This window comes from Glycine soja, chromosome 8, assembly GCF_004193775.1.
Source record: "Glycine soja cultivar W05 chromosome 8, ASM419377v2, whole genome shotgun sequence".
Lineage (NCBI taxonomy): Eukaryota > Viridiplantae > Streptophyta > Magnoliopsida > Fabales > Fabaceae > Glycine > Glycine soja.
In genome coordinates, this window is record NC_041009.1 from 14847248 (window position 1) to 15079028 (window position 231781).

The window sequence follows — 231781 nt, forward strand, 5'->3', positions numbered from 1 at the left end:
GCTATGCTTTCGTAACAAAAACGAAGTTTGATAAAGAATTTTTGGTATTTTGATCATTCGATTTTAGTCCTTATTATAATCTCTCACTCAAACTTTAACATTACTCTATTCTTTTGAACGTAAAATATTGCTAGAAAAAAAGACATGGCATTCATCGTTGGTGTGCAAACTCCACCTTTGTCCCCCCAGCTTTTACAATACCTTACATTAGCTATTGTGATTATTATTGATGAATACTAATGCTTTTCGATTTCTTAATTTCTGCAATAAATACCTAGATTAATGCTACTAGAAGAGAATTAATTTTTTTTCACCCTAAGGGTTACTACTATTCTTTGACAGTATGATTACTCTCTAACTTGCAGAGATGATACCTAGAAGAATGACACGTTGTGTTGTGCTAATTTTTTATGAAATATAAATTAGTTGAACTTCAAAAAAAAAAAAAACTCATGACTATTGTCTATATTCAATAAATAAAAAGTCAGGTTTTTAATTATATTGAGATCAATAAAATTCTTTCTAATAAGAATCTAAACTCAATAGTTAATTATTCAAAAAAAAAAATATAGTCATGTTCACTATTTATTTTCGATTTATGCCTTACTATATGATTTAATATTAATTTTGAAGAGATCATGTGTGGATTGTGGTTTTCCCATGAAACTAAAGAGTATCTTGCAGGAAGAGAAATTATTTGCAGTCTGAACTGTACCATTTCGATGGTAATTATTTGGTGGGCTGGCTGAAATGAGAAAAGGACAATTCTCTTGAATTCAAGAGATCTAATAGGTGCCTTGTTGGTATGAAATGGATTCTTTATCTCTGTGTGTGCTTAAGATTTATGGGTTTGTATGAGGCGATTGATGTTTTTTTTTTAAAAATGTCATTTCTATATAAGAGAAATCACATGAACCATCAAAATTAATACACTAATTTTTTATAATCTCAAGGGACCATTTGAAATGAGGAATAATATGACTAAAGTATTCGGTTAGTTTGGTTATTTCAACATCTGATCGTAGGTCAAGGTTATCTCAAATCAATCACACTGGAATATCGGTACATAATTCAATTAATTAAAGCCAACTTAGCCAAGACTTTTGAAGTAGGCACTAATCACAACACACTTTTCTTTCCCATTAAGAAAAACCTAGAACTTCAAGAGATTCATTCTTTGCCAATTCACCTTCCTCGTCTGCTGTTCAAAGAAATTAAAACTCTTGTTAATGATTGAAAGAGGAATGTTTATATTATGATGATGACCAACAGAATGAGGATATAGACACGTGAATAAAAAAAATGATTTGTCATTTGAATTTGATTAAAGATGATTAAGACTAAGAAGAGGGAAGCAAAAAGAACTCAATTTATAGCTAGAAATGGAAACAATAAGTGTGCTTTTTATTTTCTCTTTAACTAATGCATTTTTTTTCAAACTTTGTCTCTCACAAATTCACAATGCGTACGTGTAACGAAGTTTTAACGGGTAATCAAACATATCCTAAAATGTTAAAAGTCAAACAAAAATGTGGCAACTTTTAAGCAAAAGCTTTTATGCTGTTCTTTTTCATCTCACAAAAATAAAAGAAGGATGGATCCATATCGATCCCACTAGCTAGGTTGGTTCGTGCATTTGCACTAAGTAACGGAAGCTAAAGGCTGGTGTCACTTGAGGGTGAAAATAATAAGTACATTTTTGGTTTGCAATTAAAACTATTACGGCGTATGTTTCCATGCAATTCAACGAATAAAAATAAAATTAAAATTAAAAGAAAAATGTTCTTTTGTAAAAATAATTTTATCTCAAACATATTTTTCTATCTGATTTTCAAACATGCAATAAATCTATAAGTGCAACCCAAAATGGGATGACTAAAGATTAGTTCTAACAGTGTATGATATAGGAAAAGTTTAGAAGGAAAAAAAAGGCTGATAAATAATTAGTGGAACTAATTCCAGAAAGGTAGAAATTCTAAACTCCAAAAGGAAGGACCCAATTGGTATATTGACATGATTAAACACAATGATAGTACATAATATAACAGAAAACAACACCAATTAAACGACAAGTTACAAGCTTAATTGGTTTGCTTTATTTGAAACCAGATGGCTGGAAAAGAACTCACTCGGAATCTTTTTTTCTCCATGTTTGCTCGTTGGAAAGTTCTCTTTTTCTCCCTGTTTTGAAAAAGCAACGCTGTTTGGAGCTTTCTTGGAAACTATACAAATAATGCTTCTGCATTTCTACTTGATTTTGTATCATTGACCTCGAAACCGGAAGGTACTGTATGTTAACATAATGAATGCCTTCTTTCTTAAGGCAATGCTTTGCATCATCAAAAATTTCTAAAACTTTTTTATACAATTTTTTGTATAATAAGACAAAGAAATAGAAAAAGAGGAGAAAAAAATGAAAGATAAAATTAATTAATGAAATATAGAGAGATAAAAAAATGTTATAATATATATATATATATATATATATATATATATATATATATATATATTATAAAAATGTTATATAAAGTTATGTAATATGTTATTATCTATCAAAGCATCTAATTTAATTGGACGAGGAGTGTAAGTGAATTATTGTAAACATGGTTAAGAAGTTTATATTTATTAAATATATAATATCAACCACGATAGACATGATTGATAGTGGTTTGTGTTTCTTAATTAAGTGATCTAGGTTTCAAATCTTGTCCAACCATGATCTTCAATAAAGATTAATCGTTGCTAGATCTGATTCTTACATTTTGTTAAGACGAAATAATATATAGAGTTCTTTATAAACGAGTATTGTAAAGTTTAAAAATGATTTTAGTCCCTTAAATTTAGTCTAGTGTTGTTTTTTGGTTCCCATGATTTAAATTTCCTTTTTTAGTCTCATTTTAAAAAAATGCTTTTTTTACCATTCTATGGCAAAATATAGGTTTAAATACAATTTTAAAGACAAAATGCAACAATGACCCAATTTTGATGGATCAAAAACATATTTAATCATATTGTAAAATATAGGCTTAAATAATTTGATCCTCTTATTGTACCAAATCTATAATTTTGATCCTCCTATTTTGAAATAAAGATATTTGATCTTCTTATTTTAGAAAATACGTAATTTTGGACATATCTTTAATTTTTCTTTATGTCTCACATTTTAATTAGTTAAATCATTTATTGATAGCAGCTTAAATGAATATGTTATGTCTAATATCTAATTGGACAAAAAGAACCTAAACCTAAAATAGGAGAATAAAACATCTCTATTTTAAAATGGAGGAACCAAAATTGTATATAAACATATATTCCATTAAAAATATAATATAGTTTCCAAAAGAATTAAAAATGTTTTTTTCTTCTCACATTAATATTTTTTAGGACCCCTTTAATCACATACCTTGTGCAATCACCCATCCGGGCACTCCTCAAAATTGGGCCTGGTCAGTAAAAATTATGAAATTATTTTATATCAATATCATGATAAAAAAAAATTATAATATATTCTTCATTTAATGTATATTTTATAAGCTAATAACACACATGATTCTAACATCAAAAGTGACTGCACAATATTAATTAAAATTAGAATATCTTAATTAGAAAAAAAAATCTAAAGAACCTTTATATTATAGTAATAAAATATAACAAATAATAGTTTTTAAATTCATTATATATAGAGGAGGATTAAGTTAAAGTAACATACTTTGTCTATTTGTTTTTTTTTTGTTCAAAATACTTTTTCTATAATTTTGCATATTGAAATTTATTAATTCCATCATATTAAATTAAAAGTTGTTATACAATAGGTTAAGTATATAATTTTTTTATAAATTTTAAAACTAGTTGATATTTTATTAAATAATTTAGTCAGGCATTGTAAATTGTGAAATTTGCAAATCTTAACTGCTCGTATGAGACTAATTAAATTAATATAGCATTATGAAACTAGTACAGGTATTCTAGTGATCATGCCTACATCCATATAATTGCTGGTATGAAACTAATTAAAGTAGCATAGCACTATCATGAAACTATTCAGGTATTATATTATTCTTCGTGTCTACATCCATACCAGCAAATTTGCAAATACTTATCGAGGTGAATACCCAAATCCATTTTATGGGAAAAACATAATCTATTAAAAATATTTTTTCTCATCGCAAATTTTATTTTGTCGCTCCCTGGAAGCCAGATGAAAACTCACGCAAATTGAAATGAAATGAATGCATGCTAAGTTTGCTCGTTGAGGGCACAAACCCAACAAACATACTGTGCATTAATCTGGTTCTCCCAAGGCAGCAATACAAAGAGAATAAGTGAAGAAAGTTCAATCGAATACAGAAAATACAAAAGGCTATAAATCCGAATACGTAAAGCTTAGAATAGCAAGGAATAAACTACAAAACAAAAATAACTCAGAACTACTGAAAAGGGTGTCCTTGCGGGTGATCACTTCCCTTCCGCATTCTCGCCATCAGCCACAGGATCTGTGCTGGCATTACCTGCTTCCGTCTTAGTTGTATCATCAATCCTCCTACCAGAATCATCATCTAATTCATCATCCATCATGTCATCCTCTCCCACATTTATATCTTCCACATCATCATCATCTTCATTATTGTTTCCGTCTGGGATCTTTCTTTTCTTGGGGCCATGCTCCAGCCTATGAGTATCCAACTCTTTGTCCATTGTCTCCTGCAAATTTTGGTCATTGTTTACTTTCCTTGCATTTCTTGCATTCTGCCATCTCTCCAATTCCTTCTCAACATTGGCAAGATACTGCTCCCCAATCTGTTTCTGATACTCAGACACTTCCTCTCTTCTAGCATTCTTCCATTCAAGGAAAGCCTGAAAAGTGAAAAGATATGGATATTTCACACAAAAAATACAATTTAAATGGCCACAATCCTGATTCTAGTGTGATAGTGAGTATTCACTCATAAACATCCATGTAACAACAAAAAAAAACCATCAATATTGGAGGAGATTTAACGGGCAAATCTGGGATGGCTGTCCATGGTGAACAAAATGATGCTATAAGATGAAGACCAAAAGAAATCAAATTTCCAAGTTTGACAACCTCTTCTTTGCGCTTCTCAAGTAATGTAGGATCTTCATCCAAGGGCTTGTTAGGCAAATAGTAGATTGGAGGCTCTGCTTTAGTCCTGCAAATTTAAATGCCACATTCAATCAAAGAAGTACCAAAAAATTTAAAGAAAAACTTCCATATGTCTACCTAAAATCCTGCAATTAGCAGGAAACATCCAGTCATCAAGTTGCTTCAACACTACAATTCACATGAACAGAAACTTATCTTCGTCTGAATAAAATGTGAATATGGACACTTTTGGACCAAAATTAAAAATAACCTGCAGAGCATAGCATTATTTGATATCAGATATAATAGATGTCCAGTTCTTGAAGGGACTAGCTATAGACTCAGGCCCATTAGCTTACAGTTGAAAAGGGCAAACCTTATAAAATTGCTTAGTCTTTTACGATGCTCACTCCACTGAAGAAACAGCAGCTCCAATTTCTTTTCTTCTGTCTTAGCAGCCACACGAGCCCTGAGAGTCTGATGGGAATAGGTAAAAAAAATATAATTGTTAATGAGAATCAGAATGTAGCATGATCTATTATGAATAGCAAAGAATAGTTATTATTGAAAACAAACCAAGTCTCTCCTTCGTTTTTCAGCAATCTGTTCACGCTCTTCTTTCCTAAGCCTTTCACTTTCTTCACGAGCCCTTTGCTCAGCCTAGGAATTAATTTCAAGCTGTTTGAGATGGCAAGAAAAATTCATATAGCATTGGAAATCCCAAGTCCAAATTTAAAATGGCACATTCCACCCTAACCTAGTCACCGACTCACTATTGTGTTAAATTCCACCTTGTCCAACCAAATCGGCAATGAAGTTAATCTATAACAACTCAGGCTACCTTCCAGGGGTATAGATATCAGTCACATGAATGCACATCAGTAAATGTTTGCCACTAAAAGAACATGTAACAGCATTTTTGAGACTTTGGACCATATAAAACTTGTACATTCATTTGATTATCATGTACAATCCCAACCACCAGTCATCTAAATATCATATATACAGTAATTAATTGCTAACTTTGATAGCCAATTTGGATAGGCTGGGTGAAATTTGATATGTTAATAGTAGGGGGAAACTGCAATTGCGCTAATAATCTTGGGGTGGTCAAGGGAAGTATACCTTGACATTAATTTCATGCATATGACATGACAGAAATAAAGAGAATTATGAATGGAATGCATTGTTTAAAATTGATTTACATATGATCGCACTTATATATGCTGTGGCTATCAACGCAAGGGGCTGAGTTAATAAAAGATTAAAATGTATTATGTTAGATTTCATCTTAAAACTAGTTGACACTAAGTGAAGTTGCCCAACAGATATATAGGCTGCACCCCGAGAACTGAGGCAGGCGATATGGGTCTTCCTAACATATTCTATGGCTTATGACTTATGATAACAAGTCCCAGTAGATGTAACATAATAAACTCCACATATTAGGAACAAGTCAAATTAGTATTTCTGCAAAACAAAAACACAAAAAAAATAATGCATTCATCAAAATGTTTCAGTAAGTCTTTATAAAAGATATCTTATCATATATTGATATTAATAAAGATAATGGCCATGCATAAATTTATCCAGAGTATAATTCAGAATCTACATAACCTTATGAATAAGGTGGATTGACTGAAAATTTTTAAGGACATATTATATTTAAAGGCACAAGTGGCAATAGTAATGGACAAGAACTTACTCTTTGCAAGGAATTAGATCTTCGCATATATGCCTCTGTTCCTGAGAGTTGCATGTCTTCCTTTCGGAATTTCTGGAACAGTTCAGAATAAGACATGTAAAAAAATATAAGAATAATGATAGAAACAAATAGCATTGATAATTCAATCAGAACACCTGCTTACATAGACGATAAGCACTTATAAAAACATTGAAAGTGACACTGAAAACAGTGTCAAGCAGAAAATTCAAGATGGAAAACAATTATTGAGAGAAAGAGATAGATAGAGATATGTCTAAAACCAAGTAAGTAATCTTTATTTTTTATCCATGGGAATCGGAAACATTGTCAGGAGAGCAAGTAATCTATCATATACCTCGAGAGTTCCCAAAAGCTGGCCCAACATTCTTTTGTTCCTATTAACCAAACTTGGATCCTCATTCTTAGGCAATACCCTTGGAACATGATCTGTATTAGGAACGTCAGAAGCCTGAAATGGACAACAGGCTAAAGTGTTAGTTAGATATACAAGTTGAAACCAACAATCAACGAACAAGAAGGTAAGGTGATAAAATTTCAGTTTAGTACCTTTGAAGTTTTTTGATTGCTGATATCTCTCTTAGACCATCCACTTTGGTGAGAATTGAAAGGGTTGCTATCATTCTGGACCAGTGCAGCTGTCCCATTGACAGCTTCATTAGTCAAATCCTTTGTCTTTCCATCTTCTTGTCCTGCATCAGCATCTTCAGGCAAGTCCCCATCATCCACCTTCATCCCCAAGCACAGATTAAGTTAAAAAAACACGAAAAAACAAAACGAACAACCAATACATTATTATTAATAATTATAACCTTAACGACGGCAGATGAAAGTCGACGCTTGGAAGGAGGTTGATCTTCAGAATCGTTCCTGTCTCCCTGAATAATAAATATATGAATACAATGAATTTGGAGTGAACCCTAAAGAGAGAAAGAGAGAGGGAAAACTAACAGGGCGAATAAAGGGTCGTTGGCGAACACCGTTAGTGCGGAGAGCAGGAGGACCCGGCAAGGCACCTCTGCGAAGACCTCGAGGATCTCGAAGCCTTTCCGAAATCTACAAAAGTAACAAATAAACATAAGAAACGATTTCAACACATAAACACAGATATGAATATGCAGAGAGAGAGAGGACCTCGCGCTGTTGGCGAAGAAGCTCATCGATCTCGTTGCGGAGTTCTTGCTCCGTCTTCTCCACTGCCATTGGTAATTGGTGTGAGCACTAAGCACCACACCGCTCTCACTGTTTTCGCCTTACAAAAACCAAAACCCTGGCTCGCTCCCACAGCTCAAACCCTTTTTTCTAATCCAACAATCTTATTCACAGGGAGGACGATTACTTCACATTATTTTTTATTTTTCTAATAATAATGATAAATTATGAAGAAAGTTTAGAATAAAAAATTCTCCATTATCGACATTTTCATTGGAAAGAAAAAAAAACTAATATATAAAAAATAGATTATAATTAAAAATGGTAATAAATAAATGTTTTCAAAATATAAATTATATTTTAGATTTACTATAAATTATTTGTATTGTAATAAAAGGTTATTTATAATTTTTTATTCTTAAAAGAATATTAAAATTCAATTTCAAAATAAAGATAAAAAATGATAGGTTAAAATAAAAGAAAAAGTAGTTAAGAAAATTAAGTACATAGATAAAGATAAAAGAAGAGTAATTTATGATTACTGAAAAAATTTTATTTGTTAAATCAAATTAAAAGGGGAAAAGTAAATAATCAAATCAAATATTCAATATATAGTATTAGGATAAGCTACGTTGCTCAATGAAAGTATTCTCGAAAACGTTTTTATTATTCAATAATAATTTCTAAAAATATCTCATGACAACTTTTAAAATTGTTTTTTATACTATAATATTATTGATGCAAAATATTTTTGTAAGTTTATTGATAACTAACCTTCATTGAATATTTTTAAAATTGTTTTTTATACTATAATATTATTCATTATAATATTTTTGTATTAGTGAAGAATATTTTTGTTTAAACAAAAAAAAACAACTATCACTTAAAATAAACTAGTTAGACATTCAATTTTATAATAATTTTATACAATTATCTAATCATAAATTATAATATTATGTATTATAAACTTGTTAATTTTTTATAATAATTATCTTAAAAATTATACCATGAATAACTTGTAAGTTTTAATTAATTGATAATGTAAAAAAAATATACTCTTACAATGCATAGTTTTTTTTTTTTTAACTTTACAATGCATAGCTATTAACTCAATTTTTTTTTGCTGAATTAACTCAATTTATAATACGGGAATAATTATTCTGACAGAGTCTTATTTACTCAATTTATATATTTGGTCGTTATGAAGGGATTTAGGTCACTTAATTCAGTAAGGTGTGTGAGAGTATAAAAAATAAAAATTTGGTCGAGTTGTTTTGGATCACGTTTGGGCCTTTGGGGTATATAAAAACTCAAACCAAATTGTAATTGTGGCATTTTATTTTTTAAGTCAATTACTGTTTACCACACCTATTTTATTAAAGCACCTTCTTTCAAGGCTTTTTTTTATATTTTTTCAAAAAATGTCCCCCTTCCAAAAACTAAATTCTAAAAGTATTAATAATTGGATAATACAACTTTGGTCTTCCTATTTTATTCAATCTAAAATTTTGGTCTCCTTCATTTTAAAATAACAACATTTAATCTCCTAGTCTTCAAAAACTAGTAATTTTGGTTCACTCTTTAATTTCACATATGTTTTATTTCTTTTATTTTAATCCAATTGAACTTCAATCCTTTCATATTCACTTAAGGCATTATCAAAAAATGATTTAATTAATTAAAATATAAGGAGAAATGTAGGTAAAACTAAGGATTATATCAAAACTATATATTTTTTTAAGTCCAAAACACTAAAATTATGAATTAAAAAAAATATAAGAGACTAAAGTTATATTTTAGCCTTACTAATTTTCAGAAGGCAAATCGTCCCCTATTTCTTCCTCCCTCTCCTTGTATTTTCCATCTTCATTGTTTTATACATTCTTCAACATTGTAAAGCATTCTTTGTTTTTTCTATATTTTTTTCTTCTTCTACCTCTCTTTGCGTTTCCATCTACCTTTAATTTTTTATTTTTTTAGCGAATTTTAGTCTATTTTTTTTAAAGAATTCTTTCTTAAACTTTTTCTTTCTTGGCAAATTTTTACTCAACATTTATTTCGAACACTTACACGGCTAGGCCTCCTCGTACCCAAAGGAAAAGGAACACTTCCCCTAGTATTTAGGCTATAAGATAGGTTTAAATAAATTTTATATATACTCTTCTAAAGGCAGCCTAATTCTGTTAAATGCTATAAAAATTATCGAATTAAGGGTTTGAAAATTTGACTTTAAATAAAAAAAACATACATTTGTTCACTTCTAATGTTGCAAGCATCTTGAGTATAAAATATCTAGTTGGTATAACATTCAAAATTATGGGTATGATATGATGCATACGAAACATTCAATTCAAAGGCAGCGCAGGTTTCGTATTCGAGCCTACGATATCTTCTTACGAGAAGAGAGCTATTAAAACAATTGTGTTTTGATCATCACGAGCTGGTTATTCTAGCATTTAGCTGCGTCTCAATCGATTGTGTGATGGACAAAATGAAAATTTTTCCTTCTTCTGAACATATTTTTTGCTGAATTGCGGTCGAGAAGATATCAATAATAGGTTATTAAAAAGTATTGAATATTATTTGTTTATTTATTTCTGTCAAAAAACTATATTATTTATTTATTTATCCATCTATCTATTTTTTTGAAAGGAGTCTATCTATCCAAACAGAGTAAGATTTGACATGTATTTTCATATTCGGAATAGGCAATAAAATTCGACAACTGTTTTGCCGAAATCATCCTCTTGATTTAAGTGTTTGCCGCCACAAAAACAATGGTCAAATAATTGGTTATATAAGATATTTAGGTGGGTGTTGGTGTGTAACAGCCACAAAAGACTGATAATAATCGTTGAAGTATACAATTTTGAATGATGAGATATCATGTGTATATTAATAAGTATACAATATCAATTTATCACCTCGTACATATATACAAATTGAACGCTCGCACTGAGCAGTTTTTCTCCCATACCGTTCTAATGACAGGGGTTGTCTCCCTTGCGTGGAACTGTCGTGATTCCAACTGCCTTGATCCGTACAAGATAGCTTACATAAGTATTATTTCATTAAATAATGACAGCCCATTCTAGGGTCAATTAGTAATCATGGTGTGCTGCAAGACTCAAACTCCCTTTGGGGGAGGAAGAAGTCACAGTTTACATGCCCCCTATGCAGGGGCAAGAAAAAATAAATTAAATGAACGGTTTTAGAAAATTTTAAGTTACTATTGTAAGGTTCTTGTCCTCACTCTACACCAACAGTGGTTGTGGAAGCGACTCTTGTTGGGTTTGAGTTGGTTAAGCTAAACATTCGTTTTCCTCCAAATTCCAGTAGGAACACCATAACATACTGGAGATGCTCCTGTCAAGAAAGGAAGAGTGCAAACCTCCCGTGCCTGACCCATGAAAGCTCCAATTTTGCGTCTGTGACCACAGTTCTTGGGTGACTCACTCTCAGCCAACTCTAATAATTTCTTCCGTGGAGCCTTCCTCTTTGCTCTACCCTTGCAGCCCTTCAAGTTCATGGCCTCAAATTCTTCAGACAATAAATTGCATTGCAAGCATTCTGTTGGCATATCTGATCTTTCTTTCAACCATGCATCAAGCATTGCCTTACCAAATCGATCTATATCCTTGTCTGTCACTTCCCACAGATTGCCGACAATGGCTGGAGAACCAGCCAGCAGATATGACAGGGGAATACCTTGCGGCGCATATTGACCAGGTAAGGTCAATGAACCACTACTACACCCCATTAGAAGCGTAGCAGCACATTTGTCTAGTTTCTGAATCTCATGCCTGGGAATGTACTGCCCTCCTGTAAAAACAAATTCAGTCAACCATATAAATATAGGAGCCACAGGGGATGACAAATATGTAATATGTACTATTCAAAACATTTTACCACTTCCATGCCCAAAATATATGAAAAGGTCGTGACTTTCCAATGCCGAAGCCAATTCTTTGATGGTGGGTCTCAAACCAGCCTTTCCCTGTAAAGTAGAAAGAGGAGAAAAGAAAACATAATTATTCTGTAGACTTATAGATAAAACAATTAGCAGGGATACAAGAATCTGTAATATTTCCTCCCTTGTATTCTTAACAAATTCAAATTACCTCCAGGTTTTGATCTCTAAAATAATTCTCAAATTCAATCTGAGTGCCACCAAGATCCCCATCTGGATTTAATAAATAAAAAGCATCCAGTGGATCTATCAAAGGAAAGGGCCCTAAATTCCTTCCCACTTGCTCCTTATGGTTGCTGTCTTTATGAAGAACGGCAGAAATACAGCTCACGGAAGGCATGCGATAAACCTCCTGGTTCCTTAGAATGGGCAAGTTTTCCCAAGGAAGCATCTGTTGCAGTAATAGAGCTTGTTATAGAAGTCATTATTAAAAAAACTCATAGCTAACGGATTAAAGCAAGAATACATTCATAGCTCAGTTTTGAAAGCATTAGCTAAAACGACATTTCCTTCAGGCTACCATTTTCCTTAAAGGTGAGAGACACAAATTTAGCTTAGCAAATTTGTTAAAAGGACTATCAATCAAGAAATTGCAGAATTGGAAATAAACAATTTGATCATATATGTTGAAAATATTGCTGCTCCGAATGTCAGTTAAAAAATCTGAGGAAATAAAAACCAATATTCATTTTTTCATAAAAGGTAGAATTTAAAAACATTGAAGCATTTTTATTAATTTACTGATAACATCCAAACAACAGAACTTAATGCTTAAACTTATTTCATAACTACATAGTAACAGAGTTGGAAACAATTCACTAACCTGCACCTCATAATCCAACACAAGAATTATAGGCTCTCTATACATGGAGTCATCCACTTCCAGCACATTTAATGCCTCACTTAACAGTTCAAAAGCAACCTCAGATGACACTCCAATTCCATCGGCGGAATTTAATATCCCCCTTCTCGCTTCATTACAATAGCCTACTTTAGCAATGTAGCAATCTTTCTTTGAGCATAGTTGTGAAACCAATGTTTTCCCATCACAAACATATTTGGAGCCTCCGAGAATAATTTTAAGAAGGCCCTCGTTTACATCCAATTTGCATTTAGATCTTAAATCATTCACAAGATTCTTAAGCACCAAGTCAAAATTTTTGCAGTTCAACCATTCTCCAAGAAGCAAGCATTTCCATGAACCAAAACATGACTCTTCGAGATTCCTGGTAAGATATGACAATAGTACAAGGATATAACAATTAGTTTCTTAAAAATTTAAAACTACTAATACCCAAGTCAATGATGTCATTGTGTGTAGTGCTATTCTAAAGTTTTAGTGTTCCTTAATAAAGCATGGACACAGTGTTACCTTAAATAGATGCTGTTCAACTATGGAAAAGTTGCAGAATACTTTTACAAACCCTTTTCAAGAAAGGGAAAGCATCAAAGAAAATGAGGAAGGAGTGAAATAAAAAATTAAAACTGAATTAATTCTTCTCTTCTTTCTTTCATTACTGACAGTACTATTTATAACTACAGGGAATTTCTACAAGTGTGAGTCATGAGCCAAGTGGCTACATCACATTGTTTGGTACGTCACAGAATAAAAAGGGAGTGTAACAACAAAATATAAATCAGCGGTTTCCTAACAAGATAGAAATATTCTAGAATATGGCATGTGCCATATGGTGACTCAGCAACTATGGAGATTGATTCAGTTGTGATTTGGTGATGCATATCAGGTACATTCTGAAATCAAAATTAATGCAAATCGACTAATGAAGTCACAAAGAGGTAGCACACCTCAGTAATTTATCAAGACAGTGATCAAGGTTCTTTCTTCGCTTCCACCATAACATCCTATTTTGTGTTGTATCTTCAAGAGGGGATATTGTTGACAAGTAGTTTTCTTCTAAAATTGTTTTGAATGCTGGGGCCACATCATCAACAACTGTAAAACCCCATGGGCAACGCCATTTTTCACTATGTTCCTCACACTTAGGAAAAGTGTCCGAACCAGTACTCAGATCACCCTCACCTGAAGCTGGTAATGAAAAGTTATAAATTACCTTGTTAAATTCATAAGGTTAAGCTTAACACTCATATAAGATGTCATACACATGTGCTTACAGGAGCTAAATACCTTGTAAAATAGAATCAAGTGGCAGTAACATTACAACAGGTTCATTCTTAAAGCTCAGTCTTGACACCAGCATCCATGCTTGAACACATGTAGGATAAGACAACAATTCCTGTAGTAAACTAGTATAATCACGTCCAAGCAAACTTATACTGATTATAGTCGTTGATGGAAGACCAGCCAAAAACCTCTTCACATACTCTGCAAGATCTACAGTGGTATCAGGCACAAGCCTGCAAGAGGAAGGAACAAAGACATTGAGCACTGATTCAGGTTGTATGTCAATCAATTCTTTGGTTGCTTTATAATGCAAAAAGAACAATAGCTACCTGAGTAAGTCAGATGTGCACTCTTTGATGCTAGAAGATCCAGTAACATATGAACCCTGAAATTGAACTCATTTTAATAACATTTAATGGACTGTGCTTGATTGCTTTCCACATACTGAAGAGGCAGAATACAACATTGAACAAGAAGCAAGAAATTTTATACACAAATCTTATTGACAGTCAGCATTCATGTGTGAAGTGTGCATGGATCTGAAATACATAATTGTAGGGTAAAATGCATGTTTTCAGGCGTAAAAGAATAAATACACTGCCCTCCCAAGGTTTTTTTAGATTGCACATGATACCCCTGCTTTTTTAACATTTACAACAACCTCCCTTGTATGGGTACACAATGCAATGTATAAGTGTCAATGTAATGTTTTCAAACAATTAAAGGTGTTAGTGTAGGAACAGAAAAATGAGGGATATCATGTGCAATCTAAAAAAACTTCAAGCGGTGTCAATGTAATTTACTCAACATAAAATTATCTATGGATGTTCATTGTGTTAAATCTCACTTTCAGAGGCCTATGAGAAAGAATTTGCTCTTAGTAAGTTACTTCACTTATCATTGAATTGAACCATTGTATTATTAGTGAGTTTACACTGAGGCCAAATTCAATCCTAGTGGGTTCTTGCATCAGCTCAATTGTCTTCACTCTTCAGACCTCTTGTACTTTGACTTGTTGCGGGAGTCCAGCTGTTCATTTTGAATTTTCATCAGACTCAGACATGAACTTAGCTGCATCTACCTTGCAAAAACTTTAAAATGATATTTACTTGTGAAAGGCTGATTTTGAATTACAATGTTGTCAAACAATCCTAAACCTATATACTATTTCAGTTTCTGCTAAGCACAAATGGAAGGGTGTAAAAAAGGATTGCAGTAGCTTCTACAAAAACCATAAGCATTGTTGACCAATAGAAATCACTCCTTAGGATCACTAACAGCTCAGATTTCCCAAACATTAAAGAGAATTATTTTGCCATCTAGGCTGGACCATTCATTAACCATCTAATTCATCCTATAACATCAAAGTCATAGGCTAATTAGTTTGTGTTTGCTTCTGCGACAATACCCCAAAACATGGATCAAAAAAGTGAAAATTGAAGCCAGTCCATATAGCTTCTCCATTGACATGGGTAACAGACATGAGTGTTTTTTGATGCAACATGTAACTAAACAGGCATTTGACCATGAAATAAAAAAAAATTAAATAGCTACTACTGAACTGCAAAATATGCCTAATAATGAGTGCAAAATTCAGGATTTCCCAATTGCCAAACCAACAATCAGTGCTTCTATTCAGAAGTCAATGTTTGCAATAGAAGCCATAGATAAAATTCCATACATTGATAAACATGAAGATATGCCTACAACATCAATAAGGGGTTGTACCTTGCATCTCCCTGTTAGATGTGAAAGAAATTGATAATTAAGATGAGTTCCAATTGAAGCTTGGTGGAAATATGAAGACCAATAATTTTCACCCAAAGCTTTGCTAAAAGATGACAGAGAAAATTGCTCACTCAAGGAAGAAACTACACACATCACAGCAAGTAATTTCGACACCTGTTGCAGTATCATCAGCACACTAAGGTCATAACCAGCTCAATTGGTGGTAGGTAAGTTACAAAGGAAGAGACCAAAAGGCTAAGAGTCAGGATTAAGCAACTCTACAGGCATTTGCACAACATAAAACACTCCAAGTGTTTTACAGATAATAAAGTTTATCATGATAGGCTATTCAAATTTCTGATGTTCTTGAATTTTGCATTTCCGTAAATGCAGTAAACTAGATATCATGTATTAGAAACTTCTACTTAAGTTTCAATTATCAACATGATATCTAGTTAACTTAAGTAGAAGTTTCTAATACACAATAATTGAAACTTAAGTAGAAGTTTCTAATACTTTTTAGTTAACTTAACTAGAAGTTTCTAATACTTTTTAGTTAACTTAACTAGAAGTTTCTAATACACGATAAAGTTTATCATGATAGGCTATTCAAGTTGATAGATAATAGTGTTGTATACATAATACAAGGAATGTGGATTTCAGCTACCATAAATGTAAAAACTAAAAAGTATAAAAGGTCAGAGAGATCTAGAACTCCAAGGGATTCAACTTTATTTAATGTTTCAAAATTTGTTATAATTCATGACAAGTAATCTGCAATACTATAAATCTACAACCAAGAAAATGATCAAGTGTTCGCAATCATGAAATTGTACCCAAAAAAATTATAAAATAATTAAGTGAAAATTGTTGCATAATAATAGCATGAAAATAGAGAAATATGACCTTTTGAAAAATTACAGGAACCTCACGAGAGAGTACAAAAGCTACCATTAGCCAAGAAGACAGGTCTTCAAACTTGATGAAAGACAGATTACAGAAAATGTTCCTGTAAGGCAAAAACAAAATGTCAATAGTTATAAATATAGCCCTTTGCGAGACACTTTAGGTGCACGCCTAAATATAGCAAAATACCAAACAATGACAATTCAATAAATATTTCCTTAAGAGCAGAAGGATCTGGCTGATCAGAAAAGTAAGGAAATGGATTCTCAAGAATCAACATTTTTTAATACAATATAAATATTCAGCTGTTTGTTATTAATCAAAATGTGATTCATTTATTTTCCATTAACAATCATCAAATCTGCATTTCACACAGGATCTTTTTCACAGCACAGTATGTGCAAACAAAATGTCAGAGACCATTAACAGTGAACAAGCAGGAAAAAGTGGGGAATAATGAAGAAAATCCCATGAACCTAAGACAACAATTTCAACAAAAGGAAGCTTATAATTAAAATTTCCTAATTGATCTAGAGGGTACTCTTTTAAGCAGGCACAGTGAATCTGATTACAAATGTACAACCCAAAATGTCATGTGACCAACCCAGGCATCATAAAATGTGATAATTGTCAATTAGTCAGTCATGACTACATTACTTATCTGGGAAGTTAATGATAAAGCACATTTGGGACATGAATCTATACATATAAATTTGTCTTCTCATGAAAATATGAAATGTATGAAACAAACTAGTTGGTACAAATACCTCGCAAACTTGGAATGATAGCTCTTCAAAGAATACCAGCATATGTCATGAACTATTTCTGCACGTTCAATAGTAAATACATCTCCCGGGATCTCCCTTGCAACCAAATGATGAAAATAATCTAGAGGAATAGATGAAGGCATGGGGTAGAATGGGTTTCTGCTGACCAGAACTGATATACTTCTTAGAAGAATTTTACGTGCTTCATCAATTTGACCAGGATATGCAAAGCATTTCACTGTAAAGAAACAGATTTGAAAATTCAAACAAACAACTTTATCTCATAAATAAATACAAGACCCAGCCGGAACGTGCAATCAAGCAAGAGTCATAAGATATAAAGTTACTAGCCAACTTTTGACTGCAAAGTGCATGCAGCAATATCCACAAATTTAGTAGCAAACTAGTTATTGAATAAATCTCTAATCAAGTGAAGTTATCATTCAGCACATGATGATTCATACTCAATCATCTGTACCTTCTTTACAAAGAATTCTAAACCCTATAAACAAAGATAGACTTAGTGGTTAACTCAATCCACTTGTTAGGAAAGAAGGTCAAGGTCGGTCTCAAACTGAACCTATACCTTTATTAGTGTATAGGAGGAATAAAACTCAATAAGGGTCTAACAGAATGCTGTTAGATCAGTTAATATTGTTAGAGGTAGTTATTTCAGTTAGGGAAGTTAGAAGAAGGATAAATAGATCCTCAAGAAGGTAGTTAGGGTCATCATCGAGTTTAGTTTGTTAAACAAGGAGGTATCCTTGTGTGAGAGAAGAGGGCTTCTCTGTGTTCCTTTGTAATTCTGCAGATCAATAAACCAGAAGAACATTCCATCTGTTCTTCAATCCAAAAACGACAGCCTGTCTCTCTCTATCTCTTTCCCTCTACTTGGCAAATACTTTCATTAGCAGAGGATTCCTAAAAGCACTGATGTAAGCTATGTGTCAAACACAAAGGAAGCAATGTAAGTGCCTTTGAATTAAACTTAATATAAAAAAAATTGTCCATCAATAAATAAATATATGGTCTTACGTGCTTGACTGTGAGCAGCCTAGCCCAACAATTATTTAAGAATACAAAAGCAATCATAAACACAAGAAGTAATTAATCTCATTTCATTTCCAAAGGATGTAAATATATACTTCTTGAACTGGTAACTTACAAAAATAAAAAAGTGGATTGTCAAAATTTGGGAAAGACAACTAACTCTCAAGAAGTTTACCTTACTCAAAAAACAATGCCATGTAAATGCAAAATAGCTTGAAAAAAACAGCTGTAGATGTCTACTGAATAACACTTGTATTTACTCAACAAAAAATAAAGAGAAAAAAACATGAAAGGGCACTCATACCTACTCGACTGAGTAGCTTCATCGAAAGTTGCCTCCGGACAAACTCCCATTTAAGATTAATAAAATCATTTAGTAATCCAGATCTTATAACTTCAGATGGAAGACAGTACCAGCACCTCATTTTCGAGAAAACACAGGTTATTGCACACCTTGAAGGAAAAGGGCAACCTATGTTGCTAAAAACTGACCCATTCTGACTAAGCATATCAGATGAATCAGAAACATGATTCCCCTCCAGACTTTCATGGACTTCTAACTTCCTGTGAATGCTTGTATCTTGGTTCTGCAAAGATCGATATCTAGAACGAGTTAACCTTGATGTGTTCTCAACCACTAAGTTTGGTTCCTTTGGTAAAACCTTTGCTGCAATTTTAGTCTTTCTATTTTGTTTTGGCCCAATCTCAGTTTGTCGCCCCACTTTCATGGATTTCTTTACATTTTCACCTGCTTCATTCATTATAAAGCAAGTACAAGTCTTACCAGCAGGACATTTTATGTCTGTTGCAGTTCCATCACTGCCAACTTCTGGACAGCTAAGAGGATTTTTCCACTCAGAAAGATTTAGTTTATCCAGAGCTGATGTATACCAATTTTTTGCAGTCTCCTCAGACATAACCCCATCACAAGTGTCAAATTTACTTTGACACAAATCTCCAAGATACTCATACAGAGTGACTTCGAGCTTCAATTTACACTTTGAGCAACAAAACAGTGTGTTGCTTTCCTTTAAAATCTGTTCAGCACTCCGTAGTTCCTTTTCTGCTAAATCCCAAAGTCTTTTCTTAACATAAAGTTTTCCTAGTAAAACACACCATAAAATTGGCAAGTCAATATCATACCAATCAGAGAATGGAAAATTATCAATCCAAACAAGGAGAAAAGGCTACAATTAAATTTTATACCTAAAGAGGAAGAAAAAACAATTAAAAAGAAAGGGAGGTTTAGTGAACAGGATATGGCTTTGCCCCACTTGAAATAGGTTTCAGCCTCAGCTCCATCTCCAACCATTTCATGGATGATTCCTACCTGCAAGTGTAAATGAAAGTTGTTGAGAAAAACTCAAGTCACACATTGGCTAGGGATAAGGCCACAATAGAACATATAAGTGGGAAGCAACCCTCTCCCTATGAGCTAGCTTTTGGGGTTGAATTAGGCTCAAACTCACATTCTAAGATGGTATCATAGTCTATCCTAGATCCATTAAATGGGTCACCCACCATGTCTTCCACGCCCCAAGCCCAACAATGCTGAGTGTGAGGGTGTATGTTGAAAAAAACTCAAGTCTCACATTGCATTCTAAGAAAAGTGAAATATGGTGCATAACAGGCCTCATCTAAACATATTTATTGTTGTAAGAGAGGGATTATGAGATAGAAATCAAACCTGAAGAGTGCTCTCAAGATAGCATTGCATAACTTTCCATGCACTAAGATAATTGTCTTCCAAGTCCCATGATATAGAATCAAATAGCAAAACTTCCCTGGCAACTGATAAGTTCAATCCAATATTTTCAATACCATCCATTAGATTCTTTGAGGAATCAGCTATTACATTTTGCTCTTCATTCTGCTGCTGAACACTATGTGTAAACTTCCTTTGGAAGAGTTTGGCATGTAATCTATGAGCTTCTTTTGCAGATGAAAGAGCCTAATAAGTTTTAAAAGAAAAGAAGATACTTATAAGATGGGAAACAATGTAAGATCAAAAAGGTATAGTTAAAAAAACAATACCAAAATATGTCTTTCATTGGTAAGTTTTTTAGTAAGCACTATTAGCCCTAGCTAGGGCTTTCATCATGTCTTGACCTTCTTACATGGGGCAACTTCCCCTCCACCTTAACTTTTTCTTTGCCAAAGAGTGTGTGTGTGTGTGTGTGTAAAGAACTTGGTAACCTATACCGCAAGTGAAGTTTTAATCTGAGGTACTAGCTTTTTATCTACAATTACTACCTTAACATTCATTTAATTGATCCTATTATATCATATCCAATCTATTACAAGCAAAAAACTAGCAACAAATGAATTAAGAGTGACTTGCAAAGACTATGGAAACTAAGATTCCTTTCATGAAGGATAAAACAATTTGAAATCAAAGAAGACATCACATTTCCACAGCCAATAGACAAATAATTTTGAAATTCCAAAATTGTTATGCTTTGTTTTTAAAGAATTAAGGTCTGCTTGGTTGCTAGATATAAAACGGGGAGGAGGAAATTAAAAAAACATTTTGAACATAATCAAGCTCATAGACATCATATTTTTTACATTCTTATTTTCATCTCTACTTTACTTTCTCTAAATAAATCTTCACTATTCACCTACTCAACCAAGTGAACCTTAGGGAAAAAATGCACTGATAAGTTTTCAAATCTAAAAATCCAAATCATTTTTATTTAGAAATATGAAAACTGCATGAGTTGAAAATTAATAATCAATTCACCAGTATTGCAATCTATTAACATTTAACAAACAGTAGCACTAGCACTTGAGACAACATGAAATGTGCTTCAAATAAGACTTGTCTTTAGTTTAGAAATTAAGAAACTGATGATCAGTAATATAGGAATTTAAATCAGAACCAATGCTACTTACCTCTATTAACTGTCCATTTGCAACAAGTCTTGGGCACAAATCATAAAAAAGACACCCAGCAAGAAATGTAGAATGACTTGGGACAGGAACCTAGGGGAAGATTAATAGAGAGCAGAGTGATGATTTTGGATAAAAAAAGATTATGATAATTTCTGTCTCAAAATAGCCTTACATTTGAAATCAGATCAAGTGCTGCTTTTTGAACTTCAGCAATTGTGATGTCCGTTTGAAAAGAGCTCCCGTGACTGCAAGAATTCTTATGAGAGCTAGCAAACAAGAAAGAAAAATTCTGCTGAAACCCTATCAATGATGATTGATTTCCCTGAAGATAACGTATCCAGAAATCAATATTTGAAAGTTCACTAAACTCATCCATTGAATTCATGATGAATTCCTCATTTACAGGCGAAACACAAAGGGCATGACTTAGACTTCTACTTTCCCACATTAGGGGCAACCACTTCTCAATTGGGACATTCTTCCTTTTAAACATTTTAATCACCAATCGAGATGCATCATTGAACAGTTCCATGAAACCCTGAAGATATGCCATTGAAACTAAGAAACCGTTGCTATAAATCTTACACAAAAACTACAGAAACCAAAATGATTAAAGGAAAACGGACCTTCAATTGTAATAAATCAACTACATTATAGAGTAGAATCATTATATTGTCAGATAATGCAGAACAATCTCCCTCTTCAAAGTGATTAAGATGAGAAATGTTCAACCATAGATCCAAAGCAGCCTTGACATCTTCAAAGATTTGCTGCTTAGTGTACAAACCAAGATAAGCATTTTTCAATAAAATAAATTTATTAAGAAAAAAGGAAAATATGATTACCAAGAGTTAGGAGGTTAAGAAATTCCCTTTACAAAAACAATAAATTATAAACAAAAGAGAGGGTAAAGAAATTTATGGTGCAAAGCTGCCCAATCCCTCAACATACCCATAAGGGAAACTAAGCTAGGCCTTAACAAGTAAACTGTTGAATTTAACATCATAAAATGATGATGACAACTATCCATCACAAAGAAAGAGAAATAATTTAATGACAGTGAAAATTATCAACTTATTTTTGTTACCTTTGAATTAGCTTCAGCTTCCTGTGTACATATTGCACGCAAGCAATATGTCACACACAATTGATGATCAATGGGATTATTATCAGTACATATCTCACCAGAAATCTCCTTCTGTTGAAGAGGAATTACATCATATTAATGGCATATACATCTCCAACATATACAGATAATAGAGATTAGATATTTGAGGGAAAACCAGGAAGACCAAACAGCTTACCAAAATAGTTATTGCTTCTGACAGACACTGAATGCAGTCCCTGAGACCACCTATGCCCCTAACCCTAATTGCCTTTCCCTTTCTCACTAGAGTTTGTGCCTTTTGAAAACGACTATCTGGAGTGATATATATATCTTGCAGGAGAATGTCTGTTATTTTCATTTGCATTTTCTGGCAAAATTCTGGGTATTTAAAACCCATTTCCTCATATGCAGTAAGCTCCTAAACAGGCATTAAGAGAGAGAAAAGACAATTGATTAACAGAACAAATACACATAAATTTAAACAAATGGCAGCAAAAATATCATGAAATTTCTACGCAAAGGAAATATCCACAAAGAGGCTGAACCTGCTCCAAGATCATGGCATTATTCCTCTTTGACAATTCTGTAGAAGATGACAGCAGGCTATACAAGGTAAGAGAATCAATTGTCTCATCCACCTGCGTAGCACGTCTACATACTATCTGCATATCATTACCATACCATACAACAATCAGTGAGAGTGAAGAAGCAAACCTAAACATAAACGGGAAAAATGCCAGATACTTAAAAGTAAATGCTTCAAGATGTTACCTTTACCCACTGCTTTACTACAGGTATAGGTGCTGGAAGCCTATCAAACAAATAATTAGCAGTGAACCAGTTTTTCAGGATGTCAATCATTTTTTTGTTTATCTTTAGATTGTTGACATCATAGATAATATCTAAAAGAAAAGCACTTCTGGTGCAAGCCTCCATTACAAACTCTTTCAAAGCAGCTTCTGACAGATTAGCACAATGATATTTAATACAGAGCCATGAAGCTTTACAACACAAGTTTAGCACCTTTGAAGTCTGCAATGATATGTCAGACAGAAACAAAAGTAAAGCACTGAAACAAAAAATATGGCATTCTTATTATTTACTTTCAGGTACAACTCTCTCAGATTATCATTATTCATCCACATATTTGCATTTCTTTCCAATTGCAGAGTCAAAAATCAATGGTAACTTAGTAAGAAAATATATATCTTACACAACTAGAGGTGTTTTTACTTGATTTATGCATGTTTCCTTATAGATATAACACTTCAACCATTCATTCATTACAAATTGCTGCTTTTTTATTTTTTGGAACCTATGAAAAATTGAAAATATGATTCAGCTCAAAGTAGAGTGCACCTTTAGTGCAAGTAAAATGTCTGCCTCATTTCAACCCAAGTGGCCTTTACAGCAAGCAAGGTAGAGTTAAAAATCCAACTTGTGGACCCTTACTAAATATCTGAAGCTTTTAGGCTAAAATAATCATTTAACAGTATGTATCAAGTATCAACTAAGATTCAAGGAATGGTTATATACCTATATTCTAACCCTCTGACTAACAGCTAAAAGCTTCTGGTACAATTTCTCCTTTACAATATTCGTTTTCCAAATCCATGACCAAGAGCACATGAAGTGCGTGTGGAAACATCTCAAGAAGCAAATATATGTTTATGTGAGATATTAAAATTAAATGGAATATTTCAAGTTTCAAGCCTCTATCTGGAACCATAGGAACGCTATGATTTTTAAAAATCAACAGTTTGATATTTCTAAGTTGGTGGATGATGTAATTTTTCTCACCTGGTCTTGGTTGAGGGGGTGGGAAAAGGACTTTGCCATTCCGTTTCATCAATGGTCATCATCTATGTCCTTTGCCTTCTCCTAGTGTGGGAAGGATGGGTGGTTTTTGTACGGTCTCTAGTTGGGGAAGCTTGTGTAGATTTTATTTTCTAATCTCAGCCTATGGCTTTTTATTTGTATCTTTGTAGTACCCCTGGTACTATCCTTATATAATATATGATATTTTGGTCGTTCAAAAAAAAAAACCATAAAAAAAGGAATGGAATACCTTTTTCAGTTGCCTGTTTCTGTATAAAACTACAGCAATATTGTATAGACAAGCAATTATGTATTTTAATCCTTCAGCTTCAATCCATTTGCTAGCAATGATCTGATTAATTAATTGTTTGCTCTCCTGAAACAGGGACAAAAACCTAATTATTAGCTTTTAAAAACACAATATCCAATAACATTCTGGCATTCTGCTAATAGTTCAGAAATTCAATAATTTATTGCTTAGCGGGAAAACCATTTCATGGGAACCAGTCAAACCTGGACTTTAAGATTGGTTCTGATGGAAAGGGTGAAGGCTGCTACAACTAAATTAAGCACTGTTTTACTCTTTTCGTCAAATCCATCTCCATTGTTTTTAGGCATGGAGCTGCAGCCAGGAAGAAGTGAATTTCAGATATTATCATAGAAAACAACACAATATAAATAGAAGGATTCATCTTTCAAACTTGTTGAGATATCATATCTTATATATAAACCAAATAACAAAAATAAGCTCTTAGAAACTACTCTTCAATATTAATTTCACAAGTGAGAATTATAATGTAGAAGAAAACAGATTCACTGGATATACCTTGCACTAGAAAGAATAAGATGACAAAGGATATGGAATGCATCTTGGACAGTGGACATCATAGTCATAGCAGAAGCATCATCCACTTCGGTAACTAACTGTTTCCTTTCTGAATTAATTGATTTAGCAAGTGGTTGGCATAGAAATTTCAATGCCTCTAAGTAAACTGACAGGTAAGTCATAGAGGCCTCGGCATCGAAACCTGATAGTATGCAAGGGGGACCAGCAAAACATTGGTCTTCTACACTGGACGACATACAATTACTTTTGATGCAAATATGCAAGGAACCCAGCAATGGGGGTGAATTCTGTAGTATTTTCTCGTTTTCAAGTAAAGTTCCAAGCAAACACTCAAATTTTGCATAGCCAGAGGATGCAACATCTCCAGTTCTGGATCTCAAATTACAACTAACAAGGAGCAATCCAGCAGCATAAAGCCTCAGTATTGAATTAATGGGTGTCGAAACCTGCCCAGCTACTTCAATCAAAGTGGAATACAAAATGTGGAGAATAGCAGCATAAATGAAAAGCATACACTAGAAAACTTTAATAGAAAAATACCTGTTTGAAATGTTCTGCTATTTTGTTCAAATATGCTGCAAATGTACTACAAAAACTTGCATTTGCAGTTTGACATTTATTTGCACAGTAATATACAAGTTCAACAAAGTCTTTTCCTGTGTTTCCCTCCTCAACCTGAAAAATTGATGAATATAGGAATCAAGTGCTCCAACAAGAAAATACCAACCTTATGATTTAGATGGAAAACAAACGAGTAACTAAAAATTATGGTACTAACAAAAAAAAAGATAGTAAATACAAATGATAGAATAATTAGCACCTTGCACTCGCGAAGTATGGAGTCCAGTATATCCATGATATACAGGGAGTTATTATCCCTCAGTGCAAACAATGATGAGCATATCCTGAGGGTAATCTGCATTTAACATTTTATCAAGATCGCTAGTGAAAACTTTATTGATGAATACATCCAAAAGTTTAGTTTAGAGTCCTGCATTATTACCTTGTAGACTTGATCTTTGATGGGAGATTTCACATATTCAGTTAATGTCGTACACCAAAACAAGGTCACAAAGTCTCTATCCAGAAATGGTGTCCTCCCCAATAAATTTAAAGTGCACTTGCCCAAATGAGTTACTAACATCTTATGCAACTTCTCATACGAATTGGAATCCAATCTTCTGAAACAATAAGTTGTATAAAATGGCAATTTAACAGCTCACTTCAGTCCAGACAATATAAAAGGTTAGTTGAGGCAAAAACAAGACTAATATTGAAACAAAAACTCTCTTAGAGAGCATTTGAAAATTGAAAATAAAATGCAATTCAGAATTCAAGACAACTGAAAGACAAAACAAAGCTAGAGACAGGCAGAGTAGCTTCTTCATGTAAGGGATCATCCTCCTATGCATAATTGAGATCATCTTTGGGCACACTATTGAAAATCACAAGAGAGAAACATAACATGAAATAAAATGAGAGAATCTGACAGAACTATTCTTTCTAATTTCCAAAATGTTAAACATGTACGATTTTGGAACTCTATGTTCATTAGAGACACACCAGACCATTTTTGCTAGACAGCTAGCAAAACTAATTACTAAGTTGGACACTGCCTAACTCCATGCATTCACACACGCACACAAAGAGAAGCAACAATAAGCATTCACTCACCTAAGCCAAGGGTTTACTTCCTCCACCAACTGAAGCACCTTCCTGAAATGGCCATCCTCTTTAGCCAAGCCCGCGGCTGCACACCTCACGAGGCTCACAACAATATCAACGACCAAATAGCACAATTCTTTATCGTCTCCACTGCCCTTGTCTATTTCAGGGAGAAGCTTACCCTTCGTCTTGGCGGGTCGAAGCTTCTCCAAAACCCCAAAACCCTCAGATTGGGCTTCCTCGAGCAAGCCGCATGACTCGAGGCAGTGAATGAGGCGAAGACGCTGCAACTCGACGGAGAATGGCTTGGAAGCCAACTGAGAAGCGACGACGTCCAAACAATCGAGGCAGAGCCTGTAAACGCGGAGCAATTCGAGGAGGAAGACGGCGTCAGAGTCGTTGGACTTGGAAACCTCGGGGAGGCGTTTTGGGAGGAGGGATAAGGAGGCATTGAGGAAGGAGAGGAAACGCTTGGCGAGTGAGCGAATTAGGGTTTGGTCGGGGTTGGGTTTTTTGGTAGGCTTGAGATCTGAGAGGGGACGGAGGTAATCGGAGACTAGGGCGTGGATGCCAGGGGAATCGGAGGACTGAAGCTTGGAGATGAGGGAGGATTCAGAGGGAGAAGCCATCCGCAGAGGGAAAAGTTCAATGGATCCAATCCAAGAACAAGCAGAAAGAAGCGCGCCAACAATCCACTTTCATTTCAAACTTTTGGAAATGGAGCGGAGCCTAGCATCTATAACGGTCTATTTTCTTTTTTTCAAATAAAAATTATATGAGATTTGTTCGAGGAAAAAATACAATACTATATGCATATATACTCATTATTCATTGTTGGCAGAAAAAAAAATAGCATGCATTTTTAAGTATAATGATTTTTTTCACCGTAATAAAAATAAAAATATTACGGTAAAAAAACTATAAATATTCTATTTTCGTCTAATTAAAAAGTATTTTAAGTGAGGAAATAATCAATTGTCATGTACACAGCCTAGAAGATGAACATATATAGGTGTTGCTCTAAAAAAAAAACACTCCAACATAATAAATCTCTCGTACCAAGAACTCGCTCTCACCGGCGAACGAGCTTGTTTCACCGGATTTTGGTGAAATTTCCTCCGCCGGCGAGGGAGTCTTGGCCTTGGGAAGCACAAAGTTCAGGGGAACAAACTCTTTATCCACCTGCTAAATAACAAGCTTGATGTCAATGTAAATAGTATCAGTCACAGTGACACTAATGGCGTCGGAGGCCATGCGCACTCGGTTACCGACATGGGTGGTAACATTGAGTTGGAGCCTTAGGGAGTCATGGTCGCCCTGGCTCTCTGAACAGGGTTGGGGAATGTGGCAAAGTTGGAGATGGAGATGAAAAAAGAGTGTGTGGAACTAAAGAAGCTCCACCTTTCCTTGTGGTGGTGGTTGGAGGAGAGTGTAGTGGAGGTTGAACGGGAACAGTTTGTGTTGGTCTTGCTTTCCTTGTAGAGTTGTGCTCTCAAGGTTAACATCCTCTATATGATGGCTAGTCAAGAAACTGCTGTAGAAAATCCAAGGAATGTATTATGTGAGATTAGATGCAGATGAAGGTAAAGTGCTAGTGGATAAATTTACGTGAATGGGTTATTTTTTTTAAAAAAAAAATAGATTTTGAAAATATTATAACTGTAAGTTTTGTTTTAAAACATAATTTTAGAATGTCGTAGTTTTTTTAAAAAAAAATAATAAAATCTTATTTTAGATCATAATTTCAAATATTTTATATTTTTTAATAAAGTTATAGAAGTAAAATTAGTAAAAGCTACTTTAATATTTTTTTGTCTTAAAAAAAACAATAAAGTCGTGTTCGAATCATAGATTTCAAACATTTAATATTATTTTTAATAAGATTATGGAAGTGGTGATTGTAGAAACCATTTTAGTCTTTATTTGAAATACGAAAGTAGTATTTAATATTGTGACATTTCATGCATACGACTTTTATAAATAACCGAGTATTCTCCGTTATTAAGTGTTGCACTCGCTCTAGATCCCGCTCATAGAATATCATTCGTGCCTTTGACTCAACTCCTCTGCAAAAGTAAATCTATCTTCCATCTTATATTTGTTTACTAACACTCTTCTATTACGATTATTATTTCTCACTAACACGTTTCCTAATCATATTTCAAATTATTAAAAAAAAACTAAAGTCGTTTTTACAATTACCACCTCCATAATCTCATTAAAAATATTAAATACTTGAAGTTGTGATTCAAAATACAACTTTATTAATTTTTTTAAAGAAAAAAAAATACTAAAGTCATTTTTACTAATAAGACTTCTATAATCTTATTAAAAAATATAAAATGTTTAAAGTCATATCCAAAACATGACTTCATTATTTTTCAAAAAAAAAAAATTACAACGTTTTAAAGTCGTGTTTCAAAACATGAAATCTTGTTTTAAAATACAACTTACTCAAATTATAATATTTAAAAAATCTATTCATTCTTGTAATGTTTTAAAAAAATTAACACATTGACATAAATTTGTCGTGCTAGTGACAAGATATGTGGATTCAAGCGACTGTAAAAAAAGCTAAAGAGGGATGGATCCTAACAAATGGTGCAAAATTGGAAACAACTATTCTGGCTACCACTTTTGCTATTTCCACTACCTAGATTTTAAAATTCCAATGAAATGACCAAAATAACCCCTATGCAGTTTCCTACACCCTCATCCCTTCCTCTTCCCCTCTTTCCTTTGGTTGGTTTCCCTCAATGGTGCACATGGTGGGGATGGCATTGGCATCATTGCCACCAATGACAAGGATGCTAGTGGTTTCCCTCCATGATGTTTGTGTTCTCTTGCACCTCTTTCTCTGTGGCATTGCCATGGCAGACAAAGATGGACATCCAGACCTCACACTAACTAGATCGATGTCACATTGCACCAACCACTTCGCACCCCACTAGATTTGAGTCATGGTGCGTTAAGATCCATTGCACAACCACCATGCAACCAATGTGTACCCTGTTCCCCTTGCTCCCATTAAATCTATTTCTCATATTTTTCCTTGTCCTCATCATATTTGTTCCTCATTTTTATTGTAGGTTTTGTCGTTGAATCCATGTTGTTGTTGTCAATGGTGGTTGTTATTCTAGTTGGGTAATGGGGATGTTGAACCAACAATTGAAATATGATTTTCGTTGGTTTACAATGTACAACATAATTGTAATTTTATTATTTTATTTTTTTTTCACCCTCACTCAACAACAGAATCATATTTTCTGTTGTGTTATTTTTTTCCACCTCCCATATCTGCAAGGAAAACATGATTATGTTGTACAAGTGTGCAATAGAATCGTATTTCTTTCGGAAAAGGAAAACTACTCATGTGGGTAGTGCCATTAGCACCCCTAGAGTGGCAATAGTAGTTCCCTGCAAAATTTAATGGGCATATAAAAGACCCATTTTAAATACCCAAAGCCCAACCCGAATAGAGGAGGTAAATACACGGAGTCTTCTCTAATGTTATACCCATCACAAACCTAAAACCCTACAGCCAGCCGGAGAAGTTGCAACTGCGAACAGAACAACTTCAAAATGCCAAAATCCAAGAGAAATAGACAAGGTTTGCGTTTCGTTTCGATGCTCTGATTATTCATTCATTCTCTATTTTGTTGCGTGTAATAAAAAAACTGGAAGCGAAGACGATGATTTTGTTGACATATCTGAAAAAAAAACGCAGTTACGCTTTCAAAGACGAAGAAAAAGGGAAGAGACCACAAAGAGACGATAGTGAACGGAATAAAAGATGCTGCAGAAAAGTACGGGCACGTGTACGTGTTCTCTTTCGAGAACATGAGGAATCAGAAATTCAAGGAGTTCAGGGACCAGTTGAAATCGAGTAGCAGGTTCTTTCTCGGCTCTAACAAAGTAATGCAAGTTGCTTTAGGTCGCTCTGCTTCGGATGAGATCAGACCCGGCCTTCATAAGGTTTCAAAGGTTGCATCTTACTCCCTCTCTTTTTACCAATTACCAATCAACAAATTCTCTTTTTTTTCTCATTATATTGAATATATTCTCGGTTTTTTGTAGCTATTGCGTGGAGATTCTGGGATGGTTTTCACCAATTTGTCAAAGGAAGAAGTTGAAAGGTAACTTTGGCAAAACTTAAAATAAAAAAAATAAAAAAAAAACTATTCTATTCATCGTTTAAATGTCGGTCCGTCCGCAACCGCAATTGTGGCTCCCGCATTGTCGTCAAGGTATCTTGACTCACCGCAACTGTGGTATCAGTCATATTGCCTGCAATGTAAAGGTTTTCTGACTCACCGCGACTGCAACCACAATTTAAAACCATGATACTATTATATTTTTAATTTATATATCTGTTTATTTTTGGTCGTGTACTTAGCAATATAATGGAGTAAAAGTGTAGTTATGCATAATGATGAGCAAATTTATTAGTGGTGTTTGTCATGTTGTTGTTGTCTGTGTATATATATCACTGTTTTATAGATGTAATCATGTAAATTCTTTTACTTGGTGTGCTTAACTCCCCTTTTTGAAAGAAGCTGTTGATAAAAGAACAATTTGTTACTATTAGCATTTTCCTACTCTTTCATTGGTGTTCCGTTTTCTTTTTCACTCTGACTGAATTTTTTTGTTGATGCCATTTACAGGCTGTTTAAAGAATTTGAGGAGTATGACTTTGCAAGAACAGGAAGCAATGCCACTGAAAAGGTAATTAGAGTTTAGTTCATTTTTTACTTATGACTATGATTTTTTCATGCAGCATGGGATGGTTGGGGCCTTTGGGGAAAAAGCTGCAAAACAGCCATAGAAACTTTTGATTTCTAATTTCTTTCATTTATATAGATGCATTCATTTATATAGATGCATGGCTTGTTTATGGAACCATATTTGATATTTCTCTTCCACATCAATAGGAATCATTTGCCTGTCATATCCATTAGATCCTCAATTCTGTTTTAATCTATGAATAAAACTCACACTTTCATGATCTGAGTGTTATAGGTGGATCTCAAAGAGGGTCCATTAGAGCAATTCACCCATGAGATGGAACCTTTTCTCAGGAAGCAAGGCATGCCTGTTCGGTTAAATAAAGGTACTCTGTTGCATTGTTTTATAACTTTAGTTTAAATGCACCTGCCAAAAGTGAACATGAATCATTGGTGCTTCCAATATTACAGGAGTTGTGGAGCTTGTTTCGGATTTTGTTGTTTGTGAGGAAGGAAAGCCTTTGTCACCCGAGGCTTCTCGTATACTGGTTAGTTATTCTTTATTGTTACCTGAATAATATCACAATTTTTGTAGCGTTGTTACATTTGAGGGAGTGACTTTTTTTTTTACTTCCTAGTGCATATTTTCCTATCCCTTGTCATATTTGTGTGGTGAGTAAGGATGTATATGATTTTGTTTTTCTTTTCAAGGAAATGTTGCGTTGCAGGAAGTGTTGTTTGTGGTTTTGTTTCCTCTTTAAATTCCCAATATTTCCAAATTTTTGGCCGTAGTTATCAGTAAGCTTTGGTTAGTTATATATGGTACCTACTTGTGTCAATTTAACAACTGCTATAAGTTTAAAGTGATGTTAACTGAGCTATAGTGATGGCACCTTCAATGCTAACAAAGTGACTTGTTCTTAATTACAGCGTTTAATGGGAATCAAGATGGCTACATTTCGACTTAGCTTAATTTGCAGATGGAGTCCCGATGAGTTTGAACTTTACATCGATGGACCAGATGAATCAGATATCGAATGCTCGTAGGACCTCTTTTAAAACGTAGAAGATTCTGGAGCCCCATCCTCCAAAGAAAAAAGATTACACAAGATATGACTGACGCATATGTAATTTACATCTTCAGTGCTATAGACTGTGTAGCGTTTTTTGGATTATGTATTCTTAGAAGAGTTGATTTGTGGAAATGCAGAGAGATTTCTGTGAACTAGGCCAAGCTGTAACTTTATAAAAAGTTCAAATTACTGTGATACAATTTTGATTGGCTTAGGGGTTTTTATTTTTGCTTGTTATATATAATTTCTATCAATTTGGAAGAGCAGAGTCTAAGTATCTCTTAAAAGGAAGGCTTAATATGGTATCACTTTTTGTTTATGTTTTGTAATTATTTTGTTTTGATATATTAAATTTTAAAAATTTTATTTTGATTTTTTATGTTTTTACGATGTAACATTTTAGTTCATTCTTTAATTTTTCGGTTATAATAAGTATTTCTTTAATATTGAAATTTTAAAATAATTAAATTAACAAAATAATAGATAAAAGTTATCACTATCTTTAGTTTATTTTAAAAAAATAAACTACTAAAATTATCATCTCAAACAATCCAAATGAGACCCACGCACAACCCAGTCAAGTCTACCAGCATCGTCCATGCAGATTCGTGTGCCATCGTTGTGGTAATGAGTAGGGCTTTTTGATCTGAAATTTTGAGTCCAGTGGAGCAAAGTTGGCATCGATTCACAACATTTTTCCTTCCCGTACCTTCTTATCTTTGATTTCCAAACCCAAGGCGAAGGCTTCTCTTAAAGCAGTGAAGTTCGTCGTCGACAGTGCACAAAATTTCACAAGATCTGGATTCAATGTCCAATAACAAAGGGTTTGTGTGACTGTCGGTGTCAACCTTTGTGCTCACACAGCGGCGAGGAAGGAAATTAGGGTTTGAAAACAAAAGAATTGGGAATAAAAAAGAGAAGGGAGACGGCATACGGTGGTCATGATGAGGCACGATAGTGGTTGGATGATTGTTTGTCACTTTGGATCAAATTCGCTCGACTCTGCGATTTGAATTCCTTTTCATTTTAACATCTTCGATCTCCTTTCGTTCTTTGTTTTTATGCATTATTATCATGTTTTATGGATGATTCTTATTTTATAGTTAGTCATGAATCATTTGTTGGTTTATGTTTTTGGTTGAATCTCTCATATCTAGATGTGGCGCGACGGTGGTGAGAAGTTCTGTTCTCTCTATTGGTTTATATTTTTTTATTAAATCATGTTTGAAACTTTTGTTTACTGCTAAAAAATTAGTAACGATTATTCACTAAGGTTGCCAGCAGAATTTAAAAAATTAAAATTAAATTTTTAAAACTTAATATACCAAAATAAAATAATCTAAAATATAATGGACCAAAAATAATAATATGCTTCAAAGGAATAATTTCTTATCTTATTTTTTTGTTTTAATTTCATCCTCTAACTTTTAAAAGATTTAAAATAATTTTCTTATTTAATTTTAATGACAAGTTAATCCTTTCAAAAAATTGATCATTTATTTATTTTTTAAATGAGATTTTTAACCATTTTTATAGATTTAAAATGCAAAACTTGTTTCATTATATTTTAATACATGAAAACTATAGGAATCAATTAATGTTTGAAACAAAAAATGTCTTATAAATAATAAGAAAATAATCTGATATTAGATTTTTAAATTTTTAGTTGATCATGAAATTCACTTTTCATATATTTTTTATCTTAATTATGTCTATTTTGGTTCAAACATTAATTTAACTTCTTAAATCTATTAAAATAATATTCAAAATGATATTCATAAATCGAAAATAATCAATTTTTTGAAAGAACTAACTTATCATAATGTAAAAAATAATCATTTTAGAACTCTTAAAAGTTAAAAAAATCAATTTAAAATCAAAAAATAAGTTACAAGAACATTTGTATATTTTAGCAACTCCTAACTATTACGTAAACTTTATTGTGCTTAAATTTTATATTAGCTCTCACATACAATTATTAGCACGCTAAGCACAAGAGAAAACTCAAGTTTACCCAAAACACATAATATATTGTACTGCCACACATTTGTATATTACACAAGTTCTTAGAGTTTTAGTTAGTACTTCTACTAATATCAACATACATAAACACACCAAAACAGAAAATCAAATGGTTTATAAAATACCAGGAAGGTACATAAATAGTAATAATTTAAAGTCAATAATAGAGTAGTATTTATTAGTATCAAAACATAGGTAGAAAGTGGAAATTTGCAAAAATCTAAACAGTTAGTGCTGAATTATAAATAGTCAAATAGTAGATAAACTTAATAGCAATAAAATAAATAGTCAATTATAAAAAGTAAGTGTTAGTATCAATGGATAAGTAGTTTGTAGGGTTTTTTTCATAATTATACCTATTTAATGTGGAATATTTCTAAAATATACTAATTTACTAAGAAATTTCTAAACTACACTAGTTTTATGAGACAGTAAAGAAGTAGGATTTGGCCACCCCGACTTTCATGCATTAATGTTTTTTTTTAATTTAAATTATTAAAATAATATAAATATTATATTATATAAATATATTTTTAATTGGTTTTAAAAATGCTTTTTATTGGTTTTATTTCCATAATTATATCTATTTAATGTAGAATATTTCCAAAATACACTAATTTACTAAAAGATCCCTAAATTATACTGACGTCATGAGACAGTAAGAAAGTCGGATTTGGCCACCCGAACTTCTGTGCATTGATGTTTTTTTTTAATTTAAATTATTAAAATAATATAAATATTATATTCTATAAACATATTTTTAATTGGTTTTAAAAATACTTTTTATTGGTTTTTTTTCCATAATTATACTTATTTAATGTAGAATATTCCCAAAATACACTAATTTAATAAAAAATTCCTAAATTATACTAGTTTCATGGGACCCTAAGAAAGTAAGGAAGTTGAGTTTCCATAAATAAAATATAAATAATGAAAACAAAATTTAAACATAGTTAGTACCAAAATGTTCGTGGTGAAACCAAAAATATAAAATAGTTGGTAGAAATGAAAGTAAAGAAGTTCCTAACTCATGAGTCATGACACATTAGAGACTTCACTGTTCTTTTTTTAATTATACACACATACTAATCCAACAATCGAAAAGATTTCGAAGTCCACAAGGGTGAGGGAAAAAATAGGATAGCAAATTGGATCATCGGCATGGACAATACTTGTTATACAGTAATTCCATACACAATAAAACGTATTCTAACTATTCTGGTACAAATGAACAAAATTTTACAACACTTCTCGTGAAGGGTTGCGGAACACAGCTGTAAAAACAGTGCAAGTGCGGTTAATAAAAAGCTCTTAAGCGCTCATTCCCTTTTATCCTCCTCTTCTGACTCGTCTTCTTGATCAAAGGATACATCAGTTCCACCATTCTTCTCTTGCCGAACTAAACTTAGTTCACCTTGACCTTCCTGCTTTCCCTTGGTGAGAGATTGAGCTTCTTCGTCATCAGAATCTTCTCCCACTTCCTCCGAATACGCATACCTATACATAGATTGCAGAGGCAAATCAAACTTAATAAGTGAGACTCATCCCTAAGCCATTTGAATCAGACATTACAACAAGAAATGACGTGATAATTTTGTTTTCTCACTACTACAACTAGCCAGTAGCCAAACAACATAACAGCAACATTAGCATGACATAAATATAAATAAATAATTCTTAATGGATGAAGCCAGCACAAAGTTCAACCAGTACCCAGAAATAAAGGTTTCCTCTCATGACAAGGCAGTCTCGTCAGAGGAGCCATAAATTTCAAAAGCTTGTAGTCTAATTGTTTTTGAGATTCATTTAATGAATCACTTTAAAATAGAAATATAACCAATGATAAATCTTGGGAATGAAATGTCATGGTACAACAACAACAACAACAAAAGCCTTATCCCACTAGGTAATACAATTCACCTTTGAGAGCTTTGGGATGGGGCCCAGAGATAACATATAACACAGAGTAATGCAAATGCTAGAATGTCCCAGAATGCAGTGATGATCCAAGCACTCTGCCAGCGCTCATTGAAAGGATCTGTAGCTTTGAAGTATACCTGTAAAAGAAAAATTAGCAGTGATTACAACACAGATAACAAATTGAAAAGCAAAAGCAATATGACGGTAAATTTCCATGAGAAAACAACATTTCATGACAATTTATAGTTAAATAGTGATAAAAAATTCTACAACAATTAAATGGAAGCCAAAGGGACAAACACAATCAAAACCAGGAATTTTTTCTTTTTCTTCACTTGTTTTGCAACAATGCAGTATCCAAACAGTGAAATATGGATATCAGTTTTTTTTGGTGGATAAAACATCAATTTCAGTTATTCATTACAAGAAGTAGGTGTTATTCAAACACAATTATAGCCTTACCTCATATCCTATCCAAGCAACTGAGGAGATCACCGTTACTGCTAATGCATTTGAGAACTTCCTATATATATCCAACTTAACAGAACTTCGTTTTGCCTAAGAACCACATACACACACACACACACAAAATCAAACATATTAAGAAAGCAAGATAGTAAGAGATTCAAAATAGGGAATTTATAGATGCTGCAAAATAATAAGAATTTGAGGAAAAGATACCTGTAACTGCTCCAGTGTTCTTGAAAGAGATGTAAAAATCCATAATATCAAAAATGCATCTAAGAAAGCATCAGGAAGAACTAGAAGGAGCCTTGCCCTTCCTGACACATCATTGATGGTCCCCACATATTCAGTAATATTCAGTAACTCGGATGCTAGAAAGTAAGTTATTCCAAGTAAAAGAACCTTTGATGTAAGACCACCCAGAGTGGGTCGCACAACACCATAACCCATTGAAACAGAGAGAATGAGAAGTCGTGATATTGATTTTCTTATAGCCCCAACAGTGACAACCCATGTTGTGAGCACAATAGGTCTCATTCCAGTATTGTTGAAATTCACATACTCAAAATACCAGAGAATCATCTCAAACAATCCAAGAGCAATGACAGCTGTGATACAGTGCTGAAGTTGCAGTACATCATCCCAAAATCTCACATACTGAAAAAACCAAATGATGCTAAGGCAAACATAAGCCAGTGTCATAAATACATAGAACTTCTTTAATGGGGCCATCCTACCAGGTAAATACCCATCAGGGTTTTTCCATACTGTCTTCCCACTCATTACTATGCCCTTGAGCTTGGGTTCACAAGCTACAAAAAACAAATTATACATTCCAGTCTTTGTGATAGAAACTTTCTGAGAATCTAGACTTGCAGTTTTAGATCTGCCTTTGAATTGTACGTCTAAAATGACTGGCCAATTAATGTCCGTTGCAGAAGGTCTCCTAATAATCTCTCCTTGCTTACAAACTCCCATCTTAGCTAAATCAGGACTGCAACAGATTTCCCGTTGTCCACCATAAGCAGAACCACCTATATCATTACGATCAGCAGCCTCAAAAATTATGATGTGTAATGGCACAGAACCGCGTGCCTTAGCTGAAGCTTTGGTTCTCCTGAAGGTTATATTCTCGAATCTATCCCCCCCAAAGAAAAAAGCCGGAGTTGTGTGGTATATTTGACACATAACCAAAGATGATGTAAGAGATATAAATTATTAAATTCATATACAAATTCTAAAATTTCAAAGAACAATACTTGATGCGTATATTTCATGCTTCAATATTAGTGTTTCCTCATCGATGCATATCTACCCTGCTTATTAATCTGTTGGTTCATATAGGTCACAACAGAATTTTGAGAAAGAGTAATGCTATATCCTCCTACTAATTTATGAAGAAAATAAACACATTTCACGTCCTGGAAACTTAGAATACATTCAATACTTTCGTGAAGAGTGCTAACAACACACTCAATCATTGTTAAAATTTATTAGAAACTACAAAATACAAGTAAAAGTCATTAAATACGAAGTGGAATTTTTTTTTTATTTCCAATAAATTTCAATCAATGATAAAGAGAGTGTTAGATAGAATTGCTAACATTACTCTACATTCTTAATCTATTAGGAGGAAGATTTTGTAGGAGGATTTAGAGTCATTGTTTGAGGAAACTAATGAAGAAACTTATCCTAACTAAGAGTTCATATCTGATGTTTGCAGAGTCATTCATAAAAGAAAGATGTATCTATGATTCTAACAGATTAATTAATTAGTCCAAGCTGGAGAGTATGAAACGACGAGTAAGACTAATTTAACTCTAGTCCATCAATTAGTGTAGTTTCTCGCCGTCTCATTTTTAAACCATTGAGTCCATATTTTATTTTCCCTCCTACTTCATAGGAGTTCACGAATCCAGCTAAATCAGGCATAAGTAATCCACGAGTTTTGCATTTTAAGTTCCACATTAAGTCAAAATGAAGCAATGTAAAGAGTTTAAAGACGAATCGAACACTGTCGCAGCTGGAATCGCGAGAGAGAGAGAGAGAGAGAGAGGGAGGGAGAGGTTACCGAATGTAGGAACGGCCATCGTCGTGGATGGAATTGGCTTGGGAAGCGACGATGCCTTCGCTGCCGCCGGCGAGGAGGTAGGAATTGCCGAGTTCTATGAAAGGTTCATGGTCGTAGATGTGGATGGATGCGAAGGTGGTGGTGGTGGTGACTGCGAATATGTAGAAGAGGAGTGAAGCTAAGAAGAACATGGATCTTGTTCTCGTTCTCGCAAATGCTGAATCCATGCCGACACACACTCACTCAGATTGGATCGGCGAAAAGAATGCGCAGAGTGAAAGTAAGAGAGAGAAGAAGACATGTCAGTCGGTGTGAAATCGTTGCAACGTCACTCTCCCTAGGAGGAACGGGACTCAGCGCCAGCTTCACGCGCGGATCATCCACGTCAGCATCCTTTTTCTTTACCCATAGCCAATATCTAAAGGAATTAATGTTTAGCAAAGTCGTGGTTCCATTGGTAGTGTGATTCACCAGGTTTCTGACATGGAATTAGTTTTCTGTAATAAAAAAGAAAATAAAAGTTTAAGTAACAGAGATAAGTGTTGTAAATATTCTTTTGTGGATGTTTATATTTTTTTATCTTTATTATTTATTTTTATTTATCTTTTGCTTTAGCTATTTTTTTACTACAAATAAATTCCTTTCTTTTATAATAAATACACATAATTTTCTCCAAATTTTCTTCTTCTCTGCTTTGTCTTTATCATTTTTTTCACGAATCATAATATATTTAACAAGAAGAAAAAATAAATAAAAATTTATTTATTTAATTAACAAAATTGTGCATAAAAACGTTTAAAATAAATTTAATGATTTATTTTACGTTATGTAAATTCTAAGAATAAAATGATCTTTTTATCAATATGTATTTTTAAGAGTATAAATATCTACTATTTTTTTCTTAATTTGGAGAGAGAAAAAAAACAAATATAATAAGTTTCATCAATATATTATTTCTTAATAAAATCAAGTTTCAAGCGTATGTCTAATTAAAAAAAAGTAGAGACTAAATTTTATTATAAATTTATTTTTAAGTTAAAAAATGTAGAATAAAATAAATTTACTTTAAAAATATTTTTCATCAAAATTGATTTTAGTAAAAAACATAATTTAAAATCAAATTTATTAATACTCATTTAGAGAGGTACCAATTTTCTTGTTTTTTTATTTTCAAAATGCATTTTTCATAACAAACACGTATTTAAATAAAATGGAGTCAAAATAATTTTTAACTTAATTTTAAAACACTTTTATATTCACTTTCAATATCAAGAAATCTTTTTTTATCAATTTAGTTCTTAGTTTCAATAAAAAAAAAAAAAAATACACACTCTCATTACATTTTTCGTCAACTTTTTTGTTGTTACAATCATCAGTGATAAGTACTCTCACAACCACTTCACAAATGCATTCTTAAACTAATCTTGACAAAATAGGAAAATTTTAAAGTGATTTATTTTAAAATTAATTTTTTTTAAAAATTTAAAACTAAAAACTAGTTATAATTTTGAAATTTTTGAAAATTACAAATAAAAATTGCCTCAAACAAACCCTAAGACGTTAATTTATATATTTCATGCATGCTTCTTATTTTTTTCAATGATCAGTGTGTCTATCAATTAGAACATTTCAAAACATCGTGTTGATTACATTAATCAAAATTTGTCAATTTTAGGAACAACTTATTCTCTGTAATGCAAAATATCCATATCAAACATATATATGGCTAAAAACTTTCAAACACTAGTTGCAACTTGGTAAGGCAATATAATTAATTGTCACAACAATCTATATCTGCGCATTACCATACACACTACATAAATATAACCGTTCTTGGTCCATAAACAAGTACTCCGAAAGATGTCACAAATTCATAATCATAACATGCACCGAAAGATGTCTTACATTTCTGCAATGCAAGCAAAGACTCAAATACTAATTGTGCAATTAAATCCAATGACAGGAAATGAAAACCTCGTTCGATGATCAATCAGGGTGCAGATGTGGATGATCCACATTTATCTGTAGAAGAAGCATCATCATCATTTGTCTTAAGAAGAATGGTTCCAAGTCCTATCTCATTTTCGGGTATGAAGTTCATCATGTTATCCACCAAAACACTCTCTTCTGGTTGTCTTTCACTTTTATACAACTTAACAAGCTGCTTTTGAAACTTCTCCATTGGTATCATACGCTTGTACACCATCGGTGACCGTTTCTTTGATGGGATCTTCTTCCCAAAATCTGTATATGTATTAACCCCATTCAAGCAAATTAACAAACTAGTTACCACCCGCAATGTAATGAATTAATTAGTAAATAAATTAATAAATATTACTCGCCATAGTTAATGCATGGTTGTAGCTTACAAATTTCTACTGAGAGGACAAAATATTCTCATGGATTCTAAGAGTTTGATTTTTGGAAATATATTATATATGTGACATAAATTTACATGAAAGAGTGTCTTAATTGAGACATAATTATTTTTTTAGTGTGTCTCCTTTGACGAGAGAATCATCTTACATAATACACATTTTTTATAACCATACCTTTAAAACCCGAAAGTGTTTTTAGTTTATATCATTTGCAAAAAAAAAACTGTGTGAAAGCAAATAACTTAAAAAGCTATATTAAAATCCATTCATCAAGCCTTAAATCTCCAGCTTCCATTTCTGTTTACAAATGTCTATTGTATTCATCCATAACACTATACTGAATTAACAATTTTCGTTTAAAAATGTCTATTTTATTCATCTTTAACACTAGAATGAATTAACAACATAAATCTCTCTCAATTTATTATTATTATATTATATTTATTATTATTATAATAATTAATTGCTTTGTTCAATATCCAATGTATTACTATGGAAAGTACAAAAATAACCTAGTTAATTTTGGAGACACATGTCCTAAAAAGAGGTTTTTTTGTCATATTCTATTTTTATTTCTTTTTCTATTATTTTTTTCAAATTTACACATTTTTTCTCCCTTTGGTCCCACCCGCTCCATCCTCCCCACTCGCCTTTTTTCTGGTGATGAGAGATAAATTAAAACCAAAAAAGAAAAAGATTACAGCCTAAGAAACTGCACTCTCCTAGCATCAGACAGAAGGTGATGTTTCAACTCGTTAGGAGGGCACTCCAATTCTAATAACGCACTACCAGAATTCAGACCCATTTTTGCCCGGAAATCAGCACAAACATTAATTTCCTTTCCTCAAAGTATGTTGGAGTTGAACATTCCAATCCTATGCCTATAGCCAACGCATAAGTTGAATCCGAGCAGCAAAGTACACGATTGTACTGCAATTAATCTCCATGCCATATGCAAACCGAACAACAAAGCTAAAAACTCAGCCTTTGTGTTATCTGCAACCCCAATATCTCCAATAAAGCCACGGATGCAATTGCCAAAGGAATCTCTAAGCAACCTACCAAACCTAGTTGGGCCTGGTTGCCCGAATCAGCTACCATCAACATGCATGTAACGAAACCTGATTTTCTTCTGCCAAAGGATTCAGCACTTTCTGATCAAACACATGCATGCTCATTCCTTTCCTTCCAAAGTAATCAACCCAAACTGGTCCATGCACGAATGTAACCAGTCAATCCACGTATCCTGCTGAGATGGTGGTTAAAGCGCTTCCAAATGCAACATTAATTCTCCACACCGCCTTTGCGTTTGCCACAAAGAAAAAGGATATGAGTTATGTCCTCAATATCCTGACCACACCATCGTTATCAAGAACGTGCCTACCTCGAAGAAATTAAGCTCCTAGTGGGTACAACTTGTATCCCCAATCAACGAGATGTGAGTTACAACGGGAATGACCCGTGCAAATGCATATAATATTGTTATTATTCTTTTTGCCATCTTGGAGAGCTTTATTAGCTACTTATGTTTATTTCAATGAAAATAATGTAATGAACATATGTATTTTGAACATGCATCACAACGGGAATGATCCGTGCAAATACCTTCTTAGTTTAGAGATGAAAAAAAGGTTACTTCTGACTTTAAACGAAAAATAATGTTATTTAAAGACATTAAAATCCGAGACTTTTTTTGTCTTTTATTTTCATCATTAATTTTTTTTTTCTAGCAGCATTACATGTGTATGGAATCATAAGTGATTATCAAGGATAGAAATAGGATGAAAATGATTACATACCTTGTGGTGATATATGATGGACATCTAAGGTTAACTTGTCGCTGTCACCATTAGTTGTAGATCTAGGCGAAACATGGTTTAAAAGTTGGTTGCCGGACTCAAGCTCAGGCTCAACATTGAGATTACTTCCTCCGCTATTTACATTTTTAAATTTCTTGTGGTGTGGCTGAGGATGGACATTCTTGGGAAGATAATTGTCAAGGTGTCCTCTTGTCTTGTATCTTGATCCACAAGCGTTACACAACACCGGTTTATCAGCTGGTCCATTAGGCCAAAGTGGAGTATCTGTTCAAATTATGATAACAAGAGATCTCAATTTGTCAATGGGAGAGAGGAAGAAAGAAATTGATCCACAATTGCCTAGTAACTTTGAAATTCCAAAACACACACACACACACTATATATATATATATATATATATATATATATATATATATATAAAAGTTAAACAAAAAATATTTAAATTAGATAAGCATGGACATTATTAATTCAGATTAAAAAATATAAATAAATTTTAAAAATTAAAAATTGGAGCAAAACTATTATTTATAAAAATTGAGAATTAAATGTCCCTATTTTAAACTAGAAGAACCAAAATGAGAGAAAGATAGATAAACTAAAGTTATATTTTAGTCCATTTAAAAATATAAATAATTTAAGAATATAAATAATCGAGATTTTAGAAGAAAAAGAGAGAATTTAATATACAATTTATTAAATAAATCTGGCATTAAGAAAGAATCTCAAAGTAAAAGAAAACTTTGAAAAAATCAATCATGTGTTAGATAATAGTAAAATTAATTATATGCCATAAATAATAATCAATGGTATAAAAACATTTATGGAGAAAACATTAAATGATACTAGTATACCATATGAAATAGAATTGAACAATTTTCATAATTTTTGTTCAAATAACAGCAAAACGGAAAGGTCAATATCATATGTATTGATCTTTATTTTACTAAAATGTGTATGTCCAAGATCTAATTTATGATGTTATTAATTTTAGTAAAAAAATGTTCTTTATTTTACTATTATATTTATTGTTTTATTAATTTGATAAGTCCTTAATTAAAATTAGAGATTTATTATCATGATAAAGATTATGATAATGAAAAATAAATCATTTATAATTTTAATATAAATTATTATTAATTGTAAGATTATTGTGAATAAGACTTCAATAATCAAGATAGATCAATATATATGTAATAATCTTTATTGAATACAGATTAATAGATCCCATTGATTAAATTATATATATATAGATGATGTACATGTAAATATCATAATTAAACTAACTTAATTGAGAATTCCTAATGGTTAATATTATCTTAATCTATCAATAGTAAGTTCTAAAAAATATCATAGTTTCCTTTGACTTGAGATTAACAAAATAATTAGTAAGTTATTTGTTAAATTTTAATTCCAGACACTTAATGGCTCAGGACACTAGTTGAATGGATATTGAATATAATTAAATACTTGTAGAATTAATGATGAATAAAAAAAGAATCATCAACTCTAGGTAATGAGTTTAAACTCTATGATAGAATTAAAACCTAGATTTGGACAATTGAATGAAAGAAGAAAAGAGTTTCTTAAGTTATTTATTGATTAAATATAATGTGTTAACTTATTAGAATTTGACTGTAATACCATACTCTAAAATTAACCTTGACTTGTAAATGATGGAAGAAAATATTACATTATTTTTCTATTGGTTATTGGTTCTTGAAGGTAAAAGAAGTTGCTTCATATTATCCGGACGTTAAGGAGTACTATACTAGACGCTTACTTTGATTAATAGATTAATTTACTATTTGTTTAATATTAAATTTACGGGGATCACACACAAACAAGTATTTCAATCTTTACAAAACAAAATAATTTATTTGATAATTAAATTAGAGAATTTAATTTAATCAAATAAATATTTTATTAGAATATTATTATATTTTTTATTAACACCAAGAATATAATTGATATAAACAAAGAGTATTATGTTATAAATGTGAAAGTTGTTCATAGAATAAGAATAAAATTTTATTGCTACACACGAGAAGGATAGAATGTGATTAGTTATTGTAAGTAGTCGAATGATTATTTGAGAATTATCTTTACCTTATATGAGGAAATTTCTTAAGATAAAAAGATATGAAATAATTTTTATTTTTAAATATAAATATAAAGAGATATGAATTTATTTTAAATAAAATTTCACCTTTTCGAAAATACCCAAATTCACATTTCTTTGACATTATAAACAGAAGTATCTAAGCATCTACCTAAACTCAATGTGTACCAGACACAAACTATAAAGTTTCAAGCCTAATTTTTAGACTTGAAAAGGTACAAAGAAAGTTTGCTCTTTAGAGTTTAGAGTTGATCACAGATATATTGATCTCGGTACGTGGATACATGTAGAGTCTTCATATTATTAAAAAAAAATTATTGTTTTAAGAATGCACATCCTGATACACAAATTTATTTTTCTCTATTTATTGTTATTATTATATATTTTGAATACAAAATATATCATAATTTTTCATTACAAATTGGAAACACTTTTAGGTACTATCAGTCTATACTTCTTTCTTTCAATTGAGAAAATGGTTTGAAATGAGATATGTAATAAAATCCAGAATTCCCCAACAACAACAGAAATAGAACTTACAACTAATTCTGCAATGCGAACATGGACCTTTCTTCTTCATGAGTGAATGCCTTTGTTCACCAATTAAAACAACAAATGAAAAGAAACATATGTTAGCAGAGGACTATCTTCATGGCCCAAAAATTGAAAAATATTAAAAGAATATTATAATACTAATATTTAATTAATAAGGTCCTCTTAATGTGACTTACATTGATACTAAATAGACTGGGGTAACAAAACAAACTAACATGTCATGTGGGCCAATTCTTTTTTGTGTTGATCAATAACAAGTAAAGGAAACGTAATCTTACAATAATTATTCATTTATAAAGTTATCTCATTTGACTTGAAGCACTATTCATTAATAACCATCCAATATTTTTCAACGTCCATGCAAGTTGCAAAGGCCTTTGCTTGTGTAACGTTGCATTGCTTCACACAACATTTAATAACTAAGGCAATGTGCTTTTCTTGCTCAAACTATTGATTAAGACAATATGTGTATTGATTCAAGTGGAATTGAATTTAAATTTCTTAAATAAGATATGAGATTTGAGTCTTGTGGATAAAAAATTATATCTGAAAGATCCTATTAAAGGTGATCAATCTGATTGTTTGACCGAGATTATTTATCAACAAAGCTAATGGATTATTCAAACCAATAACCTGAAGATTCCACCAAAAAAACAAATTCAAAAGTTAGATTAGAAATGTAATAATTGTTGATATTTATTAAGTTACATAAATATGAGGATATATGTCAAATCAATTCCCCTTATTTCTATAAGAAATCCTACCAAGAAACAATAAGACTTCAATGATATTTGAATTACTCCAAATCTAATCAAACATATTTTCTATTGCAAATTTTCTTGAAAAATAAATGGTATGATCAAAAGAGTAAAAGTACAAATTTGTAAGTAAAATAACTAATATGTTTATGGGATAAACTACGAAGGAATGAAAAATGAAAAGAGGAACAATAGAGACATACTTGTTACTTTGACAGAAAATAGTGTCACAAAGGAAGAATCTTGCTGAAGGATAAAGAGCCAAACAATCAAACGAATAAGGGAAATGAAGAGTGTTGTTATGCAATGATATTTAAGTAGTTATTAACGAAGAAAGAATGCATGAGACTGAGCCAGATCCACGTTAGTAAGAGTGGGGCAATTGCCCCACAAAGTAATTTTTTATTCATTTAAAATATGTTAAATAAATTGTTTGCCACCATAGAAAATAACAGTTGCCTCGTAAGATATATATTTTTTAAATGAATGTAGAAAGTTACAAGAGGTGAAATATAAAATAAATTGGATTTCTTATTACACAATAATGTATTTTGTGAAAATCATATGATATTTTTCTACAAAAATATTAGACTATTTTTTTTATTCAGCTGGAAAAAATTTATGGATTCACTACTTGGAAAGAGGAGTTATATTAGTAATAAGGGAATGTACTTTTAGCAATTATCCATCATTGGCTCACCAAAAGTGGATGAGTTGACCCACATTGACATTCCTAATCCATTTTACTTGGCCATGAGTTCACTTGCTAAGCATCCAAGAAAGTGCGTTGATAGGTTAGGTCATAAAAAATAGCGATGATAACAAAATAAAAAAGACATATAAATACAAGCATTTTTTAAAATATTTCTAATAAAATTTTGACAGTAAAAAAACATAACTACAAGCATTTTTTAAAATATTTCTAATAAAATTTTGACAGCAAAAAAACATAACTACATCACTAACATTTTGAAGTAATTTATCAATTCATCATTAACAAGAGAGTAATAGTTTAAAGGTTACATATGTTCTTAGTCCATGTAAATATGATAATATTTATTTTCAGTCTCTAAAAAATAAATTGTCTTCTTTTTAGTCTTGTGAAATTTGTGTCTAATCTCATTACTACATGTTTAGTTGATGCTTTAGGTATGGTTAAAATTAGGCTAAAATGTAACTTTATCCTCTTATTCTCTTAAATCTATGATTTTAGTCCTCCCATTTTTTAATTGAGACATTTCATCTCCACTTTTTAAAAGTTTACAATTTTAGTCCATCTTTTTTTAGTTGAGACATTTTTTACCTCACTTTAAAAAAAATCTACAATTTTAATCCTTGTGACAAATTTCAAACGTTGATTTGTGTACTCTGTAAATATTGATTGACATATGTTTGTTCATTATTCACATAACAAATGTTTTTTTAATTATTTAATTGCTAACAAGCTTAATTTATTTTAAAAAATACAAAGTCAACAAGTCTCAAATTAACCATGAAAACTAAAATTATAGATTATTGTTAGGAAGGAAGGTTGGTATTATCAAGGATGTAGGCAATGCAACAAAAAAAATGATGATGATGGACCATTCAAATGCCACTACGGGGCATACCATGAAAAATTTGTTGTAAGGTTGTACCATTATTTTTTTGTACCATTTTTGGCTTAACCTTTTTATACAACAAAAATGACGCTGATGGACCATTCAAATAAAAATGATCTGATGGACCATTCAAATGCCACTGCAAGGCATACCATGAAAAATTTGTTGCAAGGTTACCATTATTTTTTCGTACCGCTTTTGGCTTAACCTTTTTATACAGTTAATTTCATTAAATCTGTTGTGCTTTTTAAAAATTTAATAGGTACAAATTGAATATTAAGGTACTTTATGGACAAGACACTGCAAATATAATTTTTTGGGATCATGAATGCACTGAAATCATCAGTCAATCAGCTCAGGAACTAAGGGATTTAATTATTCAAGTAATTACATGCTCATTTATATAGTGGTCATTTGTTTTTTAAATTTACTTATAACAATGTGTCATTGTGTTTCTCTTAGGGTGGAGAAGATCATCCCAAGAGTTGTCTATCTGATTTGGAAGTATTTTTCGTCCATAATATCATTGGCTATCTATCATATATTTATACATACAAAAGCGAAAATTTGGGTTAATTTTGTTGCTATTTTAAATTAGTAGTTAATATTTTATTCTATTATAGAGATTCAAAGTTAGCTTCAACATATGCTACACAACTAAAAATCAAGGGCCATAGCATCTTATAACAACCATATATCACCTGCAACATTATCTTAAGACTTAAAGTCTTTTTTTGTTACCTAGGGATCAAAGTTGTTATTGACAAATTGCAAACACAACATTTGATTTTGAAGGAAATAAAGGAAGTTTAAAATTATTGTTGTTGATGCATTCACCTTTGGAATGATCATTCATGATCTTCATAGCATACATGTCAACAAGTAATTTCAATTTCAAAATAACATTTGAAATGTCATTTTGAGGCTATTTTAACTTTCTTTTTAGTTTTTTTGCTCACAGTTATTTTCATTAAACAAAATTTGTGCAGGGGATTCATGAGTATAATAGTCACTAACGTCCATCAATATAATTGTGCATTTAGTGATTATTTTTGTCTTTACAACTAAGAAGTTTTGGATATAATATTCATCAATCACCACCTCCATATTAACTAAAAGGCTTGAGAATTTTATTAAGCATAGATTAAGAGTAATTAGACTAATCAGGATCTTCTAAATTGATCTCAACATTTTTTTAATGTATTTTTTATATTATTTCATTATGTTACAAGTGATTCATTTTTTCTCATATAATTTATTATTCATTTTTATATCAATTATTTTCACACAATTTTTTTTTTCAAACATGCCTATATATAATCAACGCGACCCATGCGTATGCACACATTATCAACTAGTTATATCTAAATGAATTTCAATAATTTCTAAAAAATATGAATTGTTAAAAATAACTTTATATTAAAAATTAAATTATTCACTATAAATTCAAATTTTAATTTATATATTATATTTATTTATTTATTATAATTTCTACTATATAAAAACAAATATTTATCATACGCAAATACACAAACTGTGAGTAGTGCCCATTTTTGGAGCCACTCTTAACCGAATATGGTGGAAGCAGGAGTAGATTTGGAGAAAGACAAGAGTTTATGTTTAATTAATTTTTAAATAGAAAATATAAAAAATAAATTGAAAATGTCATAAAAATACTAAGTTATTTAAATATAATAGAATTTTTTTACACGTAAAATAAAAAGATAAAACTGATCAAACATATAAAGTACAAATCAAGTAAATATTATTTAGATGTTTCTATTAAACATTTTAATAATAAAATTAAATTTATTAAATTTTCAAAATATTATATTACAATAAACAATTATATAAACTATTTAAACAATGCTATTAGATTTTTAAAAATATTTATGTTGTTTATTATAATTTTGTTATTTTATTTTTTAATTTAATTGTTTCTAAAGATATTGTTTAAAAGATTTAAAATATGATATACGTAATAATTTATATATTTAATGAAAATGAATAATAATAATATTTTTATGTTATTAAAGTTTATTTAATGTAAAATAAATTTTGTATTAAATTTTTAGATTTCTTTTTCAGCTAAAAAAGAATTTATTCTAATTTAACAAATTAGGAAGTTAAATAAATATAATTATCAATGATTTATTTAAAAAAAACATGATCTTTTCCTAATAAATAAAAATCTTAAAAGCGTTACTATCTTTTAAAGAATATAAAAGGTTTAGTTCCAGTAACACACTTTTTCAAATATATTATCTCTAATTAATTAGTTAAAATTTGAAAACCCTAAAATTTGAAAAAAGGGCATCAAACATGACACGAAACTCACCAATTTTTAATTAACCAATAATATATTTAAAGAAGTGTATCAGGAGTATATTAATAATATTTCTCATAAAACTTTACTATCTTTAAAGAATAACACTCTCATTTAGTTTTCATAATAAAAATAAACACTCATTTAAAATTAAAACAGTAAAACACACTCCCTTAAGAGTAATTGTTAGAGAGTCTCTCACGGGTACCGTGTGGGACTTTTTATTGTGTGATTATGATACACATACACATTACACGCTAGACTCTGGACCATCATCTGCTATCGGGTATGGCTGCTGCTACTGCATTCTCTCTCCAATTCCATGGATTTTTGTTTTTTTAAATTCTTATTGCTTCTTTCACATGCAAAACTCTTAATAGTACAATTGCCTTATGAATGCGTTATTGCTATGCTGTTATAAACCAATGCTTTGTTCTGTTGCTCCTTCTGCTGTTTTCTTTTGTTGGCAGGGGTAAGTAGATTCTTTTCATGAATTCTCAATGCATGTACCCGATATTTGCTCTTTCTCAGATAACTCTGTTCCTCGATTGCTCCTTTGTTGGGGCTGAAAAAAGAGGAACACAACGATTGTTTGTGTAGTTAATCAACCAAATGAGAAAAAAGAGGAACACAACGATTGAGAATTAAGGGATAGGTAATCAATCAAACTTGTTCTTGACTCTGTGCTATTTCCATCACAGTTGCTGGAAAGGTTTTCACTTTATCATTGAATTGATCCAATGCTCTGGCTCTCGGTTTATGAATTAATTAAACTGTTTTCATTGACATGAATTGGAACTTTTGGACTGTTTCTTATGACAATTTTCAAACTTTATATATAAATTAGCTTGGGTAAGGATTGTTGTTTATGAAACCAATTCCTTTGGAACTTCTGATGCTAGATGTATTTTTTTAATTAAGCCATCCATTTGCTTGTTTATTGTTTCCCTGATTCCCAGAGGCTTCAATATTTTGACCACTGGAAGCTGTTTTGTTGCCTTTGTATGAGGTGTCATTGATAATTATGCTTCGAAGTGACAGTATCAACTCCCTGAGATAGGTGGTGAAAATTGAATTATGGCTGATGATGGTGCTGATCCATTTCCGAAGTTGACAAGTGTGTATAGAGTGTCTGGTTCCAAAAACAATAAGCTGAGCTGGAATGTAGCCAATTCTCAGCAAAGTGTTGACTCCAGTGTAAACAACTCAAGGCAGTTACAGAGCATTTCTGATGGCAGTGCTTCAAGATCCTGGTTTTCTCAAAATTCTAGACCAAATGCATGGGAAGTTCCAAGTGTGATTCAGAAGCTGAGGCTGGGGAAGCGGGGTAATGACGGATTGACTAACAACAGTAACCTACAGGACAAAAGTAATTCTCCAGATGCTCTGGCTTTGACGGGAAGTGGAATTTTGAATGACAGCAAGTTGCCTCCTGAGTCAGCAATATCTCCAACATCAGAGACATGTTTAAATTCATCTGTTGATGTTGTTGATACAACTACATCCAAGGATTTAAAAAATGTTGAATGCAAGGATGAGAGAATCCCAGAACCCCATTGTGAAGACAATGGATCTGATATTGTTTTTGATAGTGATGACGATTGTTTTTTAGACAACATTGACTTGGATACCGGGGAGAGAAGCCATGAACAGTGCAAAAAGAGCAAGTGGCTCAGGAATTTCTTTGATAAATTAAATGCACTCACCAATGAGGAGATAAGTTCATTAGACAGGCAGTGGCATTGCCCAGCATGCCAAGGGGGTTCTGGTGCTATTGATTGGTACAAAGGGTTGCAGCCCCTTTTGGATCATTCCAGAACAATACAAACAACGAGGGCAAGACTGCACCGGATGTTTGCTGAAACTTTGGAGGAAGAGTGTTTCAGGAGAAGAGCTCCATTAACAACGGTTGGCGAAGTCCACAATATATGGGAGGGTCTTGATAAGAAAGTCAAGGATCATGAAATAGTTTGGCCCCCAATGGTTATTATCATGAATACAAGATATGAGCAGGACGAAAGTAATAAGGTACAATAATATTGTCTTATTTTCTAGTTTGGATATGATGTGTTAAATCAAATATGCAGCTACTTGCTGATGTTCTCTCTGTGTGTGTGGGTGTGTGTATGTGTTAAATCAAGTATGAAGCTACTTGCTGAATTTCTTTTATGTTATATGCATGTGTAGTTTCACCTCATTGAATTCAATTGTAGTGGAATGGAATGGGGAACCAAGAACTCGTCGATTGCTTCAGTGACTATGCTGCATTGAAGGCTCGACACTCGTATGGTCCACAAGGGCACCGAGGGATGAGTGCTTTAATTTTTGAGGAAACCACGGCAGGTTATCTAGAAGCTGTGCGGCTGCACAAGCATTTTAAAGAGCAAGGAAGAGATAGGGAAGCTTGGGATTGCTGTCAAAATCCATTTCTCCCAGGTGGGAAGCGCCAACTTTATGGTTACTTGGCTTCTAAAGAAGATTTGGATATTTTCAACAAACACTCCGGAGGTAATTTTTTCCTCTCTCTTAATCAGTTTTGTATTTATTGTATGTCAGCCCTGTACAGTTGTTACTTGATTGAAATAATTGATGATGAACTTGAATATGGCAACTCTACATTTCTTAAGAGTTTGGTAATCTAGTAATTCTTAGTTGGCATATTTTTTTTTTCTGTCTCTAAGAGAGGGAACTAAGTGTTATTTTTGTGTTTCTTCTCTTTTTTGGCAATCGTTTAATATTTTAAATGAATGCTGCTGATACATCTACATTCTTTAGGAAAGACAAAACTGAAGTTTGAAATGAGATCATATCAAGAGATGGTTGAGAGAAAGATAAAACATATTAATGATGATAGTCGGAAGCTTGACTATTATAAGAGCATGGTAGCCAAAGAACAAATCAAATCACAAGTCGGTGCAGACTCTTTATGTAAATCAAGTGAGAAGTTAAGCATGACAACTGAAAAAAACCGTGTTGACCAACAGGACAAGGAGGTAAGGTTATGAGGATGAAATTAAATTAATGTTATTCTTGTTGGGCTCATTGGGTTTCGCAAGAAGAAGCTCTGATTGTTATCATATAATTGAGAGCCTTTATGCATAAAATTGGTTATAATGCTTTATGTTTTGAGGGTAATCATATATGCTGGTGAATGGTGGCTGTCTTTATGAAAATATGATATTTACGAGAAACCAAACCGATAAGATAAGGCTATTTTTCTTATTCTTACAACTTCATTTATTTGTTCCTGTTTTTCTCACTTCCATTTTTTTGGTGTCTGCTCAAGCCTTTATTGCTGTACAACTTTTTTAGTGTGATCTTTTCTGGGGAGGAATTTTATAAATTTGTCTTTCTTGATTCTGGTTGTAGCTTTCTGAATGATGATCATTTTGAAATACTGTTTTCTAGATGGATGCACTAGAAAAAAATTTCCAGAGCCAAATCCAAGACATTCAACAAGCCATAGCTGCAAAGGAGGATAAGTTTGTGAAATTACAGCTGCAGGCAATGCAAGAAAAAGTGAAAGAGTCCTGCAAAGAATCTTCTGAGAAAGAGGACAAGTACACCTAATATTTCCTAATTGTGCATTATTCCAATTTCCAAGGATGTTTCATATTATCATTCTTTTACTACATATATATCTTAGCTTTCTTTTGCCATTTTGGTAAAATACTCAACTAAGTGATTAGCAAGCAATATTCTAATCTATCTTCTTTCTGAAGCAAAATTCTCTTTTGCGTTCGGCATTTTCTAATATATCATCTTCTATCAACAGGGTGGAAAATATCTCTAGTTTCCTGAAGCCTCAAGACAAGGAGATGAAGCAATTCGAGGCAGAGAGAGAGAAAATTAAAAAAATTCATGAAGAGAAAAAGTTGGCTCTGAAGAAGAAGCAGTGGCAAGAGCAGGTTGAACTTGAGAAGGAGTTAGAGAATGAACTGACGCAGCTCATGGACAAGTACAATTGCAACCAATCTCAAGAAAAAAACTGTTAGAAATGAATGACAGCTAGGTAACATTATTAAGGAAAACATACACAGAAATGGTAAAAGCCAAAAGCATTCATAGGCATACATATCAGGCAGAGTACATGATTATGTGTTCTTTCTGCCACATTTTATTTTCCATAAATTAATACTTTTTTCTTTTGGTTTACCCTTGCATTTTTTATTTTGAAAGTTGAAAAGTGAGAGTTAACAAGCCCCACCGGCACCGAAATTCTGGTCCCATTTTCATTGATACTTGATATAGTTTTGCTCATTATATCTGTAGCGTGCTTTGCTTGCAAATGGTTTCGAATATAAGTAATTTTCTGTTGATTGAAGTTACTGTTGGGAATTTTGGATGCATAGTTTGAAATAGAATTAGTCTGAGACTCATACCGACTAATAGCAAAGTTGTTAACAACGGGATTTTATCTTACATTGGAAAGGGAAGTAAAAATTGAAAATGCTAGTAAATTGAATGTAGGATTTTGCGAAATTCAAAATGCATATTCACAATCCATATTCCATAAATGTCATGCATGATATTCATAAGTCATAACCCATGAAGTAGTAAAGAAACAATTTTAAAAAACAAGTACACAACACTTTATGAGTCGCAACATGTTCAAACAGAGGAAGAATGGAAGAACAACAATGACATGAAGAATGGAGGATAAGGTCATCTTTAGTACACGGATCAGGATGATGTATTATTTTTTATGAACAATAAAAATGCGCCACAATAAAAAAAAAGGAACCATAAAAATGTTTAGGGTGTATTTCTAAAATGTATATATACAACAAAGATAAACAAAAAAGTGAGAAATGTAAAAATTACATACAATCTCACATTTGATGCCAATTTTATATGTTGATTAAATATCAGATGCGGTTTTGTCTTGTCGTGTTTATGATATCGCAGCAATATCACGATGGTGGGTTCTTAAAACTTTGATGGAACTATTATCATATTGACGTGTCGACGAGTTATATACCAAAATTTCTCTGCCTTTCTTACAAGTGTAAACTGAAACCACAAGTCCGTTCTCTTGATGGCGTACATGCTATTGCTGGCAATGCACACTTAAAAAAACCAGTGTATTATATATATATATATATATATATATATATATATATATATATATATATTGACAGAAATAGTGTATTTTATATTATACTTTAGGAATCATACACTAAATAAAAATAAATAAATTATGTTTGACTTGTAATCAACTGAAATATACAAGAATAACGAAACTAAACCAATTTCTACTTTATAATTTTTTAATTAAAACCTATTTATAAATTCAATTTTTAACATGTTCATGGTTTTCGATTATTAATATTTATATTTGCCCTTGACAACATGCTCTTAAAACCAAAAACCAATAGCTTTTTTTGTGTGAAGGAAAATACCAATAGGTAATAAGGATAAAATGTAATAATAAATTAATATCCAACCGCATTCGTTTTAAGTTCTTTTAAAATAAATTGTTGGATGGTTAGCATTACCAGAAAAACTTAGTTAAGAAAAAATGAAAGCCTAATGCTCCTCTGATTAATTCATGCATTAAACTTGTCTTTCTAAATTATTGAATATATAATATTCTAAAACTACTTGAAAAACGAAAATATCAAAATTAATAATGTTTTTGAGATACTTAAACCGAATCTTACTTTAATACTTTAAGAGTTGATTTTGACGATTTCGGTCTATCTGATTTCCTTAGTTTTTTACACTAGAATAACAGTGTTGGCAAGGTGAGATTTGCTTCGAAGTATAATTTTGTATTTCTAAGAATCATATTTTAAAGAATACTATAATCAGAAATGTTATTTATGATTGATTTAAAAATATATTTAGTTAGATTTTAATATTTCTAAAAATATTTATTTTAAATTCAAAACTTATTGAAATTATAAAGACTCCAATGAGATAATTATTTTACAAACAACTTTTTTTCTATATATATAACTTAACAAATTGAGAAGTTTCAATGGTTCTGTACAACAAACAAGTTAAATTTATCTTGAAAGTATGAGGTGATATGTATAAAAAATTCAAATTTAGTTAATAAATATAAAAAAAATTCATAAATTATATTTTTTTTATTTTTTGGAGACCCATTTGTTATGGCATCACATTCTATGGCGAATTTAACTATTTAGTGTTGTTGTTGCGGTTCTAAAATAAAATAATTGAAAATTTTCAATAGAAGGAACCTAGGAAGTAGGAAGTGCGGTATCATTTGGAACAGAGGAAAATGGAGAGAAGGAAGCCGAAAGCAGTGTTCATGGCCTTCGGCACTAAAGGCGATGTCTACCCTCTTGCAGTCAGTTTTTCTCCTTTCTTACTTCTCAGTACTCTCTTTCCTAAACTTATTTCTGTTGCACAACATAGGAATAGGATAAGGGTGATGCTTACAATTACCACCACAAGTGTTGAGATTTTTTTTACTGCTTAATTTTAGCTAAACTCTTTTTCCCTCTAATTTTATATGCGAAGATGCACTTTTTGATAGTTGGTAAAATTTTGGACTAGTATTCCTCAATGTATTGTTCATGAAATTCTTGAGTACAGAAACAAATTGTCTTATCAGCTTGTATAGTACATTGATGATGTGATTTGGTTTGAGATTTCTAGTTGCCCTTATTTTATTTTATAGTTAGATTGGCTTTAAAAGTCTTGCTTGCTAAAGTTTGCATTGCATTGTTGTTGATTGCAGGCCATTGCTGCAGCTTTTGCTCGTGACCAGAAACAGTATGATGTGATGCTAATAACTCACTCAGCACACGAGGTTTGCATTTTAAACATTTACCTTAGGGGGGGTTTAGTAGGGGAGAAAGTTTTTCATGCCTGGGAATCATGAATAGATTCCCAAACCCCCCCCCCCCACGGGAAAGTTTTCGTGGGAAATTTATTAAAAAACATTCTCGGGAAACATTGTTTTCTAGAAATCTTACTTTTTTAAAATGGATACCAAACATGGGAAACTAAGATTCCCAACCGAAGATTCCTGGGAAACTCAAAACTTCTCCCCTACCAAATGCCAACTTAAGTCTAAACGAGCATTATATTAGTTTTTGGATCATTCTGGATACCTTTCATAGCCTTTAGTACTCGATGGAACATCATTTTTCACAATACTTTTTAGTAATGGATTCTTGTGGTTGTGGTTTCTCATTCACCAATCACCGCAATCCTCTTACATTTGGCAGTCATGGTGGTTTGCTTAACTGTTTGGCAGTAAGTCATCCGTAAAATTTCAATAGAAAGAAATGGGTTTTTATTGCTGTGACTGTGACAATGATGTTAAAATTATGTATTTCTAAAAACATGAAATGTGCTTTCCTTACTGTTAATAACTGACACTTAAAACAAAATATTTCCTTTCAGAGCTTGAGTACTCACTTGGCTGAAAAACATGTTCAATATTGCCCAGTTTCATCACCCCCAGTTCTATGTGCCGATCAGAATAATGATACTGAAGGTTTGAACAATCAATTTGGTTCTAATTATGAAAACTGGACTGCTATTGTGAGGGGAGAATATATATTTCTAATGGGTCTTCTAATATCAGGGAAAGCAGAGTCATCTTTTTTCTTGCAGAAAAAGAAAGTTACAAGAGATCTTAGACAAGAATGCTATGCTTTAATTGAAAGGATATTTGGAGATGGCCCAGGCTTGGACGGTGATCTTATCGTGATAAACTTTTTTGCTTTGGTATTCTAAGTTGAAAACTGTATCAAGATAAATCTTTTTGAATTTTGACAAGTTTCTCACATAATTGGGGGACGGGTTTAATTGAGCTAAAACTTGTTAACGACAATTGGTTTATAAAAAATGTTCTTATCGCTCATTGCTGCATCGGGAGTGCGGAATAGTTTATATAGAATTGTTTGTGTTCAAGGAAACAATGAGACATTTAATACTACTGGAATTGAAAAAAGAATCAACCGACATTTTCTAAAGGTGATCTGGTAATTGAACAGATTTTCTTGATGGTTTAGGAAGGGTGGAGCCTTGCAGAAAGTTTTTGTGTCCGTTGCATTGTAGCTGCTCCTTATGTTGTTCCATACAGGTAAGTTCATCACCATCATGTATGATATCAAACATTCTGGAATTTGGATACATCTATGCTTGTTTTGTGGTGAGCAATTACAGTTTTGTAAGAGCATCAATGATCTTGAACTTCTCCTAACATTTAGAGCTCAGATTATTGAGGTTGCCATAATAATAAAACATGTATATTTTGAAAATTAGAAAACGTACCCAATTGGTATTGATTGACAAAGTTATCTTGAATTATTTATTAGTTTCACCTCTGAACTTTTAAATTTTAATTAGAGTGCTAGTATAGGCACAATATATACAACTCTATTTTGTAGGTGAAGAAAACTGAATTGCAATGTTCAAATGAAAAACTTTTGTAAGTTGTTTGCATTGCATTGGTTAGCATATGTGTTGCTCAATGTCTTTCCTTTTTCGGAAGAAATACAATATGCTTTACATAAAAAATTATTCTCTCTAGATAGCTGAATGTAAAATGTCATATCCAATTGATGATTGGCTATATAGTTTTGGATGCTACAACTCATTTTGATAATTTGATCATTGATTTATTGTGCAGTGCACCTGCAACATTTGAAAGCCAATTCCAAATAGAGCTTCCTCTTTTGTATAAATACCTCATTGATGCTCCTTCTGGTAAGGTATTTCTTTATTTTTATTATATTCTAATGTTTTCAGTTTGGAAAGATGCTGTGTCAAGTGTTTTTGTTTATTTTCCTAGTTACTATTAACCATACAACCATGGTGTAAAATAAAGATAAAAGAGTAATATTCTCAGTTGCTGTAGTTAAATTAAGGTCAGGAACTTGGGATTTAGATAGGGAAAGGGGAAGATAAAGAATGACGGCTAACATTGATGATTAGGATGCTACACACAAATACAATAATCTAATGCACTCATATACTACTAATTATGTCAAGACTGGCAGAAACCCATGCCCACTACTAACAACTATAATATCTTATATCAAGAACTGGCACTTATGTATTGATTTGTCATTTTTTTTTTTTGCATTTTTTAATCATCTTGATTTCCTATAGGTCTGCTGGAAGGATGTTATTCATTGGATGTGGCCCCTTTTCACAGAAAATTGGGGATCATGGAGAAATGATGTCTTGCATCTTAGTCCATGTCCTTTTACTGTTAGTGTTTCCTACACTCTTTTTTGCTGAATTTAGAAAAAACAATTTCTATGCCTACTACTCTGTGTTTCAAACAATGTTTGTGCAACCTGAGTTAGGTTGCTATAGACATGTACATGTACCCTTGCTAGTATGGGGCACCCTCATTCTTTTAGATTCACCCAGGCATTTTTTTTGTTGATTTCAGGATCCAGTAACAGGTATTCCTACTTGGCATGATAGACCACAATCTCCACTTGTGATGTAAGTAACGGATTCTAAATGTGAAAGACGTTTTCAATATATATATATATATATATATAATGCAATTCTCTTACAGAACTCACTGGATCAAACTTCATATTGATGTTCTTTTGGCATTGTTGCTTGAATATCCCTGTGTTATGTGTGCTAAACTAAATCTAAGTTGCATTGGGTTTTGAAATGATGTAGTGTTAAATAAATTTTTAGTCCCTTGTTTATTTTTATTGCTAATAACTAGTCCCTCAGAGGGACTAATAATGGGCAACAAAAGGGCAAATGTTTAACCTCATATGGACTAATTATGAGCAATAAAAATAAACAAGGGACTAAAAATGGACAAAATTTTTTAGAGGGACCAAAACTCAATCTGAAATTTGACAGGAACTAAAAACTTATTTAACCCAATGATGTATTTTAGGCTCTACAAGTTACTAAGACAAGGCTTTAAGGTATTTTTTGTTATGTATAAAAAATACTACTGTTTCTCTTTGTATGTGACTACTAAAAGTTGTTTAGATCCAACAAAAGGGCAACTGATGTATAAACTTGATCTTTTGAATTGATATGCAATATTAGTTCTGATTTCTATTACTATTTCTGTGTATTGTTCTACAGGTATGGTTTTAGTAAAGAAGTAGTTGAATGTCCTGGTATGTTTGTTTATTTGTCTTTCTTATAATCATTTCTTTAACTACATAACTACATGCACTAAATATCTATCTCCATGATTTTGGCTGTTTAGACTTGAAGTTACTTTGCTTTTGTATTAAGACTCTTCTGCGTGCATCTATGCTGTTTTCTTTTATTTATCCATTTGGAGGTACTATCCTCCTAAACCACAAAATTGGGATAATGTCATACAGTAGTTGCGGTAACATACTGAGGGGTGACGAGTAGTGCTTCAATTAAATGTTTCTCAATTTATGTTGTCACATTCAAATGTCTCTTTGCTCCAAATTTGTGGCACATTGAGCAATGGCTTTCTGTAATCATTGTCTAAAATCTCTTATGTAGGAGTGAAATTGGAAGAATAAAAATAGAGAATGTATTGAGACATTGGACATATACTGTGTCTAAAAAAATATCTTGTAAATTTTTGTTCCTATCGAATTAACTAAAATTTCTTTGCTTTTGATTTTGTTGGTAAGAAAGCTTTTTGAAGTCATGGTTAGTGGGTATGTACTGAAGTCTGTTTCTCTATTCATGAATGATGACTTAGACATTACATGTTGGATGTTTTTAGCAATATTTGATTTCTTACTTGGAGTATGATTTCTCTAGTACACTTGCTTTCAGACTTTTAGTTTCATTACCTGATTAATTTTAGTGCGTTGACAGAATATTGGCCATCGAAAGTGCTAGTCTGTGGATTTTGGTTCCTCCCTATTGAATGGCAGTTTACTTGTAAGAAATGCAGAAAAATTTCATTACATGATTCATCAGATGACTTGTGTCCCAGTCATTTAGAGTTGCAAAACTTTATAAAGACTACACCAATTTTTATTGGACTGAGTTCTATTGGAAGGTACCACTTGCTACAATTTTGTCATCAATCTTGTAACACAGTAGAGCTGTTGATAGAGATTAGAGAGTGTGTTTCTTTTAGCCAAATCCCACTTTCCAATGCACATTGAACCCAATCCTCCTCTCACATTGGATTGGTGTTCAACATGACGGAATGGTGATTCAAACACACCCTTAGTCATTGCAATTATATATTATTTTAACTGATATTTTTCTTATTCACTTGCAGCATGGGTTTTTTAAAAAACCCTTATGCATTTATTTGTGTTCTTCAGACTGTCCTGAGCACCACAAATTACAGATTTATTCTATTTACAGCAAGATATGAACCCTTAGAATCAATAGTCCGTACCATTGCTGCTGAAGCATCATTTGAGCAGAAAAAATGGAGTGACGATTGTGTCCCTCTTTGTAATGGACGGCTATTGTGTTTTTCTGGGTGAGTTTTCTTTAGTTACTTTACTACAACAAACTTTAAGCTAGGCTGGAAAGGGGGCTCCTCTTTTTAATATAATAACTTGGATTTGACATCCATTTTTTGAGATTCAATTAAATTTGGATTTTTGATATAGCTTAGTGTAACTTACAATTAGAGCTATGGTTTCTAATGATCTTATTCTTATCTACTCTAATATTAACAGAAAATCAACATTCTTTTTCTGAAATTCTCTGAAATGAAAGAAAATGCTAAAAAAATGACATGGTTTTATATAATGTGAACAGTTCCGTACCATATGGTTGGCTTTTCCCAAAATGTGCTGCTGTAATTCACCACGGAGGCAGGTAGAAGAATTTGTATTCTAATCCCCTGGCCTTTTGATATTATCACTAAATTGAAGCATTCAAGAGACATGCTTACTAATATATATTTTTGCATGGAATGTCTATCTGTAATTAGTGGAACTACTGCTGCTGCATTACAGGCAGGCACACCACAGGTTGGTACTTTATCAATTCCTTGCTATCATACATCCATTATTAGATGCAGATACTCAGTTGCATGATTTGTAACAACATTGTTAAAACTGTAATGGACCTAGCGGTGCGGTCATTGAATAAGTGAAGATACTAATTCACTATTCATTAGTTAAATCATGGAAGAACTAGGACTGAATTGATGATAATAATCAAATATTTATTTTCAATATTATGTAAAAATATTAAGTAATGAACTAATATACAACTACGAGAAAAGTTAGGTGAAATTTTAAATTACCATAAAAGGATCATATTTCATGTCTTACTAGATAAATAATTTATAATTAATAAAAATTTCATAGTTAATAGTTAAATAATAATAGTTCATACATAAATCTTATATATGATCTGCGTTATTTGAAACATGCTTCAGAATAAAAGGTTTAAGAAAAAAATAAAAAGATCACTTATTTTTGAAAAACTGGTTCAAACTGATATTCTATCACCAGTTATTACTTGGTTTTGACTGGTGTTGGCAGGATCTTGATCGGCTTGGCTGGGTTCTTAACCTTTTTTTTTTTTTGCTCCATTGCTTTTGAAATTGTCTAGACCAGTAACCTGACTGATTCCTGGTTCAACCAGTTGAACTGACTTGTCCGGTCTGGTTCACTTTAATAATAACTAGGATTTTTATTATATATCCTTGACCTGGTGTACAATACAGAGCAAAATACATGCTTTGTACTAAATCTGTCTGATACTTGGATATTGTATACTGAAGGATGTTAGGATGACAACTTGTTGAATAAACCCAGATATAGATACACACATATTGATGACGGTTATAGTTTTGGCATCTTTACACTAATATACTATTTCATGATCTGGCGTGTAGTTGTACACTTAGACCTTCAGTAATTGATGAATTGTACGCTTGGAGATTCAGTAATACATCAATTATTTAGGGAACATGCAATTAGTATGGTATGAAAAACATTGTTGACAGGTTTCTTTACCTGTATTTGTAATGTCTTTAATTTTGGTGAAAGGTTAAAAGTCGAAGATAGATTTTTCATTGCATGATTCCTATTGCATAAATTTATTCGTAAATCATGTAAAGTTTTGGTTTGGGCTTAAGAATACATGTCTTCTAAATGTATCCCAGGGGGCGTTTGTTTAAGTTAAGAAAATTTTTCTCATGAATCACATGCTCGGGAATATTATTTTTGGGAACATCATTCCCATGAACATGCTTGTTTGATACCAGTAAATTGAGGAAAAAATAAAATTTATTTAATCAAAAATAAAAGTTAAAAAAATAAATGTGAGAGAATGAGGTGGGGCGTGGTAGTTATTGTAGAAAATAACTTTCATTCCCATGGGAATCCAATATACCCTTCTCCATGGGAATAAGCAGCAAAATAATTATGAGTATTTTACATTCCTCTGAATCAAATACTCCAGGTAATATTTGCACCAAACCTGAGAATATGATATTTTCAAGTCCACGTTCCCCTGGGAATCTTGCTTGAAACCTTGAAATCTTGAAACAAGCTTCCTCAGGTGTTGTTGGCTTGTTGCCTGCATGTAGTTGTTATATATGGTGGAATAAACTTGCATTGCAGGTAGTATGCCCTTTCATTCTAGATCAGTTTTATTGGGCTGAGAGAATGCATTGGCTTGGTGTTTCACCTGAACCACTCAGTAGAAATCATTTGCTGCCTGATAAAAATGATAACACGAGTATCCACGAAGCTGCGCGTGTACTATCACTGGCAATCCATGATGCATTATCATCAACAGTTAAAGCAAGGGCAGCAGAAATTGCTGAAAGAATATTGCTTGAGGTAATAACTATTCTTAAGTAGGTGATTACTTTTTTGTCATGCATTGTATACATGATCCTTCGACTTCCAGGACGGTGTATCAGAGGCAATTAAGTACCTCAAGGAAGAGCTGGGCTTAAATTGAGATATTGAAGATGGTTGAAATATTCCAAGAGTTCACCTTTTTTGTGATTAATTCAAACTCATGGGTATTTTGTCACCAACTCAGCCCAGGATCTGACAGCATTGGATATTTTGGACTTTATCTTTTAGTGGGATATTTAGAAACTAGTTAAAGACGACGACAAACTTTACGGTGTGAACATTGTTATAGTTATAGGTACATAAGAGTTTATTAGATGCCTTATTTACAATTTTTTAGATGTTTTTGGTATTGTTCTTCAATCAAAGTCATAGAGTTTTTGTGTTTTTATTTACCAGTCCAATGTTAATCATTAGTTTTTGTTAGAATATTAATGGGAATTTTTCCTTTTAACTCTTAAACTTCCGTTTCCAACCGCCTAACCAATTTTATACACATTCTCTTGAATGCACTTTTTATTATTGATTGAAAATTACATTTTTTTTTATATTTCATTTCTTATTTAATGATTTCGTAATTTTGTAGTTTTCAATTTTAACTTAATATGAATATACTGAGTTAAAAAAGACTATTTCATTAGTACTCCACAGTCAAATAATAAAGATTTGTATTAAAGATCAGCATAGTTTATCGAGATAAAACTCTGACGTGATTCTACATAAATAACATTGTCACAATATTTTGTAAAAAACAATATTGTAACAATATAAAAATGACTTAATAATTAGTTTTTTCATTATATATATATATATATATATATATATATATATATATATATATATATATATATATATATATATAATCTTTCAAATTAACTTCTCTAGTTTTTATTTTTTATTATTGTTGTTGGCTTGCGGTATTTAATTTTTGTCCTCTGTTCCAGTGTTCCACAACGTGGTGGCAGTGCAGTGGGAGGCTGATTACAAAGAATGCAATTCTGCAAAAAGATCAAGTAAAGGTGTATTTTTTTTATTAACAAATATTAGTTTGCTAGTTTTATTAAAAATACTAATAAGGAGGATTTGAACTCCTGAAATGTCTCTCCCCTCTATAAGAGGATTCACTAGTTTAATTTATAGAAATAATTAATAATAATTAGAGTGCCAATAATAATTATTCCAAATCTCAAAGAGTAACTATTCTAAATCTTTAATATCTGCACGTGTAACAGATAAAATAAAAAGAGTAACTATATATTCCAAATCTCATTTAAAACATAAATAATTAAATTACATTAAAATAAAAAGAGACATTTTTGCCTTTAACAAATAATAAAAAGAGTAACTAGCAATTGCAAATTTTAATAATCAGCTATAAAACCCTTCCTTAGTTATATGTTTTCACCCACATTCTGAATTGTTGTTATATTTAGCACAATTAAAAGATGGCTCAGGGAAGAGGTATCCTACTATTATTGTGTATGTTGGTGCTTTACTCTGTCTCTGAGATGGCTCATGCAAAAACCTATATGGTTGGTGGTGAATTTGGCTGGAACTATACAGTTAACATGACTACCTGGCCTAATGGAAAGAGTTTCAGGACTGGTGATATACTCGGTTGGTATCATCATATCTTCAAAATTATAATAATTTGGCTGGAACTATACAGTTAACATGACTACCCCTATACCATGCATCATTTTGTTACGTTTTTCTAACAAATTATAATAATAATTTTAACATAAGAGGGTTCTTGATTTGTAATTCTTCTTCTATATATATATATATATATGCAAATTGAAATGCTATATTTTCTTAGACATGCATGCCTCATTAATTTTTATTATTCATTATGCATGCGTGCAGTATTCTACTATATCACGTATGACAATGTGGTGATAGTGGACGAGGCTGGATATAATTCATGCAGAGCTCCAAAAGGATCAATAACGTATCGGTCAGGAAATGATCACATCGCACTAGCCCGAGGACCAAACTACTTCATCTGCACTAATCAAGATCACTGCAGCTTGAATGGGATGAAAATTGCAGTTAATGCTATATGATAGTATAATTAATTATCAACGTACATGTTTAATTTGTTTTTGCTAAGCATGCTGTGCCAATGTGTAAGGATTTGATTTCGGTCACAATAAATGAGGAAGATTAATATACACTTTAATTGAGCTGTTTGCTGTGCAGTTTGATTCAGTTTTTAAACAAAATATTGTCCATATTAAATATATAAATAATTAATATGCAGTTTAATTCGTCTAGTCTCTTTTTAATTTTTTTTTACATGATTTCTATAAAATTATTTTTAATTTGACAAATAAAAAAAGTTGACAATAAATTTAATTTGGCAAATATAAAATAATAAGTCGTGTTAATCCTTCAAATGACATTTACATAATTGTATGGTTTGTTTATTTAGAAAAATAAAAAGTAAAAGGAAATGAAGTAAAAGAGAATAAAAAGAAACGCAAGAAAAGAAAAGGTAGAAAATGAAATGATTTTTAGGTTTTTGATAGGAGAAAAAAAAATAAAAGGACAGAGAGGTAAAAAAAACATTATTTTCTTTTAATTGGTGGTTATGTAGAAAGTAAAAAAGAAAAAAATATATATGTATATATAACCGTTATAAAAAAAAATGAAGTGCGTAAAAATAATAATAGTTTGGTATTTTAACTACACAAAACACAATTTTATTTTCCATTCTGCTTAAAATGAACGAATTCATACAGTGGTAGGGTCATTTACTTTTTTCCCCCTTTGTAATTCCTCCTCTTGAAACAATACTAAACGATACCGTTCCAAACAGTGCGTTAATATATATGTTTTTGAGGTAAAAATCAAACTATAATTAGATAAAAAAATTAAAAAATATTATTTTGGTTACAAAATTAAAAATATATATCTTTTTTTGGTCAATGAGGATAATAGTATTTTTTGCTACAGCATAAAAAATATACTATATTTAAATTTGTCTTTCTTTTATCATAAAATTAGGAGTCATTTAATATCTCAATTGAATGAATATAAACTTTCTTTGACTTTAGAGTAATGCAATTCAGAGAACATATTAGTATTTTTTTTTGTTTCAGCATAAAAAATTACTTTTTTTCACAACAATAAAATTTTTTTGACGGAATAAAAAATATATATTTAAAACTTCTCTTTTATTTCATTATAAAATTAAGAGTTATTTAATATCTCAAATCTCAGATGAATGAATATAAACTTCCTTTGAGTTCGAGTAATGCAATTTAACGAGCACAAAAACTATTTTATTCTTAAACTAAAGATCAATAAATATTTTAATTGAAAAATAGAAATTGTTGAATTTTAATTTTGTTCAGTTATTTATTATTTCATCATGTATCAGTTATGTTTTTTTTTTCTTGGTACATGTATATTAGTTATGTTAAATTCTATTTTTTTTTAAAAAAACTCTTTTTTTTATATACAAAGGAATGTGTGGATTGTTATAGACTTCATAGTATACAGTTCAATTTCTATAACTTATAATAAAAAATCTCCGCTAAGTTTTTTATTCTTCAAAAGTTTGTGTTCATTATTTAGTTTTTTATTTAATTTTTTTTCAAATGATTCTTTATATTTTTCTCTCTCATTTGTTTATTTTAAATATTCTTATGAATTTTTAATTTGGTCCTTCTAAATGCGACATATAATGAGAAATTTATGATATTTAGGAGAACCAACATGTGAAATTCATGATATTTATAGAGATTAAAATAAAAACTTATAATATTTAAAAAGATTAAATGAGAAAGGAGAATTATAAAAGAACATGCATGGTGATAATTTTCCAATGAACGGATCAATTCATTGAATTGCAGGAACATGAGCAACATTCATATATAAAAGGATGGAACAAAAACAATATTTCTCTTCTAATATTTTTCGGCCGATTTCATCCATTTTATGATTATATCATTGTTTAAGCATGCCAATTTGTTCTGCTCATGGAGAATAGGCACACGATTTATTTCAAAATATAATAAGCAATTTTTTAAAATAAGTAATTTTATAGTTTTTTAATGTGTTAATTTGTCTAAACTGTTTTTACTTAAAATAAATAATTTTATGTTTTTTAAGAACTAAATCATATTTAATTCTTTAAAAAATGTTTATTTTAAAGTTTTTTTTAAGTTTAAACAAATTCTCCCTAATAACTGAGCCAAATAAATTGCTTGAAATGAGATTCACTTGCTGTTGAAGAGGTGTCAGGTGTGAGAAAATAAAAGCTTTGGAATGGTTTGTGTCATTGCCTTATGCCTATTAGGGAGGGTTGCATAGATAAATTAAACCAAATGTGGATGCAGAGACATGCACAAATTACGGACTCGGGAGGCAGGAAGAAGAGCAAAGCTCACGTAACCACTTAAATCATTAATTTGATATTATACTTTTTATGTATAAAACACAATTCATGCAAGGACTGAAAAAATATAATTACAAACGTTCACAACCTATAATAACAGGTAAACTACACAGTGTACCGTACAATTATAATATGTTTGATTACAAAGAGGAGTAGTTTCACATTAGATATCAGGTTTATATTTATGTAATTGTTCATGATTCATTGTTTTAAATTAATACTGTTGATGAAATGAATTGTGGTGTTTACCTAAAAATTTCTGTAGTTCTAAATTCTAATGCTTGTAGGAGTTAGGAATCCAATGCTTCAATGGCTTCCCTCAAAAGCCAATGGACGTTAATTAAACAAGTGGAGGCACAGGCACATGCAATCATCCATATTCCTTTAAAGTTTGAAAATGTATATATATAAAAAGGTACAGCTTCGCCATCATAACAAGCCAAAAACAATACAATAAAATCATAGTTATCTAAAGACAATTGGAACATGACCAATATATAAGTTGCATGTATAAGTTTCTCCGAATCCTGACTTCAAGGGTTTTAAGAAATGGTACACGACACTGTAACATCAAGGTTTTTTTAATTATCTATGACCGCAACACAACTGCAATTGGTATCGCATCAGCAGCATCTGTACCGCGATTTCTCGCTATATGAACAAATATGAAAAAACTAAAACGCGAGGGTGACCAATATTTAAAACCTTGACTTCCACCCCAGATCACTAGCTCCACTTGAATGAAAAACGAAAACCAATTTAAGTACCTTCAAATCATGATGTCTAACCAGCCAAAAGAGAAGAAAAAAAAGTTGCTTCTCCGATATAGTGTTTTCATCAAGGAAAGGAGCGATAAACATTGTGTTTCAGTCTTTCAGATTAATATGAAGCTGCAAAAAGATAAAAAAAAAAAAAAAAAGACGCATTATATTAGATATCCAAATGTCTAAGCAATTGTTTTGGAACCAGAGTGGCATTCTGATACTTCGATATATGACTCAAGTGCAAGATATGGAAGAAGATGCTACAATTAATGTATATAATTTACATTACATGGTTGAACCCTCAAAGAAGGTTTCTCAGAGGCATACTGACCACCTCCAAATAGCTATCATGATCACCAATATTGGAGTGGACAGAATGCCAAAATGTCTATGGAACAAGGCCTCTGAGAAACCCTAGAGAGCAAAGGAAAATTAAGCACAGGGAAATTAAATGGAAAATTGTAGCTTATAAGTTTACTGAAGTAGCTAGGGATAGCTATAGCTAGGTTGCAAATTGTAATATAAGAGAAATGAGGAAGAAACAACAAAGTTTTCTATAATTGCATTTTGAATTTAAGAACGGCTTTTTGTAGAAAGAAGGTGCATCAGCGTTGTTGATATGGTGGGCGCTTATGTTGCAATAAAGATAAAAACACTTTCAATTCAACCTTGTTGGTTTTGTCTACACAAGTTTACATGTAGTAATATATATTAATTTGTACAAGACTTATGCTTAATTTGCACTGAAAATTCATGTGAAACTATATGGAAACTTAGCTTTGTAGGGTGAAAAATGTTAATCAATGTCCTAAGGACATTAGTTAAGGAACTAAAAGAATAAAAAAATTATTAAGAAACGAAAAGTTATGTAATTTATAAAAAAAAAATTATGTTTTCCTATAATCTTTAATGTGAATATTTTTTATTTTATAGAAGAGACTATATATATGCAGCATCGTTAATAATTATTAAAGAGCGTGGTATAATGCATGGGAACTGGAAACTTGTATAATTCCTGTCTCGGCATATATAGCAAACAAATTTAATCTGCCATTGTTGTTGATGTTGGTATATAATTATAAAGTAATCAAATATCTAGCCATAAGATGAATTTCTAAACATGGTGATTTATGGCATGCTCTTGTTGTACCATGTTTTGCCAATGTTGACGTTTTTGTACAAATTCAGTCAGACGATGTTAACGGGTGTGGTTAAGTCTAGTCGATTGAACCTATTTAGAAAACTAAATAGAGCATTTTGGACCATTACAAAGTACAGTAAGACCTAATTACAACTTGGTGTTAACGTACATGGACTTCGATAAGATCTAAATTAGACTTGTAATAGTTTAGAATATTTTTGTTAATCAATTATGAATTTTGGGTCTGCAATAATTTAGGATTATTTTATTATTTGATTTGGATTTTTGTAGGATAGTTTCAATATTTTCAGTAATAATTACATCCAATTGTATTGAGTGACTTTCTGTTTTCTCTATTCTTTATTCCAAATCCACATATGCAAGTCACAATACCAAAATTTAAACTAATTTTTAATTTTAACTTTAAAATAACTTTTAAGATTTTAAAAAACCAGGTGAAATTCTCTGCCTTTAATAACACAAAAACATCACATTCGACAAATTAAATTATCATAACTTTGTCATTCACAGGAAAACTAGCTACAAATTCTATTTATAATTCACTATAAATTTCCAACAACATGAACCTTCTGGCTAGTAAATTTTAAATATATTACCTCTCAACTTTTTTCTTTCTTTCTTTTCTTTCCTCTAATTCTATTGCAATGTACAATAAATATGAATAAACGAGATTAATTATGGACTTCTCCCCGTGAATTTTTCCTAATTGATGCTCCATTCCAAGGAAACATCGTTGATTCAATGGTCTGTAGTTTCCTCATGCATCTTTAATCAGCACAATGAACTATCTATGTGTAGTTCATTATATCATTAATCTATTTTGCATTGCCATTTCCAAACGCAGGACTATCATCTTGAACGATTACTTCAACTGGGTTTTCCTTTGCCCAGACAGCGGCATCTAGATATCCAAGCTCAAAGAGTCGGTCAAGAATTGCATCTTCTGCTGGTTCAAGTGCCCAGTTGAAAAACTGCAATGATTTCATGCAGAATATTCATCTACTTACCCTTAAGAAAATTATTATGTTTTCACAGAATGCAGGGTTACCTGTCGTGGGCTACACACGTTTTCAGGATTGCAGTCTGGACTAATTCCTATCCCTTGCAATCCCAATCGACTTGCTGGAAAAGCACAAACACGAACCTGTGAAAGTGGTAAATACTCATTGAGGTTGAAATGAGACAATATATAAACATGATAAATCATATCTATTTAGTCACATCTGAATTGAAACATAACAGAGTGCATAATTATTTTAAATTATGTCATCCACTCAAACCGGCCTAAGTTCACCTATCCAGAATGCTCTTTTAACTTTTTGTATCTTCTCAGATGATCAGAGAAAGTCAGAATCCATTTTCTTAGCCATCATGTTATCTTAAATCCTAAAATTAGTTATATTGAATAGAGATCATGGGGTTTCAAGTATTTGAAGCACATTCAAACAGATAATAGACAGAGGAAAATGTCTAAGGTTCATTCTGAAACTGGAAAGTACCTTAAAAAATGAATAGCCTAAAATGACATTGCCCACCTTCTAGTTTAAACTATAATAAATTATTGGCAGATTATCTAATTAAGTCATCATTTGGAACGATAAAAGTGTTGAACGGAGAAAAACTGAAGAGTAAGAATGCCCTCCTCAGTGCAACTTCACTCTTTTAGAATGGGAAAAAAATAGCATGGAAAGGGGAAAAAAATAATGTGGAACTCACATTAAAATATTTTCTTCCCTGGACAAGTGAGAAGCATTGGTTGTGAAGAGAAAAGTTGATGAAATGACAAATATACTGCTTTCCCAATTATATTTTTTTACATTGTAAAGATTTATATGTCATTTAACATGATCATTTTTCTATCACTTTTCATTTTCTCTTCTCTTCATTATCTTTCCTCTTATTTTCTCTTTGTATCCAAACAAAAATGCCATATGGGAATATTACTAACCATCCCAATCTTTGTATGACACCTCACAAGAAGTGACCAAGCAAGTAGTGCATGCAATGCACATCTTTTCCTTGCAAACCAGAATGATTTCTGAGTTTGGCCTGGATAGATGTTTTTCACTGGAAAATAAAAAATGTCTTCCAAGGAAAAAAATTCCCTCAGATCTGTATCTCATAATCATATAAGTAAAATAATAGAACGTACATTTAAGCAAAAATGAATAGAAAGTACAAAACCATAATCATATTATAAACCTCCCAGTGCACTTAAATGGAGGTTTCAACAGATAATCAATAGTCAAATTAATAAATAACAAAAATACCGTTTGTGCAGCAGATGTCGGTGGCATAAACAATGTCAAACCACCATCAATGCATAGTCGATTACGAAACATTGTTGCTGGCCTTGGTGCAAGATATCTGGAGTATAAGTAAGTTTTAAATTTATTTAAAAATTTATAACAAGTAAAATAATCGCGTGCAACCAATGAAATATAGTATACTAACAAATCACCCTGGAATAAAGGAAGAGGTAAAAACTGCATTGATGAGATCTTCCTTGGAATCAAACTGATCTACCAACAAACCCCTGGGTCTCCAAAGAAGCTGTGTCACAGCAACTGCGACAGACAGTACATAGTTGAGGTACAACATGACGAAAAAAATTTCACTACTAATAATAAGAACTCTTAGGTCATTTCCCAACTTTACTTTTTGGACTAGAAGTTAAAATAAAAAATCCTTATTTTCTTCCAATCATATAATCAACTAGAGTTATAAATGTAATTTAATGATTTAATTGTTAATTATAAATTGTTGCAGACAACTACACACTATATTTTTTCTAGTTCAGCATGTGTTATTTCTACTAGTCCAAGAGAAATAAGAGAATAATTTCCAGTTTTGTGCTTTGCACAAGACAGTTCTATGACAAAAATAACTGAGGCGCTGAACATCCAGTATTACCTCGAACTCTTCCATTAGATCTTATATGAACATCATCAGGCAAAAACTTGTCAAGAATATCACGTAGAACAGCCTGTGCAGAGAAAAAATTGAACCAAAAAAGGTTAGATTTGAACTTCAAAAAAGGTTTCCTAAGCACAATATAACAATAAAAGAAAATCACAGCTTTCCATCAAAGATAATTATTTTGTTACATTTTCACAGGTCACTGGCTGCACATCTCACAATCTCTCATTTCGATTTCAAAAACTCCTATGTCAATTTAAAAAAAGTCTCATTAACAGATATATCCCATAGACAAATATATATATATATATATATATATATATATATATATATATGTGTGTGTGTGTGTGTGTGTGCGCGCGCGCGCGTGGTAAAAATGCTGAAGCGACTTGGTCTTTTACCACTTTCTAACAGATACTTTATAAATCCAAAATTCCAACTGTATCCAAAGAAAGCGGCATAGCTCTAAAGGCAAAAGGAATCAGGGTTATCATTCATCATAACCTAGTACCAGCCAAATCCTAACTATCAGATTTTCTTTTGGTCTCCAAATTCACAGCAGTATTATTTCATTTGTCACTTATCTGCCTCAATGGTTCTTGTTAGAGATGTAATGCTCTCGAGTGTTTTGTATCTAATAGCTTAAGCTTTTGGGTTATTTGACTCATGACATGTTATCAGAGAACTCGTGCATAGTCCATGCTTCTAGCCTGGGCCCAGAGCAGGGGGATTATGTTAGAAATGTAATATAAAACCATTCATATGCCTTCCATCAATAACTCAAACTTTTGCAATAGTTGATTCATGACAGCTCTAATTGTTATCATATTCAACGGTAAAATTCACACTTTATCCAAAATGAGACTACATATGTCTATAACAGACCAAGCCAACAACTGATTAACAGGATTTTATCTAACACACTTGTAGTTATAGACAGCACTGTCTTAGATTAAAAGCATGAGTACCAAGGTTCTGTGTTTGCAACCTATAACTGGAACATTATCAGCTAAACATGATCTGAATTCTGGACTACTTTGAGGGATGATGCTAAGAGAATTCATATTTAATCTTTTGCAACAATATATACTATTAGAAGGAGAGCAGGGAAAGTACAAAAGAAAATAGGATAAAGGATCACCTAAGCATAGGAAAAAGACAAGCACACTCTTAAAAAGTTATCAGATGCTGAACACATTTGAGAGGCCATATACAGTTATACACAATGCTATCCAATAATAATTTGATGTGAACCAAATGCACCAAAGATATGCATAGATTGTACATTGCTCCCAAGTGAATGGGTACACCTGCTGCTCGCCAAGCATCTCAAACAAACTATTTTCATATAGAGGAGGATGCCTTACAGCGCAAGAACAAGTGTTGAGTTTTTTGAAAACTAGAGAAGCGCATAATACACATATCAAGAGAAAGATCAGTGTAAGGCTTATAAAAGCTTGCAGCAAATATTGGTTAACCGAGACAAAGAATCAGACACTAGTTTGAGAAAAGAGGCATACCCCAAGCCGAAATGCAGTCCCCTGATTGCGGCAATCTTCAGCCAATATTTTAGTAGCATTCAAGGCTTCTTCCATACTAGCTCCGGAAGCAATCACAGCACAAACTATAGCTCCAGCTGAGGAACCGGCTAACGGTGTTGTTTCCTGCACATGCACATGCTCGTCACTCTCATTAGTATATCAATCCAGTAATAAGCGATACTTTTTTATGGACAAATGTTAATTGTTAGTTTGTTAGTTTTTTATGTTAGTGGGAAGATCAAAACCGCAAACTTTACCTCCTTCCGTTCCTTCTTACCCACTCAACCAACCTTATATCTCCCCAGTAATAAGTGATCAAAAAGAAAAAAATAAATAGAGAATGACCTTAATGTAACCATTTTGAATGAGAAATTGTGCGACACCGAGATGGTAAGGGAAGAGAAGTCCAGCGGCAGAGAAGCTGAAGCCAGGGGTGGTGACGACGCGGCGGTACCTATTGCGCTCCGCCTCGACATCTTTCACTCTTTGCTCCCAAACCACGTCGGGATCAATCTCGTCCTCCACCACCACCGCCGCCGCCTCGATTCTCTCCTCAAACATGGCCACTGAACGCGAATCTTCTTCTGCGAGGCTGCTTCCCCTGTTTCGGCTCTTAATCAGCCGCGCCGCCAGCCCTAGAAACAGCTCGCCGGTCGACACCGCAAACGATTTCTTGGCGGTGGCCTCGTCGTCTTTGAACCCTCCCTGAGGCCGAGGCTGAGGTGGAGAAGAATTGGAGGCGAAGCTGATGAATTGTGCGCGTCGACGGAGAAGAGAGGAATTAGGGTTAAGATTTGCTGCATAGGGGAGACGGTGAGAATGAGCATGGGAGGAAAAGATACTGGGACCCATCCTTGACCCTGACCACGCAAACTCGCAACTCACTCTTCCTTCTTCTGTTATGGTTTGTTGGTTATGCCGTTATGGTCGGTGAGTGGCAGCTTGTTTAACGTTTTTCTCCTTCATTATTTTTTTTTTCGATTTCCACGATGGAGTTGATATTGATCCATCACCTCATGTGACTCATGTCATTCCTATAAACTCATAATATTTTATTGATAAAAAAAAAAACTCACAATTTTTACATTCATTGTATGGTTGAAATAAAATAATAAATTTAATTTTTTATTATTACTTATAATAAAAATATTAAAATTAATGAAAATTTACCCAATTCATTTTTTTATAATAATTTAAAAATAATAAAAAATACACAATAAGTCGTTGCTTCATAAGACATGTGGACTCTGACATACATTCTTGACCAAAAATGCATGTCAAAGTTCATATGTATTGTGACGCAACGATTTTAAGAATCATTGTTGGGTTACCATGATTACTTATACAAAATTGATCTTTACCCATAACTGAACAATTTTTTCACTCTCGGTGCATACAATCAATGAAATCTAACATACTTGGAAAATCAAGTGTCGCTCCCGTTTGTAGTAGTCTTTCAGTGTCTTGGTTATTCGGTCTCCTCATGTACTCGTCTCCAAATATTACACAGATGTCTGATGCAAATTTTTGTAAGCATTTCATTGCGGTGTTTGGGTTGACGGAGGCCTACAACACATATTTTAGTTCGTTGGGGGTGGGGGATACATAAAAAATGATAGATTTTGAGAATTGTCATTGGTAGAGGTAAGGGGCTCCTTATTAGATGATGAAAGCCTATGACACATGTTGGGATTGGTTGGAAATGGTGGATACATATAATGTTGTACATGACCACTGGGTTGGGGATTTTAAAATTTGAGTAAATAGTCATTTTTTTGTTCGAGAATGTATAGATCGCTGACAAATTTGTTTTCGGAAACATGAAAATTTAAATTTTAGTCCCTAGAAGTGAAAAAAGTGTGAGAAATCTATCCATTTATTAACTTTCTTCTATTTTGGTTAATGAAAGAACATATCTGACACATTCATGGATGAATTTGTTAACGCTCTACACATTTAGGGATGAAAATAACTATTTATCCAAAATATAATTAAATTTTTATCTTTCCTCCCTCCTTTTTTTAATTGTTGCAAGCATAACATTACAATAATCACTTGAAAAAAATAGAAAACAAACATAATTTAGAACAAACATAATAATAAACATAATTTGTCTATTGCTCTTAAATTTCTAATGTGACAATAACTCAATAAAAAATGACATCTATTATGTTAATCCTTACAAAAGAATGAGATCAAACTTGATTTTGTTACTACCTAATATTGTCAAAGCAACAAACATATTACATTGATTAGTCAATATTATGTTTGTAATAACGTATGCTTGCTTCCTTATTTTTTTAATGGCTTGTTATGCTTGCAACGATTAGGAGATGAAGATTAAATTATATTTTAAGTAAATAATCATTTTCGTCCTTAATTGTGTCACGTAGACTCTTTATTTTGAATAAATAGTCATTTTCTTTCTTGATTGTGTCACATAAGTTCTTTCGGTAACGAATAAAAGTTAACAAATAGATGAATTTATCGTACTTTTTTCACTTTCGAGGATTAAAATTTAAATTTTAATCTTTCGGGAACGAATTTGTCAGTACTCTAAACATTTTGAGATGAAAATGACTCTATATTTTTAAAATTTTCACCCATAGAGGTTGATTGATTTTTGCAAAAAATTATAATAATATTGGAGATTGAGATCCATTTTAAAGATAATAAAGAAGATTGAGGTTTAATAATAACAATAAATAAAAGTAAGAATTGAGAAATTGTGTATAAAATGACATGAATTGAACCTACATTTACATTTATAGTGATTTTCACCTAATGATTTTTTTTTCCTTACTCACAACAGCACCAAGACATGACTAGTGATACATGTTGTACATTTATTTATTTTCAAGCATTCAATCAATTCTTTTGATGGGCAACGGTAAAAAAAACCTGTCAACTAAAATTGAAAGAATAATTCGTATCAAATGGATGAATAATTTGTAAGAGTGAAATATTTATCTTCAAGAAACTCTCGGTTACATTGATTTTTTTTTTATAAACAAAAAAAAAGAAACCCTTTCATATTAAAACATTACAATAAAAATATTTCCTTCTCTTTTCTCTCTCCCTCTGTCGCCTCCTCTTAATCCTCATAGTCGCCTCTTGTTCTCTGTCTCACTTGAGAGATGTGGATCTTGTTTTCTCCCTCTCTTCGGCCCCATTTCCTTCTCGTCTCCCTCTGTTGCACACTCATTTTTCATCTTGCTTTCGGTGGTTTTCCCAGTCTGCGACAACGGAGCTTCGACGGCGAGGCGCAAAGCGGAGCGAAGCCACGGAGGTGCGACGCGACAGAGGTGAGACGACGAGTCGTTCTATGTTGATGTTGTTGTCGGTGCTTAATGATATGTTGTGTTGATGTTCTTCTTCCATTTTCGTTTTCCTCCCTCTTTTTTGGGCTGTTGGTTGATTGTACTTCTATGTACAAATTAATATTTGTTAATGCCAAGGAACCATTTCTTGCTGAAGCAACGGAGCATGTGATGAAGAAACTCTCGATGTCATGTAGATTTGCTCCAATGCTAAAAAAACTGTTTCTTTACCCTCAAAACCCTCCACGGAATCGCCAATGGAGTTGCTCTTAGCCTCACAAACATTTTTAATTTCCAAAAATATCCTTTTTCCACTTTTTTATAGCGGAAACATACTTTCACTGCACCACCCAGAGTGTGAAAAATATTGTCCATCGGAAGTGCAATTCTGTTATATAAGATACATTAAAATCATACTTTCGTTATGTAACTGAGGTTGAAAAAACATTACACCACAGAATTGTGATTCTTGTATAGCGGAAATATGATTTCTTTGTATAATGTATGATAAAATCATACTTTCGTAATTTTGTTTTTTTTTTCCTACTCCCATAATATGATTATGTTACATAATGATATTATATTTTTGTTGTATATTTTTTTTAAATGGAAGTATGATTCTTTGCGTATTGTGCAATAGGCCAATACCTTGGAAATTCGCTTCATAATTTCTCCAACCTAACAGAATCTTGATTTCTTGTGAGGCGATTTTCCAACAAAAAGGGTTGTCAGAAAATATAAAAAAAATGAAATCATGATTTATTGTATGACTTGCACAACAAAATTATGATTTATGTTGAAATATGAAATGGCAGGAAAAGAAATTATCGTGCAAAGGAATGAGATGAAATGATTGGCAGTGCATGGGGGAAAGCTTTGTGAGGCAAGAAAGAAGAAAGGGAAAAAGGAAAGGCAGGAAGGAAGAAAGGTTGGTGGAAGGGTGGGTGCCAATAATGAGAGGAAAGGGAGAAAAAAATGGTATTTTGGACTTTTGGCAATTCTTAGTAGGGGGACTAAAGCAAATCTGATATGACCAATATCAACTCCCCACAAAAACTGTTATTATTGTCCATTGGACTTCAGGCGGCGCAAAACTTCACACTACTTCACCAAAAACTGTTGGTCCATAAAGTTGATACCCTCCTCTTTTATTTTATTTTTAACTAAATACACCTCCCCCTTTTTTGGGACGAGGATTTGGGCACAGTATGAAAACATTAAGAGACAATAGAGCCTCTATAAAGCAACTTGAGCCTGCAAACATTCCTTCTGAAAAACACCCCTCTCTGTAATGCAGCATCATAATTGCCATCAATACCATCATGATCACCGTTGTCTATGTATGATTTACCCAAAATGCGTATATTTTTTGTGTGTGTCTTAATCAAAGCTTGTTTTTAGCCTATGAAACCCGATCTTTACAAAACATACAGCAACAGCTATTGTCATGATGATGTCTCCTTCATCAAGCCCAAGATGCATACTCTGCCCAAGTTCTGATTCTTTGTTATGCATGTACTCCTAGAATCTCTATGCACAATGTGTAAAATGTGTAAATAGTATTCTTATTAGTATCTCTTTTTATTTTCTTCGATTTTATCATGGACGGTAAATTCACTGATTTTAATAATAAATGCTTTAAAAATTATACTACTTAAAATTGACAGTTCTTACAGTGACGTGAAAATGAAATTCTTTTTTTAGGTAGGAAATTATACATTTTATGCAGTTATGCATATGGAAATCTCATGCTGTTATATATTTTATGAGTATTCCAAAAGTTTAATAAGAATAAGTCTCACACTCAGTAATAAAAATAATAGCTTTATTTTAGGTTAAATGAGTTTTTTATCCTTTAATTTATTATTTAAGTTTGATTTGATTTTTTAATTTTTTTCGTTTAATTTAATTCTTTAACTTTTAAAATTAATTTAATCGGATCCTTGGATCTAAATTAAATTAATAATATTAGAAAATATGTATTTTGTAACGACCATGAAAGTTGTATATCGCTAAAAATTACAATTTTTTAATAATATTGATCCAATTTTGATCGGAAAACCAGATTAAATTATTTTAAAAAATTAAAGGATCAAATTGAACCCAAAAAAAATAGATGATCAAATTAAATCTAAAAAATAAATTAGTGAATTAAAAAATTAATTTAAACTTATTTTCAATTTAGAAAAAATATTTTATCTAATTATTTTAGAAAAAAAAATACACAAGGCAGATTATATTTAAAAGCAAACAAAAGACTTTATATTCAAATAAAATATACACTTAAATATTATCAAATAAGGTTTTTACGATATTAGAAATTTAGTTTAGTTTATTACATAAGTTGTGTTAATTAATTTATGTTGATTCATTGGCAAAGAAGGCTTAGAATCAATAGTTTACTATCTAATTGATTCAATTCTATGTTGTTTAATAGTAGCTTAGAATACTGGTGTGATTAATTAGTGTCTCTTTTCTGCAGATTCCCTATATATTTTGTTTTATATGTGAATGATTGTGACTGAAAAAAAATATACATGGTACAACAGAAAAGAAAGCATAATCGGGCGGAAATTTTAGACAGACAAACTGAACCATTAAATTCATGCCAAAAAGTGAAAATTGAAGCCACCACTACCGATTCTTGGAGAATCCACGTCAAAGAGGGACTCTATAGGATGGATCCACCATTTTCAAGATGAACAAATTACCTCTATTTCCTCTTGATATTCTGTCAGGCTCAGGCATAAGAAAGAAATTCAGACTTACAGTTAATATGGAATTATTAACCCCTGCCTTGTAAGTGCATGAACAATTATTATTTTGATTTTGTGTATACTTATATGTTGTGGTTGCCTGGTTGGCATGTGAGACAGGGACGGTAAATTCTGTAATCACTGACTTACCGTAAATCTTCATTCAAATAAGTAATTTCCAACTGACCTCGACCACTCCCAGCTGATTTAATAGGTATCTGTACTTGGCATAATAGAATCATTTGTCAGGAAAAAAAGAGTTGGTGATTTGCAACAAACAAGAAAATTAAAGAAAGCTATGGTATGAATGTTTAAAAGAGTATCTTGCTACTGTTCTAGTGCAACATTAATCATTTACTTGCTTCTTTTAACAGGAATATTAATCAGAACATAAACCATAGAAATCGTTAACGTGGCCATCAATTAGCTAGAGCTTCATGACATGCAAAGAAGCACATGAAGAAATTTTGTTGAAACGTTATTCTATGGTCTTTTTAGTCTAATTATATTATAGAATAACTATGCTGGAGTTTTTGGCCTGAATGGATCACCCACCATTACTCTAATAATAATCGGAGGAGAACTCTCATAAGATATTTCAGTTAGTTTTTAATTTTTTTTATTAATTGAAAAATTTATTTGATTATTTGATAAATAATTTTTTTAATAATTTTTAACATTTTTTGAAACATTACCGTTTCTAACTTCTAATTCTTTATATTTCTTTCATTTTTATTCTCAAAATAAATTATGATATTATTATTTTTTTATCATTTATTTTTTTAACTACTTCAATAATTAAGTTTTATTAAACATTTATAATTTAATTAGTTAATTTTTCAATTTCTAACCTTTTCAGCTTCCATATAACTTAGTTTTATCGAAGATAATCTTGATAATACATATTTTCAGGTATAACAAGAAATATAAGACTCTTCTTGTGTCCAAGACGTTTGAGTTTTAAATTTATAAATGCGCTTCACCATGAGTAAGAAATTGGAGCTGACAGCAGAGTTTTCCACAATTTATTAGTCCTTAAGATATTTTCGTTAATGACATATGCACAAAACATGAAAAGTAATTACAAGCAGTGCATCACTTACCAGATTAGCTATCTTGAAGAAGTCAAACTTGACAGCCACCCTTCTTGAGTTAAGAGGCACTAAATTGGCAGTAGCCTGCAGTAATAGTGGCAACATGTTGGCTACAAACCAAATCATTGTGAATTTAATAGCATTAAGTAGACAAAATTACTGGTAAGTGTGACCAATTGTTTAGCACCAAGGATTTGTTTATCAAAGGCTTTGTAAATGGTTGCTAAAATAACATATTACAGCAAGGCACAAGCTATGCTACACATTCATACTTGAAATAGTTCAGATGAAAAGCTTAAGCTCTGAACCGAATGGACCAAACTAGTATTTAAAACCATTTTATTGAAACTTGAAACTACCACTTAAATTTAAGCTCAAGTGCCCAACTGAAAAAGTAGTATTTATATCCATTGGCTGACATGTCGTGTAAAAGGACAAAGCAAAACTGGAACTGCTACTTGTAACAGTGCTAGGAGTGATAAAAAAAATGGATCAAGTAAGCTTACCCATTTATCTCAAACACCAAGTCAAAAAGGATGTCTATAAACTTGTCATGCTCATGTTCATCTCAAACAGAATCATATTAGAATACGTTGCTCCGTGAAAGTGTGAAGCCCACCAAGACTTCTAGTGAACTGAGAAGTGTTAACAACTCACGTGTTGGCCATATTTTGATTCCATTTTAACTACATAGATTTGCACAAAGTTCACAAGAACCACTTAACAGAGCTTATTTTTGGAATGTTAAAAGTCTTGTTTCATATTAAGTTTCTCTTCAACTGGTATGACCATATAAACATTATATATGTTTTCAAACCATATAATAGCTGAAGTATAGCACAGAATTAGCAATTGTATATGTTTTCAAAGTTCAGACCATATAACCAAAGCCTTCAAAAAAAAAAAAACATATAAACAAATACTAATAATATTAGTTAGAACTTAGAACTGTACTACCTGGTTGTAGAAGGGCCAAGTTTCTATATTTTGAGCTCTTAAGGTATCCACATTAATTGCCTGATAGATCTTTCCATTTGGCCTCAAAAGTTTCGGTCTCTGGGATAATTAATACAACAAATACACTTTACTAAGGTGAATAAATTTAGAATACAAACCAAACCCCTAGAGACAAACCAAACCTGTGTTTGCAGAATTGATTGAGATGTTGTATAGAAAAGCTCCCATTTCCCATTGAGCAAATCAGACTTGAGAGGCTCCTTAACAGGATTCACAGCCTCAAGTTTACGAGCAATCTAGATAAGACACACTTACTTGTAATCACAATTCACAAACAAGGAAACCAAGAAAAAAAAAGACCGACACAAATTAAGTCACTTAAATTATGCACTGAATATGTACATGTCAATTGTTACTGTAGTTTCACTTTACCTGGTCCACACGGAGTTATAAGATTGATTGGATGATTAAAAAAAGAAAAGAAGAAAAGTAAGTTCGTGGGTTTAATCCCTCCCGTTAACAAAAAATACTAACAAACTAACCATTAACATTTGTCAAAAAAAAAAAAAAACTTTACCTGGTCCACACGTTGTTGGTCCTCAGGAGTAGCCTCGGCACCTCGGTCAAGTGGTGCAATTGCTTCATAGAGATCCACCTTGAGGCTCTGAACATCTCTACCTTCGGTTATAAAACCTGGGAAAAATGAAACCATGTTGCTCCACTTGCCAGAATCAGCTACTTGTAATATGAGGTGGGTTGTGTTCAGTTTTTGTGGTGAGGATGAGAATAGAGAATTTGGCTTTGAATGGTGGGAATCAATTGCATATTTGAATGGCAGAGTAGCAGTGGGAGTGGGAACGGAAAGAGCCATGAGAGATGGGTTATGTTATGCTAATGCACCGCCAACCATTATAATTGGTTGTAAAGTGAACATGTGTTGGAACAGAAATGTAACTATAATAACAATAATCATTGTTACTGTTACGGAACAAATATTAAACTCAAAACATGAAGATGGTTTCAACTTCAGTGTGTTAATATCTGCATTTTACCAAAAAAAAAATAAAATAAATAAATATATATATATATATATATATATATATATATATATATATATATATATATATATATATATATATATATATATTTCACCATAGAATAGAACATTCGTGAATTCAGTTAATTAAACTTTATGATTTAAAGGAACTTTAAGATATAAGAACTAATAATTAATAAATAGTACACATGTTCCATATAAAAAATATATATATATGTGGAGCTTTAATGGCCCAAATCATTGACATCTCTAGGAATCTAATCCACCGAAACTGATGGGCCAAATCATTCGCATATCGGGCATTGCTAAATGCACATTAGTTTTGGTAACTACACCACTTTGCTTTAGTTTTTTTCTTACGAAATTACCCTTCAGAAAAACGTGTTTCTATTGATTTTAAAATAAAATGAAACATATTTCTGTTTTGTATTTGGGTGTTTGGTTGAATTAAGTATTAATGTTTCATATAAATTATCTTTTTAATTGATTTTTATAAATTACGACAAAAGTTATCATTTATAATAGTAATAAAATTATAATAATCTGACCGACTTGAACAGGATTATCTCCAATGAAACATATATCTAATTTAGACAAAAAAATAGTAATCAAATTAATTATTATAGAAAATAATTTTTTAACAATAATCGAATTAATGACAACACAAGTTAGACTTTTCTAATAGCAACTAAATTAATTATAATACGACTTGTATCATAATTATAAATTGAGAGGGTAAAGAATTTTTATACTCTCCTTTAATTATAAATTGATATATATAAGTAATTACATTAAAAAAAAAACATACTTACTGCTTTCTTGTGTGAATAAAAAAAATACTATGATTTCTTATTAATTGACAATGTAACAAATTGCATAAAATTAAGTTTTGAATTTATTTATGAGTTCTTCTATCTTCATCTTTTTATTCTACTCTTAAAATTAATTCTGAATTGATTTGAAACTAAATTGCCAATAAAACATTGTAAATCTATTAGATTTAGATCCGATTGGAAACTTTGATGGGAGCCCCGGTTAGCAAGTGTATGAGCTATGACATTAGCTTCCTTAATTACATAAAGAATAGTAAGAGACAGACCCATCTCTACCAATCAACTCTCCAAAATAAGTTCTAGACTGTTCTTTGAATCAAGTAGTTTTCATTTTTCTCTTGGATGGAAATAAATAACAACGCACCAATTTAACTGTTTCTTCCCTGTGTCATTTTGTAGAAATTTTTTCATTTGACAAATACTACTACTGATTCCATGTAACTATTGTATTAATTGTATGACAATATTAATTTGTGTAAAAGATTAAATCTGCATGAATATTTTTTTTTATATGTGAGACTTGAAGAAGTGTTTGGAGATTTATTATAATTTATACATCTTATTCAATTAACTGAGATAAACTTTTTTAGAGGTAGACTTTTTTAATAAATATATATGAATATACACGTCTTTATATAGAAATTCACCTGTCAGTATTACTATTAAAACACACACAAGAAAAAAAGAGAATAATGTTTTGCAGAGAACATAGTGGTTCATTTAATAAATGTTTAGGAAATAAGTAACCACAATATATGTGTGTGTCTATTATAAGCTGGAGTTACTAGCTTGTTAGGAGAAGACAAGCATATGTCAACAGTCCAACCACCAAGAAAGTTGCTACGTACTATCAAATTCTTGGTGGGGTTGGATTGGACTGGATGCTTCTTAACTTTTGTTTTTTTTCTCTCGGTGTTGCACCAAACGCCGGTTTCTTGTGATCCCTCTTCTCGAAACCCACACGCATCCAAGTTCATACACTCTTTTCCCGTTTTGACCACCTTTTTTATTATCCTTAACTAGTTATATTAATAGCAATATAAATAAGAAAATACCAATGTCCAAAACAATGATGGGGGGGGGGGGGGGGGCATAATTTAATATTTGATCAAAATGCAAGAATATTTAAATCAAGAGTTCATAAAGATTTGATTGATTTTTTCCTCAATTTAAATACTATTGATTCTTGTACCTGTAGAATCTACACAAGATTAAAGAAAACAGAAAACACAACAAAGCAACAAACAATAATTTATACCATGAGTTTACGTGATTCGGCACGTCCATGAGAAATGCAGCTCATCATCATTACATTGATTATAAAATATTATAAGTTCAATACAAATAGCAGCTAACATTTCTCTTCTCCAAAACCTCTCTCAATCTCCTAACTCCTTTTCTCTATTGAACTCTCTATGGGTTTTTTCTGCTGAAAAAAAATTCTCTCTGCATTACATGATAAAAAATATATATACACTCTAGTTGCTAGCTATTTATAATAACTGAATTCAATTATCACAACACTACTTGAAATACATTGAATATTTATGAAAAAATATTGTTGAAAAAAGTTAGTCTCTTGAATAAATTTATGTACTTCAAGTGAGTAGTTCCTAACTTTCTGTCAAATATATCTTAATTATTATTATTTTTTAAAAAAGCATTGAATATTATGACAAAATCCTCAAAATAAAAACATTTTTTTATTTGTGAGACTTTCTTCGGATTTTATGATAAATCTCGCTATGCCTCTTCTTAATTTCTTATTTTTTCTGATCGACATATGGCACTGTGGCTCTCAATTCTCTGTTGTTCTTATCAAAATAAATATTATATTATTCATGGTTTATTCAATATAACTGGCCAATCGGTATATCCGTTGTTGTGTACCTAATATTTGTTACGGTTGTTGTCTCCTTTTCATCTTTAAATCCTTTTTTTTTTTTACTTACTTTGTCTAACTAGCTTATTCCTTTTTCAAAATGAGGTTTCGCTGAAAATGGTTCATTTGTGTGTGTAAAGAAATTTAAAATACTACCTCTTGGCTCTTGAGTCTTGATTAAATTCAACAATTTCACACGCACAAAAAAAAAAAAAAAATCTTTTAAATGTAGTATTGAATCTGTTTCTTTTCAATCATCAAGCCCATTTAAACATGCACAAATTCTTTCCTTTTGTTCAAACCCATTTAAACATCAAGCAACTCTCTTGACCAACAAAAATTATTTAAGTAGCAAATGGTAAATACACGTGTGGATAACATAAGGTTAGAATGATATTATTGACATCTAATATGTCTATTTATATTCCCTATTTTTTAACTTATTTTATTTTCTAAACTTATTTTTAAAGTTTTGTGTCCTTAACATATAGGGGCATTTAAGAAAATCTCCTATCATTAGGCAGGTTTTCTAGAATCCGCATCCTCCCAATAGGATTAAGTGCGATACGAATGTGACGACTAAAGACAGTCCCAGTTTATTCATGAGTAGTAACAAAGATATTTTGGGTTGTTTTGCTTCTATTATTGACATTAAATTCACCTTCTATGTTGAGCTGTTAGCGATGATTATAGCTATTGAAAAATCTTTTCAAAAAGCTCGGTTAAACCTTTGGATCGAATGTGATCCCAGTTTATTCTCGCGGTTCCAGCTTTCAAGCAACATCAAATGGTTTCATGGAAAATTAGAAACAAATTAATATACTATACAAAGTTAGCTTCCTTGATGAATTTTAAAATTAGTCTCATTTACATATAACATGTGCAAAGATGTTAGCTTCTCATAGTGTTTATAGTATATAGGTGTCACTTTGTGGGACTCCAACTCTTACTGTGATGCATTAAGTATGTCTTTCTTTTTGCCTAAAAGAAACATATTGAGTAACAAAAACTATTAAGAGACTATAACTCAATTGATTAAGGAGTGTATATTATTATAAACTTTTTTATTTCTTGAATGGGTTGTGCAAAAGCCCAAAACCCAGAAATTGTTATAAATTCTAGGTACTTGAGATCAAGTAACAACTATTTTGTTCTTTTTTAAATAAAAATAAAAATCCACACTTGTCATATTTAACCCCTTAACATTTTTGTCATTTGTTGTATTGACGTGTGTTTCTTTGTATGCAGAAAGTAAACGACTTTCTTCTTGTTCTAAAACTGGATTAGTTTACTCCGTTGGCAAGGAAAAGTTTATTATTGGAAAAAGTGCGTTCGCTAAATTTTTCTATTTGTCGATTAATGTAGTCGTCGTTACATTAGTTTAAGAAAAAAAAAAAGGTACCAACCATATCCTTATGGAATGTGAGTTATGCTACACTTTTCTGGTTATCTTTCTGCTTGCTAATTGCAAGATTCCAGATTATCACGAGAGCTCATTCGTTGGGTCTGTTCTTATCTCTAAATTAGAAGACAGAAGATTTAAATTACTTTTTAAGTTGGTTAGTTATCTCGTTGATTTACCAAAAGCCATGGTAATTGTAAAATTAAATGAGAGGAGCAAGTTTGGTTGTCGGTGAAGACAACAGTGATCAATGCACCATGCTATAATTGAACCTCTTCAAGGGGTGGAAGAATTATCTCCAATAATGTGTAATTTTAACGATATGATAGTTTAAGATTGTTTGAGAGATTGTAATGTTTTTTTTTCTAAACTATTTATTAGTGTAATTATTATTTTAAAATACTATTTAATTAGTTGATAGTTGATTTTTTTACTGTTAGTATATTGAATTTAAGCCTAAAAACATCACAATAACAAAACAAATACATTTTTAAACGATAATATTGAAAATTGTCGACAATATTTATACTACATATTACTAATTATTTCAAAAGGAAAATATTAAATCATTAAATAATTTTTATTAGGAAAATAAGAAATTTACGTTTTAGTAAATAATAGGAAATCTATTAATTGAAAAATAAATTAACAAAATACTACCGAATACAGATACTTGGTAAAAATAGAAGAAATGAATTGTACGAACAATTTAAATTTATATATAATATTTCATTGATTTATATAAAAATTAATACAATATATATTTTTGATATAAATATTTATTTGATTTTTATAATATTTAATACAAATAATTATGATAATATATAATTATAACGTAAAAATTTAATTGATAAAAATCATATTTATATGAAAAATATTAAATAATATAAATTTACAATATAATTTAATCCTTTCTCTTTAAGAATATATGTATATTATCGATACCTAACATTTAACCATGTGTTACTCTCTAAAAAAAAACCCATGTGTTCTGGTTTTAATATTTTAAGTAAGTGCGACGTACAATCAAATATTAGTCACCAATCACTAAAGGCATTCTAATAAAAAGAAATCATACCAAAACAACTTTAATAAAATTAAACTATGCACTATTGCACTAAATGATAAATTAGTGAAACATATGGTGTTGAATCACCCCACGGAACTTAAATACTACTAATAATTTATTAAAATACTAATAGTACTTGTATGGATAGGTTGTTTTTAAATGCTAGTTTTGTACACAACGCGTTTTCCCATCCATCCTTGAATTTTGAAGCTCCAATCCAATAAATATGCATCATGGCGTTGGCGTCGAAGTTGTTGTTGTTGTTTGTTGCTGTGCAATCTTTGCCTCTGACAATTACAACGTGCACATCTAATTAGTCTCATTGGTTTACAGAGCAATAAAATGATTCTCCACTTCTCAATGCCCCACGTGCATCCTCTTCATTAGTCAATTTCTTAGCTTCTTCCTCACAAAAGCACCCCGAGATAAAGGATCCATTTTTGTAGTAGATGTCAATGTTAATGCAAAATTGTAAATCATAAGCAAATAGTACAACTCATCTCTTGTTCTTAAATATAAAAAATACACACAAATAATAAAGTCAATTAATCCCAATTAATTAATTAATTAATCAATTGCATCAATTTCTTTTTTTTTTCAACTTACCTTTTATTGAAACTTGATAAAAAGAGTCATTGAAACTAATATATTAAATAAATGAAAGATATTTTAGAAATATTAACATTAAATATAATAAGGTTAGTTAAAATTTATTTATATTTAAGATAAGAAAATATTTTTTTTTATATTTGAGACTAAAGGTAGTAATATTGTTAATAAATAATTTTTTTTAAATAAAGTGATTAAACATAAGTGATCAATATGCTCAAATTAATGTTGAATCCTTTGGATAATACTCAATTTTATCCTTAATGAAATGTGTATAAAAAATATTTTTTTAGAAGAGTTTAATTCCTCAAATAAATTTTTAATATTTTAAAAGAGATTAATTTTTAAATGTATCAAAAGATTAATCTTTGACTTAATTCAGATACCTGAATTCACTAAAAAAAATAGTGGATATTGAAATAAGTTAATCCTAACAACTAGTAGCATTTTTAAAGGGGGCGAATCACATGCCGATTTGCATTCTTTCTGTTTTATTCATATAATAATACAGCTGTTTTATTTTTTATTTGTATAAATAATTGCCTAATGGACTTGAAGTTTATTTAACAAAAACCATAGTTTAATCAATTATGTAGTGGTAATAATATGCTGATAACATAATATTCCCTTGGCTTTATGCTGATATACTCTTTCTTTTTTTCTCTTTCACCTTTGCTTCTCCTCAACGTTCGGTAGCCTAAAACTTAGCTGTAATAAAAAAAAAATTAAAAAAGAAAAAGAAAATAAGAGAGAGAGTTTACATTTTACAAGTATAGGTAGATATAGGTAGATTACAATTAAAGAGAGGAAAATGGGTTTAATGGTTTTTTCTAGAGAGAGAGAGAGAGAGGCATGATGGCCACCAATCCCATGAACATAGCTTTGGCCTCTTATTCTTATTCTCAGTGTTGAGAGAGAGAGTGTGGTAGTGATTCCAGATGCTTTGGAAATGGGAAAAAATGAACAACAACATGTTCAGGAAGAAGGGCAGGTTGAGGTTCCACCATGTTGTTTGGTCCTTCTTCGACCATTCAGTTTCAAGTGTCTCTTCCTTCTCCTACTCAGTTTGTCGGCTCTGCTTTCTGCACTCTTTTGGGTTCTTCCTAGACACAACACCATCTCATATAGTTTTGATGCAAAAGATGTAATTAAGCAAAGTGGTCAGTCTCGCTCACTCACCCTCTTCTCATGATGCCATATGGGGAATTTTCTAAATTTTGCATTTTTGGTTCTTTGATTGTCATATTTTAATTATTATAGTAATTCAACGATTGAAATTTTTTATCTCGAATTTGGGTTTTTGGGTTTTGGTTATGATGTTGTTTCTCAAAATTTGATTTTGTGATGTTTTGAGTGAATTGTCTGAATTTCGTGTTGTTTTATCAGTTTTCTCTGATGTTTTGAAGATACTACAAATTTAGGGATTTTTTTTGGATGAATTTTGAGGGAAAGTTGTGTGAACAAAAAAATATTTGATGATACTACATGCCAAGAGGAGCCGCGTGAATACCTGTCAAACTAACATTAATGTTCTGTCTAATTAAAAAGCATTGATTTTTTTAAGAGGTGCAATGATTATCTGGCATGCATATCCGGTTTTGTCTGTTTGATTGTGTGTCAATACTGTCTTGGATTTACTTTCCTAGTGTGTTAATGTGATATGCTTAACCCATGAATTGTGGTGAAAGTTTGCATATGTGTCACTTGTATTAGTTCAGGAATTTAAAATGCTGATTGCTGTGAGTAACTGTATTGTATGTAAAAACCTAAAAATATGAATGTAATACTAGTTTGTATGGAAATATACATTAAATGTTGTGTACAATTGGAAATGTATCATTTTAATGAAGTTTTAAATTAACATTTATCAGTAAGTGGTTAACTTATGGTTGACCCTTAGCAAGTGCTGGTGGACTCATTAACAAGACCCTTCCTAGAATATTATACTTGGTTACTCGTGATACCTTTTTCTTTTTTTTCAATTCCTTTTATACATAAAAAACTTGTTTGTATTTACAATTGTGAATTATTATTTATAGATTGGTTGTAGTCAGCTTCTCACTGCTATATAAAATAGCATAACAATGCTTCATCACTGAGTATTAATTTTTAGTTACCTGAAACTTTTATAACATAGGTTGGAGAATATTAGGATATTCAGTAGGAATCCTGGAATACTGTGTGTTTCAAAGATTTGAACAACAAAAGCCTTATCTCACTAAGATTTGAACATGGATGAAAAATATAATCCACTCAAGTGCAAGAACAATGCATTGATGGCTTAGCATTGTGAGACTACCTCTAACATGATTGAATTATTTTTAGGTTGCAATCCTGTACCGGTGAAACCAAAGTCCTTTTGTTGTTCATATCCTTTGTTTTGTGCAATATGTGTGATCTGTGCAACTGTCACTCATAAGTTTGTATATTGCTTTCTTTTTCTATGATTAATCTTCTGCATTATATACTGTATCACCATTTAAATTTGTATCCAAGTGACATTACTAAATTTATTGATGATTTATTTCCCTTCAAAATATTTTCAGCTTCTGTTCAGACATCCTTCAGACTGGAAAAACCGGTTTCACAGCTTATTCCATATATTGAAACATTAGAACATGATATGCACGACGAAATAGCTCTACCAAATACAGAGGTTTTGGTTTTGCCCTTGCTTGTGTTCTTATATTTTTTTTTTTCCCTAAGACTGTTTAGGCATATGGCTTATAAGCTATTTAACCTTAACAGGTGGCTCTCCTGTCCATGCACCAAAGTATTCCACCTAACTGTACTGACGTGGTGTTTGGTGTTCTCTCTGATCCAATGAATTCTTCAATAAATCCAGTGTCCTTGAGTGTGCTGAAGTCATCTTTAATTGAACTGTTTCTCAAGCAAATCAACCTGACTTTGACATCATCAATATTTGGGAATGCATCAATATTTGAGATCTTGAAGTTTCCTGGAGGGTTAACTGTAATACCAGTACAGTCTGCTTATATTTGGCAGATGCCAGAGATTTTGTTTAATTTTACTCTTAACAATTCAATATCCGAGGTATTGGAAAATTTTGATGACTTCAAGGATGAATTGAAGTTTGGATTGCGTCTAAACTCTGATGAGGTACAGTCCTATAACCTGATTCATTTGTTATTTTCGAGGGTTTCAGTTTTGGTTTTATAAATGCCACTTAAAACACTGAACCAGTAATCTATTTCTGATTTCTCAGACTCAGCTTGCATTTAATCCTCCCCCCCCCCCAAAAAAAAATAATCTTGTTATCACTTTTTTTTTTCTTTTTTACTTATTTGCAAGTTTGACCCCTCTAATATAGAGAACAAAGGTAGCAGAAACCATTAGAAGTTGGGTTTGAGTCCATTCAGAGATTGCTAAAATAAGCTTCTACACAAATTGTCTGTATTGCACTGATATCTAACATGTGACTTTTTGAGCAGAATGTGTATGTGCAAATAACAAATGCAAATGGCTCATCGATAACTCCTCCAGTAGTAGTGCAGGCTTCAGTCATGCCAGGCTTTGGGAGCCTCTTACCTCAAAGATTAAAGCAATTAGCTCAAACAATAACAGGTTCTGCTGGCAAAAATCTTGGCCTTGATAACTCAGTTTTTGGCAGAGTTAAAGAAGTCAGATTATCTTCTTTCTTGAAGAATACACTACATGCTTCCTCACCTTCTCCTGCTCCTGCTCCATCTCCACAGTTAATTGATCACTCTGAGCCATCAACTTCACCACATCGTGCTAGTCCTTACACTCCAATATCACCAGCAGCTGCTGAACAACCTCCTTGTTTCGATTGTGAAGTACCCTCACCTGCACCTTCTATGGTGCCTGCGCATCCTCCAGATCCCTGTCTATATAGTGGCTTCCTTCATCATCCAATCCCTTCGCCAAAATCTTATTCTAAACCATCCTTTCCCCCTGATTATTCACCTGCTGCTGCCCCTACCTCAAATTCTGCTAGCCACACCAGTGAGGAAGCTTCTGATCCGTCTCGTGAAGCCGAGGTGTCCCATGGATCCAAGCTTCGGCAGGGTGAAGAGACGTCTAATAAACTGGTGTCTCATCTACTTGCTCCATCCTCTTTATGTAAGTTTATCTGGTCAAATAGATTCCTTTTGTTTCTCATGTTTTGCTTGGAACTGATGATAAGACTTATATAATGCTGACAACATATTATTTAAGCATCCTCTTAAAAGTATGTTTACTTTTTGGAGCTGCTAATCTTTTTGGTAGTGGTTACTCATAGTATTTTTATGCACTTCATCAGTCTGTAAGATTTTTTATTGCACAATGTTTAACATGGGAACGTTTTGGGAGCTTTTTTTTGTTAGAATTTTGGGAATTGTCTTGTCTGTGATGGAATGCTCCTTAAACCCAGGCTTGGGTTCTTTTGATTCTGATACACTTAATGGTTTTAGAATTTAGAGTAGGGGATCATGATCCAGATTAGCTTCCTCATCTGAAAATGAGTATATGACAGATGGAAACCTAATAAGAATCTCCGGATACTAGATTGATTTTGCACGATATTGACAAGGGAAGAGAGGTTTAATTGGTGGATTTTAGACATAATTTGATAAAGATCCAATGCTAAATATTTATGTATCAAAGATTGTATTTCAGTGAAGCACAATTGTTGCAAAGTTGTGGCGCACCATACATGTATGTCAATTACTTTTAAAGAAATCAAAGGCAGGAGTATTTGCTATTTACTTTTAAGACCACCATTTTCTGTATCAGACGACTCATTCTTTTCTAAACATATAAATTCATTGCATTCTTGTTTCCTGACTTGTGTTTTCTTAAAACTTATTTTTTTCTTTTTCCCTTTCCTTTATTCTGTGCAGCTTCAGCGAGTGGTGATTTCCGTGGGGAAATGTTGCTAATGGGATTTTGTATGGTATTAATTTCATTTGTTTTTCTCAATGATACCACATTTTGATGATATGGAGATGTTGCCTGCTGAAGGATCCTGGAGACATGCGAGGACTACTACAACAGCCTAATGACGTGCTTTGCAAGTTTTGTTTAGATAATGGAAGGAAGAAACTTCCGTCCAATTTTAATTTGCCTTAATTTTACTTCAAGTATGCAACCGACCACCATGTAAAGCTCCGGTGGGTAAAGGGTCAAAGCCAGAAAGTTGGCAGGCCTCTCATCTAGTACTACATATTTCTATGAAGCATGAAATTGATCCCAAAGGGGTCAACTAACAAACATCATGATCGAGAGCAAAATTGGCTTTCAGATGTCAGAAGAACCATCCCTTGTATTCGATCAAGTGTATGATATGCAAAGAAATGTGGGTTCTTTGAGCATCTGAATCTGTAAAACAACCATAGTAATATCTAGCAAAAAGATAAATTAGTCACACTTGTATAGCTCTATGCTCCCCCCCTTCTCCCTACTTTTGAAAGAAAATAAGAATTCAAATTCATCCATGAAGAAACGCGTGTTCTTTGTAGTCTAGACAGATCTTTTACTCTGGAAAAAAGTGGTCAAAGGAAAACATATAGAGAAAAGTGAATGTTAACTACATGTGTTAGAGTTTCTTGGGACTAGCAAGTGTCAAGATAAAGAAAAATAATAAGAGGGTTCGGAACAGATGTTCTGCCCAGATTTCTGTTTGAAGTATTCCTTTTGTTTAGATAAAAAAAAAAGGTGAAAACAATAAAATATAAAATTATATTTTATTCTTTCAAGAATGAAAGAAATATTGAAATGATTATGTGTGATTTTTAAAATAATTATCTTAAAATAATTCAAACAGTGGTTTGTGACTTTTTAAATGTTATTTTTTCAAGTTTTAATTATGTTGACTTATAAAATAATTAAAACGGTGATTTGTGATTGAATGATAATGAAAGTTTGTGCATAGGCCTTAAACTCTTACTCTAAGGGAGAAAAAAGATTATACATTGTTGTTGACAGTATAAAATTTTATATAGTCATCCAATTTAAATGGTGATTTGTGTTTAGATAACAATGTAAATCTAGTATATAAATAATAAATTCTTATTTTAATTATGATTGTGACTAATTAGTACTTTAAAAACATGATTATGCAACGACAACAGTGTAAAATAATTTTTTTTTATTGTCACCCAATTATATATTGTAAGTTTGTTGTCTTTTGTAATAATTAAATAAATAATATATTATTGTCAAACTAGGTGTGTAATACACACTTGGACCAAATTTATTACCCAGTAGACATGAGATACAAAATTTAAAATTAAATGTAATAAAAATGTAACGACCATATGATGAGAATACATATCTGATAAAAAACTTATCCATTATAAAATTAATTTTGATAATTTAAAAAACTCTACCAAACAGCGTACTACCTTCTTTCGATGTCTTCTGATGTTTTAATTTTCTATTTTTATCCCAAGACAATTTTGATGTTTTAGGATTTCAAAATCTAATTAATGTATTTTTTTTTTCAAATATACGCTTATTTAATATCCACTGCTAGTGGTACAAGTATCAAAGATTAAATATTAAATAAAGATATTTTAATTTAAATATAACAATTTTTATTCCGTTAAGTATTTCTTAATCTATATATAATAACCTTAAACATGTTACCTTAAAAAAAACTTACACATTAAAAGATACGAGAAGAAGAAAATAATAAGTTAGTGTAAGTGTGGATTGTTTTTTCGGCCTCAGGTTAACCAAATAGGCTATAATTAATTTAAGAGGCAGGCTATGGTTTTAAAGCGTGATGTGGAATGAAAGACTGACCACATTCTCCTCACACTCGAAAGCATTTGGTAATGGGACTGGGTGAAGAACAATGCCTTGATGATGTCCTAAATATATGCAGATAGCACTATTTTCAATGCAAATATAAATGTAAATTTTAAACAGTAATATAAATGTAATTTACAAATAAGACAAAAACATATACTATCTATTTGTGTGCTGTAATCAATTCATGTTCTGTATTTTTTTCTCAATAGTTTGGGAGTAAATGTGAAAGATTTGGAGGCATAGAAGTTTATTAAATTCAATCGATATTTTTCCCATCGACTTTTTCTGTGCTACTTTTGCAGCGAGAGGGTCAGAGTCACAGATGAATAAGATGATATTCAGCAATTCCAATCTCACTACCCAGTTACACATTCACCCCTTTAATTAAAGAAAAATCCATGCTTCCTTTCATTTCATACACATGCGAACTCTTTAGTTTACTAAACTAACTAGATCATTCTATTTCCTCATGAACAAAACTAGTAGTTCGTTGTCAATTTTAGCATCTGAAGTAATCTGGCTTCTCACTTCTCACAAAAGAAAAAATATCTTGGTTCCTCTCACTCTTTGGGAAATCTAGAATTACTCACAAAAGCTAGATACCCAACTCTTGCCCGTTAACTACTGCTTGATTACAACTCCTTCAAAAATGCCATCAGGCCTGAAGTTAGGTGCGAAGAGTCTTGGATCAACAGGTCCCGGAAGACTGAATGAAAGTGTGAATGGTCCAGGAGAGCATAACTGCCTAATTTTCATCTGAAAAACACGTGATTGTTTCGTTATAGTACTTCCACCAGTTAACACCCCTCTGATCTGAACCCTCCCATCAGATTCAATATCACAACTGAACTGACCTGCTACAAAGTATGACGATAACTTGTTAAAAAAATAACTAATAAAGAATCTTTACAGGTTACAGGAGTTATGAATTTATCATTAGATAAAGATTGATGGATTTTCTAAAACAAGAACCAGACAAAGAGGATGAGTTGAGGCAAATACTAGTTTAAGGACCTCGAAGACGCATGCATTTGAAAATGGTCACAGTTGCAGCACATTACTATCTTTTGTTTTACACTTCTGCACCAATACTAAAATATGAATAGCTGTTCTCACCAATACTAAAATATGCATGATATTACCAGCTTGTATGATCTTCACTACCTAGGCTTATCCTATTTGTGTAAGGAGCTAAATATTCTTTGCAGTTCTCAACAACAACACTCATAAAATTGCCCAAATACAATTCTTTACTGACAGAACAACTATGATCCCATAACAATAGCCGGCTATAAGCAGTCTGTTAATATTCATGACTTCTGGCCAAGATACAAAAAGCTCTATAGTATAATGCATAAAGGGATCATTTCTATTTCTGATAAATTGAATAAGAACCCCCTTCCAACAGATAATCAACGACAATAAGAAGACTGGAAAAAGAAACCTGAGTAAATAAAAAGAGGAGAAACATACTGAAATCTTTCTTGACCCCTGGCAAGGAAACTCGGAATAGATATGCCACTTTACTAATACCAATGTCTACAACACCAACAGATGGACCAAATGGCCCTCTTCTGGCTGTCCCTTTTAAAATAAGAGAAGAATCTCCATTGCAGTCACCAATGTCAGGAATAGAGATAAGGGGCATGAATGTTGGCCCATCAGATTTGCACTTTTTCTTGGAAGGTTCTACCTTGGCATTATGTTTTGTAGGGAGGACATTGGGAAATTTCGGCTTTAGCGGTGTACCATCAATATACTTCCTCTTGCGCTCTTGTTGAAGCTTTTCTGATTGGCATCCCCCATTTGGAAAAGTCTCTGGCATTTTGTTCATGCAATTATCACCACCTTCCTTGCTTGATCGACAATCAAGTTGAAAACATTGACATTCACTTAGATTCAACTTGAAAGTCCTGACACCAGTTAAAGACCTGAATCTATTTAAGTCCTCCTCTTTGATGCAAGACGTAGAAGGATCGTCAACTAAAACAACCCCTTTAACAACTCTGAAGCTATCAGGGTACCATATCTGTTGATGCAGATCCAAAGGGAAAAAGCTAGTGAACTGCTGACTATATTCCTGGGTAATAAAGTCAGAAGTGGGCAAAACTAATTTCCCCTTTAGATACATATGGAACATATTGATATCCAAGACTAGGTCAGGGGAAGCATCTCTGAGGAGATAATAATACAATCTCTCCAAGAAAGAAACACTAACATACGAAGGTCCCAAATCACTCGAGATATAGGGTGGGGATCCAGCGATTAGTCTTCGAATAACAGAACATCTTGGATTATGAGACTTGACATCAGGTCCCAAATAAGTAGTGACGATGAAGTCAATGAGAAACTTCCTATCACTACTCACCGGTTTGACAGTGAGAGAACTTCTCTTGTAATTAAGATTTCCTCTCAAATCCATGAGTGGTGTGGATTCACATTCACCTGAAACAGCACAGAGAATTTACTACTACAATACAATTTAGGAATATATTAATTTATAATTTGAAATTTCCTAATGAGGGACAAAGTAATAAAAAGTCTTGAGAAGGAGAAACAAGTTAACCCATCATTTTTTAGTTGTTTTCCCCCCTTCCCAAATAGGGTTTATGTGACGTAACCGTAAGATATATTTCTCAGCATGGAAGTTGGAAGGGTTTAAAATGTATCACAATGGGCGTTGGGGATGGGAACAAGTGTGATTGATTTAGTGTGCATTCCTATTCGTCCCATTCCTCTATCACTCTACAACCAAACACCGTGGAAAGTACAACTAAGTAGATGCAATATGAATCAAAACTGATACCTTGAAGAGGGTTGTGTGTGTGTGTGAGTGAGTGAGAAGAGAAGAATAATCCACAGTGACGACGGTGAGAAGAGGAACTGGAAGCATGCGCCGTCGCTGAAGGAATGTGGATGTGGCGAATATTTGTTTTCTTTCCCCTTCTTCATTTCTAGTTGGGACTTGTGACTTGATATAACTCCACTCTGCATTACACAATCTGTACCTTGGGCTTGAGCTAAACGTTTCTTGTTTTTTACTTTTTTTTCATTTTTAAGAAATCATATTTTTTTTAGGATAAATAGTTAAATTGTCCGTAAAGGCATGAATGCATCTTACACTTGCAGGAAGAATTTGGTTGTTTACCTCTTTATTTATTTAAACATGTATCTTTTTTTGTTTTAGATATTTAATACTTTAAGAAATATTTATATAATTTTATTATTTTTTTATCCATAAGAATTAAATATAATATAAAAAAATTTACAACACTCAATCCCTCTTTGATCTCTTAGATCGTACTCAACCAGTTTGGTTATAATTAATTTTATTATTCTAAGAACTATTTAAAAGAGTGAATGTAATACTTGAATAACCAAATTAACAGTTTACTCAATAAAATAAAATAAAAACTGGTTGTAACTTCGAGTTGTCATATAAACCATAATTTTAATTGATAAAAAACTCTTTAGATTTATAGTAGTAAAATAGCGACATGAAAAAATAAAATTAAGAATTTTCACTTGGCACAATATTATGAAATGAGGTAATACGGGAGTTTAATTTTGTTTGAAAAAAAATAACATACATTTAGATAAGGCATTAACAATAAGGTATTAAAAATGTTATAGCTGTAAAAAAAAATGTTATAGCAAACCAATAACCGGAAGAAGACAAAAAAGAAAAATAACTTTGTCAACATGACAACATCATGACCGATGTGCCATTTCTTCGGCCACTAACGAGGATGAGCCTCCTAACTCCAACTTCCAATTCAGAGTGAAACAGTTGAAATGGCAACGTAAACCACAATCTAAGAGGGAAAATGAAGGATACCAATTACACAAATACAATTTATAAATACAATGTCCCAGTGTGAAGGTTATTAAAGTATACAAAATAATTCAGACGTGTCAGGTACTTGTACTACAACCCCACAATCTTAAGTATTTTAAGAGAAGCTCACAGCAGTGAATCATTTTACCAATAAACAACGAGCAATGATTAGTTATGAGTTCCATTCCATACATAATGAAATGTTTCTATTTCCATTGCTTAGGTACTCTTTTAATCTTGAAGAGTTTATACATTGGTGCAGTGTCAATGAAAAGTCTTCTTCCATCACTTGATGTGGATTCATGTTTCCATGCCGGTCCAATAAACCATGATGCAGCAACTCCACCAACCAACCCTCCTAACTGAAATATATTATGTTAAAGGAAGTGCTAGCAATAGAAAAGAAAGTAGCACAGGTTAAGATGGTTTAGTTATTGAAATTGAACTACTTACTAAATAAGATAGTAATACAAGGAATATAATAATACCACTGATGAACATATTCCGTTATGAACCGAAATTTAGAACCATCAGTGGTCATGCCAGGTTTTTGCAAGTGAATGGAGTATACCCTACGTTTGTATATTCAATAACTGTTGCCAAACAAAGGAACTAAGCACATGAAATCTGAGTTCCTTAAAAAAAATTAACTACTGATACACTCGTTAACTTGCAAAAGATTGTCTCTTTAAGTTTTAATTGAAGAAAGAATTACAAAATGTGAGATATAAATAAAGCAATATTATACTTACATGTCCCCAGTTGTCAATCCCAGTGGATAATAGCCCAATAACCTGCACGAGAAATGCTTGCCATCATTACAATTTATAACACAAGAACGATAAAAGTAGGCCATGGCAACAGTAGCTCTTCTACCAGTCAGTCACAGAGTGGTGATATAAGTTAAAAGCAGAAAAAGTTCCCTGCATAACATTGCATGCACAACAACACTCTTCCCCAACACACATTGCCTACTGAAACATATAACACATCAATATACAGGCAGATTTGTACAACAAATTCTGGCAAAAACTCTGTTCCTTCCTGGTTAATTAAGAAGAAATGTAAAAGCAACAATTTAGCAGAATCAGAAGTGATCAGAGAACCTTAACTAAGGGAACCCTAGCAATAACTCAATCCAAAGGGCATTAGAAGAAATAACATCATTCACCTGAGAACTGTCTAAATCTCCTATAGTTTGGAGACACTAGAAAGCTTTCAGTTCTGCTAACACAAGGAATGAAGACACTTACCATATTGAGGGCAATTACTTGGGCTATGTGTTGTAAATCTTTTTTACCACCTCCCACAAGGTCTTTGTGCCTTAATACAAATACGGCAACTGATCCAACCTGAATCATTATAGCTCATCAGAAATAAAAGATAATATAGAAAAGAGTAACATGCCAGTTTTCTACCTTCTCTATATGGCCATTTTCAAATCAAGATAAGCATTTGGGAGAGATGGGTGTTGTGAAAAAAATAAATAAGAAAAAGGGTTCAGGGGAAGGAGAATAAAGGGCTAGAAGGCCAGAAGGGTGCTCCCTTCAGCTTCTTCAATAATCATCCCATTGTGTCAAGTTGTCAACTATATTATTTTACCCTAACCTTTTAAGGTGGAGATAGAGTTGAAGGTTCTTGGAAATAAAGAGGGAGATATTATGAAAGGGACATCCACGTTCAGAACTAAGCATGTAAATTCAGTCAAAACTACAAATTGGATTGCCTACCTTTTAGTTTCATTTTAGGTCATATATGTAAATATAAGTATAGCAATAAGCACACACATAAGGCAGATGGTAGGGCAAATTAGTGACAAATAAAATAATGAAATAACTTACTAGTCCAAAAATTGCTCCTGATGCACCTACAGCAGGCATTCTGCAGAACCAATAACTCGTAGCAGAACCTGATTTTCTAAAAATTATGGAATTACAATACTTGGAGGTAAGCAATATCATTGGCTATGGTAGAGAGAATAGGAGCAGTTACTTGCAATTGCAGAGATAAAGTAAACTGCAAGAAATCTCCGAGGGCCACTGAAGCTCTCCACAGTAGGACCAACTGAGTTCAAGGAATAACAATTTACCTGCAGAGAATTTGTAGTAATTTAAGATCTAAGCAAACCAGGCATAACAAAACAAACTTCAAACAATTAACTAGAATCCGACCAAAAGGTGTCCGATGTTGGCATGCAAAAAGGAAGACGTGGCAAGTCTCCAAAGTTGTCCTTTGTCAATTAGACTATTTATCTGTTAACATACAGAGTATACAAGTAAAGACTCCACAACATTTCGGACATGTATTCAGATTCTTAATTCCAAAGTTACCTTTGCTCCCCACAATAATAGCTTGCCTTGGGTTGCAAGTTGTGCAATATAAAATCTGTGCATGTAATTAGTAAATAATAAGCCATCTTACCAAGTTGTATATAAATTTGCAAAAACATCAGCTAGTAAAAGTAGAAACAGCAACATAAAGAACCAAAAACGACTGTACACTTTACAGGCTTACAGCAAAATGCAGACATCCAAGTCATAAACATGGTATGCTAATTTACTCACAAAACATTGGCAGCAAGGAGAATTTCTGTCCATTTCCTTCCATTAAATGGATCTTTTCCAGACATCTTGGAGTTGGACATCCCAGCCTTTCCATAGCGGCGGCCTCCATCTCCTCCCCCATTAAAGAAAGAGAAACTAGTTGACCATGAGGAAGTCAAATCACCGGTTGACAGTTGAAGATAGTTCAACCCATTGAGTTGAAAGCATCTTTGACACCACTTATCGTTCAATCTAAAAATGTGAGTTAAAGGAGCGAGTTTCTGTTCAGCAAAGGGGACAACGGAGTCAGGGAATACTACCGCAACATCAAAAGAAGAGACCCCATGCTCAAATTCATACAACACAACAACCTTATTCTACTAGGTGAAGTTGACTACATGAATCACACGATGTCATTAGGCTCAGTTAAAAACCAAATTCTGATCATTATGGAGGTAATATTTAAAGATCGCTTTATATCTTAAGTCAACATTACTTATTCTATGCAACATTAACAGTTGTGGACCCCTTTCTGGGCTTGTCACATGGCCTGAGGCCCACATGTATACATGGCTGCTTCACTTGCCAAACTACTAACATATAAGGCATTTCATGCCTACAGGTAATCTAAGTTTTATTTTGACACATCTTATACACTCTCTGGCTTTAGCATCAGAGTGCTTGTGTAGGTGATTGCAGGTTCCGCTCCGTACCTCGTTGGAGACAGCTGCTGCTTGCCGGAATTCTCACCGGAATCCTCTATGCATCCATTATTGTTGATCTTTCTTTTTTTTTCTTGGGTTAAGAAAAGTTTGGGTGAGTTGGGTCTTGGGACTCACCAGGGCCAGGGCCAGGACAGACTTCAAGTCTCAAAGAGCACTTACAAAGGTGCTTATAGATTACCCACCAACAAGTTCCTTACATCCACAGCGGCAATCGAACCCACCTCCTTTTGGAATATGAGTGTGTTCTTTACCAACTGGACCAACCTTTGTTGATCTTCCTCTACTCCTTGAGTTCAGACCATTACAATATCCAAATTCATACAAACCAAAAAATATAAAAAAGAAGACTGACAAGCCACAAGAGAAAGCCTCATCAACCAGAATGGAGCAAGTTCAAACAAGTGATAAAAAATTGAGTACACATCTTAAACACCATAACCTATTTCATATTCCCATCATCAATCAGTATTCAAAGTAGCATGAATCCAGTAACAAGAAGATCAACTACGTCACATGATCATAACAAGCGAAATTCTACAAAATAATAAACCCTTTTTAAACGACATGGTACTTGTGACCTCCATTTCAATCAGTTCCCATAAGATAAATGAGGAAAAGAAAAATAACTTGAAAATGTGAACCAAACCTAAGTTCCAAATTTTGCAATTAAGTGGAATAGACAAATGAAAATTGAAAAGGGACCTTGAAACAGGAGTGAAGAAGAACCCCAAGGCGGAGATGGTGGGTCGCGCGGCGGCGGAGAAGGTGGCCGAAGTGGAGGGACGCGGCGGTGGCGATGAGATCAAGTGGGTAAGGTGCCGTCTTGCAAACTGGTGACAGAAATGGCTGAGGCACATTCAATCCTACTACCATTCTCTTCTCTTCACACTTACACACAACAACTTTTCCACAGAGAAGACTCGAGTATTTATGTTTACTTGTGCCATTTTCTTCTCTTTTTTTCCTTTATTTTTTTTTCTACTTAAGATTTTAATAAAAAAATACCCATAAATGTTAGAAGTTAGTATTCTTAGCTTTTGTTAGAAAAAATTCCTGTAAACTTTTTCTACTTCCTTTGCCCTTAAACTAACTTGTATTTCCTGAATTTAATAAAGGTTTACTTACAAACCATAGAGTTTTGCTTACATTTTTGTGAGAAGTTTTCAAATAAATAAACTTTACAAGCAAATAATATCCAACGGAAAAAAAAAAACCTAAAAAACGTGGGGATATATGCCCTATATGCATGAATGATCTTATCATTTCATTTCATACAATATAGAAAACAATCTAATAAATATTTATGCGCGGCATAAAATGCGCAGTGTAGTTTTTCATATGCATACTCACAAATTATATGATGGATTTTTTCTTTTTGCCTTTTATCTTGGCTGCATAATTTTATTGAAATCATAATTTGCATAAATGCCCCAAAGAAATATGGGGTATCTTCATATTAGCAAAGGAATTACCGCAAACATTCACATTCAAGAGATTTATGGGCACAGAAAGTAAAAAGCTATGTATTTATATAGATAAGAGAGAGGGAGAGTAAAGAATAAATAAAAATCGATCAGGACACAAGTGAAGATCTCATTTTGAAATGTAGTTCTTCACCAAGAAATAATGTTTTTTCAATCATGATAATAACTTGTGGGCACATGCACCAGAAGTAGCCTTCGAAATCTTGAGTATCAATTCCATCCGTGTTCTTGAAATTTTACCTGCTTAATATTAACCAAGTGGAATAATTCTAATATGATAAACCAGGTTTCATGAGTATGATAGATCTCACTGATGAAGCTATATAACTAACAATGCTCGCCACCAAGAGCTACCTGCAGGTTCATATGTGACACCTTTGTCAGCCTTTAAAACTTCCAACTAAGGTAACAACAAATTATTATACTGTCTGAGATTTTGTAGCCCCTGACCAATCATCTGTATAATATATTATTAATCCTTTTACTTAAATCAAAACATATGATTATGTGTCACGTTGAAATTTACTGGAACAACCTGATCTCGGAAATGTAATATTTTTCCGTACCGTAAACTTTCATTTTTTTATAAAGACTAAAAATAAACAATGTTTTAAGCCTTAAGATTATAAATGAAACATTGTTTTAGCCTTAGATTTTGACATTACCTCTACGACCACGAACATGATTTTCTTGGAAATTAAAGTAGGACAGTGCCCAATCTAGAACAGAACGGATAGGCCAGAACGAAGCCAGTTGGTTCCAAATCCAGACCAAGCTGCTTGCAGCATTTTCATCATCATTTTGTAAACGGTAGTAATTAGCATTATTAGCACTAGTAACACCTTGTAGCTCATAGCGACACACAGGGCAAGTGTTGTGCATGCGCAGCCAAGGGATGATGCAGTCAGAATGGTAGAAATGCTTGCATGGCAACTCTCTAGCTTCCATGTCAAGCAAAAATTCATCTTTGCAAATTGGGCAATTGGGGTCACTTGCCAAATGTGTTTGTGTCAGCTTGACCATTGGCAATGCTGCAATGGCTGAAGATGCTGCTGGAGGTGGCCCTGGTCTATTATTATTGTTCTGAATCACCCCATCAATGAAGTCATCTAATAGTGCATTGTTCTCAAAAAGGGTGTCATCATGATCATCAGTGTCATTGGAAATAGGCCTAGGTACACGAGTTGGCCTTGGAAATCGGAGTGTAATCCAAGCCTGATGAGGATTTGATGAATTTGAACCATCTTCATAATTTTCTGTTTCCCAATGTGGGATTGTGTTGATCAAATGGTTGTTTTGCCTCCTAAGAGGTGGATCAAGAATGAGAGCCAAGTTATGCAATAGTTGAGTAGCAGGTGAAGGCTCTAAGTTATTCGGCACGTTCATGAGAAGCCTTGGCCTTGAGATATCAAGCTCATAACGCAGTTGGTGGAAGCAATAGGGGCACGTAGAAGTAAAACCATCATCATTGTTTGTAAAGGGTATTCTGACGGTTCTCTGGCAATATATGCACCATAAATAGTGGAAAGTTCTCGTTCTTCGAACCCCGTTAGCAACAACACGAGGACGGCCTGTCAGAGACATACGTGGATTGAGAATTTGAGATGATGAAAAGGTTGTTGTGTTTGGAGGAAGAAGGAATTAAGATAGATAGAACGTGGAACTATTTGTATGTGGTTGTTTTCATGAGAGGGATATGATGGTCTTGGATTGGAGCCACAAGAAAGGGATTCCTTTGCCTATGTTGCTATATATTGATATTGATCTCTGCTTTTTTGGTTAATCATCTAATGCATGCATGACATGCTTTCTTGCTTTTCTTCGTAAACTCTTTCTCCTCTTCACAAGGCAAAAAGGATGCTTGAATGATAATGGCAAGTTACTCACATGCAGCAATTTTGGTTTCCTTGAAGGTTTCTATGTGATACAATATACCTTATTTTAATGGATAACACCAAGCTTAATTTTCTTGATGAGCAGACCTAGATGCAAAGTAAGGAAGTATTAATTTGATTTAACTTGTTTTAGTTTTTTAAAAATATTTTTTAAAGAAAGAATTTGATCAAATAGTTTTTAATTTTAAAAGTTTTTAATGTTTTTTAATCATAAGATGTAAGAAAAAAAATGACTGCATAAGATGTAAGAAGATAAACTCCAAATTAATAATTATTTTCAAGAGACTTGCGTATTTGATAATTGTATGAGAATTTATTGGTAAAAAAAATAAACTTGTAAAAATTATCAAATAACTTTAATTTTAAATTTAAAAACCTTTTTTATTTTATCTCTGATTTTAAAATAACTTTTAAACTTAAAAAAGTTAATTCAATTACTTATTGTTAAGTACGTACGTGTAACGAATTTAGGCAGAGATACTATCACTTCATTTCTATAGGAGATGAAATTGAAAGGAAATAAATAGTAAAGAAAGAAAATATAAAAGAATTTGAAATAGAAAAAAAATACTATTTAGAATAATAGAATTAGGAAAATAAAATAAAATGACTTTATTTATTTTTAATTGTTTGATTATATTAAAAGGTAAAGAAAAGAAAAAATAAATAAAATAATTTAATTATCCTTTTTAAAAAGGAGCACTATCCCTCTCTTTAATGGCCTTTAAAAAAAACACAATTATGGCACATCTAAATAACCCTTAATTCATAAAAGTAAGAATATTTAAATGTACGACTATGCTTACTATGAAAGGGACTAATTTTTTTTTATTTGTTTAAAATTGTACTAAATTGATGTGTTTGAGGTACTTTTTTTTATTGATAAACGTTAGTTTTATCAAAATATTAAAGAAAAATATTTGAATTCACAATTTTTTCTTTATTTTTTCTTTCTTCAGTCAGCAAGTAAATCTTAGACGGACTAAGTAGATGAGTTTAAGATTGATTATTGATTTGGTTAAGGTCTAATGGTGTTGAATGGAAATCTATATATGAGTAACAAAGGTATGAGATTTTTTTTTTTTTTTTTCATTTGGTAGTCTCTCTAACAAGGACGATACATTGTGGAGAATGAATATGTATATTCAAAATTACTATAACACTCAAGTCAGTAAGAATTTTACCATAATAATAATGTATATTAAATGCTTACATAATACAATGCATTGACGGAACTTATAAGGTGAGAAATAAATTAAATACAGTACAAGCCTTCTCATAGAGAATAATATTCTATCATCTTAGTGTGGCAATAAAATAATTTTACTATGGGTCAAGATGTGATCCATTATTCATAAGTGTGTGTAGAGATTAATAATCTTTGTTAATGAGTTTAATCAATAAAATGTTACATTTTTTAATGTTCAAGTTTCCAACTTATAACATTAATGTCCTATTTTGTAATTCAAAATAGTAACATATTCCTATAACGCACGAAGATTTTTTAAATTTGTAATAATTCGAACATTTAATTTATAATTTATAAGATGAGAAATAAATTAAACATGGTCCAAGGCTTCTCATAGAAAATAATATTCTATCTTAGTGTAACTAAAAAACAAGTCTACCATAGATCAAGATGTGCTCCATTATTCGTAAGTATATGTAAAGATTAACCTTTGTTTTATAAAAAAAATAGATTAATCTTCGTTAATGAGTTCAATTCAATCAATAAAATGCTACATTTTCTAATTTATCTTTTTTTTTTCTTTCTAATGTTCAAGTTTCTAACGTATAACATTAATGTCCTATTTTGTAATTCAAATCAGTAACATATTCCTATAAGGAAGCACGAAAGATTTTTTAAATTTGTAATAATTCGGACATTTAATTTATAAAATAAGATTTGTTTGAAAATATAAAAAATATCATAAAAGATATAATATAGTATCAATTTGTTTAAACTTTTAAAAAAATTATTAAAGGCTTAAAATAAACTTAAACAAATTGCCATAATATTATAATTAAAATGATTTTGAATAGATTCGAGTTAAAAAAATTAAAGTATTCAATTTTTTCAATATTAACAACTCATGATTTTGTTTTCTGAAAACAAATCAATTCTAAATATATTTTTAAAAGAATTATACTTTCATAGTCACAAATAATAATTATCTTTTATCAATTAAAATAAAACTAACTATTCTAAACTGTCAAAATATTGGTTTAAAATATGAACTATTTGTTTTGTTTAGGTGAAGATTTGTAAGATGAAATTATTTAATCTGTATAATTGAATTTATGAGGAATGAAAAATAACTTATATTTGATCGGAGAGAATAATATTTTTAGGATATACTTACAGCTTTCTTTAAGTATAGTTAAGCTTCCAAGCTTGTGGGAGATAAAAAAAAATTTAAGGAGAAAATAAGGAAACTAAGATTCTAATTAGTGTGGTACAAAATAAAAAAAGTGAAATTATTTGAAAGATTACAAGTATAAGAAAATTTGTGGCCAATGATCAAGGGAGGGTGAAGGCGGGCGAGTGGCGAGTGAACTCAGTGGGTTAGAAAATAGAATTGGGTTTTGGATTGGGTTGTCGTTTCGTTTATCTACTCTCCTCTTGTTCATTTCATCGCCTCTCAGCCACCTCCCCTTCGCTCCTCTCTCTCTCTCTCTCTCGCGCGCACTACAATCAAAGTCATGAAAGCATTTTGTTCATAGAAGAAGAAATTCCTCTTCCTATTAGATTAGGGTTTTTTTCCCATTCAATTCAATCATGCTTCCGGCACTGTCTCAATTCAAGGTTAACCATGTGGGTGTGGGGTTCAATTCGTCCCCTAACCCCATTCCCATGCTTCCCGCGCTCCGTCGCAGCCGCTGTGTTGTCCTCTTTCGCCTGCGATCCTATTCCTCCACAGACTTCAAAATCACCGCCCACGTCGAAACTGACTCCACCGTTCACTTGGAGCGTTGCTTTAACGCGCCCGTCGCTTCCCACCTCCCTTCCATTTCCATGAAGGGCGGCCAGTATGGTGCCTTCGGTGCCGTTACCTTGGAGAAATCCAAACTCGATATGTCGCAAAAGCAAACAAGGTCTAGCCCCGAGGTAACATTAACATTTCCCCTAGGGTTTCCTTCTAAACTTATCAATGCATAATAAAACAATGTTCGGTTTTAATTCTGTATCTAGATTTCAGTATTCTTTGCATGAGACCTATGTGTGTACTGGGTGGGTGGTGCCTTTTCATTTCTGTTTTTATTAGCAAATTAGTATATGGAAATTCCATAATGTTCCTGAAAATATAATTTTTTAAGTTTGCCCAATGGCATCGTGTAGCCCATGTAGCTGACTTCACTTGTTGTTAGTATTTGCCTATTTGGAAATTCATTTTCATGCTTTTGTTTGCAGCTAGACATTGGGGGAGGTGGGGGAGATATCGGAAAGAAAATCAATCATGGTGGTGGTGATGGAGGTGATGATGATGGGGACGATGACGATTACTTTGATGACTTCGATGATGGTGATGAGGGAGATGAGGGGGGCTTGTTTAGGAGACGGATACTTTTTGAAGAGGTTAGAAATATTATTTATTCATTTTATACAAGAATAAGTTTTTTTTACCCCTTTATCAAACGTACAACTTTTTTATGGCTTTAATTTGATGTTTCCTAAAGAAATGAAATTCATTCTGTATTTGTTGAAGCTATTTGACCGAAAATTTGTGGATGCTGTGTTAAATGAGTGGCAAAAGACTATGATGGATTTGCCTGCTGGGCTTCGGCAAGCTTATGAAATGGTACCATGTTTTTTAGGTTATTTTTACTTGTTTAGGCTGTTAAGCATAGGGTACTGACTGAATTTTTTGCTTTTAGGGGTTGGTTAGCTCAGCTCAAATGGTAAAATTTCTTGCAATCAATGCCAGGCCAACCACCAGTAGGTTTATTTCCCGAACTCTGCCTCAAGCACTATCAAGGTCTTTCATTGGCAGGTAATTTCAATTATGTCTTGGTTGTCTTAAATTATTTTATTCTAATATAAGAAAATTTAGAATCTAATGCCGCCTCACATTTACCCTCATATTTTTTCTTCTGAATCATTAGGATTTTAATTTTATTTTTGTCTTTAGGGATTTTATTTTAATTCTGGTAATTAGGTAGATTTCAATTTGAATCGGAGTTTGTTGGTCTATACATAGAGACAGTCATTTTGAACCTAATGCAGTTTTGGTCCTGATTAATAATAATTTTATTTTAGAGAGACTGAGTTTAATGAATTGAACAAGTACTTTTGCACCTAGTAGAGTGCTCTATTGTTTTTTTTTTCTTCCCCCCTCATGCCCCATCAAATCTATTGAGCTTTTAACTTTCTTTCTGGAGTGTATTTGTATATACTACTATCTCATATATACATCTTTTATTGTGCAGGTTGCTTGCAGATCCTGCATTCTTATATAGGTTTCTATTGGAGGAGGCTGCAACAGTAGGTTGCTCATTGTGGTGGGAGATAAAAACTCGGAAAGACAGGTGTGTTATGTATTTAAAATGATTTGGAAGTTTGTCTGGTGTTCTTAATGATGAATTAGAGTACTAATTGTTAACTTCAATTTGACTATAGGATAAAGCAGGAGTGGGATCTTGCACTCATGAACGTGATGACAGCAGCAGCATGCAATGCACTAGTCGTGTGGTCCCTTGCTCCTTGTCGATCATATGGGAACACTTTTCGGTTTGACTTACAAAATACATTGCAGAAGCTTCCAAACAATATATTTGAAAAGAGCTATCCACTTCGGGAATTTGACTTGCAAAAGAGAATTCAATGCTTTTTGTTCAAGGCTGCTGAGTTGTGCATGGTTGGTTTGAGTGCTGGTGCAGTACAGGGTGCGTTGTCAAACTCTTTGGCTAGTAAAAAGGAGGGGAGGTAAGCAGGGTTGAAACCCAACTTATGTTCAATAGCATTCAATTCATTTAATTGTTTAATACTATAGTTTTACCCATGGTTGGTTAAATTATGAGTGCTATATTAATTTTATCTTTGCATATGTTGTTCCTGAATTGTCTGCAGATTATCTGTGACAGTCCCAAGTGTGAGCAGTAATGCTCTTGGTTATGGTGCTTTTCTTGGAATTTATGCTAACCTGAGATATCAACTGTTATGTGGGTTTGATAGAGCAATGATGACCCATTTTGACGTCATTGGAGTTGCCTTGTTCTTCAGCACAGCATTCAGGTGGTGCTTTTTTCCCGATCAAATGAGTTGTTCATCAACAATGTCGAATTTGTTTTAGCAAAAGTTACCAATAGTTTTATATGGTAGGGGAAGAAAACATTTTATAGAAGCTGTTTTTTTAGTGTTTATTCTGAATTTTATGCAGGGTCTTGAACGTTCAATTAGGAGAGACCTCTAAGCGTGCCTGGCTTGGAGTTGAGGCAGATCCACTGGCTCAGTCGGATGACCTCTTGAAAGTTTATAACAGGACTTCTGAGAATGTAGAAAAGTCATCCTCAAAATGGTTTATATCAAAGAATGCGGTTGTTTCTGGGCTTGGACTCCTAGGCATCAAACAAAGGAATGCAGACGGGTCTGGTTCAGAATCTTCAGCTCCTAAATCTCGCCGGAAAAGGATTGTTCGGAAGAAGGTTGCAGCGGGTTCTGCTTAGTATCTTCTGATGTAAACGTGGTCATAGTCCAATTTTGCCGTTTGCTTCTTCTGGAGGGTCATTTGTGGTTTACTGGCTGCTTCACCAAGTCCGGGGGGTAATTAGTGGACCAAGATTTTTCATCACATTGAGGGTTTTGTTTTTAAATTTTGTTAGGAATTCTTATATTGATCCTTTTGTGTTTTGCTATCTGATTCTGTACTAGTATATATTTTGAATCTTTTAAATAAAGTAGAGCAAGTATTTTTTTTTTCTTTTACCTATTGGTCGAAACACCCACGTCCATATAAACCTTAATCGAGAGTCGCGTATAGTTCTTATACTCTTTTATCTCGAGTCTGTTTATTCTTGTCTATTGTTCTTGGCAGTGAGAACATATATCAATAAAACAATTAAAAATCAGTCTGATAGATGCATTAAAAAATTTGGTCATATATTTGTATATAAATGAGAAATGAGAGAAGCATTTCGAAAGATAGAATCAGACACCTTTTTAGACAATATTTCCACATTTTCTTTCATCTTTATTAATTACGAATTTACGATTCCTTATCCTAATTTAAATTGAACAACACGGTTCCAGGGAAGTTCTGTCCAACAAAAATCTCGACCAATAGCTATATTCTCTCATGGCTGGAGATTAGGTAGAGACAAAATTGGGCAAGAGATATGGGGTAGTTTTTATGATGCTTTGGGGAATGAATTTAATATCCATCTATCGAGAATGAGTTTGATGTCAGCACTGGAATGGTGGCTGGTATACCATCCCAGCATCCAGAAGTTCTCATGGAAGCCTCCTCACACCCCTTTCTCCTCCCCTCTCTTCCTTAGTCTCTCCATCCTCAGCTACCTCTCCCTCACCCTCCTCCTCACCCTCCTCCCTCTCCCACCCTTCCCACACCGCCTCCTGAAGCCCATCACCGCCCTCCACAACCTCCTCCTCCTCCTCCTCTCCCTCCTCATGCTCCTGGGCTGCTCCCTCACCCTCCTCATCCACACCCCTCACCTCCGCTGGGCCGTCTGCTTCCCACCCCACACCAATCCCACCGGGCCCCTCTTCTTCTGGGCCTACATCTTCTACCTCTCCAAAATCCTCGAATTCCTCGACACGCTCTTCATCGTCCTCTCCCGCTCCTTCCGACGCCTCTCCTTCCTCCACGTCTACCACCACGCCACCGTCCTCCTCATGTGCTACCTCTGGCTCCAAACCTCCCAATCCCTCTTCCCCGTCGCGCTCCTCACCAATGCCTCCGTCCACGTCATCATGTACGGTTACTACTTCCTCAGCGCCCTCGGCATCCGCCCCTCCTGGAAGCGCGCCGTCACCGACTGCCAGATCATCCAGTTCGTCTTCAGCTTCGCAATTTCGGGTCTCATGCTCCACTACCACTTCTCCGGATCCGGATGCTCCGGGATTTGGGGCTGGTGCTTCAATGCGGTTTTTAATGCCTCTCTCTTGGCCCTCTTTGTTGATTTTCATCTCAAGAGTTATGCTAAGAAACGCACTCTTAATAAGGACTCATGAATTCCTCGTCCATTTCATTGGTAGCATACTTTATCTTCTGTAAGACAAGAGAAAAAAAATATTCATTGGAATTCAATGACAATGTTTTTTTTTTCCTCCTCCTTGTTAAAGGATTATTACAAGATAATAATGCCTTACATTACCTGTCATCTTTATTTTCTTTCCTTTTTCCTTACCATTCAAGGGATGCAACTTTTAATCCGTTAATATGTGTGTTTTGGATCAGATTTAAGATCAAAGTAGAGTACTGTGAGCGGGATCAAATTTGATTTTGACTAAAATTTTCTATGTTTGATTATCTTAGTAAAATCAATCAATTTTAATATGATTATAAGTCTTGTTATATTTATTCAATTTTGAATGTATTTTATCTAATTTATCCTCCAATTCATGAGTCATATGCTTAATAGTGTGTTATATCATTTTTTTAAAAAAAAAGAAGAAGAAAATGTTATATTTCAATTTAATTTTTGGTGCATTTGTGTTTTATTCCATTTTTCTTAAAATGTAAAGGAGAAAATATGAACTTAGAACCAATGATTTTAATTTCTAAATTATCATTTTTGGGGTTTTTGAAATGGACTGTATTGTATTTTGAGCTTACAGATCCAAAGCGGACAATTCCGTCAATGTAAGGAAATTGTGGTGGAGATGGAAATGGGAACAGGGTAGCGGTCTTTCTACGTTCACGCTGAGAGCTGGAGCGACCAAAGGAAACAAAGTCTTTATTTATTGTGATTAAAAATAACTGATGATGAATTGGAATTATTAAAGTTAAATAATAGTAATAAAATATGAAAGTTAACATTATTGTTGTTATTAGTTTTAAATCTATTTTTCTTAATTTTTATAAAATAATAATCATATTTAGTCATCATTATATATCTTCAAATTTAAAACATTGATGGACCTTAATATTTCTAACAAAATTTAAAAAATGACAAAAATGATAAATCGTGAAAATATAAAAAATAAGAATAAATTTTTTAAAATATAATATATTAAACTAAAACAATTAAAAAAATATAATAGATAAAAAAGTAATATTAAATTATTTTAAAATTTAATAGAATACTAATATTTCTAACATAAAATTAAAAAAAAAAGATACATTTGAAGAATATAAATAATCATAATAAAAATTTTAAAACTTAATATATTAAAATAAGATAATTGTCAAATATTATGGATTAAAAGTGAGACTAAGCCGATTATTAAATATGTATTCCTTTTATTTATTTATTTATGTTAAATTTACTCAAATATCCTCACCACTTAGCCCTCCTCTCTTAGACCATCTTAGCCCTCTACAACAACTCGTCTCCTCTCACCCTCTCCCATGCATCAAAGTGGAAGAAACTCGTCATTAAAGCTCAGATCATGCAGTTCTACTCCATCTTCCTGGTTTTGGACCTTCAATGTCATTTTTTATGCTTCTCTTCTTGTTTTGTTTTGTCGACTTTCACAAGACGACTTATGGTGCATCCTTCAAGAAAAGTAATGTCTCTGTTAAACCTAATTTCAAGCCCTTTTTTTGTTCTGATCACACTCACAAGTGATCTGTATTATTACCAAAAATTTTGTATTTCTCAAATTGTCTTTGTATTAATTAATATTTTACTAAACTATCTTTAATTATTTTACAATAAATATTATCATATTAAGATTTTTGTGTTTTTGTCTTCAATTGGTATATAATGAGTTTAGTTATCACAATCTTACTTATACAATGTATTTGTTTTTGTAGCTTTTGCTTGCTAGTTTTTATGATATTGTTTTATCTACATTGTACCTTTGCCATAATGGATAAAAGGAGAAAGAGTTGCTCCCACTTGTATACCTTTCTTTTTTTAATATTAATAAGTGTAAGATAATTTAAACGTATTTAGTGAAATTAAATATTTTCTCCCTTTTTGTTTTCTTCCTTCATTTATCAATAAGAATTTTTTACATAGTTTTAATATCAATATGGTAATCTTATAAAGTCATAGTACGTATAATTGAAAATACATAAATAAATAAATAATATATTAATAAAATATGATAAATTAAAACAATAACTTCAAAATTTTAAAATACAATAACATACCCGTGCCATCGCACAGGTTATAACTACTAAATTAATAGAATAATTTATTTTTTTCTCTTATAAGAATTAAAGGAAATGACCGATATATATTAATTAATTAGGTGAAAAATAAATAAGTAAAAAGTGTGATGATAAACCTAATAGTTTTAAGGACAATGTTAAAAAATTAATACTCCTAATATTAATTAGTACTATTAATTAAATCAACTAAATTAGTTAAAAAGTGTTATATTTAAAGACGGATGTAGTAAAATTTACATTAAAGAACAGGAGAGATATATGTTGGGCAAATTGTTGAAATATTTTTCTTTTGTTATGTGTTGAAAGAATTGTGTTAATAGAACCTAAAAATTTCTTGGAAAAGAGTCTCTGCTTTCAAAGCATAACCAATAAAAAAAAGTAAATAGTTAAAACTTTATTTGTGGCAATTGATAAGTGTTAGTTTTTAATCCTAAAACATGTCTAAATATAAAGCTAGCTAGCATGTCCACACGAGGTCAGGGAGGAGGGAGAGAGTTCTTTGGAGATGGAGTCTGAATTTGTTTGGTTGGAGTGTGGAAGTGAAAAATGAAGCAAGAGAAAAGGGATATAATTGATGTAAAATATTTTTTTATATTGGTTATAATTTTTATTAATATAAAATTAATTTTTTTACCTCAATTAAATTACAAACAATATAAAAACTTTAGTGTTCTTTTTTGATAAGTTATAAAAATATTATTGTTTTATTTTCTTGTCTATCAATAAAAATTTGATTGTTCTGTCAATATAAAATTATCATCATGTTTTTTTTACATTCGATTATTTAACAAACAATGTAAAATCAGAAATTAACCCGCTGTTAAATCCCTTTTTGCACTGGTGAATGAAATTTCTTTCTTATTCATTTTTCTTTGATTAATTGAAAATATCACGTGCTTATTAGTCAGATTTTACGAAAAAAATCCATTCTTACTGTTTAGCGCTATGTTTTTTAAAGGTTGTTTAATCTAATAAAAACCGTCAAATTTAATAAAACAGTTTTTTTTTATGTATCTAATTTTTCAATACACACTTACCAAATTTCACAAGATATAAAAGAAAGTTTTTCCAAATAAGGTAAATTATTGATACTTGTCTATTTTGAAAAAAAAAATATAGAGCCACATAACAATTTGGATACAAATTATACATTTGAAGTGGGAGAGAAAGAAAGACAAAAAGAGGGAGAAAGCAAAAGAGTAAAGTAAAGAAGCATTGCAAGGAGAAACACAGTGTATGATTTTTCTTTTTGAATTTTATGTATTCATGTAATTATCATTGACTTAAGTGTTACTACTTACTTGCTCAATCACTGTTACCTTGGAATGCTATTCTAATAATATATCATTTTTCTATCACCTTAATTGTTTTTAGGTTATGAAGATAGTCTTCTAACATATTTCTTCCCATTAGTTGTTTTAGTTGGAGAACAAAGCAGTCACTCATGGTGAAGAAAGGTCCATGTTTTCATTACAAAATTAATTGTAAGTCCTCTATCTCTTTCTGTGGTTGTTGAGAATTTTGTTAGATTTTATTTTATATCATATTTTAAAATATTTTCTCAATCAAATCAAGTGATGAATGGGTAAATACATTGTTTCTCTTAAAAAAATTGAAAATAAAAGGGATTTAAAAAAAATATTAAGTTGAAAAAAGTTAATCCTACCCCTCTAAAATGATTTTGGAGTGTATAAACATGTTATTTTTTGTGTGTGAATATATAAACATGTCATTTATTCAATTAAAATAGAATTTAGATTTTTTTTAATGCGTTGAGTTCAAGTCTTGTTAATAAAAATTGTGATAGGAAGAAAAAAATTCATTAAATTAGTGATTAGTCAAATTTTCAATAAAGATTAATTATTAATAAAATTGATAGAGACTTTTATGTGTATGTGTGAAAAGAAAGATAGATAGAAAAAGAAAATGGTAGATATGAGAAATGATGTAAAAAAATACATAAATAAAGGTAAGATAGAAGAAAGCCAACATGTACAAAAATATAATAACTTTATTAATTAAATACTAGAAGAGTTGGAACGGTTATCTTATCTTACAGATCTTAAAATTATATATTTACTAAAAGTATTAATAAAAATGTAATATAATAAATTTTGGGATTTGCTCAACAGAAATGTTTTGCTCAATATAATAAATAATTAACATAAATGTTTGCGTTTTTATATTTATAAAAAAGTATTAATAAAAATGTAATATAATAAATTTTGGGATTTGCTCAACATAAATGTTTTGCTCAATATAATAAATATTAACATAAAAATAAATTATTTCCAAAGAAATTGATAAATATACAAAATAACTTAGAAATTAGAGAGTCAATTTAAGAAAAATAAAGTCATTATTAATATTTTAACATAAAGAGAATGACAAAGAAAATATTAATGAAATTTCCATTAATAATATGATTGATCATTATCACTTATAAATTTTTATAGAAAAAAATATTAACAAAGACTTTTTTTTTTCTCTTATATATATTAAAAAATATAAGCTAGAACTGTTACTGTATAAACGAGTAATTTCCGACACCTACGACTAATTTACTATCATATTGAATTTTAATAAACTCAAGTTTAATTGTAAAAAAAAAAAACTCTTTTTCTTTCTCTTTCAAATCTCATTTATTTATACTCTTAAATATTTTATTATTAATTTTTACTGCAATTTTTTATTATTAAAATTTTTATTTACCCTAGTTTTAATTTATTTTAATTTTATTTGAATAAATAATGTCCATTTTATTTATTTTATATGTTTTAAATTTATTGAAATTAAAAGATACGTGTACAATATTTTTTTAGAAGTTGTTTAGAATTTAGGGCGAGTTGGTAGAAGAATTTTTTTTATCTCCGGAAATTCATGATTTCTTAATTTTTGTAAATCATGAATCTTATAGGGATGTATATGGGTCAATTTGGGTTGAGTTTGGTTAAACTCGTTATTCAATCCAATCAAATTTAAACGTGTTGATTTGAATTAATTTTTCAAAAAATAAATTAAAATTCAACTTAAACCAATCTACTTGTAAATCATTTGGGTTGAATTAACATGCCAAAATATTTAAATTTGTTTGTTAACACATTTGAAATCCAATATTTTTATAAGCTAAATTTTTTATTAACCTCTGTCCTACTATTTTGGTGTGTTTTCGAGTTCCGACATAGTTGAGGTGTGATTGCGAATTGTGACTCAATAAGGTGTGACGGATAGAAGATGGGAGTTGAAACCCTAATTTCATGAGAGTAACTGAGTAAAATTGTGAGAACTGAGAAAAGAAGAGACGATCTCACTTTTAGTTATTAAGTCTAATAGTAATAGTAATTAATTTTTAAATTTTAAAAATATATTATATATAAATAATAAATAATAATGTAATACAAATTAATGGGTCAATGGATTGGATCAATATATTAAAACCCGTAATCCAATCTAAAACTCAACGAATTTAAATGGATTGATTCGAATTTGACTCAAACACAAAAAATATTCAACTCAAACTGGTTTAGGTCAATTATAGTTCACGAGTGACATGATTACTATATTTATTTGATCGATCATAAATATTCTTTGAAAATGTTAATATGTGCGTGTGCGTGCGTGTGTTTGTTGGAATGAAAGATTTCCACATTTAGTTTATATCAAACATTTTCATAAGCTTCATTACAATTTTGATTAAAAAAAGAGATATTTGATTTTTTATTTTAAAAAATTCACAATTTTATTTTATGTTCAATTTTGCCAATATTTTCTATTATATCTAAACCTAATTCATTTCAGGTACCATCAACAAATAATTTCATTAATTAAAATTAATATAAGAAATAAAAGAAATAAATATAGGAAAATTAAGGATTAGATCAAAATTTCAATTTTTTTTTAAAAATATTAGATGAAATATCTCTACTTTGAAATAATAGTCCAAATTGTGAATTGAACAAAAATATAGAAACAAAAATTATATTTAATTTATTATTTACCATATTAAATGATATAATAAGAGTAATATGATATTTTTATGATAAAAAACTTTTTTTTATCAATTTTTTAACCAAAAACTTCAATTCCAATACTTTCCAATTAAAAAGAAGTTTTGGAGAAATTAACCTTGGTATTGAAATACAATGTTTCCATGAAATTTTTATAATTTAAATAATAGATCAAACACGGAAAAAATTTAGATTCCTAACAAGCTCAACAACAACAAAAAATGATTTCTAATAAATCAAAAACTTTTATTATAGCAAACACCATATTATTAGTTCTTTTTTATTTTAATTTGATATATACCATATTAATTCCTAATTAAGCACTTCCGAATCTTCTCTAAAATAAACCCACTTGTGAATCTATTTCTTTCTTCCTTGTATTGACATCCCTAGTTAATTAACATAATTTGAACAGCTACTCTTCTTTGGCATAATGGACCAACTGATAAACCATTGTTGTGTAATGCCTTGTGGATCACGATACAAGTTGAAAGGACACCTTCTCAATTAACTCCCCAAGAATGTCCTTCGGTTACAAAATAAGAACTTTAGAAATGTTCCACCTACGACAGGAAATGGAAACAATGATAAACTAACCCCATTTTAATTTCCATCATATAAAAGAGGACCAGGTAGCTGTTTTCATCTCAATTTCTATCATCGATTGATTGGGTTCTATATATGATTCAATACACATGCAATACTACCATATGAAAAAAATGAATTAGTATTTATAGGAAGAGGCGTAATTATTGACAAATTTCACATTCATGTCAATTTAGATTTTTTTTTATAAACTTTTCAGTAAGACGATTCTCTCATCAAATGACACACACTTTCATGCAAATTCATGTCACATATTTGTTCCCCAAAATCAAACTCTCGAAATCCACGAGAATAGCTTTGCCCTCTCTACCATACCATGCTCATCATGTGGGTCATTAATAGAAATTTGTAAGCTACATTTATTAACTATAGTCAGTAATTGTTTCATATTGACTAATTAATTACATTGCAGGAGCTAGGTAACTATTTCATTAAAACTTTTTATACATATCTATATCTAATCATTAGAAGCTTTAATGAATTTAATTTGCTTAGGTGGGACAAATTCAGATTTTTGGAACAAGATTCCGAGAAGGAAACGGTCACGGGTGGTGTACAAGCAGATGACACCAATGGATAAATTTCATAAGCAGCTTTTGCGTTTGTATCAATGGGAAAGGCAATCAAATAATGAGTCATCCCTCAAACTAGAAGAAGAGAGTGTATTGGTGGATAACGTGAACAACTTCATACCCACAAATGAGATAGGACTTGGAGTCATTCTTCTTAATAAGACGGATACAAATCCGGGATCAATCATATGTTCCTCAACAGATAACAAAGCGCAACATGAATCATCTACAACTGTGGACTGATTGGCGTGTGCATTGCACAATTAATGTTTGATCCTTTGATTTGTATGAGTCTTGGCTTGCATAAAACTAGCTCAAAGAAACTGTTCTTTCGGTGCATGCTTATGCTATTATAATTATGATTGATTTGTGAGAACAATTGATACAATTGTATGTGGACCAACTCGTATAGTTGTCTTTTGATAATTATATTGCCTTACAACTTATGTTTAAAAAGGTATCAAGTCATTTAATTTATATTTTATATATATATAAATAGATAGATATAAATAAATGGTTTAGGTTGAAAGAAAATTACTTAACGAGTGTAATTGAATTAACAACACATGTTGAATTTGTTGGTAGAAAAATATCTAAATTTAATTCTCATAAAATATATTTTTGAGAGAGACAATCGAAGAACTTTAAGTATGATTAAACTTCAGATAAAAAATTAATTTTATGATCGATTCAAAGAATAAAAATTTATAAAAATACTTGAGATCCTATAGAAAAGTCAAAGATCTTTGGTTGAAAAAATTCATTTAGTTAGCTTACTATCTATGTGTGGACCATAAGTCTCTTAATATGAATGTGAGTCTTCTTTAACTCAATATGCATAACTCACTTATTAAACGGATTGGTGTGTAAGTTAATAGCTAAGCCTACATGTGAACTATTTTAAACCAAGTTAAATATATGATATTATTATAGATATTAAAGGAGGTTTTAAATTAAGTTTCTATCCAAAACTTATAAACCAAAAAATGAATTTCATCTACAAAACAAAATTTTTAAATTTTTACCCCTCAAACCCTAAAGTCACATTTCAAAAAATATTTTTTATATTATTTCTTCTTCAAATTTTTAATTTTTTAACTTGAATTTTTAAAAATTATTTCATATCTCAAATCCATAGTAAACCAAATGTAATTCATGCTTATTTGATTTAGAGTGAACTGTGACATTATTAAAGTAATAAAATGTAATTCATGCTTATTTGATTTAAAGTGAACTGTGACATTATTAAAGTAATAAAATTTAAGAGTCGACATATTCTTAATTAATTACTTATTTCAAAAATAAGTTCATTAATTTTTTTTTGCTAAGCGTGAGAATAACTTGCACAAACAAATAGTATTGCTAAATTTTCTACGAGGCATCATTTCGGAAATAAATTTCATACATGCACATATCCATAAATTTGGAATGAATGTTCAATACAAAGATCAAACAATTTATATTTTAAATGTGTATATTTTAAGTTGAATATTTACTGAGATGATATGTATACGAATCGTCCAATCCTCATCCTCACAAACTCCCATTCCATGCACGTCAAATGTCGACAGACAATGTAATTGGCACTATCAACGGAGGTAGTTAATCCTTACAGTGCACTTCTTAAATTCACTTTCATCATCTTTGCTGTTAATTATTTTCTTCACTTTTTAACCTATTTATCTGTAGTCAACCCGTGTGATGCAAATAAAGCATTTATGTGATCATTATGTCTCCATCGAATCATTTGCTTGACTCTGCATAAGTGATGTTGTTTCTATCTATACACACAATAGCCCAAGTCTAATCAACTATTGATCTTCCTATTTGAATTCATGTATATATAACTATTATAAACTTCCATTTGGAAATTAAATGTGTTTACAACTTTACAGAGTGAGAACTTCAGTGGGGAAGCATTGATTCACGAATCCTGGCGAATTCAACAGTGCACAAAGCTAGCTGCTGTTGGATGGAGTGGAATTGATATGGGCTAGAATAGGCTGCAACTTTGATTGACAAGAATGGCAATGGCAATTACCAAACAGATCAGAAGGTATATTTAAGATAAGAGGGGAAGAGAGTGTAATATAAGCATTTCTCAAGTGAGGAGATTGTAATTTGCTCTATTTTATTTTGTTTCTATAGAAGGCTGGAATTGTGTGGTACCATCTAGCTAGGTTGAACAGGATGACATCATTTATCTGCACACTGACAAAATGATCCCAACATAATGTAGAACAACAGATTATTTATAATTTACTTTTGCATATTGGATTGCAATATTCAAACATCAGACAACTCCAGCCACTTTAAAAAAGAAAAATAATCTGTTGTCATGATTAGGGAAAAAGTGAATCCATGATTTCGTTTTTCTATTAATTAATTACTAGTATAGTTTTATGAAATTAGCAGAAAAAATTATCTCTGTGTGTGTGGCGAATACAATACAGTACAAAGAACCAATGCAGTTAAGCGTTGCTGCTATTCTTCTCATCATAGTCAAGAAATTCCCCCATGTAGTTTCCAATATTCTGAGCAACAACTTGGGATCGACATGAAGCCAACTGGTAAATCATGTATTTGGGCCAAGAACGGAACTTTAAACAAAGGCACTTGATTAGGGCTCTCACCTTCTTCCCATTATGGGGAAATACTTTTTGAAAGAGATATTACATTTATCTATGAAAAATCGAGTCACCCCTAAGGATTAAGAGATGCTTATCGAAACTCCACGGTCCACCCCTTCAACACCCTTTGGATGTCCACATGATGGTTAAACTGGAATATGAAAAGGACAACTTAAATCTCAGTTATAGTAACTCTTTCAGAGGACACCAGATACTCTTCATCATTTCTTTATGAGTGCGAACAATTCTTTTTGTTGCAAAACGACCAACCAAACATATGGAGAGATCAACAGTTGTCTCCTCATTTGGTTCAAAATGAATTTCAAGATCATTCTCATCATCATGATCAGATAGGGTAAGGCCATCAACATTCGGGATCTCCACGAAGGTTGATGAGAAGGAAGATCAGAAAAGGTATTTAGTCCTTGTACTATTTTTATATTTTGATTCTTATATTATTTCTAGAAATTAGACGTCTTAGTCCATACACAGCCAGGGAAAAACCTTGCATGCAACAGGGCCTTATATATGAAGAAGCACCATGAGAATGAGACTTGCATGTGACAGTTTGGTGGTGGCTTGCGGTTTTGCTTGTTGAAATAGTGGAGGCTGAGTGAGGGTTCTTGGTGAGGGCGTTGCGGTTTTGTTTAAGACCTAGTAGTGGCCATGGACTTGGAGAGAAAAAGGGAATTAAAATGCTGGAGACATAAGGTGAGGGCGTGAGAGTGTGTTTGTCCTCTTAATTAGTCCTCTTCTTAACTATAACATAATTCTTGTTAATAATCTTTTTGAATGCATGAATCAAACAGTATGCTCCTATCATGGCAAGACGGTTGCATGCAATGAATCCCAAACTTATAAAGCCATTCATGATCCCATTGGTATACATGTTCACTTTCACTTCATGGATCACGTTCTAGCAATTATGTATGTTGAAGGTCTTCTTAATGTTACACTTGACTGGTTCCTATTTTTTGTAATTTTCTTTTTTTGGCTTCTGTTGCTTCATTGACTTCTATTGAGTGAAACATCAATTTATTCGAGGATGCCTAAAAAGCCTCTATAAAACCAGCCATGTAAATTAGAAATTCTCTGTTGTAACTAATCGTATATTTTTTTCAATGAGAACCAACATTGAGGACGGTTTCAAAATTAGAGAGAGAAGTTAAAACTGAAAACTACCCAGCTCAAGTATTCCGTATAACAAATCCAAAGCTTCCTATTTTTCTTTACAAAAAATTGAAACAAAATTTACATATTTACAATATCTGTAAGTAACACTGAAAATGGTATCACTAACTATCTGGACTTTCCACTGCTCTGATTTCCTTGTGATTTTGATTGATCCTCCATTTCCTTTAAGTAAATTTCTGATCTGGATTCTTCATTTTCAAATGGTAAAATTGACACGGGGACAGCAGGAACCGTATGCCACCTCTCTCTGAGAAAATTTCTGAACTTCTTCACCATTTCTCTCCGAAACTCAAGCTCCCTTGTGAACATATCAAAGAGAAGAAAGGAAAAAATGTACTTGAACGGGACAATGAGGAGAATGGTTGCAGAAGATATCAGCACCAGTGCAACCTCAGTAGTTATCTGATAAAGGTAATCATATTAAACATCCTCTAAGACAGGAATAAAGATCAAAATAATATAAACAACCCTCCCAAAGTGTCAGATCATATTAAAGAACATGGTTGAATGCTCATACCTGTGGATGGCCAGAAAGTAAAATAGAACGTATTTTGAGGAGGGAGACATTCACTTGCTGCATAAAATTCTCGACATCACGCATGGCATCTTTTACAGCAATAATCTTTTGTATCGTATTAGATGGTGGCTGGTCACGTATTGTGACTTCACCAAAAGATCGACCAAGGCGGCCTTGCTCTTTAAGGGCCCTGATTGTCAGCATGCCAACTGCCAAAATCATCAACATCACGGGAAACATATATGACAGCAGGTTTCTGGAAAGGCAAATTAAAACATCAGCTCAAAAAATAATAACAGCATGAAGGAAAAGGTGCACAGAAACAATTAGCAAGATCATCAATTAGTTTGCAATACACATATGCTATAAATATGTTGTCCAAAGCATTGTCCTCTAAGGAAGCCATATATCACCAACCAAAAGATTTTAAACCCCAAGAATGTAAACAATGAAACTGTTTCTGTGAGTAGAATGTCATAAATTTTTCCATGATAATCAGGCATTTTTCCTCCATATCACCACTGGAAATATGGTATATCCCCATAAAATTATCCATCCTTACTACTCACAAAGACTTCAAAACGAATTATCAAAACTACCTAAGTATCTATGAATACTCATACTCATTGATCCCCACCAACAACAATAAAAGCTTTCCGCTGTTTTAAAAAAAAAACAATAAAAGCTTTCCACTAAGTGAGGTCATCTACATGAATTACATGATGCCACTGAGCTCAGTTAAAAACAATATTCTTAGAGATGTTATTCGCCATGAGATTCATTGTTCACCAAAGTTGCTAAGAATATAAGTTTCAGAGCTTGGAAAGTACACCACATTTTATATGGTCCTCACATTTTCTGAAGGTCTAAACTGTTGTTATTACAGTCAGGTGCATGAAGAAATGGAGTCTTAAGCGTTTTCACATCTACAGAACCCAGCCATTTTGTCGTTTAACCACCTTTCCTCTACAATATGAAATATACTTTCAATCAACAATTTATTGCTACATCAGGATATGATAAATGGATGAAGTAGTTAAGCTCAAACCCAGGTCCAAATTTAGGAATTAACGATTCGAAATTGTTGGAAAATAAATAAATTAATAAATCTTCAATGAGAAAAAGTGTTACCAAATAAATTAACACAAAAGAAAAAACAAACCAATGAAACCATTCTATCCATGGCAAACCTCTACTAATCAATAGCCATAAATAAATTTTAAACAATCATCTTTCAGAAGGAAAAATAGAAAGCTAGCTACTGCCATATGATCATTGGGCTGACTTGTGACTGGGAAGACAACAATCATCAATAGCATAATAAAAAAATGAGGTGAGAATCTACCTATAAATAATTGTAAAGGTAAGTCCAAGAAATGCAACAGTCAAGTGTGGCTCCTCCCAGTGCCTAAGCTTTTCAAAGTTTTTGACAATCAAGGTGAAAGGAAACACTAGCTCCTGCATAGGAACAAGATCACTGTCTAAGAACTTATGATTTTTGGAACCCATTCAAAGAAAACAAGAAGAAGATTAAAAGAAGCAACCAAATATGATGGCCTAAGGCAACATTGCTAATAAAGATTCATGCCATGAACTGAACACTAGATCTACACTTCTACAGTAAACTAAAAGGTCATTTGGAATATAAGAATGAGTTAATACAGTTAACATCAGCAATGCAATATATTAAGTTCAATTCAATGCTTGTAAAAGGAAAAAAAAAAAAGGAAATATATAACTTTTAGCATCACCATTACCTTATAAACATCTTATTATTGATTTTAGTATTTTAGAAAGTATAATGAAGTTTCCTCAATTATCAGCTTTAAAATTTCCTCTAATCTTTATTTCATCTTCTAAGGTCACAAAGTTGAAAGAAAAGTAGATATTTAAAACTAGTTATTAATCATGTCAAGCATCAATGAGAGAAAAAAATTCCAAAAAACCCATTTACATTAAAATGGACTCAAATGTAACACGCATTCATCTTTCAAGAACAGAGAATGTATATTTTAAGATAAGAGGGGATCAGAGTGTAATTTTCTCCTTTTTATTTTATTTTTCTTTTGTTTTCTTAGAAGGCTAGAATTGTGTGTGGTACCATGTAGGTTGAACAGGATGACATCATCAATCTGCACGCTGACAAAAATGATCCCAACATAATGTAGAACAACATATTATTTATAATTATATGAGATATAGCACAACTTTCGAAAATTACAATTTATTTTTGCATACTGGATTGCAATTTTCAAACATCAGACAACTCCAGCCACTTTAAAAAAGAAAAAATTTCGTTGTCATGATTCAGGAAAAAGTGAACCCATAGTTTTTCTATTACTTGTATAGTTTATGAAATTAGCAGACAAACTATATATTTTTAGAAATTGATTTGATCAAAGTCTTCTCATAAATTAAAGATCACTGCTAGTAAGAACTTTTCAACACTGATTTTTTACTGCCAAAAATATAGAGGAATGAAATGAAATAACAAATTATTGCCCAGTGCTTATACAAATTACAGCTATTTCTAAATCCTAATACTAACATCTTAGAATGTGTGTTTGGACCTAACTCAACCCCAAAAGCTAGCTCATAGAATAAGGGTTGCCCTCCACTTATATACTCTACCTTGGCCCTATCTCTAGCTAATGTGGGACTTGGATTTTTTCCAATACACCCCCTCACGCCCAGGCACTTTTGGGCTTGGTGCACGGATAACATGGTGGGCAGTCCTTTGAATGGATCTAGGATAGATTCTGATACCATCTTAGAATACGAGTATGGACCTAACTCAATCCTAAAAGCTAGCTCATAGGGAGAGGGTTGTCTTTCACTTATATATCTCTAGTCAATGTGAGACTTGGATTTTTTCCAATAATATAGATTGAGCATAGATTACTAATTTCAGTAATTTGAATTTTGAACTTTGAATGCTGCCAACTTGCCACAATCATAATCTAGTAGTTACTAGTTACTTAAAATTATCAAAGAAGACAAGAGCAAGTTAAGCATCCAACCTTGAAAAGATCAATGTTGCTGGGTATGCCTTGTAGAGTTGCAGCATCAATGGTGGCTTGAGTCTTCTCCACAATGTGGTACTTATGTTTGCTTGTTTTTGCTGCTCTTTCTATGAGTGATAAATCAGCCACAACAAGATTCTTACTTAATATTAAACCTTTTACTGAAATGTTCTTCCAAAAACTAGTGGAAATACTAGACCCCCAAGATGGAGATTTCATCCACTTCTGCAAGTAGACACTTCCATCTATATCAAATACATGGTTGCGGCTATCAGCTATTTCATCAGAAGGTCGAGTTTCTGGCTGATTCCGGGTATTTACAAATCCTGTAACTAGTGGACCTCCCCAATAATTAACAGCTAAAGTTTGGAGGACAATGTCACCATGTGGTGCATTCTGTAAATATGAGAACTGAACAAGCTTGGTGGGATCATCAAGCAACTTCCGCAAATATTGAAGGACTTGGAGTCTAGCAATACCATTTATTGCAGTGGTTGTTGCTCTATCCTTTCCTTTGCGAGCTCCATATACATTAAACAATGACTCATCAGAATCATCAGGTCCATACTCGCGTATGAACCTATGTAAAGCGATGACTTCATTTATAAATGCATGCCAAACATCCCTCCTCATCTCGCCTCCTAAGTCGATGAATTCCAGCACCCACCGATTCAACCTAAGTATGAATATTAATAGAAACAGAAACATAAATTATTTTTAAATGATAATGTTAAATGCAGCAAAGCACTTTACAAATGAGCTATTTTATCCACACATCAAAATCTCCCACATCTCCTAATACACCCTTCTCTTATGGGGAAAAGGAGATAAGGGGAAAGCGAGTCTGATATTCTCCATAACTTTTTATCACCTGAATATCTAGAATATTTAATTGGAATTGATCTTTTTTACCTGGAGAGATTTTGGTAATAAAGATGAGTTCCATGAGCTGAAGAAGGGAGCTCAATTTCAAGGGATCAACAAGGTTTTAATGATTGTGCAAGTAGAAACTAGGACTTTCTAAATCTAGTAGAATTTTAGTTGGTTAATTCTCCTTCCATGAGTCAATACAAGGATGCACAAGGTTTAAAATGGGCATGCAAGTCAACTAGTATTTTATATAGAAGAGAATTAATAAAATGAAAATATACATTATCAGTTAGTTAGAATTTATGAAGAATTCCATGTATTGGAACTAAGGATCTCAGAATAAATAGTTTAATAATGAATTAATTATAAAGCATAATCTTACTCTAATTGATCTACATTAATATGGTAAGAAGATACTTGATAAGCAGTAGTTTATTAATTATAAACCCTAATCATTTTGCAATAAGAACATCAGAAAACATGCTAGATCATCAAATTTTCTTACATTATAAACCACAAATCCAAGACTCGATATAACTAATAAAAAATGCTTGAAGAAGCTTACTCACTCTGAGCCGGAAGAAACAGAAACAGCAGAGTCAAAAAGTGCAGACCCTAAAGGCCCAACCTTTGCCTTCTCTACCTGTAATCCATCATGCGTAAGATCCAATCTCATGGCTCTCTTCTCTGCCAGTATGCCAACTGCCTGGAACAAAGATTTGAAAAGGACATTGAAACAAGATGGTGACTACTTTTCTTTTTATAGAAAATCTTTTAATTTATAATCTATCACCAGTTCACTTTTACACACATTAGCTAGCAAGCAAGCAACAGCAGTCAGTGCCATGCATAATCAATCCTATTTACAGTGAGTATTCTCTAATAGATAACTATCTTAATAAGCTCTCAAAGATTAATTACTAACAAGTAACAATCTCCTCAAACTTAAAATGATAAAATCCCTTGCCCACATTGTTTTCTTGGGGTTTGTATGAGACTATGAGCAGCCTTTAGGTAATTTAATTCTGTTATGAAACAAATATAATCATTCTAGGTTAAGATGGTGCCAACCTCTGACTGCTGTAACATGAAGTCATATATTTATGCCAAGTCTCGGCCTGCAGAGCCTCATTTCGATGAGTCTTGGCTGTAACTGGAAGCCAGCCCTTGAGCCCTATAGAAACTGATCAAATTGGTGGCCTTGATTCCTAAACCAGTCTGAAACTGGCAGGATCATGGAGTTTTTTAAAGCCATAATCTTAAAACATTCAATTTTTCATATGCACAACTAGAAACACATTATACATGAATTTGATTATTTTAACTCTGCATTAGGAGAACTTGGGGGCTAAGACGTGGTAAGTCAAGGAGATCTCATAACAAGAGATTATGTGGCAAGACAGAGATTGGAAATTATGGGCTTAAAGCTGCAACAAGTCAAATGTATTTTTTGGTTGTTATAGGCTTAAGCATTCAGTTCTGTTCCAGGAATATTAGAAAACAAATTAATCTTATGTATCATAACACCAACAAACAACAAAACAAGCAGATATACTAATTTTTTTAATCAAATCACCTCAATCATAAAATATGCTTACACATATTAAAGGCACTATAAGCAATATCTAAAATTATAAAGAACAGTAATTGTGCTTTGTACAGAGAAATCCACATGTCTTTTTGTATTGCTATAGGGAAAATCCTAAAGCTTATGATATAGTATGTTATATAACCATCACATAGAATCATAAAATACCTCAAAATAGATTGCTTTATCAGTAAGAGTAAGCTTGCCAGGCCAGGCCATATTATTCTCCCATTTCAGAACAGGCCGCTTACTGTTGGAACCAATGCATAAAATTCTCTCCTCAGAAAGTTGAGGAAACTCTGGAATCTGATATGATATCAGTTTTTGACGCACTCTGCAGTAATATTAGTACAAGTTCAGCAAAAAAGTTATGTCATACCAGAGAATATTTTTTTATGGAATTATGACAATTCCCCCTTATCATGCCAAAAGAAATTCCATTCTTTCTGTCTATTCTTTCATGTACTAATAATTATCAAGAAAAATTGAGAATACCTAGTGCACTAGAAGCATTTGAGATTGGCAAATCATTACAGGCCATTTATATTTCAACTACTTTGGCTCAGAAACACATGTTGCTAGGATGTCTTCTCCTAAGATCATCACATCATTGACAAATAGATGAATAAAAACTCACTTGACAAATTCATTAATGTAATTCAGCCACGAGCTCACAGAAATGCCCTCTTGATCACCAGCAAGTGCCTTAAAAAGATTGTGCACTGTGGGACGGTCAACAACACCAGAGATTGCAGGAGCAAGACGAACAAAAGCCTCCTCAGTGACAAGTTTATTCTGGAAAGTCCACAAAAGTTACATATATTAAGTGATCTATCAATATCATAAAGAAAAAAGAAACAAATGAAATGATTATGATGAAAAAATAACTGGAAATCCTTGTACCAAAATATCTCCCACCTTCAATGTTCAATCATGATATCATTGACTGAATTCAGAAGATTGAGATGAAATAACTATTCCTAGATAATCATTAAGAAGAGGGAGGACCCTATTTTTGGGTTGCAACAGAGAGGATAATTTAAATTTATAAGTGAACTATCCAGTTAGTCATGTCTACTACATCTAAAAGTTCAAACATTGAGTTACAGTTCAATGGACAAACTAGAGGGAGAATTCAAAGGAAAAATGTAAAGAAGTGAACCTGTAAAGAAGCCTTCTCTGAATTGCTGGAAAGGTCATTAGTGTAAGGATTTTCCCAGGCAAGCATGGTTATGAATATCAGCCTCTGGAATGCAGGGTCCTATAGACATGTCCAAAAGCAATGAGCATTGCATTTATTTTTTGAAAATAAAATAATAAAGTTTATTCAGTATTACAGTATTTGATAATTAAATGGACAAGTGGAACAAAGAACTCCAGCGAGTTAGGATTCATCTGTCACTGCTGCTTTTTTGGCAATTCAAATTTCCCAAAAACCACATATTGTTTTTCACAATAGTTTTTCAAAAAATTATTTCATAGTATATGCGTGCTTTCTTCTTTTGAAGGAGGTTGCACAATTCGTTACCACAAGATAGTTGGGATAAAGTGCTGAATGACATTTGTGAAACTGAAGACCACTGACTCCAAAACACCACCATATTAAATTGTTGGAAGGAGATAAAATAAAAATTAATCAAATCTTCATCAAAAAGATTGCAAAATATGTAAAGAAGAGCTCACCAAAAAAGAGCAGGGCTTAGGTATGGAAAACTATTGGAAAGAGTGAGGGTTCACAAGGAGAAGTGGTGTTGGTCAGATGAAAAATAAAATGCATCAGTAGGAAATAAGAAATAGTATTTTTTTTTCTTTAGAAAATTGTGTTCAGTAAATCAACCTTTCAAATAAAAAACAAAAAAAGTATCACATGCATGTTTGATGAGACCATGATGAACTTAGATAAAACAGAACAGAAAATGAACATCAGACATGGTTTCTAACAAATCATCCAAAGAACAGAGTCTTCAATACCTGGAGGGAAGGATGAATATCAGAACCATCCCTTGACAAAAATCTAAAGCAGCAATATTCAACCAAATTACGGGCATCATTATATACAGATTCAGGCACAAGTGCTTCAAAAATTTTCTGCATTTTCTTCCCGGTCAATCCATTCATCCTGCATATCTTATTTTCAAAAGGTCAAATAATAATTTCTTTATCAGTTTGATAGGCATGAAGCAAGCAAGCAAAACAAAAAAAAGACAGGACCCTAGTTAACGGTGCTTCCCAGGATTCAATTTTCAATTGACATTAAACTAACAAAGCAACACATGCCAAATAATTGATAGCTCACATGGAAAATTCCCTGGCCTCCCCCCTCCTTCTCAGGCTCGTGGGCATTGGGACCTTGTTGGACTCAAGAAATAAGCATACTCAATTCTGAATAAAGATATAAATAATTTAGCTTTTAAGCCAGATTTGAGTACAAACACAGGGTTCCCCCTAAGAAAGAGTTTCCTCCTTCTAAACACAAGGAATAACAGTCTAACATCTTATTTCCCTTTTACTCTGCAACACTACTTAATAAATCAGATTTTTCCCTATCAGCCTCCTAAGTAAACCAAAAAATACAAAATAAAGGTAATGAGTCTTAATAGGAAAGCTGCTTACCCACACATTTAGCATGATAAATTGAAAATTATATTCTTGTGTATCTCAGTCATAACTCAACTCATAGCTAGCAAGAACCACCCTATATTTTTGGATTGCAGAAAACAGTTTAAGAAAAGAAACTAAAGAAATAATCAGAACCATTTAGTATATTAGTATTAGTATATAATAAACATTTTAAGGCAAAAGAACGAAAGGAAGAGTAGAAAATAAACATTATTTAGTGTCTTCTCTTATTAGTTATTACACAGTCTTTTTCAGTAATTTTGGGATGACAAATAAATAATTTTACTGTGCATTTCAAGTGCAAAAGTAAAAACATATATCATATAGCACTTCAGTTATATACTTTAGTCTTGAATCTGTTAATATATAATTCCATTCGATGAATGCACTGGCCCAAGGACCAATATAAAAAAATTTACATCCAAAACAGAATGATTAACGGGTATGCACCTGCTGAATTGTTCAATACAAATCACAACAGCTAGAGAAAGAACCCCACAAGGTGTTCTACGGTCCATTGTCTGCTCTATCATGAATATGTCTTCCATAACTTGAAATCCACAATCATTTTCAGTATCAGGCTTCCTACTTTGACCAGGTTTTGCAAGTGGAAAAGTAACTTCATTCCAAAAATTTTGGGTCCTCGACATCAATACATTCAATCTTTCTTGAATAGAACCTTTGAAAAAGAAATGGAAAATTTAATTTATTAAAATAAACAGCCAGAATGAGAGAGATAAAGGAAAAAAAAAAACACTATAATTTGGAAAAATGTTATATTCTATGAAGCACGAACTCTCACACGGACACTTTGACACAACTAATGTCTAAAATATAGGATACGGAGACACCGCATACACATACAAACAGAGATATTCTAATTAAATGAAATGTGAGTAACATAAAACAGAATTTCTAAATGATGATATATTCATCTTTTTAAACCAATATTCTATGTTTTTCAAGTGTATTAGTTGTGTAAAGGTGATAGCTTAATTGCTCAACCCAACAAAAAGTAACTTTTGAATTAGGCACCTAATAAGAAGGGTCAGAAAGTGTGAAACAAGGTGTTGGTGTTGAAAATGTGTCCGACCGACATGATAACACTTCGAACAAGAAAGGTGCCCATGCTTTATAGGTTATATTCTTTTAACCTCAGAGACAATCAACAAGTCGTTGGTCCGAGTCGTACTGAATTGGATCCCCTTAAACAAGATATCAGATTCAAGTCTTGTAGATGGAAAAAATATGGTTGAGAGGGGAAAACTCCAATAAAGGTGGATAGGCAGGTTCTATGACGGAGATTAGTCCTCAGCAAAGCCAATGATACTTTGTACAATAACATGATTAAAAAAAACCTCAAAAACAAGATTGTGACTAAAACAAGAAGGCAGAAGCTTAAAAAGTGTGAACATAAGAAGTTACATGATACTTCGTACAATAACATGATTAAAAAAAACCTCAAAAACAAGATTGTGACTAAAACAAGAAGGCAGAAGCTTAAAAAGTGTGAACATAAGAAGTTACATGATACTTCGTACAATAACATGATTAAAAAAAACCTCAAAAACAAGATTGTGACTAAAACAAGAAGGCAGAAGCTTAAAAAGTGTGAGCATAAGAAGTAACTAAACTAACGTTGGTTGGATGGTTAAAAAAGAGGAAAAGGTCTCGAGTTGTACTAACAAAAAACTAATCAACTAACAATTAATATTTACCAATAAAAAAACAAAAAAGTAACAAGAGAACGTACTAGTACTTATGTCATTTAGCTTCCATTTATGCCCTAAAGACTGCGCCACGAACTTAAATGGGAACTTTTGCTCCGAGGATATTCTTCTGGAATACTTGCTGTACACACAAAAATCTCTGTGGGGAGAAATCATATACCCGGGCGATGTCCCCAACTGGGTCATCGGAAACTTTGACCCCATAATTTTTTTTTCGGTATTCAAGATTCAAACTTGAGAAGAAGCATCAAGGAAATGATTACAACAGAAAAAGAGGATGAGACTTGAGAGAGAAAATGATTTGAAGAGATCATCAATTCATACTTTTGCACCTTCTGCCTACTCTTGCTCTGTTTTTCTTTTTTGTGAGAGTCACCGACCGAAGAACCATTTGTGGTCTTATTCCGTTAAAAAAAAACATTATATTACTCGTGTTATTGAATATATATATATATATATATATATATATATATTCTGAATTTTCTTATTTCTGTGCAACATTTTTTTTTATGAAATCACATGTTACGTCGAACCACAGAGTATAATATAAGACAGAAGAAATAGTTATATGCATCATTACATGTCATATAATTTTTTCTGACATTAAAATTATGGAACTCGTTTTTTTTTTCTCAGTCCCTGGGTAGACTGTACGAGGAGACTAATAAACAAATTTCAATTTATATATATATATATATATATATATATATATATATATATATATTATTAATTAAAATTTATTTAAAAAATATAAAATTAGGAGAAAGATTCATTAAATAAAATAAAAATTAAAGTCTTTAAAAATTTAAATTTTTTGTAAATAATAAATAGAACAAATTACAGAAATTGTCTATCAGATTTGTTCTATTTACACATATCTGGTCTTCTTTTAAAATTATTACATTAACATTCATATTGTAACTATTGTAATAATGTTTAAGTTGTCATTTAAAAATTAAAAAATATTTATATTATTTTTTAATTTATTTTTAGGAAAATTTGAAATTGTCCTTGATTTTTAAGTGAATCAAACAAAGAGAAAGTAATGAAATTGTATTAGGTATTTTTTCTTCTTTCTCCTCTTCTCTTAACCAAAGGGGAGTTACATTCTTGATCTTGTTTTCTCCTCCATAGTGGTGCTAGGCAAGTTTCTCCTCCATGGTCATGGTAGAAGGCATGCTCTCCTCCGTAGTGGTGATAGGTAAGTCTTTGATGTTTTAAAAATGTTACACATATACACCCTGAAGTTGTAGAAATGTTACACATGCACCCCTTTTACAAATAGTATATATGTTTCCCTCTATTTTACAAAAATTATATTTGATACCCCTTTTCCCTATTTGGCTAGAATATAAAAAAAAAAAATCATAGAACAATTGAATATTATCAAAAACAAAAAATAAATTAACCTCATGAATATTAATCTATGAAAACAAATTAGCACCAGCTTCATCATGCTCAACAACAACAATAGCCCTATAGATTTAATAATGACATGTAAAAGATAAGAGTTTTAAACGAAGATAAAAGAAAAAATAATTTTAGAATTAAAATTTTAATAAACATCACATGCTTACCAAATCATCTAAAAAAATAAACGAAATAAAATTTTAATAAACATCACATGCTTACCAAATCATCTAAAAAAATAAACGAAATTAACATTATTAAGAAGGAAGAATATAAAAATATAATGAAATCATAAAAGATAGAGCATTTTGAAAAAAAGAAGAAAAAACATAGTGTACATCTTAGAGGAGGTTATTGCAATTTATTCTAATAAATATATATTTAAAAAAATGTGTTAAAGTTGTTAAATTCTCTTTTGGTGGAGGATATCTTTTCTTTTACTTTTTTTCTTCTCACTCTTATACTAGAGGAGCGTTGAGAAGCTTTATTATACTAAGGAAAAAGTTACCAATAAGTAAGTAATTCGACCGATAGTTGACTAGATTTTTTTAAGGTATCAGATCTAAATTTTATGAATAAAAAATATAATTAAAGAAAGTTTTTTATTAAAAATAATCAATTAAATTTTTTGATAGAGATTGTGATATGCTTATTAAAAAAAATACTAAGGAGAAGTTTAATTATTTTTATAATAATTGGAAAGGCAATATGATACGAGTTGTTATGACTTATGAGTCTGTTGTGTCGTGTCTAATAAAGAAGGGCACAACCAACATAAGGCATGGCCTTATCCTCTCCCTCCCTCTTTTCAGCTGTAAACGCCACATATTCAGTACCCCATTTCCATGCACTGCCACTTTCACTTTCTTCTTCTTACTTTCCAATTAATGTTAGACCCTCCACCCATCATGTCCTTGTCTCTGATCATAATCACAAATGGAGAACAAAAGTTTCATTTTTCACTTCCTTCTTGAAGCAGAAAGGTAAAGATGCCAAGATCATCAAGGAAGAACTCCTTGAGGCCATTGCACCACTTGATCGAGGGGCTGATGCCACTCCCCAAGACCAGCAAACAGTTGATCAGGTCAGCTCAATTCCATGCTTTGTTCATTAATTTCCTCAATCATACCGTAATTTTGCATGTCTACAATGAAAGCTAATTAATTATTGTTACTTACTTATGAGATATAAGGTGGATTTTGATGGTTAAGGGAGAAGGAAAGAGAGGAAAGATCTTTAAAAAAAAGTAATATTGCGTGCTTTCTATCCATTCTCTAAGATGTACTGAATATATGTTGTCTTGCATTCTAATTTTTATCATTAATTTTCTTCCAACAAAAATTTCTCAACTTCACTTACATTTTTATCCTTGATTCGTGGAATTAATTTCTAAAATAGATTGCGCGCGAACTTGAGGCAGTTACTCCAATAAAGGAGCCCCTCAAATCTAACCTACTCGATGGAAAATGGGAGCTTATATACACTACCTCGCAGTCAATCTTACAAACCAAGGTAAACAATTATTCTGGTGATAAATCAACTAAGATATGTTAGATATTATGATGCATCTAAATATCTAATGTTTGCAAGCATATTGCAGGTTCTTTCCTTCTATTCTGTGTTTACATTTTTTTTCTAGCAAAAATTCATTTTCACCGAATGCACATTGAATTCCATTAATAGAACATTCGCCATTATATACATGGTTAAGCTCAAGGTAGAATGGGAAATATAAGGTTGTTCCAGTGGTCGGAGAAGGAAGAAGGGAGGGACAAGAGGTTGCGGGTTCGAATCCCCCACTGAAATTTCTAACAAAAAATTAACAGACTAATATTTGCCAATAAAAAAAAAAACTCAAGGTAGAATTTTCAAGAAGTTGCCATTATAGCCCCACACCTCCACTAACAATGCTACCCAAATCTCTCACTTTGTCTAGAGTTTAGATCATAGAATTGTCATGTATGTGCAAATCTTTGCAGAAAAGGGAAATATAAAACCAATATCTATTACATGTATTCAGTCATTTACTAGCAATCTAGCATTAGTATCAAAACTAGCTTCGCTATGTGTTATTGTCTTTGCACTTATAATGAAGTCCTCAGTACTATATCTTGTGCGATACATGACCCATATTTTAACAAGCTTTCACTAAATTCCAAAATATCTATTTTGCTTCTGTTGTTCCCTTTTCATTTTGCAAGATAAGATGATTCTCTAATAGATTAAAAAAAAACAATTTTTCTCCACCTTGCCATGTCCCATTTTTTGCCTGCTAACTTTTTCAATAATGCAACTACAGAGACCAAAGTTGTTGAGATCAGTTGCAAATTATCAAGCAATCAATGTCGATACTCTAAGGGCCCAAAATATGGAATCTTGGCCATTCTTCAACCAGGTAATACTAGTGAAATTGAGACAAGTTTTCACCATTTATTCATTCTCACTCAAACATTTGCTTATGTATGTAATCAAAAATCAATATTGTGTAGGTGACAGCAGATTTAACACCTTTAAATCCAAGGAAAGTAGCTGTAAAATTTGATACTTTCAAAATTGGAGGCATTGTAAGTATTCGGAGTCTCAGTAGTTATCATTGAAATTCTATTTTGTAATGTGCTAGCTGACATTGGCTTAAGAACCTTTAGGAGTGAAAAAAAGCATTTGCAAATTCTGTAGAGATTTCTTTGCAAATTCTGTAGAGATTTCTTTGCAAATTCTAATGATCTAAGAACCATACACATTACATTAGTCATAGTCACTATCCTATACCTGCAATTTGGAACTGCTTAAGAACTAGTGAGTAATGTGTATGTGTGTCTATGCACTGGTTGAATAATAGCTTGTGAGCATGATCTATTCCATCATAATGTACACATGCAGATACCTATTAAAGCACCTGGAAGAGCTCGTGGGGAACTGGAAATAACATATTTGGACGAAGAACTGCGGTGAGTTACCAGCCAGATTACTTGAAGAGAATATCTTAGTTAGATTTATGTTTATTCTTTTTAGAGAAAGATGTTTATGAAACCATTGGACCTTTTATCTGGTATAGATATCAAATACTCGTTGTCATACTTTGTGGTAACAATTAATGTAACAGGTTATCAAGAGGTGATAAAGGAAACTTGTTCATCTTGAAAATGGTGGATCCGTCTTACAGGGTTCCTATATGATGGCATTGTCAGCATTGCAATGCAGTACTTGTGTTCTTCCTCTCTAGGGATTCAAACTACCATCATAGCTCACTGAAAATACACGTTGGAGCTTATACTAGCACTGCACTATTATTCAAGTTGACTTGAAGCATTTTGGGACCGTTCTTCCAGACTTCCAGTACAAAAGATAAACTGAAATAGTATAATCTTAATCTCTGTAATGAGTTCTACTCTTTATCTCCTCAAGGTCGGTGAATAAAATAAAAAAAAATAATCATTAATATTAATGAGGGCGAGTCCTGGTGCAGCGGTAAAGTTGTGCCTTGGTGACTTGTGACAATTATGTGAGCTTATCAATTTTTTCCCTACTTATTTTTCCGTCTAAACAAATAAGAGAAAATATCTCTTCATTTCCCAGTTTGCACACCCCTAGATGCTTGATATTTGAGCTTGAGTATTGCACTAAATTAATCACATAATTTATGTCACTTGCTAGCCTTGCCATTACTTTTTTGTGTGAAAAGGATTTAGAAGAGAGATTATTTTGAAGTGCACCCGAGAGAGGTCACCTTCCAATTCAAATTCAAATTTTAAAATTTTTCAAGAGACCACAATTGATTTTTTTACTATCATATATATATATATATATATATATATATATATATTAAAATCATTTACATATTCAAAACTTTGAATAGAATGGTAATCATGCAGAAATATAATTTTCTTCAATTTTTACCTCCAAAACAGTTCACCTTTGGTTAGCATATTAGATAATAGAAAGAAATGCTATCAGTTTACGATAAGGCCTGGAAATTATTAGATGATATTGAATTATTTTGATTTCTGATAATCTCTTGTATGATATATAATCAAGTGTTTTTTTTGTAAATTATAAAATTTAAATGTTACATAAATATTAGCTGGAAGTATAAACACATAATGGTTTATGACCGTTTAATAAATTTTCTTATTAATCGACATAAGGTATATATGGAGAAGTCATGCCAAAAATCTTCCACTCATGTAAAATCTTTGAGGAAAAGCCTTACAAAATCATGATTTTTTCTTTAAAAAAGTAGAAATTAAAAAATAATTGGTATAACAAAAAAAACTAATTTCTTACAATTAGTAAATTAATATTCAAATTTTTACTAGAAAAAATCTTTATATTTAATCATATCTCAAACAAATTCTGTCTCGAAAATGATAGGTGAGAAGAAAAAAAAAACTATATATCATGAAAGGACAAATCATGTGAGTTTTCCGGAAAAGTGATCAGTAGGAGCTATTCTTAATTTCCTATACAGAGTATGTATTTAGCTATTTATTTATTTATATGTTTAATTATTATAGCCTCGCATAGAATCTGTTTGAACGGTAAAATAAATTTGAAAAACCTAAAAGAAAACGCGGGCTAATTTTCATTCCACCCTCCTTCCCCAAAATTTCCTTTACAGCCTCGCAATATCATCAATACATACATTTCCCATATAAATTCACAAACCCAACACGCCAAAACCCTCAAATCAAATCTCTCTCTCCCGACCAATCCCCAGAGAGATTCGGCATCCAACCTCAGATCTTCATTCTATTCCGATTTCATATTCTGTAAGCTCTTTCTCTGACCCTTTTTTGCTTCTGTCTTGCTGGATGAATTGGATTAAAAAAAAACATTTATGTTCCATGTTTTGTTTTTCGGGGTTCGATGATGCATTAGTTTTTCCAACCAATTTTACAAGATTTGGTTTTATTTCTGTCTGAATTTTTGATCCAGTGCTTAGATCTCATCTGGGTTCCCCCAGTTATGTTTTTTGTTTCTATAGAAGCAGAATTTTCTACCTTTTCCCTTCTGGGTTTTCTCCTTATACATCCCACTGTACCACACTGAGTTTTTTTACTTTTTTAATATGTTCTGTTTCCCTGTGTGCATAATTGTTTATAACTAGAACTCAATTTTGTTGCTAACAGCCAAGTAAACAGTTCAACAAATTTTACTTTTTTGAGTTTTCAAAGAATTGGGATTTCTAAGCTGGCTCAAAGGAGTTGTCATAGGAAAGATAGTTCCCAGGATGAAAATGCTTCAATCAGATTCTGAGATTAAAATAACTTGAGTCTTACATACTTTTCTAATACTTGTGCTTGAGTTTTACATCGTCTTTATTATGTTTTTTATGATTTCATCTCTCCATTCATATTGCTTGATGAGAATGATGATCTTTTACTCTTGAATCTGTCTACATACTGACATTTATCTATTTTAATTTTTGTCCTCAGCAATGGAACCTCTCCCTGATGCCATTCTTCAATACATCTTGTCCCATATCAATAATGCCCGCGATGTGGCGGCTTGCAATTGTGTTTCTAAGCGATGGAAGGACTCAATGGCTTACATCAGAATGCTCTACTTCCCTCGCAACTCATTTGATAACCCTTCTCTTGGTGAAAGTACGGACGACATTGTGAAAAGAATGGTATCAGCAGTTGTGCGATTGGAAGAACTAGTTGTATACAGCCCCTTCTCCACATCCGGCCTTGCTTCATGGCTATCACTTGTTGGTATGTCTCTTTCTCAGCTCGAGCTTCGAATGGACTACCTTGCTGAAAGTCAAGACTCCCATGAAAGCCCTTCAAAATTGGATTGCATTGGTGCAGCAAGGAATTTGGAATCTCTAAAACTCTGGGGTGTCTTAATGATGCATTCCCCAAAATGGGATGTCTTCCAAAATCTTAGAACCCTTGAAATAATTGGTGCAAGATTGGAAGAACCTGTATTGACTGTGGTGCTTCAGTCATGTCCATATCTGAGAAGGTTGCTACTGCTTGGATGTGAAGGGGTAGCATCGATCTCAATTGACCTTCCCTATTTAGAGCAGTGTAAGCTGGATTTTTATGGTCCAGGGAACTGTTCACTTACGCTATCCTCCCCAAAAATTGAATCCCTTGAGGTACAAGGCTGTAGTTGGATTAGGGTTCCTGAAACCCAGCATTTGAGGAATCTTTCAATATCCAATAGTGCAGGTAATTGAAATTTTAAAGTCATTCTTGTATTTATTATTATTCATAGGCCTTATTTTTGTTCCCAAGTACACTACTATGTAATTGTCTTTTTGGTTTAGTGAGCCTAATTTTCTCTCTTTTCATGTCAATTGTTTCCAGGGAGAGTGTATATGGTTGATTTTGGAAAACTTCCAGCTCTGGTGTTCCTGTCTATGAGGGGGATCCAGTGGTGCTGGAATGCAATATGCAAAATGCTGAAATTGGCCAGTGAGGTGAAGCATATTTATATGAAGGTGGAATTCACTGGGGACTATGAGGCTCTTCAATCCTTTCCAGAGATCGATTTTGTTGATTTTTTCAACAACCATCCCAAGCTGCGCAAGTTTGACATCCATGGAGCCATGTTTGCAGCACTTTGCCAGAGGAACAGCCTGAAACATGTAAATTCATAATAACATTTTGATGTTACGAATCTGATTTAGGTGGTTGTTCTATGAAATCTTATCTAATGATGATGTTCATTTGCAGGTGGATCCGGGATTTTTAATTCCATGTTTGGAGGAGGTTGTGATCACAGTGAGGTCACCACTAAATGCTGAACAAAAAATGAGTACTCTTGAATCCTTGTTGAAGTATGGCAAAAAGCTAAGGACTATGGTAATCAAGATTCTTCAGATGAAGAGCTCTCATAGCAGCGCTGATGATTTTTTTGATGAGATTTGCCGATTGAGATACATGAACCATGGAATAGTTCGAATAGAATAAAGCTTAGAGCATGCGATTATTTATTGATACATTCTTAATACAGGACATTGTGTGTTGGTTTCCAGTTTCAAATGGACTGCTGAGTTGATCGCGTCTCAATTTTGAGGAGCTAATTTCTTATTTTAAATGTAATTTGAAACTTTTTTTTTTATAATCAAGAGGTGGAATTTTCCTTCCATTGGGCCGACTTATCTTTTGAAGTAAAATGATACCTTCAATTGTTACACTATTTTTAAGTTGGAGTTTGAATCTTAAACCTTGATTAAGAGATTCAAGTATTAATAACTTTTGACAATATAATTTGAAATTGATAATATCCTTTTCAGCCAAAATGATTTGCCAATTTCCCGTTGATTGCCAATAGTATGAGATAATAATGTCGCTATAAGTTTTCCAATAACATTAGTTGAATTTAAATTTGATGCAATTTAATTAATATTATGATTATGGTTCAATGATATGATACTGCATCATTAAAAGATTTACATAATTGCTATGATAATTAAATTCTTAATGATTTAGTAAAACGCCGTTCAATAATAATGATGTGCGGTGTTTTTTTAATCAATTATATATATATTGCGCACCAAGTGAATCAGAATTAAATTATTTTGATTTATGGAGGCAAAAAGGCTATTTAACCAATGGTGTAAACGCTGTGCACTACGCCAAATGTATGAGGAAAGAGACAGTGGTTTTCTTCTCGTTGCTTATCTATCGATTATATCATTATCAATTATCGATTAATAAGGCTATAGCCATTACGGGTACTTATTCAATTCAAAATTTAGTCTGAATGTTAAATTGGATTATCATGTAATGATTTAGTAAATTGGGATTTTCTTTTGTACATGTTACAAAGATTGGGCTTCCAAGACAAGTGGATTGGGTGAATGAAAGGGTGCTTGGTTAATAGTAGGGTGTTGATTTTAGTGAATGGTAATCCTATAAATGAATTTTTGGTATCAAAGAGATTGAGGCAAGGAGATCTATTGACCGCTTTTCTTTTTAATACTGTGGCGGAATGTTTATGTGGTATGATGAGGGAAGCAATTAAAAAGAATCTCTATCAAAACTATAAGGTGGAGGATAATGAGATGCAAGTAAATTTTCTCCAATATCCAGATGACATTGGAAGAACTGACGTTCGATAATGTGGTGGTCATTAAAAATATCCTAAGGTGCTTCGAACTTGTCTCCCGTCTAAAAGTTAATTTTTTCCGGGAGCAACCTTGGGGCAAGTGGTGTTGGGGAAGAGGTGCTGGAAAGGTATGCAAAGTTTCTAAATTGGAAACTTTTAAAAATTCCTTTTGTTTATCTAGGTATTCCTATAGGAGCAAACCCTAGGTTAGAGTCCTCTTGAAAACTGGTGGTAGATAAATGCTCAAAAAAGTTGTCCCTTTGGAAAAATAAAGTATTATCTTTAGCGGTAAGAGTGTGTCTCGCAAACTCTATTATGTCCTCTTTGCCTTTATTCTTTTTTTCTTTTTTTAAATTTCCAAAAATAGTGGGAAAGAAGATTATTAGCCTTCAAATGATTTTTTTGTGGGGGGAGATGAAGATAAGAGAAAAGTAGCTTGGGATAGTTGGGATGATATTTGTAAGACAAAAGAGTGCGGTAGGTTGGGTGTTAAAAATGTTTTCTTGTATAATGAGGCTTTACTAGCAAAATGGAGGTGGGAATTTTTTCAAGAGAAGGGGTTGTTGTGGAGTGAAGGGTTGAAATCAAAATATGGAGGGTGGAGAGGTCTTTATGAGAGGAATGTCCTTCATCTTCATCTATATGGTGGAGGGACCTAAGAAAGGTTTGTTGTGCAAAAAGTGAGTCAAAATGGTTTGAGAAGTTTATTGAGTGGAAGGTGGGAGATGGTGAAAAGACAAATTTTTTATTTGATAATTGGGTAGGGGATCAACTGTTGGGAATATCCTTTCCTAGGCTGTTTCTCAACTCTAATAAAAAAAATGATATGGTTGCAAACATGGGAGGGTGGGAAGGGTTAACTTGGAGGTGGAAATTTGAGTGGCATAGGGAGTGGTTTGAAAGGGAGATGGAGCAAGTTAATTTTGGTGGACTAGTGCAGAATGAAATTTTAGACAGAGGGGAGGGAGACTAATGGAAGTGGTTGCAACATAGCTCTGTTGTATATACGGTGAAATCTGCCTATAAAGCTATAATTGGAGAAATGATGGGCAGTCAGCTCGAGGATACATATGTACAAATGTGGAAAATTAAATTGCCACCAAAAGTAATCATACTCTTGTGGAGAACAATGTCAAATAAACTGCCAACGGGAGAAAATATAAGGAAAAGAAATATACAAGTACAAAATTGGAATTACTCATGCCCTTTGTGTGGAGAAGGAGATGAAACAACAAATCATATTCTTCTCTCATGTAAAGAGGCTGTGAGAGTGTGGAACTTTGTTACTAGAGGAATGAATTATCTGTTTTTGTTACCAGAAAATATAAAAGGAACACTTCTCACAACATATTTTGATTATGGGTAAGACACTACTAGCAAATGAAAGATGGAAGTATTTGTGGTGCTCAATCGTGTATGTTATGTGGAGAAATAGAAATAAAAGAATTTTTCTGAGCAAGGTTACACCCATAGAGGAGGTCATACAGGATGTATTGTTTCACTGCTGGACTTGGGTGAATCATAAAATGAATGCGTTATTGATGAAGCCATTGTGAAGTTTTGCTAACATTTAGGGAAAAAAGTTATTATGTTTCAACTAAGCAATAATTATTGGGATTACAACTATATTTAGTGGGCATAATGGTTATTTAATATTTTCATCTTGTAGTTTGCTAAATATGATATAACCACTAGAAGGGTCCAGGAACATTTGACATGTAATATGTAAATGGGTATCTCTTATACCTTTTTGGTTACATAAAAGTATTTTTGCTGGAAAAAAAATTATATAAAAACTTCAGCAAATTTACTCAAAAAGTTATTTTATTTGAAGGCAAAATGTTTTGGACAAGTTGAAGGTCAAATCTAGGATGAAAGATCAATTCCTTAGAATGTTGACTACGGTCAACGAATGGTTTGGAATAAAGATCAATTACTCCAAATATAATTCCTTACTAAGGACGCAAAGCTCATAAAAATGCCTAAGTTATAAAATTCCTTCTTTAAAATTAAATCAGCAGTAGCATTGTAACCAAAAATAAATAAATAAATATATGAATCATCACTAGCACCATCTAAATAAGCTTTTTCTTGTGGAAGTATCGCTTCAAATGCCACAACTGCAGAACTGAAACTGCAATGCAGACACCCAAGGACATAAAACTAAACCACGCCACTCTGGCATTTGTGGACTCACTCACGTTCCTTATCTCTGCTTCCCTGAGTAAATATCCCAAAAACAAAACAAAAAATAATACATCAGAAAAGTTAAAATCATTTGCAACAAATAATATTTTGGGGAGGAGGGTGTTGACATAACAAAAATTACCTGCCCCTCAGAAAGATCAAATTCTCGTGGACAGCCTCCACTGTTCCTTCTAGCTTTCTCAACTGAAGCTCTATTCCCTAGTCATATCAATCACGTGTGGAGGATCATGTCAGCAAAATTGAGCATTATAAAGATGAGATAGAATTGTATTTTTAGTTTCCTAATTGTCTGTAATTTCTAATTTTGGTATCCCTTTAAAATTATTCACACATTTTGTCCACTTTTTTTTACAATCACGCAATCTTAATTCTAAAGTCTAGATTTAGATGTTTACTGTTACAAATGAATGTTAATTGTCACGTGTCACGTTCTGATTAGACAATGACTATCACGTTTCATGTTCTGATTGAATGTCGACTCTATAAACGATGGAATGCATTGTTGTTGTCATTAGTCAATTAAAACATGACATATGTTAGTCATCGTCCAATCAAAACGTGACACGTGATAGTTAACATTTATTTGTAATAGTCAACGTCTAAATCTGGACGTAGGGACCAAGATTATCTGATTGGATTAAAAAGGAAGACAAAATGTGTGAATAATTTTAAAGGGAGATCAAAATTGAAATTAAAAACAATTAAAGAGACTAAATTTACAATTTTAGCTAAAGTTAATGAAAGAAGAAAGGTAGACTTCAATTCAAGGAAATACTAAATTACATATCATGGAATTCTATATAAAAACAACACCGAGAGTCTAAGACTCATTCTATAATAATCAATAGGCCTTTTAAGTATATGTTAATATGTTATAGAAATTTATAGTTCTTGTAGTAAAAAAGATTGGTGTAATTATATAAGATTTTATTATAATTATATGAGTGTGAATGATCTATTTAGTGAAAGAATTTGTGTTTAATTCTCATCGTATCTAAAATTTCTTTAGACCAACAACAATCATGTGAGATTAATCTCTAAATTAATAAGATGAAAAATATTTATAGTATTTGATGATGACCAAAATAAATAAATGTTATAGTCCTGGTCAGATGTGACGTAGAACCAAAAAATTCTAGATGAAATTATTATCAGGCATATTAATAGATTATAAATACCAATGAAATATTTACCTCAATCTTCTCCTTTTTAGCAACCGAATCCCAATCCTTGGCTGCAATTCCAGTTTTCCAATCAAGGTTCACACTAACGTCTCCACCTCGTTCATTATGACCCAGCCAGAAACATGCTAAGTAGTTTCCACTTTCTCGAGTTGTAAAGGCGAAATTACCAATTGATATGTTCTCCATATGATGAAGATTGTTTCCATATGGTGATGTGACCTGATTAAAACATATTACTACAGGGAAAAAAATCATTGGAACAACCAACGGGATACCCGAGATGAGAAAATAATACTTACAAGTGATTGATATGATTGATCCCGTGATACGATCAGAACAGCAAGATAAAAAAAATAAAATAAAAGATGTAATATTTATACTGTTTGGGTGTATGAAAATCAGGTATAATTAGTACATGAATAATAATACACGAATATCTGCGCTGCATATATATGCCTACTTGACACTCTTAATTTTTTTTCTTACGGGATCTTGTTTCTATCATATTTATATTTCTATCTCTCTGTAAGTGTAAAATAGGACATAGGTATCATGCACCATTTTCCTTCTAATAATGTGTCAAGGTTATTGCTCAATCCCCATTAAAGAATAATGATATATAAGTTGACACTATACATTATATATACTTATTAACGTACACTCTATTTTTGTCTATCTCTCTTGTTATATATCTCTTCCTTGCTCTTGACATAGATTAAAACAAGGTGAGCATGAATCGTTTGAAAGAATGATATAATATTTGAGATCACAATGCAACAGTATCTCGCAGAGACTTATTTGTTTAGCATGCAAGCATTCAGGCCGAAACAATAATGAATGAATGTATTGAATTTGAAGAGAGATCCGAGGCAGGAAAGGAAAGAAATCAGAAAAGGGTGCGCGAAAAGCGAAACCTTGACGGAAATGGTGGAGTTATGGGAATGATCATTCCCAGTGGTGACGACAGCGTAATCGCCCAAAACGACGACGTTGTTATGGATTTCTTCAGAAACGCACTTGGTGCCGGAGGGTGGTATGGTCAGCCCGAGAGCCCCAGAGGTTGAGAAGAAGAACGAGAAGAAGAAGAGGAAGACAATTAACATTGACATTGACATAGCTCTCTTCTCCACACACACACTGTTTGTGAAATCAACCTCTCCTTCGTTCGATCGATCTAATTTTGATTTGAGGTTCTTCCGATGTGGCCAACAACGTAGTAACATGTAACATCTGTTCTGTCTTTCCTCCTACCTATCCTTTTTTTAGCTATTCTCTTCTCACTATTATACTTTTTTTCCTTTTCCATTTCCTTTTATCCTTTTTTCCATTTATCACATTAACATTATACTTTGTATTTTTCTTAATTAGATGTAAAGATTAACACAAACAGAATTATGTACTTTATGAGTATTTTTAATTCGAATCACTTTTAATATATAGAGACAAAGAAAAACAACAAGTATAATTTGGCGTTTAAAAAAATAGATGTTAAAATATCATTGCTCTTACACTTTAACGAGGGGGAAGAAAATCAAAACTCTGATTATATTTATATTGAGAAACGATATAACTAGAGTTATAATGAGGAGACAATATTCTCTCCATTTCAAAACTCTGATAATATTGAGAAACATTTAATTAACTTACATAAATTTAGACAAAAATGCCCTCATTTATTATTTTACGATTTTTTATATTATTTCCAGCTACTTCATTTATACTTGTATGAAATACTTAATTTTCTATACTATTTCTACTTAAGAAAAAGCATTAATGCTTCACAATAAACACCTTATAAAATTTAAAGTCGTTAATGCTTCATTAAAAGCACTCTTAAATAATCAACTACATATAACAATATAATCGAAAGAAAAAAAATAACAAAAATACAAATTAAAAATTAAAAAACAACCAAAGTTTTAAAATAAAAAAATAAATTAAAACAACCGATAGCAATTGCATGGTCTAGCAGTAGTAGTAGCAGGAGTGAGTTGGTGTAGAAGGCCCAGATGGGGGAATTGCTCCCCTTGGCAACATCCCAAAGCCGATTAATGTTGATTGAATTAAACTTTGCATTTGCAAATTCAATTGCAAACCACCAGCACTAGGTGCCATTGCATGCTGCTGCTGAAAAGCATCATGTAGGTTTCTGGCCTCTGCAGAAAACATCATGAAACTCATCAAAGTTATTATTAGCACAAACACAAAGATCAACTGTTGCTGCATCTCCTTCGCCATGTTTTTAATCTATTTATTATTATTTTTGTGAATGAAATATAGTATTAACAGAGACAACTAAAAGCCTAGGAGAAAACCAACCCTATAGCAGAGTCTACCCTTAAGGCACTAACAGTAAAATCAAGCACACAACATCAAAGATCCGAAGACCATTATTAAATAGTGATGCCAGCAAAGGAATCGACTAGAACTTCATTGGCCTTAATTAAGAGTAACGCCATGCTTTAATTTAATTTATTGCTTTTACTATCGTTGTCTTAAATAAGAATTATGAAACCACTTTTCTTCCCGCTGATTTGTCATAATAAATATATATATTTTATATACATGAAAGTTTTGTGCGAGTTGAAATATATATATATATATATATATAATTCACCCAAAAAAACATTTTTATGTGAATTTAATATTCATGTACTAATTCATTCAAAGAAAAATGGCATCATTTGAATTATAAGATTATTATTTTAAAAGTTAACAAATTTATTATATACAATGAGATGTGATTGAATTTTAAAAAGTTCATATTTTTTTTTTAAATATACCAACTTTATTTTCATACAAAACTATCACAGTATTTTTTTTTTATCAAATTATCAATAATTCTAAATGTTAACTTATTCATTTCTATAAATACTTTCACTCCCAAATTTTTTTTCTTGAATTAGGACACCATTTTCTTTTCCCAAAATTTTTTTTTGCCAAAAATTCATATACTATTTTATGGTGAACTGTAAACTTGTTTTTACAATCATGGGATACGGATTAGACTAGAGGTTCACTGAAATTTATTTCTAGGACTGACTATTATTACGACACAATATTCTTTCTCATCTTCTTTAAAATAATATTCTGATTTAACATTATAATCTTTTGAGATCTTTTTGAAGTATTTTTTTTCTAAGATTATTAACATTTAAATACGACATTAAATATCTGATTAATCAAAATCATGTTTAATAAACAACTAAATTGTATCCAAATTTTTATCAATCACAGCTACATTCTGCATTCTTAGGGATTTTCGAATGGCAACTCTACAACTAAAATTTTGACAAACTAATCGATGCACGGGAAAAACAACAATAACAACAAACTGACACATGAAGATGTAGTTGATACTTTAAAAAAAAAAAAATTGGCATGTCAAATACCATTTATCACTTGAGACAATTTTTGCTAAGAGGGATACTCATAATTAGGGATTATAATTCTATCCAAACCTGATGGGTACTCACAAAAAATATCCATAACATGTAGGGTAAATATCAGTGTAAAGGAGGATGTGATGAAATGGAGAATTACCCATAAATATTAATAAAGATATGTATGAGTATGAGTACTATAATATCTATAAAATAATATCCACATGAAAGTATAGTTAATTGTTTTTCATGTAGATTAATAGCATAAGATTATGTTTCAAGAGTGAGTTTTTTAATTTAGTTTAGTAGATTTTTTTAACCAAATTATCTTTTTTATTGAATTGTTGATTTTAGACATAAGTAAAGTGTGAGTGTCAGGTGTGTGAATATAAATATATAGATACGGAGTGAATGCATGAATGAGGATACTAAATTTGTTATTCATAAAAGTATGAGATGCATCAGCTAATTTGAAATATCTCTCCATTTTATCATAAAATGAAATAGATGGAATAATAAATATAAAATAAGAGTAGTTTGAAATAGTTGAGATAAAAAATAATATTAGTTTCTATATAGTGTTCAAGGAGAATGAGCATCTCATTTTCTAAATTGTATATTTTAATGTAAGTTATATATATATATATATATATTTCAATTCAGCACTTGTCACATATGATACTATCAATTTAAGTTATATATTTTCTAAAAATGTTCTTAATAATCAACTACATATAAAAGTATAATTGAAAAAATTACACAAATCATAATAAAATTCCAAAACAACTAAAGTTTTAAAATAAAAAACTAAAACAACCAAAAATTGAAATAGAAAAGACTTAATTACGTTTTCAGTCACTCAAAATAAAGGATCTAGTTCTTCAAATTTTGACAAAAAGTGTAAGAAGAACATTTTTTAAATTTGAGAGACTAAAAATACATTTCTTTTTTCATTTATAGAACTAAAAAACAACCCTCTAATTTAAAAGACTACAAACATAATTAATGATATGGAGAAATTAGCTTTGAACTTCGTAGTTGCAATATATGCATGCCCTAGCAGAGTTGAATTGGTGTAGAACGCCCAGATGGGGGAACCAGTCCCCTACGCAACATTCCAAAGTAGATATTGTTGATTGATATGAACTTTGCGTTCGCAAACCAGCAGCACCATATTCCATTGCCTGTTGCTGAAAAGCATGTAGGTTTCTCGCCTCTGCACAAAGCATCATGAAACTCAAAGTTATTATTAGCACAAACACAAAGATCAAAAGCTGCATCTCCTTCGCCATGTTTTTATTTATTGCTTCTCTTATCGTACGTCGTTGCCTTAAATAAGAGTTATGAAACCACTTTTCTTCCCCAATAAATGATTTTTCTTAAATACTTTCTTCTTTCTCTCTTTAAGGTGGTCCGGTAGTCTATTTACTCTGGAAAAAAATAGAAAGGTTTTACCGTCTGAATTATACCAAACTTTATTAATTCAAAGAATTAACTTAGTGGTGTATAATTGTGTTATGTTCACGTGAAAATAGAATCTATTTAATGGAAGAAACTCATGTTTAATTTTTATTGTTTGTAAAAAAAAATTAAGTCTAATGACACTCTCACACCACAAACGAAATTAATTTTTTACCCTAATGACCCAGTGAATTAAGTAACACGAAGATGTCTAACCTAAGAAAAAAATACCAAACTTTATTTTCATATAAAACTATTATATATTTATGAAATACCATTTGTCACTTGAGACCATTTTTTGCTGAAGAAGGGTCATAATCGAACGTAGCTTCCACACTTAAATTATATAGTATTTTAGCATCATGAAGGGAATTATTTTACTTTAAGGATCAGAAAGTCTAAAACCAATCCATATTTTGAGAAATGAGAACACATCAAAATTTCAAAGCGATGGCCCCCCTCTCCCACTATGATTAAGATTCCCCAACTACGAGTAGATAGGAAAAGGCATCCTCCAAACCTTATGAGTCAGAGAGAAATAAAAGTAGGGCGATTAATCCTTACCTTTTTGGTAAATAAGAAAGAAAAAAAAGGAACTTCAACGGTTCATTTCCAAGTCCTTTTCACAGCAAAATTAATGACGTCCACTTCCTGTAACGTTTAGCTGATCAAATAAAATAGAGGATTTTTGTTTTGTGCTTTTCATCCGCAAGTTTGAGGAACCTATAAATCCAATATTGTAATAAAACCAAACAATTCCTTGTCCTCCATTTGCAAAAGCAGTTGGATTTCCTTGTCATTTATTTAATCATCATACACGCCCAATCTTTCCCAACTTTTTTTAAAATAAATAAATAACTAAATCCATCCTTAAAAAGTATGATGTGATAATAAATTAGTCACTTAAAAATAAAAAATACAAATTGAATCTTTGAATGTATTAAAAATGTGTCAAATTACTGTTTGTTTGTTTTAAATATGTTACACTTTTTACATATTTAAAAACTAAATTTACATTTTATATTTTCAAAGACTAATTTCAGCGACTTACACCTTCACGAATTTTACTATTTAGTATTTATCAAAAAAAAAAAAAAAACTAAACCTGCATCCCCTTATTCCCTTATTGTGAGAATGGATGGATGGATGGAAAGAAGAGAGGTAGAAAAAAAAAAAGATAAAGAAAAATTTGAGACATCCAATATGGGTTCAGAAGTTAGAAGCATGTGACCTTGTGGAAAATTCTGGCCCTAGAAATTCTAACTTATAAAGGCTAGATACCATGGTATTATATGATATGCACTTTTTTCTTGCACTAATCACACAGAGTTAAGAAGAAAAAAAATACACCTTATGACCAGCTAGTGAGACTTGCCACAGTCACACGCAGCTTCATATGTTAAGAAGAAAATGCGTATCCAGCTAGATGATTAATATTTTATATAATATGCTTTCTGAGTTCTGACACCGAAGATTTAAGTTCCTTTGCACTCAGCCAACTTTCTTGGTGCAACCATGCACGATGCACCTGGCCCTGAATGGCAAACTTACTATAACATTCACCTCCACATTCTTATTTCAGGAATCTAATAAATAAAACTATCCTATCCTATTCTGAATTTTAATATTATTAATTTCCTCCATCGATTTCTGTAAGATTGATTTTATTTCTTAAGACTTTTAAGATGTCTACGCGTATTAACTTCGTAAATTCTTATTAGAAGATTCGGTGGTATATATTCAAATTCAATCTTTGGTTTGGAATGAAGCACGCAGTGTGGCTTATCCCTCAACTCGATACACTAACTAGCTTTAATGGCAAAACTGGTCTCCCATTCGTCCTTCCTCTTCTTGCTTATCAACTCTTGTAATCAGCTATGAACAAGAACAAAGGTCATTGAAACATATTTATCAGGGAACTTATAAATTATTGATTATTAATTTGGACAACTTATGTAAAAATAACGATGAATTTGGTTATTAATTTCATTCTTCCTTAGCTACGCAACGACCAAACATCCCATGTGCCTTTGTAAAAGTTTAGATTTGGTTGATGATGTCGCCACTCACATACAGGAAGCAATTTTTTCAGAACGTTAATAACCGTAGAATAAAAGGTAGTTTTATGGAGTTTGTATATTGGAAAACTAGGGTTTAAAATCCAAAACAATGGTGGATTAAATTTCCATGGCTTTATTTTTCTTCCACCCCTTGTGTGTAACAGAATAAAATTGTATTTCTGTTATATTTGTTTTTTTACCATCAACAAAATTGTTGAAATACAAGCTTAAATTACAATACAATATTTATGACTAATAAGTAACAACAATCAAAAAAACTTTACAGTTAACATTAAAGGACTAAAAACATTAGCTATTGACTTTTATCAAATCTAAAATGAATACACATTATATTTAATACAAGAGAAGTTAACTAAAATGAATGTCCAATAATATTTATCATATATTGAGATCTTATGGTTGAATGAAACAACAATAAGTTGAATTCTTGTATGTATTGAAGGTATAATCTTTGTCATAAATAAGTTTTACCCGGATATTGTGTATTCCACCATTGTGGTATAATAGGAGACAGAGGATAATTATCTCAAATCTCGAACTCACTTCAACAAATCATCTCATCCAACAAATACCTGAAAACAAAATTTTTCATTCATTGTACAAAATAAACATACAAAAACACACATATAAAATCAATTATCCATTAATCAATATACCTCATAAGTTGAGAATTTATTGGAAAAGTTAGGATAATTATGTTTGGGGTCAATGTCCAAACCATCATTATCTACATGCATTCCATCTGCTTGATTGGGATGGTAAAAAAATATTTTGGCTTTCATCCATCATGTTTTTCCAACCACTTGACATTGTAACTTCATCAAAAATAAATGTATTCCAATCTAAGTATACTCTACAAAGAAACATTTGATAAATTCAGAAATTGGACAAAAATCATACATTTTTAGCAAAAAAAATCACAACGGAATCATGATTCAATTGTGATACACGAAAAAAAATGAAATCATGATTTTGTTGGTTAAAATTGCTAAAAAAACTTACCAAGTCTCAATTGTGTCCAACAAAAGAATTGGAAGAGAAAATAATGTGAGAGAGGATGGGGAAGGGTGTGGGTGTCATGAGGTAGAAATGAAAGAGGAAGGGAGAATGGTTGGGGGTATAGGAAATCCATAAGGGTAGGATGGTCATTTTGCAACGGATGTTAGTGCTAATAGCAATATTGGTTGTGGCAATAGTATAGTCTCCCTTTTTTTAAGCCCAAAACTATTTTTGGGTCTTCTTGATAGAATGAATGACCCGTTTAGAGTTCAATAAAAAAAAGTGAAAAAATGGAAAATAGAAAATAAAAAATAGAAAAAAGTATTTTGGTCCACCTTCCTTCTTCTATCGTCGTTGTCTTCCTTCCTCCATCGTGTTAGGGTTTCCACTTTGCAGAGTTTCAATTTACTCTCATTATCATATCGCAATTCCTCCGTGTTTCTGTTTTGATAACTCGTAAAAATCCTACTCCATAGCACCATATCTCGTTCCCTGAATACTGATTTTGAACTTCCCCTGATTTTTTTTTCAGGTGAAACCTTGTTCTTAGTTATTTTATTTTATTTTATATTCATGCTGCTTTAAGAATTGAATTGGTATACGAGTGATCCATGGAACGGTAGTTCCTCTGTGGCTTTGATTTTTATGCATTTCAAATTTCATCGCCCCCTAATTAAATTTAACATATTTTGGTTTTGATGATCATTTAATAACTTAATAATCAGTGTGATGCACTTTTAAGTAATTCTTATCTTAACTGATCGCTTTATATTGATATGTACTTTGCAGGGAAACAAATTATTGCCCCTTCCTCTCTTTTCCAATCATCTCCAGTGAAAAAAAAAAACAATACAAAAACTATATCTGAAACTTATTGGGGATCAGGTATTGGGAGATGCCTCGAGACTTGTCGCGATCCCGATCACCTCCCTATAGGCGGAGGCATTCACCATCTCCTGTGGGACACAGGTATAGCAGGAGGAGCAGAAGAGACAGAAGCAGATCTCCTTATTCATCCTACTCTTACAACAGGTGACCCCGTTCATAAGTTTGTTTTTGCTTATGATATATTTTGTATCGAGTTATGATGAATTGGGGATTAATGTTTTTACAAATTTATTTGTTATGTAACTTAAACCTTTTATTTATCTATATTTTGTTGCTGTTCTCTTTTATAATGTAATTGTAAACTGTACTCTTTGGACATACCAAGGAGGCGAGGACATTAAACAGTTATAGACTTATAATATTTTATATCTACCAAATTAGAATTCTGGATTAGACTTGAACTTGAGATCATGGCGAGGGTTATGTTATTGGCTTGGGCATAATGTATAAAACAATGTGTTTTAGTGACCTTTTTTTTCCCTTTCCATTATGTTAATGCTGTATTTAGATGTCATTTAAAAAAAATATTTTCTTTGTTTGAGTATTTTTCTAGAACTGACTATTTTTTTGTTTGAAGAAATGAACATGACATTTCCAGGATTACAGAGCTATGGTATTTTAATGACCAAAGCACGTAGGTTGAAGTTGAATCACATGGTTGATAATGCTAGTTATTTATGGATTGTTATTTAAATTCAATATCTACTTGGTATTTGCTTATGATTCACCTCCTTTTTTGTACATGCTCAAGTGAACAAGAATGGACAGTTATATTTCTGTTATTATGCTGTTTGTCTTTTTCTGTTAAGCTCCTTGAGCCAATCAACGAGATACATACTGTTTTTGCTGGATGATTGATATTGATAATATTCAAGTATTTGATGGCCTTGTCATAAGTATCTGGTGATGGTGTTGCTGACTTTGTAAGACTTTGTATTGAGTTTCTTTCTTTTGTGGGATTTCCTACTTATATGTGGAGGCAGAAACTCATCAAAATAACACATATAGAGCTTAATTTAGAGAACAAGATAGGATATATGCTATTTGTAACAAAATAAAAAAGATCAGTTTTTTCCCATAACATGGGAAGTGAGGGATATGAACAGGTGATGGGTGCTGATAGGGTGTTTTTTCATTGCTCGATTGTGACATTTGCTTCTTCATGTGATAAAAGATGGAGCACACAATGGTTATTCTTAGCAATTTCTGAGGTAACTGTACATGTTTTTGTATTTAGTGTGCTAGATGGTGGGAAGCATTTATATTCTCTAAAGATAGCTTTTTTGTTGCTGAGGTTCATTGCTTATGATCATGTGTCATCATACAGGCGAAAAAGTCGTTCTATTTCACCAAGAGGTCACAGAAGTCCTTCTACTACTCCAAGACGTCGTAGAAGCCGAACTCCATCTGCTAAACGATACAGAAGACATAGAAGTAGGAGTTCCTCGTTGTCTCCTACTCGTAAATCTTCCAGTCCAAGTCTTGGGTCAGTAGAGCACAAAAGTGCCACTGAAAAACTAAAGAAAGAAGAAGAGAAGAAAAGGTAGATTAAATGGTTATTATTTTTTTTTCTAACTCTAACTTTTCTTCGCTGTTCCTTGAGTTATGCTTTAAGATGGAAATCATGGGTAGGTTCTTCTGGTTTATGATGAGAACTTCTGGCTTTTATGCGTAACTTATAATGTATTGCTAGAACTTTGGAACACTGATGCTATTAGTGGGCATATCTCCCATATGAAAAAGGTGCATATTATCTTTAAGACACAGACTGCCTGGAAAATTAGGGAAGGTTATATTGGTAAAATTTTGTAATTCTTGTTCTAATTTCTTGGTGAAATAGTTCTAGTTTCAAATGTCCCATCTACATGTCTATTTAAAATATTGATGTACTCTACATACCAGTGTTTTAATAATGTTCTGATATCTATTGGTTTATGTTATGCTTAATTTCATGTTGTGTAGCTATATTGTTTGATTTATGCATTTCTTTTATCACTTTCAGTGTCAAATTACTAAGATATTCCATTTATTAGTCCATAAAGGTTTTTACATCATTGTTCCATTTCTGGCATGTTGCCACTTCTATGTTGCTTTTTTTTTTTCGGCATTCTATGTTGCCACTTCTATGTTGCTTATTGGTTGAGGGCTTGAGGGTTAGAATATGTACTCACACGTACTACAATTTCAAAGTAAAATGGATCAACATCTTATTTAAATTGTTTAATCTTATGAACCCTCCTTTCTCTGTCTTCACTTGTGATGCATCAATTTACTGACTAGATGTCCTTGTATTCATTATAGTGGCGTGTTTGGTTCACTTCTGATTCCATTGGATGTCCTAATGCTTTATGCTTTCTTTTTTCAACCAATGAATATCTCCTTTGAGGTATATGATAATATGAATAGTTGACTCGAGAAGAAGATTTTTTTTTGTTCTTTTTCTGGGAGAATTATAAATAAGAAACACTGTTAAAAATATTTTCCGTAAAAGAAAAAAACACTTGAGGTGGTTATTTTGTGTTGAAATATATTAAGTTTAACAACCACTTGACCAATTGCTGTTTATTTTGGTAAATACTTTTAGTAAGTTTTACTTTTTTGTTCCCATTTGGTGGGGTGATTGGAGCCTTGCAGGGAAGTAGGAGCTTACATGGTTATGGACTTAGTTTTTATAGCACACCCACTCAGAAAAGATTGGCCTGATCCTCTGAATCACCTCCAAGGGGGTCTAGTCATCAGGTTTATGAACTAGATTGTCTTCAAATTTTTGTTAGGCTGATCCGTTAGAGGCAAAGTTCATCCCTTGTTGCATTTCAGTTATAATTTTGACCTGACAATTATTAGTGTAAATTTCTCACTCTACACAGTAAATATTATTTTCAATAGGATGAACATATGGTTTTTTTAATTGTTTTGATGCTTCGGGCACCTAACTAATAAAATGTCGCTTCTTCAAAACTAACATGTGAAAGATGTCTAGTGTAAAAAATTCTAGTTTTCCCATGACTAGTTTAAAACTGCTGCCTGTTACTTGAATTTCTTCTTCACAGGCTTGTCTGAAGCAAGGTACTGCTATAATTGGACTTGTTATGTTTGATGATCAAATTCGCTGCCTCATTTATCTACTGTTCACCAGTTTTGAAACTCATTTGTTTGGATCAGGATTCAATAGAGGTATGCCTTAAAAGCATAACCATTTAATAGTGCCATTGTCATCATGGAGGTTAGTTTGCCGTTGATTGTGGTTTTCTATCAAGTAGTTTAGGAAAAGGTAAAAAGAAAAAGGGAGAAAAAATGCAGAAGACATGTCTCATGTCTATTGTCCAGTTTATATGTTATTTGCCTACTATGAAAAACATCAAGTCCACTTATGTGGCATTTCCCAGTTCAAGAGGCCATTTTTCCTGCTTAACATTTTGTATGTTTTCACAGGCGTCAACTAGAAGCAGAGTTGAAATTAATAGAAGAAGAGACTGCAAAGAGAGTTGAAGAAGCAATCCGTAAGAGAGTTGAAGAAAGCTTGAAATCTGAGGAGGTTCAGGTGGAGATTGAAAGGCGGTTGGAAGAGGGACGGAAGAGACTTAATGATGAAGTTGCAGCTCAACTTGAAAAAGAAAAGGAAGCTGCTATTATTGAGGCTAAACAGAAGGAGGTATTTGTTTCAAATCACTTTATCCTCCAATTCATTTTTTTCTGTTGTGTGACAAGAATATGAATATCATGATGGGCTTCTTGTTAATTTGTCCTACGTTCTCTACATAGAGAACAAGACCAAGATGAGTACCATTTTAGGGTGTGGTTTAATATTTTAATTCTTTTGATATTCTGACAGAATCGTCTATTTTATTTTTTACCTTGTTTATGAGTTTCCATTTAACGCCAAAAAGAAAAGAAGGTAGTTTTAGTCAGACTATGATGTATTTCCGCTTCCAGTTGCTGGAACTGCAGTGAACTTCTGCATGTTTACTTATTTTCATAGGACTACGGCTGAAACCATCGGGAAACCTTATGATTGCATTTATGTTGATCTGCAGGAGCAAGCCCGTAAAGAGAAAGAAGATCTTGAAAGGATGCTTGAGGAGAACCGGAGGAAGGTTGAAGAAGCTCAGAGAAGGGAAGCTTTAGAGCAGCAAAGAAGGGAGGAAGAAAGATATAAAGAGCTAGAAGAGATGCAAAGACAGAAGGAAGAAGCCATGCGAAGGAAGAAACACGAGGAGGAGCAAGAACGTCTAAACCAAATAAAGTTGTTGGGTAAAAACAAATCCCGACCAAAATTGTCATTTGCTCTTGGATCCAAATGACCATGGGCTTCGGCAACATGTGTCTATTTATTTAGTCTAAAGTGTGTATGGGCTTAATTTAATTCCCTATTTGTGTCTGTAATTTGAGGAAATTATACAGCCCTCCTCAGCTATAGTGTGACAGCGTTGTTACTGTTTCCAGTTTGCATTAGATTTCATTGTTTGTCATTGCCACAAAATTCTCCATTTACGCGTCCATGGTTATCATACTTTCGCCTTAACATCACAAACTTGAGTAGTGACTCTGTTCGTTTTTGGTTTTTAACGATGGTGGTTGACTTGTGTGATAGCAACATTGAAAGAGCAGACCTGGGCCCAAGATGATAGAAAGACTAACTGTGACAAGTTTTTAATACCTTCGAGTTAATTGGGCTTAATATTGATACTTGCGTTACGGACCTGTTTGAGTAAGCTTAATTGGGATAGCAACATTCCTTAAGCCATCATCGTTTGGAACGAGAACCATCAAGGAAAATAAAAACAAAATGAAACATCCACAACCATATATATAATAATAATGTATTAATAACTTTAAAAATATAGCAAGTAATGAAATTAAAATTAAATAATAATAATATATTTTTATTTGATATTAATTTATCATTTTTTTTCATTTTCATCAAACAACTATTTGAAAAGTTTTTTTTCACTTTATTTCTCTCCGATCAGAGAACTTGCATTTTCACCTTATTTACCATGTCGTATTTATATTATTTTCTTTTCTCATCTATCTACTTCTATTTCTTTCCTTTTTTTTTCCTCAAACCAAACAAAGTGTAAACAAATAATTGTGTCAACACAAAATCTTAAGATACATTTGATTTGTTAAAAATATGACAAGAGAAATAGTACATGACAAAGATACAAGTTACATGATAACTTTTTATCTTGTACATTGTTTGAGTTTGACAAATAATGAATACATGTGTCATTTTAATATTTTCTGAGACAAAAAGTTGTTCCATGATTTTTTAAGTAACAAAAATTAAAGTTTTGTTATGTCTTTATCTGTTTGATCTGTCTTGTTCCTTAATATTTTTTCAAATCAAACATGAAACAAAAAAATTTGTTCTATCTAGTTGCAATACCAGATTTTTTTATGAATCAAATGGACCCTTAAGATATACAAAAAATATTGTTGTAAAAATATTTAATATATTAAAAATATAAAAGTCTAATAAAAAAACATTTTAGTAAACAACTTGTATTTCTAATAACTTACAACATCTTTAATAAGGGTTTATGAGCTAGATTGTTAAACTCAGGAACTCTTATCCATCATATTTACTATTATTTTTGTTCCAAGTGTTTTTTATGCTGAAGGTTTGATTTTAGTGAAAGAACTCTCGAGAATTTTACTTTTATAAAAAAAAATTATTTTTTAATATTATTTGAGAGAAAAGAAAGGTTTTATTTTTTTCTATGCGAATAAAATCTAAAAACTTAAATTAAGTTCTATCATTATAACAAAAATGACAAAAAAAAAAAACTCTTATATTTTATGTGATATTATGAGATCCATAAAAAAACCAAAATAAATTCCTCGGCATAGTGTATTCCTCTTAGAAAGTATTGAATTCAGAAAGAAATTGAAATTGAGTGAATGTTAGTTGGTTTGAGTTGAGGAGTGAAGAGTGGGTGAGAGAGAGTGCAATGAGAAGAGAAGAGAAAAGTTTTGGTGTCCCACATCCACATGTATCATCATTAGCATATAATTGCCTGACTCTTAGAACCAATGGAAAGACGCCACGCTACGAGACAATGTACGTGGAATATGGTTTGGTCCCCTGGGCCCCCTTAATGCAAATGCTGCAAACTGCAATGCATTCAATTCAAGCTCGTGCTGCCCAATGCTGTCGCCTCACGTGGATCAGTCCGGTCCTTTCAATGTCGTTGACTTCACTGCTCTGTGTTTGGAGGCTGTCATCTACTACACTTTTTGTCCTGTCCTCACACCACCACCATAGTATATTGTTTAGACCAAATACTAACGAGTGATATTGAATATTGATTTTTTTAAAAAAAATAATTCTTTTTTATGTATAAAATTGTCCTGTTTATAACTTTTTATGATTTTATAATAACTTTTTTTACATTTTTAATTATTGTTATAAAAATACGGATTAAAATAAATGTTAACTGTTTTAAGGATACTAGTTAATGAATTTAAAATATAATTTTTTTATTGAAAGATAAAATATTATAGTATTTATGAATTTTTTTACTAGTATAATTTTTACATTAAACATTTTTTTAGTTTCTTAACCATTTTATTTTCCCACAAATTAATTATACTCTTCTTTCTTCCAAACTTCAACGTTTTTTAGAGGGAAGTTTAACGCTATTATATTGGATTTTCTTTAATTTATAAACTATTAGGAGAAATCTATGTTAAGAATGATCTTTTATAATGAGTCCCATTGTGACGCTTTATATTTGGATGATGAATCCAATGGAAAGAAAGAAAATAGTACTAATATTATATTTTTTTTATATTCTCTTTTCAATACTTGTTTTATTATTAGATCATTGGATAAAGTTCACACGAGACTTATTAAACTAAAACTTCCATCCTCAGATCCTCTTTAGTGTGTTATTAATATTTATCTTATTTGTTTAACCAATTTTGTATCTTTTCACACTAGTTCCATAAGTTAACGAACAACAAAAAAAAAGAAGTCTCTATTGAAAAAAACATTTATCATATCATAAAAAACAAAAAAATATATTTCATATGCTTGCTTTTTAAACTATTCCTCAATTCCTTTATATCTATCATCTACGCTGTTTATTTCAAGAGAAAAATAGGAACAGAGAATTTAGGTCGATCAAAATAAAATAAAACATATTATTTCTTGTATAGTTGTGGAAGAAAAAGAAGTGTAATACTCTCCTTCATCCTTCCATATATTATATTTCAATTTCAATTTTATCAATCTTTTTATTTTGGTTGTACATTTTATTGTATGATACTAATACGGGAGACCAATAAAATGTCACATCAATTACGTAATTTAATGAAATATTACATAATCACTTAATAGACAAATTCTCATTAATGACAAGTACCAAAATTCAACATAACAAAATGTTAAGTTGTAAAATAAGAAAAAAAGTTTTGATAATAAAATCAAAATAAATTATTTTATAGGTATAAAAAATATATTTGAGTCAAAAAATTTAAACATTAATAGAATTCTTAAATAACACTAGTTCTTTATGAAAATTTATATGACAAAAAAGTTTCATTATTATACGCAAACTCAATATAGTTATTTATGAGAAAAAAAAAGCCTCAAGTATTTGAGTAGATAAAATATTCTCTCAATTCCATTACTTAAGACTTTATTAATAGACATTTTTGCACATGTATTTTGATTTCATGATATTTTGGTCCAAATTTTAAAAACTAAAAAACTTAATTAATTGTATATTTTGTTTTTCAACTATTTTAATTATATATTTTGACATCAAATTTTTAAAATTTTATACATTATGTCATCTTATTTGTTGATATTGTGAAGCCGTTAATTGAAGATTGATGTGTATGAATGATGTGGCATGACAATGCTAATGTTAAAGTTAATACGATCTTGATGTGACATTTTTTTATGAATAAACTGATCTTGATGTGGCATTATGGTAAGGAAATTAAATTTCCTATTTTACTATCATTTTTTAAAATTTTACATATTTTATCAATCAATTTTTTCACACATTTTGTCATTCAAATTTTTTTCACTCATTTTAAAATTTTGCATATTTTGTCAATCAACTTTTTTTCACACATTATCACCCAATTTTTTCCACTCATTTTATCATTCAGCTTTCAAATTTATGCACATTTTGTCTCTTCCATTATAATTTAACAGTTTTATTTTGAATGCATATAATATTTTTTTATGCATTTAAATGTTCAACATTGTACTAAAATAAGCGGTGAAATTTAATAATTATTATTTGCTTCTATTTTCATATAAACATACTAACAAATTCAACTTTGAATATTTTTATAATCTTATATAAATAATTTTTTATTTTGCGTGTAATAATTAAAAATATCAAATATTAATTATGTTCTTTTAGACAAATATTAATTAACAATAAATAAATATCATTCAAATGTTTTTTAAGATTTGTAAGAATATATGAGTAAAGCTAATAAAATTTATGAATATTATACCATAACAAAAATTGTATTAATTATACTGTAATATATTGTACACAAAATAAATTTAGTTTCTACATTCATATAATTTAATTAATATCATAAGACAAATGTATTAATTATGTATTATTATTGAATTTTATTTTATGTAATCAAATTAAGTGAGTTAATTAAACAACCAGTTGGTCCATTAGGAGAATACCATATTAGGTTAACACGTTATAAGAAGAATATGATCTCAAATATACCGGGCCGTCACATATAAGTTCTCTTCTCCGCAAGAAGTATCGAGCAGGAATAAAGAGGTTTCATCTGAGGAAGAACCATGAAACCACCGATTACTTACGGATTCAGATTCCGCTGCGTTTCTTTGATAAATTATTATGGATCCAGATATTTCTAATACTCTTCTTGATAATCTAGTTATTAGTATTTTATAAGAATCCCAACAAATTTCAACATTTCTTTGCTTTTTTATTTCTTCATTTACTCTTTTCCTCTTCTTTATAACATATCAGGCTTATTGATTTTTTTAGATAATTAAATAGTACATGCATCAAATTAACTTTTAAAAATAGGCAAAAAAAAAAAATACTTCACATTTATGTATTAAACACCTATAAGATGTATATATGATCACCTTTTTCAAATTATGGTATAGAATAAATAAATTACTTTGAAAAGGGAAAAGAGAAAATTCTGCAACTCAAGTTTTAATGACAAGATCGATGTTTTAAATATATGAGATTCGATGTTAGTATCATGAGATCCTAAATAAGTAGGGATGTGATTTGATAAATATTTTCCAAATTATGTTTCGCTGTATTCTCAGAGAATACTTATAAAAGAGTGAGAGATGACCGTTAATTAAGAAAGAGAGCGTTGATCACACGAGCCAATAGAAGCAACCTGAACCCTTAATCACGAGAAATTATTAGGTTGATGGGTTAGGTTAGTTTTATATAAATATGATGATATGATATGATATGATGTATATAACATGCACCTTATGGCTTATGGATGGGACGTGTTATGTTATGTGATGAAAATAATTAGAAGAGAAACATTGAATTATAAATAAAAAATAAATAAAGGTTAGGTTTTATATATATGGGTGAGAGTCTCCTTTGTTTTTGCTCTCTCTTTCTCTTTCTCTATCACTGCTTGCTGTAGCTTACGTTCCATCTCCTTTTTTTTTTCTCTCTCTCTCTCAAACTCGTTTGTGCTGAGAGAACCAAGGGTTTCTTCCCTTGCAGAGAAGAAAATTTGGATACATATGGTTAAGTTTATTTAGATATCTTGTTTGTTCTTTCATCTTTCTCAGATATGGTTTGGAAATGGGAGATTGGGGATGATGGGAATGTTGTTTGGCTCGAGGTAACTGCATGGTCTTAATTTTGTTCATCTTTTGAAGCTTTAATTTATTTATGGGTTTCAATCTTTTTTGATCCCTTGAAACAGAAAAAGCTTTAAAGGTTGGATTTTGAGGCTATCCCTTTATGTGATCTCGGACCAGGCTTCATTCCCGTCAACCTTATCTCTCTCTCTTGAGATCTTCTCCCATGGAGGGGTGATGGCTTATGGTAATTAATTAAGGCGATGTCAAAACAAGACTCTTGTGATAGATATATCTGGTCAATGATGACATTAAAACTCTCTTGTTTGTTATTTTTTATCGGTAAATATGTTACTTGTTAAAATATTAGTTTTGTTATTAAGATTGATCTGTAATTTTTTTTCTTAACCATCCAATCTATTATATATCTCCTATACTTATTTGTTTTGTTTGTGTTTGTAAATTCAGACATTGCATGGGACAAAACTTGAAACATTTGTCAAGAACTCTATTGAACAAGATGCCTTTGACCTTGTTGTAATTGGTGCTTTGTTTTTTGTCATCTTTCTTATGGCTCCATTATACTTTATATATCTTCATTTCTTTCAACATCTCTCTCGATCGTGAGTTAATTTAACGGTTGAGACTTGAGATTTGTGCTATTATATATTATGTCTATCTAAAAGGATCAGGCTCCAAAATCTTTATATAGTATATAATTATTTTTCTTGGATTATGATTAGTGAGTAATTGGTATTAACTTTTTTAAGTTAAATATTCTGCGTTGAGAAACCCAAGGATCTTTGAAATTCTGTATTTTGTCAGTATATAGGTTTCCCAGCTGTAGCATCTTTAGGGTTTGAGATTCCTAACCATCTTTACTTCCTGTCAAGTTTCAGTCCATGTGGTTGGCTTCATTTTTTCAGGTAATAACATATTTCCTTTCTCTATACAATACTTCTTCACATACATCTTTTCATAATTATTTGTAGTACTATTTTAGTTTGTGACCTCTCAGCCCAGGTGAATAGAGAAAAGTGCTGAGAAGATGCATGAAGTTAAGATGAATTAATGGATCTAAAACATAACAAAATTGGTGGCACACAATGCATACAGAATTTTCCTTTCATTTGTTGGTTATCACTTCATCGTTTTTCTTGCTTGTTTCTACCAAAATAAAAGGCGAAAGAGGGAGTGTTGTGGTGGTGGTTGGGCTAGCCTGAAAAATTGTAATTCCTACCAAGGTTTTAAAAAATATCAGTAACAGGAATTTCAATCACAATATCAAGCTTTGTGGGCGATTGCATCTTGTGGTGACATCATCGGTCATATTTTTCCACAATGTCAGGAATCACAACCACACTTTAAAACCTTTATACAATTTTCCTAAACATGATTCAGTTTTTGTTGTTGGATTTTTCGTTTGCTGTCTCACAAGCTTATGGATCTTATTATCTCCAAAACCTAGCTAGCCAAAATTTATATAAATTTATTTGTCTTATTGCCTATGTGCGTGGTTTACCAATATTAATTTTATTGGCTTCCTTGCTCTTTCAAAGCTTGAATATGGGAAATGTGTACTATGGAGGAAAATTAATCTCGACTATAATGATCAGCATATATATTGGACCTTCATAATGAGCATAATATAATGACCAATTAATCCATCCTTCAAAAAAATTATGTTAATCACGTGAGACTGTCAGACCAACATATCCTGCCAACTAGCATCTATATATATTGACTGAAATTCAAGCTAGCCTTCAATTAATTACGTCATTAAAATGCATGCCTGGACTATAAAGATAGATTCACTCATTAGTATCTCAAACTAGACTAACGTGTGTTTAAAATAGATTCATGGTGAGAAAAAATCAATTAATTTTTCATTTATCATAGTGAAAGTTAAGCAACAAATAATTACCTCTACTTTTTTATGAGTTTTATCATAATTTTGTAAGATAAAATCAATTATGTATGTTATTCAAACACACTATTATAAGTAAAGCCGCCACAAATTTACATTCATTGTAGTTCACTTAATTACAGTGAGTAGTCTTGTGTGAACTTGTGTCTCATCCCAAAAATAACCAAACTAATATGTTTGGAAAGTTAAATTTAACCATTAAGCAGAATTGAATAATAATATCATGTGATATGGTGCACATGGTACATCGATCACAATGATGTTGTTACCTTGCAGAAGATGCAGGTACCTTTTTATTCCTCTCTGAATGCAGATTCAGAAAACAGGCCTTTTAGGAGGAAAAAGTTACGGAAAAGAAAAGAAAGCTTAATTTACTTTTTTTTTTTTAATCTTATACGGTGATGAAACCCCATGTGATTCTTTTCAAAATGAATGCATGTATACCATGGCCTCTTCAAATTTTTTCAATATTGTTCATTGAATTCAAATCAAAGAAGATAAGTATATATACATTTTACTTTTTTGTTTCAGTTGAAAAAATAATATTCTCCGTTTCACTTTATTTTAGCTTAGACGTACGGATTACCTGATCTGTGCTTCCAATAAGTAGAGGAAGCTGAGACATACCACGAGATAATTGTGTAATCATTTCTTATTACTGTATCTAAATTCTTTTTTCTCAGGCCATTTCTAATCTGATAATTCAAATGTTTGGATCTTTTTTGCACAAGAAGCCAAGAATATCTAACTGTGAGTTTAACCTTTCTTTTCTTTTCTTTTCTTTTTTAAAAAAAGAAGTGTAGAAGGTGAGTATTACATAGAGATAACTCGAACATTTCAAAAGAAGTTCTTGTTTCATAGAATTGCGCGAAATGCTATCAAATCATTTTCTTGAACCAACTTTAGATAGTTTTTATGTTTAATGAAAAAAAAATACTTTTACTATAACTAGCTTGTTTTTATAATTAAAGCATCTAATAAATATAAAATTACATACACAACTTTTAAAATTAATTTTTTCAACATTCACCTAAATAGCGTAAATTCCATAAGCCAACTAATGGTAAATAATATAAAATTAATTTTGTTAAGGTTCGTCTAAATACACTCTAGAAAATGGTTTGGGCCCCCTTCTTCCACTCAAATAACATCACATGCATGCTTAATGGGCTGAGCCCTTCCACTCAAATAGAAAATGTGCTTAATTTAAATTTTTTTTTTCGCAAAACTATTTAATATATTAATTGCACCTTACCATTTTTTAGATTGCGAAGAATCCTAATCACAAGCTTCTTTAAGTGAGAAGTCTTAATTTTGCATCTTAAATGTAATCACGGAGAGTTTTAATACTTCTTGTTTTCATTATATAACTTTAGTCTTAATTTTGCATCTTAAATTTAGTATCCAAACATCGATGGTTCTAGGGGAAAAAAAAAAACCCGCTACTACATACAAAATTTAGGAGCAGTTTGAGAAATTGTCTAATATTCATTGGTGATATGGATTCCTTTTGCACATTTTCTTGTGTAAATATACTAAAGAGTCATTTGATCAGTAAACAATCTAATTAAACATTTATTAAATAAGTGTTTATGATAGAAACACTTGTCATGTATATATTGTTTCAATAATTATAATAGAAAGAGTTAAATAGTTTTCATATAAGTTATAATATAAATCTTATTAAAGTTAGGGGAAGTTTTTCATGGTTTTTTTTTAAGAAAGATAATAGAAGTTAGGGGGTTTCTGGATGTATTTGTAGGGATAAGATAATAACTTACGAATCTAATTAAGAAGATAAAATGAGTATAAAGATCTGTACACCAAAATATTTTATTCCATTTATATATGATTATAAATAAGTTGAAAATAATCAATGGACATATCTATTTATAATATATAAAAGTTGAATTTCTCATTATTAGACTATCACATCAGCAAAATTGATGATTTGGAAGAAGAACATTCTCGTATTGTGTTTATCACTTTTTTTTCCTTCTTTCTTTTTCAATATTACTTACAACATAATAAAATCTTATATCAAAACATTTCACTTCAATTTTATTGACTTCCAAATGCTTCTCAGGTTCACAATCCTCATTCTTCAATGTTACTCACAATCTTACAAAACTTTATACCACTACATTTCAATTCAAACTTACTCACCTCCAAATTCTTCTCATGTTCACATGCATCGGCAATGGCAATAAAAAAAAGGAACATGACCCGCCATCACAAGCCTTACCCAACAAGAGTACCACAGACTCTGCATGGTCATGGAAGCACCATATGCACCACACGACCGCAAGCAAAGCCGCAATGCATTGATCTTAGTGTAGCAACACGTGAGCAAATGCCCTAGTCTTCTACATTTCCTTCTATATGTTTTTTATATTTAATACTATATGCATTCTATATTTTTTTTACATTATATATTTTAATAAATATATACGCCTCTCAAAATCAATTAACAATTAATATTTAATTAATAATTAAATAGAATTTAAAAATTAAAACTATTCATTAGCAGTTGTAAAATTTTTTACTACATTTTAAATTTTCATTAGAACACAATTTGTTTTATTGATTTTCATATTAAAATACTTAATTCAGATTTAATTTTATGATTATTAATGTATGATAAACTTTTGAATTTTAAATTTAAATTTATTTCATTGTTATGTCTCATTATGACAAAATTTGATTTTTGATTATTTATATTAATTATTTGATTCATATTTAATTTCATTATTAATGTACAACACGATTTTAAATTTTAAATTTCAATTTCTTAACTCAATACATAATAAAATTATTTATTACCTTACATATCATACTACTATGTAATTAGAAATATTTTCTAATTACATACAAGTTTCATCTACTATATCCTCTTTCTTTACATAAGAATCTAACAAAGTAAAATGAAATATAAATTTATCAAAGACCTCAACACAGATTGTGATGATTGATTTCTAAAAGTGCGTATTGCTCGATTGTGGAATGTTTATAACAAGAAAGATGAACAACATCCAATGATATTGGAAATGGTGTTGCTAGAAGAAAAGGTAATCATTTTCTTTTATATTTTACATATCATTCAATTTTTTCATATTAGTAATTTCTAAATTTATTCTAATATATTTTATGCTCTATAAATATAAATAAAAATAAATATTTAACATCAACAAAGTTTATGATCTAAAATTAGTTTTCAAACTAATCTATAAAAAATATGTTGGTTAAACAAAGTTGAAAATTATTTATTTTTCACATTAGTATGTAAAAAATATATTTCACTTTAACTTTAAATATTACAAATATATTTTTTATTTACTATCTCTAATATTAGATATCACAAAATGCAAAAAAAAAACACATTAAATTACTTTAAACAAATTTTACATTGATTAAATTTATTTAATATTTTTAATTTTAATCTGATTTATACTTTTAAATATATTGCAATAAAAAACTTCACTACATGTAACGATACGGGAAAATATAATTTCAAAATTCAATGGTATTTTACAAGAAGGGGACTTATACACCATACATAATTTAAAAATTATCTCAACTAATGAAGCATATAAACCTTTCAAAGGATTATTTTTGTTTACCACTGTTATCAAGAAAATCAATAACATATCCATTAGTATTCCTCTACACTATTTTGAGTTTGGTTCAATGGAAACTCTAGCTCAAAGGGTGGATGATAAAGTTGTCTTAACAACATTTGAACTCTTTCACACCCAAAATGCAAATAAGGTTAACATACCCCCAATATTATATACCTTTTGCAAACACACTCTTATTTTTGAAATGAAGCTCACAACTCACAACTTGAAGGAAAGATTTCAAACTTATACCGTCATAAGAACTTTTATCCCAAAAAACATCATTCAACATGATTCTTTCTTCAAAGAAATTAAACAAATAACTATATTTATAATATTTATATTTTTGTGTTTTATCATTATGGTTGACTATTTTTCTTTCATTAAATATATTTCTTTGGTTGTTTTATTATGTCAATTTCACTTTAATTCTTATATTATTCTTATAAAATTTGTACATAACGTTTACTTTTATCTTCATGTTAATTAATTTTAGGAATGTAGAGACTCAAATTTTAGAATATTTTCTTATAAATGTATTAATAAATAAAAAATATTTTAATTTATACATAATTTTTTTTATCTTCTTTAATAGAAAATGATATAAAATATCATTGACAATTATATTTTTAAATTTGATTTACCACACAAATAATTTATTTAAATATTTCTTTAATTATTTATAAACCAGCGTGTGTTGCACGTCTACTCATGAGTTATTCTCATATGCTCTTTGAGGTCTTTTTCTCTTCAAAAGAGAGCACATCCTGAAACATCTATACTTGTTAATGATATAAGATAAACTTAAATAAAATATTTTTTTTATAGAAGTACTAGAAACATAGTTTTTTTTAACATATTTTGTTCTATTGGTTAAAATTATTAAAAAATATAAAATCACCACAGAGAGATTCATTAAAATTTTGTGACTTTAAATTAACTTAGATAAGAAGAATATATTTAAAAGAGTGTGTCTGGAGAGTATATTCATAACATTATTTTTCAATTCTTCCAACGTATACTATTCTAGGATGGATGCCCTCAAACTTTTTATAGTGAAATTTGGTTCCCTTGTCGAAGAAAGAAAACACTAAGCATAGACTCATCATGAAGACACACTCCTTAATTTCTTGGAAAGGCAATCATAACTTTTGTTGTAAATTAATTATTTGTGAAATAAGTAAAATTGGAGAGCAGAATATTGGAAGGCTTAACAAAAATGATTATGGGAGAATTACGTGGAAAGAAACTATATAGTGGATGAGACTGAGTGTGTAAAAAAAACAAAAAACACTCTTCCTTTAATTAGAAACAAATTAAATAATTACATATAAGGATTAAACCAAAAAGTGGCTTAGGGGAGAAATTAAAATAAAATCAGGGGGTCTCGGGGAAAACTTTTTCCTCTAAAAATTTGATGAAACGTTCATCATACATCTTGGGTTCAACTACTGATATTGTCATAGGGTCAAATTGCAGCGATTTGTATGCATGCTCAATTTTCTTTCTCAGATTATAGTTCTGCAATATATCAATTACGCCCATGTAGAGGACAACATCATATACCTCAAAAAGCTCTACTTCTTTTGCCTCCACCTCCTCCTCAACCTTCCGAGTAGCTTGAGCTGGCATGTTCACTCCAAGCTGCACTCGCAACCTGAGTCACAAAATCAACGATCCAAAAGATCGGGCATTTATACAAAATGGCAAACAGCCTATGGCATGCATGTCCCTGAATTAAGCTCGCAGCTGTCATAACATATCTTACAAGAAAAAACATCTTTTATGAGAATGAGAGGATTAAATCTGGACAGTCATATATGGAGGGTTAAGGGTTTAAGGTTTAATGTAAAAAAGTCACTTAAGGGACCAACCTCTCTCATACACAAACTAGATGGAATATATTAAATATGAGGATCTGAATTACATACTATGATGGATGAAAATCCATGTAAAGGTGCAGGTTTAAGATTCTCTTGACAAATGCAAACAACCATAAAATGCAGTCTACTCACTACTGCACAAGAGAAACCAGTTTGAAAGAATCATAGAAACTAACCTTGCAGTACCAGGCAGTAGAAGATCAACTTCATTATCACCCATGGAGTATGCCCTCAATGTATTCCCTCTAATGTGGGGTCCAGGTGCCGTGTTGACTATACTTGGTTCGTGGGAAACTAATAGTAAGCCTTTAGGAAGAATCAAGAGCTCCCCTTCTTTGAATGCATAGTGAAAGCAAAGCACGATGAAAAATACTTAATAGTGAGTCATTTATTAAAAAGCAAGAAACTGAGGTCCAAATGTAGAAAGAAAAGAATGAGAATCAATTTATAGTGAGCTTTATACAGTAAAAGATACAAGATTACCTATAACTGAGTACTCACAAGCAGAGATATCAGACAAGGTAAGAAATAAATTACACACTGCAGATGCTTAGCACATAAACAAGCACCTCAGTAGTCATTAATTCATTGATAAATATTTGGGAACATGGAGAAGTAGTTATTTCTTCTTTTCATTTTGTAATTTCCTTAATATGCTCCACAAATGGTAAAGAGGATATTAGCAATAACAACAACGTTCCATTCCCTAAGGTCAATTTTATACTGCTGGGGGTATCCTAAACCTTTTATTCACATCTGAGTCAAGACTAGAGAAAACAAAAGATATGGAGTGCAAGGAGATCTAATAAAGTGCATCTGCACTAATGCAAAATCAAAGGTTGAAAGCAAGAAATTCAAATGTGAATGGATTGAATGAGGATGGAATAATCAATATATTGTTTTAAATCAACCTTTATTTCAAAAGTCTTCCAAGTTGTTAAGAGTCTTAGAGATATAAAATCATTCCTAGACCTTCTCCAATCTTAAACTTTATAAGAGAGAATTGGTCCTTCATATAAATAAATTCTCAATTGATGATCACCATACTCAGGCAAGAGATAGATAGAATGAGGTGTCCACAAACACAAAGTGCATGCACAATCAATAAACACAACAATTGTTTTGGTTTCCTTTCCAAACAGGGCATTCAACACAAAGAAACAACCTTTATTCCATAGACATTAGACAACTAAGCTCACAATTAGGAAGGCAATAAGTAAGTTCAGTTGGTCTATTCTTTTCTAGTGATTTGAGGACTTAGAGCTGAATTCCCACCTATATCACAGAGGGGGATAAGTTAAGAAATAAAGGATATAACTGCTGTTGTGTAAACCATTGTGTTGGATGCTAGTTGTCTTATTTAATTCATGAAAAGAACATATTTAAAATATATATCACAAGTTGATGTCCATGCCTAATCTTACACTGACTTCGCATCAGAACATTTTTGTACAATGCAGAATATTCCAGACAATCTCAATGTCATATTTACATTCTATAGAACTATAAGTAAATAAAAAGTTTATGCACTTAAGATGTCAATTTACCAAGATTTATACCAAAATATAGCTCTTTTTTTTTCATAAAAAATTCCATATCACATTTTAAATAACTTGCATCAGTGGAGGTATTTACCATCTCCAGAAGGTAAACTCTCTTGACGCTGCACTGATTCATGATGTTCTACGAAGGCCTTCATATTCTCTGGAGCTCGGAAATGTAATCCCAACAGAAGGCTGTAATCAATTATATGCTGAGACTCCAAGAACTTGCAATCTAGGGAAATTTGCCTTCAACAGAAAATCAAATTCTGGTTATGATTAGAAGGTCAATTTACCAACTATGCAGTTAATGGGATATTGAATGCAATTGTCAATTTGTCATGATACATTTTTTACAGCACATACCCCATTACGCCCAAGTTTAGTAATAACAACTCAGTACCAACACATGCCAAGATCCATGTTAGTATTTGATTTTCAGAGACGTGTACCAGTTATTGATAACTACTCAATATGAATTGGAAATTTTACCATGCAATAGATTCTCCACTGACAAATTAAATAGAGAGATCACTGAAAAAAGTGGCACCTTTGGATAATTTTTTCATGATAAATTCTAATGCATCACCTCTTTTAATCACACAGAGCAGTTTACCAATCTTACACAAACTTCTGTTTTCGTTGAATGGTTTCAATTTGAAAAATATGAAGTGACTAGAAGATTATGTTACTTCTGAAATACTTAGAAATCAACCAGAAAAATGGAATCCCTAGATGCTACATTAGTGACATCATATTCTAGATATTTGTGGACTCTAACTGATGAACAAAGAAGGAGCATGATAAATTCTGAATCGTAATAGATAAATATTACAATATTGTGACTGGTATTAATAATTCACTAAGACAAAAGATTTACTAGTATTGCTTAGTAGATTCCTTTGATAAAAACACTTAACTTGGTTATGAATTTCCAATAGGAAAGAACAAATTAACATAAGCCATGCAATGCTATGAAGCAATATATGGATAATGCATTCTAGAAGAACATGAATGTAATACCCATGAAATTTATCAACAAATATTCACCAATTATACAAACAAAAGCATTGCATTCTTGTCTCTAATGTAGGTGGTTTAGGGTTAGGAGCAAACTTACTTGAGTAGGGATTCTCGCAATTTTTTATCCATCTGAAACTCATATTTTAGATCAAGATCTTTCAATGTTGTGTTGCAATTGATTTTATCGTTGTTTGTATATCTTCCTTGTGAAGACCCTTTCAGATCATAACGACGGTGGATTTGTAGTTCGGTGCAAAACACATTCCCCATGACGACAAAACGGACCTGGTAAACAAAATAATCATTTATTTCAAATTGAAAGAAAAGAGATGAAAGAAGCTCAAGAGAGATAACAAGTGATACCTTTTTGCCACCTCTTAATGTTATTTGATGGAGCCCGAAGAATTTTGTTATAAGAGTATTCTCATGATCTCCTACATGACGGTAATATTTGGGAAGCATATTGAGCAGAACCTACAAGAAAAGAAACATATGTACATTACCATGTGTGCTTCCTTCTTTATTAGAATTGATTTGTTATTATTTTTTAAAAGGTACAAAACTGTAATCAAGGGAAGCTGACTGATACTAAGTACTAACTATACTTTCTCACAAGACCAATACATGTAATAGGAAAGAGGGAAAACTTTAAATGTGTTTTAGAAACTAATCCATGTTCATAAACTATAATGAAGGGACTACAAACCTTTAGTTCAGATTTATTCACAGTCTTTATCACAAATCTATCATCTTTAGAAAGATAGAAGATGCTACCACTTTTTCCAGGAGAAGACAAGTCCCTTAGTCCACTATCTCCACAAATGGACATCATGTACTCTGCAGCATCTAACCTGAACATCTCTCTCAAATTCCTGGAAATATATGCTTGTGTAATTACTAATTATGCAAAGAAAGAAGAAGAGACCAACATATCTGCAAAGCTACAGCCTACATGAGCAATATCACTGGAGGAGGCATGAATTAGTCACGTGCATGAGACCTTCAACAGCATTAAATGCACAAAGTGTTGGGAAATCTTCTGTTGTTTATGTGGATCCTACCAATGCATAGATCGCTGACTAGGTTTTCCTTTTTTGGCGCAACATGCATGCCATTATAATCATAAATCATTATCTAGCATAATTTGTTGGCATTCTGTATCACCAAGGTTACTTAAAAGTATTTTTCTCGTAAGGATTGGGACTTGACTAAAACTCCATCAATTTGGTCATTCTCCATAGGTGTTTTACTGTGGAGCCACTTCATTAAATCAAGGTTCAACAACGGTTCACAAATGAAACCCAAAAAAAAGAAAAACTTACAAGAATATATTATAAATTCACCTCTTATAATTTCTTAATAAAATAGTTTCTAAGTTATAAAAGCATGGCATACTTAAAGTTAATAAATACCTGAAGACCATAGGGCAATAATCTTTCCAGTAGAAGTTTATTGAACAATGCGGAGGAGTAAGCTTTGAACCAGCCCTTGGGAAGTACATCCTTATTCTAGCTCGATCCCCAAAATCAGATGATCGAACTTCGCGTGCAGGCACTGGTGTAATTTTGCCAACGGTATACCTGTGAATTTATCTACATTAATTCAACCCAAAACACTATATGGCACACCATGCCAAACACAACAAGACACAATCCTTATGGCAGTCTAGCTTCTATAGAGTATAGACCACATTAGCATTCAAAATATGACGTGAAAATATGCATACTATAATATGTGCGCTAAAATACTTGAGCCATATCATAAACTAAATTTAAACTTTCCTGGAGTGATTGTTTTTTTCAATCTCATTGGAGATCTCAACAAATAGAAATATTTCAAAAACACAAATACTGGTTTACAGAGAAGAGGATGCCAACATTTCTTCAGCTAGCTGTTAAGTTTTTCAATACTATGACCAAAACAACTGTGAAAACCCTTTCAACAGACAATCAGCTTGCTTTATTTTCTTTATGAATGAATACCTGTACTTCAACCTACTTACATTTTCTATCCGACCCTAAATATCAAACAGAACTGTGAACAACAAACAGCAAGTATTCCGTATATTTAATTTATAAATTAAACAGCAAGTAGGTTGGTATCATTGAACTTTTCTCAGCCGAGACTTCAATCCATCTAAATCATGAGCCAAGTTACTTGAAAGTATGGCGACATCGACAACTATTAATGTTAACATAACTATGAATTTTCCCAAAAATTATTTAGAAGGGGTCACTATAAACATTTAATCTATTATTTTACCTGATGCCAAGCTGCAAATTAAGCTTAAGATAATAGCTTTGCCGTCCTTCAAAAATGTCCAAACATGAACTCTTCTTTACTTGCTTCACACTAAACTTGTTTTGCTGTTTCTTTCTACGTGATGACTCAGAGCACTCACTAATTCTCTCCATAATTAGAACTCCTTGTACATATTCCCTTTCATAAACCAAAGTACTTTCACTCGATGCCTCAGATTGGTCATCATCCACGGCATTGGATAATGGAAGAGAAGAATCATGACATACACAATCTTGAGCAGAATCATTACGGATCAAATTTATTTTCAATGACGAGGTCCTGTGAGATATTTGACGGAAACTTTTAAATCTACTAATGACCGGCATGTTTTCAGAAAGGCTACGCTTAACTCTGGCTTTTGGAGCCTCTTGTTTTTCTACATTCAACAAGAAACCGTTATGATCACTATCATGAGGGCTATGCAACTTCTTTAAGGATGGATGTTTACTACCTGCAGGATAGAATACTCCTTTTCCATCCTTTAAGCCTTTATTCCATGCCCCAATATAAAGACCCCCATCTCCAAATCTATAAACTCCTGATCCATGCATAAGCCCATTTAACCATAAACCATCAAAAGTATCACCATTAACCCACTTCATAACCCCTCTACCATCTATTTTCCCATTTTTCCAATTCCCAACATACATATTTCCATTATTCCAAGTATACCTGCCACTCCCTTCATGAACTCCTTCTTTCCATAAACCCTCATAAACATCAGAATTGGAATACTGCTTCCGTCCAATCCCATGCTGAGCATTCATCCTCCACCCCCCTCGATAAATACATCCAGCAGATGTTGTAAGTGTGCCATAACCATCTAGGTAACCTCCAGAGATTTCACCCTCATACTGTGCTCCTGATGACCACACAATCAGTCCCTTTCCCGTCATTTTCTCGCCTTCCCAATTGCCCTCGAATACCGTTCCATCTGACCATGTGTACTTTCCCTTGTCATGGGGCAGTATGCCCTTGATCATACCTATGTAGACATCCCCATTTGAAAAGGACTTCTCATCAAACCTACAATTTACAACAAACAGTAAAATCCTAGTACAAGCTTAAAGTAGTAACACTCAAAAGATTATTATTATATACACAACACAAGAAGATGAATGCATCAGAGAATGAGTTTCCATGAGTATTACCTTCCAGTGCTATCCTCCATGAATTGCAGCCTTTCTCTGATCTAGATCACTATTAGGATAACTATAGGAAGTATCACCTTTCTTTTATCTAAAGGTTAAAAATGTCCCTCAGTGCTGTGATAAGGAAATCCATCCCCCCTTTCACCAGCCTTACAACGTTATTGCCAATGATGAACTCTGGGACATACACAAACATCATAGTGAGTCTCAAAATGCTAGGGAAGAAAAAATTGCAGTAAGAGGACTTGTTAAAAGGGAGAATTAAGTAGCTTTCCTCTTACTAAGAATGCTTTCTGAAACCTTCCCACAAATAACCAAAAAAAAACTTCCCCTCTAGTACAAATTGTTAATTTCATATCCAAATAGAATCAAGGTTCCAAGAGGAAGTTAGTGAATTTGGCTAGCAATGTGCCTGTACAGTACAGACTTGAAATTTCTCTGATAAATTAAAGAAGAGGATCTTGAAGTATGGATTTGTTTAAATAGTAGAAAAGTAAAGTTTCATATGCTAATTACAGAATCTGAGTTTTCTTTTCAACAGCCTCTACAGAAAGTCACTTTTGAGATTATAGAGGGAAAATGCGTCTATCAGAGAGAGAAATATTGCATAATCAGGATTTTTTTTATTCTCTCATATCTTTAGATTCTGATCCTCCAGAGTTTTATAATAGCTGCAAGATGGTACAGTTGTACATCTAATGCTTTATATTTGTTGCAATATATTTATAATTTTCAATTTCATATAAAATGAAACGTTTTCTATGGCTAAGATTTCATGCAGTTTGTTTAAAACTTCAGAGAATCTCAATTACATAACTTTGTGTAATGTTTTTCTTCTTTCTTATTTATGGATTTTTCATATATTCTCGTCTCAGGTGGAACGGCAGAGCTTGCTCTGCTCACAGTTTTGTTGAATTTAAACCCCACCCTGATTATAGTAACAAGTGCTCAAAAAATTTCTGGACTCCTAAGCTTATACTTATCGAGTCACCTTGATTAGAACAACTAGCTTTTCCTTTTTATACATTGGTGGCACTAAAATTTGAACCTGTGAACTTATACAAAATATTTAAGCCCCTCACCAGTTTTACAACAACTAGCCTGATAAACGAATGCTACATTTAAAAATCCCATGCACCCAGCATATCAACAACATGTAATAATGTAATCTATAAACTTTCCTGTCTTCAATGGATTAATCTGTAGATGGTGTTTACTTGTAAATTAGAACGAATATCAGGTTAACCCATGTACTATAACTGCATCAATGAAAGCCCTTAACCCATGGTTTTTTTTTTCTGTATATGTTATTAGAAGAGTAAAATTACTAAAAAGAAATGAAAAAAAAAGTCTAAATTCTTCCATTCATCAATTTCATAATAAATATGAACCCATTCATAATTATGAATCAACTGAAAGAAAAGAAAAGAAAAGACAAACCATACATGAATGTTGGTTAGAAACTAAAAGCATGTATGTATTAAGTTTCTGTTACAATCGTATATGAATAAACCATATGGAGTTCAACTGATAAAGAAAAAAATGAATATAATCAGATCCAGTCCAGAAACACTAAATCAGAAGTAAAAAAAAAATAAAAAATCCAATCTTCTCCTTAAAGAAAAGAATAATGTAGAACTTAAATAACCCAACTTGCATTTCCTGTTTACAGAAAATGAATAAACCAATATTCTACCAGAAATGCCAACTGGGTTAGCTTAATAATCCAATAAAAGAATCAATTATTGTTGGATGTGATGAATCCTTATATTTAATACATAACAATGATATAACAGTAAACAAATTGAAATAATTAATTACATGAATGACTTAATTAACTGACCTTGAAAGGATTGAGTGAAGATCAGTATTATCTATCCAAAGTCTCAAACTCAGAAGAACCTCCCATGAATCAAAACCTCAGGCAAACAAAAATCAAAACCTTCTACAAGAGCTCCCGAATCCTTGTCAGATATACTTTTATCCATTCTCAAGCCGACAACAACCCTGCCATGTGCCACCATAAAAAATTGATCAAGCAAAGTTTCAGGATTCTTCATATATTACGTAGCTAGATTCTTTTTCAAAGAGTTTTTTGGTCGTCAAACAAAACATTAGTTATAGTATTTTTAATGAGTAAAGTTTCAGATATTTAGCATAAGTTTCCACTAGTATATATGCATGTATGTAAATAAATATACTGCCCCTCCTCGTATTTGTACCAATTATATGGCAAGAGTGAGCAACCTCAAATGGAGACACCTCAACCATCACACACTCAGTGTTTGTGTAATGATGTTGTCTGATTGTCATGTCTTATTCTTATTTTCATGGTTTATCGTCGACTTAAAATATGTTTTGAATACTTTTATATTCTTTTTTTTTTCAGTTTATTATTTAAAAATATTGTTTTTATTTTATTATTTTACTTATAGCATCTATTAATATAAGTTCGTTAAGTAATAACACACAATTTTATTAACTCGTCGGATTCATCACTTAATTATATTGTGACATTTTATTAGTTTGTCACTTCATTATTTAAAAGATTAAGACTAATTACAAGTACTAAAATAAAAATTAAAAAATATTAGATAATAAAATTAAAAACAATATTCTTTAGATAGAAATATGAAAAAGGAATATATTAGATGTTTAAGTCTTTATCATTTATCTAATAATATATTAGTTGTCACTAAGTCACTTTCAAATATAAACCCACTTCCCTTTAAAGTTTAAATTCGCTTTTCTTTTCAATAAAGTAAAATTATTGATGAATAAAATAAAATCCCATGCAATGCGAAAATCGACTACGGAGTGGGCAGAATTTGGCTTCTTTGTAGACCAAAGTGATATGCGCGATCACGAAAAGGACAAAAGGCCACCGCAGAACTTGATTCTGATTCTGTTCTGTGGACGCCAACATGCGTCCTTGCTTTATCGTATTCTTTTTATATTAGGGAAATCTTACCTCTACTGTATCTAACTGGTAAATAATAATGCTGTGTATTGTGTATTATTATGTAATTCACTTAACATCAAACAACACCAAAAGTTATTGATACCAGTAATTAGACACTTGGATTTTTAGTTAAGATTTGGGGTTCTGTTTCAACTTGAATATTACATGATAATTAGATGTATCATTTTATTTTAAAAATAAATTGATCCGACAAGAGATAGATTAAATCACCTTACAACAAAAAAAAAACACTATATGATCATTTTACGTTGTCTTAATTTGATTGGATACTTTAGTTGGATCAATTTTTAAACTCCAATTTGATATAAACTATGGCTTGATTAATAAGCTTAGGAAAGATCATCAATCTAATTTCTATTATTTAAATATTATTATTAATTTAATAAAAAATTAAAATTAAAAATAAAAGTAAAGGAAATTTACAATAATATAGTAAAATATCATTAATTTAGTTTAATATTATTTATAATTTATTGCTGATTTTAAAGTATAAAATTTAAAAATATTATATATGATTGGGATGACCCAAAAATTAAAATTATAAAACTACAAAAGCTTGCTGCCTTGTGGGGCCATGCCAAATGATCATTTGAGGACAAAATTTAGATAGGTGAAATTTATTAATATATATCAAGTTATATATAGTTGAAGTATAATATATACCCACCCATATCACGCCCAAAAAAAAAATATATACCCATCCATATAACAAGTTGTTTACAATTAATAGGAATATATAAGATATATCCTAGTCGTCGAACAGGCCTTAGTGTCTAAAAAGAAATTGATCTTAATAAAAGTAAATCATTAAAAGAGGAAATATTTACACTCTGATTATTTTATTTTGTTAAGACTACATTATCTTTTATATTAGTATATCCGAGATAAATAAGATTAATGTGAGTAATATATACAATATTCTCTTTATTTATTTAGCATAATTATATTTTCAGAACTTAACTTAAGACCACCAACTAAATTCTTATTCTCCCTCCAAGTAATGAAAATGATTGGAATATGTGCTTTGAGTATAATTCAATCATCTTTTTTTCCTTTACTTAAATTAAATGTACCAATTACTTATGTAACGCGTTGCTTACATCTTTAATTATTCTTTTAAATATTACACCTCAGTATAAATGTATACTTTGTTAATATTGTTAATATATGGATTGTAGAAAATAATGATAATGATGAAGCACATATATGATGGAGCACGTTTATTGAGAAAAAAATCTGCATTAATAATTAAGGTTATGTTTTGTGTCTTTGCAAACATGTCATGTTATATACTTGAGTATTGGCATTTGGCATTAATGACAGGACAGCGTATATATATATTCGAAAAAGATATATTTTTCAAAATAATTATTTATTGGTTTAATACATATTTTGGTTCTTAGCTTTTGTTGTGTATTCTTGATTTGGTTCATGTACATATAGAAACTTATTAAGTCTATCTCTATATATGTAAATATTATTAGTTTGTTCATTGTCTCAAATGGTTCAAAATGGAGTACTATTAATCTTCTATGCATTCTTAATTTAGTTATATACGTATAGAGTAATGTTAACTTAGTCCCTATACATACAAAACATTTTAAATTTGGTTTATATGCTTAAAACTTTAATAAATCAATCTTATATGTGTAAGCATTATCCATTTAGTCCCTGTGTATGTCACATTTGGATACAGTATCTACTGGTTTTATATGGATCATTAACCTCTTATGTGAAGTTTCACCCTCTCCATGGACTTTCAATGATTTTTCCCTCTCCAACCTTTATTTAGTAACCATCGTTTCATTATTGAAATTAAATTAAATATTTTATAATTAAGAATCATGTGTTGCGTGGTGTATTTCTTAATTTAACAAATTAGGAGTTTGTTTTAAAGTAAATTTTAGAATAACGCTTATTAGATAAAATAAGTATAATTAGTTGTAATTTTATAAGGTGATGCTTTGGTATAAAAAATCTAGGGAAAAGTGGGTCAAATTTGGTAACATAAATACCAAATTTTTTCACACTCAGAACTTGATTAGGAGGAGGAGAAATAAGGTGATTTATTTATTCATTGACGACATTTGGTGTGATGACGACCATGTGTTGAAAAGAGAAGTTGTTCTTTATTTTAAAAAGCTTTTTCAGGAGACCTCCCATTGTAATCCCAATTGCCTTGTTTTAGATAATATTCCCATGATTGACGAGAACCTTTTTTTTGAGGATTTGTTGAAGCCTATTACTATTGAGGAGGTGAAGAGTGACATGTTTTCTATGGGACCTTATAAAGCTCTTGGTGCTCCAAATGGTTTTCTATCATACTTATTGGGATATTGTTGGTAATGATGTTTGGGAGATGGTTGCTCAAGCCTTTGTTATTGGTAACATTAATCCTTCTCTGGCAGAAACTCCCATTATTCATATTTCTAAGGTGGATCAACTCTTATCCTTGAGGAATTTCAGGCCTATTAGTCTCTGCAATGTGCTCCTTAAAGTGGTGTCTAAAGTCCCTGTTCATCGCATTAGACCTCATCTAAGTGATTTCATTGGACCGTTCCAGAGTAACTTTACCCCTAGAAGAGGTACAATAGATAATGCTCTTATTGCTCAAGAGATCATTCACCACATGCATAACCAGAAGGATAAGGAAGGTTATGTACTCTTTAAAATTGGTTTTGAAAAGACATATGATAAAGTTGATTGGAATTTTTTGAGGCTCACTTTAGCTTAGTTTGGCTTCCCTTTTGGCATTATTAATCTCATCATGAATTGTACAACTTCCACATCTTTGTCTTTAAAGTGGAATAATGAATTTTGACAGTTTTTCTCCCAAGAGAAGTATTTGCTAGGGGGATCCTTGTCCTTTATCTATTTGTGTTTTGTATGGAAAAATTGGCTCTTTGTATCTTGTAGAAGGTTTAGGAAGGTGACTGGAAGCCGGTGGGGGTATCCAGAAGTGGCCCAACCTTCTCTCATCTCTTCTTTGCAGATGACTGCCTTCTCTTTACTAAGGCTTGCCCTTCAAGTGCATTTAGTTCATCAGACTTTGGATACTTTTTGCAATGCTTCTGGTCTTAAAATTAATATTCAGAAATCTAAGTTTGTCACCTCTAAGAATGTGAGCAAAAAGGCAATTTCTCTGTTTGGTAATATCTCTGGCTTTACCCATACTAATAATATTGACAAGTATTTGGGCTTTCCTATACTAGTTGGTCAGGTAAAGAATAAGGAGTTTTCTTTCATCATGGATCAGATTAACTCTAGATTAGCCGGGTGGAAAGCAAAACTATTGAATAGAGCAGGTAGGGTTACTTTGGCCAAATTTGTGTTGAATTCTATTACTATCTATGCTATGCAAAATTTGTGGTTGCTTGAGGGAATTTGTGACTCAATTGATAAGGCCACTCGTGCTTTTATTTGGGGTAAACCTTCGACCCATTGGGTCAACTGGGAGATTGTTACGAAGCCAAAAAAGATGGTGGTTTGGGAGTTCAAACTTTTAGGAAAGTCAATGTTGCAATGCTAGGCAAGCATGTCTGGTCGCTTGTTAATGAGCCTGATAAACTCTGGACCTTTATGCTGGATAACAAACATATTCATGGTAACTCTGTCTTCTACGATAGGGATTATCATAACTCTTCCTATACATGAAACTCCATTATTAAAACTTCTCGTTACCTTCAAGAGGGCTTCCGCTATCGAGTTGGCGAAGGTGATGTCTCTATTTGGTTTGATCGTTGGTCATCCAATGGTCATTTATGTGGGATGGTTGATTATGTGCAATTTCAAGATGTTGAGTTAAGATTGTGTGATATTTGTGTTGGTGGAACTTGACAAGATAACACATCTGATGTTGTGATTTGGGATGCCTCCCCCAACGGTGTGTACTCGACCAAAACAGCTTGTCGTTCCCTCCTCCATGGGAACCCAATATCTCAAGACTCCTGAATGTGGTCACTCCCTAGCCTATACCTGAACATATCAAACACTTTTTGTGGCTCACTGTTGTAGACTACATAGTTAACCTAGGATTCGAGGCCTAGGACCTCCAGAGAAGAGAAAAAGGTAAGGATAAAACTGTTTTATTGCCTCTATTAGAATTACATATCCTCATATATATAAATATTCCAGTGCACATTCTGGATACATATTCTAACAGAATTTGGCATTATATGCCTTGGAGGAAAATAAACATTGCGCTAATCATGGAGACAGCCTCTAACAGCACAGAGGAATTCCTGGATTCTGCTTCTAGAAGAGTATTGCCAGCTCAGCGTCATTTGGTTGCATAATCCTCAAGGTACCGTGGTTTACTAATTACCAGCACGATATTGAATCGTATAGTCATAACCTATTAAGCGCACAAGGTATGTCTGCTGCTCTGGAGTTTGGATTGCTTGTGCCATGAGTTCCTTAAGACTTCTATGGTCTGTAAGTGGTGGCCCAGGAGGTATTGGCGCCATTTTTTTATTGCCGCCGTCATCGCCACTAGTTCGTGGACATAGGTGGAAGCGCGAAGCAACTTTGGACAGAACGGTCTGCTAAAATAAGCTATGGGGTGATGTTGCTGGGATAATATCGCCCTCATACCAATTCTAGAGGCATCAGTCTCGATTACAAAGGGCAGTGAAAAGTCTGACAGCCGCAAAAATGGAGCCTTACATAGGGCCTCTTTTAGTCGAAGAAAAGCTTGTTCGACAGTGGGTGACCAGTGAAATGAATCTTTGGCCAACAAGGCGGTGAGAGGCGCCGCCAAGGTGGCATACCCTTGGATGAAGCCGCGCTAGAATCCTAAGAGGCCCAAAAAACCATGCAATGCTCTGACTGATGTTGGTGGCGGCCATTGAAGGACAGCTTCGACCTTGGCAGGAACAGGTTCCACTCCACGCTCCGACACAAAATGACCCAAATATTCCACCTATTGAGTGGCAAGGGAACATTTGGATAATTTGAGGAAAAAGCTATGATCGCTAAGAGTTTGGAAAGCTATTTTCAAATGTTCAAGGTGGTCGGAGAAGGATTTGCTATAAATTAAGATATCATCAAAAAAGATGATGATAAATTTACGCAAATAAGGACCAAAGGTAGTATTCATCGTTGCTTGGAATGAAGAAGGTGTGTTGCATAGGCCAAAGGGCATAACGAGGAATTCATAATGATTGTGATGAGTTCTGAATGCAGTTTTGCTCACATCCGCCGGAGTCATGAGAATCTGGTGATAACCCTGCAGTAAATCCAATTTTGAAAACCACCATGCTCCACCGAGTTCACCGAGCAGCTCGTCTACCGTCGGAATTGAAAAGCGATCCATGATGGTGATCACATTGAGAGCTCTGTAGTCCACACAGAATCGCCAGGTGCCGTCGCGTTTCTTGACTAAGAGGACCGGTGAGAAAAAAGGGCTGGTGCTTGGGCAAATAATGCCATGTTGAAGCATGCGCGATACCTGAGACTCAATTTCTTGTTTCTGGAAGTGAGGGTACCTGTAAGGGCAGACATTGACCAGAGATGAGTAAGGTGAAAGGTGTATTGAATGGTTGGTGGTGCGAGATGGGGGTAGAAAAGTTGGTGTCTGAAAAAGGGAGGAAAGTTGATGGGTCAAGGTAAGGATGGCAGGGTGTGTGGGTGGGGAAGGAGAAACTGAAGAACAAAGTCGAATGTGAAAATATTCACTCGCGTTGTGGGTTTGGTTCAGTCGCTGGAGTTGAGAAGGAGTGAGTGCCAGTAATGCATTGTCGGAATTGCCTTTAAGTTCAATTAAGATGCCATTAAAAACAAACTTCATGCTCAAGTCGTTATAATCGGTCAACACTGGTCCGAGTGCTTTGAGCCACTGAACGCCAAGCACAATGTTAGTGTCGCACAATGGAAGTACATGGAGGTCCATTGTGAAGGTGTGGCCCTGTACAAGCAGGTTAACATCTCAACAAAGGAAGCAACATTCCACTTCATTTCCATTTTCGACCATGACGCGCAAGGTATGAGTTGATTTAGCTTGAAGATTCAAGGATTTCATGAGGCATTCTTGCACGAAATTATGTGTGCTACCGCCGTCCACCAAGAGCATGACATTCCGATGAGAGATCCAACCCACCATGCGTAAGGTTTCTGGGGCTGTGTGGCCTGCTAAAGCGTGGAGGCTAATTTGGGCCTGAGGCGGGTTGGGTGGATTTTGGCTAAGTTGCGGGTTAAGTTGGTTTTCGGGTTAGGTCGGGTCATCAACATTGGGTAAAAGAAGGGCTATATTAGGGCTTGTGGAGTTGTCACTATGGTCCTCATCTGCGACGAGGAGGAAAATTTGTGAGGTGAAATGATGGCCCCTCGTGAACCTTTCGTTGCAATAGAAACATAAGTCGCGCTCCCGCCGGCTGGCTAATTCCTCAGGGTAAGGCGTTTGAGGGGAAGGGGTGGGGGCTTGACTGGTGACGATAAAAGGGGTAGAGTGGAAGTAGGGGTGGGGACGAGAACGGGTAATGGTGGAGGAAAATTGGTGGTCGAAGGTGGGCGAGGGCGAGGTTTCATGCAGGATTCAAGGAGTTTTTCCTCCTGAAGGCGCGCAAGCCCGGCGGCGTGCACAAGTGTGAATGGTTGCAGAGCCTGGACCTCCCGGTGAATCTCGAGGTCGAGCCCGGAGACGAAGCAGCTCAGGAGAAATGAGGGTGGTAATCCAACAATTCTATTGGCTAAAACTTCGAATTGATGGAGGTAATCTTTTACTGAACCCTGCTGTGTGAGTTTGTATAAAAGACCAGTAGGGTCTTCATATGGTGAATAGGCAAAACGGATTTCAATGGCTTAAAGAAAGCTAGGCCAAGTGGTGAGTTGATAATTCCGCATCATCCGCTGGAACCACGCTAAGGCCGACCCTTCCATATAGAAGGAGGCGATGGTGAGTCTTTCGGATTATGGAGTTGAGTGGTATTCAAAGAACTGAGTAATTTTGAATACCCAGCCCGAAAGGTTTGACCCATCGAATCTTGGTACATCAAGCTTCATTCGAGGAGGGTTACTGATGGTTGTGCTTGGTGTAGGTGTGGCTGAGGACGAAGATGGGGTGTGGGCGTGATGGACTTTGTTTTCTAGGTTCTCGATACGAAGAATCAAGGCATCAAGCTTTTCGTTGATATAGAGGTGGTTTGAGGCTAGTTTGGCCATTGCTTCCTCTAGGTGCTCCAAGTTTGATTTAGAACGCGTGGATTCAGCCATGAGGGTCAATGAAAGCACCGAGTTGTTGTAGACTACAGAGTTAACCTAGGATTCGAGGCCTAGGACCTCCAGAGAAGAGAAGAAGGTAAGGATAAAACTGTTTTATTGCCTCTATTAGAATTACATATCCTCATATATATATATATATAGATATTCCAATGTGCACATTCTGGATACATATTCTAACAGAATTTGGTATTATATGCCTTGGAGGAAAATAAACATTGCGCTAATCATGGAGACAGCCTCTAATGGCACAGAGGAATTCTTGGTTTCTGCTTCTAGAAGAGTATTGCCAGCTCACCATCATTTGGTTGCATAATCCTCAAGGTACCGTGGTTTACTAATTACCCTTTTTGTCCTTCTGTGTTCTTCTTCTTCTTTTGCTTCTGCCTCAAGCTTTGTTGCATCATGCTCTGAGTTTTCATTCATAAACTCACCCACCATATATAAAAGTATTCCAACTAATGCTTTTCGTCTGTTTCTCTTTGTTGCAGCGTTGGTGATGAAACAATCCTCCATTGGTTGAGAGATTGCATAAAAACTGTTGTTGTTTGGAATGCTCTCAGGTTAGATGTCTCCCATCATGACACTGATCTTGATAGCTCTCATTAGCTCAGGTGTTTGGCAACGGGTGGTCATGGAATTATCTTCTCTCCATTGCGTGCTGGTTCATCTGGAAGGTGCGCAATTCCGAGATCTTTGAAGACAAATCAGTCAACACCAGCTTAGTTGTGTCCCAAGTTATTAAAGATTGTTCTAATCGTGTTACGAGTGCACGTTCTTGTGACACAACTAAGCCAGCTCTCCAATTAGTGCTGCAAGGTGTCCAGTAATGGCATCCATATGCTCCTTTGGTTTCAAGAATTCAAAGCTTCATGTCCCTCAGTTGGAGTCTGTCATTTAATCACACCTTACGTGAAGGCAATGGGGTCGCTGATATCCTTGCAAAACATGGTGCAATGGACTCTACCTCCTTGGTCACTTATCCCTCACCTCCCCTGGAGATGCTATAGCCATCTCCTTCTTGCGTTGTAGCTAGTTTGTTTCTTTTTAATTTCTTCTGCACAATAAAAAAAAAGTTGTAGTTTTATAAGTTACGACAGAGACTACAAAAATACCAACAAAAAAAACGACAACTCATGTTTTGGTAGAACAATATTGAAAGCTAAGAATATCACGTTTGAGCATCTCATAATATTGAATTATTGTTTTTGCAGGTGAATTTCAAAATTACCTCCTCCTTTATCTTTTTCTTTTGTGGTTTAGTGGTATTAACAAAGACGGTCAAACATCTGCAACAAATAATACTCACAAATAGAGTTAGTGTCCAAACTACAATACAGGTGGGACATATAATAAAGAATATAAATTTAGAAGATATATATAAAAAAGGGGAAATTATAGCATTAATAAAAAAATTATTTGATTTTTCAATTCTAGATTTTATTATGTTTTAATGTTTGAAAAGTGATTTATACAAATAAAATTAATAAATAGTTGAAATTAAATCAATTAACAGTTGATATTTTTTTTAGTAATTTAACTCCAATTTAATATAAGATATTATTTATGAAAGGGGTAAATTTTAAGAATTAATTGAGATGAAATTGAAATTTAGGTGTCTATGTGCAAAGATAAAATTTAAGAATTGATTTAAACGAAATTAAAATTTACGGTGGCTATTTACAAAAGAGATGAAGCATAAAGATCAATTGGCACAAAATTAATGTTTAAAATGTCTATTTGTAAAATAAGTAAGTGGGTTGAATACTCTTTTTTTTCCAGAGAAAAATAACGAGTTGAACCATATGTACAAAGTAATGAACAACTTCCTTTAACAAAGTACATTACAGTATAAGAACCTCACACATAGGCACATAGCATTTGATCCTTCAAACCATAAACAATTTTGATTGGATGCAGATTTAAGAAAAGTCACCTGTGAAAATTAAACACATGCGATACTAGAATTAATAAAATTAAAAACAAGCCCCCTAAACCTATTTTGCCTGGACCTCCGTCCAAATTTGTTGACCTCTTTGTCTTTCAAAAGCTTCCATTGAGAGAAGAAGTAAATTAATTTATTTTACATGAAACAATGCCTTCCTCTTGTTATCCTGTATCAGATTCAGATTCAACACTGTCAGCCTTATTATCTAGGTTCCCAACTTCATCTTGTCCTTTGTTTAGAGGTGAAATTATAAGTGGCTTGATTCCCACTAAGTCAGGATCAGGTGAAAACTTATATGGTAACTTGCTCTCGTCCATCTTTCTAAAAGTAATAGAAATTCTGTTCAAGACAAATGTTTAAGAAAACATTAACAGTAAAACAGGAAAAAAATTAAAAATATTTTCAATTAAATTTTCCATATTAAAAGGACCTTTTTGACGACACGGATGGAATACAATGCTTAGCAATGTCAGCTCCATTGCCATTCAAAACAAACACTGATCTGCATGATCACCAGTTTGTTTAAACAATGACAAATATAATAGGCTCATGATCAAACAACCACGATATTTAGTCACTACTCCCTCCGCCTCGTAATAATCGTCGTGTAAGAAAAAAATTTGTCATTTTAACTTTTCCATGTAATATTAATTACTTTTTTTTTCATTTATATCCCTTATAATATTAGTGATATGGGTAAAAAAACTAAAAATGAATTGATAATTTTATTAGTCTATTTATTAGTTTTTCTTAATCTATGTAAAATAATTTAAAATGATAATTATAATGGGACGGAAGGAGCAAGGTAAAGCTAGAAAAAAAATTATCATGATCAAAAGTAAATTCATATTTGATTGGAAGACGAGGAGGGAATAGAAGCTTACCCAACAGGCAAAGGAATAGAAACGGGACCGGCAAATTCTCCAGGACAAACAACTTGCAAATTTGAACCAAATAATATTTTACACTCGTTCAAGAATGACACAGTGTAAAATGGCCTCACAAAATCGTGATGGTCAATATGAGGAGGAATGCAGTCTCCTTCTTCGTATATGTTCACAATGCAACTATCAGGAATGCATGTGGAAGGAATTATGTTCCACCTAACCATCCTCTTTATCATTTGCTTGAACACAGGTGGTAATGGATCAACCTCTTCATCTCTCATTATGCCAGGAGGGCTACCATTTTTGTCCTGTAACATTTTACAAAAAAAAATAAGTTGAATAAATAAGTAAAATGTCAAATAAGAATGGGAGAAGAATTAAATTATGTCATACCACTGCATAATTGTAACAGCAACCAAATTGTATTGTCACGCGGCCCTTACCACGCATCCACTTTCTTGGTTCTGAATATGTTCGATCTGTACACACACAGGAAAGACCAGTAGATGTAAGATTCACAATTTTATAAAAGAAGTAGCAGAGACACAATGGCCGTTGATTCTTTGAGATGTCAAAAATTTAATCTAACGCAAAAACAATTATCTTTAAGTTATATTGATTCATTGAAGCTATGCACAGCTAAACTGGAAAAATGTATCATTTTTTATTCCACATGCATCCCATGTAATGTATAAAAACCAGACATTTTTTCACTAGTGTCGAGAAACTCTTGCTACAAGTACAGGTGGTTAGAGTAGACTCTGAGATCTGCTAAATGATAGTATATCTAGTATGTACTCCCAAAAACAGATTACAACATGCTAAATGAGATGCAATATCATTGCCATACTCTTGAGCAGAACATGCTTAAAGAGATTGCAATGTGTACAATTATGGAATATAGATTGCATGGATTCAGATTTCAGAAGCCGGTCAACTTGCAACTATGGTGAAATCACACATACGAAAGGAAAAAAAAATGGTTTCTGAAGTGAACTACCTAAGTAAAATTAGTCAAATCAGATGCATGTTAAAGGAACAATTAATTCCACATTTCATAATCTTGAAGACCAAATGATTCCTTTCGATCTTAGCTCCAATTTTAGCACTGTCAAACATGAACTTAAAAAGTGCAACAAGCATGTGTATAAATCTAAAATATAAAAAACAAAGGTGTACAATGTTGTTAACAAGAACTTAAAAAGTGCAACAAACATGTGTATAAAACTAAAATATGAAAAACAAAAGGTGTACAATGTAGTTCACAAATAAAGAAAGAAAAAGAAGTTCCACATGATCCCACACATACCTTTCAGTTTCCCTTGTTGTCCCCTCCATTGCAATCTGTAAATCCACTCAACAATTTTCCTCTGCTCCACAGCATTGAAAACTCCAGTGTGAAGTTCAAGCCCCCGGAGTACATTTACGTATCTCCTATTTACCCTTTCAACGAAGGTAAAGTCCTTTTTACAGTGAACCTGAGAATACCTGATCTGCTCCTTTTCTTCCTCTGATAACCCACCATTTTCAAATGAAGAATCTCCACAAATTCCATCATTTAACAACAACTTGAAATCAGATTGTTTGCAGCCTACTAAACACTTAGGTGAAGAATAAAAAATGTTTTTGATATCATCCTTCATTGGTGTAGTAGAATCACGCCTTTGTGAGGAGTTCCTAGGACTATCCCATTGTTTTTCATGGTTTTTAGTCAAAGATTCTGAATTTGAAACATTACCAATATTCACTGGCTTGTCTACTACATGATCCCCAGAAGATTCAAAGCCTTCTTCATCCGGAGATGAAGTTTCATCCAACTTTCCTACATGCAGAGGCATAGCATTAGGCAATATATGCACATGCTAATGCTACGATGTTCATTATTATTAATTAAAAAATGCTAAATATGTTTTTGGTTAAGTTAACCCTTTTTCATTTTTGGTTCCCCTATGTTTATTTTTCTAATTTTAATCCTTGTAAATTTATAATTTTTTTAATTTTAGTTTCTTTTGAGATTCTAAATTTTTAATTTACAGTTCTCATAACTCATAAGTTTGTACTTACAGGAATCAACATTGGAAAAATATAAATTTACATGTACTAAAAATGAATAAAATATCTTACAGAGACCAAAATTGAAAAGATACAGACTTACATGAACCAAAAAGCATATTTAACCAATTAAAAAAATAAGCATATATTAGAAAAATAGAAGGAAGAAGGAAGGTAAAAACTGGAATTGAATTGGAAGTCCAGGAACAAATAAGTTGTAAAGAAGCAGTGACTTATGAATCAATTATATCATAGTAACAACTAAGAAACACAGTTGGCTGATCTAAGTGTGGAAAACTAACAACTAGCATGATTGTACAAAAGAAAGAAAAAGAAAGAGAAAATGTTACTTTTACGAAGGTTTGTAATTCGAGTATGCAGAATATCCTCGCAGTGGGAACAGAAGCCATGAGAGAAGAGCTCCAGTATGTCCTCCTTCCTCAAAGAGCTGAGCAGCTCCATGGCCACCGCAAAGCATCACTGATTTCAACTTCCATACTGATATTATTGATGACTGAAGTACTTGCCAAGTCAAGTCGACGGAGAGAGAATATATTAAAAGAGACATAACATTCATTGAACTAATTTGCAACTTCCAATTGCGTAAAAAAACGTTTTGCCCGAGACACGATTAATTGTCTATGGTCCCACTTCAACTTACTTAATTTAACAATCACTTTACTTGGATTGCTTTGGGCAAATTTTCCAAGTATTCAAAAAGTTTAATTTAATGTATTTTTTTTTTTAGAAGTGTAACTTTTTAAATAATTATGTATTAATTAAGCGGTTGGACGAAAATGATTAAAGTGATAAGGTTAAAGTTAAATAGTTTAAATAATTATTAGTTATAGCTTATTTATATATTAATAATAACTTTTTTACTAAAAGGGCTATTTTTAAGTGTAATTTTTCAATTGGAGTGAGTTTTAAAAAATTATCTAAAACTCATCCCAATTGAAAAATTACACTTAAAAATATATCTTTTAGTAAAAAAAACCTATTAATAATATATTTGTTATTAATATATTTTAATTATAATTTTATTCTATATATTATTAAATTAATTTAAATTTAGTATACCAAAAAATTATTTTTGATAGCTAAAAGTAAATTTAAATTGTAACTGGAATAGACACTTAGGCACATAGGTGTCCGCATGGATGGATAACCGGTAGTCACGGTAAACACAAAGTTATGTAACATTCACATTTAGTCCATCATATTTTGTTTTACATTTACATTTTGGAGAATCAGTAATATTATTTTTTAAAAATTATGTATTTACAGTGTAAATTTTATAAATTCATTTAAATTTAAATTTTTTAAATTTTAAAATAATTCAAATAATAATTTTAATTAAATTACACTGTGAAATTATTTTACATCATTAATATATAAATATTAAACTCTTATTATTATATTGTACATGCTTTACTGGGAGACGTATCACTTGCCATCTTTTTTTTGGGCTACATTTGAGGAGAATCGGGCCGGGCCTAAAAAGATACGGAAGCCCAATCCAAATCAGTGTCTGTAACTCAAATGAAAAATGGAGGTATCATCATCATCTTCATCATCTGCACTTATTGCATTCGGAATGGCGTTTCGTCATTCACCAATCCCTTCTTCTCTCGCAATTTCGGCTTCTGTGTCAACAACGGAGCCACACACTCAACCTTACAGAAATTCCGTCAAACTTGGAAGCTCCAAAACCTTCTCCTCCGCAAGAAAAGCAGCCACACTCGAAGTTCGGAACGCTTCTGATTTGGCCTCAGCTCTCGCAAGGTACTCTTACTAGTTACCTATTATTCGTTCTTCCTTCAACATTTTCACACTCTATAATTTGTTCTAGTAATTTTCAGGGTAGGAGACGCGTTGACGGTCAAAGACCTCAATGCCGCTTTGTATCACTTTAAAAAGTCAAACAAATTCAACCATATCTCTCAGGTCAGCTGCTTCCTTCTACTTGTTGTAAAACCATACATACATGCATACTGTTGAAGTACAAGAGTGACTTGAAGTCCCACCTTGGGAAAGGAATGAGAAAGTTGAACAATATAAAAGTGGCGCTTGACGTTTGAGTGTTTATTTCCTATTTTGGTTTTCTATTTTTATTTTCTGAAAAATAATCTCCATTTTGAAATTTTTAAGATTTAGAAAACATCTATCCAAAAGAAAGTACTCTAAGGTGTTATTGCTTTTTCACTTCTTTAGAAAAGTCTATACTTTGATTTGTTGTTGTTGTTTTCAGTTTTGGGTCTGTTTTCTTTGAAAATGAAAACAAAAAACACTCAAAACAAGCATCAAGGAAAGACCCATAAATCAGAACCTTAAGAGTTTTGAATTAAAGTGTGGTGTCAAGTTTATTTATATGTTGCTCACAGTCCATTGGTATAAATCTCCCGACATTTCTCCCTCAATTGCACAGCACATACATATACATACATGTTTTGTTCCATAACTTTTTATGATATATTATTATTGCAATTGCAGCTATTTTCGTGGATGCAAGAGAACAACAAGCTTGATGCCTTGTCTTATTCCCATTACATAAGGTTCATGGCAAGTCATAATCTTGACGCTGCTAAGATGCTACAACTCTACCACAGCATTCAAAATCAGTCAGCCAAGATAAATGTCCTTGTATGTAATTCTGTTCTCAGTTGTTTAATCAAGAAAGCCAAGTTCAATTCCGCCTTAAATCTCTTTCAGCAGATGAAACTAGACGGTCTACTTCCTGATCTTGTTACCTATACCACGGTAATGTCCTTCTTAGTCTTGCAACATACTTTCCTTAAATTTGTCAAAATTAGCTGTTTGCTTGTGTTTGTCCAATTACATACTTTACTTTTTTGTCTCTGATTCTTTCTCTCTCGAAATATCATAAGATGTGTAATTCTGTAGTTTATAGTGTTACTTGTATATATTTGAGTAATTGTTCTCTAGTACCTTATGATACTAATTAATTCAGCATGCTTGAAGTTATAACTTCAAAAAAGAGGGAAATATAAACTGCCTAATATTTGAATATTTTTTATTCTCTGCTTGATTTTCCATCTAAATATTGAATTTTTTTATATTTTGGTATGCACAGCTAATCATTTCCTGTTGTCTAATTTTGGTTGTTTTCCTCTTTAGCTTCTTGCAGGTTGCATTAAAATAGAAAATGGATATGCTAAGGCATTAGAGTTAATTCAGGAATTGCAACACAATAAACTGCAGATGGATGGAGTGATTTATGGAACAATTATGGCAGTGTGTGCTTCCAATACTAAATGGGAAGAAGCCGAATACTATTTTAACCAGATGAAGGATGAAGGTCACACGCCAAACGTTTATCACTATAGCTCTTTGATCAATGCTTATTCAGCATGTGGAAACTACAAAAAAGCGGATATGTTGATACAAGATATGAAATCTGAAGGGTTAGTACCAAACAAGGTTTGTTTTTCTTTTCATTTACTAATTGTAAGATGACAATCAACTAGAATATCATACTGTGGCTATTTATAGCTCTACATCATAGAATGGTAGAGTTGGCTGTTTTGATTAACCAACCCTTAGAAGTCAAAGAATAACTGTGAATTAATTTGAAATAGAGACATTTGTAGGATATCTTAAGAAATCAAACTCCGTAGGTTATGAAGTTTTCATGGTAATAGTCACTTGTTACAATAAAGCATCACACATCAATAAGTATAAATAATGTTTCTAGTTTCTACTGCTCACATGTAAGGATTTGGAGGAGAGTCCTAATTCATTAAGCATTTATGTTAAAACTTGTATTATCCTTAACAATAGGATGTAAAATGTTAGTTTTGTGCTTACTATGGTTGGAGAGGAATTCCAGGGAAGTTTTATAATATTCTTTTTATTTTTTATTTTCTTGCTCTTTCTTTCTTTGAAGTGGTTGTCTTGTCCTCTCTTCACTTCTGCACCAAAACTTTATCCATTGAAACCTGAAATAACATTCAACCCAAACCATAATATGTGTATTTTATTTGGAATCAAGAAAATAATATATATGCCTCTGAGCTAAAAGTAGAAGAGTATAGTATATACAGCTTCCTAAGTCAACATGTTGATCTAGTTAAGCCCATAGAAATGGAATATTATAACCTGCTCTAACAAAGAAGTCAAAAACTGAAGCCCTTTTTGTTTCTTTGATCTATAAACTTTTTGCACATTCATCCTGCTCAATGCTATGCTATGATTCTTGTTTAATCTGTTTGTCTGTCTCATTGAAATGCAAAACTTTTTATATGTTTCCTTTATATCGCTTATTAATATTTGACTACAGAGCTAGCCTTTACTATAATTGTGTTTATATTAAATAATGAATTGCAGGTCATTTTGACAACCTTACTGAAGGTATATGTTAAAGGAGGCTTGTTTGAAAAGTCAAGAGAATTATTAGCTGAACTGAAATCTTTGGGCTATGCTGAAGATGAGGTAACAAAAACCTTTGAAATGAACAATTAAAGGTTGTTTTTGGCCTGAAACATTGCAAAATCATTTAATACATATCATCGTTATCTATACTTAATTGATGCCCTAAAATTTATTTCATATCATAAATTATATATCCTTTTAAACTTTTTTCTTTTCCCGTGTCTTCTTTTCTGACTACCAATTTTTACTAGTTTGAATTTATATGCAGATGCCATATTGTATATTCATGGATGGCCTAGCTAAGGCAGGACAAATACATGAAGCCAAACTAATTTTTGATGAAATGATGAAAAACCATGTAAGATCAGGTAAGTTTTCTTTTGGAGTTTGCTTCAATAAATTAATATGATATGATAAGTATCCAGATAAATATTTTGTTATTCTCTAGCTATTCACTAGTCCCATGGATTTTAAGGAACCAAAACAATATAAAGTTGATTAGCCATATATATTTGTTTTGGTTACATGGCTCAACTTTTTCATTGTGATGCAATGAACTAGAAAAAGTAATTCCTTTTTCCTTCAGTTTTTATTGGTGGTCTAATATTATTTTTCAAATTTATTTGCTTCTTCTTGATATATACATATATATAACCACCCTTGGATCTTAAGCTTTTAGTGAAGTTGATCCTTGTGGAAATATGTTTACAGACTATCCTTCTTGTTACTATACTTATTCCTATCATTCCATTTTTTGAAGTCCTGCAGGAATCTCTGTTCTTGGAACTAATAATAAACATATCTTCATAACTCTTAATTGAGCTTTCTGTTTTTCTTTATGCTGCTAAGCTTTAGTCCTAGTAACTCTACAGACATGAGATTTTCAATTGGTAATAATTTACAGATTTATTCCCCACATGCAGATGGCTATGCCCATAGTATCATGATATCAGCATTTTGCCGAGCCAAGCTTTTTCGGGAGGCAAAGCAGTTAGCCAAGGATTTTGAAACTACTTCCAACAAATATGACCTAGTTATACTGAATTCAATGCTCTGTGCTTTCTGTAGAGTAGGTGAAATGGAAAGAGTGATGGAAACTCTAAAAAAGATGGATGAATTGGCAATCAATCCTGGCTACAATACCTTCCATATTCTAATCAAATATTTCTGTAGAGAAAAAATGTATCTATTAGCTTATCGAACCATGAAGGACATGCATAGTAAAGGCCATCAACCTGTGGAGGTATGGTGTTTTATCCAAGTACTAATACTAGAATGGAGCCCCTTGTATGATTGAACTTGGTCTTCCTCAGTATGTGATTGAAATTTTTGCTTTTAATTTTATTATTTCTATTTTGTACACATCTTTTTGGATCCTTGTGACTTGTGATAACGAGCCAATCATAAGGTTGCTACCTTGATAGCACCTAGAGATCACAGGTTCAAATCCTAGAAGCAGCCTCTCTACTTAAGGCTATATACAGCTATCCTCCCTAGACCCACTAGGTGGAAGAAGACTCATGTGCTGGGTCTCTTTTTTTATATATATATTTTTGCATCCTCGTTAGGGATTTTCACATGTTCATAATTGAGAATATTTTGTAGACTTCTGCTTTCTACAAACTACAATTATATATTCTGTTGAGTGTTATTTGAGATTGAGGGTTTTCTATTCGTTTATTTTATTCCACTAAGATATTGTTAATTGTTCTAATCTACAAGTGAGCCTATTACAGTTTTACCTGTTTAAAATGGCTGCATTCCTGAAGAAAAAGTGAAAGATCTATAAAAGAATGATAAGGAAAGGGAAAAGAGTCTGAATTTAAACTGATTTAAGAAACTGAGAATGCTTCATATAATAAAGATACTGCAATTTTTTTCATTTGTTATCAGTTCAGTGACTAAATAAAAGTTTCTAATGCTTTCCTTTCTTTGTAGGAACTCTGCTCCTCTTTAATATCCCACCTTGGTCAGGTAAATGCTTATTCAGAGGCATTCTCTGTTTACAATATGTTGAAATATAGCAAGAGAACAATGTGCAAGTCACTTCATGAGAAGATTCTGCACATTCTCTTAGCAGGACAGCTTTTGAAGGATGCGTATGTAGTAGTCAAGGTATTCCAGATTTAAAGTATACATAAATCCTAGTTTTTCTCTTGCCATTGCAGTTCATCTGATGAATCTTATCCTGTTCAGGATAATGCAAAATTTATTTCTCGTCCAGCCACCAAAAAATTTGCTAGTGCATTTATGAAGTCAGGTAACCTCAACTATATAAATGATGTTCTAAAGACCCTCCATGATTGTGGCTACAAGCTTGATCAGGTAACCTCAACTATATAGCAATTTGAAGACTGTTATTAGAATGACATTTAATTCATGACTTGTTTTCTTTATTTTTACTTTTTTTTCCTTTTCATAATCACACCCACCCTAAAGAACTTCTAAAACCAGAAATCATGCCATTACAATGCAAAAATTCTAAAATAAACTTAACTGCTTTTTGACAGTTTGAATAAACTAGTATAACTGGCTTAATTTGATAACTAGATCCAAGTTCAAAGATTTTCAGAAATTCTGGAGCTTGGGTTTTTTTTTTTTTTGTCTCAACTTTTTACTCCAGAATTAATCATATTCTTTCGGGGGGGCTTTTTATCTTGACAGGATTTATTTGCGATGGCCGTGTCACGCTATTTAGATCAGCCTGAAAAGAAGGATTTGCTTCTACACTTACTACAATGGATGGCAGGACAAGGTTACGCGGTTGATTCATCAACAAGGAATTTAATCCTCAAGAATTCTCACTTATTTGGCCGTCAGCTCATTGCTGAGGTTTTGTCCAAGCAACAAGTGAAGTTAAAACACAAAAATCTCACTAGTTAAAGCATCCAAAACTCTACAATTGAGGAGGCAGTGCTAGTCCTAGATGACCTTTCTTATGCCCCTTAGTCCCTAGCTCTATGGTACATTGCATCACTTAAGTTTTCCCTCTTGAATTTTTTCGATTGAGCTGTGATAAATAGCTTATCCACACCCAAGTTCTTGTGCTGTGGATTGATGAGTGTATTATAATAGATGTAAATATATCGCGTCGAATAACTTGGTCAATAACCTGTCTTGTTTTGCAAATTGAAACCTCATCAAAATGCTTATGGCTGTTAACCATCGTTTCCTAATTTTCCCTCGCATTAACAAGTAGAAACCTTTTATCCCCCAGCCCCACCCAACAAAAAAAAAAAAATGATACCTGGTAATATCTGGTTTCCGGTGGTATCTCAATCACAAACGGCAATTCATACTTTCCTTGCAATGTCTGTTTTTTATGTTGATCAGACGAACCGAATTGAATAAAAGGTCGATTCTGTCAGAAAGACATTGGGAATTAAAAAAAAAAAAAAACTATAATCACTTGAGGAAAAAAGTATTAAATGTTTTCAAATTTTCAAGACATTAAATATTTGTATTTTTTATTTGATAGTTTTATATCTTTTTAGTATTCGTTAACACGTACCATAAAGAACACAGATTAACAAAATTTACACTTAAAATCAAATAAATAAAGCAGACGTATGAAATGGGTTGGGGTACCCTTGTACCCTTTATCTAATGTATAATCTTTATTTTGCTTTTTTTTGACAAAAAAGCAGAGTATGGTTAAAATTTTATAATTTAGCTTGCACATTCATATGGAATTAGCAAGTTATTATTTTACAGGGGAAAACAGAAAGTATTTAATGAGCTGCTAATGCTTGTTCTTAAAGCTACTACAACTTCAACAGTCAAACACAGGTATGTCAACTGGATACAAATGGATTCTATCTGACCATGCATTCCTTACATTTGGATCAATATCAGAGAGGCACTTCCAGACTGCACTGTTACACTTGAATCCACTTCCAAAGGCAATTTGCCACACCCTGTCTCCTTTTTTTACTCTTCCTTTTGCCTCCAAATAGCACGGCTCATACCACAGAAGAAGATGAAGTATTGCCAAATCTGTATAGTGCCATCCTGGAGGCCGTCTTTCTTCTGCAGCCTGAGACTTTCCTCTATGGCGTCGACAACTGACTTACCACCGGCATCTATGCAGAAATGCTCAAAAGCCTTCCTGAAATTCGGCACATACATTTCCTTGTTCACCCTTGCCAAGATATTCCTGCAAATCACTGATCATCCATAGCGCAGCTGCTCCGAATACGGCAAGACAAGAGGGCCTAAGTCTGTTATATTGGTCCTCAAAGCTGAAGCAGCTACAGTTAGGAGTGATCGCGAGAGGGAAACACCAACAACCCGTCTTCATCAGGTTCCTCATAAACAGACTGATATGCTTTGTCGTTTGATCCGATGTGAGTTCTCACAAGATGCTCAAGCTTGTACCTGGGCACTGGCTTGTGTTGTTTTCTGTTAGATAGTAAAATGGCTGCTCCCCCCATCCTAAACAATACATTGGCAATAAGCTTGGACTTGGTATTACCTCTGTAGCCATTTGGGGCTACAGCTTCCATGCTAAGAACTAAAGCCAGTGAAATTTTGTGAACTCTCGGCAGATCTTTGGCCAGGCTTATTGGCAGCAATCTGGCGCTGCAACCCATTCCACTCAGGTTCACACTCTTTACGTTGCTCCGGAATCCAAACTTGTTAATGATCATTGATGTAATGGATGGTGTAGGACAGAATAGGCTACAGTTTGACACAAGGATGTCAAAGCTCTTGGATACACTTTGTGTTTCAAAAGGAGGTCTTTGACAATTCTGAATAGAAACGATTCACCTTCTGCTTGCGCGCGCCTCATGGAATCGTCCGGGGGGAGCTCATGAACCAATGCTGGCACGCAGGCCTCGACGCCAATGCCAGATCTTTCCAACACTTTCAATTCAAAGTCTACGAGTTCAGGGTCAAAATTGCACATTTCAAAGTGTTCTATGATATGGGAGTAGGGGAGGCGAAGATTATCAGGAGGCATATAACATAGTCAAGAAGGTAGATACCTGCAGGTCTGAAACAGAAGCAAAGTAATAATATGAGAATTAATGCTGTTATGGCTGCTAAGGAGCGTGTGACAGAGATTGAGCCTTCTGATAGGTTATAGAAAGGAAAGTATTTGGATAGAAGAGCTTCCATTGTCATAAGCTTAAACTGAACCATTTGAACTTTGGATTTGATATATCATGTATTAGTTCTAATGTAAAGAATCAGCTCATTTTGGTGCTAAGTAGGAAACTTTTTTAAAATGCAACAGCGCTCTATATCTCATGCGTTGTTGTTCTCCCCTTTTCCCTCCAAAACAGAGGCAATTCTCTTCCACTAGGAAATGCAACATAATCCGTTGTTATCACAAAGTTTAATGTGATGAACAAACAACTAAGAAATTTGCAACCTATTTAAATTTACGTTGTAAATTGTAAGAGTCGTGTTAAAAGAATTTATCAAAAAATTGAGTTTGGTTTGGTATTCTAACCTTAAATTGTGTAACTAAAAAGACACATTTAAAAAGAATAAAGTGCATTTAACATCTCAAAAATACTGTATATACACGCAAAAAATAAAAGCAATTGAATAAAAAAATAATAAAATAATAATAAAGTGATTATACTATACATTTCTTTCATATTTTTTCTGCCTTGTTTTTCTTTTTAGCTTTCTTTTTCTTTTTCTTTTTAATCATATCACTCATCACATTTTTTACTTTTTTTTTCTATTCAATTTTTTCATTTCTATTTTTCTCTTCCCTACTTCTATCGAGTGGGCATTTGACTTTTTCATTTTTATTTTTTTTATGCATATCAAATACAAGAACAAAACAAAAGAAAAAAAAAACTAGCTATACTTCACGCAAAAACTGAATGCCTGCAGCATCAGCCAACAAATGAGCAGAGGAATCAGACGGGCAAGAAGTGTTAGTGCAGTGAAGCTCCCCACTTAATTATGAACATTGATGACCAATCCAACATTAATACAGCAAACCACTATTTATTAATCATTTTTTAACTATATATCTTGCCTTTTAAGTGTGAGTTAGGTTCAGTAAAAAATAAAGTGCTAATTGAGTTGTTTAAAGTAGTAAAAATACTGTAGTATCATGGGAAAAATGTAAAAAATATATAAAATAAATTTTAGCAAATCATGAGTTACTTGAATGGAATTTATGATAATTGAAGACGATGAGAAGTGCAAAAATTATTATTTTTTGAATTGAGGGAGTTAAGTATTTTATGACAATTGATATGATTAATCATAATTAACCATCTGTAACATTTTGGGTTAATTCTAACACCGTGTATTAAAATGTTACTTGTGTAATAACTCATGCTTTAAAATTACAATCTATAAATAAATTACAACAAAAATAGATTTGTGAGTATTTGAAATTATAAATTACAATGAAAAAAATAATGATCAATGCAGAGATAATGATGCTTATATAAGGTGAGTTTGTTCGAACTTAAAAAAAAAAATTTAAAAGAAGCACTCTTTAATAATTGAGTCCCATAATTTTTTCTCTAGTAATGTCAAATTGGTTTAGTTTATTTATAGTTCTACACTTCTACTACTTTGATTTAACACCATGTTGATTATGATTCAACTTCTTATCATACGCATAAAAAGAGAAACTCGATTGACACATTCAACGTATCATTATTAGATACAACCAATAATGAAATAACACAACAATTTTGGGGGAAAAAAATTGATTTCTGGTATTTATTTGGGGGGGGGGGGGGGGGGGGGGTATAGTCGACAAATACATTACTTGAAGATATCATTTTTTTATTATTAGGATCTTCTTTATTTTTAATTTTAACTATCGATTGATCATTTGAAATAAAAAATTATAGCATTACAACTTGAAGTGGTGTTTGAACATAAAAAGTGCTAAACGTCATTATCTGCCACATGGGTTAAAAAAAAACGGAAAACAAAACACTGTTAACAAAAAATTTGGAACAATATTATTGGATAAAGTGAACCATAAATTATAACCATTTGCCAAAAATTATGTCCTGACTGCAGGAAACATGTACATCTCATTACAAAAGCAAATACTCTAAATACTTGACGCTCATATAAATGATTTCTTTCACCCCATTCTTTAAAGGAATGTCGACACCTGCTAAAATAACAAAGTGAATGTCATGCTGCTCATGCTGCTTTAAAGCCCTCTGACAAATGCTGATAATACTGCTTTTGCTGCTCCAAAAATCGAAATAAATTTCAATGTAAATTTCCAAAACTAATTTATTCGCAATAAGGCATTATATGAAAGAAATATAGCAGAATAAGCCATACCCTGTCTGACACAGACGGAGACACTTTACTCAGTGCTACCTCAAAATGGTGCCTCTTGATGGTCCTCTTGATGGTCAATGTATCACAAGTTGTCTCAATAGAGGTCAATCTCTCTTCAAGAGCAGCCATTGCTGCTTCATTCATCTGTAAAGTCAATAAAATCAGTATCTCTCTCAAACTGACTACCCACTTTTTCTGTAGTCCAACATTTGTAGTTTGTACCCGCTAATAATCAAACAAGCATACACATATAAACACAACATACTCAGAGGAGGGAGATAGCAACAGCTCCTACTTCCATAAAATTATTAATTTCAGTAGGAGAAGAAACACCTTGAGGGGGCTGATGATGGATGGTAATTGGGTAGAAAACCCTGATTTGATTAGGAATGAAGTTCTACAGCATTTTCAGAACAGATTTCATGAACCCCATTCAAGCAGACCCAACTTAGATGGAGTGCAGTTTAATGTCTTATCTGATACCCAGAGGGATATGTTGGTTCAGCCTTTTTCTGAAGAAGAGATAAGGAGTGCTGTGTGGAGCTGTGGAAGCGACAAAAGCCCGGGTACAAATGGGTTTAACTTCAGATTCATCAAATATTTTTGGAAGGAGCTAAAACCTGATTTTTTAAGATTTATTGCAGAATTTTATGTCAATGCTTCTTTCCCTAAGGGCAGCAATTCCTCTTTTATTGCTCTCATCCCTAAGCTAAAGGACCCCCAGTCTATTAGTGACTTTAGACCTATTTCCCTCATAGGGTGTGTTTATAAAGTCATTGCTAAACTGCTAGCTAATAGGTTGAGAAAGGTCTTAACCCATCTTATTGATGAAAGGCAGTCAGCCTTTGTAAAGGATAGAAAGCTGTTGTTTGGGGCTTTGGTTGCTAATGAGGTAGTGGAGGAGGCAAGGAGGACCAACAGGTCTTGTATGGTCTTTAAAGTTGACTTTGAAAAGGCCTATGACTCTGTGTCATGGCAGTTCCTCTTCTATATGTTGAGAAGAATGGGCTTTAATGAGAGATGGATTAGCTGGATCAAGGGGTGCATTACTTCAGCTTCCGTGTCAATCCTTGTTAATGGAAGCCCAACCTCAGAGTTTAAGCCTCAAAGAGGCTTGAGACAAGGGGACCCTTTGGCCCCACTCCTTTTTGACCTGGTTGCTGAAGGTTTGACAGGTTTGATGAGGGAAGCAATCAGCAAAAATTGCTTCCAAAGCTTTCTGGTGGGGAAGAATAAAGTGCCTGTTAATATTCTCCAATATGCCGACGATACTATTTTTTTTGGAGAAGCTTCTATGGAAAATGTCAAAGCTGTGAAGGCAATGCTTAGATGTTTTGAGATGGTGTCTGGCCTGCGAATCAACTTTGCTAAAAGTCAATTTGGAGCTATAGGGAAATCTGAGGATTGGTGCATATCTGCTGCTGCTTTCTTAAATTGTGCTATGCTCAACTTTCCTTTCTGCTATCTTGGGATTCCTATTGGAGTTAATCCGAGAAGATTGGTGGTGTGGGAGCCTATTATCAGAAAATTTGAGGCTAGACTCAATAAATGGAAACAGAGAAGCATCTCTATGGCTGGCAGAATTACTCTAATTAAAGCTGTCCTCACAGCTCTGCCTTTGTTTTATTTGTCCTTTTTCAGGGCCCCTTCAGCAGTGATTAATAGGCTAACTGCAATCCAAAGGAATTTTCTCTGGGGTGGCAGCTGTGAAGGGAAGAAAATTCCTTGGATAGCTTGGAGTAAAGTCTGTGCCTCTAGAGATATGGGAGGCTTGGGAATTAAAGACATCAAGGCACTTAATAATGCTTTGTTAATTAAATGGAAGTGGCTGATGTTTAATCAATCAGACCAGCTTTGGTGCAGGATTTTATTTTCCAAGTATAACGGATGGAGAGGCTTGGACCAGGGGCCATCAAAGAAATACTTTTCCCAGTGGTGGTCTGATTTAAGGCTTGTTAACCAGCACCCGGAAATGGAGGATGTCTCCAAGCATTTCTGTTGGAAGGTGGGTAGGGGAGACCAAATTTTTTTCTGGGAAGATTCTTGGGTTGACGGAGGGGCTCCCCTTAAAGAGCAATTTCCAGAGCTTTATCAAATTCCTTCCCAAAGATTTCATGTTGTGGAAGACATGGGGTATTTCTCTGATTATGGCTGGGAATGGAACTTCTCTTGGAGGCGTAATCTGTTCGAAAGTGAGATGGGGGTAGCTTCAACTTTTCTGGACGTTACTGCAGGTATCACAATTCATGCCAACTTGAAAGACACCTGGCTGTGGGGGGCTGAACCTAATGGGATATTCTCTACCAAATCAGCTTACAACCTTATTAAAGCTGAGCAGTTCCCTGAGGCTCAAGTCTTTGGTTATCATCAGCTTTGGGACCTGAAAGTTCCTCCTAAAGCCTTATCCTTTGCTTGGAGGCTGCTGTGGGATAGACTCCCTACTAAGGATAATCTGGTTAGGAGACAAATTCAGCTAGATAATAATCTATGTCCTTTTTGCCAAACTCAACCAGAAACTGCCTCTCATTTATTCTTCACATGTGAGAAAGTGTTGCCTCTGTGGTGGGAATTCTTTTCCTGGGTCAAGCAAGATACAGCTCTTCATTATAGGCCAATGGATAACTTTCTTCAACACTCATCTGTAGCTGGAGGAAAAGACACTAATAGAAGATGGAAGATTTGGTGGTTGGCTGCTACAAAGTCAATATGGCACTCCAGGAATGACTTGTTGTTTCACAATCATCCTTTTGACTCCTCTAAGGGTGGGACAAGGACTTCAATGTTCCTTATCATCAATGGTCATCAGCAATGCCTTTAGCCTTTGCTTAAGTTGTTATTGTGTATGGTTGGGGTGGTGTTGTTTCCTTTGTGGGGTTTTTTGTCTTATGTTCTATATCAGGAGATATATCTCCTCTGTTATTTGTAGTACCCCTGGTACTCCTTTATATTAATATATTATTACTTTTGGCGGTTCAAAAAAAAAAAAAAAAAAATATAAACACAACATACAACAATGGTAAAGGGATGCAACATGCAACATTAATAAAGGGCAGACACAAACCAATGCAGCAAGATCTGCGCCACTTAGGTTTTCACAAGCTTCCATTTTTGCTATGGCACTCAAATCCACAGAGGCATCAACAGCCTTCTTCCTTGCAAGAGCTTTCAATATCAAAACTCGTTCATCTGGGCTTGGAAGTGGAACATAAAGAAGTTTACCAAACCTTCCGGGCCGTAGGACAGCACGATCCATCACCTCAGGCCTGTAAAATGAGAAACTGACTTGAATACAGTGTGATGTGAAGTTAAATAACTAATTAGAGAAAACATATGGTGAACAAAATGTACCTATTTGTAGCACCAATCACAAAAACACCTTTTCGTTGTTCAGCGCCATCTAACTCAACAAGCAACTGCAATTTCATATAACTGTATCATTTATCGATGTTGTTATCAGTTAAAATGGCTATGTTTTTTCATATTCCGAAAGACTAATAAATATTTTACCTGGTTCAATAGTCGTTCAACAACCCAACCACCTTCTTTACCACGTTTGGTTGTCAAAGCATCAATCTGAAAATGGCATAAAAATAAATTTAACACTCATTGTATTGACAATACTATGAACACTAATATACCATTCTACAACAAATTGTATGCTGAGAACTTGTTAGAGCCATTCATAGATCAAGGAAATAGATAATACAATAAAATCAGTAACGGTAGTGCAGGATAGTTCCTTCAAAGAAAGAAAATTCCAGACAATAATATTTTTTTATATAGTTCACAAATTTTAAATAAAATTGGCATGTCATGGTAAAATATTCAAGTTAACCAACATTATTAAGAAGAAAACCACAAACCTCATCAAAAAAAAGTATGCAAGGCGCACATGTCCTTGCACGGCTAAACATTGTACGAACTGCAAGCTCACTTTCTCCAACATATTTATTTAAAAGTTCAGGTCCCTAAAAATCCAACAAAAGCAATTTAATCATTTAAAAATGATTTATTCAAAACAAGACAATACCAAAACTAATGAGAAAAGGGTGGAGTAAATGACTGACCTTAATATGAATAAAAGTAGCCCCTGCCTCATTGGCAACAGCTTTGGCAATCAGTGTTTTACCACACCCAGGAGGTCCATAAAGCAAAAATCCCGTCTCGAGATCCACCCCAAGCTCCTGAAATAAATGAATTCAAGAACGGTGATCAGCCTGTGATTTACAGCTTACTATACTTTTTGTTGAAATGGCAAAGAAAAAAACAATTGATCAACTTTAAGAAATAGAACATGAAACTTATCAAGAGAATTTAAATATACAGCTACCAAACTATTGAATATTGATCAGAGAATTTGTGGATACTTACAAAGATAAGGAAGGGCATCTAATTGTAAGGTTGATCTAGATTAGTAACTCTTAAACTTGAGGGAAAAAAATATATTGATAATTCTGACCAATCACGTGACTTTGTATTAAGAAGAAAATTCTAAAATTTACACAATTAACACCATGGTAGCCTATTATTCAATCACAACTTCTGTTCAACGGTAAAGGGAGTGACATTATTCTCTTGGTGATGAAATAAAGGGAGATTAAACAAGACCAAACTACTTCTTTGTGTCATGACTTAACTATGTACTATGTAGTACTCAACAACAGCCAACTTCATCCTTATAAAGAAATTTTCATATTAAAGCTTCAGGAACCCAAAAGTGTAGAGCAAAGCTGAGGCGTGCAAACCCTTCAGTTGGTGTGCAGGAAGAACACCACTATATAAGCACAAGTTTTTTGTAGGGGGAAGGGGGGAGGAGAACTCCAGTCAACAACCAAGTTCAAGAATCAAATTCAAAGAGACACATTATGATAAGAACCGTGGGAAAACTCTGCCACAAAGCTAACTGTTTTAGTAGGAGAACCCAAGGCCTTATAAACATCATATTAGAATCCCACACTTCTAACGCAAGACTCAAGTCTCATACCTTGCAATTGGATCCAAACATTATTAGATTTAGAGCTACTCAAAACTATTGCCCTAGAACAGAGATGCAGGCAATATAGACTCAATCATACATGCACATAAATTTCAGCAAGAGATTTGGGTAGTGTGAAAAACTAAACCATTTCTAAGAAATCAAGATAGAAGGAAAATAGAAAGGAAATAAAATTTAACAGAAATGCAATATTAAAAAGTTTAGTATTTAAAGATTACCTCATAATCTTCAGGATATTTTATACGTCTTACAATGTAACGTTCAAACTCCTTTCTTAAAAGATCAAGCCCTCCAACGTCGTCCCATTTTACATTAGGAATGGAAGAGAACCCTTCTCTTCTTAATGAAGGTTGCACCTTATTAGCTGCTTCCTGCATACATGCACAGATAAATATAATGATTATAAAATGTTCAAGGAAAATATTACACAGGTTATAGAGAGAAAAATCATTAGCAAGAAGAAGAGCTAGAGAATAAGATATCTTCCCAAACATAGGATATTAAAAACTGGGCTTAAAAATAGTTGTGGTGATATCTGACACAAACCTAGAGAATTCTGGCAGATTACAAATAATCATAATAAGTATAAAAAAGTAAACAAGGACACAAATCTAAAGCACCTCGAAATCGGACATTTTGATGGCAAGCTTGTTTATTTCTTCAACCGACCAAGGTTCCCTCCACCAGTCTTCAGCATGCTCACTCGTGAGATCTTGAGATAATTCACGTTTCCTTTCATCAATTATTCTCTTCATAGCAAGATTACCAGCCTTGTCAACCAGAGCCGCCAAATCAGCACCAACGAATCCTGATGTAGCCCTGGCTATTTTCCGTAGATCAAATAAACCCTCAAGTCTAAGATCGCAAGTGAGCACAGAAAGGATCTCCTCCCTGGCAGATTCATCGGGATTGCCAATGATAATCTCACGATCAAACCGGCCGGGCCTTCTTAGGGCAGGGTCAACAGCATCAGGCCTATTAGTAGCTCCAATTACAAGAACATAGCCAGGATGATGATCATCACCAGAACTCTCCACATCATCCGCTGGTTGAAGAAGCCTATTTGATTGATCCATGCAAGTCATTAATTGCGTCACAATACGTTTCTCCATCTCACGCTGCAAATTCTCTCTTTTAGATGCAATTGCATCAATCTCGTCAATAAAGACAATAGCAGGCGCAGACCTGTACGCTTTAGCAAAAAGCTCTCTAATATTTTCTTCAGATGCACCTAATCACGAAAAGACACAAATACTTCAGAGATTACATCCAAATCATCTTATGGTAGTATAGTAATAAAAACAATAAATCTAAACAATCAAACAAAGCACAAACACTCTGCATCATCTAAAACTCCATTAAAAAGGGTTATTACTTACTATACTGTTATGCACTTTAGGTTCGAACTAATCCAAAAGACAAGTAAAAATTCATGTCCAATCAAGTGTTTAGCCTAATACCTGAAACTCCAGAAACCACCTCAGTAGCTGAAATCTGATAGAAAGGAAGACCAGTCTCATGAGCTATGGCATGAGCAAGTTTAGTCTTCCCACAGCCAGGTGGTCCATGCAACAAAATGCCAGCCATTGGTCTCACTCCCAACTGTCTTGGCAATTGGGGGTGGAACAAAGGCACGATCACTTCCATCTTCAGTTCCTCCAAAACCTCCTTCATCCCACCCAAATCCTTAAACCTCGGTCCGTCCTTCCTGTTCGAAACCGAACCCGAACTTGAGCCCTTCACTTCCTTCCTTTCCTCGTTCACAAGAGTGTCCTTACTGCTATTCCCCACCTCCAATTCAACGTTTTTTTCCTCCGCGGCAACCTTCTTCGGCGTATACGACTTTCGCAGCATTGTCTTCATCAAATCAAACTCAGGCTCCACCTTCTCCCCGTAAATTGCGTCCTCCGAAGTCGACACGGTTTCTTCTTCATCTTCATCGTCGCTCTCCGAAGCAGAGGACGATGAGGAAGATCTCTGCACCTTGCTTCGGACGTGTAACGCTTCCATCCTCTGCAATCTCTCTTCACTCCCATCGATTTTCTTCCGCCGCTTTCGAGACGCGCTTTGAGCCTCTCCTTCTTCGTCGTCATCGTCGTCGCCGTCGCAGTGCTTGGGTGTGGGAGTGTGATTAAGCTTGGCGGTGGAATGAAGAGCTTCCTGAACAAATCGAATTAGGGTTTGGTGCTTGGTTCGGTGGTAATCGGGATAAGTTGAACGGAGATGGTTGGCGAATTCTTCGGCGGTGGAGTATTTGGATTTGCATGACTCAAGTCGGCGACGGAGGGTTTCTTGAAGGGACCTACCACCGTTTCTTCTTCCCATCTTCACAAACCCTTTCTTTCTGTTATCTTCTTCTTCTTCACCTGATAAACCCTAACAATAATCGCAGTCATCAGTCATCTGCAACCTTATTTAAAAAAATCTTTGAAATTGCTAGTAATTCTCAATTATTTTCGGCTTAATTATTAATTTGATCTTATATTATTTTAAATGATTTAATTTAGTTCACAAATCTTTAACATGTCCAAGTTTAAAATTAATTAACTTGACAATTAAATTTTTAAAATATTTAATTTCATCCTCAAATTATTAAAAACAAATTAATTTAGTTTTGAAAATTTCAAAAATTTGATTGTCAAATTAAATTTGATTGAACATGTGAATGTTATAAATATTTGATATTGTGTTCAATACTTATTCTAAAAAAAATTAATTGCTTTTTTTAAGTTAAATGTAATTATAGGAGGTGGATCGAGATTTTAAAATATTATTTTAATATAAAAATCATATTGATTTTAAAAGATTTTATAAAAATATAATGATTTTTAAGATGTTTTTAAAAGATTTTTATATGATTAGAATTTTATAGTTCAAATTTGAATGTATTTATAAAATATAAATTTATAAATTCATAAAATTTGAAAAGGCATTGTGGATTTTTAATATTTTAAAGGATTTTGTGAATTTTAAAAAAAATATTCAAAATTGATAAAGATCCATAAATTTTTCTTACTTAACAATTTAAATAAAACTCATTTTATACAAATAATTATAACATGTTAAATAATAAATCAATTTTTTCCTAGCATATTTATAAGTATAATAGGTTCATTTTCGTTCAATCATGTTAATTGTATAAAAATTGCAACCACAATATAGATAGGTAGTATGAAATTTTGTAATCATCCCCACAATAATGATTCCATCAGACAATTATTCCAAATTCCATTTATATATTTATCCACTTATATATTAGTCAACTTTTCAGGTCCATTAAAATTATATATTTTTATGTTCATATATATAAGCATGTAGTTAAGATGCCCCCAAATTCATTAAAATTGTATATTTTTCATATTCATTTATATGTATTAGCATATAATTAAGATGTCCTCAAATTCAAAGAATTGAGAAAATCTCTCTTATCATATATTTTAGAACATGTTAACAATTGGTGGAAAGGGTAAAAAAAAAATATGAATGTCTACTCTTTTAAATAGAGATAAGAAATTATGTGTAATGAAAAAAGAAAAGCATGTTGATTTACAAAAAAAGAAATAAAAAAATATCTCATGAAATCTCAAGGGTTTATGTGAGATTGTTTAATGTGTATTTTTTTCATGAAATTCATCTTATGAAAAAATCCATTGAAAATTTATAACTTTGAATAACAAAAGACTTTTTTTAAGTTGTAAAAATTTTTAATTGAATACTAACAAACTTTATTAAATTTTTAAAAAAAATCCTAATAATCTTGATTAAATACCACGGTACGTATTTTTATTACTTGATGGAATACCTTAAGATTTTTATATAAAAATCTTTTAAAATTCTTTAAAATTCTAATTAAATACACCCTCGATGATAATCATAGAGTAACTACTTGTAATTATGGGTGATTTTTAAAAGTAACATCTGTGTACATGAGATGGAACGGTTGCCTTTGTCAATAGCAAATGTCAACAAACAATGAATATATTTGAAAAAATTATATATTTTAATACATATTTTTTTTATAATTTAATTTTTTAATATTGTTCTCACTACGTAAAATGAATCAACACCATTAGTATTAGAATATTTATTAAATCTTATCTAGTAAAATGAATCAAAATCATTAAATGTGTATTTAGAAGGACCTTAACAAAATTAATTTAAAATGAAATTCATTTTGAAGTGACATAATTTATGTTGAGATGTTTTATTATAAAATAAGTTAAAAATAAAATTTACTATAAAATTTTAGATTGAACATAGAAGTTATTTAAAATTATTTTAATTAAAAAAAATTAATCCAGAATTAATTTTGAATTCTTCTCTAACGTAAAATCAAACATATAAAAATATATATAAAATCAATTTTAAACTTAAAATTATTTCTCCAATATTAAATCAAACAAGCATTAAGTCTGTCCTGATATTTGCAAAAATAGCTGGTGGGCTTGTTGCGCTGCTTGCGAAGATGTTTTGACAATTTTTATGGAAGTCATGACAGTTTTAAGGAGCAGGCTGTGTTTTGGAGGAATGTTTCAATGAAGAGATGTGAATTGGAGACATCATTGGGTGAAAATATCTTAAAAGTGTATTTGAAAGTTGGCAACCCGGGTCTATCTGATGTACATTTTTTTTCTTCTGTTTTTTATTCAAACTTATAAAGGGTTGCTGATACGAAACTTTGATACCAGTCTGTGTATTGAACAGTATGGCATTCCCTTGTGCCCATGAAAATACATGTATCAAACTCAAGGCCTTTAATGTGGTCTATGGTGTGGAAAATTGATATTCCACCGAAGGTACAATTCCTGCCTTGGAGAGCTTTCCTGTGTAGAAACAATCTATTAAGAAGGAATGTGGTTCTACAATATTCTAGCTGCTGTGCATTCTGCCTCCATCATATGGAGACGTTGGACCATGTGTTTGTGCAATGTCAGGAAATAATGCAGATTTGGAATAATTGTTTCAAATGGTTTAACTATTCTAGTGCTTCTACAAACTTGTTCGTTGATCATTTTCACCAATATCCGGTTTGTTTAAAGTATAACACTGAGATTAGCAAATAGAGGATTGTGTGGAGTGCTGTGATTTGGTGCACTTGGAATATGAGAAATAATTGTATATTCAGTAATGAAACGTTTGATAGAGCCAGATTGATGTAAGAATCTTCACGATGTACCAAAAAAAATTAGTAGATAAATTACTACAACTAAGTTGTAAAGACTTTGATATACTATCCAAAAAGTGGATGTATCTATAATTATAATAACATATTTCAATTGATAAAAAAAATATAACATATTTAATTAACAAGTGTTGTTTTAAAATAAAAATTACTATACATACACTATAGAAAAAGTATTTTTATAAAAATATTGAATATAATTTTAAAAATAAAAACATAACACAAATAAACAAAAAAGACATAAAAAACCTTTTTTTTGTTTTCAAAATTATAACACAATGAATGAATTTTATTTATATTGATAAAATATAGAGAAATTATAACACCCATAATTTTTCTAAACATATGAAAGATCACATAAAATTCAAGTTTTAAGAAAGTTAAGTTTAACAAACAAGATTGTATAGATAGTGAACTCATTAAGGCACTCCAGTATCAGGCTCATTGAGAATGACAGTATCAAAGTACAACTAAATCAATCAATGTGTTAGATTTTTAATATTCTAATAATATGATAAGGAAAAATAAGTATTTCCTCCGTTCTCTTTTATAAAAAAAAACAAAACAAAACAAAACTGATACATATTTATTGAAAATTTTGAAAAATAGATTTCACTAAATTGTGTCAATTTCACTTAAAAACAAACTTTTAAACTACCCTTCATTGAAAATAAAACTTGATATCAAACATAAACTTCCAATCAAATGAAGGATATTTTTTTAAAAAAATCTCATCAGATAAGACAAAAATATTTTTTTTATCTGTGAAAATTGAAAATTGAAAACAGTGTCAAGTAATTTACCAGGAATATCCTAAATTCCTAATTAATATCAGTTAGTATGATTTCCCATGTCAAGCACTACAAGAGTTTGAACTTTGAAGGTGTGCAGATTATAACCATGCTGAACAAAAAATAGACAACACATACAGAATCACAGATCTAAAATGGTCCTCTCTATGTGATAAAGATCGGGAACTATACAAAGTTTACAGTTAATATTTTTGTGTAAAAGCTAACTTGGTATGTCTTGTTTTACCTAGTCCACAGTCAAGTGTAACAATATTCCGTAATCCAGTATAAGCCTTTATTATTTTTTGTTCTATGGGAAAGTAGCACATCACTGGGGCTCCACAGCCTGCACATTTGTGTAAGAGTAAGAGTAGCTTTCAGTGTTGGAGTTGCCCTCTCTGAACTTCGTCCAGGAAACCCTCCACGTTTTAAGCAAACTTTGCCTGCATGCAGGTCACAGCAATCAGATGACATCAAGATAGTAGTCAAACTGATATTGCAATTGTAAATTAGTTTCCGATAAACAACGGAAAATGAAGTAAGGAACTACAAGTTCTCCACTAATGCTACAATCGTGGGTGAATATTGGAGCTAACAAGAAAGTAGAAGTTTAATTTATCCAAATGCAATAAAAGAACTACAAGAAAGTGTTCATAATCAAAATATATATCACATAGTCAGACACAGAAACAGAAAAAATCATCAACAACTAGGTTCCCTTTCTTAAAGTTTATTAATGTTTCTTTTTGTGTTATCAATGGTGGAACATGGAGGAAGGCAAAAAATTCCACCATATAAACATGCCATTCCACCATGGCAGGGCCATAGCGGCTATTTAACAACACTGCTCCATGTACATCCTAATAACCAAGGCTGAGACATTTCAATAGAGCACATAAGCCTAATATGAATTCATTGTCCGCTAACTACATCTTGCATTCCCGCAATTAGAGACTGTTTTCTTGCACACAGTTCATATTCAGAAATAATTAAATCCATTAATTATATGCAGTTTTAATGTTGCAGTCATGCAGACATGCAAATACCTCTCAGGTTCAACACTCCTCTTAGCAAGCATGAATGTTAAGAAGACAGGAACCATTGCTGCAACCAGATGCTTAAGTGTGTGACCACTGACAATATGTCGCGTCCATTCGTAGATCACATCATCAGTAGCCTCTAGCACCTTAGCTAGAAGATAAGACCCTGGAAATAAATTTTTAAAATCTAAGCATGGCTTGCGTTTATAATGAATATTGAGAGGGAATTATACCATAACATAAAATCCAAACCTGCAGCCCAGAGCCAATATGTTGAATGTGTGTACATTGGAGGCAACAAAATAGCCATTAGAGGAATGACAATGCATGGCACAAATTGGACTAGAGCATATGGGCGCAGGTCATCAAAGAATCTGGGGTAAATGGAAGATAACAGCAATTATTTCAAGAGTTTGCAGTTCAGGTAACTAACTCAACTGAATGGTTGATTACTTAACAATTAGCCTCAAATGGAAATCGCATAAAAGAATAATAACATTGAAAATGACTAATCTAACTTTTGGCAATCTGAATTATTCCATGATTTTACTATCCCTCACAATGAATCATGTAACTATATATGGCAAATATATTAGCAGAATTCACAAGTAGTTCATGTTTTATCCATACAAAGAAAGAACAACTGTCTTCAATTATAGTCATAAAAGATGGAACAAAATAAACAGTGGGCTTGCCTCCAATACACAATGCTTATTATACCCGCCAAAACTAGAGGTATAATTGAAACTGTTCCCTTCCTCTCATCAATCCGCTCAATGATGAATATTGCCATGATTGATGTAAAAGCGACAGTCATCTGTAATGATAATCAGTATGGGAATTCAAGTTAACAAACTAAAATGGGCCCAAAAAAAGGGGGCAAACGGAAAGGATTTGTACAATAACTAAATAGAAGTTAGCATGAACTCACGGGCAAGCGATCCCACACAAGGCGAGCATCATCTGGCTTGAGATGATAGAATGAAGATCCAACTGCAACTGCAGCCACACCAACATAGAAGCATGTCCATCCCCATAGTTCACCTTGCAAGCTTTTGGCAATGGCATGCATATTTATATTTATATGCCTTAAATAACATTTGGGCTGATAAATTTTTTCGTTGTTTTGATATATTAAAAGTTTTATTTCAGGTACTTATCGTCAGTTAAGTCATCACATGACACCATCCCAACAGCGGATATATATTGAAAGAGCCATTAAGATGGTGCCATGTTATCAGTTAACATGGACCCGTAATAAAACTTTTAATACATTAGATACTCAGAACAACAACAAAAATTATCAGGTACTCAAAACAAAAATCAGTAATATAATGATATATATGAGGGACCTCAAACATATAACAACAAATAGGATCATGGTTTTTTGCAAGCAGTGAGAAATTGATTGTCACAGTACAGTACCTGAGCCTAAAGTAATTTCCATGATAACAGAGCACAAGTCCAACGAGGCCAATAACCAGAAAAGGGAAATTGGATATGACGTTAAGTGCATTAGGAATACCTGGAAATTAACAGCGAACATTTTAGAAAGAATAAATAAATCTCCATCCTCTAAAATCGTATACAGTAGAGTGGAGTTAAAAATATTTATTTAGGTAACCGAAATGAAAAGAAGTGAAAGAAAGGTTAAATAAAAATAGGAAACATAAAAGAAAGTAATAATTAATAACCGAGGAAGGTGCGGTGGTCGGCGAAATCATGGTATTCTTGGGACTGGGGGATGGATGGGGTGACGATCATGAGAACTAGGAAGCAAAGAAGTGCTACAAGCCATGCGTAAACGGTGCGTTTTCTCATCTTTGGGGCGCAGAAAGTCGAAGATAGCGATGGCGGTTTAGTTATGAAGCCGTGTGCAGTGGGTGTTGAATACTCCCCTCCAGCATTCTCAGTTTTCCTCTCTTTCCCTTTGCGTTTCTTTTACTCTTTCTGAATTGCTTTTATATATATATATATATTAAATTGCACTTTAGGGTCTATAATTTTCAATTTTTAATTCTACAATTTTAGTCTATTAAATTTGTAAGTTTGTTGACAATGGCATCACATTAATATTTAATATTAATATCTAGGTAAATTATAATTTTTGTGCACCTGCAATATTTTCGGTTTTTTTTTAAATCTTTCAACAAAGGTATTAATAAAAATGATTTATGACTCTTTTAACAACAATTGGAATTTTTTTTTTCTTGTAACACTATATTTAGGTCATTTGTAAGTTATTTATGGGTCTGGATCAACTTGACCTAATTAAATTTGATTAAATTTTTAAAGTTGAATTTGACCTAATCTAATAAAGACTTGATTATATACGGATTAGATAATATGTTGTATTTTTTTCAACTCGATTCAACTCATACTATATAATTAAATTTATTATTATATATAAATCACATTAATTTTTAACTCGCATTATTTATTAAATTAAATCATCCATGATTTTTTCCTTATTAAGTTGTTGTTTTTAACATTGTCTTTATTTTGTTTATATTTTCTCATGCTAATACAAACACTTTTTTTTTATCTAAAATAAAATATTATATCAGCATTGAAATCATTAATTATATTAGTCAAATATTATCATAATTTAAAATCTTTAAATGCCTTTAGTTATTATATACTTACAAAACTTTAAATAATAACAAATTATTATTTTAAAACAATTTACTTTTTACAAAATAAAAAATAAATTTTAAATATCCAGACTTGATTAATCCAACACAACCCATATCATTTATGATCAGGTTATATTGAGTCGGGCATGTAAAAAAAAAAGTTCACAAGCCTGACTCGACCAAATCCGTAAAATTTTAATTGGATTGGATGTTATTAGATTGATTATATGATTAATTTTTTGTCCAAGACTTTAACACATTTAAAATTATTCGTTTTTTAAAAATGCATTACCTATAATTGAATTGAGATTTCTCACATTTAGTCAAAATATAAAAATAAAAAATTGAGAGTTAAAATGACCAAAATAAATATTTTAAAAAGATAAATTTCATATTATTTAATTCTATATTTTGAAATTAAAAGAAAAAGAAGCGGTGAGTATGGCGGGGTAGGACAAGGATTAGGACAGCATATTAATATTTACCACATGTTAATATAGCTGCTAATAATAATTTACCAAAACCAAAACCCTGCTAAGTTGTGGTGTGTGAAGTATTTGCGGCAGCAGGGCAGACACAATATAAAAGCGCTTCCCTTTCCTTCCCACCTCAGAGCGAGAGAGAAAGCAAAGGCACCAAAAACCCTCACTCGCATCAGATGGCGCAGTCTCTCGAGCTGTTGCTGATTCAGTTCCTCATGCCCGACAACGACGCCCGCCGTCAAGCCGAGGACCAAATTAAGCGTCTGGCCAAGGACCCCCAGGTGGTTCCCGCCCTCGTTCAGCACATGCGCACCGCCAAAACCCCCAACGTCCGCCAGCTCGCCGCCGTCCTCCTCCGCAAGAAGATCACCGGCCACTGGGCCAAGCTCTCTCCCCAACTCAAACAACTCGTCATGCAGTCCCTCATCGAAACCATTACCATGGAGCACAGGTTCCTACTTCCTACCTACCTATTTCTTTAATAATCATCTATCTTCTTCTTCTTCTTCTTCTTATTATTATTATTATCTGCTTATTTACTATTGAATTGTGTGCTGTGCAGTCCCCCTGTTAGGAAAGCCAGTGCCAACGTTGTCAGTATCGTTGCCAAGTACGCCGTTCCCTCCGGCGAGTGGCCCGATTTGTTGCCCTTTCTCTTCGAACGTAGTCAGAGTGCGCAGGAAGACCATCGAGAAGTAAGTGCCTTCTTCATCATCACCGCCATATGATGTGGCATGTTCTAAACTACGTGATTGCTACGCACTTAGCATTTCTTGTTAGAATAGGATAATGTAGTTGAATTTTAGAATGACTTATTAGAGAAGATGAATGAATCAATGAATGATGTTTTTGTTTTTACTGACTTCATATTTCATTATGCCTTTAATACTATGTCGGTTGTATGATGAGCTTAGCATCTAACCAAGTGCTGTTTGTTTGTTTGTTGCTTTTTTGGGATGTAAGGTGGCATTAATTCTCTTCAGCTCTTTAACCGAAACAATTGGGAATACTTTCCGGCCGTATTTTACTCGTCTGCAAGATCTTCTGCTCAAGTGCTTGCAGGACGAGACTAGCAACCGGGTTAGAGTTGCTGCCCTCAAGTGAGTTGATATTCTTTCTTGGTGTAAGCTTGTCCACAATAAGCAATTATTTTAGTATCCTGTTGTTTGTTTATTGAGAATTATACCTGTTCTGTCAGGGCAGTGGGATCTTTTCTGGAATTCACTCATGACGAGATTGAAGTGGTGAGTCAGTGCTGTTTCAGTAGTTAAATAAAAGGCAAAAAAAAAATGTATTGCTATTCGTTTTCATTTTTTTAGTGTTAGCAAACTATGTTAATTTTATCACTAGTTAGTGAAGGATTTCCATATTGGCTGTAATAAGTTCATAACTCGGAAATTTTAATGCATAGTGTATCAATGAGAATTAATCTACTGCAATCAACTCCCAGATTAGAATTTAGAACCTTCAGAGAGAGGGGCAAAGGAAGAAATACGCAATAACAATTTCAACTGTACCAGGCAACAAATTCACATTTACTTTAAAATATCAATGCTATTTAATGCTTCTATTATAACGCCTTTTAAATCTCTGTTTTTGTTGTACTTATACGAGCTGTTGAACTATCACAGTTTGCCAAGAAACTTGCTGGCACAATAATTATAGTAGATTTTTTTCTCTATTATGAGTGGTTTATGGGATAATCTGCAAGTTTTGGAATGAGTTACATTATTGGTACTAGTACATAGTCTTAGTGATTGCATGTCATGCATGGTATTTTGCACTTGTGTTAGCTGTAGTGATCTTTCCAAACGCAATACTTGTGTTGTTAATGAAGCTATTCATCATGAGAAGTAATCATCTTTGTTTTGGAATCTTGATGTTCATTGCATTCATTTGGTACATCTATAGTGAAGTAAACTTGGTGCTTTGTGTGCAATTTTTCAGTTTTGCAAGCTGCCTCTAAAATTATGTTACCTGTTCAGCTGGAGCTGTATTTTGTGTATTTTCTCCTAGTTTTTTTTTCCTTGACTCGTATTATCATGTGTACAGATTAAGTTTCGTGAGTTCATTCCAAGCATCTTGAATGTATCACGACAGTGCCTTGCCTCAGGAGAAGAAGATGTTGCCATACTTGCTTTTGAAATTTTTGATGAGCTGATAGAATCTCCTGCACCTCTTCTCGGAGATTCAGTGAAATCTATAGTGCAGTTCTCCCTTGAGGTTTGCTCAAGTCAAAATTTAGAGTCTAACACACGTCATCAGGTTGGTTAGGATCATAAAGTATATTGCTAGGACTTTTTATACTCCTGCTGTTATGGTTGTTTCATTCACTAGGTTCATGTTATTTGCTCCATCTAACAGGCAATTCAAATCATTTCATGGCTGGCAAAGTACAAGTCCAGTACTTTGAAAAAGCATAAGCTGATCACACCTATTCTACAAGTTTTATGCCCTTTGCTTGCTGAATCAACTAATGAAACTGAAGATGATGATCTTGCACCGGATCGGGCTGCTGCCGAAGTTATTGATACCATGGCTTTAAACATCCCGAAGCATGTTTTCCAACCAGTTTTTGAATTTGCTTCTGTAAGCTGTCAAAATGCAAACCCGAAGTTTCGGGAAGCTTCTGTTACTGCTTTGGGTGTCATTTCAGAAGGTTGTTTGGAACTCATGAAAACTAAGCTGGAACCTGTTCTCCATATTGTCCTGGGAGCTCTAAGGGACCCAGAACAAATGGTCCGAGGGGCAGCTTCCTTTGCTTTGGGTCAATTTGCTGAGCACTTACAGCCTGAAATTGTATCCCATTATGAGAGTGTTCTTCCCTGCATTTTAAATGCTCTTGAGGATGCCTCTGATGAAGTAAAGGTAAGCATTGGAGAAGAGAGTGGCCTATCAATACAAAAGAATGTTACCTTAGATGCTACTACCAAAGCTAAAAATTAAATAGATTGCCTGCATGTTGTCTAAGCATTAGATTTATATTCATGCAGGAGAAGTCATATTATGCGTTGGCTGCTTTTTGCGAGAACATGGGTGAAGACATCCTTCCTTTCTTAGATCCTTTGATGAAAAGACTGTTGACAGCTCTCCAAAATAGTTCCCGAGTTTTGCAGGAAACATGCATGGTATGGGGAAGATTTAGTATGCTGTAAAGATTGTCACAATTACAATGTATCAGCTATTGGTTTGTTATTTTTCTAATTTAAATTTATATTGTCCACTGGATGTCCTTGCAGTCTGCCATTGGTTCTATAGCTTCTGCTGCAGAGCAAGCATTCATTCCTTATGCCGAAAGGGTTTTAGAGTTGATGAAAATTTTCATGGTGTTAACTAATGACGAGGATCTTCGTTCCCGTGCAAGAGCAACTGAACTAGTTGGAATTGTTGCAATGTCTGTAGGGAGAGTGAGAATGGAACCAATATTACCTCCTTACATAGAAGCTGCAATTTCTGTAATTGCCTTATCACTTAACTCTGTCACTGATTGTGCTATATGCCTTCGTCCTGGAATAATTTGAATTTTCTTCTGTTATTTTCAGGGATTTGGGCTGGAGTTTAGTGAGCTTCGGGAGTACACCCATGGATTCTTCAGCAATGTTGCTGAGATTTTGGATGACAGTTTTGCACATGTATGCATAGATTCACTATTCATTATTCCTATATCTTGCTTACTCTTACAGTTGAAATTTTGTATTGGTAAACAGTATCTTCCTCATGTTGTGCCTCTTGCATTTTCTTCCTGCAATCTTGATGATGGCTCTGCGGTTGACATTGATGAGTGTGACGATGAAATCACTAATGGATTTGGAGGAGTTTCATCAGATGATGAAGCTCACGATGAACCAAGAGTTCGAAATATAAGTATTAGAACTGGTGTGTTGGATGAAAAGGCAGCTGCAACCCAGGCCCTTGGCCTGTTTGCACAGCACACAAAGACTTCTTATGCACCGTATCCTTTAACTGATTTTTTTTTTTTTATATATAGTCTGGTTCTGGTTACTCCTTTGACAACAAACAACAAAATAACACTATTAGTTATGTTTGAATTCTTTAATCATTTCAAGCTACTTGGAGGAGACACTAAGAATCTTGGTTAAACACTCCAGTTATTTCCATGAAGACGTTAGACTTCAGGCTATCATTTCTTTAAAACGTAAGGGGAAACTACTTTCAGAATGTTGTTCTGTTCTTAAAATTGTGCTTGTTTGTTTTTCCTATTCTCGTTTTCTGCAGTTTCCCTCATTTATGCATGGTAGGAACATTGTACTTTTTTAAATAATTGTTTCTGGTTGGTTCTGTGCAAAATGCATCGTACCATGTAGAATATTCATCTGAATGATGCTGATTAACATGCCCAAGAGTCCCATGATGATATATGAACCTATCAATCAAACCATATATTCATACAAAAGCAATGAGGAAAAGAGGGAAAAATATAATTCAGTGGAAGTAAACTGCCTTTATTGTTTGAGTATGATAATTTATATGTTTTCTCCTGCAAATTTGTATACGTGTCCTTCTACATTACTTGGGTTCTCAAATAAATACCTCAGTTTTTTTCATACATTTATATTGCCATTGATTGCTGATTTGTTTTTTTATTTTAACTGCAGATATTTTAACTGCGGCCCATGGAATCTTCCAAAGTCAAAATGTAAGTTTGTCCAATACCTCCTTGTTTTAACTTCACATTCTTACTTTTTCATAGATGGACTTCTTTTTATTTAATCATTTTGTTCTTAGTCCCATTCCCATCTTCTGTTTGATTTTAACACCACAATTGACACTGGCTTTGTTTTTCAGGAAGGGGCTGCTAAAGCAAAAGAACTTCTTGGTGAGAACATTTACTCTCTGATTTTGTATATGGTAATGATAAGACAGTTCATTTTATCTGTATAACCTATTGAGGCTGTTTGATTCCTCAGATACTGTGATGAATATTTACATCAAGACTATGGTTGAAGATGATGACAAGGAAGTGGTTGCTCAAGCATGCACTAGTGTGGCTGACATCATTAGAGATTTTGGTTATGCAACTCTTGAGCCGTGTAAGCATACAATTTTGACCTCTCATTTAAATTTATTTTGCTGAGCTGATGCTAATGTGAGGTTTACTCTACTATCAGACTTGTCCCAGCTTGTTGATGCAACTTCATTGTTGCTTCAGGAGAAATCTTCTTGTCAGCAGATAGAGTCAGACAGTGAAATTGATGATGTTGATAGTGCACACGATGAAGTGCTTATGGATGCAGTTTCAGATCTTCTCCCTGCATTTGCAAAGTCCATTGGTGCTCAATTTGCTCCCATTTTTGCACAGCTATTTGAACCTCTAATGAAATTTGCAGTGAGTTCACAACCAATAACTTTTATTGTTAGGAATAAATCACAAATTAATATCCTCACTTTGAAATGCAGAAATCTTCTCGTCCTCCTCAAGATAGGACTATGGTAGTTGCCTGCCTTGCTGAAGTTGCTCAGAACATGGGTTTTCCTATTGCAAGCTATGTTGATGTAATTTTGTTACACTTTTTCTTGATCTCTCTCTTACTTTTTCCTTTTGTGATTTCATTTTTCAATTAAAGTAGGAATTTTGACAATTGTAATTGATTTGTAAAACGTGATATTATCTTTCTCAGAGGGTGATGCCCTTGGTACTTAAAGAACTAGCATCATCCGAGGCAACTAATAGAAGGAATGCTGCATTTTGTGTTGGAGAATTGTGCAAAAATGGTCATGAACCAGCTTTGAAGTATCCTTTTTCATGCCACCCATTTGATAGTTTTACACTTATCTTTCTATGTTTTGGGTTAGTTTACAAGAGTACTATGTACATGATGATTCATGTCAATATATATATATATATATATATATGCGCTTTTGGGGGTAAGGTTCTTTTCCCGTATGCTTTACATTTTCTTAAATCCGATACCAGATACTATGACAATATTTTACGTGGACTTTATCCCTTGTTTGGTGAGTCTGAGCCTGATGATGCAGTGAGAGATAATGCTGCTGGTGCCGTGGCAAGGATGATCATGGTACACCCTGAATCTATCCCATTAAATCAGGTAATGTCTTTATTTATATGGATCATGCTTTCTCAATGAGAACTCTGTCATGAATACTTAAACTGATGGTACATTGCTCTAATTTCTTCAAGTTTAATTTTGTGGTGTATACTTGATAGCCAATTGTTGGTATTCAATCTCTTTGATGCTTTTTACAGGTTCTTCCTGTTTTCTTGCGAGTTCTTCCATTAAAAGAAGACCGCGAGGAGTCTATGGCTGTCTATAGCTGTGTCTCCACTCTTGTATTCTCATCCAATCCCCAGGTAAAGGTTCTTTCCTTGTTTTGTTGTTTCCTCAATGATAATATTGTCTTACCTAATTCTGTTTGTCCTTTTCTAAATGTAACGCAGATCCTGTCCCTAGTCCCTGAATTAGTTAATCTTTTTGCTCTAGTGGTGGTATCACCTGTGGAGACGCCTGAAGTTAAAGCTGTAGTAGGCAGAGCTTTTTCTCATCTAATTTCATTATATGGGCAACAAATTCAACCTCTTCTGAGCAATCTCCCACCTGCACATGCAAATGCATTATCTGCATTTGCTCAACGGAGTTGATCGTGCAAACAATGAGCAAATTGAAAATTTTATGCAATTATTTTACTTGTTTTACTTATCAAGTATGTTTTTGAAGAAATGTCCTGTTACACAGTTTTAAGTGGAGCTGTTTGGGTCGGCCAGAAGTCCATTGCCTTTACCAGGTATGCTACTTTTGGAAAATGTTACCAATTGGTTGACATGTTATTCCAATGTAGGAACTGATTTGGTAGGTAGAGTTTTCCTTGCAAGACAAAATTTCCCTGTGTTTTCCTGACAACCTTGGCTAAATTATTGCCTTGTGATTGTATTATCCTTTCAATCAAAAATGCTGTTGAAGTTCAATCAACTACTTACTTTTGAGTTTTGATTCTTTTCTTTCTGCAGGATGCTGAGTGCCTTCTCGTTTTTTTTTTTGGGAGACACTTTCCCCCCATTTTTTAATTAATTATTTCTTGTGTTATTCTTTAGTTTTTAAAGTATATTAATTTTCCTTTCTTCCATATTATGAAATTTTGTTTGGTGCGCTTTCGCACTGGCTTGGAGGGGTGAGTGAGAGTTGTGTCGTGTTGAGGTTTATGTACCGAGAAACTATAGGTTCTTCCAAAGGTATTTGTGATATATTCTACAGTTTTGTGATATGCTAGTTGTTTTTATTTTCAAACACCATCCACTGTAATTGACTGGTTTGTGGGCCAAACACTGTGACTGATTGAATACTGAATAGTATTGTATCTTCCGAAAGCCCTCGAACATGAGGGGAGATTGTTTTTTTGCGTTAATTGCACCACCTCTTGTTCTTTCAAAATTATTCTTGTCTGAACAAGATAAGTGCTGCTTTTTGGAATTATAATTTTGGATTTTTTTTTTCTTCTGAAATTTAATTCTGGAAGTGATCAAATCAGTTCCAGAATTAAATTTCAGGATATGTTGGAATTAAAATTTTAGGAAGATTTTTAAACACACTTCAGAATGTATTAAATATTCGTGAAATTTTGGAATGTATTCAACAACTATTTACCGAATTAAATTTCTGAAAGTGATTGATTCCAGGTTACCAAATTAAATTTGCACTTGAATCAAATGAATAACGATAACGTGTATATGTATGAAATTTATTTAAACATACTTTTAAATGAATATCTATGAGAATAAATTAGGTGCAATATTAAGCTTTTGTTAGACTATCTTGAAAAGTGATTGTATGATGTAATTTTTTTCAAGTTGTTTTAAAGTCTTTTCGAAAATATAGTAAAACAATTATTTTGAGCGCTCTCTCTATTATAATACTATAAACAGACATTTTAAATTTATCTGCATCCTTTTAACACGTATAAAGCTTGTTAATATATTGTTTTCCTTTTTGTTTTAAACATAGATTCAACTTAGAAATAAAGATTGAAAACAATAGATCAGAAGAGACAAGAAATTAAAACATTCTCATTGGTAAATAACTTGTAAATATGCTTTTATGCAAATTTTTTTAATTTATATAGATAGTTTGTTTTTTAAATAAGATATTCTTACAGTTGAAAATTATGGGACTAATCCTTGAGTGGTAAAGATCACCGAAGTTGCATGATCTTATTGGTATATACAAATAGAGAAAAGGTTATTCTTATCTCATTTAGATTTAGATATGTATTTCACTAATTACTCATGCAAGTAGATGAAAATTTTCTTCTTCAACTATCCCAAAATTTTCATCCTGTTTCATATTCTCTGTACTTGGTTTTCTTAATATGTATTTTAGTATATCTTTTTCTATTCCAATTTTTATTTGTATTTTAATAATTTTTTTTAAAAAAAATTGCCAGTTTTTGTTTTAAAAAAATTGTATTTCTAAATTGTACATTAAACATTTATATTTTATATAATTAACATTTATCACAAACAAATATTTTTAAAATATATTATATTATAATTAAAATTATAATAAAAAAACATCTTTAAATATAAAAAGAATAATTTAATTTGTAACATGAAGTTGTTTTTAATTTTTTTTAGAAAAAAATAAGTTAACTTAAATTATTGTCAATTATTATATATATAAAAAGACCAAATGTTAGTTTTGGTCGATTATATTTTATTGTTATTTTGTTTTAACACATTAAATTTTAAATATTTTATTTTGATATCTTATGTTTATGAAAGTTTTGTTTATAAAATGGGAATATGTTAGATTTAAGGTTGAATTAGATTAAAATAAAA

At 32.4% G+C, this 231781-nt stretch overlaps 26 protein-coding genes, 2 long non-coding RNA genes and 1 pseudogene across 63 annotated transcripts; 13 read left to right on the top strand and 16 right to left on the bottom strand.

The window, feature by feature from the left end:
- Nucleotides 1-4215: 4215 nt before the first annotated feature.
- LOC114422229 (pinin-like) lies at nt 4216-8135 on the bottom strand. The gene is made up of 10 exons (XM_028388469.1): nt 7962-8135; nt 7779-7883; nt 7640-7705; nt 7377-7556; nt 7165-7278; nt 6810-6881; nt 5681-5764; nt 5481-5581; nt 5087-5171; nt 4216-4854 (listed from the first exon to the last, which is right to left on the bottom strand). The coding sequence occupies exons 1-10, from the start codon at nt 8028-8030 to the stop codon at nt 4456-4458; spliced, it is 1275 nt and encodes a 424-aa protein (XP_028244270.1). The 5' UTR covers nt 8031-8135; the 3' UTR covers nt 4216-4455.
- A 2661-nt stretch (nt 8136-10796) lies between these two features.
- Nucleotides 10797-27619, bottom strand: LOC114422230 (separase-like). Of its 2 annotated transcripts, none has more exons than XM_028388472.1 (27): nt 26886-27619; nt 26215-26389; nt 26032-26127; nt 25752-25886; nt 25191-25657; nt 24878-24986; nt 24615-24740; nt 23318-23578; nt 23092-23208; nt 22743-22964; nt 22526-22636; nt 22065-22208; nt 21611-21976; nt 21439-21528; nt 20231-20494; nt 19750-19873; nt 18848-19645; nt 17494-17731; nt 16727-16829; nt 15821-15994; nt 14422-14477; nt 14096-14325; nt 13756-13996; nt 12773-13175; nt 12101-12340; nt 11889-11976; nt 10797-11801 (listed from the first exon to the last, which is right to left on the bottom strand). In XM_028388472.1, exons 1-27 carry the CDS (start codon nt 27503-27505, stop codon nt 11287-11289), a joined length of 6513 nt encoding a protein of 2170 aa, XP_028244273.1. In that variant the 5' UTR covers nt 27506-27619; the 3' UTR covers nt 10797-11286. The 2 variants fall into 2 exon arrangements, with proteins under 2 accessions (XP_028244273.1, XP_028244272.1); XM_028388471.1 differs by having other exon boundaries at nt 26215-26392.
- Nucleotides 27620-30351: 2732 nt separating this feature from the next.
- LOC114422231 (mRNA turnover protein 4 homolog) lies at nt 30352-32939 on the top strand. The gene is made up of 7 exons (XM_028388473.1): nt 30352-30486; nt 30604-30860; nt 30954-31012; nt 31541-31601; nt 31896-31986; nt 32072-32148; nt 32531-32939. Exons 1-7 carry the CDS (start codon nt 30459-30461, stop codon nt 32645-32647), a joined length of 690 nt encoding a protein of 229 aa, XP_028244274.1. The 5' UTR covers nt 30352-30458; the 3' UTR covers nt 32648-32939.
- A 2756-nt stretch (nt 32940-35695) lies between these two features.
- On the bottom strand, nt 35696-39541 carry LOC114422232 (transmembrane protein 87B-like). Its single transcript, XM_028388474.1, has 5 exons — nt 39152-39541; nt 37297-38218; nt 37078-37173; nt 36616-36752; nt 35696-36192 (listed from the first exon to the last, which is right to left on the bottom strand). Exons 1-5 carry the CDS (start codon nt 39376-39378, stop codon nt 36015-36017), a joined length of 1560 nt encoding a protein of 519 aa, XP_028244275.1. The 5' UTR covers nt 39379-39541; the 3' UTR covers nt 35696-36014.
- Nucleotides 39542-40905: 1364 nt separating this feature from the next.
- LOC114423936 (GATA transcription factor 26-like) lies at nt 40906-49256 on the bottom strand. The gene is made up of 3 exons (XM_028390840.1): nt 49220-49256; nt 43329-43613; nt 40906-41395 (listed from the first exon to the last, which is right to left on the bottom strand). The coding sequence occupies exons 1-3, from the start codon at nt 49254-49256 to the stop codon at nt 41142-41144; spliced, it is 576 nt and encodes a 191-aa protein (XP_028246641.1). The 3' UTR covers nt 40906-41141.
- Nucleotides 49257-50937: 1681 nt separating this feature from the next.
- Nucleotides 50938-55027, top strand: LOC114422233 (protein SUPPRESSOR OF GENE SILENCING 3-like). 6 transcript variants are annotated; one of them, XM_028388475.1, is made up of 6 exons: nt 50938-50994; nt 51179-52736; nt 52922-53216; nt 53484-53701; nt 54117-54268; nt 54484-55027. In XM_028388475.1, exons 2-6 carry the CDS (start codon nt 51786-51788, stop codon nt 54701-54703), a joined length of 1836 nt encoding a protein of 611 aa, XP_028244276.1. In that variant the 5' UTR covers nt 50938-50994; nt 51179-51785; the 3' UTR covers nt 54704-55027. The 6 variants fall into 6 exon arrangements, with proteins under 6 accessions (XP_028244276.1, XP_028244278.1, XP_028244277.1 ...); XM_028388477.1 differs by having other exon boundaries at nt 50941-50994; nt 51668-52736; XM_028388476.1 differs by lacking the exon at nt 50938-50994 and having other exon boundaries at nt 51001-51363; nt 51668-52736.
- A 1837-nt stretch (nt 55028-56864) lies between these two features.
- LOC114422234 (sterol 3-beta-glucosyltransferase UGT80A2) lies at nt 56865-66508 on the top strand. Of its 6 annotated transcripts, none has more exons than XM_028388482.1 (16): nt 56866-57027; nt 57421-57492; nt 58092-58185; nt 58276-58418; nt 58706-58776; nt 59326-59407; nt 59808-59909; nt 60097-60152; nt 60768-60802; nt 61491-61677; nt 61906-62115; nt 62400-62459; nt 62575-62614; nt 64220-64441; nt 65407-65481; nt 66329-66508. In XM_028388482.1, the coding sequence occupies exons 1-16, from the start codon at nt 56959-56961 to the stop codon at nt 66359-66361; spliced, it is 1551 nt and encodes a 516-aa protein (XP_028244283.1). In that variant the 5' UTR covers nt 56866-56958; the 3' UTR covers nt 66362-66508. The 6 variants fall into 6 exon arrangements, 5 of the variants coding, with proteins under 5 accessions (XP_028244286.1, XP_028244283.1, XP_028244284.1 ...); XM_028388483.1 differs by having other exon boundaries at nt 65407-65475; XR_003668647.1 differs by lacking the exon at nt 66329-66508 and adding an exon at nt 64512-64760 and having other exon boundaries at nt 56871-57027.
- A 4739-nt stretch (nt 66509-71247) lies between these two features.
- Nucleotides 71248-76259, bottom strand: LOC114422235 (patatin-like phospholipase domain-containing protein 2). The gene is made up of 7 exons (XM_028388487.1): nt 75599-76259; nt 75233-75376; nt 73707-73779; nt 73255-73360; nt 73064-73160; nt 71842-71937; nt 71248-71764 (listed from the first exon to the last, which is right to left on the bottom strand). Exons 1-7 carry the CDS (start codon nt 76103-76105, stop codon nt 71609-71611), a joined length of 1179 nt encoding a protein of 392 aa, XP_028244288.1. The 5' UTR covers nt 76106-76259; the 3' UTR covers nt 71248-71608.
- A 2030-nt stretch (nt 76260-78289) lies between these two features.
- LOC114423907 lies at nt 78290-80157 on the top strand. Its single transcript, XR_003668953.1, has 2 exons — nt 78290-78558; nt 79389-80157. It is a non-coding gene; the product is annotated as an uncharacterized LOC114423907 (long non-coding RNA).
- An 866-nt stretch (nt 80158-81023) lies between these two features.
- Nucleotides 81024-84306, bottom strand: LOC114423060 (probable plastid-lipid-associated protein 4, chloroplastic). Of its 2 annotated transcripts, none has more exons than XM_028389668.1 (6): nt 83958-84306; nt 83563-83676; nt 83381-83479; nt 82433-82507; nt 81480-81547; nt 81024-81312 (listed from the first exon to the last, which is right to left on the bottom strand). In XM_028389668.1, the coding sequence occupies exons 1-6, from the start codon at nt 84249-84251 to the stop codon at nt 81267-81269; spliced, it is 696 nt and encodes a 231-aa protein (XP_028245469.1). In that variant the 5' UTR covers nt 84252-84306; the 3' UTR covers nt 81024-81266. The 2 variants fall into 2 exon arrangements, with proteins under 2 accessions (XP_028245469.1, XP_028245468.1); XM_028389667.1 differs by having other exon boundaries at nt 81024-81304; nt 83958-84305.
- A 6713-nt stretch (nt 84307-91019) lies between these two features.
- On the top strand, nt 91020-95761 carry LOC114422236. The gene is made up of 5 exons (XM_028388488.1): nt 91020-91392; nt 92779-92888; nt 92981-93352; nt 93685-94336; nt 95098-95761. The coding sequence occupies exons 1-5, from the start codon at nt 91182-91184 to the stop codon at nt 95190-95192; spliced, it is 1440 nt and encodes a 479-aa protein (XP_028244289.1). The 5' UTR covers nt 91020-91181; the 3' UTR covers nt 95193-95761.
- A 1474-nt stretch (nt 95762-97235) lies between these two features.
- LOC114422238 (increased DNA methylation 3-like) lies at nt 97236-100004 on the bottom strand. 2 transcript variants are annotated; one of them, XM_028388489.1, is made up of 3 exons: nt 99819-100004; nt 98486-99457; nt 97236-97869 (listed from the first exon to the last, which is right to left on the bottom strand). In XM_028388489.1, exons 2-3 carry the CDS (start codon nt 99432-99434, stop codon nt 97634-97636), a joined length of 1185 nt encoding a protein of 394 aa, XP_028244290.1. In that variant the 5' UTR covers nt 99435-99457; nt 99819-100004; the 3' UTR covers nt 97236-97633. The 2 variants fall into 2 exon arrangements, with proteins under 2 accessions (XP_028244290.1, XP_028244291.1); XM_028388490.1 differs by having other exon boundaries at nt 97236-97866; nt 99819-100003.
- Nucleotides 100005-100828: 824 nt separating this feature from the next.
- LOC114422239 (RHOMBOID-like protein 10, chloroplastic) lies at nt 100829-105048 on the bottom strand. Of its 3 annotated transcripts, XM_028388491.1 has the most exons (9): nt 104821-105048; nt 103415-103674; nt 103181-103235; nt 103022-103102; nt 102843-102939; nt 102692-102759; nt 102104-102202; nt 101603-101644; nt 100829-101212 (listed from the first exon to the last, which is right to left on the bottom strand). In XM_028388491.1, the coding sequence occupies exons 1-9, from the start codon at nt 104989-104991 to the stop codon at nt 101057-101059; spliced, it is 1029 nt and encodes a 342-aa protein (XP_028244292.1). In that variant the 5' UTR covers nt 104992-105048; the 3' UTR covers nt 100829-101056. The 3 variants fall into 3 exon arrangements, with proteins under 3 accessions (XP_028244292.1, XP_028244295.1, XP_028244294.1); XM_028388494.1 differs by lacking the exon at nt 103415-103674 and having other exon boundaries at nt 104821-105042; XM_028388493.1 differs by lacking the exon at nt 103022-103102 and having other exon boundaries at nt 104821-105041.
- An 88-nt stretch (nt 105049-105136) lies between these two features.
- On the bottom strand, nt 105137-107298 carry LOC114422240 (E3 ubiquitin-protein ligase RING1). Its single transcript, XM_028388495.1, has 2 exons — nt 106268-107298; nt 105137-105956 (listed from the first exon to the last, which is right to left on the bottom strand). The coding sequence occupies exons 1-2, from the start codon at nt 107184-107186 to the stop codon at nt 105922-105924; spliced, it is 954 nt and encodes a 317-aa protein (XP_028244296.1). The 5' UTR covers nt 107187-107298; the 3' UTR covers nt 105137-105921.
- Nucleotides 107299-110027: 2729 nt separating this feature from the next.
- On the top strand, nt 110028-113420 carry LOC114422241 (protein RETICULATA-RELATED 1, chloroplastic). The gene is made up of 8 exons (XM_028388496.1): nt 110028-110606; nt 110910-111074; nt 111205-111297; nt 111374-111489; nt 111926-112024; nt 112116-112421; nt 112566-112730; nt 112876-113420. The coding sequence occupies exons 1-8, from the start codon at nt 110277-110279 to the stop codon at nt 113159-113161; spliced, it is 1560 nt and encodes a 519-aa protein (XP_028244297.1). The 5' UTR covers nt 110028-110276; the 3' UTR covers nt 113162-113420.
- Nucleotides 113421-113679: 259 nt separating this feature from the next.
- Nucleotides 113680-114893, top strand: LOC114422242 (elongation of fatty acids protein A-like). The gene has a single exon (XM_028388497.1). It carries the CDS (start codon nt 113886-113888, stop codon nt 114684-114686), a length of 801 nt encoding a protein of 266 aa, XP_028244298.1. The 5' UTR covers nt 113680-113885; the 3' UTR covers nt 114687-114893.
- A 10795-nt stretch (nt 114894-125688) lies between these two features.
- LOC114422246 lies at nt 125689-136559 on the bottom strand. 6 transcript variants are annotated; one of them, XM_028388504.1, is made up of 11 exons: nt 136182-136559; nt 134873-135101; nt 133775-133922; nt 132966-133064; nt 132441-132598; nt 131972-132137; nt 130785-130921; nt 129343-130021; nt 127668-127780; nt 126323-126578; nt 125689-126207 (listed from the first exon to the last, which is right to left on the bottom strand). In XM_028388504.1, exons 1-11 carry the CDS (start codon nt 136354-136356, stop codon nt 125911-125913), a joined length of 2457 nt encoding a protein of 818 aa, XP_028244305.1. In that variant the 5' UTR covers nt 136357-136559; the 3' UTR covers nt 125689-125910. The 6 variants fall into 6 exon arrangements, 4 of the variants coding, with proteins under 4 accessions (XP_028244305.1, XP_028244304.1, XP_028244306.1 ...); XM_028388503.1 differs by having other exon boundaries at nt 136176-136559; XR_003668650.1 differs by lacking the exon at nt 125689-126207 and adding an exon at nt 127176-127288 and having other exon boundaries at nt 126452-126578; nt 136176-136559.
- A 1731-nt stretch (nt 136560-138290) lies between these two features.
- On the top strand, nt 138291-141133 carry LOC114422247 (probable plastid-lipid-associated protein 4, chloroplastic). The gene is made up of 6 exons (XM_028388507.1): nt 138291-138646; nt 138961-139074; nt 139862-139957; nt 140052-140126; nt 140443-140510; nt 140666-141133. Exons 1-6 carry the CDS (start codon nt 138344-138346, stop codon nt 140736-140738), a joined length of 729 nt encoding a protein of 242 aa, XP_028244308.1. The 5' UTR covers nt 138291-138343; the 3' UTR covers nt 140739-141133.
- Nucleotides 141134-141856: 723 nt separating this feature from the next.
- On the top strand, nt 141857-144663 carry LOC114423909 (F-box protein At1g10780-like). The gene is made up of 4 exons (XM_028390817.1): nt 141857-142331; nt 142998-143741; nt 143880-144160; nt 144249-144663. Exons 2-4 carry the CDS (start codon nt 143000-143002, stop codon nt 144483-144485), a joined length of 1260 nt encoding a protein of 419 aa, XP_028246618.1. The 5' UTR covers nt 141857-142331; nt 142998-142999; the 3' UTR covers nt 144486-144663.
- Nucleotides 144664-147509: 2846 nt separating this feature from the next.
- On the bottom strand, nt 147510-150303 carry LOC114421343 (transmembrane emp24 domain-containing protein p24delta3-like). Its single transcript, XM_028387225.1, has 4 exons — nt 149933-150303; nt 149028-149237; nt 147956-148032; nt 147510-147846 (listed from the first exon to the last, which is right to left on the bottom strand). The coding sequence occupies exons 1-4, from the start codon at nt 150239-150241 to the stop codon at nt 147702-147704; spliced, it is 741 nt and encodes a 246-aa protein (XP_028243026.1). The 5' UTR covers nt 150242-150303; the 3' UTR covers nt 147510-147701.
- A 6948-nt stretch (nt 150304-157251) lies between these two features.
- LOC114422248 (uncharacterized protein At1g10890-like) lies at nt 157252-162373 on the top strand. 2 transcript variants are annotated; one of them, XM_028388509.1, is made up of 5 exons: nt 157254-157474; nt 157732-157974; nt 159158-159373; nt 161263-161482; nt 161865-162373. In XM_028388509.1, the coding sequence occupies exons 2-5, from the start codon at nt 157838-157840 to the stop codon at nt 162129-162131; spliced, it is 840 nt and encodes a 279-aa protein (XP_028244310.1). In that variant the 5' UTR covers nt 157254-157474; nt 157732-157837; the 3' UTR covers nt 162132-162373. The 2 variants fall into 2 exon arrangements, with proteins under 2 accessions (XP_028244309.1, XP_028244310.1); XM_028388508.1 differs by having other exon boundaries at nt 157252-157474; nt 157732-159373.
- Nucleotides 162374-167451: 5078 nt separating this feature from the next.
- On the top strand, nt 167452-169143 carry LOC114424337. 4 transcript variants are annotated; one of them, XR_003668974.1, is made up of 3 exons: nt 167452-167676; nt 167761-168561; nt 168639-169143. It is a non-coding gene; the product is annotated as an uncharacterized LOC114424337 (long non-coding RNA). The 4 variants fall into 4 exon arrangements; XR_003668975.1 differs by having other exon boundaries at nt 168654-169143; XR_003668973.1 differs by having other exon boundaries at nt 167761-167977; nt 168104-169143.
- A 5307-nt stretch (nt 169144-174450) lies between these two features.
- LOC114422249 (phosphatidylinositol 4-phosphate 5-kinase 7-like) lies at nt 174451-183316 on the bottom strand. Of its 3 annotated transcripts, XM_028388510.1 has the most exons (11): nt 183301-183316; nt 182922-183085; nt 181079-181255; nt 179889-180953; nt 179039-179206; nt 178333-178498; nt 177990-178100; nt 177724-177911; nt 176698-176852; nt 175239-175395; nt 174451-174836 (listed from the first exon to the last, which is right to left on the bottom strand). In XM_028388510.1, exons 3-11 carry the CDS (start codon nt 181096-181098, stop codon nt 174557-174559), a joined length of 2310 nt encoding a protein of 769 aa, XP_028244311.1. In that variant the 5' UTR covers nt 181099-181255; nt 182922-183085; nt 183301-183316; the 3' UTR covers nt 174451-174556. The 3 variants fall into 3 exon arrangements, with proteins under 3 accessions (XP_028244311.1, XP_028244313.1, XP_028244312.1); XM_028388512.1 differs by lacking the exons at nt 182922-183085; nt 183301-183316 and adding an exon at nt 182524-182592; XM_028388511.1 differs by lacking the exons at nt 182922-183085; nt 183301-183316 and adding an exon at nt 181360-181603.
- An 8066-nt stretch (nt 183317-191382) lies between these two features.
- LOC114422251 (RNA demethylase ALKBH9B-like) lies at nt 191383-196715 on the bottom strand. Of its 9 annotated transcripts, none has more exons than XM_028388515.1 (7): nt 196514-196715; nt 195421-195933; nt 194505-194590; nt 194109-194419; nt 193655-193726; nt 192508-192565; nt 191383-192330 (listed from the first exon to the last, which is right to left on the bottom strand). In XM_028388515.1, the coding sequence occupies exons 1-7, from the start codon at nt 196623-196625 to the stop codon at nt 192256-192258; spliced, it is 1227 nt and encodes a 408-aa protein (XP_028244316.1). In that variant the 5' UTR covers nt 196626-196715; the 3' UTR covers nt 191383-192255. The 9 variants fall into 9 exon arrangements, with proteins under 9 accessions (XP_028244316.1, XP_028244315.1, XP_028244321.1 ...); XM_028388514.1 differs by having other exon boundaries at nt 191383-192333; XM_028388520.1 differs by lacking the exon at nt 193655-193726 and having other exon boundaries at nt 196514-196714.
- A 982-nt stretch (nt 196716-197697) lies between these two features.
- Nucleotides 197698-203796, top strand: LOC114422252 (pentatricopeptide repeat-containing protein At1g10910, chloroplastic). The gene is made up of 10 exons (XM_028388523.1): nt 197698-197948; nt 198026-198110; nt 198657-198923; nt 199302-199604; nt 200511-200615; nt 200824-200923; nt 201479-201798; nt 202494-202670; nt 202752-202880; nt 203220-203796. The coding sequence occupies exons 1-10, from the start codon at nt 197713-197715 to the stop codon at nt 203436-203438; spliced, it is 1941 nt and encodes a 646-aa protein (XP_028244324.1). The 5' UTR covers nt 197698-197712; the 3' UTR covers nt 203439-203796.
- Nucleotides 203797-204138: 342 nt separating this feature from the next.
- Nucleotides 204139-205970, bottom strand: LOC114422253 (annotated as a pseudogene).
- Nucleotides 205971-207480: 1510 nt separating this feature from the next.
- Nucleotides 207481-215234, bottom strand: LOC114422255 (cell division control protein 48 homolog C). Of its 2 annotated transcripts, XM_028388524.1 has the most exons (10): nt 214299-215234; nt 213459-214069; nt 213057-213209; nt 211910-212026; nt 211706-211810; nt 211350-211415; nt 211191-211255; nt 210904-211105; nt 207843-207986; nt 207481-207743 (listed from the first exon to the last, which is right to left on the bottom strand). In XM_028388524.1, the coding sequence occupies exons 1-10, from the start codon at nt 215161-215163 to the stop codon at nt 207696-207698; spliced, it is 2376 nt and encodes a 791-aa protein (XP_028244325.1). In that variant the 5' UTR covers nt 215164-215234; the 3' UTR covers nt 207481-207695. The 2 variants fall into 2 exon arrangements, 1 of the variants encoding a protein (XP_028244325.1); XR_003668654.1 differs by lacking the exons at nt 207481-207743; nt 207843-207986 and having other exon boundaries at nt 211021-211105; nt 211191-211271.
- Nucleotides 215235-218889: 3655 nt separating this feature from the next.
- On the bottom strand, nt 218890-221791 carry LOC114422257. Its single transcript, XM_028388525.1, has 7 exons — nt 221546-221791; nt 221277-221376; nt 220783-220903; nt 220547-220668; nt 220104-220225; nt 219858-220017; nt 218890-219254 (listed from the first exon to the last, which is right to left on the bottom strand). The coding sequence occupies exons 1-7, from the start codon at nt 221670-221672 to the stop codon at nt 219140-219142; spliced, it is 867 nt and encodes a 288-aa protein (XP_028244326.1). The 5' UTR covers nt 221673-221791; the 3' UTR covers nt 218890-219139.
- Nucleotides 221792-223145: 1354 nt separating this feature from the next.
- On the top strand, nt 223146-230378 carry LOC114422258 (importin-4-like). Its single transcript, XM_028388526.1, has 21 exons — nt 223146-223420; nt 223532-223664; nt 223933-224069; nt 224168-224213; nt 225022-225234; nt 225334-225837; nt 225963-226097; nt 226209-226424; nt 226512-226601; nt 226677-226921; nt 227037-227125; nt 227586-227626; nt 227776-227806; nt 227898-228020; nt 228099-228316; nt 228388-228483; nt 228609-228721; nt 228905-229040; nt 229199-229303; nt 229391-229734; nt 229958-230378. The coding sequence occupies exons 1-20, from the start codon at nt 223146-223148 to the stop codon at nt 229589-229591; spliced, it is 3147 nt and encodes a 1048-aa protein (XP_028244327.1). The 3' UTR covers nt 229592-229734; nt 229958-230378.
- Nucleotides 230379-231781: the final 1403 nt, after the last annotated feature.

Coding starts and splice junctions, on each gene's coding strand:
- LOC114422229 (XM_028388469.1), bottom strand. CDS start 8,030: ATGGCAGTGGAGAAGACGGAGCAAGAACTCCGCAACGAGATCGATGAG. Junction 7,706..7,778: donor AACGACCCTTTATTCGCCCT/GTTAGTTTTCCC, acceptor TTTATTATTCAG/GGAGACAGGAACGATTCTGA. Junction 5,172..5,480: donor AGACTAAGCAATTTTATAAG/GTTTGCCCTTTT, acceptor TTAAATTTGCAG/GACTAAAGCAGAGCCTCCAA.
- LOC114422230 (XM_028388471.1), bottom strand. CDS start 27,505: ATGGCTTCTCCCTCTGAATCCTCCCTCATCTCCAAGCTTCAGTCCTCC. Junction 25,658..25,751: donor TAGCAGAACATTTCAAACAG/GTATTTTTCTAT, acceptor GTAGCTGGGCAG/GTTTCGACACCCATTAATTC. Junction 12,341..12,772: donor TGTTGGATTATGAGGTGCAG/GTTAGTGAATTG, acceptor TTACTGCAACAG/ATGCTTCCTTGGGAAAACTT.
- LOC114422231 (XM_028388473.1), top strand. CDS start 30,459: ATGCCAAAATCCAAGAGAAATAGACAAG. Junction 30,487..30,603: donor ATCCAAGAGAAATAGACAAG/GTTTGCGTTTCG, acceptor AAAAAAACGCAG/TTACGCTTTCAAAGACGAAG. Junction 31,602..31,895: donor GAAGCAATGCCACTGAAAAG/GTAATTAGAGTT, acceptor TGAGTGTTATAG/GTGGATCTCAAAGAGGGTCC.
- LOC114422232 (XM_028388474.1), bottom strand. CDS start 39,378: ATGGATTCAGCATTTGCGAGAACGAGAACAAGATCCATGTTCTTCTTA. Junction 36,753..37,077: donor TTGCTTGGATAGGATATGAG/GTAAGGCTATAA, acceptor TTTCTTTTACAG/GTATACTTCAAAGCTACAGA. Junction 36,193..36,615: donor CCATCCCAAAGCTCTCAAAG/GTGAATTGTATT, acceptor ATCTATGTATAG/GTATGCGTATTCGGAGGAAG.
- LOC114423936 (XM_028390840.1), bottom strand. CDS start 49,256: ATGTATGCTATGAAGATCATGAATGATCATTCCAAAG. Junction 43,614..49,219: donor CATGAATGATCATTCCAAAG/GTGAATGCATCA, acceptor TAATTTGAACAG/ATACTCCACTTTGGCCTAAT. Junction 41,396..43,328: donor CCATCATATATCACCACAAG/GTATGTAATCAT, acceptor ATACATATACAG/ATTTTGGGAAGAAGATCCCA.
- LOC114422233 (XM_028388475.1), top strand. CDS start 51,786: ATGGCTGATGATGGTGCTGATCCATTTCCGAAGTTGACAAGTGTGTAT. Junction 52,737..52,921: donor AGCAGGACGAAAGTAATAAG/GTACAATAATAT, acceptor ATTCAATTGTAG/TGGAATGGAATGGGGAACCA. Junction 53,217..53,483: donor TTTCAACAAACACTCCGGAG/GTAATTTTTTCC, acceptor TACATTCTTTAG/GAAAGACAAAACTGAAGTTT.
- LOC114422234 (XM_028388482.1), top strand. CDS start 56,959: ATGGAGAGAAGGAAGCCGAAAGCAGTGTTCATGGCCTTCGGCACTAAA. Junction 59,408..59,807: donor TTGATGCTCCTTCTGGTAAG/GTATTTCTTTAT, acceptor GATTTCCTATAG/GTCTGCTGGAAGGATGTTAT. Junction 62,460..62,574: donor GTAATTCACCACGGAGGCAG/GTAGAAGAATTT, acceptor ATCTGTAATTAG/TGGAACTACTGCTGCTGCAT.
- LOC114422235 (XM_028388487.1), bottom strand. CDS start 76,105: ATGGGTCCCAGTATCTTTTCCTCCCATGCTCATTCTCACCGTCTCCCC. Junction 73,780..75,232: donor GGACTGCATTTCGGCTTGGG/GTATGCCTCTTT, acceptor TTCTCTGCACAG/GCTGTTCTACGTGATATTCT. Junction 73,161..73,254: donor ACCTCTTCCTTTATTCCAGG/GTGATTTGTTAG, acceptor CTTATACTCCAG/ATATCTTGCACCAAGGCCAG.
- LOC114423060 (XM_028389667.1), bottom strand. CDS start 84,251: ATGGCTCTTTCCGTTCCCACTCCCACTGCTACTCTGCCATTCAAATAT. Junction 83,677..83,957: donor ACCAACAACGTGTGGACCAG/GTAAAGTTTTTT, acceptor TGTCTTATCTAG/ATTGCTCGTAAACTTGAGGC. Junction 83,480..83,562: donor AATCAATTCTGCAAACACAG/GTTTGGTTTGTC, acceptor TAATTATCCCAG/AGACCGAAACTTTTGAGGCC.
- LOC114422236 (XM_028388488.1), top strand. CDS start 91,182: ATGGGAAAAAATGAACAACAACATGTTCAGGAAGAAGGGCAGGTTGAG. Junction 91,393..92,778: donor AGATGTAATTAAGCAAAGTG/GTCAGTCTCGCT, acceptor AAATATTTTCAG/CTTCTGTTCAGACATCCTTC. Junction 92,889..92,980: donor TAGCTCTACCAAATACAGAG/GTTTTGGTTTTG, acceptor TAACCTTAACAG/GTGGCTCTCCTGTCCATGCA.
- LOC114422238 (XM_028388489.1), bottom strand. CDS start 99,434: ATGGATTTGAGAGGAAATCTTAATTACAAGAGAAGTTCTCTCACTGTC. Junction 97,870..98,485: donor AGGGGTCAAGAAAGATTTCA/GTATGTTTCTCC, acceptor CATACTTTGTAG/CAGGTCAGTTCAGTTGTGAT.
- LOC114422239 (XM_028388491.1), bottom strand. CDS start 104,991: ATGGTAGTAGGATTGAATGTGCCTCAGCCATTTCTGTCACCAGTTTGC. Junction 102,760..102,842: donor CTTTATCTCTGCAATTGCAA/GTAACTGCTCCT, acceptor TTAGAAAATCAG/GTTCTGCTACGAGTTATTGG. Junction 101,213..101,602: donor GGATTGACAACTGGGGACAT/GTAAGTATAATA, acceptor AATATATTTCAG/TTAGGAGGGTTGGTTGGTGG.
- LOC114422240 (XM_028388495.1), bottom strand. CDS start 107,186: ATGTCTCTGACAGGCCGTCCTCGTGTTGTTGCTAACGGGGTTCGAAGA. Junction 105,957..106,267: donor TCATGTTCGTGGTCGTAGAG/GTAATGTCAAAA, acceptor ATGAACCTGCAG/GTAGCTCTTGGTGGCGAGCA.
- LOC114422241 (XM_028388496.1), top strand. CDS start 110,277: ATGCTTCCGGCACTGTCTCAATTCAAGGTTAACCATGTGGGTGTGGGG. Junction 110,607..110,909: donor AAACAAGGTCTAGCCCCGAG/GTAACATTAACA, acceptor TTTTGTTTGCAG/CTAGACATTGGGGGAGGTGG. Junction 112,422..112,565: donor GCTAGTAAAAAGGAGGGGAG/GTAAGCAGGGTT, acceptor AATTGTCTGCAG/ATTATCTGTGACAGTCCCAA.
- LOC114422242 (XM_028388497.1), top strand. CDS start 113,886: ATGAGTTTGATGTCAGCACTGGAATGGTGGCTGGTATACCATCCCAGC.
- LOC114422246 (XM_028388503.1), bottom strand. CDS start 136,356: ATGGGGTCAAAGTTTCCGATGACCCAGTTGGGGACATCGCCCGGGTAT. Junction 132,138..132,440: donor TACATTAATGAATTTGTCAA/GTGAGTTTTTAT, acceptor ATATTACTGCAG/AGTGCGTCAAAAACTGATAT. Junction 130,022..130,784: donor TCTGTTTCTTCCGGCTCAGA/GTGAGTAAGCTT, acceptor ATTCATACTTAG/GTTGAATCGGTGGGTGCTGG.
- LOC114422247 (XM_028388507.1), top strand. CDS start 138,344: ATGGCCTTATCCTCTCCCTCCCTCTTTTCAGCTGTAAACGCCACATAT. Junction 138,647..138,960: donor ACCAGCAAACAGTTGATCAG/GTCAGCTCAATT, acceptor TTTCTAAAATAG/ATTGCGCGCGAACTTGAGGC. Junction 139,958..140,051: donor CTTGGCCATTCTTCAACCAG/GTAATACTAGTG, acceptor AATATTGTGTAG/GTGACAGCAGATTTAACACC.
- LOC114423909 (XM_028390817.1), top strand. CDS start 143,000: ATGGAACCTCTCCCTGATGCCATTCTTCAATACATCTTGTCCCATATC. Junction 143,742..143,879: donor TTCAATATCCAATAGTGCAG/GTAATTGAAATT, acceptor AATTGTTTCCAG/GGAGAGTGTATATGGTTGAT. Junction 144,161..144,248: donor AGAGGAACAGCCTGAAACAT/GTAAATTCATAA, acceptor GTTCATTTGCAG/GTGGATCCGGGATTTTTAAT.
- LOC114421343 (XM_028387225.1), bottom strand. CDS start 150,241: ATGTTACTACGTTGTTGGCCACATCGGAAGAACCTCAAATCAAAATTA. Junction 149,238..149,932: donor ACTCCACCATTTCCGTCAAG/GTTTCGCTTTTC, acceptor TGTTTTAATCAG/GTCACATCACCATATGGAAA. Junction 148,033..149,027: donor CTAAAAAGGAGAAGATTGAG/GTAAATATTTCA, acceptor TGATATGACTAG/GGAATAGAGCTTCAGTTGAG.
- LOC114422248 (XM_028388508.1), top strand. CDS start 158,913: ATGGGAAGTGAGGGATATGAACAGGTGATGGGTGCTGATAGGGTGTTT. Junction 159,374..161,262: donor AAAGAAGAAGAGAAGAAAAG/GTAGATTAAATG, acceptor ATGTTTTCACAG/GCGTCAACTAGAAGCAGAGT. Junction 161,483..161,864: donor TTGAGGCTAAACAGAAGGAG/GTATTTGTTTCA, acceptor GTTGATCTGCAG/GAGCAAGCCCGTAAAGAGAA.
- LOC114422249 (XM_028388510.1), bottom strand. CDS start 181,098: ATGGAGGATAGCACTGGAAG. Junction 178,101..178,332: donor TGAATAAATCTGAACTAAAG/GTTTGTAGTCCC, acceptor CTTTTCTTGTAG/GTTCTGCTCAATATGCTTCC. Junction 176,853..177,723: donor TTGCGAGAATCCCTACTCAA/GTAAGTTTGCTC, acceptor TTTCTGTTGAAG/GCAAATTTCCCTAGATTGCA.
- LOC114422251 (XM_028388513.1), bottom strand. CDS start 196,625: ATGGAGCTGCTCAGCTCTTTGAGGAAGGAGGACATACTGGAGCTCTTC. Junction 194,591..195,420: donor ACAACAAGGGAAACTGAAAG/GTATGTGTGGGA, acceptor GTGTGTGTACAG/ATCGAACATATTCAGAACCA. Junction 194,420..194,504: donor GCTGTTACAATTATGCAGTG/GTATGACATAAT, acceptor AAAATGTTACAG/GACAAAAATGGTAGCCCTCC.
- LOC114422252 (XM_028388523.1), top strand. CDS start 197,713: ATGGAGGTATCATCATCATCTTCATCATCTGCACTTATTGCATTCGGA. Junction 201,799..202,493: donor AAGGCCATCAACCTGTGGAG/GTATGGTGTTTT, acceptor CTTTCTTTGTAG/GAACTCTGCTCCTCTTTAAT. Junction 202,671..202,751: donor ATGCGTATGTAGTAGTCAAG/GTATTCCAGATT, acceptor TATCCTGTTCAG/GATAATGCAAAATTTATTTC.
- LOC114422255 (XM_028388524.1), bottom strand. CDS start 215,163: ATGGGAAGAAGAAACGGTGGTAGGTCCCTTCAAGAAACCCTCCGTCGC. Junction 211,811..211,909: donor CTACTTTTATTCATATTAAG/GTCAGTCATTTA, acceptor TTGGATTTTTAG/GGACCTGAACTTTTAAATAA. Junction 207,744..207,842: donor CTCCGTCTGTGTCAGACAGG/GTATGGCTTATT, acceptor TTTTTGGAGCAG/CAAAAGCAGTATTATCAGCA.
- LOC114422257 (XM_028388525.1), bottom strand. CDS start 221,672: ATGAGAAAACGCACCGTTTACGCATGGCTTGTAGCACTTCTTTGCTTC. Junction 220,904..221,276: donor GGAAATTACTTTAGGCTCAG/GTACTGTACTGT, acceptor CATTGCCAAAAG/CTTGCAAGGTGAACTATGGG. Junction 220,226..220,546: donor ATAAGCATTGTGTATTGGAG/GCAAGCCCACTG, acceptor CATTTACCCCAG/ATTCTTTGATGACCTGCGCC.
- LOC114422258 (XM_028388526.1), top strand. CDS start 223,146: ATGGCGCAGTCTCTCGAGCTGTTGCTGATTCAGTTCCTCATGCCCGAC. Junction 226,425..226,511: donor ACATAGAAGCTGCAATTTCT/GTAATTGCCTTA, acceptor TGTTATTTTCAG/GGATTTGGGCTGGAGTTTAG. Junction 226,922..227,036: donor ACAAAGACTTCTTATGCACC/GTATCCTTTAAC, acceptor AATCATTTCAAG/CTACTTGGAGGAGACACTAA.